The 284,674-nt window shown below is 47.1% G+C and overlaps 4 protein-coding genes and 1 long non-coding RNA gene across 16 annotated transcripts; 3 read left to right on the top strand and 2 right to left on the bottom strand.

Annotated features, from left to right (window-relative positions):
- Window positions 1-5,843: 5,843 nt before the first annotated feature.
- Window positions 5,844-37,598, top strand: ST8SIA2 (ST8 alpha-N-acetyl-neuraminide alpha-2,8-sialyltransferase 2). Its single transcript, XM_068203689.1, has 7 exons — window positions 5,844-6,055; window positions 20,504-20,566; window positions 22,481-22,609; window positions 23,131-23,388; window positions 25,509-25,802; window positions 35,133-36,094; window positions 36,125-37,598. The coding sequence occupies exons 1-6, from the start codon at window positions 5,958-5,960 to the stop codon at window positions 35,416-35,418; spliced, it is 1,128 nt and encodes a 375-aa protein (XP_068059790.1). The 5' UTR covers window positions 5,844-5,957; the 3' UTR covers window positions 35,419-36,094; window positions 36,125-37,598.
- A 21,713-nt stretch (window positions 37,599-59,311) lies between these two features.
- Window positions 59,312-75,670, bottom strand: FAM174B (family with sequence similarity 174 member B). Its single transcript, XM_068203686.1, has 3 exons — window positions 75,323-75,670; window positions 68,237-68,368; window positions 59,312-63,106 (listed from the first exon to the last, which is right to left on the bottom strand). The coding sequence occupies exons 1-3, from the start codon at window positions 75,595-75,597 to the stop codon at window positions 63,103-63,105; spliced, it is 411 nt and encodes a 136-aa protein (XP_068059787.1). The 5' UTR covers window positions 75,598-75,670; the 3' UTR covers window positions 59,312-63,102.
- Window positions 75,671-98,329: 22,659 nt separating this feature from the next.
- CHD2 (chromodomain helicase DNA binding protein 2) lies at window positions 98,330-189,318 on the top strand. 11 transcript variants are annotated; one of them, XM_068203678.1, is made up of 43 exons: window positions 98,330-98,604; window positions 120,957-121,029; window positions 121,732-121,818; window positions 125,888-125,948; window positions 131,277-134,442; window positions 134,778-134,911; window positions 147,865-148,072; window positions 150,781-150,867; window positions 156,533-156,594; window positions 157,905-158,027; window positions 158,334-158,480; window positions 159,339-159,472; window positions 160,070-160,295; window positions 161,008-161,108; window positions 161,761-161,805; window positions 161,958-162,133; window positions 162,822-162,946; window positions 163,558-163,774; window positions 164,381-164,470; window positions 165,358-165,548; window positions 166,585-166,773; window positions 167,267-167,429; window positions 167,802-167,954; window positions 168,440-168,511; window positions 169,594-169,743; window positions 170,372-170,520; window positions 171,030-171,126; window positions 171,855-171,947; window positions 172,424-172,597; window positions 173,472-173,647; window positions 175,087-175,128; window positions 176,093-176,232; window positions 176,957-177,095; window positions 177,234-177,384; window positions 178,666-178,788; window positions 179,129-179,257; window positions 179,987-180,127; window positions 181,264-181,398; window positions 182,490-182,668; window positions 183,257-183,356; window positions 183,847-184,063; window positions 184,883-185,132; window positions 185,857-189,318. In XM_068203678.1, exons 6-43 carry the CDS (start codon window positions 134,850-134,852, stop codon window positions 186,188-186,190), a joined length of 5,490 nt encoding a protein of 1,829 aa, XP_068059779.1. In that variant the 5' UTR covers window positions 98,330-98,604; window positions 120,957-121,029; window positions 121,732-121,818; window positions 125,888-125,948; window positions 131,277-134,442; window positions 134,778-134,849; the 3' UTR covers window positions 186,191-189,318. The 11 variants fall into 11 exon arrangements, with proteins under 11 accessions (XP_068059779.1, XP_068059775.1, XP_068059777.1 ...); XM_068203674.1 differs by lacking the exon at window positions 98,330-98,604 and adding an exon at window positions 103,510-103,768; XM_068203676.1 differs by lacking the exon at window positions 98,330-98,604 and adding an exon at window positions 104,042-104,277.
- A 3,047-nt stretch (window positions 189,319-192,365) lies between these two features.
- RGMA (repulsive guidance molecule BMP co-receptor a) lies at window positions 192,366-217,542 on the bottom strand. The gene is made up of 4 exons (XM_068203671.1): window positions 217,392-217,542; window positions 210,198-210,313; window positions 197,820-198,331; window positions 192,366-195,573 (listed from the first exon to the last, which is right to left on the bottom strand). Exons 1-4 carry the CDS (start codon window positions 217,403-217,405, stop codon window positions 194,878-194,880), a joined length of 1,338 nt encoding a protein of 445 aa, XP_068059772.1. The 5' UTR covers window positions 217,406-217,542; the 3' UTR covers window positions 192,366-194,877.
- Window positions 217,543-246,218: 28,676 nt separating this feature from the next.
- On the top strand, window positions 246,219-277,865 carry LOC137481777 (uncharacterized). Of its 2 annotated transcripts, none has more exons than XR_011003682.1 (4): window positions 246,219-246,435; window positions 251,798-251,922; window positions 264,497-264,570; window positions 277,706-277,865. It is a non-coding gene; the product is annotated as an uncharacterized lncRNA (long non-coding RNA). The 2 variants fall into 2 exon arrangements; XR_011003681.1 differs by lacking the exon at window positions 277,706-277,865 and adding an exon at window positions 267,427-269,172.
- The last annotated feature ends 6,809 nt before the right edge of the window (window positions 277,866-284,674 follow it).

Here is a 284,674-nt window from a genome sequence, read left to right as displayed (position 1 = left end):
TCTCTGTGAGGTGGGGAAAAAAGGGTGAAGCATGTGGGTTAGGGCAGAAGCAGGGAACAGGGAGGAGTCTTGTGTCATTTCTGTTCCATGACTATCAGCAAAAGGCTTCTTTTTTCCTCTGGTGACCATGCAAGACAAACAGCACAAGTGAAAGTTTGAAAAAAAGGCTGGGACAGCTTGGATGCTGTAGAATGCCAGCACTGGGAGCGACATTTGGGCACTCACACCTCCTTGGCTGCAGAGCTTCGCACAGGTCCATGGACATGCAGCAATTGTCCACGTTCTTCAAAGCTGAAACATCTTTCTCCTCCTGCCTTCTACCCTGGGCATCACAGTGGCTTCACAGAATGAGCAAAACATACCCAGGCTCACAACACCCCCAAAAAGAGGGGCCCCCATTATGTGTGTATATAAACACCCGTGCACACACAGCACTGCCACCCAGTGGCTTGCTGACCACAAAGGGGGGCTGCAAACTTGGTTTAGGGTGGGCTTTTCTCCCCTAAATGCCATTAACACGGTGTACAGATTTAACACAAGCACATACCCAGCTCTGCCTTCCCAACCTGGAGGTGCCCAGCTTGGCAGGCACGCAGGGCCAGGCTGTAGGAGTCAGCCAGATGTGCAGCTGCAGGTGGAAATACCAATTCCTTGGCATCAGGTTCAGGTAACAGGCAATTTGCAATTGTCACACATATTCTGCCTTTTCCCTTTTTTCTCCCTTTTCCGTTTTTTCTGTGTCTGTGGTTAATTGCAAGGGGGAGGACGGCAGACCTTATCTCTCCTGACTAGTGGTGGCAAAACTGAAAAATTGTTTTCATTACAAGGTGGAAGGCTTTTCACATGCAAATTATCGATATCATTGTGAATGTGGCATTTTTATTAATCCAAACCAGCTTATCTGACCAAAAAGAAAAGAAATATCATTCTTGTTTTATATCAAACATTTTGCTCTGACAACAGTGAGTCATATTTGATGAAATATTGCATGGATCGCACCATTTTTACAATTTAGTGCAAGAGAGAAAGAAATAAAAAGGACTAATGGATGGGGTGGGGTGTGGGGATTTTTTGATGGATTTGGGGTTGGGATTTTTTGGTTTTGCTCTTTTTCTCTTTAAGATGCTTCTCCTAAATGCCAGTCAAGTGATGCAAGTTCACATAAACATTTTAACTTCTTTTCTTCAACATCAAAGAAACTGATCTGGTTTTATAGATGTATTTTTATCTCTCTATTGTGTGCACTTCCCCTTCAGACACTGGGAAAATAAGGTCACATTCCCTACTGAGTCCATCCTTTTCTATTGATTTTACTTTCTTAAAATCCTAATAGAGCTTGAAATTAATACAGTTTAATTTTCTTCTCCCTTTCTTGTGAACCAACAAAGCTTTCTTATTGCTGCTACACAAGTCTGGGTACAAAGAAGATGACAGACTTGGCATCCTCCTTCCAATGGCAAAAATCCTTGAAAAGAGAAAATCATGAGGGGTTTGGCTCTTTATCCAAGGATGTGAAGGCTCTCCCTTCCTGTCTCGATGAGGAGCAGGGCACGCTTCTTTACCCATTTAAATAGGGGATGGATCACAGAAAGTTATGGACCCTGGTAATATAGCAAAATTCAGATTCACTGACTTTAGGACAGGTCTGAATTTCCATACTTGGGCTGCAACTCAGTGCTCTCTGCTGAGTTAAAAAAAAAAAAAAAAATTCATATTCCCCAGCCTGGGACAAACATCTTGTCCTTCAGGAGCCAGGTGAATGCACTTCAGTAATGGGCATAGCCACTTCAGAATCCAGCTGGAAACCATTTACCCAAGGGTAGATGAAGCCAGGTGAGGAGGCTGGCAGCTCTGGAAGCTGCTGGGCTGTTACCAGCACCCTCCATCCATGAGCAGAGCTGCTGGGGTGCTACTGTCCTATCCCTTGCTCGGCGTGGAGACCAGCAAGAGCATTCAGGAGAAGATGAAGGGCATCAAACCTACTGAATCAGCATCCTTCCCTCCTGCCAGCGAACCTGCTGGGGAGGAAAAGACACTTCATGGCCCTTGGGAGTCACCTCTCCTTCGTGGGAGGGTTTTGCTGGCGGAAGCAGCGAGAGGCAGGTTGGGTGTCAGCAGTGACGCGATGGAACACAACAGCCTTGGCTAGCCTGGGCTCCTGTGCCCGTTCGTCACATCAGAGCAGTGCTCAGCTGTATAAAATGGGCTGTAAACTTTGCTCATTTTGGCTGACAGATACGATAAAGGTTATGTGTGCTTTACAGCATTACGAATTTGATGGAGAAAGGCCCCCTGAGACCTCCCGCTGCACCAGGTCCTAGCACTTGGCACAGCGCAGCAGGGACCTCATGGGTCTTGTTCCCTGCCCCTCCTGTGCTCGTTCAGGAGTCACTACCCACCTCAATGATGCTTCTCACGTAGATTAAAAGCATTTTAATTATGTATTATTTTTGCACTCTTTGTGTATCTGTGCCTTTCATATGCACATCTTAAATTCATCACCTCTCTGCCAGTTGTTTGTAAATGTCCCCAGGTGTTTAACTCTTATTCTCTGAATCCTCTGAGCTATTGCTGGTGAGTGTGGCTATTACATATTCCTGATATTTCTCAAAGGTCAAAAGAAAATGTAAAAATGCCATTTCTTTTCACTTCTCCTTACAAAGCAGAAAATGCAATATTGTTCTGGTGTAGTTACTTTAGCTGCAATGCTAACATTTTTTTTTTTTAAGTAGACCTTATTGTATTCACTGCAAATGTTCTGGATACAGAATTACTTCCTCAAATTATTAGGAACTAGAAGATATAATCAGCTTTTATTCTGTTTTAGAAGATATTACTCTACCACAACAGTCTATTTGCGACAGTTTGCTCTCATCTTCCTGCAACCCATCTTACAAATGAGACATAAAATTGAGGCTGTGGATGCTTATGGACCCAATCCTGCAACATTTATGCACCTGTTTAAGCTGAATCATGTAAAGATTCATGGTGGATTGAATGTGCAGAATGACTAACACTTGAGGAACTATGGCAATTGCTCCAAAGCAGTCTGCAGTTCTTCAGAATAATGAGCAATGCATGAAACTGGTGCATTATCAGGGTGGATTATCTGCTCCTCCTCCAAATCTGGCCAGGATGCTGTAAAGGATGGACTTGGAGTGAATGCAGAGTAAACTGTCCTCTCTGTAGTCAGTATTATGATATTAATTTCCTCTTATCACTGCAGTAAGACTCCTGACTGTGCAGAATTTAGCCCTCAGCAGTGCATCGAGATCTCGAGGTTTTCATCACAGAGTCACACTTGGTGGTGTTACACAGCTTTGTTAATTGATTACAAAATAATTCAGCAAGCTGCACTGTTCCTGCATCTTCTATCCAGCTTGCTGCCTCCTCACCTCAAACCAGCTGCACTTCAAGGTCCTGGTCCCTGTGTCTGAAGCCAAATCAGCCAAAGAACAACCTTTTTTTTTGACCTACATCTTTCAGAGGAATAAAGCAACAGATGACACCAAGTAGAGGATTCACAGAGCTCTTTGTGTGAGCCCCTAGCAATGGAGCTCTCCAGTGAAGGGCATCAAGCTTACCTCTCAGCTTGGAGAGTTAACCCTGCAAGGAGGATTTTTTTTTCAATTTCATTTATTAGCAGCATTTCCATTGACTTACGCAGGAGCAGAGCCAAATCCCAGCGTGTCTTTTAAGAAAAGCTACTCCTCAGCAGAAGCAGCATCTCAGCAGATAGGATGCCCTTGCCCCTGAGAGTCCTTGTCCAGGCAAACCAACACCCACCACGCACTGAATGATCCCCCCTCTTATTCCTCAGCCTCCATCAAGATTTCTTCTTCTTTCACATTGACACTGTGATTGGCAACTGAAACACAAAGATCAGACAAAAGAGGCTGGAACACCACCTGGGATGGAGCTGAAAAAGATGCAGGAGCAGATATCTCCATCTGTATTCTCGAGGATGTGTACGAGGAGAAGCCAGCTGCGGTGTGGTGCTCCCAAATCACAGGGGACTGACTGGTGCTCTGCCCCGCTGCATCTCGGGAAACCCCAGTGTCAGTCCCTGCACCAGCAAGGTCACCTCAAAGCCTGTTTCCTCATCCTCAGGCCAGTCACACTGCTCTGAAACTCCAGAACAGGGTGGGCAAAAGGAGTCCAAGATGAATAAAAGAGGAGGAAAATGAGGCTTTTCTCAGATTTACGCAGAAGGTAAATTACGAGGCTACTTATGCCACCTAAAATCACTTTCTCCCCAGGGTCCTGAATCTGCTCTATTATGAAAGCTGTATACTGAAGTGTAAATTTGCCATATATACACTGCAATATAATTGTACCAGGCTCACCTGTGTTGTATTTTTTTACCTATAAATGTAATGGTGATTTGTTTGTCTCCTCTTTCTACAAGAGTTTCGGAATCCCCAGGAAAGCACGTGGGCCATAACACGCTCTTTCCACCATTTAATCCAGATAAAGAGAGAAGTCTTGTGCTGAGTGTGCCTTCTCATACATGATGCTGGTGTTAGGCATCCCTGTACATATGGACAGCTTTATCCTGGTGCAAGGCACCTCGGCAGGAATCACACAACACTGACAGTGTATCACACTGTACTTCTGAATTGATGCAAAAAGCTGTGCACAGAAGGGAAAATGGCAGCTTTCCAAGTGGCCCCAGTTAATAGCTCTGTTTTGCTTAATGGTGCCTCCCATTCAGACTAAAGATGCTGTTTTAAATATGTAAGCAATTAGTATCTCTCGCTCTCAACACATCTGTGCTGCTTCTCTCCGCTGCATTATAAATCTATCGCGTGCCTCTCCAGCTCGGCAGTGCATATATCACCAGATATTCTGATTTTCAGCAACTTTCTGGTCTGAAAGAGTTGTGCTTGGATTTGGTGATGCTCTGCCAGGCTGGCCTTGCCTAAACCCTGATACAGCCAGCCTCTGTTCTCCGTGTCTGTCACTGGACAAACAGATAACATGGATATAGGGAAAGCACCTCTTGGTGTTTTTTTGGTGATTCTTTGGTCCAGTCAGTACTTCTGTGCTTTTCCCAGCTTCCACACACTTTCTGTGTAGAAACTGCAGTTTTTTTCTCTCTGTAACAAAACCCAAGGGCGCCTGTAGCCTGCAGGAGGATGTTTGCAGGGGTTGCAAGGTGGTTGAGATGCAGCCAAGCATCTCAGAGGCAGAACACCTACCTTGCAGTTTTGTTCTTAAATAAATTCTGCCCGCACAAACTCCAACAGGATCTAGAGTCATGGCAGGACCAGTGCGGTTATGATGGTCAGCATTTATAGGAGTGTAAGAAATCATTGTTGCTAAAATAGCAATTGACAGTAATAGAACTGGGTGTCATAAGTTATTCCGCTTTTTTTTTTTTTTTAAGGAGGAGAAGGTACAGCCACCGCACCGCGCGCGGGAGTTCCCGTTGTCTGATTTCATTACAGTTTTTGTCCTTTCGGGCAGAAGCCGCCCCGCCTGCGCGGTGCCCACCCCCTCCCCGGCCAGGACCGACCCCCGCCACACCGCGCGGTGGGCGCAGGGGAGGAGACGCCACAGCGGCGAGGAGCGCAGCCCGGTGGCAGGGGCTGCCGGGGGCTGCCGGGGGCTGCCGGGGGCTGCCGGGGGCTGCCGGGGGCTGGCAGGGCGCGGCGGAGGCGGCGGCTCCCGGCGCCCCGCGCTCACCCCCGGGCCGCGGTGCGGCCGCTGCGGGACGCGCGGGCCGCGGGGACGCGCCGCAAACTTTAGCGGCGGGGGGCGGCGGGGCCGAGCCCGCCCCGAGCGCCCCCTCCCCGCCCCCTCCGCAGCCTCCCCGCGCCGGCGGGGCGGGCCGGGGGCGCCGAGGGGCGGAGCGGCCCCGCCGGGCGGCGGCGGCGCCGAGCCGGGACGCGGCGCCGGGCTCCGCACCCCGCGGAGCGGCGCGGAGCGGCCCAGCCCGGCCCAGCCCCGGAGCCATGCCGCTGCCGTGCCGGGGCTGGACGCTGGCGCTGCTCACGCTGCTCGTCGGTTTCCTCATCTTCGCCGATATCTCGGAGATCGAGGAGGAGAGCGGGTAAATCCCCCGTCCCCGCTCGGGGGAAGGGGCGCGGAGCGGAGCGGTGCTGGGGACCGGGGAGGAGGCGGTGGCGGCGGCGGAGGGGGCGGGCGCCCGGACAGTTTCTTTGTCTCCGGCTCTCCCGGTTTTTGCCGTGCCCAAGTGGGAAGGGAGCGCGCTGCGCTCCCGCGCAGCTCCGCGGGGCCGGAGGCAGCCCCGGGCGGGACCGCCCCGCCGCCGGGCAGGACGGGGGACGGTGGGGCACGGGGCCGGGGGGCAGCCACGCCGGGTCGGGCAGGGCTGCGGGAGCAGGTACCTCTCCCGCTAGAGACGAGGTGGTACCGGTCCGAGTAGGGATGCTGGAGCAGGTACCGGTCCCTTTAGGGATGCTGAGATACCTGTCCGGATAGGGATGCCAGAGCAGGTTCCGCCCCGTTACAGACACTGAGGTACCGGTCCGGGTGGGGATGCTGGAGCAGGTACCACTCCCTTTACAGACACTGAGGTACCGGTCCGGGCAGAGATGCTGGAGCAGGTACTGCTCACGTTAGAGACATGGATATTCTTGTAGAGAGGCTGAGGTACCAGTCCAGGGATGCTCTATCAGGTACAGGTCTGGGTAAGGATGCTGGAGTGGGTACCAGTCTGATTAGAAATGTTGGAGCAGATCCTGGTCTGGAGAGAGGGATTTTGGCACGGGCAGTGCTCAGGTGCTGATGGACGGATGGAGCAGGTCCCCAAGTGGGATACTGGTGTGAGTGGTCTGCTGGACAGGGATGCTGGGACAAGTTGCAGCCCAGGGGCCTTAGGTGCCACTGCTGGTCCAGATGGGTGTGGTGGAGAGGGCACCAGCTGATGGGAGTGGTGGATAATGGACCAGTCTGCAGGTGGATAAGGGACCAGTCTGTGGGATAGGAGAGATTGAGCAGGGATCAGTTGGGTGGGGGTGATGGAGCAGAGCGCTTAACCCACTGGTGTGTCCCTGTGGCATGTGTTAGGGGCTTCATGATCACCCCTTACTGATCACTGTCATGGTCGGTGTTTACCTGCAGGTGCCATGTATGGCAGGGGCTAAAGCAGCCCTTCAGTCTGAGGAGCAACACCCTTCCCACCCCATAAACCCCATCTCTGAAGTCTGCTTGGAAATTTAGGAGATGAAGAACAAATGCAGAGAGGAGGGTTTGCATTAACTTGAGGAACTTGCTACAGCAATGTGGAAAACCAAATAATTTTAGTAATGAGGTGTGCTGTCGGGGCGCCCAAATGACACAAAGGTGTTTCTGTTTGGGACCAGCTGGCTTTGTCCACTGTGTTACACCAAAACAAACACCTTTATGAGATGATAAATGAAATGCAGTGATGTTTGTTTATTGTTTCATTGTTATGTTATGCTGGGTGCCACAGGCAAGAAGTCCTTAAAGGTCAGTAGCCTTGTCTAGAAACATCCAGCACCAGACTGTGGGTTACCAGGGTAGATGAATTGTTGCTCTGCAATGAGCTGGCACTATCTATATAATAATAAAGGAAATTAAAATCTTCTGATGCATCCTCCCCATTGGACAGGCTGCTCTGATCCCCTTGCTTTCTTCCCATCTCCTTTTCCAGCTTCTGTTCTTCTCTCTCCTCTCCTATCTGCTAAATCTACCCACTAGAACTTGCTGTGCCCTTATTGAAAATCTATTCTGTTTTGTTACTTACTTGTCCTGTTTTTCACCCTGGTTCATTAGGGATTCCCAGTATTGTGTCTTTTTTCTCCTCTCTTTTCTATACATTGTATGGAAATTGGCTGTTTGTTGGCTGCTTATCTCCAAGCCCTGGCATCTGAGTTTGTTGCTGTAGTTCCTCCAAGGAAGTAGTGCCAAGTGGTGCGGTGGCAGAGACGGCAACAGGGTCAGATGAGTTCTGTAGGAACAGCGAGCAGCTTGTTCCACACGGCATCAGAAATGGTAGTGCAGGAGGGAACCGGCAGAGGAGAGGAGCACCCTGCCTCCAGGGGCTGAAGGAGTGTCCTGGGTCCCAAGCCCTCTGATAGACAGCACCAAACCTTTCGCAGATCAGTGCCCACATCAGCTGTGCTTCCCATGTGAGGATAAACGAGCAAAGGTGGGACCCTGCTCTATTAATTATGTATTACTTCATCATCAACTCGGGCAAACTGAACCTTTCTCTTGCTTTGTCCTCTCCCACCCACTTTTCCCCATCGCGTCTCTGAAGTGTTTTGGGTTTGATGAGCTCCTGCATCCCAAACACAGTAAGGGACCAAACACTGCTCACCTTGCACAGAAGCCTGGCACAATGGGCACTCCATCCCTGTGTGCTGCCATGGTGCCAGGAATGGTGAGCACAGTGCTCTGACCTGGCTGAAATGTATTGCTGTGGTGACATGGAAAAGCAGAGTGCCTGTTCTGCAGCAGGTCGGGGGATGAAAGAGGGTTTTCAACTGTGGGAGCCACATAACAGCGGTTTTTGTTAACAGGTCCTCTAGGTAAAGGGAACCGTGTGACAGCAAAAGTGCACAGCAGTGTAGAGAAGAGACCATTCCAAAGTTTACCAGGAGCTCTCTGTGTGTCCAGGAGGGAACAGCTCCTCTCCGTGAGAGGTTTGGGAGATGCTGTACAGTTGTGCAGCTTTCCCCCACATCAGGAGTATTTGGCTGTTGTATTGTGTGGCTCAGCATCCTCCTTCACACCCCTCCGACCACCCTCGCTTTGGTTGGTGCAGCAGGGAAGGAAGGAGCTGCCCAGATGTCCCCTGGCAGGCTGGTGGCACTGAGGGGGGCTGGGAAACACAGGCAGGTGCAACTCTTTTCTTCTTTTTCCTTGGCATCGAAACGCTCTCTAATTATTGTGAGGAGCGAACAGCTTGCCCACTTTTACACGTACCCTGCCCCCTGCCTGTGATTTGGATTGTCTTTGGAAGAACGTTCCTCGAACGGGTGGGAGTGGGGGGGGGACAGATTTCTCTCACCTACAAACACTGAAAAATTTCAGAAAGAAAACGCAAAACGTTCATTAGGTAAAAAGTAAGAGAGAATGTAATACTACTGGCAAAAGGACAAAAACCCAAACCCATGCTGTTTCTCTGGACAATAAGTTCCCCGCCTCGCAGGTGAAGGGAGGTAGGAGTCGAGGGCAGCTGGAGCTGCTCTGCCTGCCAGAGGCTTCTGAGAAAGATGTTTGTGCCTTAAGCAGTCCCATCTCACTCCTCTAGACATCCCTATACCACCTCCCACAGCCAGGAGATGCTGAAACAAAGAGGTGTTGGGGCAAGGATGAAAATTCAGCAGTTTCTCGCTCCTGGTGCTGCGTCGCTCTTGCTTAGCCCGTTCCTCCCACCTTGCAGCCACCCCTGTACGCGGGTTTTCCCCCTGCTACATACACGCTTGTCACTGTCTGGACATGTCACCTTACGGGTTTGTGGCTTGGGTCGCGGAGCCGTGGGATGCTGGCGGGATGCCGGCGGGCAGGAACACGCTCGCCCCGCTCGCCGCCGTGTGCTGCTCCGTGAGGTATTGCTGTGGCGAGTGGTCTTGGCACTTTGTTTCCGAACTGCCAGCTGGTTCCGGGCTGCTGAACTTTTCCTGCAGCCCGGTGGCGCCTGTGTTTCCATGCACCGCTCCCGCTCTTTGTTTCGCTGGCAGGAAACAAAAGACGCGCTCCCGTCTGTCGGGGAGCGCTGATGCCATCGCAGCCATTTCTCCATCGCGCCGGGATAGGGCAGCGCGACAGACCTGTCCCCGCAGAGGAGAACAAAGGACTTGGCAGCGAGTGCGGTGACTACTGCCGGTGGTGAGGAGGAAAATTCTGCTCCGGTCTAAGGGGACCCTCTTTGTTAGTCTGCGCCTGCTGTTGCAGTTCTGCAGGGGTCCGGCTGTGTCCTGATTGTCTGTAGAGGGAGCTGGTGACCCGCTGCCACCAGGTGACTTCTCGAATTAGCGTCTGAGCCATATTAGGGAGCACTTGACACTTGGTAATGGGTTGGTCTTAATATGAGTCAACCTTTTCCCTGCTAGCCCGGACCACATGCCTTTCCATCCTGATTACAGGAGGAATTATATTCTGCTCGCTCTAAGTGACGAATAGGAGTCTCTGATACTGCTGGCCTGCCTGCCTGGGAGCTTGTCAGTAAATTGCCACTTTTTCCTCATGTGCCCTTTTCTAACACCTGCCTTTCAAAGGCTCGGGAAGAGAGATTTTGTGTCCTTTATGGAGGCTGCTGCACTTGCTGTGCGCAGGCTGTACTCGTAACCCTTCTTGCCAGCGTTGGTCCGTGGGGTATAAATGTCCTGCTTACATCTTCCAGACTGTGATTTACTGCACCCAGCCCAGAGTGAGTCCAAGACTTGCTCTCCCCCAGAAAGTTTTACTGGAGAAAGTGCTGCATTCTACCAACGCGCGCTTTTGTGCCCTCACGCAGTGGGTGTGCACAAGCCAGCAATTATCCAGGTTGGGCTGGAGGAGGAATAGCTCTCGGCAGGAAAGGAGCCCATAGACATCCTGGAAGTATTCGTGTATATGGAGCCAGAGGTGACCTTTGTACTTCTTGGGTATGGCAGGGCTCTAATCAAAGCTCCGTGACACATCAGGCTGGAAAATAAAAGCAATGTTGGAGCACTGATTTGAGTAAGAAAATACTCAGGGTATTGAAAAATACTCAGGCTTTGTTTGCAGCTCTTCTGACAATAACCTGAAGTACAAGCAGCCGATTTCAGGCTGCAGAGCTCCCTCTCCTCCCCATGAAACACTCCCTCACCTCCTGCAGCCCTGCAGGAGCAGGGCAGGTTGCCACAAAAACATATCCAAACCCTTGTGCTCCTGCCTGAAGCAGGTTTGGGAAATGAATGTCCACATTGAGCTGAGCTCTGAGGGAATGGTGGGAGTAGTGGAGGGCTGGGATCAGCAGGATGGAAAGCACTCACAGACCCCCAAGCGAGCCCCCAAATGAAACAAGAAAGAAAAGCCAGTGCTAAGGGATTTCCAGTACGTCTGTTGAAAAGTTACTCCTCAGCCCAGTACTGGTTGTCAGCAGCTTACAAGACCCCCAAGGAGGAAATTTCTGGCCTTGCTGGTGAAGAAAGCTGTTGTAGGAGGATGTAAATCACCAGCCAGCCTTTCTTGGATGCACTATTGCCGTAGCCAGGCCAGCTCATGCGACCAGGGCAATGAAGACTATAAAGCACTTCCCAGCAGGGCTTCAGGTTTCCTTTTTGCCCAGGTGGGCTTTTTGTGTCCCACCTGTAACCCTGCAAGTGCAGATTTCCAGTTGGGAATGCAAAGGAAACCTTTCTGTCCCACCAGAGAACACAGAGCTGGGAGTGCTGGCTCATTTAGCGAAGGCTTGTTGAGCAGCTAACGGTGAGTTCAGAGACTCAGCCTCAGCAGTGCCGTGGCTGCTCCTCTGGGACCAGGGCCAGCAGTGACACAGCAGATCCTGCTGCTGCACCACCCCTCCCAGCCTTCCCCATGCACGGATGAACTCAAGGGGTTGGTTTTCTCTCACATGGCAGATGGGCTTTTGATCTTCCAGGAAAAGCATTTAACAGGAGCGCCTTTATCTTTCCTTGGGCTTTCAGGCTGTCCTAATGATAAGATGAGGAAATGGCCTTAACTAGCACCAGAGGAGGTTTAGATTGGATAGTAGGAAAAAGTTCTTCACTGAGAGGTCTGACAAGCAATTGGCACAGGCTGCCCAGGGAAGTGGTGGAGGAGTCATGATCCCTGGAGGTATTTAAAAGATGTGTAGATGTGGCTCTTAGGAACATGGTTTCATGCTGGACTTGGTAGTCTTGGGATGACTGTTGGACTCAGTGATCTTAAAATATATTTTTAATCTATATGATTCTGTGATTTTACAGGTATTTTGCCTTTTCGTCCTTGAGAATAGCACTACTTAAATACATCAGGCACAGTTCCTGTAAAAACCAGTTGTTCCAAAACCAAACCAAAATTGGACTTCTTCTAATTGCCTCCCACATTTGTTTCTCCTGGGCCTGGGTCATCTGCAGCAGCAAGAAATAAGCCCAAAGTATGACATTAGGCAATAATTATTTTGCAGTTTCTCTGGCTTCCCTCCCCAGTTGCCTCAGGAAACAAGCAAGTTCCCTGGCAAAGTAAATTCACTAGAGGTGCAGAGTTTCAGGTGTCCTTCAGCAAACACCACTGCAGAGCAGATAGCTGTCAGCTTCTCAGTCCCTTGCAATGCAATAGAAAAAGAAAGAAAAAAGGGGAAAATGAGAGTTTCTTTAAACCTTCTTTTTCTTCATGTTTCCACTGTAAATCCTTGTCTTGGCTGGCAGCAGCCTTGATGGTGGTGGTGGCCTTTGGGAGATGCATCTTCATCAACAGCAGCAGAATTGGCTCCATTTGGGAAGTGAAAGGACTGATGCAAGGAAACGGGCACAGCACTGCTGAAACCTGCCAGAGCAGTGCAGTGGTGAGGGTGAGAGCTCTTTCCAGACTCAAGTCTGAATACTTCTTGCCATTGCAAATCAGGTCCTTGTTATTGCATGCAGAAATCCCCTGGGAATATCCCAAACAAGCACAAACCCCAGCCCAGGCTCGCTGTCTTCATGCTGAGCACTCTGTCCCTGCCCATACTCTCCATAGCTAGGGCTGCTTTGAAAAGCACATTTTGTCACAGTTTTGGAGAGCTCTCTCAAGGCATCCTCAGTCCAACAGCATCCCAGTGGGCTCCAGGTATCACCCCTGTGTCTGGCAGCTCGGAATCCAAGGATGGTTCTTACAGCCAGGCTTTGCCAGCACCTTCAGGAATATCAGTCAGCTCTTGGCCAGTGGCTACAACAGTGGCCATGTTTCCCCTGCAAGGACTAAGCATTGTTGTGAGGCATCTCCAGCACCTTTTCAGACACCCAGAAGCACACTCAATTGACAACCAGCAGCTGCTCAGTGGGTAACTAAACTTCTTACTGCTGCCTGAGTTTCCACAGTGTAGCTTTGTGAGCAGGGGTGGTAAGAGGAGGTTGAGCTCTGAAACCACCTTGGACTTTTCAGTATTTAGCAGCTCGACATTGTGATCTGTGATCTACATCACTGTGAAGGTCCTGGGACGGCTCCATTGCTGGTTGTGGGGTGTAGCTCTTGCCCAAGCACTCCCAGCCCTCTTTGTGTAGGCACCAGATGTTATTTTGAGGATGCTCTTACAGAAGAACTGCCCCAGGAGGGTGTCTCTGCTCCGGAGAGGTCCTCAGCATCTGCATCAACAGGGAAAGAAGAAACCACACGAGACCTCTCCAGTATTCCAGTGTGCTGCACAGAGCACTGGGAAAAGAGATGAGAGGTTTGTAGGAGGATGAGCCCAAGGGCCCACAGCCCCACATGATAATATTTCATGTTGTACCGATTCCCAAGGTACGTGGCACCCAAGATGCTGCAGGAGCCACTGGGATTTCTGGCTTCTGGGATGCTCAGGGTGACAGGTTCTGCTGCAAGCCTGATGCTCTGCTGTTTGTGCTCCCTGAGAGCTCTGCTCTGTTAGCAGAAAAAAATTATCTCAGGACAATTGTATAGTGTAGACATGTTTTGTAAGCAGTGGGGCTTTTGTCTCAGCTACTTTCTAGATCTTCTCTGAACTCTTGGGGTTTTTACCTTCTCCCTTCCAGAAGGAAAAAAAGAGAAAGAAACTAAATTACACAAACATATACTAAGTACACAAACACACACCCTGCCCAGTCCCAAGCCCCTCTGGATCCTTTTTGCCAGCTTCAATGTCTGTTTCTTTGCTGGCTGTTTCATTAACACAGCCAGAGAAAAAGAGCTGATGCCAGGAATAATGTTTTAAAGATGAAGGAGAGAATAAGGTCCTGCCAGTATGCAGGATGGGGAGAGGGGAAGTGTCTGCCAGTTGAGCCCTGTGAGTATTTTGTCTTTAGAGCAGTGATAGAATAAGAACATCTGAGGTGATTGAGTCAGGCCATGCTGATGTTGTGGCAAATACTTGTGGGTTTGAGAGCTGACACTCCACAGGTGCAAGAGACACTTCTGTGGCTCAGGAAAAGCTCATCCTGGGTTGGGCCCAGAGCTCAAGGCAGGGACAGGGATTTGGTTACCCCAGTGCAGTGATCCCCAGCAGTGTTCTGGTGACAGGCTGCCACAGGCATCTCCCATTGCCTCGTGTCCATTTGTTGTCAGAGCTGCACTGTTCCTGCTGATTTCTCACTGGTTTTGTCTCAGAAGTGTTTCAGACTAATTGGCATGTTCCTTATTAAGCAGTAGATGTCTGTTTTGCAAACTCATGTGTCTTCATTCCATCGTGTCCTCAGCAGTCACTTGCAATGATTACACACCGTGGCTCTCAGCCAGACAGAGATGTCAGGGTCAAATCCTGCTCACATTTACTCCAGAGCTGATGTGGAGCCACTGTCACACCTGGCAGGCAGGGATGCTGAGCACCCCCGACCTTCCCATCCTCTCGTGGTCCCTGGGAAGGAGCCTGCAGGGTGGGTGATGTTGTGGAGGTGGGATTGGGGTGTGGGAAGAGGTGGCCAAATTAACAAGGCTGCTTTGCATGGGACTGACAGATCTGCATTTCCCATGCCGAGTGCCATGGGCAGCAGTGAGGCCATTGGCTGGTGCCTCACTGGTGCTTGCTGGAAGATGCTGTTCTGCCAGCCTGGCTGCTCCTCATGCACCAGACCTGCACTGGGACCCCAGCTGGACCAGGTGATGTTTCTGAAAGCCATAATATGGGCACACTTTCCCAAATGCAATTGCATGACTTGCTAGAATTAAGCTTGGAACACTAAAAGTAGCACCTGATATTTAGGAAGTTTTTGACACTTGGGCTGCCAAGCTGTGACAATATAATCAAGTGAGATTTTTTAAACACATAGAAGTGTGATTTCAAATATCTCATCAAGATGTATTGCAGGATCTTCTGTCCTAGCAGACAACTGCTTTAGAAACATATTCCCGATTAATCCCTTGCTCGCCTGGGGTGTGTGGGTACTCAGCTGCCAGCCAGCAAGCACCACTTCTCTTCATCACAGTCTCTTCCACATCCCAGCATGAGAGAGCCTCCAAAACAACTGGTGGAATGTCACAGGAATGGCCTGCAAGGGTCTGATGTGCCAGCTTCCCCCAGTATTCAATGAGATGGGTTGCAGGAAGGCAAGATGATGCTGGAGCCTGGAAGAGCAGCATTCCTGCAGGGGAACAGTGCCAGGAAAGTGCACAATGGACTGTTTGAGTGCAGGATCTCAAGGTTCAGAAATGCATCTCTGATCCCATTGCTTCTCATCTAGCTTTGGCTTTTGTTTCTGATTTGCAAGTTGATTTACACATGGGGCTAAGCAGCCCTTCCTCTTCAAATTTGTCTCTCCTGGGACAGCAGAGCATTTGATGGATCTGGTTGGATTTTGACCCAAACTCCACAGTGACCACTTGACTGTCTAGTCAGAAGCCCACAAGGGGACTTATCAATGAATGTGTCCTTTTTCCATATTTTTAGCCACACTCTGATGGGCTGATGGAAAACCAGGACACAACCTCCAAGGAATCCAGGCTGGATTCTGGGCTCAGTTTCTTCTCACTTTTGGCTCCTGGGACACCTTTGCTTGTCCACCCTCCAGGGTAGAGCTGGACAGGTTAGCATTTGGAAACTAATTATTTCTCTTTCACAGACAACTTGGAAATGTGACAATTTTCCCCCAAAAGCTCTGGAGTGCAATTGCTGTCCTGCTGCTCTCAACCCAAGCCCTGAATTTCAGGGAAGGGGAAAGAAGTGCTGAAGCCTGTGTACTGATCCACATTTCACAGCACTGTGAGCATCAGCAGGAGCAAATCTCTAAAGTTTGGGAGGAGGAGGGCAAACTGTATCTATATCCTTCATGTCCAGTGGCTGGGCAGTGTATCCTTTCCCCCAGAACTATTAGTTACGGTGACTGGGTCTCTGGCCACAGCACAGGACCCTGCAGAGGGGCTGTGAACATCCCACTCCACATCCCCTCCACGTTTGGCTGCCTCAGGGAAAGCCCCTGGGTTGGGAGGACAGTGATTGTGGGTGGGTGCTCTCTAGCCAGGCCTGGCATCATGCTTGTGTGCTCTTCAGATAGAAAATAGCAGTTCTGGTCTTGAGGAAAACATCAGAGCAGTCCTTAAAAAACAAAGTAAATATAGGTGGTGATTTATTATTTTTTTTAAATAGATACAGACTGCCTTAATGGGCACAATCTGCAGCCATCCCAGGAGACTGTTGGCTGCCTCTGCTTTTTGGGCCAGTGAAACCTTTGCAGATAATTCCTGTGGTCCTCTGGGCCCTCTCAACCAGTAAGAGCCATACCCAGCAAGTAAAGAGCAGCATTTTCAAGAGGACAGGTCTGCTGGAAGCTCACAGTGCCTGCTCCTGGCTTGTGGAACTCATTTTTTGGTGTTAAGGGCCAAGCCACTTCATCCCCAGTGTCCCAGCTGTAAAATGAGGATCATAAAATGCACCTAACATAAAAGCAGGTTGTGAAAACCTAATTAGTAGGTGTTAGTCTTTTGAACCCCTCAGGTAAAAATTGTGGCACTCTGAACTCTCTTCCTGGGGAATTCAGGTGGATAAATTCAGCTTAATAATCCCCCAAGGGACTATTATTTAACTTTTATTTGGAGGAGGGAGGAGGATTTGGGTTGCCCAAGGTCAGGAAGAGGCAGAGGTTTTGTTCCACCAGGAATGAGCTTCACAAATATGGTTAAATGCAGGAGGGTTGGAACGAGATGATCTTTAAGGTCCTTTCCAACCCAAATCATTCTATGGGCTATGAAATGGGTGGTTGGGCATGGCTGAAATTTCCAGTTAATTCCTGTTTCTCTTGCCCTCTCCCCATGTGTATTGCCTGCCACAAATGCTGAGGGGAAGCAAGACTTGGGGGTGGGCATTGTAAAATACCCATGGAAAACACATTTTCTAGTTTGTGAGCCTGGGAACGTGGACATGTGGAGTCTGCTCGTAGATCTGCTCTCCCAACGAAGCTCTGTGACCTACTTGTTCAGTCAAAGCAGCTTTGATTTCACGTGTCCAAGTGGCGCCAAGTGGGACTGAACTTACCTAGCAACAATTAAGAGAAGCATTTAAGAAGCAGGAAACGATGAAAAGGGAAATAAAACCCCTAAACAGGCCCATTCACAGGGGGTGAATAGAAGAGTCTTTGCATACCTGATTTGTCACAAATTATTCATCCAAGAAAATTTGGACCTGAACCATATGACAAATTTTCTTTTAGATCCTCTGATATATGAATCAGTGTCACTTCATATCTGAGCTCAGACTGTTTTTGACCTATATAATATCTTAGATAGTGGCAATGCAGCTTGAAAATCTCAGTGAAAATGAGAAAAGATGGCATAAGTCAGTAAGATGGCATTAGCACATATAGATGCAACTTATCACTGGAAAACATCCCAACAGAAGCCCAAAGAAAAATGTTTTGTAAATAATAGGATTAGGAAGCAGGTTGGTACTTTGTGGAGCTGGCTATACAATGAAACTGATAACAACTAGATTAATAAGGCAATTCAATCCAAACACAGTGTAGCACTAGAAAGCTTTTCAAAATCAATGCTATCTGTGCTATTTTAATCGAGGTTGGTCTTTGCCTTTTGAAGCAAAGAGATTTCAAACTCCAGGTCAGGAAGGTGTAATAAAATGGACTGGGTTTTTGGTTGGTTTTTTTTTTGTTTGTTTGTTTGGTTTTTTTTTTGTTTTTGTTTTTTTGGGTTTTTTTTTTTTTTTGTGGTTTTTCTTTTTTTTTTTTAAACATGTGCTTCCTAATTAATACCCCCCATTTCTAAATGTTTTCCTCTTCCCGGGGCGGGAAGTGAAGGCATACAGGGGTACTGGCTTGCCTGTGTTCCCAGTGAAGTATGGCAGACTTTGGAGAATACTGTGCTTGGCTCAGTTTCTGGTGTTTTGAGCAGCTGATTTGTCTGTCTGGGACCCACCAGTGGGCTGAGCTGAGCAGGGTGGCTGGACAGGGCCACACACCCCACAGCATCCTACAGCACACGTTGCCTTCCGCTCTACAAAGGGAGATTGCAGGGAAAACGTCCTGAAGTTGTAGAGTGGCAGACAAAGCACCAAAGGACTGAGAGTTTTGAGCATTTTAAGATCCATAAACCAGCTCAGACCTTCAGCCAAGTATCATGTCTCAGCTTTGGGCAGTCTCTCTGTCTTGGAGGGAGAAACCAAGCCTGGCACAGGGAGCAGTGTCTTTGCCAGCATCTCAGGTGTCCATGAGAGCATCGTGTCTGCTGCTGGCCAGCAGAGCAGTGATCCCAGTGCCATGGGAAGATGGTTAGCAGAGCCTTGCGCTCCCCCACCAGTAAGCTGCCCCCTCCCCGCTCGTTTATGACAGCAGAACACTTTGTGCCTCTGTCTGCATTGCAATATTTTTGCTTTTCACAGTGCATGAGAAGGAAAGAGTGACCCCTGACACTGTCCTTGAGGGGGTTCTCAGCTGGCAGCCAGCCCCCTTCCCCACCAGGCTGCACACAGGCAGAGGTGCTCTCAACTTGGCTTCCTCACATCCAGCATCTCCAGCCCCAACACCTGCCTTAATTCCAGGAGGAAGCACACAGACCTGTCACGGGGGCCATGTAAAGCCAGACTGGATAAATGCATTTGAATAGTACGTTGTGATGCTCTGAATCCTTCCTGCTGTAGCCACAAAACATGGACGAGGTAGGAACTAACACCTAGGGAACAGTCTTCTCTACTTCCTAATTTACCTTTTTTCCTTTCACATGTGAACCAGCATGTATTCAGGGAAAAAAAACATTTCTTTCTCTAAGCTTTGTCTGTCCTACAGCGAGTGTGAAGGAGTGTGAATCCCATTTGGAAGGCTCCTTCAGAGGAGACGTCTCTGAGCAGGTGCGTGGTTTGCACACTAATCCAGTCTGCTCCCACACCCCGCCGTGAACCCCATTAATGTGGAAGCTTGTTAAATGCCAGTATGCTCCAGGAATGAGCCAGTCCTGCTGTTCCCTTGATGCACCAAAAAATGAAACAGCTCGCAGGCTCTCAGGTCTGTCAGAGGACAGAGGAGAGCGCCGGAGCAGGAATCGCTCTGACTTGGCCATGGATGGTCTCTGGCAGGAGGGAGGAGAGGGAGAACCATCGTGGCATTTCCAAGGGTTTGATGTCACGTGGTGCTGAGGGCTGTGTTCAGCCTAATGAGGGGATTTATGTGGCATCCTGCAAGTCTGAAAATCCTTTTTAATGACACCAAGCACACTCATACACGCTTTTTCTCTTTCATTTTTGTCTAATGCATTTGGGATTTTCTTCAGAACTGGTAGAAATACATTCTCCTGAGATACATTTTCATTAAGGTATATATTTCTGGGTAGCAATATTTCTGCTGGAAGAGAATTTGGTTCTCTTTATGAGTGTGCTCATTGGGATATCTGTGCAATGGGAACAATAAAACAGAGCAACGAGTACACGGCAGTTAAAATGCATCTGAATGGGAGCACAGCTCCCTTGAGCACCACAAGGTGGGTGGCTTGTTCTTTGTGACCCCTTTGAAAACAGCAAGCTAAAGCAAGCAGCCAGCTAGATGCAGATCAATACTTGTATGTGTTTAAGTGAAGATTCACAGCTTGTGTGAATGGTGTGGTTCTCTGAAGGGGCTTGGTCCAACCTGTTCTTCAATATAGCGTCATAGAGGTGCTGGAATCTTTGGCTGTTCATTCCCACAGGTCTTGGTCAGACTGGTCTGACATCTGTCCTTGTGTGGTGGTGTCAGGCCATGGGAGTGGCACTGCTGTCACTTCAGGTCTCAGCTCCAGCATGTGAATGACTGTGGTGAGTTGGCCTTGTAGCTTCAGCCAAGTTACACCAAAGGTGGGGAGAAGGAGCTTGAAGGCACTCACAGGATTGGAGTGGGCTGGAGTGGAGCCATGGGTCTGGCCTGGGTCCCTGGGAGCTGGGAGAAGGTACACTGAGAGTGTGAAGTCTCCACAAGTCAAGGGGGCTGGTCATTCAATCTGCATAAAATAGAGATATCGGATGTTCTCAACTAAAAGCCCAGATGAAGTGGTGAGATCATTCAGTCCCTACCTGAAAAGGACAGGGCAAGTCCATTGGCAGCCTGGAGATGGAGGAGAGCTTCTGTGTGCACTGCTAACACCTGGCTGTAAAGAGAAGTAGAGAAGTATTTGATGCAGCTGTAGGGCGCACACTGCGGTGGCAGCAGGACCAGATGTCTGTGATGGCTGATTAGATCACACAGGTATTATGAATTGGGGTGGCTCGGGGTGTTTTTCACAGTCAGAGCAGGGCAGCGGTGATGAGGGATGAAAAGCCCTTCGGAGGCATCAGGACATCTCCCTTCTGGATGGGATGGGACACGGGCGGCGTGGCAGTGTCTCCACTCGGAGCCCTTCAGAACAGGATCTCTTGACTGTTGAACAATGCTTGGCAGAAAGGAGCTGGAATTATAAATAATGCATTTCCTTTGTCTTGCAGGAGTTCTGGAGGCAGAGGTACAATCAGATCAGCTGTGAACAGCTTACATAGCAAATCTAATAGGTTTGTAAATTAGATTTTGTGTTCATTTGTTTTTGCTGTAAGGCAGCTATTAATCTGCTTCTCCTCTTCGCTGGATAGTGCTGTTGTTATTTAGCAAATGTATCTGTTCCTTTTCACTTCTGCTTTGCATTTTCTTAATCATTTCCCCCCCTCCTTCTTCCAGCTCAGTGCAGTAATCATTTGCAAATAACCAAGGATCTGGAAGTTGTGGTGATTTGAGAGAATGAGTTTACTTATTGTGAAAATAAGTCAGTGATAGAGTTGCTATTTTCCATAGTTTTAAGTGCTATTAGAGAAGAGATCACCACGTTTGGGATCAGAACTCCAGTTTTGTTGCAGTGCACTCGTGTAACATCCCTCCGTGGCAGTCATTCCCTGGCATTCCAGCCCCATTCAGTGTCTCTCTGTGTCACTTTTACAATGATTCCCTGTCAGCCTGGCCTTGCCAAGTGGCACATTTGAAAAGCTTAGTGATAACATGCAAGGAAGAGTGCTATCATTCTGTGATGATGTCGCCACCCATGACCAAAACACAGAAAATGGACAAAACCAAAAAAAAAAAAAACCCATAGTTATTCCCAGGACTGCTTTACCCTACTTCAGTCATAATTTTTGACACCTTCTAGGTAAGGTTTCCAAGACATGAGTGATGCAGCAAAATGCAAGAAGCAAACAAATTCAACAGACTGGCAGCCTCTGGAGAGGTACTGTACACACACACATCAGGACGCTGGCAGCCAGCATTTATAAACACTTTTCCTTGCCTTTTCAAAACATTATACAGTGTGAGCCACATTGTGTCCTGGGGAGCTCTTTCCCTGGGCTGGAGATATGTTCCCAGGAGCTGGATGTTTGTCCATGAGCCTGGGCTACCATCTCTGCCCCATCTCTCACTCTGCTCCCTCCTTAGGGTTTGTGGGCTTTATATAAATGCATTTATTTACAAAGCATTTCCCAGCTGGAAGAAGCCCTTTGCAGTGGAGAGGGAGATTCCCTTTAGCTGATAGCGAGTGCTTTGGCTGTGTATTTTTCAGAGTGCTCTGAAGTGTGAAGGCTTTTTTGGGTCTGCAGATACACATGCAGCTTCTTGATGAGATGCTTGGCTTTTCTTTTTGGAAGGCAGCTGGCTGGAACCAAATATTTGGAAGCTCCTTCAATTCATGCCGTTTGATTTTAATGTCACAGAAGTGCTGGGGCTGATTTGCTTCTTTGAGCAGGGATTAAACACTGGGGTGTCCCAGTGATCTCCAGCATCTGGCTGCTGCTCATTTCTTGGTCTGGAACAGGTGATAAGGGTGCTGAAATCCTTGTGCTCAATTCTAAGCAGGGAAAAAGTTTCCAGTGAGCCAGCCTGCCCTTCTTCATTACAGGATGCTCACAGCCCAGTCTCACAAGCAGCACCCAGCAGCTCAGGTGAATTAATTTCTCCATTGGGTGAAGAGAGAGTTGCTCCTTTCTGGCAAGGATTTTAATCTTCTCCAGGAGCTGAGCTGGCTCCACTTTGGGATGTTCGTGTGTGACCACGAGGCAACAGGGCAGCCACCTTGGCTAGGAAGTTTCTACGTGAATTTTGGGGGCTTTGGGGCGTCTTGTCTGCAAGTGCCCATCTGCCAGCCTGTCACTGTGTGTTTTTCTGTGCATGCAGCTCAGTGTGTAATGGTGTGTTTTCTGTGGAGCTGTGCCTGGCTGTCAGTCTGTGTTCGTGGAAGCGAGCGGGTATTTAAGGATCTCTGTCTGTCTGCTTGAGTGTAGCAGAATACGAACAGGCTTTCACTTCTTGTTTAGCTAATAACTACAATTTTGCTTTTCTGATGAAGTTTGAATTCCAGCAGCCAGAGCTGAAGACGGTGATTAGAAGTGCCATTGGGATGCTAACGGATTCTGTCTCCCTCTCCCTGACTTTCTTTTCTCTAGAGCTGAAATAGTAATAAATGACTCCTCATCTCCAGCTGTTGTTGACAGAAGTAATGAAAGCATTAAGCACAACATTAAACCAGCCTCATCCAAATGGAGACACAACCAGACACTCTCTTTGAAGATCAGGTACTGGTAATTACCTGTAGGACAAGAGACAGTTTTGGTCCTCTCCAGTGCAAGCTGGCAAATTGTGTATCATCTAAAGAAGTCAAGGAAGAAATAAAAAGACTTAGCTCCTGCTGAGATAGGCTTCATATCTGTAAACGATTGCTTGGAAATGAATTCCCAGCTAAGCCAGCTGGCCTGGCAACGACAAAACAAGGAGCACTTGAGCCCCTGTTTTTCAGGCCAAGTGGAATTTGTGTGTGCAGGTGATGGGTCACAGAGGGAAGGAGACCTTCTTGCCTGGGTAAACTCTGGGACCCTCACTAATGGTGGGCTGACTGTGGTAGCCTGCCCCGGGCAGGGATGAGTGGAGAGGGAGCAGGCATTGAGATGGAGATAACCTTTTGTAAGCTGTGCCTGGAGAGCATAGTGAGATGCACTGGCCAGAGAGTGAGGGCAGCCAGGAGGCAAGAGCTCATCTTACATCTGACCCAGGTTATCTCTGCCTCGCCTGATAAGGCTGTTTTCTTCCCTGTGCTCAGGAAACAGATCTTGAAGTTCCTGGATGCAGAGAAGGACATTTCAGTGCTGAAGGGGACGCTGAAGCCGGGGGACATCATCCACTACGTCTTTGACAGGGACAGCACCATGAACGTCTCGCAGAACCTGTACGAGCTGCTGCCCCGCACCTCTCCCCTCAAGGGCAAGCAGTTCCCCAGCTGTGCCATCGTGGGCAACTCGGGGGTGCTGCTCAGCAGCGGCTGCGGCCCCGAGATCGACGCTCACAGCTTCGTCATAAGGTAGGGAGGGCACTGCTCCTGCAGCACAGGGGCTCGGGGCCTTGGGGGCAGTGCAGGGGGCTGGAATCCAGGTCAGCTGGGGCAGCACAGCCCCACGTGCACTCACAGAGTTCTGCTGGAAACCCTCCCACGCGTCTCCAAGCACTCCCCACGTGTTCTTGTAAGTGCACCTTGTCTCTTCTCATGGTGCACCATTACCCCCCCCAACCTCCTCTTCTCTCAGGTTTGTCCTCTTGAAAACAAACCCCATCCTGGGCTCTCACACACCTGATTCTTCCTCAAATCACTTCTGCCCTCGAGCACAAGGGTGCACCACGTGATGCCCTGGCACACTTGTGCATGCCCAGGTCTGACACTCCCCTGCGTCCCCTCTGTCCCCAGTGCCGTTGTCCTTGCAGCAGCACATCCTGAGCCCTGCTGGGACGCACCAAATTCACTTCTGTTGGTGTCTGAGGTGGAGAGGAGGCGCTCCTGCCCTCCCAGCCCGATGCCCCTGTTAGTTGGGAGGCTGTGGAATCCACAGATGATTTATGTACATGCAGACATTTGTTTTCTGGTGAGTCTATTACAAGGACAGCCCAATCCATCAGCAGCTCACAGAGGCGGTGCTGGTGTGACGTGGGAATGAGGATAATGTCACCTCTGTCCCCCACTCAAACCTTGCTGCTCCAGCTGCCTGGCTGCTGGCAGCTCCAGCCTGCCCACAGGGCACAGAGCATTATCCTTAACTGGAACACAAGTGAGCAGAGGGAAAAACTGCTTACTGTGGTTCTGGCAAAGTTTAGTGAGGAGCATTCAAGTCAGGCAGCAAAATTGCTGGAGAAAAGCTTTTCTGGATGTGAGGATGGGGATTTTGAGCAACTTCTCCCCAGCCATGTGCTGGTGCAGGTCTGGCACAGACACACTTCCCACTGTAGGTTGTCTGAGCCACTGCTGGAACCTCTGTCTTCCTGAGGAAGGTTTGCTCCATCCAGGCAGCCTTTTCAGCAAGGTTGGCAGTGACCAGTGATTGGGTCTGTGTCCAGGATACAGGTCCAGTGTTTATTTTTACTGAATTCACTCCTGTGATGAGTCAGTTAAAGGGCCCCCATGCCAGTAGCTGGATTTTCTTTCCACCGTTCCCTTATTTCCCCCATGTGTAAGTAGGGATAACAGTAATAATGGCTGATTATTGAGGCAGATGCTTAGGATGCAATGCCTGCTTGTTAAATACTGTAACTTCACTGTCAAACACCACAGCAGAGCACTGAGTGTGCAAACACATGGGTAGCCTCTGGTTTTTAGGATGTTGGGGGAGCATCTCTCTGCATCCCCCCATCAGCTGGTTCCCAGTGCCATTGCCCTGTGCCATGGGCATGGCACAGACACAGATGACCCCCCTGAGGGAGCTGTAAGAAACCACTCTATAACAAGGCTGATTTGCTGGCAGTTTGTCCCACAGGCCCTCAGCCCTCATGCTGCTGTGACACAGGAGCTCAAAATGGCCAGTGCCCACATGTACAATCTGAGAGGAGGCACCAATGAGCACTGCAGAGAAAGGTGTTTTGTGAGGGTCACAGCCTCTAGACAGCCAGACCCTGTGGAGACCATGTCCTGGCATCCCCCTCCTGCTGGTGTCAGTATCACCACCGGTGCCACCAGGTCTGCTGTTTGTAGAGACTCGCCAGGGGGAGAAAAGGCTTTTGGGATAATGTTACTCCAGCAGGGCTGGAATTAAGAGACAAGTGCTTTCCTTGAGTGGAAAAGGCTGTTTTGTCTAAAACCTGCCATGAGAGCAGGGATGGGAGCTTTGTTGCTGATGTTATTTTTGAGAGGCACCAGAAGAGCCACTGCTCCCTGCAAACCACCCAGGAGACACCACAGTTGTGGCTGACATTAGCCTGGTCCCAGGGGGACACGTGTGCACGTGCAGTCGTGTTGAGGGATGGTTGCCTGAGATGGAGATGGCTCATCATCACTAATTTACTGCAGAGGGTCATTCTCCCTCCTCTTCCTCCCAAAAGCGCGGGCGAATGGGCACAGTGTCACCAGCCCTGGCTTTTGGCATCACACCCTCCTCGTGCCCGTCACTGCCCTCTCTCAGTCCACTGAACAGGGCTGTTGGGCGCTCCCCTTTGCAGGTGCAACCTGGCCCCCGTGCAGGAGTACTCTCAGGACGTGGGCATGAAGACAGACCTGGTGACGATGAACCCCTCGGTGATCCAGCGCGCCTTCGAGGACCTGGTGAACGAGACCTGGAGGGAGAAGCTGCTGCAGCGCCTGCACAGCCTCAACGGCAGCATCCTCTGGATCCCAGCCTTCATGGCCAAGGGGGGCAAGGAGCGAGTGGAGTGGGTGAACGAGCTCATCCTGAAGCACCACATCAACGTCAGGACTGCCTACCCCTCGCTGCGCCTGCTGCACGCCGTCCGAGGGTGAGCGCCTCTCTGGTGTGCTCCCTGCCAGCATTTCCTGGGCTGGAGGGGAATCCCTGGGTTTGTGCTGGGGGAAAACAGCACAAGTTGTTTCCTTCTGCAGACCATCAGGATGGGGTGGTGGATGGTCCTTGGATAAGAGATGGAGACCAGCTTGTGAGCAGGGGCTCCCCACTGTGCTCGTTGAGTGTGAGGGCTTTTAGCAGCATCCAAACCTCCTGTGCTTTCCTGGGGCATCACCATAACTCCCAAGCCCGTGGTTAGGGCTTTCCTTGGAGAAACTGGTGTGCACTGAGCTAGCGACGAGATTTGTCACCTTGTGCTTCAGTGACACAGGTCTGACACAGCTCCTCAAGTCAGGTGTGTGAGCCTGGGTGGGGGGAGAGTGAGGTGGTCTGGTCCTGCTGATCACATAAACAGGGCCAGCTGGTGGTGACTGGGTTACTCTGAGGGAAGGAAAGGGTCTTTCTGTTCTCTGCCTGCATCTTCAGGTGTAAAGGAGACACAGGTGTGGTGGGGAGGAGAAAAGAAAGAAAATAAAAGAAGGAGAGCCCCAGGGGTGAGATTTTCAGGTAAATGACTTGGGAATGGGGTAGAATCTTGCTTTTGTGCTTCATTTCTCTAGGAAGATCATGATTCCATAGGCATTTAGGGAGTTGAGGCCGACAGTGACTTTTGCTGGAGATGACTTATGGCAGTAGTTGTCCTCTGATCCTGACTAGACCCCGTTAATCTCACAGGACAGCAATTTCCTTGTGTAGCTGGTGCTCCCACTTGTAAGCCTCAGCAGTAATGTTCCTTGATTTCTTTGAGCACTTCTCCTGCACACCTCTGAGCCTGAGCTCTGCAGGTCAGTTGGTCCCTGCTGGATGTTTCCTGTCCCAGCTCAGGCTGTGTGTCAGTGCAGGGGGTGGGTAGGGGACAGGTTTTGGGGTCATTTCTGCCAGGAGCAAGCCCAAGGAGGGGCTCTAGGGCAGCCTGGGGAGGCTGGGAGGAGTGGAGTGGTTCCATGGTGCCTCCCAGGCAGCAATAATGAGCAAGGTACCACATCTGCCCCAAGTGCCTGTGTTAGAGGCTTCCCTGGGCCAGAGAGACATCTCACAGAAAGCACTGGCTTTGAGGTAAAGAAAGGGAAGGAAATGATACCACAACTCACAGAAGGGGAAGACAGGAAGGAAAAAATCCCACAACCCAAATTCAGAGCTATTTCTAGCTATAATTGACTTACTTTCATCTGTCAAAATAGAATTAAGCTCCTGTAATAAGCCCTCTAAATCAACAGGCTGCTAATCCTGTGCTGGCAACCATTCCTAGTGCCAGAAACTTCCCATAGGAAGCTTTGCAGAGGAGTTGGCAAGGGTTAGGCATCGCTTTCCTGTGGGAGAGGAGGATGCCTCCACAAGCTCAGCTGCTGGGCTTATCTTCCAACTCACAGCATCTTCCTGGCCTTTCTGTGTCACAGCCCTGCAGTCCAGCTGGGCTGGCTGGCACGCTGGTTGTCCCTGTGCAGCTCCAGCAGAGCAGTGTTGGAGCCACCACCTGTGGCTGGCAGGACCTGCCTGGCTGGAGGAGGTGCAGGATTTTGGGAGAAGCCCAGGGGCTCAGTGCTGCCTCGTGCCCAGAGCAGTGCACCTGTGGCTTGGAGAAGTGTCTTCCTTCTGCACATGCTTTAGAGTAACCATGGACTTCACTGGGGTCTCGTGCAAGGAACGTGGGTTTGGGCTTCTCAAAACCTCCTGGGGCTCAGAGGGATGCAGGCAGCCAGAGCAGCAAGCACCTGAAGGGAGCTGGGGGTGTCGTGGTGGCACCAGCACGTGGCTGGACAGTGGCTGATGCTGATGGCAAACCCCAAGGTCCTGGTTGGAAATACAGCCAAGACCTCCATCCTGTCCCTTGGGCTGGTCACCGTGCTGGGGGCAGGGCCAGGTGGCTCCTGGCAGCACAGAGGCAGCACTAATTCAATTATAACCACAGAGGCCAGTGCTAATCCTCATCAGGGATTGCCCTCTAAGCCAGGAGAGCTGCTGCCTGACCTGCCCTCCTGCTCTCACACGTATCAGCAGGAAAACAAGGATGCCTACTGATTAGCAATTAATCTAATGAAAAGTGCAGCCCCCTCAGCAAGCCAGAACTGATGGGAGCACTTCAACACTGACCCACTGTGTTGTGGCCTGGCCCAGGAGCTCACAGAGGGGTCACCCAGGGCTGGGGGGCGAAGGGCTGTGCTGTTCTGGGGGAAGGCTGCAGTCAGTGTTAACCCTTTCCTTGGTGCAGCCTCCTTAGGTTTGGGCTTGGGTGGATTTGAGAGTGCTTCAGGCAGGATTGAATGACCTGGGCACAGCTGAGGGAGGTGGCTGATGCTCTTGGTGCTGTGTAAGAAGTTTCTTAGATACCAACAGGGTTGTCTTGACCATCTGCTCAGGGTAATTGATATGATGTGGTTTGGGGTGAAGGAGTCCTTCCTCAGGTCCAGCTGACCAGAATCACTAGGAGTTTACTTATTCATCTTCTTTGTCACTGGCCAATTCCTGTGATCATCCCATATTTCTGCTTATGAAGGGTATGGTCTCCATCAACATCCTCTGTCTCTCCAGCTCTCTCTGTGCTGGTTCATAGCACTATGTTTTTATTTGACAGATCTGAATTTTGTGAAACAAATACATTTTGTGGCATGTGGTGTGCAGCAGAGAAAGAATAATCCACAAAGCCCCACAGCACATCCTTCTGTGCTGCAGTGGGCTGCTGTTGCAGAGAGGTCCCATCTTCTCCCTTTTTGGATAAAACTACCTTTTATCATCTACCCTGAGTTGATTTGGAAGTCACAAAGAAATGAGAAATAGGGGAAGTTTTTCAGCCAAGGCACCCCTTTATATTTTTTTCCCCAAGGAATAGCACTTTCTACAAAGGCTGACATCTCAGCCAACTTCAATTTGGCCACAAAAGTGTTGCCTTTTCTTTTTCCACTACCAGCAAAATACATTTGTGAGCCCTTGACTTCTCCTTGAACCACAGTATTTATTGTCCTGCTCTACTTTCCCTGAAACCAAAACTCATTTCGAGTGGCAATTGAGGGTTTTTCCTATAATTTTCAGTGCATTTTGGGGCATTTGTAGAGGGTGCATTGCTGAGATAAGTAAAGAGCATTTGGTTTTGTTGTCCTCAACAGCATCATTTGAGACATCACCTTTCAAGCTGTGAGGGTGCTTTAAATGTTTGCTGATAGTGCAGGCTTTTCTCACATGGTTCAGCTCTCACCAGGAGGGGAGAGAGCCTTCAGCATTCCAGTGGAGGAGCTCAGAAGGGAGCCAAGTCACCCCCAGGGCTGGAGAGGGGGCAGTTTGGTGGCAGGGAGCCAGCTCCTGGGGACAGTGCTGTGTGTTTCAGGGTGTGTTCGTGCCTTGCTTCACAGTGGTTCCATTAAATGTCCCCTGAGCAATTCCTCTGGCGAGCCCCACACACCTCGCCTGGCTGGGGAGCAAGCAAACCCCTTATAAGTTACCTGTTAGTGTCTCCAAAAAGCCTTGTGATCCCTATTGCCAAGCAGCTTTCGTTAGAGAAATAACATGAAATGCAGGCAGAGAGGGAAAATAATTGTGTTGGGAGGTTTGTCTGTCACTCCTTGCAGCGAATTCAGGGACACGTTTCACTTTGTCCAATCTGCTCCAGCATTTCTCACTGTGTCCATCACAGGGTCTCTTGGCAGTAACCAATTCCAGTCCCATAAGATTTTGTTAAGGGCTTCTTGAGAGGGAAAAAAATTAAAAATCAATAAACCTTCCAGCTCCTAGGCTTGGTCTCCCATTAGGTTTAAATCCAAGCAGCTGTGACAGCTGGCGTGTGCTCTTCAGGACAATCACCTTGCCCAGGGTGCCACAGGCCACAGGGTGCATCCACCTTTGCCTTGGGTGTCTGCCTGGGTCCTCACACCTGAACAGGGCTGAGCCTTCAGCTCAGGTTTCAGGGCACGATGCCTTTCCCACCCATCAGCCATGGAAACACACACCTGGTCCCTCCTCTCCTCGTGTCCCCATTATGCCACATCCATTCCAACCCCCTTTGCCTCACTTGCCTCACACAGGACATGTGTGCAGATCGTTCTCCTGACCTGTTGCTTTGACTGCACTCTCTTGCATCCCTCCACAGCCTCTGCTTTCCTCTAACACATCAAACCTAAGCTCCTGCTTTTCCTTTTCAGAGCCCTCCCAGCTCAGCTTTTCTCACCCTCTGTCTCAGGACTGGCTCTGCTGTGTCCAGCAGTGTCAGGCCAGCATCACCCACTTGTTTTCTAAAGCAGCTACTTCATGCTTCCTCCCTTATGGAGTTCCATGCTTACAGCGGCTCCTCTGAAATACCTGCCCTGGGGTCTTGTGCCTTAAAGCCCTTCCCCTAAACATTAAACAAATGGTTTAAGGACTGTGCTCCTGCACTCAGGTGAGGGGAAAAGATGTCCAAAGGATGTAGGGAAAGACAACAGCCATTCACAAGTGTGTGACAGGAGTGGGATGCGAGGGGGAACTGTGAACACCCATAAAGCCATGTGTGGGTTAGATCAGTGGATATCCTGCAAAAAAAAGTCCTTGTGTGAGCTATTATCCTCTCCTCTTCTGCACTTGAGGCACACTGAACCCCAGCTGTGGTGTGTCTGCACTGGAGGCCCAAGAGAGTTAATTTGTTCCTGTTAATCTGGAAGATGCAGTCTTTTCTTTTTCAAAAGAAGTGAAGGGGCATAGAAAGGAAAGGTGAGAGAAATAAGGTTATTCTCAATTATTTTCCTTTTTTGTCTGTTTAGAAAATCTTTAACTTGAGGCTGTTGAGTACCATATGTGTTTGAAAAGGCATCACAGAGCTCAAGATCTGGAGGAGAAGAGAGTTTCTTATCTGTGGCTCAGAGCTGATTTCCTTGTGCCAAGTCACCAAAACCAGAACCAGGCTACACGGTCTGGATCCAGTCTAGACAAGGAGGCTGGGTTTGGTGTTTGAGCTTTGCCCAGACTGTGGATAAAGCCCAGCTGACACCAGATGCAGTTTTTGGAGTCACTGTTAGCATCTGGATGGGGACATGCCCGTTCCTGCTTGTCCAGCACAGCTCTCATCACTGCTCATGGCTCTTGGCTGTTCTGGTGGAGGTGACAGAGGAAACTCTATACCTGGACAGAAAAAGGGCTGGAAGAAGCTGAATGGGGGGGTATCAGCTGCTCTCTGGGCTCCAGCACTTCTCCATCCACCCAGCACTGGGATGTTCTGTCCCTGCCAGCAGCAGCAGCACCAAGGTCAGTCAGGGCACTCGCTCTGGTTATCTGTGTCTGGTTTTTCTGGGTGTTACTGGGAGCAGGGGGTGTGTGGCAGACTGATAATACACTGCTGCCAGTCAAGGACTAGCACCTCCACAACAGCTTGTGTTTATATCACCCTTTTATGAATTAGCTTTTTTTAAAAGAGTCTGAAATTGCATTATTTCAGCTATTCTGATTTGTATCATGAAATAATGCAGCTGATACTGCTGATACTTGATTTCTTCATTGACCTATGTCTTTTATTAATTTCATGAGGGCAATGGATTTTCTGTTAATTTTATCCTGTGAGTTAACCCTTACCTGGAGGGTACAAGTTATTTTAGGTTTCTCTCAGGCATGTCAGGTTGGTAAGCAGAGAGCAGAACCCCACCCTCTCTAGCAGTCCTCGAGTGCTGCCTGCAGGGAGGAGTTCTGCACCCAGCATTCCAGCCCAAATCCAGGCCAGGCTCTTCTCCCAAGTTCAGTGATGGTGGGGAGGATGAGCACTCTCAGTGTGGTGGGACATGTGCTCCAGGTGTGCAGTGGGGTGGCTGCCACCTTCCCTGGCTCGGGTAGCAGCTGTGGCTTCCTAGGGGCAGCTTCAGAGTGTTGCCTCCTGCAGGACTTCCCCTGGGCTTTAAGGTCCCAGTACAGCAGTTTCTTTCCTGTGGCTGCAGAGCAGCCTCCTCACGAGAGGCACCTGGCAGCAGTTCTGCTTAGCAGACTTCTAATCATCTCCAGCTGAGGATTAGGAGATGAGGAGCAACCAGAACCATCTCCCAGCTGTAGGATGAGACTCTCTGAGCTGCTCTTAAGTCTCAGTTCAAGAAGGTGTTAGGGCTTGTGTCTAGGCTGCCTCCTTACAAAAGATGGCCTTGAAGGTCTGATGGCATTTCCCATCTGTCACTATCCTGATCTGAAACCAGAGCTGTCTCAGGCAATTTTCCCCTGACAGAATCATGGCTCCTGTTCTGAGCCACATCCTGCTCAGGCTCCTGCCTATCTCAGGAGCTGCATCCACACCTGAGGGTTTATTTACAGACACAGCAGCAGCTCCTCACTGGAAGAACAGCTCTTAGAACAGAGGTATTGGGTTTCAGGACTGCTCTTTTCTCTTCTCTTTTAATTGCTGTCTCTTTCCATAAAATGTTGCAGTTAATAGTTATGGTGATTGGTGTAGCCAGTTTGAAAAATAATTACTGCCTGCTTCGAGATTATCTTTCCTCCTAATTAAAATCCTGGACCTTGCATATTAAAGGTGTGCTGTTGACACAGCATCCCATGTGCGCCCAGACAACCTCATTTGGATTTACAGAATTAATTAGGTTTTATTTCCATCCCCAGCTGTTCTCTCCTGCACCAGGGTTGTGGCTGCTGTCTCAGCTGGACAGTGGTGGGAGAGATAAGAGGAAGGTCTTGCATAGCTCTGACACTCCCATCACAAACCAGTCGTTCAAAAGTATTTCACAGAGCTCACCAGAGGATTTCCCACCTTCACTATCCAGGAAACAAATTGCAGGAGCTGTGGCATGGCCTGTTTTATGGATTGGGCATTATGTGTTATGTTATGTCATCCGTGTGGGTGGTTTGGGACAGCCTGGAGTCCCTCACCCCCTCTCAAAGCTGCATTGAGAATTTATAATGCTGCATGAGTGAGGTTTTTGCAATACCCTGCCTGCAAAAAAGGGAAAAACATACAAAAGAGCCAGGTTTTAATTTTCATTATTTAAAAATTGTCAGTGTTTTCTACCCCCTAAGTATTACCAAGTGAGTGCTCACTAGCTGCATTTGGTGAGGTGGATACACTGGGTTGGTTGTGGTAGGGCTGTTTTAGGGTGGTGGTTTGTGCACACTCGTGGGATTGGTAGGGTTTTCTGTGTGTGCTGGGTTGCAGAGGACAGCATGTGTCTACAGGGTACTTCAGTGTCTGACCCAGGTCATTTTTCTCATTGTTAAATATGCATGAAGCTGACGCTCACATGAATGGCCTGTGCCTCTGTACAAGAATCACTTCATCTTGCTGTCAGGATCCTTGGATGTTCATAGAGTATTAACAGCCTCTCAACAAAACACAAAAGTTAGTATTTTGGGAGGGTAAAAGGTCACCAGTATGCTTCTGTGTACTTCAGCTGGTAAATTGACAGAAAGGAGAGTTTTAAGGCTAAAGCAGCTGCAGGACAAACCCAGACAGTTGTCCTCCCTCAAAGCCAGCTGCTTAATATGACTTGACAGTTCTTCCCAGGTGGCTCCCCTGCTGCATGAGGATACCCTAATTCACAGTGTTAAATGGTTGTGATAATCTCCCATTTCCCTCTGCACACAGGGGGTCTAATGTGCTTACCCATAAACTCATCAAGGAGGCTGCTTTATGGCTACCTGTGGGAGCAGGTTGCCTGGCACTGCAGTGAGCTCTGCTGGCTCCCCACAGCACAGCCCTACGGCTGGACAAGCACAGAAAATGCTGATGGTAGTGCTTTTCCCCCTGTTTCTTGCTCTTTTTTTGTGCTGGATGTCAGCATGAGCCAGGCAAAGATCTCCTTCCCAAAACATCATATTTATCCTTTGCTAAAGCCCCCTTGAGCACCCCTGGATGTGCCACCCCAAAAAGCTGTCCCTGTGCCCTTCCTGCACATGCCGAGGCAGTCACTCTGCTTCCAGAATTTGATTCACCAGAAAAGTCAATTTTTTCTCTTATCTGGCTGAGAACAAGCAAGCACGTTTTGTGCCTTGGTTGCTAAATTTTAATGGCTTTCTTGAAAAGCTAATTTGCAGGATTAAGGCTCAGCTCTCCCAAGGGTTCTTGCTGTCTGAGCACCAGACCCTCGGGAGCCCAGCAGAAAGTGCAAATGAGGAACAAGGCACTTCCTGGGGCTCCACTGCAACTGCAGGACCCGGCTCAGGGTCCCAAACATCTGGTGAGAGCACAGCAATGCCACGTGCTCTGCTCTGCTTCCTTTTGTCCAAGGTGCTGCCAGTCACTCACCTGAGCTCAGGCCCTTGGAAATACCCGTTAAAAATAATCCAAGGGCTGAGAGAGGCTGCGGCACAGCGGGATGTGCTGGGGCAGTGCTGGCATCAGACATGCTGGGGGAGGAGGGAGTGTGCCTGATGGGGAAATCTTCTACCTCCCCAAACCTTTTGCTTTCTGATTTTGCTCATCTGACAGTGTTTTCCTGCTGAGCAAAGCAGATAAATTGCTTTTGCAATAAATATGGGGCACTGGAAACATCTTCTTACAGGATGCGATATTGATTCTGCAATAATTTTTATCAGCAGCCCAAAATACCACAGCTGATACCGTTTCTGCTGTTGCATCACTACATCCCTACATCCTTCCCCTGTTCTTTTTGCCATCCCTCATAAAAACTAACGTGCTTCCCAACAGCGAGCACAGCTGACCTCCGTATCTCACATTTTCTACTGCAACGTGCCATATTGTGTGTCTGATGGACTCATGCTGCCAAGTGTGGTGATGAATCTTGGTCCAGGATCACAGCAGCAGTCGCTGGGTGTAATGGGAACTCAGCAGTGCATTTTAGCTCTTTCAGCCCGGGGACCCTTTGTTCCAAGGCAGATGTTTTTCTAGCCCTGTCGTGTTTGCTGTCAGAGTAAAATCTTCATTCATCAATGGAAGTCATCAGCATGTGTTTGACTGTGTCTGCTTCGAGGGGTTCTTGAAGCCTACTTGACATGTGAATGCTCTGGTCTGTGGTATTGATCTCCAGGGTTGATTGGAAGATAATTGTAGGCTGAAGTACCGAAGGCCACTGTTGCAAGCAATTTGTTTTTCATAAAGGATTGTCGAGGCATGAGATGCTTCAGTGCCATGGCAACAAGTGTGATGTAACCAGCAGACAGAGAGCAGGAGGATGCAGTCCCTAGAGAGGCTTTTTCTTGGCATGGAGAACTCTGCTAGTCAGAATCCTCTCACTTTGAATCACCAATACATCTCAGTCAGAGGCTGGAGAGAGAAAAGGTGCAGGACACGAGCCTGGATAACCAAGGGTTATCCAAGGGTAACCGAGGGTGAATAACCAGCTCCACTGTCCCTTTGCAGGTACTGGCTGACCAACAAGGTGCACATCAAGCGACCCACCACCGGCCTCCTCATGTACACCCTGGCCACCCGCTTCTGCAACCAGATCTATCTCTACGGCTTCTGGCCCTTTCCCCTGGACCAGAACCAGAACCCGGTCAAGTACCACTACTACGACAGCCTCAAGTACGGCTACACCTCGCAGGCCAGCCCGCACACCATGCCCTTGGAGTTCAAAGCCTTAAAGACGCTGCACCAGCAAGGAGCCTTGAAGCTGACTGTGGGGGAGTGCGATGGGGCCACGTAGGGTGGTCCCTGGCCATGTTCCTGCACAGCCACGGGAGGAAGGGGAGGGGGCAGAAAGGACGAGTGGTGCCTGGTGGGGTTGGTCGTCTCCGTTAACGCGCAGGACAGCGACACAAATATATCTACGTGGTACCTATATATATTGACCTGAGTATTATAACTGTTCGGTGTTCACCAAGGGAGGGGCAGGAGAGATGCAGGAGCGTCTCACCAGACTGGCCTGGGCAAGACCGCTTGCCGTGGGGCTTGCTGGACTCGGAGGGTGTTTGCCTTACATCTGAAAGGTGTGAAGGTGGCCTTGGTTTTTGAGGGTTTGTTAGGTGATGGGTAAACGTGAGCCGTTTGTCGTGACTGGTCCGAGGTTGGTAGTTAGTTTGTTTGGCCAAGGGCGCCGGCAGCGAGGCGCGTCCTTGGCCCCGTGCTCGTGGCGGGGAGGGGAAGGGGCAGGGAGCGGGGTGGGCAGGGAAGGTTTGTTGGTGGCTCTCACAGCCCAGAGTCCCGTGGCACCGAGCAGGACCCGGGTCCTGCTCCGCAGGGACCACTGCCCAGATCCATCCGGACACAGAGTGCCAGGCTGGGCACAGCCTTCGGAGCAGGAGAAGCCTCCAGGCCTGCAGCAGGGTCTCCAGGAGGTGGCAGGGAGCAGAGCTAAGCTGATCCCAGTGACACTTACACAAGTGAGGGCCTCCAGAGAATGAGAGCATCAGCGCTGGGCCAGGGGCATGGTGAGGAGGATGCTGAATGTGTATTTCTCTTCCTTTTCTGAGGAGCAATGTAGGGAGGAGCAGAGATGCTGGAATGTCACGGGAAGGAGCTTTGCTGCCACAAAGCAGCACCATTAGTATTGAGTAGTCTCACTGTGTCACAAGGACACCCAGCATCTGTCAGGGCTCGTGGAAACCATAAGTATATCCAGCTCTAATTCCTCTAATTCACAACTGTTAACTGCTAAGCAGCCTGCCTTCTTCCCTCCTCCAAAAACTGCTGAAATATGGATGATAGGCCTAGACCCAGCCAAGCAGCAAGACCACAGGACTTCAAGGGACTTCTTCAAGTCTAAATTATTTATTTTCAGTTTCTCCCTGAAGAACCAGCACACAGTGCTGAATTCCTGGAGTCCCACTCTGTCAATCCTTTCAAGCCCTAATTATCTCTCACTCCCAACAGTTAAATAGGATGTCAGATGGATCTTGATGGGATGCTTGCCTAGTGATGAACATCATAGAAATAATATTTTCTTTATTTTTTTCCTGTCAGACAGAACCCAAAATATAAAGAATTTTTTATAAGCCCATTTGCTTTTCTCTAATTTTTAGGGGTTTTGAAGGAAGCAACTAGATAGATCTGATGATTCTGTTTCATTTTCTGCCTCTGTAGCCTGTTCTGTTTGTCTCCTAATTAGCACTCAGTGCCAGAATGCAGGTGAGTCCAGGGTTCAGCGAGGGCTGTTTGGATTTAATTTGTGGGACAGTAAATAACACTGCACAGGCAGACCTCAGGCATGCAGTTCACTGCTGCCATGGCTGGGTATCATCACCTTTGGGCCTCCTCCTGCTGCTGTGTTTTTTAAGTTAAAAAGTGTACAGTTTGGGGCTGAAATACTTGACATTGTCTCTTTAAAAGCTGAGTGCTTCAAGTGGTAAAAAGAAGAGCTCACTTTCATGTTTTGGGCCATAGAAGCTACTGTACCCAGAGGAGCCTCCAGCCTGCTAATTAGTGTCAGATGAAGATGGCTAAGATTAAGGTATAAGCAACATTATAGTGGATAAATGTGGGCTAATCTGCCACTGAGGGGATGTTTCTTTCCAGCACCAGAAAATCGTTTCTTTCATGTTTTTTTTTTTTTTTTAACCTGGTGCCTTTTTTCTTTTCCTGCATATTGTTTTTACTTGATTTTAGTTTCACAATAAAGCTAAACCTGGCTGTGAACCTCAGCTTAAGCTGAGACAGAGAGTGAAACTGCAGGATGGAAGTAATTTGCAATCCCAGGGAGTTTTCCACGATTCAGGAGTGGTTCTTAAAGCCAGCTAATTCCCAGGTTTGTCCCCAGCACAGGGAGGGACAGAGCAGGGCTGGAGCTGCAGGGACTGCTAAAGCCAACTGTTGTACTGAGGGGCCTGGGCCATGGTACTGATTGCTGTTAGCAAACCTTCTTTTTAAATAAAAGTAGAGGAAATGAAATAAATGTGCAGGGGTTTTATTTTAATTCTGTATTTTGATCGAATAGAAGGGCGAGAGGGGAGGCAAGACCATGAAGTGCCATGGGATTAAATGGGGAGATCCTGGAACTCCTTTGGCTGGTGAAGGAGAGGGGAAGGCTGGGCTTGTTTGCCCACGTGGGGTGGATGTCAGGGCTGTGCCAGGGAGACATCCAAAGCCATCAGGATGTTCTTGCTGTGCCTGCAGAGGTTTTTGAGCTGAAGCTACAGCAGCAGCACAACAAGGGTCTGCTGAGGGGTGAAAAGGGGATGGGAGAAGGGATTTTTTTCCTGGTGCTCTTGAAGCAGCTGCTGCATCAAAGCACAGGCAAGTTATAAGCAAATTATTCAGGGGGATGAAATTGCTGGTGATGTTTCTATTCCCAGAATGGGTCCTGTTCCACCCCTGTTGTAAAAATGCATTAAACCATGAGCAAGACCCTGCAGCTATTGAAATCCCTGGCTGAGCTCCCATTTCACCTTGCTGCCATGCAGGCTGGTCTCTGCTGTGTTTATATGCACAAAAAACAACTAATAATTTCCCCTTGCCTTCATGTTTAGTGTCAAGCCCTCTGGTCTGGTTCTCTGAGCGGCTCCTTGGGTTGGAAACATAATTTATCATCTCAGCTTCCAGCAAATAGGTGGGACCTGGCTCCACCAAGCCCCAGCAAACCATAAAGCCCTTGTGCTTTTCATGAGCAGCAGGAGCAGAGATTCAGATTCGCCTCCTGCAGCAGTGCTTGGGGTGGGTGGATGATATTTGGGCTATTTTGGGGCAGCCACCAGCCCTGGAGCAGCACAGCAGCTGCCAGATGCTGTGGGGACCCGGCAGCTGCACCAAGCTGCTGCTTGATGGATTTCTTCATGCCCAATTAAGGCTCTTCTGTCATCAGGAGTGAAACAAAAGAGAGCAGTGATGCTGCTTAGGCAGAGATGCAGGTGCAAGTGTTGCACCACGAATGTGGTTAACGGCCCTAAATGGCAGCAGCAGCTCCCCTTGCTCTCCCCTCCTCCATCCCACCACTCCCTCCAGCACTGAGGCTGCTCCAGACTGGTGGTGCTGGTGGCTCTGGGATGGGGAGCTCCCTTCCATGGGTTAGGCACGTTTGTGCCAAAAGGCCCCTGGATGGTTAGAAGTGACCTAACTTGAAAAACAGAGGCAAACTTGAGTCTCCAACTGGCTAAGCCCAGAGTTTGGGGCTTTTTAGGGCAATGATCTAAAAGGTGCTATTGGCCAAACACAGTGTTCTCCTCACCCTGTGCCCCTGAGCCATAATTCCTGTACCTGGAATTATTTTCCAGGTACTACAGATTGGGGGTAAGGGCTGTGTGTTCCCTGCTCCCACACCACAGTGAGAAGCCCAGCTGTTTTTTCATTTTATCCATGGTTTGCTTGGTTACATCCCAGCCTTGGAGTCTGCCACAGCTTTGGCATCTATATAGATATAGATATAGATACAGATATATGTATACACACATAGTGGCATGGCTCTTGCTCTCCTGGGGGAGATCATGCCATATCTGGCCCTGACACCAAGCACATCTCCTGGTCAAACTGCAGACTCTGCAGGCTCCACTGCCAACATCCTTTATCATTAATATCTGCACTGCCTTATTTAAAGCTGACTGGGGTGCTCTGAGTTGCAGCAGCTCCTCTGGACTGCAGCACAGCATCCCCTGGCTGCTGCCCACGCTGCCCAGCCCCTCGCCCAGGCAGGGCTGCCCTCCCTTCCAGCCCCACAGGACAGGAATGGACTTCGTCTCCTTCCCCCAAACTCTCCACCAGCCAGGACTTGCTGCAGGTCAATAACCAGACCTCTGCTTCAGTCACAGCCCAGATAATTAGTGAGCAAAGTGCAAATAGTCACTGTGATTCAAATTACCTTTTAATTTCTTTTCAAGCTGCCTGAGGGGTTTCTTTAGTCTTATGAAAAAACTGATTTTTTTTTTTTTTGAGACACCAATCTTGCAAACCAGAAAGACACAATATTTTGTATTCAAGGTTCAAGGTGTAATGAAAGTTTGCATTTTTACACTGCCTTTTGGATGCTTCTTGGGAATAATGCTGAGCACTTCAGACAGTCTCACTTAAATGATACAAATTATTTCAGTTGATCCCAAAACAAATTCATTTTTAATTTTGTGCAAAATAGTCTCAAAAAGGTTGCACCATCTACAAATCATGACATAGATATTGGGTTGTTGGTTTTTTTTTATCCATCACTGCTTTTTAAAATTTAAACAATCCAATTTCATGCTAGAGAGGCTTGAAACTATGGAGATTAAAGCTTAAAGCTTTGAGAGACCCACAGGGGATGGCAGGAAAGTGGTTTGGTTTCCTCCAGAGTGCCTCACAATGTCAGGAGGTAAAACCAGGCACGTAACCATGGTCTCTAATGTAATACTTTGTCAAACCATACACTTTTCAGCTCTTTTGGTCTTTTGGTTGCTTTAATTTTTAGGTTTCTCACATTTATGAATGGTTTATTAGCATGTATTTTCATCTCTATGAGTTACTCTATCACCCTCAGCACCAGACAGCAGAATTTCATTTTGGGGTCCCTGTTTTAGCAACATCAAATGCTTTCTAGCCTTCCTCTTCTTCACTGCTACTTAATCTTATTTTTCTCTGTGATAACAACTGAGCACCTCTGAGCTGGCAAATCTTGTCTGCGACTCCAGTAGTGCTCATGTCCAAGTTCTGCATTGGGTCATCTTCTCACTGTGGACACCACCAGCAGCAGGGAATGGACTCCATGTCTTACCTCTGCCCCCCCAGATGGTTGCACATCACCCACGTAGGCACGGAAATTACTGAGAAAGGCCTTGGACAGGGGCCTAAATGATAACCAAAAAAATCATCATCCACCCAGGAGGATGGACTTCTCTCCCAGTATGAGCAACATCAAGGCATTCAGCAGTAAGCTCATTTTCCAGCTGGAATAACTCCTGTTTGATGAGCTCCTGTTCATCAAACCCACCCAATGCATAAGCAAAGCTGTCACAGGCCAGTTCCCTTCACAGCCCAGCTGGAGGCAGGTGCATTTGGCTGTTTTAACATCATCTCCAAGCAAATCTACCTGTGCCCCTACAAGAACCAGGAGCAGCACTCACTGGCCCTTCCTACTGTGGTGCCCTCAAGACTTCGTGCATGAGCTGAGAACAAATGTGAAGTAACAGCATGGATGGAAATATCTCCTGTTTTGTTAATGAAGGATTCTTCAGCCATCTCCAGCCCCTAAAGAAGGCACAGGCAGGGGGAGGACAGACCCCAGGGATGGCCAGGGAGATGTCATCCTAAATGAGATACCAAAGTCACCAGGCTGAAGGCTACACAGTGCAGGCACTGAATTTACTGCTCTCATGCTCAAAATAGAAGTGAGCAGTATCTGTTGATTGTATCCAGGAGAAAAGCACAGAGTTTGAGCATGGATTAGGAAAAAACACTGTCCTTGAATTCCAAAAAGCAGCTGGGACCATTGTAACCCCTCAAAGAGCCCAGCCAGAACATACCCATGGCTCTGCTGGAGGAACCCTGCCAGCAATAAAAGTTAAGTCCCCCTGTGCTGAGATGGTGGCCGGTCATCTGACACTAATCCTGTTCCTCCAGCAAACAAAGCCTCCCAGGCATTGTGAAATACCCTCAGCTGTTTGCTGGCTTGGTTGCCTGGAGAAGCTGCTGTGTGGAGGGCTGATGGAGCACTCGGTGTTCTCGCATGACCCAGGCAGCAGAGGTCAAAGCACTTTAGAGCAGCGTAATGAGGTTTTTAACCAGGGCTCTGGAAAGCCTCACGCGCCGCTCTCTAGAAAATGTTGCAATTTAGGCTTCGGCAGGAACCACAGAGCAAGGAAAATGTTATGCTTGGACCATCAGTCTTGTAGTGTCTTGCTGCAAAGCTTCCAGATGAACTTGCTTAACTCGGCTTGCGCCTGGAAACCGCTTTGGGTTGGAGATTGCTAGGAAGAGGAGAAGAGGCATGCTCTATTCCTGGACTGCATATTAGTGTTCCATATGGGTGCAGAGCCAAAGCATATGGACCTCCATCTGTTAGGCAGGCCTGGTCTGGCCCCATGGATGGTTTATAATGCGCGTAGATTCATCCAGATTTGGGATTCCTCCAAAGCAAGACGAGAGCCAATGACTCAAATATTGTGCAAAGCCATTGAAACTGATGGCACTAAACAACAATCATTTGTCTCCTGTTTGATTTTACTTGCTGTAAAATAATGAATTTGTTACGGGGGTGGGTGAGTATTGTGCTGTGGATGGAAGCTTTGAAGGAAACATGGCTAAAAGAAAACAAAACAAGAATCATCCTAGTAATTCTGTATCAGCTTCCTCCTGTGTATTATTCCCCAGAAAGTAAGCTGTGTCCTTCAACTTCAATAACATGGCATTTAAGCTCCATCTGTGATCAGATTTAAAGATGTTTGCAGGCACAATTCAGTCAACTTTCAATGACAAATTCAAGGAAGCTGGAGAAAGAACTCTTGAAGTTCTTCCATGACTAAAACAACTCTAGGGAAAATGAACTTTGCTCCTACAAGCTCTTTATTAACCACAAGCTCCAGACTTGGATGTTTTCTTTTCTTTTAAAGCAAATAATTAGCCCCAAAAGACTCCAAGTCTTAGCATGCTGCGCTGTTTCTTGCACTGAGAAGCCAGTGTGTGGTGGGACTTGTCCTGACCTCGCTGAAGTCAAGAGGCACTGCAGCCCAGCAGCACCCGGACTTCATCCTCTTCTTCAGGTCACATTTCTGCTTTGAAAGATGGGCCTTAGAGGCTGAATTTCAGGCACCATGCTGGAAACGTTTCTGCTGAATTTTCCTGCAGAACTGTGTGGGACACATGATTAAAGCCGTGGGATGACCGCCAAGGAGATGGGCTATTGTGGCAGCCCCTGGGAGAGCTCATAGCAGGAAAAAAGCCTCTCTCCACTAAATTAATTAATTGCCATGCATGTTAGCTCTGGGGTTTGGGGAAATTACCGTGGCCTGATTTTCTTCAGCACTTTTATTCCTGGCTGGAGACCAGGGGAGTTGTTGAGGTTGCTGACTTAAGACACCATAACAAATGGCTCGAAATGACAGCGGGGCAGGCGTTGTGATTTGTAACCTGTGCGTCTCACCTGCCTCGAGCACGGGTTTCACGGCACCTTTTCTGGGGATTTTATGGAAGGGGCAGATTTACAAGCATGCCAGCCTCCTCCTGGGCTTCCCAGGAGAGACCAGGAGGGCACAAATTTCTTGGCCGAAAACCATCTGAGAAGCCAGGCAGCTCTGAACATTCTGTGGTTTATTTTTGGAAGAAGCAATTTTGGTAATTGCAGGCGTTAAATGAAAGGCAATTAGGGATGGAGGGAAGGTGTTGCATGTGTGTTAGAACAGGAGCCGGCTCCAAGCCAAAGGGCCTGTTAAAAACGTGGACCCCTGAATGCGCCACAGGCCAAAGGGGGCAGGGAGGTGCTGGAGGGGTGTGTGGGTATTTTTGGGTGTTTAATGTGAAACAGGGCATGGAAACACTCGCATATGTGATGTGTCTTTTATGGTCTTCCCAAGGTTTTAATTAAAAACGCAATAAAAGCACGACGAGCGGAAACCAGGATGTTTTAACAATCAGCTGTTATAAATTGTTTTGTAGGAGGGGAAAGAAAATCAAAGAACAATTGTTCGTGTAAAGGAGTTCAGGACACTGAGCTCACACGGAGAAATAAATCCTCTGGGAAAGGTTTTCCTGTCAGGAAGCATGTGCTGCACAGACCATAACGTGCAGGGGGGCTTCCGTGCTGCTGTGGGGATCTGCCAGTTGGCTGTTTCCCCATCAGGTACATCTGTCTGCCAGAAACATGGTACAGGCCAGAGGACTGGGAGCAGGATCACATGCCAGGAGGTGGGATGATGGGGATGTTGGATTTGGGTTGGGATGATCTTTGGATGGCTCAGAGGAGTTTCAGCCATAATTTCTGAGATTACAGAGCACGATGCATTTTGTGCTTAGTGACAGGCACACTAAAATCATTTTGTGCAGCACCTGTTGCCTCTGACAGAGGTGACAGCAGGAAAACACTGGAACAGGATGGAAGGGAGTTAATGAGGCCCGGAGAGGCGGCTGCAGGCCATGCAGGCATCATCTCTGGCTGTTTTTAAGGATTATGAGGGTTTAGGTTTGTCCATGGCCTTGGGCAGGATCAGGGGTTTGCTGCCTACTGCTGGGGTGCCCAATCCATCTGGAGATGAATCCATCTGGATATGTCTGTGAGCTGGCCCCTTCCTTGTGTCTCTGTGTTCACATTCTCAGTGGAGAAGGGAACCCTGGGCCAGCCACCACAGCACTCCTGGACTCTATCTCTATCTATCTCTATCTATCTCTATCTCTATCTCTATCTCTATCTCTATCTCTATCTCTATCATCTCTATCTCTATCTCTTCCATGACCTTGATGCCTTTAGACTGTTTCCTCCATGTGAGTTAATTTGTTTTTGTTTTTTTTTTGCAAGAAGAGAACTGCCTATGCCCCCAGCTGGTCCCTGCTGCTCCCACAGGAGCATTCTGGATGGCTTTTCTCTCTGCCTTCCAAAGGAACTCAATGAAAGTCCACAACAGCCATGGCTCCCAGCAGCCCCCAAGGACCACAGTTCCCTGAGCTTGTAGTTTAAATGGAGATTAGCTTCTAAAATTTAACGAGGATCTCTGTGAAAACAGCGTCCCAAGGATAAAACAACAACCAAAAAAAGGGAAGCCCATTGAATACCCATCCAATTAAGTCTTCCAACTGATCCTCATTAAGCATCCATTCCTGACATTTGGCAGAGTGGTTTAGATAAGAGCAGTGAAAAATCCCCTTGAAAAGGCAGATTGACATTTTGCAGAGGAGTGTTTTCATAGTAATACTAATGGCTTCAAACCCCCAGCTTATAACCTAACATTAAAAAAAAAAAAAAAAAAAAACAAAAAAAAAAAACCAAAACAAAGCATTTGGCTTGGTAAAGGGGTAAGGAGCAGCCAGGCTGGCTGGCAGGGAAATTCCTGGTGACCAAACTCCTGGCTGTAGTGAATGCAGACAACCCCTGGAATTGGCTCTCCATGTGCAGGGTCCTCAAAAGGCAGCATTTAATAACATACAGAAGCTGGGTTTTTTTGGCTGAGCTGAATATGAAATCGCCATGGCAACCTTTCTTCCAAGGTGATCTGAGTCAGGTAGCAACAGCAGGGATGAGTTAAAGGTCATCCCTGCAGAGGAAGATGGGCACTGATAAAGCACTTTAACAAGTCCCAGGGGAGGTGGCATTTAAAAGCCACTCAAAGGGCTCAGCCAGATCCATGAAGGGAGAGAAATCCAAGAGCAGCAGTGCTTGGAAAGCTCCTGGCTGAGAAGGCAGCTGCATCTGCAGTGCTCTGAGGGCACTCCCATGAGGGCCCTGGACCCATGAAATGTGTGTCCAGCCTCAGGTCTCCAGGACCTGGAGAAGGGTTTGTTTAGCAGCTGGGCAGGAACTGGGGAAAACCTTTGCAAAAAAAGCTCCTGTTCTGGAGTGAAAGCAGTAACTCTGTGTAAGGGATGAGCCCTCACCCTCCAGCAGAGCAATAATAATTTCAAAAATCATCTAAGACTAATTGCAAACTGATTTTCACCGGGACTTATGCTTCCAAAATGCCTGAGGTTCTTTGAGGGTTCTATCCCCTCCCACCTCAGACAAAGGGCTCAGTGTGATTTGTGAGCCAATGCTGTTATCCTCACTCCACAGAGAAGGAAAACAGAGGCATGGAGGGGTGTGCTGTCATCTCCACAGCCAAATCCAAGCATTTAAAAATGCAGCTTGGAGTCCAGTGATAGCAGCTGCTCTGTAGTTTGGCCAAGTGCTGGCATATGACATTTTGGGCATTACAGGGTTGGGGTGGCTTGGTTTGAGTAACCCAACACAGATCAAGGTAGTGGCAGGGAATGTTTTCAGAGTGATATGTCTGGGAATCTTCCTGTATGCCATCTATTTTTAATTTTACTATGTTTTTTTTTTTCTGGTTCTCAGGGTTTCTTTTTAAGTTTTTCCCCCTGTAACCCTGAGGGCTATAAACTCACAGTTTTTTTTTTTTTGTATTAATGGAAGCTGAGCATCCCAAATAATCTCAGGTTCAAGAGCTGTGACTTCAAAAACGTCACAAATAGCATGCCCTGTGGGGGAAAAAAAAAAAAAAAAAGTAGTTCAAGCTCACAGCACCTCTTTCCCCTATTCTTGCAAAGCTCAGCTCCAGGTAAAAACCTGGAGCTCACATCCCACTCTCACCCATAGCTTATTTTCCTCTCCTGCATGGCTGCAGCTCCTGGGTCAGGACTTTCACTGTCAGAAGCCAGGGGGTAAGCCTGATGGCTGGGAGAGAAACCAGAAGCTCAGGAGAACTTAAGAGCTTGTTCTTGCTGCTGTACTGGTGGGAGCAGACACCCTGACAGTCAGAGCCTCCCACAGAGTTTTAAGCAAGACCCAAATGGAAACTTCTGCCCCACCCTGCCCTGTGCTCTCTAAGCTGGATGCTCACATTGCAAACTCCGCTGCACACATCTCACCGCTGGATCTGTCCAAATCAGTGTGTATTTACTTGCAGGAAAAATGTCTCTCTAGCTTTGTTTTGGAATGAGAAGGGGAGGAAAAAGTGGATCTGAAGTGAAGCCCAAAGAAAGGGCACTGTGGGACCATGGGCTGCAGAACACGTGGAAGCTCCAGCCTTGTCCAAATGCCAGGAGTTTGCTGGCTTCTGCTGAAATTTCTGCTTCTCTGACCAAAGCCACGTGCTCACTGCTGGCCTCAGCCCTCCTGGCTGCCAACCCATCTGAGCACAGCGTTACACAAGTGCTTTGTGCCCTTCCCCTGCTCTGAAATTGGGACAAAATAAACCATTCTGCTCTGCTCGCAAGGAGGGTCAGTCTGCACCTTGCTCAGCCTTTGGAGTTGCCATGGACTTGTCATCAGAGCTGCTCTAATTTGAACTAATGACTGGGGAACTCATTGCTGATTACAGGGCACTGCCAGGCTCTGGCTGCCAGCACACAAAAATCCAACTGCCCCCGCAAAGCCTGGTAGAATAAAATTTCATAGCATTGCCAAAATGGACTTCAACCGTTTATTTTGACAGCTGTAGTTTTAATTATTCATGTTTAGGTTTTACAGTGTGCTGGTAAAAGGACCACGAGGCATTTCATAAAGAAAAAAAAAAGAAAGAAAAGAAAAAAGAAAAAAGAAAAAGAAAGAAAAGAAAAGAAAAGAAAAGAAAAGAAAAGAAAAGAAAAGAAAAGAAAAGAAAAGAAAAGAAAAGAAAAGAAAAGAAAAGAAAAGAAAAGAAAAGAAAAGAAAAGAAAAGAAAAGAAAAGAAAAGAAAAGGAAAAAAAAAAAAAAAAAAGAAAAGAATGAGGTAGACCTTGATATACCAGGAGGAAGAAATGGGGAAAAGCTGTGCCAAAGGACTAAGACTGGGAATCTTCTACAGGCCACAATTCCACTGGGAATCTTCTACAGGTATTTCCCCTTGGACACCTCAGGAATTATCATAAAGCTGAGTGAGTGGGCAGTTCAAAACTTTGAGAATGGGCACATATTTGCAGTTTTTTAGAGCACAGACTTGTTGCAGGAGACAGGGGACCTGTGAGCAGGAAAATCCGTGTGTTCCATCCCTTTGACAATTTAACCCCATCCCACCCACCAGGCAGAAGAGCATTTCCATTGCAACTTCTCAGCATTTGCCTTTTTTTGGGGAATGGAGACAAAAGCTATACATTTCAAAGATGAGAAAGTGACACAAATATACATAAGGGAGGGGGAATTTGGAATGGATGAAAAGGTTCCAGCCTGTCCAACATCCACCCACGTGTTGAAGAAAAGCCCCACTGGCATCACAGTTTGGATCAAACATACCATGGGTTCTCCTCTCCTTCTCTGTGGGATCTGTGGGGTCCACAAGACATCTCACAGATTGGATAAACATGCCTGAAATGTGCAGGTTGGGTCATCTTGATTTTATTCCCAGTCAAGAACATCTGCAAAAATCATAAAATTCCCATGGAAAACTCCAGGCATGCAGAACTGAAAATTTCATCAGAAGTATATTTAATGGGAATTATTTCCCCGGTGGTGCTGGGCAGCCCTTAAAATGTGTGAACTTGAGGACATAATTTAGTATCTGCTGCAGCTCTTGATTTTCCAAAGGGAGAGAGAAACAGTAGCCCACCTTGTTAAAGCTCTTGGAGACAGATTGTTGAACATTAAATAAAAGCTCCCTGTTGCCGTTGTACAAGGGAGTATTTGAGGTCTTGCTGTTCTCCTGCGAGGCTGAATTTGCACCAAAACTGGTGCTTGATGAATGTGAGCCCGTGGCAAAGGCTGTCCCAGAGATCTGCAATCACCACTTCAAGTGTTAGTCTGAGGGGACCCATCACTTCAGAGGTGATTTTAAAGGGGAGCATGAAATGAGCTGAGACTTTACACCTGCACATCAAGAGGAGATAGATGTAAAAAATAAATGGGTTTCTCAGGCAGGGGGTCAGGCTAATCACCTGCGGGTTCTGTTTGCTTGGGTGTCTTTCTGACACAGCAACCGGACTCGATTTTTGCCCGTGTTAAAAATAAAAGCAAGTTAGGACATCTGGAACTTTGAGAAGGGATTCAGGGAAGCCCTTGCTCGTGGCTCTCTGCCATGGTTCTCCTGACATGAGGAGCAGGTCGTGGCTGTGCCATCCCCACACTGAAGGACACTAAACTTCACTAACTGGTTAAGCCATGCCTGAGCAGTGAGTGCTCGTCTCTGCTGCCCTCCATCTCCCATGGCCATTTCCATCAGCCTGAAGTCCCACCAGGTCGTTTCCATGGTCATATCAAATTGATACAAATGACTGCAGAATATGCAGGGCAGAAGAGACTCAGCTCGGCTCTCAGCAGAGCGTTCTGCAAAGAGGATTAGCAGCTGTGGGGAATGATTATTATCATTAATGATGTCAGAAGGGAGGCAAGCAGAGAATTCAGTATTTAGTATTTTGACAGAAGCCACAGGGTTCGGATTTGCAGTCAAATTCAACAAAATGTTCTGCACCGAAGGCTTAAAAAACAAATTAAATGTTTATTATGCTAATAATTCTTCAGTTAACATCAAGACAGGTGAGCAGGGGATCTAACACTTGATCCCCTGCTAAGGCTTTGGCCATTGCAAATGCTGAAAAACCCTATGAGACTACACAGGTTGCACAGAGGTAGCAGCTCAAGCTGCTGGGGTCTCAAAAAGGGCTGCTAATTTCCCAAATCTGCCAGCACACTGTTTGTGCCCTGGCTCCTGACCTCCACACAGCCTAAAATCCAGCATGCTTCTGCACTCCAGCATCAAACACACCCCAGGAGGATGCGTTTGGAGCAGGCAGGATAGCTCTGGCTCTCATGTGATGCCCTTACAATCTGAGCACACCTCTTCAGAAGGCTGTGATCCTCCTCTGAGCCTCATATGCCTTCAAAGAGTGCTTTTTTTTTTTTTTCTGCAGCTCCAGCTCCTGTGTCCGAGTCCATGCTTATTTTTCACTTCCAAACCCCAAACTAGAAGACCTTGCAGGTGACAGGGTGTGCAGAGAAGTGTGTTAATTGCTGCCCACTGAGATGCTCAGGCTAATTAGGAGACAACATTATATAAAACACAACAAAGGACTAATGATTAAACAAACAAGCCTCATTTGGGATCTTTTCAAACCCTTTTTGAAGCCAGTATTTTGACTTTTGGATGCTTGAGAGCCTGAGGAGTGGCAGAAGCAGCAGCATGGCAGAACATAGGCCTGGAAGAAATAGGTGGGAAGGAAACACAGAGCTGTGATTCAGAGAGAGGAGCAGGACTCAGCATTTCATGCTCCCTGGGGAGAAATCCTGGTTCACTTCTTTGTTGTGATAAAGTCAGCCAGCTTGCCTTAGAGCAAGACTTTTAACCGAGTGAGTTTTGATTGCTGCTGAAAGGATGAGATGGACAACTGCCATCAACACCCTGGGTTCCTCACCCCATGGCTGCTCCAGGGTGCTCACCGCACAAACACAGTACTGGCTTACAAACTGTAATTCTTTCAAACCAGCCCAGAGCACCTCAGTTTTCCCTAGAACAGGCCATCTCCCTCCTGCTCTGGACCTTGGAGGCTGGTTTCCCCCGTGGCAGGGACAGCAGCAGGACACTGTGGGGCTCTTGTCACTCTGTGACTTCCTTTGCTCTGCAGTTTCAAACCTGGGAAATGTAGGTCGCTGATCTTCAGCATGACCTACATTCACAGCTCCAAATAAGCCCCTTTTGCCAATGCTGATGCTTTCTAGCCTCAAGGTGAATCTGGAATACACACATGAGTGCCCTGCTTTGCCTGGGTGTCCAAGGAGGGAGGTTATGATCGTGCCCAAGCAGATGCTGCCCAGACCATGTGTGTCCTGCACACGTGGCTGCAGCACGGCCCTGCCTGAGCCAGCAGCACACTCAGGTCTCTGTAAAAGCATCTCCTCACTCAGCACTTGCTGCACTTATGCCCTGCAAGAGAAGAATGGGCAACAAAAGAAATTTTAGCGTTCCTGTTGTCTTTCTAGTGTGTTGGATGGGGCTGGCAGGAGCAGAGGAAAATGCACCCACACATGGCACCCCTGGCAGAGCTGTGGGCAGGCAGCAGCTCCAGCACTGATAGTGGAATCCCAGAATCACAGGATGGGTTGGGTTGGGAAGGACCTTAAAGATCATCTCCTTCCAACCCCCTGCCATGGGCAAGGACACCTTCCACTACACCAGGTTGCTCACAGCCCCATCCAACCCGCCTTGAACGCTTCCAGGGATGGGACAACCCTGTACCAGGGCCTCAGCAGCCTCACAATAAAGAATGTGTTCCTAATATCTAATCTATAGCCCTCCTCTTAAGGTTTAAAACTGTTCCCCTTTGCCCTATCAACTATCTGCTTCTGTAAAAGTCTGGCTCTTTTTTGGAAGCCCCTGTTTGGTATGGAAAGTCACAATGAGGCCTCCACTTGGAGCCTTCTCTTCTCCAAGCTGAACATCCCCAGCTCTCTCAGCCTGTATTTGTAGGAGAGTTGCTCCAACCCTCAGATCATTTGTGCACCCAAATATGTCCTGCCTTGGTTGCCACTGGCAGCACTCCTGCTGTTGTCTTCACTGGAAGCAAGTTTTTCATCCAGGTTTCTTCTTTCTTCACATAGGTGAGGAAAAAAAAAAAAACTGTCAGGTGCTTTTTGTGCTGAAGGGAATTCTTCGTATGCTTCATCTGTCTTTTACAAAAGTGCCACTTTCACTGATCCTTTCAGACCTCGTCACCATCCATCACATCACCTCTACACCTAGGATACCTAGAAAATATGAGTCATACTGACTGGATTTCCTGCACAGAGAGCAAGGAAAATGCCTGTTACTTTCTCTAAGTTTGGGAGGATATTTAAAATGGTCCTAGATTATTCTTAGCCATTCCTTCCACAAGCTAAAGATGAAAGACAAAAAAATCTGATGGAGGAGGAATGGCATGAGAAAAGAGGGAAAGAAGAAGAAGCAGCATCCTTGTATACTCTGGAAAGAAGGCATGGGGAAAAGCCAACATTCCTGGTGCCTACATGCCCAGGGGAAGGCTTGTGATAGCTCACAGCAGCCACCCAGGTCACCTAGCTGTGCTTGGTGGCCTTTCAGTGACACAAAAACATCTGAAAGGGCAATGATGCTCACCCTGGGAATATCTCCAAATCCTGGATAGCCTGGCATCAAGGACACAGCACAGCTTGAACAGCTGGGGGAACAGAAATAGCCCAAATTCTCTCCTGAACTGTTTATTTCAAGGCTGAGGTGCTTTGGACAAATCACTATCAATGCTCTTTTTCTCTTCCTGCCTCCCACAGCTTCCTGAGGCTGCCCAGGGAGAGCCAAATCTGGCACTGGTTTCATGCTGTTGTTGGCTGATGGAACACAGGGCAGGCTTGGTTCAAGACCAGCACACTTGGTGCAGCACTGATCCCAAACCTGAGGGGCTGGCTCCGACCAGCGCAGCCTCCCAGAGCCTTCCCAGAACCCTGCACCACTCCTGCCCTGCCCCAGCTCTTCCATCATGCCCTGTGCATGTTTGCATCCCATATCTCATGCACAAATGTAGGTCATTGCTAAGACCATGTCTCAGTAAACTGTGAAATCTCAGCTTGGCCTCTTGCCTTATGTGCAAGAGGATTTTCTCACCTCCCATCGCTCCGGGCTGCTGCCACACTGAGTTCTTCCTTCTCAGCGAGTCCCTGCTCCCCAGCCAGTGCCAGGAAATCTCCTGGCAGCAGCAATGGCAAATGCCCTGTGACAGGGTGAACATTGTGGTCTGCCTCGGGCAGGAAAAGAGGGTGAGGTGTGACAAACTCCAGCATCTCACCTGAATATCTTTGGTGCAACCACCCATCCACCACCCGCAATGCCACTGAGACCTCTCCCAGGTGTGTCTCCTCTCTGTGCACTGGAGTGAAAGGAAAACCAGTTTGTTTTGTACACACAAGGCACCAAATTCTTGCAAGCAGGGGGGAAGCTCCACGTTCGTGTTGGTGGCAGCAGGAGCAGCGTCCATGGTCCGTCCTTCTGGCTTTTTACTGCTGGGTGGGCAAAGTCAAAAAACCAAAACAACATGTTCATGTACTGAGAACAAAATAAGGACTTGTTGACTGGGAGCTGGCAGCACAGGAAATCCACCTTTGTGTCATCTCAGCAGAGCCACAGCTGAACCAGCTGCATTTTTGGCAGGAACCCTTCCTCCTCCCCTCACTCGTGGTCAGTATGTGCTGCACCAAAGCCTAATGCAGGCTGAGTGACACCAAGCTGTGACATCCTCTGTGTGCTTGGAGGTGCCACACCACATTTCCAAACACCCCAGTGATGAGAGCCAGCCACTGGAGTGTGATGGGGAGAGAGCTGGAGCCATCGAGCCAGATGATTTAATGTATTGCCGTGTTACACACGCATCACCAGGGGCTGAGCTGACCTCCACAGCAGCAGGAACAGATTTTTCCCCCAGTGCTTCAAGCCAGGCTGTTTCCTCCCCTGCACCTTCTGCCTCCATCCCAACACGGCTTCTAAGACAGCAAAATTAGTACTGCTAAATAAAGGTAGCTCCATACAAAGGCTCCTGGTCTCTGACCTAGCAGCTCATGTTTTTCTGGGAGGGTCACAGACGTGGTGTACTAAAGCTCAGTGCAGCAGCTACACCACTGACTAACCCCACACCTGCTGAACATTTCGTACTTGTGAGCTCCATAAATGTTTCCTCTGTTTGCACACATTTTTATTAGCCCTTAATAGGCTGAAATAAAGTATTTTCAGGTCCTGCACAAAAACAAAATGCCAAAGGAAGCCTAACATTCCACATTCCTCATGTCCTTCCTCAGATTTCACCTTTTTAGACAGCACATCAAAACAGGAACATAATGGAGCTGCTATTACTGCTAATGCTTTTCACATTATTCGAGGTGCAGGGAACAATTAGATGGCACTAATGAAATATTGCCACACTCGGATCTGCCAAACTGCAGCTCCATTCACCTTCTCCCCTCCACTTCTGTTCTTCCCCACCTGCTCCCCATCAGAGGGTGAGGCACAGCCGGTTTGCTCTGCTTCCTCTGAAAATCCTATCAAAGAAAACTCCAAACGCTCCGAGTTCCTTTCAGAAAAATGAAATGAAATGAGCAGAGGAAACATCGCCTTTCAGAGGCTTTTGCCCCAGAGCAGCAGCAGCACCTTGATGCCTCTGGCACAGGGCAAATTGCACAGCAGCTCCCCGTGACAGGAGCAGACCCACCTTGTGCCCAGCTGCCTGTTCTGCTGATGAAGAGCCTGGCAGGTCTCCTCAGTTCTCTTTCCCAGCTTCTGTGAGCCAGACTCATTAATCACCTCTCCCTTACCAAGGGAGACCTCACTACACACTCCCTTCTTGCCAGCTTTGGAGTGAAAAGAGACAGATGGGGCTCCCAGGCTTTTGACCTGAGGTTGTGGGAGCTTTAGGTTCTGCAGCCCTCTGTGCACGGTGGTGATGCCCCGGCTGACTTGTGAAGCCCTGCTTAAGGGATGGAGCTCTGAGAGGTCTTTCCTGTGGCTCAGGCTGCCCAGGTTGGCACAAGCTGCAAGCCCAGCCTGATGGAAAGCCAGACAGCCGTGCAGCAATTCCAAGCCCACACAGTTAAACAGCTGAATAACCCTGCCCTATCACTGGGGAAGGAAGTGCCATTCATTTTATGGCTGGAAGAAGCCAGGAGAAAGCACCTTCAAGGGGTGAGAAAAGCACACAGCACCACTGAAGCAGTTGGAGGATTTTGTATTGTGCAGTTCTGCACACAGGGGTTCCAAAAATGACATGTTTCCCTGGGAGCACAGCCATGGTGCCATGGGCCAAGCACTGGGGCAGCCTCAGCATCCTTGCACTTAAAGGGATGTGATTTGGTGAATCGGAATAACCAAGAAACTTTCAGCCCAATGCTATGTCTTTACACAAGCTGCCAGCTCTGTTTGGATCTTCACTGGGTTTCCTCTTCCACCCATGCCTCATGGATAGTGACTGGGGTGTGAGGAGCAGCTTTAGAAAGGACAGAACTTGGCAGGTGTTTGGTCGTTCGATGAGACTGGAGGGAGGAAGGGTCAGGACCAGAAAGTGATAAAGGGCACAAGTGGAGCAATCACTGCAAGTGGTACAAGGTGGTTTGCAAGTGTTTTGTTAGCTACAAGCTCGTGGAGACCAGCAGAGCTCCACACCTGACCAGAGAGATCTCCAGGGCCTTCCTAGAGACAGGTAAGGTAGAAAAAGTAGCTCAGAGGATTAGTTCTGAGTACACAGAGGTGTTTTGGTTTTAAGTGAAATAATGCTGGTATCAGAAACAACATTTGTACATGTGCTTGTTTGCTCTTGGCACCCCTCTCTGAGTGGTTTGATAATGCTCAGGGTGGAGAGGGGATGCCTGAGACATCCAGATTTGAGACTGGAAATGGGTGAGGGATCTGTGACTTCCACCGGTAGTGAGGTGACTGGTCACCTGTACCTGATCTTCAGGCTTGAACTCACCAAGGTGGACATCAGGACTCTTCAAAATCCTGCAGCTTAAAATGCCTGGAGGTGGCCAAGGGCAGTGATGTCAGCTTGGAGAGTGAGCACTGGGTGTATTGAGGCTGTGCTTTTACAAGACTGAAGGGTTGTGCTGTGTTCTTGTGGGTTTAGAGCAAACAGAGCAGGAATTGATATATCTTCAGTGCTGTGTTCTGCATTTGACATTGTGCGTGCACCTCGTGTGCATGTATTCATCCTCCAAACAGGTTCCTGCCTGTTTGCTCCCACACTAATGAGATATTCTCACTCATTTCTTTGTTATGCCAGCTCTAATTTCCAGCTCTTTGACACGAGCAACCGTTTTTCTCTAAAAGGCTATCACATGACAGAATTATAAATTTACTCCTGAAATGCACCATTAATAAATAATAAAGTGTTTATAAATATGCAAAATAGATTATTAGTCAATTCTATAAAATCTTGGCTACAGGAGCATAAAAGTGTGCCCTGCAGCTTGTATATCTATTATAAAAAAAGAGGAAGTAACTAAAAAGAAATCCAGATTCCCTTTTTAACTTCCAAGCAGTAAACGCTGAATAACTTATCTCTGATAATGATTTGTTAAAAGCAAATCATTTGTTTCCTTGAACAGCAATGAACAATGCACTACAAATATGTGATTTTAAAAATATTATGTACGAGCAGAGGGACAGAGTATGTCCTCCATTTGAACAGCTCATTAAATAGAAGCTCTTCAGCAAGAGCACCCTGTGCTGTGAGCACCCTGAGCAGGACCATTCTTTTATTTAAGCTTAGCAAGCTTCAGGGGTGCTAAGAGCATCTAAATATTCCTGCCTCTTAACGACAGGAGCTCAGATTGGAACCTTGAATCACAGAATCACAGAGTGGTTTGGATTGAAAGGGACCTTAAAGATCATCCAGTTCTGTGTGTTTGCCCATGGAGTCAGACATGGGAAATGGCAGCCCCTGAGGATCTCGGCATTGCTCTGGGTAACCCCTGCCCTTCTAGCAAGACCCATCCTCATCAGGAGGTTGTTGCAGCAATGTTTTGCCTCATTAGTTCAAAATAAAGAGATTTATTTCTCCTTTGCCACAGCTTTATCCACAAGGGTGTTGTTAATCTGTAACACACAGCGGTTGTAGGTGGGAGTCAGGAAACTGGGAATTTGGTGGCAGAAAAACCACAGGAAGGTGGATGGCAAAAGGGGCAGGAGGGGAAGAAGGGCAGGGACCACTGCATTCACTGCTGAGCTCTGAAAGCATTGCTGCATCATCAGCAAGAGGAACTGGTCTGGCCCAAAAAGGGTTATACACAGAAAAGGAAATAGGAGACATTGCCTAAACAGACTGGGTTTTTTTTCTGTTTACCTAAGAATCATCTCAGTGCCACTGGGATCTGTGTTGTAGGAGTCCTTATGCAAGGAGATGGAGACAACCAGGTAATTTCAGACACTGTCCAAAAGGCAGTACTGAGACAACTCTGCTGACAGCCAGGAAAAATGAAGTGGGGAAATGTCAAATGTTCTTGACCTGAGCTTAAGCCTTTATGAATTGAGAGAAGAGGGAGGGAAATGTGTCTGTAAAGAAGAGCTTCTCTTCAGATAAATATGTTTTTATCAAGCCACAGACAGTCTGGAAACCCATGGAGGGGAAACAGCTGGGGGAGGCAAAGGATTTAGAAGTGATGCTTCAAGTGATGACAAAGAGTTTATTTTTGCTCAGCAGCAGTGCAGTGGTTATTCCGGGCTGGCATCAGAGCTGATGAGGACCAGCTACATCAACATAGGCCCCTTTAACAGACTTGTTCCCTGGCAAGAAATGCACATCTGAAACTCACAGCTGAGATTCAATGTGAGCAGGGCCAGCAAGTCTGGAGGGCGGGTTGGCTTCTGTGATCCCATAGCCCAAAGAGAGTCTCCTTCCAATCTGGATGTAAGAGGGAATTGTGCCACAGTTATTTCACAGGCATTTAAACTTGGCAGAGGAGTCCCCGGGGATGTTCTGTGCTGCGCAACACAGGTCGGAGAAGATGTTTAAACTGGTTTATTTGGCTTTTGGAATTGGTAAAGGTCCTGGGCAGGTGTCTGGTGCTAGTCTGTTGATAGGACAGAATAACAACATGTACATTGAATTAAATTATCTAGAGAGAGCCACTGCAAGAAGCTCAGAGGAGCTAGGATGAGCTTTAAGCAGATGATGTGTTACCCTTCACAGAGAAGCCTTGAAATAAATCGTCCTGGCTGAGGTGGTGCAGTAAGTCATCTAATCCTTATCCCTCCTCATCCTTCAAACAACAGTCCCCCATCTGCACAGGACAGAGCTGAAACCCTGGCCAGGGAATCTGAGTCCTTGTCCTTGCTTCACCACACTCAGATCAGTGGGTTCCCTCCACCAGACAGGCAACAACCAGGAGTGTGTTCTCAAGCCAGGACTGGTAGCCTTTGAAGGCTGGCAATTAGGATTGCAACATCTTCCAACATAGAGATTAAAGAAGCTGGTTGAAGCTTTGAAGCAGCTGCTCAAGCTCGTGAGGGCCTGCCTTCTTCCTTGTCCATATGCAGCCTAAGTGGGTCCTCCCCATGGAGCTGGAGGGAGATGGGCTCCCCTGTGCTGCTGGTCCCCCAATGTGGAGACAAGTGAGGGATCAAGGTGGCTGGAGACACCAGCATGAGGGGAGAGAAAAGCTTAGAAATCAGCTTTATGCCTCCTAAGCCATCAAAAACAGCATCTGGATTTTTAACATCCTTTGCTTCTTAGCTTTAAAAGCAATGGCCACGCCTTCCATGCTGCTTTCTTCAGCTGAAGAGTTGTTTTCCATGAATTAGAAGTACTGTTTTGAAATCTATTTGGCTCATCTAACATGCTGTGAGCAAATGGCCACAGAAGAAGTGAGCCAGCCTGGAGTGGGTGTCTGTCTGAAACCAGAGCTAGAAGAGTTTCTGGCCTCTTCAAAATTGGTAATTACCAGCTGATAGGGAGATTAACTATCCTCAAGGTTTCTGTGCAGCCTAGTTACAGACTACTCAGTCTTAAGCAATTAGAGCTGTTCCTGTTTCACACTCTTAATAGAGCTTGTTGTCAGGCATGATTCCAATCATCTCAGTGCTCAGCTCCTGTCTCTGATAACATTTGCCACACACTGCTGACAATTTTGCAGTTATCAGTATCAAGGCATCCGAAGATCACTGACAGAGACACAAGACACCCCCCACCTTTTCCAGGGTTGTAAATGTGAATTAGCTCTGTTCACTTCACCTCACTGCTGCACACAGACTCGCCAAGAAGAGCAGCAGCTTGTACGAGGGTGGTAACAGCCACCCACAGCAGAGGGGAAGCTCTGTTGTACTCTGGCCCATGCAGAACTCTTCTAGATACTGCAGAAACATCCCCTTAATGGGATCAATTTAGAAAAAAATATATTAAGACTTGCCTGAGAAAAATCTTTGTTGCAGCTTTGGGCTTTCCCATGTCAAAATTCAGGAAGCTGATGCCCTTTCCTCACACAGTTTCAGCTGCAATCATCTTAATCAAACTCAGCTCTTCAGCTCTTACTTAGGTAATAATTTCCACAGGTCATTTGCTCATCTTCCACTTGAGATCCCTTCAGAAAGGTAAGTACACCAGCGATTGCAGCCTCTGCCTTTTGTTCTGTCACATCCTCACTCCTGCAGCCTGTGCTGAGAGCAGCCTGTCCTGCTTGGCCAGCGTTAGGCTCAGGCTTACCTGGAGGGGTCTTACAGCTTCCTACACAAACCAGCTTGGCTGCTCAACAGCTGGCTCAAGGCTGACAGCAGTTTTTTTGGGTATTTTGAATTAGATTGAGCTTCACTTTGCTGGCAGGACATAATTCAAAAAGCAGAGGCGGGACAGCAGCTGCCTCTCGTCTGCAGCACTGAATTACTCTTAGACTGTTCCTGCAGAGATGAAGACATCAGTACAGGGAAATCATGGCAGAGGAGAGAGGCAGAGCTAATCCATGCACAGCGTGCTGGACCAGTCTGTCCTGTAGCTGCTCCAGAGCCCAGGAGTGTCTGCACTCCATATCCACGAGGAAAACAATCCCCTGGGAACTGCCAAAAGTGTGGAACAAGCAGCCTCAGACTTACCTGATCCTTATCAAAAGCACTTCAGCATATTGCCATGCCCTGAAAGCCACAAAGCAAAATTGCTTCAGAGATGGGCAACTTCATCAAGCAAGTCTGGAGGGGAAGGAAGTCTGCTGAACAGCTGTGGTGTGACCTGGCCACCCCAGGGAGGGGACAGGGCTTGGCCCAGTGGTGCTCAGAGTCCGGGACAACAAACACAGCTACAGTTTATGGGCTCTGAGTACCAAACACCTCATAAAGTCAAAGGCACTGAGATCCCTTCCCTACTGCAGAGGATTGTGTCTTTTGATCCCAGCAGTAAGCCCAGCTTCCTGATAGTTGATGGGGACCTTGTGTGATTAAACATATTCCTCTACCATGCTGCTAAAAGCAGTTTTCCCCCTTATCAGGCTCTGATTCAGAGTCACAGGACAAAGGGACTTGCAACCCTCTAATAATGGAGCACACAGGAGCTCTGACATCCACCTCATTCCAAAAAGCATCAGCCCTTTCCCTTTCCTGCCTTAAACATAACACATAGCACAGGGATTTCAAGAACATGTTTAATGATGGCAGTTTCTACTGAAACACATGAAGTCCATTCAAACACAACCAATTTTTCCTTGAAAAGAAGCTTTGGTCACAATGACAAATTCTTTTTAAAAAACTTCAAAGCAATTACACAAAACTGAACACATGGTCCTAATACCTCCTCACACACAAACTGCAGCAGCAGAAACTCATCTAACAAGGAAAAATCTTTAACAAAAACCACAGCCCACCACCCTGCAGAGATTATATCATGTACATGGAATTAGAGGGAACACTTATGAACAAAGTGTTTGTGTTAATTAGTGTCTATGTGTTCAAGCTTCATTAGTGCCTGTAGACTGTTACAAGTAAGTTTGGTCTTAAACAATAGAGGATCACAGAGTCAGTGTGCTAAACAAGTGTTCGCAGTCATCTCTGGAACTTCCAGGGAACAAAAGGGGGAAAATGCAAATACAAAGCTATCTGTGTACTTAGTTCTGCAGGTAAGTATGGCACACTGATTTCTGGCTTCTCAAATGTAATCTCTGATGACAGGGCTGTGGCTGGAGTAAAGCAGCTGCAATTCTGTGCAGGGTTTTCCCTTCACATGCACAAAGGGAAAAGCCTCTGACTCACACACTCTGTTTGCCTCAGCCAGGAGTTGGAGGATTCTGTAAGCAGTAAGTGAGCTACAGACAGACAGCTGTAATAACATTTCTGTTTTCATTTTCTGTAACAAAAAATATGCCTTTTAAAATGCTCTTGAACAAAGCAAGTTTGACTACGCAACACAAAATAGCAGCAGATACTAAAACACGTTACAGTCACAATCAGATTACATCTGCAGTGTAAGATACACAGAACATTAAAGTAAAAAACTCATGTAGTGGTTAATGGCTATTTCTTCTCTGATGAACTCCTAGAACTAACTGAACCAAACAGTTCAAATTATTAAAACTATGTTTTAAACTGATTTCTACAATTAAAAAAATATTCATATATATACTATTAGATGAGTCACATCAAGTGCTCTTAAAATCTTAACTAAATATAGCTATAGAATATTTAACCAGACACTTTAAATCACATACAGCAAGTTTTGTAGAGGTAAACATTGCCTCACATTTGCAACACCAACTGAGTATCAGACAAAGCATTTGGATTATTTTCATGACTCTGAGCAACTGGTTAGGTTGACCTTTTATATCCACCAAGCAGCTGCTGCTTCCCTATAAGCACTTTTTAGCTTATGGCACACAGGTTGGGACTTCCTCAAGGAGCCAGGAAATCCCAGCTGCTGTTGAGCACCTCCATCTTCAACATCTTAAATACCTGGTCCCTGTCCACCATTGAGATTTGGCCATGTTGTGAAAATAGTGGGATTTTTTTGGTTTTTTTTAAGCTACAGGCAAGAGGAGCAGAAGGCCTTTGCCAGCCTAACTCAGCAAGTGACCTGAAGCTGCTGGAAAAACTGATTTCAAGAACCGACTTGCTCAGAAGGCAGAAGTGCCCTTCATGCATATTTTCTTCACATTTCTCTCCTACATAACTTGGTCTTGCCTTTCTTTTGTGCAAAGAGATGGTTTCATTCCCTGTCTCCACTCTGAGTGCCTGATGCTCAGCTTAATGAGTGTGGCAGGAGAGTGGGCATGAACACGTTGCCATGGTGCCTGCACAGACAGGGCAGCCACTTCATCCTGTCCTCTCCTTCCACAAATGCCAACAGAAGCTTCTAATCTCCCTCTCTCCTCTCAGCATTGCCACTTCTCTGACTTCAAAAGGGCTTGGTCTGCCCAAGAAGTTCAATTCCCAGCCTTCAGTCTTGCAGCCCTGGAGAAACTCATTATTTCCTTCTGGAGCATCCAGCCTAGAGCCTGAAACCTGTTTTATAGAGGTGAGGAAAGAGCTCCAGACCTCACCTGAACCTGCAGCATCATTCTCTGCTCCCTGAGGTTCCTGCCAGCCAGAGCAACCTGCCCAGCCCATCTTCACCTCACAGCTGACATATCAAATATTGCTTGGTAACAGTGGCACAGAATGACTCAAACTACTCCATGAATGAAAATAACAGAGCATTTTATATTGCCTTGATGACTAATATTAACACAACAGTCTGCTTTGGGATTTTTCCATCCAGGCTGAGTTGGCTGTCTGCAAAGCCTTTGCTGAGTCACAGCTAGGGGAAAGCAAGCTGTGGTATGGCAGCTGCTGGGATGAATGCACAAGGCTGATGGAAAGGAAAAAAATTCCCCTTCACCTCCTTTTACTGACTGAAGGGCCAAGAGAAACCACACAGAACTGGCGCTGGTCATGGTATTATGACAAAGCAGTTTGGTTTCTCAACAAGCCTCAAATCTCAATAGGGCTTTAAAAAAAAGATAAAAAAAAATCCAGAAGTGGCAGCCTGCTGCAAGGCTGGTGCTTTGCCAGAAACTGCAGTCTCCTTGAGGGATTGCAACTGCAAGGCTGGGAGAGGGTCAAGCAAACAGTGGGACAATCCTAAAACAATTGGAAAATATGCGTTCCCCAAGAAAAGCAAGGTTTCAGCCAGCTTAAAAACACAAAATAGAAGGTGTTAAGGAGTGCAGTAAACAGTAAAGTCTGAGCTTCATCTGTGGTTACTCTAAAGGAAAACCACAAAGGAAAGAAACTAACCCAGTTAGGTTTGCCCTTTCTACCGCTGGCCTGGAATGCCTGGATGCCTGCGGTCCCCCAAACCTGACCTTTCCAGATGCAGCAATCTAATTCCCCCAGTGTCATCCCACAGCTCTGACCTCTGCAGCTCAAAGCACAGCAGGGAACAACAGCTAAAAATCGTCCTTGAGTTAAATGAGCTTTGTCAAGCAGGTAGTAAGGGAAAACTTCCAGTTTGACAGAGAATAAGATCACTTACATGAAGTTTCCATGAAAAATAAGACATGTTCTCTCTGCAATCCAATCATTCCACATGAGGACTTACTTTGCTTAGAAAAAGGTAATGAATTGTAGACAAGTTACAGTCAGCACAGGGCAGTACAAAACACTGGTTTTACTCCCAGTGGAAGGGCAGAAAATTACAAAAATATATCTTCTTTAATCCAATATTGTTGTAGTTTAGAGCATGCCTGATTCTTCCTATTTCCCTGTGGTCTCACTGAAGTTGATCTGATCAGAGCTCCTTGGGACAATGAGAGTGTCATCATGAAAACTTAGTGCAACTGTTGTTTAAAAAAAAAATCAGTAGCAAGTCAAGAAAATTTCCCACTTGAGTCGACCTCCCAACTCCTTCCCACCCAAACCCTACACCAAAGATAGTGTGGCATTTCAGCATGGCTTACATTTTACCATCTTAAGTCCTAAGTCACCTCTTTAAGGCCCAAAAATATTCTTGATTTTTTTTTAAACACATGATCCATTTAACAATGACTGAAGTTTAACAGTGACTGAAGTGTTGAATTAGGATTTTAGAAAGTAAGTCCTTGGGGCAGCTTGGTTTAATCTTCCTTGTCTTCCTCCTCCTGCAAAACTTATTTAGACCGCAAGGAGCTGCACCTTGTAATGCTTTGGTGACACTGCAGCTCTCCTAAAGCGAGAGCGCCCAGTTTGCAAAGAGGAACTCTGGTCATTCCAACGCAGGAGCTGGGACACCAGGGAACCAAATGGTGCTGTTTAGTCAGAAGATCCACAGCCTGCTGTACAAACAGCACCTCGAGGAGGTGAGGTTGTAACGCTGCAGAGATGAAAGCCTCCCCTTTCACAGTTATGGGTTCAGCAGGTCCCTCGACAGCAGAATGACGTCTTGCAGGGCACTGACGCTCCACGGAGCTGCTTTACCTGGAAAGCAGAAGAATTAGTACAGCTGGAGATTTGCAATTCAAATTATTCACAGGCAGAGATGAGAACTCATGTGTGAAGCGGAGAAAAAAAAATCCCAATGGCCACAAAGGAAAAGGCAGCATCATTCACTGGGATTGCCACCAATTCCAGCAGTTTATCTGGTGGCAGTGATGGGATGTTAGTGCCATGCCAGAGGAGAGATACCAAGGGAACACAAAAGCAGAGTTAGATGAGAGAAAGGCCAGATGCTGGAAGATCCTGTGGCCAGTCCCCGTGCAGAGCAGAGAAGGGAATGCGCACAGGGAGGCACATGAAACCACATTCTGCATCTCACAGCTTTTACACAGCAGTGCACACCTTGCCCATCAACACACATGGACCATCCTCCTTGCTATGGACGTTCCTTCTGATGCCCTAACTGCTTCAGGGTTCAAAAAAAATCTTAACAGGAACCTGTTACACTGCAGGAAAGAGGCGAGAGCCCTCCCATAGGACTGCAAGAGCAGCAGAACATGGTGTGCTTTGCAACAACGGTCACAGTAACATCAGGAAAGAACTGGCCTTCAAAACCCAGCAAAAATTGCTTTTTGACTATCTCTTTTTCTCCCCTGCTGTGGGCCTATGGGAAATACTTAACAGCAGCACCAAAGCTTTGGCAATTTGTTGTATTTATAGTGAGCTGCTGCCTGTGTTGGTGATTTGCACCCCCTTCAGATGAGGATAAATGATACCCCTCCATTTACACACAACTTGTCACTGCTGCCTGCTGGGGGAAAAAAATAAGCTGCTATAAACCCCAGTACAATTCACCTGGCATCATCCAGAATTGCCTGCAGCTTTCACTGGAAAAAAATCCATTAGAGCTGCTCCCTTGAGAGTGAACACCTCACAGTAACAAACAGAACAGTCCATGCTCCATTCAGAGCTGCACACACAGTCAGCATCTGGAAAGGATGTAGTCCTAGAGAAGACACCAGTAGTGTAACCCATATTTTACAGAGACTCCCAAGACTTGGGTACATCAAAGGCTGAGCTCTGCAGCTGCGCTGAAGATGTTTCTCTACAGTTCAATGTTATCAGTGCCTGAAAAAGGGATGAATCTAGAATCCAGCCCTTACATGTGGTGCATCTTTCCTCTAAAATATCCTGCAAGTTCTCAAAAGCCCTTTAGTCCCACAATGGTTGAATAAATCTTCCTGTCCTCTTCCTTCAGCCTGCCACTTCTCCTTACACATAAATCTTTCTCCTTTCAAGAGCACGTTGGAAGATGCATTCCTAAACCACTTCTGCGTTCTGCCGGTGCTGCTGCTGTTAGAGGAAAAACGACAATCCACAGGGAAAACAAACTGAGGAATTTTACTCAGCCAACAGGAAGGACAGAGGCTTCAATCTGCCCCAAGAAAAACTTCCTATCAGTATTTATTTAGGAGCCTGACACCAGGACTAGCATTTAAATTCCAAGTTCTTTCCCCAGCTCTGGGCTGTCACATGGCACATATGGCCCCGGACAGTTGTGAAATTCCCCCAGCTGGGCCCAGCAAGCAAAGCAAGAACAGAACTCACTGCCTCCAACAGCTGCAAGTCAGCAGGGAGAGGAGTCACTGCTGATATCCCAGATTACTGAAGTGCTTTCAAAGCCTTTCATGTGCAAGGCGCCACGGAATTTATTCAGAACCTGTTTTCAGTTTCCTATTGAAGCTGACAAGAAATCCCCCAATGAGCCTCGCTAGAGTTAATAAGCTTAACAAGCTAACAATTTTATTTACCTTTTCAGAAACTGGTTCTTTTTGCAGCTGTTTTAATCTCTTTTCTCTTATTATACAAAATAAGTAGAGTGCTCTGTGGTGGGGGATGGACACCAGTTTGTTGGGGATGTTTGCCTGTAACCTACTTTACTTCACTGTTCTCTAGTCAAGTATCCCTGAGTGCCAAATGCCTGATGAATTGATGGCTTAGTTCCATCACAGAGATCACAGAACCCGTGCAAATTCCCCCTGCCCTCCTGAAAGAAGGAGCTAAAGGAGCAAAGAGGATAAGGAAATCTTCAAATCAAAATCTATTTGTAGGATGGGAAAAAGCACATATGGAGAGTGGGATCTAGCTTTCCACTAACTCATTTTTGAAGATATGCAGCAAATCCCATCATAAAACTTGAAAAACCATCTGACATCTGGGAAATGATGACCAATATAGTTCATATGGTCCCGGAATCAACTGGACAAGAACACTTTTTGGCCTTCAGCACAGATTGAATCAGTGATCAAGAAACAAACACTCTTTCCATTGCTCCGTTTGCTTTGTGTAGCTTTATAGTAATTTCAGAACAATTTCTGAACTTTTTATCCAAATGCCTCCCTCAACAGCAGAGCAAATACATACAGGAAACACACATATTAAAACAGTGGTTTCCATGAAGCTTTTTAAGGAGGTGTTAATGTCCAAGTGATCTGGCACATTTTCTCTGTGACAATCTTTGTTTCATACTTTCCGCCTCTTTTCACGCAGAAATTGTGCCTGCAGGATTAGAGGCCTTGACAGAGCTGCTTCCCTGCTACTGGAATGAGGTTGCAAAGAGGGGATCTAATCCAGCACACATTGGACAGAGGCACCAGTGGGTGGCTTTTGCATCCACAGAAAGGAGTGTGTTTGGGTAAGATTTTGAAGTGGTCTCATTAGTCTGCCTTACTGGAGGAAGCTGGTTATTTCTTGTTGCTCCACTGCCCAAGGGAAGCCGGGGGTGGGGGGAACTACTGGGAGCCTAAAACTTTAAAGCCTCCTAAAAAAAAAGGAAAAAATAGCTATGACCTTCATCCAACAGCACAATTTACACTGTCTGCTGTTCTTTGATGCCTCATGTAAGACTGGAAACAAGTCTGCACAAGGACAGAGCATTAAAGGAAAGAAAATTAACTGCACAGGAACCAATTGGAGAGGTAAATGTCGTTTCTCCCCTGTTGCTGCTCCACACCAACTGCCTTTTAATTAGAGAGCTGTTTGCATTACATGGGGAGAGAGCACAGAATCTCAATCACTCCCCCAAATACAGATGCAAGTGCCAGCACGGATCTTTTAGCAACGGGAGGGGATCTCAAATAAACCAGCTCGGAGCATCCCACACCATGAATACCAGCTTGGGGGGCAGGGGAGGACTGAGGCAGATACACCAAGAGAAGACCTGTAAGAAGTTTGTCCCCTCACTCCCTGTGGACAAGTCTGAGCTGCCCTTTCTGCAGCTCTATCCCTCTCTTCCCATCTGAACACAAGTACCTATGAAAAAAGTCCTGACTAGTTCAATGGGGTTGTCAGTGGTCAAACTCAGCAACTCCAACTTGCAATGGAGTCTCTTTACTGGTGACAGGATTTGTGAACTGTTTGGGATATACTCTCCAAGCTGCACAAAGGAACCAGAGAGCTTGACACCTTCTACAGAAAATGTATCCTCAAAGAGGCTTTCCCAAAATCAGCACTGCTAAGGGACTGTCTGCAAGATGATCTTCCCCTCCAAACTGAGTAGCTCTGTTTGAGCTAAACAAAAGTGTGCCTGAAACAGCAAGCGTTGCAGAAAACATGCAATTTAATAGCTATTGCACTGTGGCAGAAAGGAAGAATTCCCACAGCTGAAAGGAGGACTGGTTGGCCAAGAACAGGGACCCAGGATGAGCTGATACCTTCAGTGACAGTGGCAGAGTTCCTGCTCCAGGGAAGCAATGTTGGATGACACAAACACAGCTCTCAAGAGATAAATGGTCCCCAGCAAGCCCTCTTTGTTCATCCACTATTTCACTTTTAAACATCTTGTCCTGAAGCACTGCCATGACTGAGATTCTTCTGTTCTCACTCTTTGGGGAAAAAACCCTCAAATCCCATTTCCTAAAGTTCACAGAGAAAAGTATGGAGTTAAAAGGAAAAGACTGGGACATGGGGGCTGTTTAAACAGCCATGGCAACTCAGATCTCTGCACTCTGGGTTTAACAAAGCTCGATCCCAAAGTACAAACTGCACAAGCTGAAATTATTAGAGCAAACACAGGGCAGCCACAGGAACAGCAAAAGTCAGGTAAGGACTGATAGGAAAAACTAATTGTTTACACACACAGGCTTGACTCACACCCTTCATTGTTTCATGGCTCTCAACTATTTCCTGATTTTTATAGAGAACTAATGCAGTGATTTGGGAAACAACCAGTGGAACATACAGGGGTACATGGTTCAGATGTTGGCACACATGTGCTCAGAGCAGATGTGGTGTTCCCCCTTTTCCAAAGTTAGGAGATGGGCAATGTGAGTAAAGTCTGTAAAATGTCCTGTTAGAAGTTGTCAAGATCTGCATTTTTATAATTAGGAGAGCTTATTTCAGCCAAAGTAGGACAGATTTTAGAGTAGGCCTTATTTGGATGAGAACACAACTCAAACAGTGTGGATGGCTTGATGCAAACAAAAATAAAAGATGCAGATACCCTGATGCCATAAATCAACAAGCAGCATCCTTATGTGCTGAGTTGTTGCCATAAATCTTCATGCCCAGAATAGGCAGCAGAAGTTTGGGGCTGTCACACCACTTCCATCTCAAAGAGACAAACATATTTAAGGAAAGTTTGTTGCTACGGGGTAACTGCTAACAGCATCAGTGAGGGCCCCACAGTCCTCTCTGTCACAGACCAACTCTGGTACAAATCTTGTGGAGATTCATTCTGATTTCCCTCCCAGGCTCACAGCAACAGCAGTGCCTGGGAAAGAAGCCCTGGATCCACGACCCTTGATCCACAGCCCTCCATCCAGTGTGAGCACACAGGAACGACTGCCAGCAGCTGCCCGAGAGGGGAAGTTCAGTCTGTGAAACTCTCTCAGCTATTTGGGACACGTGTATCCCATTGTGCTGCTCTGCAGGGGAAAGAGGAGTGCAGACAGCCTGGGGTAGTGACAGGGTTATTGCAGGAGCACGGGAGGACAGAGCCGTGTGTGCTGGGAATAGGCCAAGGAGTGTAAAGGAAAGGGATAATGCTTGGGCAAAGAGGGAGACTGTGACTGCCTCATCCCTGCCAAGTTAGCCCAGCAGAGAAATAAAAGAGCTCTCCTCACTAACAAGAGCTCAGTGAAGCAAGTCTAACTGGATGGATGGCAGCAGTACCTGTATTTCACATCAAACACTGTTGAGTCTTCATCCTCGTCGTCTTCTTCGTTCAGAGGAGCCATTTCTACCCGCTCGGCCGGGGTGGTGATTATGTCGTACTTCCTGGTCTTCTTAATCCTCTTGCCAGACCTGAAACACAGAGGTGGGAAAGACTGCCTTTATACAGCATTCCTTGCAGAGGCTGAAGCTGCTCCCACCAGCTCTGACTCTATTGGATTCAGACTCCCTAACAGGAACGTTGCAGAACCAGCCTCTGTCCCCTCCTGCTGCTTTCCTAGGCCACTGTTGGTGCCTGTGTGTGGAGCAGTTCCTCGTCAGCTGCAATCCAGATCAATGTCAGTCTTTCCACTGCTGACAAACCAGAGATGCTCTGGCACCCAGGGCAGCACACGAACGCCGCAGCCACCACGTGCTCCTGCTGCCACACTCAATAAGTGAGACATGGGCTTAATCAGCTGAAGCAGCCGCTGGTTTAGTGAACATGCTCAGATGAGAAAGCACAGGTTAAGCCCTGCTGAGCCATGGCAATGTTCTAGGCAGGATTAGGAGCAAGGAGGTGATGCTGTCTGGGTACAAAATTGCCTGCTTGCTTTCCTTGCAGTCAGGCCAAGCTCAGGGGTCCCACAGCAACAACCCTGAGTCTCATCTGAAGCAGTTTCAGGTTCCATCTGTGCAGCTGCTATGAAAAATAATCAACCATTGTTCAAAGCTAACTGTACCTACCACCTCTCCTCCCACGGATGACAGTCTAACCTTCCCTTGTAAATGGAGATGCTTACACACCTGCACATCCCACGGTTTTGACAGATCTATTTTCTAACACTTACTTTCAATTAATAAACACTTTGTGTGTGGCTTTTCAACTTATTCTCTGCCTCTAGCTTGAATTATGTGGGTCCTTTTTTTTTTTACTTCACCTACTGTTTTCATACATACTAGGAAGGTCACACTGCTCATGCATGAACGCATTTTTGTGATTATACATTCAAGAACGTGTTGATGTGTACTCGGCCAGCCTTCGGGGAGAAAAGTGGATGGTTTTGCTTAACAAAATGCAGAACTTTCCCCTACACCTTTTAGCAAACAAAACTGCTACCTGCCAAGCATGACAAGGGAGCTGGTACAGGCACAAGCAAGCAGCCCAGCAGAATTTTGGTAATCACATCTAGTGCTCTGAGCAGCCAGCACATCCCAAGTGCACTTTCACCATCAAGAAGCCCTCCCCTGGCACATCATGTGAGGTGTGCTGGATACAAAAGCACAGCTTTTGCCTCAAGAAGTCTTTAGAACAGTTACACAGCAACAGGAACTGGGCTATGAGCACTGCAGAGACACGGGGACTCCAGCCCTGAGTGTGCATCTTCACCACAGTGGTCCCTTCTAAGCTTGAAGTTAAGGAAATTTAAATCAGTGACCAGCTCTGATGTGGAAATCTCAGTACTTCTGCCAAGCACTGCTTTTGGGCAGTAGTCCAAGGCTGAACAAACAGGTCCCAGCCCTTGGGATGAAGCAGTTTGCATTTCCTCCCTGTTCTAAAGGCTGAGGTTGCATCAGGAGTGAGGAGAAAGTCAACTCCTGGTCTAATCTTTAGAGCTATCTGTGCTGCTGTGTCACGCAGAGCACAGGGTGGTTTGTTCCTTTACTGCTGTTGTTGAAACAAGCATTTTATATCCAGTACAGTAGGACTCTTAACCCAAACACTTGAAAATCCTTTTGAAACCAATTCTTCGTTACTCTGCTTCCCTGCTAAAATCTAGCAGCAAAGTGATCTAGCAGCAGGGAGGCCTCCTCTTGCAAGTATAACATTGTTTTTACATGAACTATTTACTCATGCTGGGAAGCCTAAACACAGACCAAGACTAACCTGTCAGAACTTACCAAGCACAGCCTTACCACTCTGCACTCACACACAGGCTACAGGGGGTTTCCATGGGTTCAAGATCCTACCCAAGTATCAGGCCCACTTTACTGACACCCCTCCTCCCTCATTCCCTCCATTAGAAAATGTAACTTGTTCCACAGAGTTCATCTTAAAACTGTTAATAATGGAGTGGTTCAATAAATCACTGCAGAACAGATATTTTTGGAAATGGGAAACTAGAATCCTTTTGCCTCCAGCCATTAATTAGTCTATTTGGGCTACACTTTTAAGAGGACCTGGAGCAGAACTCACTGTACAGTGACCTATTAATCCCCACAACTTCACTTAATGGTGGTGTTCATCTAGGACAGGAAGAAAGCTCATTTTGCTGCTGGATTTTGGCTAAGCTGCTACAACCAGTTGTTTGCCATTGATAAAGCAAAAAGGTCTTTCCCTCCCACCCCTTTCTCAATCCATTCCACCCCAGATTATCTAGCTAATTTGTCATTAATCTGCTTTCCAGTAGTCGGTTTTCTCATTTGCTCATTTGCACAACTCCCCCACGCTTCATAAATACCAGAATTACCCGAGCTAATTTTGCAGGAAAGCCTTGGGAGTTTCCCTACATGCACACTGAATAAGGCTGCCTGTCAGGAAACTGTTTCACATTAAAGCTCCTGAACCTCAGTGGGATCCCTGTAACCATCAGCAATGACAGCACAAAAAGGAAAAGCACTTTATTCAGCAGGTGGGACCAGGCAGCAGAGTCAGCAGAGCAGCACAGGGCAGGAACTACAGAATACAGACTTTTCATGAACTTTGGAGACCTCCTGGACAGGATCAGGACACATCAGACCTCATGAGCATCTCCTTTCCAGCCACATTCACTTTGTGGGTTTTTTTTAAAAGCAAACAAGAAGCATGCTGGAAGCTGTGGTCAGAGTGTGGCCCTTGCACAATGACAATGCACTCCCCAGGGTAGAAGTAGTTCTGAGTAGTTTAGCACAGAAAACCATCTTCGACTTAAAAAAATCCTGTTGCTTCTGCTGATTCAGCCATCCCCTGTAATTTAGGAGGGAAGGCTACAGGTCTTGCGCAGAATTATGAGGAGGAAAGAAAACCCAGGCTAAGTGGGGGCAGGGATATGAACCTTTCACTGCAGACCCAGTGCTGAGGCACCACACACCATAGCAGAGTCTGCCTGCTCCAGCCCACATCCCATCCAGACAGCAGGGAAGGACACACAGAGAGCTGCCTTTGTGGCTGTACTTTGACCGGGGGCTATTTTGATCAAGCACCAGTCATATGCAGCACTTCACCCTCCTTTCTGAGGCATCATGTGGTGGGGTAAGTGCTCGAATCAACTCACTGGTTCATTGTATTATTTACGCCTCTAATCTATTTTAGTCCACAACCCTGACATTCAAGGATTATTCTTTTCCTGACCCAGAGAGAGAGGTCTCTGCATTTTTTACCTCCTGCTAAGAGATGTAGAGGGAGGGGAACATCCCTTGGAAAGAAAAAAAAAGAAAAAAAAAAAAAAAAAACAAACAACAAACAACCCCCTTATCCCTTCTAAGTAGAGTGCTCACTGGAAGTCTGATTAAGCCAGTCCTTCCTAGAACTGCAGCAATGTTATATGCAGAATGGAATTAGGACCAGTTTACTTCCTGTTCAAGGAGTCCCTTAGCAGTTAAAAAACAATGGAACTAAAAACCTCAAGAAACTCCAGGCTTCCTACCAGCTGATGAATTAGATCAGCAATAATTCATTCCTGTTGATCTCTCTGGATATCTCCTCTGCTCTCTGGATGCTGCTGTATGCAACAAAGTTGAAGCACTAAGCCAAGTTCTCATGTGTTTTCTGGAGATGGGACATGTAGTGACAGGCCAAGGAGGAATGGTTTCCAACTAAAAAACAGGAGGTTTAAATTAGATAATAGCAAGAAATTCTTTACTGTGAGGGTGGTGGTGAGGCCCTGGCACAGGCTGCCAAGAAAATCTGAGGCTGCCCCACCCCTGGAAGTGTTCAAGGCCAGGTTGGATGGGACCCTAAGCAACCTGGTCTAGTGGAAAGTGTCCCTGCTCATGCAGCAGGGGTTGAAATGAGGTGATCTTTGAGGTCCCTTCTAACCCCAACTGTGATTCTGTGATTCCATGATCAACGCTGCAGCTGCCCATGGCTTTCAACATACTTCATAGATATATATTTTGGGGTTGGATGCTTGGTTGATTTTGGGGTTTGTTTTCTTCTCCATTAATATAATTTAATCTGAGCTTTTTGTTCCTGTTTCTAGCAGAAGTCTTGTCTTTGCTGGAGTACTGTAACTGGTTATAATACAATTAATTTTAAATCAGTAAAACTCTCTGGGGTTAAGCCTTGGATGGCCTGGAGCAACTGTCCAGCTCATAGAACAAAGGGTCTTGTATCTTATGATCATATGCTTGAACCTCTCCTCAATCTCATTTATACCAGTTTTGCTATTACTGGAAAACTAAGCTCAGAGTGGCATTTGAGGAAGAAATCAAAATTGAACAAGAAGAAAAATAACAAAGCAATGAAATGCAAAATAAGCAGCTAGTTTTTCTCTGAAAATCTAGATATACAGCAGCCTTTCCAGCCTGGATTCTGTTTGTTCAAGGGCAGGTGAAGATATGATGCAAACACTTACAGAGCAGAGTTATCTGCAACTAAAGCTTTGGGTTGCTCTCAGCTGGCCCACTGGAGCAAAAGGAACTTATCAGATTTCCCTAGAAGGCACATGGTCCACCAGCACAGTTGGCCACGTCTGAAAAATTGCGTTTCCTGTGAGCTGATCCCAAAAATTGCATTGCAGTGGAATGAACCGAGCTGCACCAGGGGAGAGAAACAGGGCAGAACATGGAGGTAAAAAGGCAAAATCCAAAACACAGATCAAAGAGTGAGTTTAGCCACACACAGTCTGCTGCAAGACACTGTTTCTTGGTAATGCAAACTACCCAGCCATTTGATTAAGAATAACATGGAATTTGGCTTGTTGTGGAAATGGTTTTGGGTTGGGAGAATGCAGAGCCCATGGGTGTAAGAAAGAAAGCAAACCAAGGACTGAGCTTGCAAAAAAGAATAAATAAATAAACACTATAGCAAATTAGACCTTGCCTCATGCAGACAAATAGCAAAGTCTTGGCTGGCCTTCACAGACCCCAGCAGCCACAGAGAGAAAGGAAATTCAGACCACTTTGAGTGATACCACATTCTGAACCACACAACCATCAGATGAATTCAGAGCATAGCATTTCCAAAAGGAATGAAGAGGAATCTCTGAGTGCTGCCTTAAGAACTGAAAGCTTTAAAAATGTATCTATTCCTATTCAAACAAAAAAGGAAAATAATATCAACAGAAAAATATGTAAAAATGAGATGTATATAAAAATTTAAATGTATAAAATATTAATCTGACGTCTGTGACAAGTATCTGGCCAATCACTGGTTTATTTCATCTCTACAACTCATAAAAAAGTATAATTTACTTCCAGCAACAGAGAATAATTTCACAGTGAAAGTTTAATCAAAGACTGGATTTTAGCAAAATCTCTTTAATAGGAATCCATGACTCTTCAGAAAAAAAATCACAATGTTTTTGACTAAGTGTGAACAAAGCTTGTATTCTGGTTGAGAAAAGCTTTACATTTATTGAGGGTAAATCCCTTATCTCTTCTGCAACAGAATCTCCACTGATCTGTGTTGTCAGCTACAAGTGTGATGCTGTACAAACATACCTGTTGGTATTCTTGTCTCGTTTGCAACTGGGATAACTGTTTACAAATAAGTGCTCTGTCAGATAAAGAAACATACTCAGAAGCCAATAGCTGCATTTTCCACTTCCCCAGCAGGTTCTACCAAAGATACACACGACATCTCAGAGGGTGCTTAACATATCTTTAATGCTGCATTAACTCTGATCAGCTGTATAATGACGACTCTGGCACGGGAGAATAAATCCATCTTTCCCAAGGTGACTTTAACTTGGACCTGCTTTTGCTGATAATGGTATAGAGAAGGCCTTTCAAGGTTATCAGTTTGCCTTCTTTGGCTACCAATATTCAGTCAGGTCTCCTTGACACAAGATATTGCTTTATACTCAGAAGAAACAGTGGCCAAGAAAATAAACTCTCCAAGATCACACAGAACCAGGAGTAGGAACTTAGTGCAGAATGAAAAGCCTTAGTTATAGACTTCCTAATTCTAGCTCATATAATTTCTACCAATTCTGCTGTTTGTCTGTGACAACTCTGTACAGCTGCAAAGCAGACATATTGATTAAAAAAAAAACACCTCTTCAACATTTTATTGGGCTCTCTCAAACCACATCACTTTATGAGCACATTTATTTGCATTGCCTTTGCCAGCTGCTGCACACACTTAAGTAGAATACAGTTAAATGTCAATTTCTTCAGAAAGTATCAGCCCTGATCATTTCGGTTTATAGACCACATTTTGGAATACTACCATCGTGAACGCTGCCCTTCCTACATGGAATTAGTTCAAAGTAGGAGAAGCAGAGCATTCAGCCATGCACAAAGGAGCTGCCTGAAGACAGAACAAGGAAGAATGTGCCAGCTCCACTTGTTAAACTGCTTCTGTCACCTGAGCCTTGGCTTCGCCTCCTCCCGCCACCGAGCACCAGCTGTTCCCGTCTCTTTCCGGCTGCCCCTGCCCAGCAGCCGGACACTGAGCTGTGACACTTCGCCATCTGGGCCTGATCTCCGGCTGTGCTTTGTGTGTCTCCACGGCCAGGCCAGGCTCCTTGGGCACCCCTGCCAGTGGCCCACCACCACCTCCGCCAAGAGCCCCCCGTATTCCCAGATGTTCCAGCAGAGTCTCACGCGTTTCTCTCCGTGCCCACCGCGGCCCCACGCAGCGGGTGTGTACCCACGCTGGAAAGCCCCACTTGGAGCCCAGCTCCTGCCCCGATTCCCTGCAGGAGCGGAGGAAGGCGCGGGTTTGCCAGGCCGGCAGCCCCGCACGGCTCCCCAGGGGCTGCTGGGCCAGCCACACACGCCGCGCTTGAGGCCGGGCTTTGAACACATCACTAGCAGGTTATAAAATATATGATTATCAGTGCGATACGTATTATATTTATAAATAATAAAATAATACAACAGGAGGGGCTTCCCCCCTCCGGCCCCTCGGCCGGTCGGTGCCCCCGAGCGCGGGTGCCGGCTGCCGCGGGCGGTGCCCACCTGAAGACGCGGAGCAGGAGGCAGGCGATGAGCGCGGCCGTGAGCGCGCAGGCCCCGATGACGGCGGCTTTGAGCGCGGAGAGGTCGCGGAGCATCGCGGGCACGGGGCTCAGCCGGGCCCCGCTGTGGTTGCCGGGGCCCGGCGCGGCGGGCGGGCGGCTGCCGTTGCCCGCCGGCGGCTCCAGGCTGCCGCGGGCGGCGGGCGCGGCGGGCAGGAGCAGCGGCAGCAGCAGCGAGGCCGCGAGCAGCGGCAGCGGGGCGGCGGCGGGGCGCATCCTGCCCGCTCCGGCTGCCCCGGCTCCGGCCGCGCCGCGCCGAGCCCCGGAAGGCAGCGCCGGCCGGCCCGGCCCGGCCCCCGCCCCCCGAGAGGCGCCGCCTCCCGCCGCCGCCGCCGCCGGGGCCCCGCGGCCGGGCACAGCCGGGGCCGGGCACAGCCGGGGCCGGGGCCTCGGCAGCCTCCGCTCCCGGAGCTGCCCGCGGCCTCGCCGCTGCCTCGGGCCCCGCTGCTGCCGGGGCTGGCGCTGCTCCCTCGCTCAGCACGAACAGCTCTTATTAGAGAGGATCCAAGGGGAATGCGATGGTGAGGAAGGGTGTGGGGGGCCATACGAGGAGCGGCTGAGATCACAGCCTGGAGGAGAGGAGAGTGAGGGCAGAGCTCACCGCGGGCTGCAGCTTCTCGGGAGGGGCAGCTCCGATCTCTGCTCTGTGTGACCACGGACAGGACCCGAGGGAACCTGGAGCTGGGTCCGGCGAGGCTTAGGATGGATATTGGGAAAAGGTTCCTCTCCCAGAGGGTGCTGAGCACTGGAACAGGCTGCCCAGAGAAGTGGTCACAGCACCGAGCCTGAGAGAGCTCCAGCAGCATTTGGACAACGCTCTCAGGCACAGGGTGGGATGTCTGGCATCTCCTGTGCAGCACCAGGAGTTGGACTTCGATGATCATTGTGGGTCCCCTCCACACAACTTTCTGTTTCTGTGATTCTGTAACCACCTTTAATTACAAGACAAACATCGGCCCAGCTGCAAAACAATCACAGGGTTCATACTGCCATCAAACAGGGTACAGACCTCCCTAGCTGCTGGGTCAGCATGGCCCAGCTGCTACATCAACAATTGTACATCAGATTTATGTCTTTTTGTCTTTTCACTGATCACCAGGGCTCTGCTTCCAGTGTAATGTATTTACAGATCTTTCACATCTTTAAAAATGTACGATGCGAGAAAATCTCAGCCATCATTCTGCAAACCATCCTGGGGCACTGAGCATGTGAGTGGTGCCATCAGCCAAGCCAGACAGGGAGCATAAATCATAGAATTACAGGAATCATAGAACATCCTGGGCTGGAAGGGAATCACAAGGATCACCCAACTCCTGGCCCTCCAGAGGACAGCCCCCAGAATCCCACCTGGTGCCTGAGAGCATTATCCAAATGCTGCTTGAACTCTGTCAGGCTCCATGCCATGACCCCTGCCCTGTTCCAGTGACCAACCACCCTTCTCTAGATCCTCCACCATCTTCACAGCCCTCCTTTGAACACTCTCTGTGGCTTTATATCCTTCTTGTATTGTAGCACCCAAAACTGCACACAGTGTTCGAGGTGAGGAGTAAATGAGGGAGCAAAGTGCCTGTGCCAAAATACTGCCAAAGACAACTTTTGCTTTCAGAGTTCAGTATTAGCAAGAGTTTCATTGCTGCTAAATAACTGTATGTGAGGAGATGGGCACGTTGGCACTGAAATGACGTGAAGCAAAGGGGAGAGATGAAAGAGCTGATTTCTGTCCTATTAAACTCTGCACTTCACGGCTGGCAGGGCAGGGTATGATCTGTATTATATGTGTGACTAAGCTGTACAGGAGATGCCAGAGGTGTATTCCTGCCGGCAGTGTCCCTCTGGAGAGGTGGCAGTGGAATAATGCCAGGTCCATTGGCCTCCCTGGCCAATTGGGATGCTGTATGAAATACCACCCACTCAGTAATAAAAGCATCCTGTGTGTTTTGCAGGAAATTCTTTGGGATGAGGAAATTTTGACATGGACACTGTGCAGAAGGCCCCCTAGACCGTCTGAATTGGGCATTGTTCCGAGTTTATTTCATTGCTGACTTTTGTGCAGTTTCCCAGTTTCCAACATGGGGCCTTGGTTTATTTCTGTTCAGAAAAAAATAAAATAAATAAATCAGTAAAAATTCCATCTGGGCAGGAGGTCAGATTGGTGGTGTGGGCTACTTCCCAAACGCTGATGTGAGCGTTGCTCACATGAGTTATCATTTGTAAACACTGACCCCGTTGCTGGCCCTGCCTGTTCTGAGATGTTTGCCAGCTGCTGCCAGCCTCTGCCAGATCCCTCTGGCATTCATCCTGGCAGAGCAGTGCTTCCCCATAGGATGAGGGAAGATGTGTAAAGGATTTCCAAAACAAGAACCGCCTCCTGCAGTTTGAGTGAATATATTGGAGGTGAAGAGCCATTAACATGACAGTTTTGGAGAGCATAATTTGTTTCAAGTGGCTTCAGGATTTCTTGTTTTGGTTTGGCTTTTTTGTAGGTTTATTTTTTTTTTTCTCCTCAGATCTTTACTGATATTTCCCATGTCATTTGCCTAATTTGGGAATCATTCCTGGGTCCTGGTCTGGAATGTGGGATTTCGCAACTCTGTTCTTCAATGACATCATGTGGTTTGTTCTGAACACAGCAGTAATAAATGAGAGCAAGGGGAGTTTACCAGCCCTTCTATAATAAACATTTCATTGGAACAGTTCATCTTTTGGGGATCTGAACTAATTTGTGGGGTTTAGATTTTACCTAGTAAGTCATGTTTTCCATGTATGTAGGACAAAGAGTCCCACTTGGATAACAAGGAAGCAACATCTTGGTTTCATCTCCCCCTTAGCAGTGGTGGCTGTGAAAGCCAGCGCTCCCGAGAGCTTTGGTAGAAGAACACAGCTTTGAGAAATCAAGAGGAAGTTCAGACAGTAAAAAATGCAGAAAATATTTGGTTTCCCCTCTGATGAAGCTTGTGTTTCGTTCCCGACACAAACACACTCCTGGAGGAGAAGGCTCTGCAGGTTGCAGGGGTGGGAGTTTGTGTAGCTTTTCTCCCTGCTGAGTTTTCTTCCCGTTTACACCTGTTCAGTGTCATTACAAGTTGGAGCTCTCCATAGCAATTGCACTTTCTGTAGAAGAGTCTGTGCTGGCTAAATAGAAGGAGCGAGCGTGTTTCTGAATGCAATTGCTTCTGGGAATGGCAGATTTCTGTATTTATGGATGCCTGATACAGGAGCAGCCCTGTTTGTGGGGAAGGCTCTTCATGCACTGCTTAGCAATGCATATGAAGCTCGGGCTGCCCCTTCCTTTGTGCTCTCAGATGGCCTCCAGGCAGCACCCAGATATATTTTTAGCTCTCAGAATAGGGAGAAATTTGCAAGAAATTGTGCAAAGAAATAAGCAAAGGAGTGGAAGCTGGCTCAGTCGTCAGATTTAGGCGGACTGGATTTGCAAGAATAAATAAGTATTTCTGTGAGAGAAATGAAATGTGTACAAAATAAGGCAAACTACATTCCCAAGGATTTGCTGCAGAAGTAATACAACTTCTGGAAAAGACCAGGGTCCACTAAGGAAAGAAATAAAATGGAGCTGGTAAGATATCTGTGCTCCATGAGCCTACCTCTGACATCTCAAAAGCAAAAAGCCAGGCTACTAGCAGAGATAAAAATTCAAGGAGCAATCACCTCTCCATCAGAGAGTGTTTGAGCTTGGATGTCAGACAAGAGAGCACAGGGTAATTGCAAGATTTAATCATTCTTCCAGTGACTATTTCTAGATAACCTCAACCAGCAGTGCAGTAAAACTGCAATGCCTCATCTATCACGAGTGGTCCAAGGGCTGCAAATACGTCCTATTGCTAAGTGAAGACCAGTGGTGTAGAGCAAGCAGGAGCTTCAGATCTACTTGGACAAGTCTTTGCACATTCCTAGTTAGCACATTACATTAGCCTGTTAGTTCTATAACCCTCTAAAACATTTATGGCTTTTTGCAGATATTATAAGACAGTGTTACTGCTGCAAAAGGCTTGTAATTTAAGTCTGTGATAAGCAGCAGATTCCTTTTAAACGAGGTTGGTGCAGTCATTAAGCTGGGTGCAGAGATTATCTCTCGAGCAGGTTCTACAATATTGCTAATACGCACAATGTTGCAGTGCAGCAGTTAATCTAAAGAAAACAGGGAAAGGAAGGACAGCAGTAAACCACAAATCTTTGTTTAGTTTGGATAACAATAATCAAAGAACACAAAAGCCGATTATGACTTTGCCTCCCACTGCTTCACTGCCTATTCATGCAGTCTGTCCTAGCTGGCCTGCTGAAGTGCAACCTCAAGGAAACTGACAAATAATTCAAGCCTTTTGTTTTTCTTTTTTTTTTTAAAGATAATTTGCAAATGGTGTCCTTAGACTGGTTTTCTTCATGTCAGCTGCATGAAATAAACTTGTCGGGGTGGTAGTGGCTAATCTTGCAGCCTCAGGTTCATTGATGATGTTAAAGTGATTGCCAAGTAGCAGGACTCCATCCAGAATTGCAAGTGACCACGATATGGAATAAACAGAATTGGATTTAACCTGCACACTATCTCCCAGTGCAGCTGAACCATCGTCAGACATGGCACTTACTTTGTCATTGCAGGAAAATCAGTCAGACCAGCTCAAAGAGGAAATATCTGTGCTGTGATAGTGCTTCTCATCCATCAGCACCTACTTACCCATGTCTCAGAAGTCCTGCACCAGCAGAAGAAGCCGGGAATCCACCTGAGCCCTTGCAGGATGCTGCTGTAACACATGGTGGCCATTGCTGCTGTGAGAGCAGCTCGGGATGTCTGTGCAGTCCTCACCAGCAGACGTTCCTCTGGAGCATGCAGCCGGTCTCCAGAAGGGCTGGAGGGCACAGAGGTGCGCTGTCACTCTGTGTCCATCCCACCGGAGCACCTCACCCTGGCAGTGCCTCTGGAGAGGTGATCACGCTCCCTGTCCCACACAGTGCCTGTGATTTGGAGCTGCTGCTCCTGGGTGCTCTTCTGTAAATCACGAACCACCCCAAAGGGCTACAGAAGAGGGAGTTGTTGGGAGTCACACACCTGGCCAAACATCTGTTTGCAGGTCCCAGGAATGCCAGCACCCAGCAGAGCAGGGAGCAGGGATGAGGCACACATCCAATACATGCCCCTTTCAGCAGCAGCAGACTGTAATCCTGGTGTAACTGAGCACTGCCTGTAACTGTCATCCCAGCACCGGCCTTCTCCCTGGAATGACAGTGATCTTGAGTTGCCTGGATTAATTCTCTGTGTGAAGCAGCTCCCCTGGAAGCTGTGAGATTAAATCCTTGTGGCATCTTGTTACAGGGATCAGCTCACAGGGGATTATGGATGTGCAAGTGGCACCCGCTCTCTGGGGAAAGTAGGAAAACATCTGTTAACATCTGCAGCCAGGCTTCCAAATCTCCGGTGTGAACCAGACCTAAGACTGTCCTGTGGCAAGATGGATATCAGGAGGAAGGTGTGCTGACCAAAAGGTGTGCTGACAGCAGGAAATCTGTGAGCTCTCACTGCACTTTGTTGCTCTCTAAAAGGGCTGAACCCTGTGGTTTGTTAGTGGGGTTTTTGTTTAGTTGTTTCTGTTGTGATTTCCAGAGAAGGATTTTTCTGGTTTTACTTTAGCATGAAGTCTTATCTTTGTGTGGCTGGAGGGTCTCTATGGATAAGTGAAGAAATAGTAGGATTATGACCTTACTAGATCGAAAAATAAAAGATAAGCAATCAGGAAAGGAAGGATTATTTCTCAAATTGCCAAAAATTCACAGTTGCTTGTTATAATCTATTTAATTAAAATATCAGAAAGACACCTGGGATAGGAATTGAGCTGCTCAGAAGATTCAGGTGTGAATCACTGAAAAAACCTTATACCTACTTTCCACACCCTTTAAAAAGCAAAGCAGGAAGGAAAAATGTCTTGATAGTTCTTCAGCAGCAAACCTGTTTTTTCAACTAAATTTTGATACAAGGGGAGTGGGTGTAAAATATATTTGTTTCCCTTCAAACGAACTAAATAAATGTCTCTTCCTACCACACAAATTGTCACTTAAAGCAGCCTTTGTGAGCTGCAATTTCTACCTATCTCTTGTTTTTGCTTCCTGAAACACCATTTAAAATATTTTCAGCCTCACCCCAAATACAGCTGATGATTTTTGGAAGCAGCACTTCAAATGATGTTGGCTGTGAAGAATTTGCCTGGCACTAAACATCTGCTGTCAGTGCTGTTATCAGCTGAGTGCCACAAACCCTTCCTCACCTGTGGGATGCTAATAGGTTTACTGCAGTTCAGATGAAAGATGTCTAGTCCATAAGCCTATCCTGTTTCTCACAATTTTCTTTCCCCAACCCAAACACCTGTGAAAGAATTATAGTGTTTATGGAGCTGGAGTCTGATAGCACTATTTGGAGCCAAATATAACATACCATCCTCCCTAAGGATGTGTTAGGGTTCTAGCTAGGAAGATTTGCTAATTTAGTCCCTACTTCTACTCCTGCCCCTGCCAAATCTGCCATGTCTCTAAATCCTGAGCACCAAAAACCCTATGAGCCCTTCTCCTGAGGCAGATGTACTTACTGTCTTCCAGTGTACCATAAACTTAATTTCAAATCAAACCCCTTAAAACTTCAGTCCTAAATTCAAATCCTTACTGGTAGAGTGAACCTTGCTAGAGCATGAAGCCTCATCCAGTTCAGGGAACAGCATACCCATTCTCTAGGAAAAGGGCTGATAGAAAAATCAACTCATTTGAATTCAGCTCAGAAAAATTTTCCACTTTATGTCATGCTTCCTGCCAGCAGAATGCAAAGCCTTTTTAATCAGACTAAACATTCTCCAAATCCCTGGGCAGTGAGTAATAATGTCTACTTCTATAGTATACTTCAAAGCCTCTCTTCAAAGCCTCCACTACCTGCAGAACACCAAAATGACCTTTATTTCACAGAGAGATAAAGCCACACTGGGCAGCAGTGCCAGCCAGGGGAGGATGGAGAGATTGCACAGGATGCTCTGCACATGGATTCATACCAGCTTCAGTCAGAGGCAAGGTGGGACAGGCCTGTAGGTCACAGAACACTGAAATCATGCAGACAGCCTTTGCACAGGCAAGAGGGCTTTAGCTAATTCCAAGCAGAGTGGTGTGAACCTACAGGTAAACATAATTCCTCTGCTCCCACTTACTTCAAATCCTTTAGCACTGGGTGCTCTGGAGCCATCTAAAGCATTCTGGCAGTGGATTTGTCTCAGCTCCCTGGCTGCACTGCTCTTTCCTGCCTCTCCTCCAGAATGTCCTTCTCTGGCTGCTGGCAGTGTCCTGAGGGGAAGGATGCCACAGTGTGGCAGGGACACTTGCACAGAAGAGCTGCTCCAACTGGCTAATTTGCCCAGTTTCCCCAGGACTTACAGATCAATGGTCATTTGCAATTGAGAGTGTCCCCAGGAGTCCTCTCCCTGTCCTAGCCCCCTGCTCTTCCAACCAAGAGGTGCTGGGAGATGGTTTAAGGGAACTCAAGATTGCCTGCACACCACAGCAGGTTACAAGGCCTAAACCTCATTTGGAATCTCTAGAATCCCTCCTTAAATCCAACTCCAAACACCTAAACCAAAGGAAACACAGTAGACTTTTTCACTTGTAAATTTTCATCTGCCAGCAGAGGAGCCAAGTGTAGATTTCAGGGAAATAAGAGTGAGTTAGTTACGCTCCCCTGAATAATCCACTCTTGTCAACAGAGGTGGCTAATAGAGTCTCTGCCTGGGCATTTGGATGGAAATTAATGCATGGAGGAGACAAAGCCATGTGCAGTTTGCAGACATGACACCAGCTCCCTGAATGGAAATGATACATCGAGTTTTATTAGAGAAGATTCTTGGTAGATGTGTTTATTAAATGACCTGCCTGCCAGAAATGCTAAAGGACTCTGTGTTTTCCTTCTGGCTCACTGTATCACATCTCTAGGGCTTCACATGGAGCATCTCCCCACACACTGCACTTTTTAGGTTTTTCACCCCATGGCATGATCCTAATGAGCATACCTTTAAAGCTTATAGGCATCTGCAGAAATGAAACTTTCAATCTGCCCAGGTCTCTGATTCAATGCACTGGGATATTTTTGTCCCAAGTGTCTAGTCTATCCAGATTCCTTTGCATTATCTTTCAGCTTACCCTGGTGTTTTTGATCCCTTTCAGCTTCATGTCACTGTGTGAATTCCTGTCATCCTTTTGTTTGATCCTTCCTTAGAGTCATCAATAAAAATGTCAGTAAAGACCAAAGACCTGATCTCTGTGATGCTCTAATAAACATAATTCTGTAACAGAATCATTCTCTATTTAGTATTCTTCTTTGCAGCCACTCAGCTGTGATTTGGTCCATGGATTATTGTATTCAGATCATCCAAAGAGCTAAGTTTTGTGATATGTTATCAAGTGCTTTACCAAATCCAAAAAGGCTCACTGATTTTTAAGATCAGAAAGAAGCATGAGAACATCAAATCTGCTCCTTTCAATCCTCGAGTGAGCTTGCTAAGGTACCACTGAAGAATATTTTCCAGAATGTCCACAGCTGAAGATGCCATGAGATGAAAAATCAAACACTTTGCTTCATTAATCACACATATTGGGGTTTTTTTGGGTTTTTAAAAAATACTTATTGTTAAATTTAATCAGTCTTTGCTTTCTAGACATTGGGTTTGTGTCTTTTTTTTCTCAGATTAAAGATTGCCTGGAATCCTGTTGTTTCTTGCTGTGCTTGTTGATGTTTCATGCAATGATCTTTGGGATTTTTTTCTTTTTTATTACTAACACTGCTCTTGATTCTACAAACTCTTCTTTTCACATGCACCTGTGTGGAGAATTCAGTCTCTGTGATGGTGAGGCCCTGCTTTCATGGGGCAATTTGCAGACTTTGAACTAGAATTTCTAATTCTCCCCATAAACAAGTATCTGTCAGCTCTGGCAAGGCTCCCTGTCCTGCACATCTTCCTATTGCCTGTGGGTTCCCTGATGTACTTTAATTTTCATGTCTCCATGCATAACTCATTTTCAAGCATTTCAAAGCTTAGGTAAATTTCAAGACTATCTTTAAACAATGGTCCAGATTCTCAACTTGTTCAAATGGGGGCAAATGCAGAGCAACTGCTTTGAAGTCAGCATTGGAAAACAGGTATAAATGTCAGGGAGACAGTCACAATCTCTTCTGATATCTCTGGAGCAGGTCATGCAGAAATAGAATCCCAAACAATACCTGTGACCAGCTGTTCTGTTCATCCTGTGCCTCCAGTCATTCTCCACATACAGCAGATCTCATCTCCCAGCTGACAAGAAAACCAACTAATCCAAAAAATGGAATTACCTAATTTTCTTCCCCATTATCTGAGGCTCATAATAGAAATGTGAAATGACCTGCTCTATTTCAGCAGCAAAAGCAAAGATGCCAGTTGACTCTCAGCTCTCAATGCTCACTACATCATATTTCCATTTGCAAAGGTCAGGGTCAAGCCTGGTGGGGATTTTTGTTCAGGAAAAGCTCCCTACAGATTAAATGGGATTCTTTCAGATTTAAAGAGGGAAGGGGAGAAAGAGAAAGAAAGAAAGAGCTGCAGGTTTGATTTAATGGGAAAATCCTAGTTCTCAGGTGGGGGCAGTTCTGCTGACTTAACGCCAGCTGCAGACTGGGAGCATCCTGTGCATGTGCTCCACTGTCTGATCCCATAAATTGTGGCCAGAATCACATAGGCTTCCCTGTGTCCCTTCATTTCAGCCAGCTAGGGCTGTGCCATGCCTTTCTCCATGGAAAGGACAGGGACTCACCCACCATGATGTGGATTCAGGGATTCCCCAGAGCCATCAGTGAAGAAGAGACGGGAGACACTCGTATCTGTGATGGACAGTCATCCCACAGGCAGGGAACCAAGAGGAGGGAGAGATATTTAAACATTTCCTTTACTTGCTCAACCTCTGAGCACAAATATACGGGTGTCCATGGCTGGGCTTCATCCTGTGAGCTGTAAATAAGGACCTGTAAGCCATCTTAAGCTTGCAAATCTCCCTGTCATCCTGAGAAATCAACTGACGTCGTCAGCCAGAGACAGAAGAACACATTTCATAACCCTCATTCCTCAGGGCTGAGAGCAAAACCAGCACTGCCTGTGGAGCTGGGACATCACAGAGTGCATGGAACAGGGAGAGCACAGACCCATGCAGAGCTGCTGTCAGCACCAAGGCCACCAGCAGAGCTGGGCTGCTTCCTCTCCAGGACTGGAGCACTGGATGAACGCGGCCAGATGCCATACAGAGCCAGTGACATGTTCAGGCTCCTGGCATCGAGGTTGCCAAGGAAGCAAAGTCACAGGATCTCCTCCACAACATCTGCATTGTCTCATAAGGCATCAAATATGCCAAGGAGATTCCTCCCCAGGGCCATCATCTAGATTGGTGACACATTTGACTTGCATGGTAGTGAAGGTGAGAGCTCTGAGCTGTGAGCTCAGTGTCACAGCAGTAAGGAATGATTTTGCTCTTGGGTGTGAGTTTCACAGTGTCAGAAAGGCCCACACTTTATGTCTGAGCAGCAGAGCTCTACATCCTCATTCGTGTGCCTAAAGGAGTGTCAGCCTCAGGCTGTGAATTCAGGCCAGGTGGTTTGGCAGGGCCCTGCAGCAGCTTTTTGTAACATGCTGCTCTCAGACCAGCTTCCTCAGCTGCACGCCTCCAGGGAGGTGATGGAGGGCACAGTACCTGCCTGCAGCATGATGCCATGCTAAAGTTATCCTTTTTTCCCTGACTATCCTCCCTTCCTTCCCTGGCCACCCTTCCACAGCAGGGGCTGCAGTGGGACTGTGGAGGCTCAGGTTTATCCAGGGACTGTGAAGCCCGAGGGGTGAAAGGGAGCAGGTCCCACAGCTCCTGTGAAGCGAGGAAAGAGGCAGTGAGTCAGGCAGGAGCACTGATCCAGGTCCTGCATGGTGAAGCTGCTGTACAGCACATCAGGGGCTTTTTGGAGAGAGAGGCCAAGCCCTGGCTGGCAGAGTTACATCCAGAGAGTAGCAGTGATGAATGGGATGTGATTCGTGTAGCAAATGTGCTCCCATGATGGAAATCACTTTGCTGGAGGATTGATGATGCTCAGCATGGGTCAGTTCATCTCTCCCAGTTCCCTGTCCTAGATCCTGGCAGACACAGAGACCACAGCTCACCCTCCACCAGCCCCGAGCATCGCTCACGCTGTAGGACTGACTCAAGGCACCAAGGGGATTTGCTTTTTGGATGGAAGAGTTTCCATTTGTTGGGAGCTTGGGCAGCACAGCTGAAAGCAGTTTTGCAGCCCCAACTGAAAGTGGCCCAGGGCTGCAGGGAGGCTGCAGAGACTATGACACAGGCTATGCAGACTGGGGGAGACAAGCAGATTTTGAGGATTCAAAGTGGTCCAAAAGAGAGTGTTTCTCACTTTGGCCTGCAAATAAGAGTGGAAGTTGCAATAGGGTAAATCCTTGCTGGGAAACATTAGGAGGAATGAAAGCTGGAGACTTCTGTGCTACCAAGTGAAAAGGTGTTTGGGACCCAGGGATCAGATGTTCCTTTTAAGCTCCTACTTCAGCCTGCATCAGGACTGCACTCAAGAAACGATTTGAGAACAGTGATATCACCTGGGGATGGGACTCCAGTTCCCCATGAGTAAGTGGTTAAACCCACGCAATTTTGTGATTTTCTTTTCCCAAGGTCAGGACCATTTTGCAGAACCTCTGGGAATAACAGGAGGAATTTTTCCTGCTTGTTGGAAGCACCACTGCCATGTGATGCAGGCCAGCTGGGGAGAACTGAGGAGCCACATGTGGTGGAAGAACAATGCCAGCCTGCCTCTGGGATTGAGGCTGCAGCTTTCTCTCCTGTTGTATTTCAAGAGGGTTTTAGTAACTCTTGGGACCTCTTAAAACAGATTGTCTGATTCCTGGCAGTGTATTTTGAGCGCCCAATTTGTTTCATGGCACAGAAGCATTTGTGGACCATGATGTTTCTATGTCAACACGTGTTTGAGGAGGGTTTTCTTTCACCAGAAGTGGCAGGTGTTAGAATCCAGATCAGAGCTCTCTCCACATCATTATTTTTAGAAAAGGATTTCTATTTTTAATAAGACATGTTGATATGTTTTCTCTATGTGGGATTAAAAGCACTTCAGGCTCATGCACGGAATTTTGCTTTATAAATCTGTGGGAGTGCAGATTTCCTCCACTCTTGTCCACTCTTGTTATATTGCCTTTGTGAAATGGGAATAATAAACCTTGTCTGCCTCCTGAAGGGGCAGAGAATTAACTCTTTGAAGCTTGTAAGACCATATAAATGCCTTCCTATTATTAAACTTACTACTGCTCAGGGTTTTTAAACAGCTGCCACATTTCACTTCAGAGGAGGTCGCCTTGAACTGGTAGGTGGAGTGAACACAGTATATCAGGGTGTTATGCTGAAAAAAAACTTTGGGATCTGTTAGATTGAAAGGCCCTATATAAATATGAGTTATGTGTAGAAAGAGATTTTATAACCCTATCATTCTCCTCTGGTGTACCTCTTAATCTAAGGGTTTCACTATCTTTTATGAACACTTAACAAGACCTATATTAAGCTTCAAGCCTCTTCAGAGCACATATTTTACACGGAGTCAATGCAGAGGGGACAGACCCATTTTTTTGCCCAGCTTACAGAGCAGGTCAGCGACAGACCCACCTGGCCTGCTCTGGTAATTAGTAATTCACAATGACCTGCTGCACAGAAAATGCTGAGAGAAATACAGGAGCTTCAGGAGAAGATGGCCTCTAACGCTGTCATGTTTTGAAAGATTCACTGCTTTTTCCTCTCTTTTCAGCTTTTCTAGGAATAGCTGAAGACTGATGGTCTTGTTTAACAAATGTAGGCTCCTATTAAGTGGTTTTGGATTACAGGCTCAAGGGGCCAGTCCCTGAGCCTGGTGTCTCTGTGTTTGATCTGCATACACCCATTCCCATCCTGTTCAGGAATGCTGGGACAAAATAATAAGTAAAAGCTTGTGATCATCCCAATTAATGTGGTTCTGGAGACACAATGGGGAAACTGAGGCAATTCCAGACCATTCGATATTGAGAGTGCCAGAGTTTGGATTGATAGATGTAGGAGGTCGGCATATAAGCATTTTTGAAGAAAGATGCATGAGGATTTCACTGCTCTTATTTATTTTATAATATGCATTTCTTGCTTTGTGTCTTCAAACTACTTAATGAGCATTAGCTAATTAATCTTTCCAGCGTGGCCTGTAAAATTGGTAAATATTATTCTTGCTCTAGAGCCGGAGAAGTGAAAACAAGAAGACACAGTGGCTCCACTGAGCTCACCCAGAAAATTGGTGTTAAGGCCAGAAGTGAAGACTCCTGACTGTTGATGGCCATCATCACCTGTGCTGCCATGGGTGAGCCTGTGTGTGGCACCTTTCCTAGAGGAATTAACAGCACAGGCCTCAATTGTCAGCGTCGAGATGTGCTGAGGTGCAGCATGAATTCTGATTTCCAGCCCTGTCAGCCACACACGCTTCACCAAGCATGGGGTTGCTAGAAGAGACAAAGCAGAACATGGTCCCAGTGTGCACTCGATGCTCAGCTGCATTTACAGGTGTCATGTGAGTTAGAAATTAAATACTGTGAGACAGCCCTTTCTTTTACAGACACTTTATTTACAGTCGCCAAGTAAATTGGTTTTAGAAAAGGCATCTGAATTTAGGACGTTTCTTTCCACCAAACCACTGAAATTCCCTGGCAGGTGAGCTGTGAAGCACGAGGGTACCCTGGATGTGAAACATAAACCAGTCTCCTATACCTGTTCTTGGTTTGAGCTAAAGTTTCCCTATTACAAACAAGCAGCAGCACTATGGATGGAAATTATTTGCCTTTTTTGGACAACATAAGTCTTGATTAAAAAATAAATAAATAAAGTGAAGCCCAAGAGTGTCACACCATTTGTCCCAGTTTGATGATCAAAGGTGCTTTCTGTTGTTTCTGCTGCCCCTGTTGTTTTACACTGAGAAGATTCAGTAAACAGGGAGCACGGCCGCCCAGGCAGCGGCGGGGAAGAGGATTAAACTCCAGGAGCGAGGCACAGACGGTACCTGGAGGTGACACATTTTGTACTGAACATTTCATTCGCTCCCACAAGGCTGACGCCTGTTCATTAGACACAGACATCCCAGCCCAATTGCCCATGTCGCTCTGCAAGGGATCCCATCGCTTTATCCCAACGGTGCCGCATACAAAGCAGGAAGGCTCCAGATTTCAAGCCAGCTCCTCAGTAGGAGCTGTAATTAGGGATCCTGGTCCATCAATATTTCACCACATCTGCTCCTGATCTTGCTGTGGGATGTTTCTCTGTAGCTCATGTGCTGCTTAAACTTATCTCCTTGACAACTCTTTAGTTTAAACAAAGATTATTTTGGAACAGGAGCTGTCAAAAAACCCAGCAGCTCCAGGAAGTTTTCCTGTTAAAATATGTTGGCTCGGCAGCACCATCTTCTGTCCTGCCCTTCAAACAGCCCGGGATGTCACACTGCGAACGGCAGCGTGTGCCTGGGCTAGCTCGGGGCTAAAGAACAGTTTGAGTAAGACTGAGTTAATGTTCTCCGTGCTGGAAGTCGAGGCCATAAAGCAGCGCTAGCACAGCAGATGGGAAGCCCGAGTCCAGCTCTGCAGGGACCGGCCAGCCCTGGAATGCACCGGCAAATCGCTCCCAGTCAAGGCTTTTGGGGTGAGGCTCTGGTGGTTGTTCTCCTGCTCAGAGGATTCATCACGGGCTGAGACCCCCTGGCTGCTGCCGTGGCTTGGAGGGAGCAGGGGCTCGGTGCTGCTCAGCACAATTCGTCTCACACGCTCGCTGAGCCACGCTTTCCCTGGGTTTTTGCTGCTGGGTTTGCTCGGCTTTGAGGTCATGAAGTTGCTGGATGGTTGCTCGTTGCTTGTGCTGCTTGAATGCCAGGTCCCACTCAGCAAAGCCCAGGGAGCTCCAAGGACAGGAGAGGAGGAAGGACTGGAAGGACTCAAAGGAGCCAAGGCAGACAGTGAAAAATCAACAGCGGTGAGAAATCAGGAATTACAGAAAGAGCTGCTCCTTGTCCCACTCCTCCACAGCACATTGGGATTCAGGCAGAGATTTGTGGCATGAAGGTTAAATTAGGAGGGCAGCTACAGTCATTTCTCATATGTTCCAGCTGGCTGCTGTCTCCTCAGCATCCTGCACACATCCTCTGGGCTGGCAGCTCACTTTACCTCCAAAATCAGCTCTGCTTCTTCATCCCACCACTCAGACAACACCCATGTATCTCTCTATAGTGTGTACAGGAGAAGGAGAGGCAAAATCTGTATTTACTGTTTACTTTATTGCGTTGTTGCAGGCCTTAAGTAATTAATATCTGAGCAGCTCAGATCCTCGTGTGACAAGCATCACACAAGAGAAAAGCATTCTTATGAAAAATACAACAAAGCCCTTAAATCTGAACCACAGCAGCTCCCTTGTAAGAGACACTCAGTGGCAGGATTGTGCAGCACAGCAATCAGTCTTGCTTTAATATACAGATCAGGGGAATGTAAGAAATACTTGGAGAGCAGCCACAGCTTTCACAGCAGCTGCTGCTACGTTTTTGTCAGGATGAAGTTCATTTCAATTATAGAAAGGCTTGTGATCACCTGCTAGGAGGAGGGTTTCAGCCGTTCAGGAGGCCGGGGGTGTGTATACAGCTATATTTAAATGGCAAATGCGCAGCACACTCTGGTGCCATCCCATTTGCAGAGCACTCTGCCCACATCCCCTAATGAAGTGTTTAACTATAGATTCCTTCTTCCTTTATAGTGTGATATGAATGGACTTTTTAAGGAGGAAATGTAAAGGAAGTGAGGAGAGGGACTAAAATAGACATCATTTGTGCTGCTGCATTGCTCAGGCTCTGTCAGGAGCACCATCCCTTCTGGTGCTGCTGCAACCCTTCACTTCTTACAAGGCAGCCATGGAATGTCCTGTCCCAGTGTAAGCACACGGACCCACAGCAAACACTCAAAATGACTATTTTATTTTGCACAGACATTGATGGACAAGATGCTGAGAAACCCATGTGGAAACCTGGAGGGAGAAGAGGAGGGACTGGAAGCTGGGACAGAAAATGGGTATCCAAGAAATGGTCTCTGATGAGTGGATGTGCAGTTTGACATGGCCCTTCTGCCAACCACTGACCCCAAAGGGCTCTTCCACGATGTAACTGGGCCCAAGCAGCCAGAGCCTCATGGGTGCAGAGTAAAAGGGAAGAGACTTACAGGGATTGCTCCAGGTTAAAGTGTGTTTTGCACAGTACTGTACTCTACAGGCTGTGTGTCCAGCCTGTACCATTTCCTTCCTCACTCCAAACCAGGTGCAGCCACAGACCTCTGCAGCTCCTGAAGCTTAATCATATTAAGACTCTGCCCTTCTGGGCCCTTATGTGTAGGAGGTTTGCAGAATTAACAGCAGATGGTCCCACAAGAAATCCTGGTATCCCAGTGTGACTGCACGTGGAGGCAGAGAGGGAGAAGGGCACCCATTCACCTCCCACTCCCCACTGGGTGGCTGTAAGGGATGTCACCTTGCAGAGCTGGCCAGCAAGGTCACCACAGATGCTTCCCTTCCTACTGTGTCTGTCTTGTCATCATCAGACCCCACAATCACTGTGAAGGTGTCAAAAAAGGGGAGGAAGAAAGAAGCCAAAGGACTTGACCACCCAAGCAGAAGGGAAACGTTTCAGGGTGACAACAGCTGTGGGAAGTGACTTTTGGTGAGGAGGTCTGGCACCTCATGTTCTCATAGAGCTGCTAGCAGGCAGGTCACAGATCCCATTTGACCTGGGAAGCAATGTGGCTTGATTATCCTTTCAGAAATAAATTAGGAAATAGCTAATTCCAATTTTTAACAAGTGTCAGAAGAAGCTTCCTAGCACTTTCCAAAATGATGCCAGAAGGTTGCTCTCAAAGGAATTAATTTTGTCTAATTAAATATCTTCACAGAGCTCTCCAAGTATCAAACCACAACATCAACATGCAGCACTCTGCAGACTAATAGGAGTCACACTGGAATTGGCATCGTGTGCTGAAGTGTCAACAGATGGAGAGGGGTGGTCATGATGGAGGAGGAGTGGGACAACAAACCTCCCTTTCCACTTCTGCCCCAAATGACACACTTCACCCCCATCTCAGCTCTCCCATCTGTTAAATCCATGGAAAATACTTCCTAAGGAATGGATTCACCCCGAGGGCAAGCTGGCTATGGGCACGGAGCAGGGCAGCAGAGGTCTTGAGGGAGCTGAGAGCTTTGGATTTTTTGGATGAGGATCAGATGATCAGAGGTAGAAGGATCTGGGGGATTGCTCTGCACTGCAGCAATGGGACCCTCACTGTTTGCACCCCTGCACATTCAAGCCTGCCCAAGGACTCTCAAATCTCTGTGTTTTGGTGAACATTGCAGCAGAGACAGTCCCGAGGGTTGAGCTGCATCCTGGAGGCAGAGGGCTGCTGCCAGCTCTGCCCTGGAGCATCCTCTTCTTGAATTGCTGATTCACACCAAAAATCAACCAATTTTCCTTCCAGCCTCATTCAGTTACTATCACTGTCTCCTTCTTTTCCTTATTAATGTCCCTAGGAAGTGAAAACCTTGTGTTACAATCAGCTCTGTTGCTACCCCCAAGTTGCTGTTCTGAACTCCTCCTCTTTATTGAGGAGGATTTACACCCATGGCTGTGTTTTGGCAAGATGGAGGGGTTTTCTGACACTTGGAAAAGAGAGCTTTTTAAAATGTACCACATGTCAACACCTCCTGTTTTATAAAGCTAGGATTATTAGTTACAAATCAGGTCAAATGAAAAGAAAGAAAAAAGTGGGAAATAGCAAAGTCTTCAGAGGAGTATAAATAGCCAGTCGAAATTGCTGGTGCAGCCTGGTATAACACAGCCATTCCATGCAGGCTCAATTATTTCTCCAGCTGCTCTGAAATCCCACTCGCTTTGCTACCTATTTCGAGCATTTGCCCTGTTTATAGGAGACACTGTACACAGTGAAACTCTGGATGAGGTTGGACGTGGATGCTCCTGGAAAATCCTCCCTGCGTCAGCTGCAGCTCGCAGTGCAAACCTGGTGCCTCAGCACTGCTCGGGGTCACCTGCCTGCAGACAGGAGCATCTCACCTGCTTAAAACCGCCAAATCACTGATCCCTTGCAGCAGCCAATACGATTATTCCAGGGTATTCTGGCTTTTTAGTGAAGTGACAGGCTCTCAGATTAATTGTTTGCATGCTGGATGATTTCTGTTGACGGGGTTAGGCTTTCTGCAGTAGGAAAAAAAAATCAAAAGCTGACCTTTTCTCTTACAAATAATACAGGAGATGAACGAAATTATCAGCACTGTATGTCCATTTAATTTTTTTTTTTTTTATGGCATCTCCCATTGCCACGGGTCTGATCCCTGTAAATGCTGGGTATTAGAACGTCTCCCACGGGTGGACAGGGGCTAAAGAGAATTTTCAGCAGGAGAGGGAGCTCTCTCTGCACCAACTGCTGGGGAACCAACGCTTGCTGCAGACATTAAAAAATGCCAGGGAAAAGCTGTGCTCACCATTTTGTCCTCATGTGTTCTCTCATATGCTTGCAGGAATTTCACAGGCTGTTTAACTGCAGCGATTTGGGGTTATATATCTAGTGATGCTCTATCAATCTAATAGTAAAACGAGCTTCCATGTGGGGTGTGCATTCATTTGGTCCAAGAAGAAATAACACACCTGCTTAAACACAACAGCTTTTGGAGGAGCTTGGCCCTGGACAGGGAAAGCACACTTGTCACATCCCTTAGGGAGCTGCAGGTGGGAAAATTCCCCTTATTTCAAGAAGTTTACCGAATTCTAAAAGCTGTGCAAGACAGAGCCACAGTGATACTGAAATTCCTCTTCAAAATTAAAAAAACTAGATCAGATGAAAGTACTGTTGCCCTTCTGAGGGAAGGGAAAGGGAAAGGCCGTGGGCTGTGCCCTCGGTCCCGGAGGGGAGCAGCGGTGCTCGGCCGGGCCGGTCCCGCCGCGCGGGGGCAGCAGCAGCCGGGCTCCAGCGGGACGGGAGAGGGAGGCGCCGCATCCCGGGAATGCCGCGGCTCCCGCGGAGCTGCCCCTGCTCTGAACCGCAGAACCACGGACGGTTTGCGTTGGAATGAACCTTTCATGGGCTGGGGCACATTCCACTACACCAGGATGCTCAAAACCCCATCCAGCCTGGCCTTTAATGTTTCCAGGGATGGGGCATGCACCACCTCTACGGGCATCCTGTGCCAATTTCGCCACCCTCATTATAAAAAAATACCTTCCTTATATCTAATGTAAACCGACCTTCCTACAGTTGAAAACCATTCTCCCTTGTCCTGTCCCGCCAGACCCTGCTGAAAGGTTGGTTCCCATCTTCCTTGTGAGCCCCTTTGGGCGCTGGAAAGGGCTCTAAGGTCTCCCTGAAGCTCCTCCAGGCTGAACATCCCCAGCTCTCTCCCTGTCTCCAGAGCAGAGGCACTTCAGCCCTGTCAGCATCTCTATCGCCTCCTCTGGGCTTGCCCCAGCAGCTCCATTCCTTCCTGTGCTGGGCCCCCGGAGCTGGAGGCAGCTCTGCAGGTGGGCTTTCACCAAAGAGGGGCAAAATCCCTCCCTCCCCTACTGCCCACGCTCCTCTGGATGCAGAGCAGGCTATGTTTGGCTCTGTGGGCTGCCAGCACACATGGCCAGGTCATGTCCAACCTGTCACGTCCAGTCTCACACCCACCAGCACCCCCAGCCCTTCTCGGCAGAGCTGCTCTCCAGACACTCCAGAGAGGTGCCCTTTTATCACTCCCCAGTATGCTCCACGAGGTCCCTGGGCTGTGCTTTGCTGGGAATGGGTGTGGCTGTGATTTAGCTCCAGTCACTGATAAGGGCAATGCCATGCAACTGGCAGGGTGTTAATGTGGATTAGAGTTTCATTTGGGGTCATTAGAGAGGATTAGGGTTTGATTTAGGGGTGTTAAAATAGATTAAGGTGTGATGTAGCAGGCCCCAGATTTAAGAACTTCATGCTGCTCCTTCTGGGTGGCAAAATAAGGCTCTCCTACCTTTGTCCTCTGGGATTCCCAAAAGGATCTGTGGGAGCTTTGTTGTATTTTCTCTCATATTTTTTCCTTTATTTCATCCTGAATATTTAATTTGAATATCTGATGTAGTTCAATTCTCCTGGCTGTGAACACACTGAATAAGGCAGATTTTAGCAGATCTTTCATGACTTTATTTTTCTTGTGGATTTTTTGCGGGTTTTTTTTCTTGGCAATAGGAAAATCTCATTTCCAATTTACTGCTGTGGACAAAGCAGTACATGGCAAATATGTATTTCCTTTTCACACTCTGTGTTGGTTTTGGCTGGGTTTCAGGTCTGACCTCTCCCTGTATACCAGATGTTTGTGCCCTGTTGTGGTTGGTGCTGGACAGAAAACATTGCCAGACAAGCAGATATTTTTTCTCCTTTTTAAGGAGAAAATCCTTGAAAAAAATCCTTATCCTTGGCTCAGAACAGGAGGTATTTAAGTCTAGTGGTATCAATTTGATTAAGAAAACAACATTTTCCATTTTATGTTGTTTCTTCCATGTTGGGATATTCTCAAACACTAGGAAATTGCACAATCCAAGTGAGTGCTTAACTCAAAATTGCAACAACTCACAATTGCAACAGCCTTTGGGCTCATGCCTGACTGCTGAAACAGAATATTCACTGATAAAATATTTATGTGTTGAAAGAAGAAAGCCTGCAATACATACCTTAAAACCATGACTTACATTTCAATCTCATAAACAGATGGGGAAAACCATTGGGTTTTTGGGTTTTTTTTGTTTCTCAGTGTAGCAGAGCCATATTCACCTCTCAGCTTTGGGCACAAAGTTCATGGCAGAGAAATGGCATTTCAGGACTGATTTAATCTCTCTGTATTTCATACTTCCATGAGGCACGCAGGGAGGGGACCTCAGCATTTCACAGTGACAACAGGACTGAGTTGTGGACCTGCCTCTGCAAATCTCCCCAGCCAGCAGCAGGTAAAGGTTTAGGGGCTGGAGCAGTCCCACACCCAGCCAGAAGAAGGAAATAGGACCAGTGGGCCACATGTGAACCAGTTCTTTAATGGAAACTCTAACAGAAGCTGACATGGCTGGGATGAAAACTGATGCAACTCTCCCAGGAGGTCACTGGTCTCATTAGGTACATGTTTAACAGGAATAAATTCCAGTACTGAGCCAAACCACAGCATCAGAGGTGAAATCAAAGTCCCCAGGGAAACCCAGTGTGTCCTCTGAGCCCTACTTTAATGTCTCACCCACCTTTGGTATTGACATTCATTTCTCCATGAAAGGGTTTTTGTTTACTTGGGATAATGTGTCATTCTTCCCCCGGGAGCTGGAATTTTAGCCAGGTACAAGTCATAGCAAAGCTTTGCCAAATGCCCCGTGCACTGCAGCGGGTGGCACAGGGAAAACTGCAGTTCCTGGGTGGAAAAGGACAAGCTGTGGTGCTGGCATTCACCAGCACAGCCATGCTGACAGCAGGGTAGGACTGGGGTACCAATGTTTGACCCAGCCTGCTGGGGGCTTGAGATGGAGCACAGCAGCCAAAATACCAGTGTCCCCTTTCAAGTGCTCTCAGGGGTGCTAGTTTGGCATTATGTGTGTCCTGCAGTGGAATGTGCACCCGTTAGCATATTCCTCCGGAATTAATCAGACAAATGGGACATGATTCTCCATGAGCAGGAAGTAAAGCCTCATTTCCTGTAAATCTGTGTCCTGTATTACTAGATTCCACTGTGAAAAAGAATCCCTCCCCACAGCAAGCAGAGAGCGTGTGATGTGATGACACGCACACTAATGAGTGGGCTGAAAGACAGCTGCCTCCGAGCAGGATGGCAGATGGCCACGCTCACAGGCTTCCTACCCCGACTGTCTGGAGGTCAAGTGGGAGAAGGAGTTTTCAGGAGACGCATAGAAACTTCTCTTCAGTTGTAAAACACGTCTTTCAGGGGCAGTTGGATGTGGCATTGGAGCTTAAAGTGTTTTAGCAGGCACTGGCAGAATATGCAGCACAGCGTTCCCCTCCCAGGAAAGCAGGATGGCAGGGCTGGGCTGGGCTGGGCTGGGCTGGGCTGGCTGCTGTCTCGCCTGACACCACAGAACCTCTACCTTCTGCATCTCCCAAACATCCTCAGCAAGTCTGGAGCTGCAGATGCCATCACACCAGAACAAGCTCCTGTTGGCTGGAGTCTGAGCTGTTTCCAGGCTTTGCTTTTTTGGGGGTAACACAGGAATACATGCTGAGCTTAGAAAATGTATAAATACTGGAACCAGAATTGGGGTAACTTCTTTCTAAGAATGAAAGAGTTGGTAGGCTCCCTCTTACAGGTCATCTTCCTGCAGTTCCTCTAACACCTGGGGTGGTAATGCAGAGAAGGCCATGGGCTCTTTCTCTTTGATACTGCTGATTTCATGATGCACATGCTGTGTGCTGCGTGCTGGATTCAGAGAGACAAACTTCCCCAAGTCCTTGGTGCTGCTGGCTGCAGACATCTTGCACTCCTCTGTCTCAGTTCCGTGTCTCCACTCTGTGTGTGCTGGCTCTTGTGCTCATGGAACTGATCCAGCTGAAAAGTCAAGAAAAAAGGAAAAAGATGGAGTCTGAGCCTGGATGAATCCATCGGTCTGGCTGACGGTACAGCCACTCGGTAGCAAGTGTTTCCACAAGAGAAGGGGCTGCTTTGTCCTTGAGCAGAAGCTGATCTAGAAGCCAGCTATTGAAAAATATGTTCCATGAGCACTCCTGCTTCCCTCCAGCCCCATCTGCTGTGTCCCAACCCAGCAGTGCCCCTGCTCTGCTGTCGGGTGGTTTCAGCCAGGGCTGAGCTGGCTGGAAGCTCCTGGTGAGTCGTCAGCTAAATTAATTCCTGCCCCAGCACCCTGGGTGGCTGTGTGTCACCAAGGGTGATGAGAAGGACGTCAGTCTCTTCCCTTAACACTACAATGGATTTGTACCCAATTAAAATGACTATTAACTTTGGCCTTCATTAGTAGGACTGACAATGGAAACTTTTAATCAAGTGTTTGGCTTGCAAAGAGGCAGAGGAGGGAAAGGATCACTTCTCCATTTATCACGGGTAAGTTACAAAAAAAATCCCCAACCTAAAAAAAATTCCCCGTGAGTAATTTGAGTGCAATACAGCTGGATTTTAAAATTCATTATTTAGGCGTGGGAGGGACAAAATATATTTTAAACCCCTGCTTTCTCCGCCCAGCCAGATAAGTTTAGCAAGGATCAGGTTAAAGGGTGACTGTTTTCCTTGTCGGCTCGAGTGTTTCTGCCAGAAGTGGATTTTTATGTCCACTTATAAGGGGGCTGGAGCAGGGGAAAGGTGCTGTAATGGAAGTGCTGACATCACTTCAGAACAGGGCAGCCTGCTAATGGTGCCCACAGAGATGGAGGAGCTCACTTGGCAGCTCACACCCGGCTAAGCCTGACAGAAAGGCTCTTTGAAAATAACTTACTGCTCCAAAAATAAACGCAGAAAGCCCAAACTCCTTCACACTGGACGGGTGGCAAAATTGCTCTCAGCTTTATGGGAGCCCCAGGACATTGTCCAGGGCTTTCCCCAGCCAGCACTGCCATGGGATAGGGTTAATTGCTTGAGGTGTGGTGGGAATTGTTGGGTGTGATTTAATAACACTCTACATCTAAAATAGGAGGGAGGAAAAACCAGATTAGCCAGAACAGCCCTGGCCTTGCTGAGGGTGGAGGCCAAGCAGGGTGCAAGGGTAAAAGTATCTCATCTATGCCCTGTCCTTCTGTCCACCAAAAGTCCTCCCAGCCCCACAGCCCACCCATCCAGCACTGTCCCAGGCTGCTGTGCTCCCACTCTTGGCTTCCTCACATATTTTTCATGACTGTGATCCCTTTTGCTTGTGTGGAGTGGAAATCTGTTTCCAGGGAGGAGGAACAAAGGCTGGGTGCTTTAAGCTACCATGCTGTGGGCTTTGGGGAAGTTTCTGGTGATGTTTTTGGAGGAGCTGCCTTTCTCTGCTCCTGTTGGTATGCATGTTGTGCCACAAACCACAGGGCAGAGCAAACCCACTGCAGGTGTGGGCAGCAACCACCCTGCTCCACACAGCACAGACCCAGGAGAGCTGGGCTACAGAAAAGAAGCTGCTGTTTAACACCATGTGAAAGTGCTTCAGCTGGGGACACCATTTATCTGATTTTTCAGGAAAGCAAGTCCAAAACTGAGTTTAAAGCAGTTAGCTGTTTGCAGAGGGGAGAACTGTGCAGAAATCAGGAAGTTCTCGGGGTTGCTGAGGCAGACACACTCATTCAAACCACAGAATCTGCAGGGAAATTTAAGGGAGCCTGGGCCTTTCAACGAAAAATTGTCCTTTTTACATAATGAGTGTTTCAGCAGGGAGGTGACACTTCACCAGCAGGACTCAGAGCACTGGGAATGCAAGGGACGCTCAGGAGGTGGGAGAGCAGTGAGGCTATCACAAGAGCTGGGAAAATGAACTGAAAATGAATTGAAAATGTGTATTTCAAGTGAACTTCTATAGTTTGGAAAAGTGATGGGGTTACTTGAAAAGCAGGCTGTGAAGAGATGTTTTCAACTCAAACCACGTTAAGGTGAAGAGCCCCAACACAGGCTTGTGCTCAGTGAGGCCCCTACACGGTGCAGCACAACACGATTCACTGCCTTGCCCTCCCTTTCTGTGGAAAATGTGTTTATCTAGTGGTGGACAGTGCTGTGTTTACCCATTATGCAGTGACAACAGTGTCCACTGTGTGGAAACCCAGGTTGCATTAGCAAACCTAACAAAGCTGGGGCATCTTTGCATTCCCTCCCTTGTCTGTGTTGACTGAGATGAAACCCCTTTTGCTTTCTTTGTCTCAGGGCACAGCCTTGGAACTGCAGTAGAAAATTCCCTTGATTCCCTCCTGCCACAGGGGCAGGTCCATGCATGACCACGGGTCCTCTGTGCCTCTATGCAAGACGGCTTTATGTAACCCCAGCCTCCGACCCAGATTAGCTTTCACCGAAGTGCAGGTTTGCAGCTATTCCAGGGAGGCTCTGCAGGAAGCCTTGTGTGCTGCTAGAGGGTTTTATTTCACTTCTCTGTACAGCTTGTAAAAAGCTTCTTGGAAACCAGATCTTTGCGTTTTACTTAGAGTTCACTTATCTGCCAAAAGCAGTTTCAAGTTACTCTTTCCGAACCACATAAAATTAATCCCTCGCTAAGAAGGAAACAGCAACAAGTACTGTGTATCTTTGTTGAGAACTCGCTTCTTCTAATTATGTGTCCCTATTCTAAGGTTTAATATCGAGGAGTACAAAATGAGGTCAACCTCTATTAAATATAATGACTTTCCCTATGGAGCTCGCAATGAAAACAGCTTCACAACAAAGGCTTCTATTTAAGGGAGAGGAAGTTTCTATTACAAGGAGTCCCCTGACTTGGTGCAGGGCCTTTGTTTTCATTTGCTGGCTATACCAGAGTGAAAAAAATATTTGTGTTGAGGCTTTAACCAGTGCTGAGAAAAAACAGGCAAATTAATACATGAAGATAGGGAAGAACAAAAGCACTGTTGCTGCAGGAGCTGACCTAGAACCAGCCTGGCATGCAACATCTGTGATCCTGGGCCACACCATGGCCAACAGGAGCTTCATGCAGTGAGCAAAAAAGGAAAAACAAAAGCAGCAGGTCTGCATTTCTATTCTGGCTGCAGGTTGGGCACAGTTCCCCATAAGTACCCCAAGAACAGGCAGCGTGGTCTGCTCCTGCAGGAGACAAAATGAAACTTGTAAGGGATGCAGGAGCTACTTTTGAAGACTTTTGGGAAGAGCACCGTTTGGTGCTGTGCAGTCTTGCTGGGCAGCTCCTGAGTGCTCTGGGGGCAGATCCTGCCCTGCCCAACCAGTAAGTCTGCATATCTCCGGTTTTCAGAGGTGCAGTAGCTCGAGCTGGCTGCTTGGTGCTCCTGTAGCTATTTGTGTGGCTTTTGGGTTTGGTATTAAAAGCTAGGTAAGCACAATGCTGTCTTATTAACCAAATTCTATTTTACATCAGAAATGGAAATAAACAAGGCCACGTTTTTTTATTATTGCTGTTGTCCTGATAGCAGCTTAACCACTGCCAAAATTTGCTCTTTCTTTAAGGGTATTTTTTTTCCTCCTGCAGCCTTGCAGGAATGTGCCAGGCAGTAGTTAAAACTCTGCTCCTGCCAAGCGCAGGAGGGTGATTTTGGCATCAGCCCGCAGCCCGTGCGAACTGCACCGCGCCAAGGCTGCCGTGCTCGAGCCGCGTCGAGAGCAGTTCGAGAACGGCAGCCCTCGGGTGTTCAGCTCCGGCTGCTCTGCTCCCCCCTTCCCTCGCAGCTCAGCTCGCTGCTTTACGCTCCTGATCCCCGCAGCCGGCTGGAATAGCATGTAAACGATATTTCAGTGCATTCATGCCCCGGTGCGCGGTGACGCACTGCAGCCTCCCCGCAGGAAACACGGGCTGACCCTGCGGCGCGCTGGCAAGTGCTATGCGGATCAGCCTTCTCCGCCAGCGGCGGTGCTCGCCCTTTAAGAAAGAGCCTGCAGTAATTTTCCATTACCCTGCACGGTCCTGTCTACGTGGCAAGAATTGTTTGTGGAGGCTGGAGCATCGCGGGTGAGGCGCAAGCCCCAATCCGGCTGCCGTTGCCTGGCTACGCGCTCGGCATGCCGGCAGCACGCCAGGCTCCTGGGAAGCACCTTTGTTCCCGAAAAGGGATTTGAGTTGTGTTTTCATGCCCAAGGCTGGGGACAAATGCTGCTTTTCTCAAGCAGCCTGACAGAACTGGGCTTTCGAAACAGCACAAGCCAACCAAAATGCTCAGTAATAATAATAATAATAATAACAACAACAACAATGTGCATGGTGTCCATGGAGTCCATCTCTTGTGGCGGATTCTCTTCCTTTGCAAAAGGAAATAGCTTGTAATGTTTGTTTGCTGTTGCTCCGATCATAACAGTCGTGAAATCGTCGTAGAAATACCATCAGCAAAATCCTCCCCTGCTCCTGTTCTTTCCATCTAATAAACCAGACGGATCGCTGTTCTGCAACTTGATGAGCAGGTTTTTGGTTTTTTGGTGTTTTTTTTGGTGTTTTTTTTTTTTTTTTTTTTTTTTTTTTATGTAAGCTCTGGGCTCCTGACAGGAGAGTAGTCTGAAATGCCTAAAATATTTCAAATGCCGCCAGCAGAATCTGCAGCAGCAGGAGGAGCTGGTCTGTGTGCTGTCCCTGCTTGCTGGGGCTTAGCTTTAAGTATGGCAGCAGCGTCCGTGCAACAGGCGTTTCCATGATGCCTCAAGCATGGCTTCAGCTCCAGGATAGCTTATTTTATCTGTTTGAGGTTTGATACTTCTCATTAATAAGAGTCCTGTGTTCCTGCTAGCAGCCCATGCTGCCAAGGTCTCTCCCAGCATCAGCAGACAAACTACACTGGTAGCTGTCACACAAACAAGTGTGCCACCCCACAACCCAACCCTCCCCCCATTTAGGTAATGCTGCCACTTCCCTTCTGCAGCAGCTCCAAGAGCCCTCTGGAGTTGCTCCCCAGGAGGAATGAATGCAGATTACTTTGTTGCGGTGTCTGTCTACCACTAGAAACCTGAGAATTGAAAAATTTTATATAAAGTGGAACACACTGAGTATCAGCCTTAATTCTGCTTCTTGGAGCATGCAGCCAGAGGGGAATTTTGTGCTGGCATTCTGGCATCCTGCACAGATGAACAAACCTCACCCAACAGAGCCCTGGCACAGCTACACAGGGGACCACCTACCCAGCTCCACTCCCTGGGGAGCTCCACTTGGATGCTGGCTTTGAGGCATTTCTCCTGAGCACAGGCACAGCCTGCCCTGCAGCCCTGACACCCTATCACCTGTCTCCTAACCACAACCTCTCTGAGGTTTACAGTTAAGAGATGTTGGTTTCCTGCAGTTTATCTCGCAAATTAGCAATGTTCTGTGCTTTCTGGGCTCCTTTTTGGACCTGTTTTCTCACACTCAGCCTTTCCACCACCTCCTCCTTATTCCTGCTGCTGAGGGCTACCATCCAGCAGCTCAGTTGATGCCCTGACCATCTGGGGACCTGCACAGCATTCCGCACCTCTGGGAGAGCCATGCAGGAAGGGTGGAGCAGGGCATGTTTAGCAGCTTGGCTACATGCCATCCATCAGCTGGAATATGCTGGTCCTCCATCAGTGAAGTGTGCCTTGTCTGATGGGAACGACTGAGCAGACATTCGGGAGGGTGAGTTTCCACATCTCTAGGTCAAAACTTCCTATATGGGTAACTTGATGGTTAGAAACAGCACCTTATCCACATTACACACTGCTGGGCTCTCTGTTCAGTGAACTTTTGGACTTGTTTTATCTGTTCTTGGATTGGTTTTTGTTTGTTTGTTTGGATTTTTAAAAGTAAACCACTACCTCTATTAAAAAAAAAAACAACACCCCGTATCTAACAAAAGATGGGTGTGGATCTTAAAAACAGGTTGTTAGTAGCAGCCCTTTTCCTTTTCAGTGTGTTTTCAGAAGTGAAAAGCAGTACTTGGGAACTTCTATTTTTTTCAAGAAGGCACATAAACACAGAGGTGTGCAAAAGCGGGTCCCTTTCCAAAATACATGTATCTTGTGCTGTGTCTGCCCTAACACACCACCACAGTCACCTTGCTTGGGATTTGCTCCACACGGGAAAATGTGGAGGATCCTCACTGCCAGAGGAGGGTTTGCCTCTCGTTTGTGCAGTTAGGAATGTGGGTGAATCACTGCTTTCTTTTAGGAATGAAACCTTCCATCCCAATCCCTTATGCCTTTGTTTGCTTTTAGAACTGCAGTGCTGTTGAAGGTAACTCACGTTCCTGTGGCTTCTCTGGAGCTCTGATTTAACATCTGGTTTCACGTTTTATATTCCCTTTTTAAAAGCTCAGAGATGGGACTACATCTTCCCACGTGTGGTCCAAAATCCAAAGGATCCTGAAGACCATAGGAGATGAGAGCAAGCAGACCCCCAGCCGGTCCCCAGGGAGCGAGGCTGGTTTCCAGCACCACCGGGGCAGCGGGGTGTGGCTCTTGAACAGCAACGAACCTAATTAAAAGTGGCAATTTCCAAAGACAAAATTAGAACAGTCTTTGAGGTCATTTTGTTTCAGGAAGGCAAGAAAAGCGGAGAAAGGAAAAATGTGCTAGAAAGACGCAAAACCCAGAGCACAGTTTTCTAACTTTTCTAGCTTTCAGCGATTTAAGCTTAGGGACCTGTGGCCATTTTGTGAATGAATTATCTGATTTCAAAGGTTTTTAAATGCCTTGAATGATATTCCTGCTTTAGAAAATGAAGTCCTTGCTTTATGAAGAGGCTTAAGTATCAGTTTCAGTTATTTCTTTTATGTTTTGCAGATTAAAAAAATATATATAAAAGACATCATAATTGTGCCATTTTCCTCGAGTGCAATTTGACATCTAAACCTGATCTTTTTTCCATAATTAATAGATGGTTTCATTCTTGGGTTTTTTTTTTCTTTTTTTTCTTTTTAACGCTGTAAATCTGCAAGTTGTTCCCAAAAGCCCAGTATTTATATTTATTCCATAGCAAGCATGTGAGTGGTGTGACTGCATCATTATATCAAAATGAATTTGAGCTTCTTTTGTTGCAAAATGCTCCAGGGCTAGAGATATGTTTTGAATGCATAATAAACTCCAGGTATTGAGATTACAAGAGAAACTATCTGCAAAATCCTATGGATTAAGGTCATACATGCGATATTTAATTCTCTCTCCTGTGAGGTTTGATTGCAAGATAGTGAGCTCCCACTGACATCTTAAAATGAGAAAGCTTGAAAAATTGACCAGATTCTGTCAAATTTGCTGTGCTGCTAGTGGAACTGGAGGTGTTGAAGAAAGGGGGAACTGTGAGGAAAGGAAGAAGCAGAGACCAGGAGGTCAAAATCCCTGCTGGTTCACAGCTTGAAAGTGAGGAAAGACACCAAGATAACTTTTTTTTTTCCTGCCACAGTTTTATCTACTATAGAATTCTCTGTATGAGAAGGGCCAGCTCCCCCCTCTCTTGTGACTGCAGCAGTGTCTCAAGGCTGCAGTTGGGACCAAGGTTCTGTTGTGCCAGGCCAAAGGATGTGTCCTTGAGGGTAAAGGCTGCAAAGTGTGGATGGGAGAAATGCGAGGAGCAGAATGGAAGTCGTGGGGGGAGCACCTCAGTCCTATGAAAATTCAGTGATACCTCTTCCCCCCATGCCAAATGTATATATGATCAATCAATACACCACAGAGACTTGATTGGAAGGTAAAACTGTCTGGGGGACAGCCAGTCCCCGAGACCATCGCTCTCCTCCACATCTGCCAGGAGGTAGATTCACTGAATTCTTTTTTTATAGAGGTGGCTATTCTTCTGCCTTTTTTTTTTTTTTTTTCTCTCACCATAAACTATTGAAAATCTTCTGATGGGAACAACTTCCAGTAACTGACTGTGTGAGATACAAATGGGGTGTATCTTTATAGAGAACAAGCCAGCCTGGGTTTAAGTTAAATATAGATCAGCTGCATGGACTCCCTCCCCAAAAAAGGTGTGGACGTAACAATTTCACCCTGTTGCAGACACGATTAGTCACTGGTGTTCTTCATGCTGTCCGTAACTAGGGCATCGCTGCTGCCTCACTGCCTGCCCGAAGGGACCTGGGTGGACCTGTGCAAACGCGATTGGGCTGAGGAAGGGGTGGAGAAATGCAGCTCCCTGCCCGGGATATATTTAGTGAATGCAGCTGTGGGAGGCAGCAGGAATAAGAGAGCTTTTGTATTGCCTGTGCTCTGACGGCTCACATGCCTAAATAATCTGCTAGGTTCTTACCCATATGTTTCTTCCCCTCGGTCCCCAATGTTTTTAATTTGACTGTAAAGTTATGCTTCAGTCAGAATACTTCTAGAGCTTAAAAGTGAGATGCGTTACAGTGTCAGCCTTAGTACAGCACTTCAGACGTGGCAACCTGCAACTTTCAAGGGCACTGGACTTTCTCCATGGCTACTAGGGAAATTTGACTTCATCTTTTAGGGAAGGTAGTGATGTTCCAATATGCCTTTCATGTGCACTGCAGAGCTTGCCTAGGGTGGGAGCAGAGCTGCAGCGCTGCTGCAGCCCCTCTCAAGCAAGTAAAGTCTGCTTCTTGCCAGGGCTCCTGAGCTGCGGTGCAGAGCCTGCGTTTGGCACCCTGGGCACTTTAATGAGCTGTACAAACTCTGCTGGTCCTCCTGGCATCCCTGGGAGTCTGATCCAATATTCACTGGTACGTCATGGGATAAAAAAGGAGGATAAAAACAGGTCTACTGACCCGCTGGGTCAAGCGGGAGCAGGTTACTGTTGCTGCGCATTAGGACTAATTTGTCAGTGCTCTCTGGCAGTGTTCAGACTTGCCCCCAGAGAAAAAGGTCGAGGCTGAGAATTCCCTGTGTGTCTTTTTCCCTGGTTTGTTCACACAACAAGCCACGAGCTGGCCTGCCTCAGGCTTTAAAGGTTTATAACAAATTATACTGCTGTATATTAAAAAAAAGGGGGTTTTTTTGGTTTTTTTGTTTTTTTTTTTTTGTCTTGTTGTGATGCGTTTAAGGAGTTGAAAAAACAAGACTGGTGCAGGGTATTGCTGTCTGGATGGTGGTGGAGACATCACATTTGGAGGGAGACAGATGCTGCCATTGCTTTCCTAGAGCTTGTCCCACCCTACGGTGTTTTTCCACCCACAGCAGCATTGCTGGGAGGTGTTGCAGTGACACATCCATTCTCCGGCAGAGCAGCACTCTGACCCTTCCCAGCCCGCCTTGGACAGCATGGATTTGCTGCTCCTGTGGCAGGGACCTGGTATCCGTATCGGAAATGCACCTCCTCCGGGTGGCCGCTATCGTTCCACCGCAGGCCAGCACTGATCCTGAAACACATCCCGCTTCTGGTGAAACTGTGTGGTGTACGTGTGCAGGATATAGCTGTCCCACCTTTGCATGCCGTGATCTAGCAGAGTTTCAGTAGCCAGTTTGTCTGTCGAAAGTAAAAGGAACACAAATGCATCTGTGAATAAATCTGTACGAACAGGATGCCCTGGGAACCCACACAGTCTTTTCTGTCTCGAATCCCGCGGACTGCGTGCCCGGGACTGGCTTTGTTTCCGCAGTTAAATGGTTAACAGGAGCACTAATTGGCTCTGAGCGCTCCAGCCCTTTGCAACAGATTTATTGGCATGCTGGTAGGAGCAGCTCCCTTCCTTCCCTTCCCCCTTCATTATAAAAACATGTACTGTAGAGAAACCAAATACCACATGGCGCCCTGCGCCGAGCCCGTCACCGCTCCTGCTCCGCGTTCAGCACAAAAACTCCTTTTATATTTGGGAAGCGGAGGGAGAAAATTCTGGAAAGCAAGATCGTGGCGATAGCGGCTGAATCGGCACATTTATTTCCAGTGTGCAGGAGCCCACAGCCCCACACACCCACGCCCGTGTGGGGAGCAGTCCCGGGGGGCTCCGAAAGCGGAGGGGAAAGGCCGTTTTGTGAAGGAGAACTCCCCGTCAGCTTTCGGCTTTGCGGGGGTCTCTCGGGAGGTACCGAGGGGCTGAATGTGAAGACAGAAAAATAAAAGCTTTGCTGGAAAAAACTAAACAAACAAAAAAGAAGTTGCATTTCTGTTTTCCCGAGGAGCCGTGGGCGTTTTGAGGCAGCTGTCTGCAGAGGCAGGCGCCATTTCGTGAGGCGGCATTAATGCAGCGAGAGGAGACATGTTGTGTTCCTGCAGTTCGGATTTTAAGGTTTTTCTCCTTAGTTTGAAGCAAGAGGCTTATTCATCCCGCCTCCACCCTCTTTTAGTTCAAAGGCTTTCATTTTTTAAACTTGAAGGAAAAAAGTTACGACAAGCGGGGGAAACCAGGGAAAAGGGGGAAAGTTCTGAGGGTATCACAGTGTGGAAGCAAAATCAGGTTTCTCTCCAAGAGACAAAAAATCTTAGAGGTGTAGATGGTTCCAAAAATGCCACGAACAGTGCAGGGAGGATAACAAGGATGACAGCGTGGCTGTGCACCCAGCCCAGGTGTGCAGGGAAAATGTGGTACATCAGGCATGTTTTAAATAGAGGATTTTTTCTGCTACAAAAATGGGTCTGTGCACACACAAAACTGGCCTTTTGTGATGTACACGAGCTGACTTGATTTGCAGGTTTTGAGATACTAGTTTTGATCTAAAAGCCCAGACTATTGCTAGTGCTGCAGAACTGCTCTTTTGATCAAAGGAGAAAATAGGAATCGTGGCAGGAGTGAGCTCAGGCTGATGCCCTTCAGTGCAGAACTCCTGGAGTAAGCTGCAGCATTTTCATTACTGGCTTTTGGTATGGGAGTTGACTTTTTACCACTCCGGGACCTTTCACTTGCAAAATGCATTATAAGGCTCATTTGTTTAACAAGTCTCTGGGAGCTGTAAGAGGGAGAATTAATGCTGGCATTTGGGAATACAACTGATAGTGCTGCATTTGATTTTGGTTTCATGTCATTATTTTCTGGTTTCAGAGTCAAGAAGAGCTGCTCATTTATTTTTCATGTAGCTGTATTTTTTTCTCATGGCTTCTTAAGGAGGCAGAGTTCATGAAATGGTGCTGTTAAAGGCCTGGAGCTTTTGATCTGATGTTCAGTTTCAACAAATTTCTGTTCCAGAGGTTCTGCACTTTGGGGAAGGCTGCACGTTATAGAGATGAATCAGTGCATCTTCTATAGGAAGAGCCACAAAAGGAGTGCAGAGGGTCTCTGTTCATCTTCCTTGCTGACCCATCAATGAGCATCTCGTTGCCAGCTGACCTGTCCATTATGTGTAGCTCGGAAATGTTGCAGCCTCTGAGGGAATATGGTGTGGGATTGGGAACGCTGCAGAAGTGCAGCACACTTGGGTGTGGGGCTGCTGACCCCCAGGAACTCAGCCATCGTTATTTCAGCTGCTCACAAAAGACTTGAAAACTTCCAGCCACAGTATTCAAATCCCAGCCAGGTTTTCAAGGAGTATTAGTCATATTTAAGACTCCTCCATGTTCTGTGCAGCTGAATTTTGCAAGGTCTTTGATCTCCTTGCTCTGGGTCTAAAGGTTTCTTTTCAAGCTTGTCACCTGCAAAGAATTCTTTGAGATGATTATTCCTTTATTACAGAAAAGCCTCTTTGCCACCTCAGGACCATTATTTTTCTTGATTGCCCTTTTTTACTGTTCTAAGGTTACGTTCCATCTGCAGTTCAAACATAACCTGGGTGCAGCGCACTGATCACCAGCAATAAATGCAGAAGAACTCTAGCATGACATTCATGCATATCCTTGGTTTGTTTAAGACTGTGCATTATAATGATAACATAAAGCATAAAATAGTTTCCATATATAAAAATCACTTTTTCAGCATTTACTAATGTGCAGTTTGGAACCTCTTAATTAGGCTATGTTTTCCCCTAAAATTAAGTCCACATTATTAACAGCATTTGAGTGGACTTTAACATTCCAATTTTGGTTACAATTTTCATTCTGCTCAGGGTGTGTGTGAATATAAATATAAATATAAATATAAATATAAATATAAATATAAATATATGTATATACAAGAAGATAATACTTTATTAATCGTTTGAGCAGAACAGTTTTTGTTTGTGAAGCAGAAGACTTGTGCCTGAATGTTCATTATCAGCACCTGATATGCTAGCCTGGAGCACAATAGCTTAATAATTGGAGTTTAAGGGGGGGAAAAACGCTTAGTTATTAAAGTCAGAGTGTTTCATTTTCCTGCATGTTATGATTGTAAATTATTCAAGCATTTGCCTTTAGCTCCTACACTGACGAAATTAGGCTCTCCACACATTTTTTCCCCCAAAGTGCTCTATGGTTTCCTTTGTCTTACACCCTAGGTTGGAGTATTCAAATGTACTGTTTAATATCAGTAGCATGTGTGCCTCGTTACAGGAAAATCTGAGATAGTTTCTAAATTAAAAGCATTTTATTTTGACTTATTTGTTTCTACTTCTGTCTCACGTTTGGTCTCTTCATAGTCAATATTCTGTTTTAGGGAAAGGTTTTAAAGGTGTACTGAAGGAGAGGAATAAGAAGTGAAGTACCTAGCACAATTTAAATTCTTTCTTTTGCCATTATTAATAAAAATATGAAAGAAAAATAAGTGTTGGGGGAAATTAAAAGAATGGTGATGCAATTATATCTGTATGTGCAAAGTTACAATGTGCTTGCTCTTACTCTTGAAATTTAGACCTCTGCTTCAGGTTTTCTTTCCCTTCTACAGACTGGATTAGTTCACTTCAGTTGCATTTTCCAAGTACTGCCATACATGTTCATCCCTAATTCACTTCATGTGCTTCCAAATCCTTAGGACAACATTTGGTTTAGACACCAAGAAAAAACTGGAGTGATTCCATGGGCCTAAATGTAATTACTCAGCCCTGAATTAAAGGCACAGGCACATAACCTATGTCCCATGTGTTTGGAGTAACAAGAAGAGATCAAAATCTCAGCTTTTGTCATTAAACTAAATGTTTCTACACTTAAGACACATTTGTAGAGAGAAGTGATAGATTCTGGTTAGATGCATGATTAAATCTTGAAGAAAATAAGTCTTGTTTCGGCCACATAGAGCCTTGTTGGGCTCTTCCTCTGGGTGAAATGGCAATGAAGGTGACAGTCAGATTTTTCAGGTGGTGATCAAGCACTGTGCGTGTCTCAGCCAAAATGTCTTGCGTTTGCTCTGCTGCTTTAATTGCACAAAAAGCCATTGACCTAATTTTGTTACAGGATTGTACCAACAGCGTTTTCTAGGGCTGCTTGCATTTGTCACAGCTCAACACCTAATATAAAACTTCAACTATTAAAAAAAAAGCACACTGTGAATAGTTTTAAACTGAGACAAGATTGTCACCCATACTGCATTGGTCAGAGACAGGGGGAGTATTTGTTTCAGCATGAAAATTTCTTGTCTGCAACAGTTAAAGCTGGTAATTCCCGAGTTTATGTGCCTGAGCTGCTCTAGTCCCTGGCCTGATGACCTTTCTGAGTTGGGTAAAGTTCTGGCAGGAGCCAGTTTATAATGAATTGACTGTAGGAAGAAAATATAAAAGCTCATGAGAAACATCAGTCTGACACAGGAGCTGTTTCTGTTCAGGTGACATTCTAATCCAAGTGTGTCAGTGCCTCACTACAGCAAAAATTGCACTCCATATCTAGCAAGTATTGACAAATATGAAAAAAGTTTGTTTTGAGTTATTACATAAGGGGTCTTTTATACAGATGGTGCATTACAACAGGGTGATTCAGTGCTTTGTCACACTGTCTATGAAATAAAAAAGTATATGCTTGTAAGATTTCAGAAAAAAAAGGTACCATTTCTTTTCCCTGCATGTGGCAATTTACTGAATAATGCATCATTTTGTCAACTTTTATATAGCAATCAATAAATGCCCTGCGGTGCCACCTGCACACGGGAGACGAGAATGAGGATCATTATAGAAACAGGCTTGAAACTTGCTTGAAATAAAAATCCCAGTTCTACACTTGCGGTTTTGGTGGTCTGGGCTGTTTTTCTTTTCATTCTAGAGTAGCTGTAATTTATCTTGTTCAGTCTGAGTGAAATTCCTCATGTTTGTAAGGCCGGTATGAAACTTTTTACCTGCAAAACCCCAAGGAGATTTACCAAGAAAATATGGTTGTTCTTACAAACATCATCATAACTTTCCAAAGTCTCCACTAGAACTCAAATGGAGAGTGTGTAAAAATAAAAATTTGAGATTATAGTTGGAAATTCTTTGTCCTCCGTCCTTTGATTTTGATGTGTAAACACATATTAGTGCTAAGCCTGTTTTCCCTTTTCTGATCATAACTGTTCTGATCCTTGAACAGTTAAACAATCAAGCTTTACTGGCTTTTGCAGGAAATAAGTTTCAAGGATGGTCAGGTAAATGCCTTTGGAAAATGAGCTTTAAATGTGCATAAGGAAATAATCATGCTAGAATTTCAAATTATGTGAAGTTACAAAAAAAATAATTTCATCGTCTATATCTTCTAAAAATTTTGCAGCTACATTTAAAGTCCATATATTCTGAAGATTTGGCTTAAAAGTTGTAAGATATTCTGACTCGTCATGTAACAATTCCATAACATATTGGAAAATGGGAGAACAGTATCTATTTTGAAATGTAAGATGGGATTAGGCTCCCTTAATTATGCTGATGTTTTTGGTTGTTTTTAAACAAACTCTTGTTAAAACAATGACCACACAACACTCCTGTGACTCTGCAGACTCTGTTTCCAGCTGGAATGGTGAGATAAAGAATGCTGCTTGCAGCTTCTACCTTTTAAAGTGATTTAAAACCCTATCACCACGTCTGATCCTTGTATGGTTCCAGTCCTGCAAGTTTGCAGGCAGGGAACTTGATCAGTGCGGAGCAGTTCAAGTGTGTAAGCCAGGTGACAGCACCTGCCTTGGTGTGCTCTACCTCTGGCATTACAGTCCCTGGGAAGGTGCACTTTAGTTTCTTATTTGCTTTCAAAGGTGATGTCAGCAGTAAGCAATATTTTTTTTCATGTGAGGAGACATGTAATACCTTGTTAACACTTCTATGAATTCCAGTGTCTAAGTGGAGACAAGTAAAATGGTCAGTATTTTTCTACCGTGTCCCAGTCCTCTTATAAAAGTTTTCCAATCCAAGCAGAATAGTCTGTTACCTAAAAGGTGATCTTGAAAAAGCAGAACATTCCATACAAGAAGTAGGGACTAAAAAGGGGGGTAAAGAAACAAATTTGTTGTTTCAAGCACCAGTGGTTTACTTTAAGAAGCAGTTAAACATATTATTATCCAATCACCCACATTATTTAAGTTTGTACAGTCTAGAGTTTTAAACTGTCATAAGATTTCAGCACAATAAGGACTACTGCTTCTTTCTGACTTTTCTTATACCTCTAAGGCTGCCATTTAAGGCAATAGCTGTGTGTTAGACATTGACCAAATACAGCCTAAATACCTTGACTGAGATGGTCTCTATTTCTTACATCCAGTTAAGATGACAACAAGGGTTAGTTTGAAGACGATCTGTAATAAAACCAAAGAACTTCAAGTCTCAAACCTCCTTAAGAAAAGTGGATTTGATTTCTCAAGAAAAATATGTGTATGTTCCCTAGTGGAGTTAGTATAAAGCATAATAATTAATCCTCTCACTAGACAATAGTTGCTGGTCTGTTATTTGCTTTATTGTATACAGGAACTCATGCAAAACTGAAACAGCGAGGTGTGTCTGTTCTTAAGGAGCTCTTAGATCTAAACTTTGAGCTCAGGCCACAAGATCACGTATACAGTAACAGTACTGACTCTGATACATTGTGACCAACAAGTTAAAAAATTGCTTAGGAGAGACCATTAAGTCCCAAAAAATATGTTGAATCCATTTCTGACTTCCATTTCATCTTTCTACTTTTTATTAATAACTTAATTTTCTTTGAAAGCAGGAATAGAAAGAGCTGAATCTTGGTTAAAATAGCTTCATTTTGAATAAATTGAAAAAACACTGGGGTTTGGCTTAGACTGAAAGATTTTTTTCTTTACCATATGTTTATAACACTGATAAGAATTTGTTTCTAATTATTCATAGTAATAAATCTTTTTTTTGCTGCTCACAAGGTTCATCGTTCTGAACATGAGCCCCATAGAAGTGTCAGCAACTCCCCCCCCCCCCATATTAACATAATCTCAGTTTTTGGTGTTAAAGCTTAGGAACAAAAAGGGCATATGTAGAAGTTCTCTTTATGTGTGTCGATGTGTTTGCAATTATTCATTACCGGCTGGAGCAAAAGTCTGGATTTCAGTTCCAGTTCCAGTCTTGGAGCAGAATGAACAGCATGAGTTCATTGCTAGAACTGAGTTTTATCCTTGCTGCTGCTGGGTTTATTGCTTGTCTCGTGATAGTAGCAAAAAGCTTTAGCTGGGATCAATACACCATAATCATCTTCACCAGTCACACGGGGAACGTGGTTCCATGCTTAGAAGGTGAATTTGTATCTACTTGAGCAGTTACTGTGATTTTAATAGTGAATTACTGAGGAAGGAAACAGAAGGGGGAGAAAAAAAAAGCAGATTGTTTGTTTGACCAACATGTTACAGGTTACATACAAAATCTGAAAATAGAGCCCCTGCTTGATTCAGGACAAAGTGACAGCTTCTATAAACACCCAGGTCACAGGAAGTTAAATGCCTCCCACAAACAGCTTGCTGTGCTCAAAGGGCATTCCATATCCTGTTTGCATATTCTCTGTCCAAGTAATCCAAACTATTCTGTTTGGCCTAGGGCCTAGGAAATTTGCATTGATTTCTTCTGAAAAGTGAGAGTTTTGGTTGAAGAAAAGTTTGGTGACATTTCTCAGTCTTGTTCAGACTCCTGTTTTCTACTTCAAAAGGCAGATACAATACTTAACCATTTTGTCCAAGATTTGCCTTTCCAATAATTTTGTCCAATATTTGCCTTTCCATTATATTTGTGTTTCCAAAGATCTGTGGGCTATGCAGTAAAACAAAGAATAAACTGCTTCACCAACCTTTTGGTGTCCTCTGGTACCGAGGGCAGGTTGGGACAGGTGGGGAAGGCACTGCCCTGTGCCTTTTTTTGTTGTCCCTAAGGGATAATAACATGGGGCTGGAGGAAGGAAGAAAAGTTCTAGAAGAAAACTGAGTACCAGAAAGTCAGGTTCTGTGCCTCCATCTGGAATTCCAGCCACAGACGCAATCTCAGAAAATAGTTCCCAAATTAGTAATGGAAACATGAACTTGTGTCATTATTTTCAGACATTTCAGACATTTTCATAAAACATGGGTGAAGTGTTTGGTCTAATGATACACAAAGGAAGAGAATGTATTATCTGAAAAAGAATGAATTAACTTTGTAGAGGAAATTGCAGTGTAGAAATGCTGAATTTAGGAGGAAAAAAATGGGGTAACTGCCGAGTAGGAATGAGAATTTTGTTTCATTAGGAAGAAGAATGCAAACAGTCTGTTCCTGGTAATGAACAGCAACACCATGGTTCTACAGAGTGACTGTATTTGTGTTCACCTCCATGCAGCTACTCAGGGCTAAGGAACAGAGGAGGTCATGGATACTCATGGAAGAATTTTCAGAGCTGCTTCAGGTCTTGGTGCCCAGGAAGCAAAAGAGCAGCGCTGCACATTTTTAATGAAGATATTAGACTCTGAGTAATTTTTTGGTAATGCATGACAGCAATAGAGTAACAGATTTCCAGAAACATTTTTATATAAACGTACATGGGGTTGTTATGTTGGTTTTTTTTTTTAGAGGAACAGTCTATTACATGAGACAGTCTGGTATAGCTAGAGAAAATCAGATAACAGTCTGAGCACACAGGTTAGGTCTTGTTCAGGCACAATCTCAACTCCCCTGGCTGGAATCACACTACTCTTACAAGGCACTATTATGTCTAGAATCCCTGATCTCTTTTCTCCCTTTCATGTGGTTATTGCAAGTGATCACACATATATTCTGCTAGAAGCACACTTGTGTTTTGGGAAGAAACAAGAAAAAGGCTGGAAATTGTACATGGAATTTCTAATCTTGGTCTTTGCTGTGAAGTTTTACCATGCAGGATTGGCTGAAAATGCTGACATAAGGAGAAATGCTGTTGCTGCACCCTGCTTTCATCTGGATCCTGCCTCATCCTTCCCCCTTTTTTCACTGCTGGTGGTTTTCCAAGGACGACAACATCTGAGTTCTGTCTGTGCAAGCACCTTTAGATGCAGTTATATGAGAGCAGTTCCACTGAGAGCAAGAGGATTGGCCTTTGCAAGAATCTAAATGGGAAAGAAGTTGCAAGAACAGGCTTTCTGCTATCCATAGTCTCTGTAGACTAGAACTTCAATAATTCTTCTTGTGAGAGGGGAAAAAAAGGCATTTTGCCCCTTTTCAGTGAGAAGCTGCATTGGCTCCTTTGTACCACCACTGCTTCCTTGACTGGAGGTTCCCGTGCTGTGGCACCTTTATGTGGGTCACCACCATCCCTTCTCTGAAGATGTTAACACCTTATCCCACTGTCTACAAGTAGTAGATATCCCCTGCTATCCTATACATGAGGTCATCTTTTCTCTGTATTTTGAAAGGAAATACAACTCTTGGCTCAAAATCATAGGCATTGATTCTTTTCAGCTGGCCACTTGTGGTTTTTCCAGGACTCAGCTCAAGAGAAAGTTGCCAAAGTGCAACTGCGTGATCTCTAGTGCCAGACTGGATCCTGAAGCCTTCCATAGTAATTTGAAGTATTGTTAGTTTAATTCTGTCATAATTACCCAGGTTCATTAATATGAAAAAGGAGGACTTAAGATAATTTTTGCTTTTAATTTAGTCACCTGGGCAAATGAAAGAAGGTGAAAGGTGTGCATATTATTCAAAGTGACTGCTGAAGTGAAACTTTATATAAGTAAAACTGATATAAATATCAGTTCTGTCATGTTTGCTATGTGTGCTTCATGCAGAGGAGCACCATAACTGGGGCTGGGCACAGGATTCATGGCAGTGACCAGGAATTTAAGGGATGCCTTTCCATTTTGCTGATATCTGAAGTGGTTTCCATGGCTCTAGTCAAAACAGGAGACAGTGTCCTAGTGAGACTAGCACACCAGAGAGTTTCTAGGGTGTTGGCTGAAAAAAGCAGGATACCTAGTTTTGTTTGTGTGTGTGTTTCTGAGCAGCAGTAATGGGGGACTGATGCGGCAGACAGGCAGGTGACTGGGCTGTGTGGCTCTGTGCCCCAGCCGGGTTCTGGGCTGAGGGTGCACAACAGCAGTGTGTATCCCATCAGAATAGAGGGGTTCGTGGCCCCACTTCTCCGTGGGGACCCTGGCGAGTGAGCTGTCCCTGGCTCATGTCAAGGGCTGATAAGAGAGGTGGTGTTTCTGGAATGGCGGCAAACGGGGCCGTGAGATACGGGGCGCCAGGAGCCAACTCAGGGGGCTGAGCCCGCTGTGTGTCAGTGCAGGCAGGCGGAGGCACGAGGAGATCTCAGCAGTGGGGTCCGGCAGCGCTCGGGCCGAGCGGGGCCGGGGCAGTGCTGGGGCAGTTCAGGTGGGACGGCCCGGCCAGGCGGCGCTGGAAGGGGGCGGCGGCCGCTGCCGCTGCCGCTGCCGCTGCCGCCGCCTCCCCCTGAGGGGCGGCTGCTGCTGCCGGCGCGCGAGGAGGCGGCGGGAGCCAATGGGGGGCGGCTGAGGCGGGGAGCGCGGGCCAATGGGAGGCCGCGGCGCCGGAGCGCGCGGGGCCCGGGCGGGGGGAGGCCAATGGGGAGCGGCGCGCGGCGCGCGCGCAGCCGAGGGCGGGGCGGGGCGGGAGGGGCGGGGCGGGGCGCGCGCGCGGTGCCGCCCCTTCCCCGCCGCAGTGAGGAGCGACCGGGCGGCCATGTTGTGCGGGGGGAGGGGAGCAAGGAGTTGAGAGGAGACGGCGGAGGCTCCCTCACACACACGGCACAAGATGGCCGGGGAGCAGCCGCAGCTCCCGCCCGTCTCCCGGCGCTGTCCCCGCCGCTCGCACCGGAGACGCCCGGCGGGCGCCCTCGGTGCCGCTCCCGGGCGCCAAATCGGGCCCGGCGCTCTGTGGGCTCCGGGGCTTCGGAGGGCGGCGAGCCGGGCTGCCGAGCGGGGCTGCCGACGGTCGGGCAGCAATGGCGCCGGGCTGCCGAACGCTGCCCGCGCCGCTCCCTCGCCGGGCGGGCGCGGAGCCGCCCTTGACCGCGGACAGAGAGAGCCGGGAGCAGCGCCCCGTCCTCTGGGTCCCGGGTGCCTGTCAGCGGGCTGCTCTTCGCCGGGTAAGTGCCGGAGTCTCCGGGCTCCTCATTGTCCTTTGTCCTTGGGAGGAAAAACAAAATGTCCTTGGGAGCCGGGAGGGGGAGGGGGCGCTGCCTCCCCCTGCCCCCTCCTTCCCCCCCCGCCGCTCGCTGAGGGGACCTGCGGGTACCCTCGGGGACCCCCGCCCGTGCCCGAGAGCGGGCTGGGCTGAGGGGGAGCGGCGGGACAAGGAGAGCCCGGTGACCCTCGGCGGCTGCGGGCGGCTCCCTTCGCTCTCCGGCAAGCACCCGGGAGGCTCCGCTCGCCCCGTCCCCGATGCAGCCCCGGGGGGAGCAGCGGCGGGTTTTGGCTCCCCTGTGCAGCACCGAGGGCAGGGGGGGCTGCAGCCCGGTTCCCCCCGGCGCAGCGTTCAAGGGGAGGTATCTGCAAACCTGCCTGGAACTCCAATGCAGCAGTGGAGGGAGGGGGGAGAGGTGAAGGCTGTACGACAGCATCACTGAAATGTTTAGCTCCGTGTCTGTGTAAAGAGCGTTTCTTGCCCGTCGCTGGTCGGATGGGGATATGTTTTCGTAGTTTCTAAGAACAAAGACGCCATGTCCTTTTCTCTTAAAAATAAAACTTGGAGTGGCTTTTTTGTGGGGTGTTGGCTTTTAACTCTTTGTAAGCCAGTAAGAGAAACAGGCTGCGGATGAGACAGATTGGTACTTTATGAAACAATAGAGAGAAATTGGCTTCGCTGGAGAAACAGCAATGCAGGTGCAGAAGTTTAAAAGAAAACTCCTAGGAATTACGTGCAAATTTGATTTTGCAATTAAAACGGCAATGTAGGAACTTAAAAGCTTGAGAAAAACAAAGCCCGGTCATGCCAAGTCTACCGTTTAAAGTTGGCAAATACTATAGTTGTGATTTAAGCGACACTACGAAAAGAAAAGAGAGTTACTTAAATACGAATTACACGATAAGGAAACGGATGAGTTTGCGTCTGACATGGAAAGCTTTTAAAAAACATTTAATGGGTATCAGGTTTGTTTTTATTATTCAGTTTACAGGTTTTTCAGAGATCTCACAGTTACTTCTCTTTACAAAACATTTTAATCGTCCTTTCGGTGTTCTGATAATTTAGAAGTTGTACAACACCTATTGCAAGACTTTCTAAAAATGCAAGTTTAAATGTAATGGCTGACGTTTGTTTTGGGTTGGCTTGCGTTCAGCAATTACCAATTTAAGGGTAAAATTGTAATTCTAAATATATAAAAAGTCCCTGTAGAAGAGCAAAAGGTAAATACTAAAAACTTTGGGTTTAATTGGAGGTTGTGCATCGCCATATTTGTTGGATTTTAATGGTGTACGCTTGTGCAAGGTTATAAAACTGAGCAGATTTTAAATACTGCAGTTGGAGGTAAATCTACATTTTTCGCTACTTCCTCTGCAAATAAGAATCTGTCATTGCAACAGTTGAAGTTAGCCTTTTTTTGGAAATAGAAATACAAGTTTTAGCAACCACTGGACTTCTGTCACCTTTATGTAAAGTCTTCGTTGTCTTTATTTTAGATTTGGATTATGGTGGTTTTATAACCCCAGCAACAGTTCTGCAGTGTAGAACAGGTTCTGGCATACACGCTTTGCCCTAAAGAAAGTTCTAGCTTTAGGTGGGTGTCTGCTGAATTTGTCTTAAGTATATTACAGGATAATTTTAAAATAGTTTTGACTGGTTTATTTTAACAGTTGAAAATAAAATAGCAGGTAGCTGTCCAGAAAATAAATTACTTGTGATCCATAATGTGTTTTATTTAATAGTTCTGCAGCGGGTTTTTTATATTTAAGGTGTAGGTGTTTGAATTTATACGTCTTTTAATCCAGCATTAAAATGTTTTTTGAAATTGTATATTTACAGAATGATTCTACACTTCTAGAGTATGAAGTAGTGCTGGTGATAAATATAATTGCTGCAAAATAAAATATTATGGCTTTTCACAAAAGGCAAGAAAAGTTGGCTAGAGGTTGTGCAAATATGGTGTTCCTTGTGTTAAAAGAACATAGTTTGAGATCTGATTAAAGGTTAAAGAAGCTGAAGTTTTTAAAACTGTATTCTAAAGGGCAAAAAATATGTTTTTTTGGGGAGATGAAGTAACTTAGGACTTAAAATTCAGAGAAGCTGAAGACAGAAGCCATTTTAAAATAACCTTGCTATCAGTAAAGGTTTTCTTTAATTTAGTATAGCTTATTGCTAAAGATTTTAATGTGAGAAAAAAGTAAAAGGGCTGAGGTATATTGTGTGATAAATTATGCAGGCAAAAAGTCTTAAATTGGAATTTTAAGTCTTTCAAAATTGAAGTAATGGGAGAGAAGAGCAGTCTGCAGTTATTCGTGAAAAACACAGATCATGCCTGTTGTATGTCAGTCACTCACCTCCAGTGGGTTTTCTTCAGCCAGGAATGTATGGCCACTCATACTTTCATTTTTAGAGTTCAGCTCAAAAAATAGTTACTGCAATCATAAGTTTTTCCTGACTTAATAATTACCTAAAGATTGATAGATTTCAGGTATATGACTAATGCTGCTGTTCTAAAGCAAAATACTGAAAATTTCTATACTTTGTTGTTTCAGGTACGATTTTGTGAACAAAACCTTATTTCCTGACTACCTTCCAGAGGATTCATTCATGCCTTATTTTTCTTAGGTAAGAATACTTATACCTTGTGTTAATATGTTAATTTACTTTTTTTTTTTTTCCCTGAAACTGGAATTTGCCTTTTTGCTACTGTGCAGATGTGAAGAAAAAAAAAATCTCATTTTTATGTGGCAGGGACACATTTTATAAATTGTCTGGACTTCTAAAAAGCTTTTTATTGCAGTTACAGTAGACGGTCTTCATATAATGTCACATTTATGTGCTGCTTGGGTGTACATTTCAGTTTAGTATGGCTGTTTAAGTGGATTGTTTATTTTTATAATACGTGGGTATATATATGTATTGAATTTGGAAAAGGACGGTATTTGCGCATAAACTGAAGTTCTGTATGGCCTGTTTCACCAGTGAAAACCTGTGTTAAACTTTGAAAGCGATTTAGGTTTTTTACTTAATGAGTGTGTAGCATTAATGTTTGGGGAAATTGTAGAATTTGTATATGAGGGCAGTAACCCAAGACTTCAGGAATTCATGGAGGAGGAGATTTTTGGGGGCCTGTTTCTTGGTTTTGGGGACTAACACTTAACAGCGATAGAATATTGGTTTTGTACTGTTGGTAAAACTTTCGTTTATTTAAAGACATTTCCTTTACGTGTTTTCAGAAAGTTTGTCAGTCAAGAATGTCAGGATTTAAAGAGCTTGTCTGTACCTTGTTTTTAGACAAACCTGGTTTTGTGTTTTTTTATCTTTAAGGGCTGTTACTGGATATTGTTCTTCCAGAGATTCAGATGACTGGTTGGGCAAAAGACCTTGAGCAAAATTCTGTACTGTGCGTGCCAGGTATGTGACACTGTGTTGTTGGGATTTGTTTGTTTTGTGTTTTTTGTTTTTTAATCATCCTGGAAACAATTTTTTTTCAAAATAAACATTTAAGTTTCAGTGTTTTACCTTGTTGAATTTCTTTTCTTTTGAGTTTAGTGCAGTTGGAAATTGTTAGTATGTACGTACTAGAGCAGTGTTAATGTCTCCTGCATCTTTGAAGATTTTATGGTCACTTACAAGTACAACTTTTTAACAATCTTCTTTGACCATGTTGACATGTGGTGAAGCCAAAGGATTGTCATCTCCTAAGGATGTTGTCTAATCAAACTTGAGGAATGCTTTTCCTTAGTTCGAGGTACTGGTTTATTAGCAAAGGATGCTCATAAGCTTTTCCTTTTCAAGAAATTGCTAATACAATAAACTTTAAAACTCTGGTTTTGGTGTAAATTTTATTCTAAAAGCCCAAAGTGGTACCCAGTTGTTATGAGGTATCTTGCTCTTCTTGCAGTGTAAACAAAGCAGCTTTTTAACGTTTTATTTTTTGTTTTTACACTTCACATTCTGCATTTAGGATCAGAGTAACCTTTGAGTCAGGCTTTCACCACTCTGTAATTAAAAGTGGGGGATCCTGTTTGCCTGTGTTAACTGGTTCCTTTTCACAGCTTCCCATGCTCGTGTACTTCTTTGCGTACTCAGGACCTCAAAGCGTAAGGCGTCTTCATGAGGACACATGTATCAGGATTCCCAAAAATACTTCTGGTGATTTGCTTTTTCAAGTTACATAATTCATCATGATAACCAAAAAATACAATTGTGAACCCTCACCTGAGTGCAGCTGGGTTTTTTTTTTTTTGGCTTGGATGAAGCCTTCAGTCTGTTCACAGAGAAGAGATTTCCCATAAGCTTTACAAAAATGTCTCTTCAGCTTGTAATAAACCTTTATCTGCAGTGAGTCACTGCTGATGTGGAAGGTAGGGTTCAAATTATATTTATAGATATTGGACATGTGCCACCGTCATGGATGTCCTGCAGCGAACACAGCTAACGAGCAAGGTGATATGTCAGAATGTTCCTGCAACTTCATCGTGTGACTGTCTGATGGGAAGTGTGAGAACTAGAAGTTTGTGTTAGAAATGATCTCACACCTTAAGAATGACAGGGCATTTCTAAAATCCCGCATAAATTTTCAGTTTAGAGGGTCAAAAATCACAGATAAATGCACAGTCTATTATGATAAAGGCAAGACCAGCCTGGGTCACACAAAAGTCTGATAACACTGATGGGATTGAACCTGTCAGACTCGACTTATATTCCTGGCATTAAATTCTGAAATGTCGGAATCTGCAATTTCTAACTCACCTGCTCTTAAAAAAATAGAAAAGTAAAAATGAGAAAATCATAGTGCTCAAGAGAGATCTTGCATGACCTGAGCATTTTATTATAACTGTGAAATGGAGCACTTTGATCTTAATGGCCTTGCATCTTTCCAGTATTGTCCTGATACTGATAGTGCTGAATAGACATTACAATAAAAGCAGCTTGAACTGTCCCTTTTGTGAGCTCTTCAGAGCTGCCTTTTCTTGCAAGAACAACTTGTTTTCAGCTAACAGTGGCTTCACCTCTAGAATAAGTGGACTTCAGTGGGTTAGATGCTCACTACTGGGAGTTGAGGGAAGTTCCAAGTTCATGGCTACGCTACAGCGTGCTCGTGAGGGTCGAGGCGGGTCAGGAGCACTCTCAGGTTGAGTCCAAACCTTCTCAGTGGAGGAAGCTCTGTGGGGATATGAACCTGTGTTAAGTGTTCTCTTAGAAGAGATTCTGGTAGCATTGGCAGCGTATATGGAAGAACATTGGTGTGGTGATACACATGGTCTTTGTCAAAATACTTCGTTAATTAAATAATAAATACAAGAGAAAATGTGATACCAGGTCATAGCTTTTGGGTGACTGACATCACCTCTTGCTGAAAAAGGAGATGCATTTTGTGATGGTTAGTGCCAGTCTTTGGGGGAAGGAGCCATGGACCGATGATGCCGGGCATGTTTTGTGTGGTAGGCTATACTGTACTTCAAGTGTCTGTAATTTTAAAACAAAAATAAGCCACAGCTATTAGAAAAAGTAAACTCATGGTTTTTTTTAAATAGGGGATGGATTTTTTTTTTTAATCACCCAGGCTACAATAATTATAGCAAGTAGTCTGATTAAAGGATTTTGACATTCGATATGGGAAATACAGCTGTTAACATGAAAAGTTAATTTTTTTCAGCCAATACTTGTATTTCTAAGCTCTGGTTTCTGGCTCGTGGCATAAACCTGTAGCTTTGGTGATTTATTCTGTCGTTTAAGAGTGAATGTGTTTTGAATGTAAAAATTAAAAACTCACAATACAGGGGTATGTTCTATAATAGTGAAAAAAATAACTTAGGTGAATGAAATGTAATATATTATCAACATCCTCGTGCTGTTTTTACAAAACTCATTGTTTGGTTTATCCACTCACTTCCAAGAAGAGAAGTGTCACTACTATTATTGCGTGATACCACCCTGACACACCAAAGCTTCCTTTTGCACAAGTATGCTGAGGTCAGAAGAACAAACTCCGGTGGAGTCTTCATAACGCTGTCATTAGAGGAAGGTGCTTTGTGGTGACAGCCATGTTAAATATTGCCCTCAATAAAGTTTCTGTCAAACTACCATAGCTGTATGCTTGCTCTAGAACTAAAGAAAACAAGAACCAACTCGAAAGCAATGATGGATGTGTAGCTGTGCAGTGAATTATTAAAAATGGCTGAGAGCTGTAAACTGAGAGCCTTCCAGTCATTAACTTTACCTGTCTTCATATAGATTGTAGTTTCTAAGTGGCCTTTTTTGAGAGAAATGATTCAAAGGGCCCAAGTAACTCTTGTTTCCCTGGTTCATTTTTCATGCCTTGGATGACTGATGGATGCCTCATGGCTGATCAAGGTCCAGCAGCCATGTTGTGTTTCTTCTAAAATGGTGGATGGGCACTTCACAGAAGTTCTGTGCTTCCATTTAGTAGCAGCTGCTTGTGCACATTCAAATACATTTTAAAATATCATTACTGCATTTTTAAACCTCTAAATTTCACATACATTAGGATATTCTAAGTGCTTATGCCAGTCTACTGCTATATTTTTTTTTGTCATTTCCCTTTCTAAAGGCTTTTTTCCATAATAAGAGTGTGCATAAATTACATCAACAAATTGCAATCCTGTTCATCCCATATTTCTTTCTACACTTGAGTAGCTGTCATATGGAAGAGAAGAATTTAGAGGCTTGCACAGTACACTGTCATTGGATAGGTTCATTAATTTTTATGTATTTGAGGCTATATTTCAATATAAGTAGATTCTGAGCGATTACATGTGGTTTGCTTGTATGTGTCAAGAGGATAAACTTGAATGTCTTATTTAATGTAGTTGAAATTTACCCTGCAAAGGGGATTCATGAGTTGTTTCAGAGTTTTAGGTCTTTATCTTGCTACCTTTGCTTAAGGTAACTGTGATTAAGAATGTATTGATACAGATTGCCAGTAGGCATTTTCAGAGTCAGATTTCCACATTTGGACCTTGACCGTACATGAGTACTTAGAGATAGAGTAGATAATTTGGTCCACATAAATGTGTTACATAATTGCCATGCATCCAGCAGATACCTCCTCTCAATAAAAAGAGCATTTTATTTTCTATTGTGAAGGGCAAGTCAGTTTGCTTAAGCATGCTTCCGCTTGATGCCTGATTGATCTTTTTCAAAAACTTCAAAGAAAATATTTTTTGTTGTTTTTTCTCAATGAATTTGTGGACTGGGTCTGAATTTATTGGGTTGTTTGTAGGTTCTTTAATAACAGGTTCCTTAGTGATACTTTAATTTTTTTTTAATAAAAATAACTTCTGTAGCACATGCTGTGAGCTGGGAATTTTTTGTGTTTGTGGGGGTTTGGTTTTTTTTCAATGAGGGCTTTTGTAATAAAAGCTAATGCTTGTTCTTGTAGACTTTAAGGTCTAAATCTCTTTTATTTTTAAATTTATTTTAATTCAATTGTTTTAATATCCTGTTTTTCCTACAGATATGTTGAGGAATTGATTTACTCACTGTAAGCAAAACAGCTGCTCTTGGTTGAAGCACTGGTAAGTTGTTATTCCTAATAGCATTTACTTTTTAGCTTTAAAAAACACACCAGCAACCACACATGGCTGTTATGTTTAAGTGGCTGAAGGCTTTGGCTGAGTACATTCTGAAGGTCATTAGTGTGTGGCCATGTGTGTGCATGTGCGTTTCAGAAAAGCTTAAAAGGATCCTGGATCATTCCTGTGGGCTCTGGGGAAGTGAGCAGTACTTGGGTAGGGCTCTCTCCCTGGCTGGCTGCAGAACAGCTTGCAGATCTGATTGTAGTTCTGGGGACTTCTGTGATTTGACTCCAGATTTCACTGAGAACTTTTATATCATAGTTGTGCTTGCTCAGAAGGGTTTTTGGTATGCAGATGTCTGTCTCTAGAGAGGTACTACACACAATTTGGATAACAAATGGTGTGGAAAGTATAGCAGGAAGAACTTGCTTTACAAGCATCTTGTGTTGTCCTTATGTTTCTGTCAGGATCAGTGGGAGCCTTTGAGCAGATAGTTACTGTCTCCTGTTCTACATTGTTCTGTTTCTGTTCTTCATTCATAAAGCTCTGGCTTTGCACAAAATGATAAATGCCAGTATTTATTTTTAATTAAACTGCTAGCTGATAGACTTGAAATCATTCCTCATATAGTCAAAACATAAAATTGGCAGGCTTGAGTAGGTAAATTAATTCAGTTCTAAACTGCATGAATATAGGGACAGATTTTTTTCCCATTTCGTTAACTAAAAGGAATTTGGTCTTGACCTTTTGTTGTCTCTGGCACAACAAGGTCACCTTTTGTGATTTACTTGGGAGTTGCTTGGGGAAATACACAAATCCTTTTGTCTTTCTCTCTGCTTAAAATTCAGACTCCTCAATTCTGCATATTTAATTAGGGCATCCATTGCATTTTGTATACATGGATTAGCTTTTTTTAAATGTGAAGCTCTATTCCTGTAGCACTGTGCTTTGGAATATATGCTTTTCTTTAAGAGACAGTTTCTTTTATTCTGACATGCTACCTGATTGAGCAAGGCCTTCCTTAGGCTTCAGATAGCTTGGGAAGATGTTCCAAAATGCAAATCCACTCATTTTAGTGGCTAGATGACAGTGAATTTTAGCTGTCCCCATGGCTGTTTGTTAGTAGAGCCCTCCAGCAGCCACTGCCTTCTGCACTGCCTCAGGTGCTGGGAGAGAAGCTGGTTTTGTACTCGAAAGTCCTGTGCTTCTCTTCCACTCCATGCTATGGAGACTAATGTAGAGCCCTTCTGAGAAGAAAAAGGAGTATGTGGAAGAAGGTGCAAACGTTGCCAGGCTGTCTTAGTCTGGCCTTCTGCTGCTTCTGGGTCCATTCCATTTCGGACCAATTTTTATTTTATCACTTGAGTTTTCAGTCCTGAAGCAAAAGAAGTATAAAAAGATGTAGCAAAAGAGTTCCTGGACTTCGAGGAATTAAGTTTTTAATGTGTGTACACAAATTCAGTTTTGATGAGTATTTGATTTCTTCTACCACTGTGGTCTGTAAGTTTTATTACTTTGTTCTTTCAGAAGTCTTAAGCTGTTTTTCCTACTGCAGGTGTGTGTCGAGCAGTATATTTCTTGATACGTTTCTTCTCCAGCTATTCCTCAAAACTCTTCTATGGTATCTACACTGATGCCTTCCTAGCCCCAGTCACCTGATAGAATCTCTAAACATATGACTCATGTTCCATTTTAATATTAATCTTTGTGTGATTGCTACATCTTTCTGTGTGCATTTTTGTTTTTTCATTGGGTTGTAAATTAGCTATTGTCAGATCTGGCTCTTTGAGTAGAACTTTGACTTTTCAGTTACATGCTGAGTAATTACTGCATTCTTTTCTGGTTTACAATCCTTACCTAAAGGAAGAGGTGAATGTGAAACCCTTAAATGGCTTAGTTGAAATAGTTGTCTACAAAAGAAGTTGTTTCAAAAAGCAGTTGTGAAAGCATTCCAATGTGTGGATCTTGAAAGATCTGGTGTTGCATTCTCTGGTTAACATGGTGTTTAGTTGAAGCACTGAGTTTTATTTTTAGCTCTCTTTTTTAAGAAAAGAGAGAAAATACTCAAAAACACCAGGAGCTTTATTAAAGTTGGCATATTTTGCTTAATATAATAAAATGTATTATTTAAAAATAATGCCCACAAAAGAGTGCATTTGTGAATAAAACTACATCTTATCTGGAATTAACCTTGAAATCTGACAAACCTGGCAAATAGCCTTTCTTAACTAAAAATACCCAAACCTACATGAGTTGGCTTTTACTGCTCTGCTTAGGGAACATCTAATGGTGGTAAAAGCAGATTTAGGGCTGTCTAGAGCACTCAGTTCCTGCTAAAGATGGTACAGAATAAAATAATGGACTTAGCTGCCAATAAAGGACACTTTTTCCTCCAGTGTAAAAGTTACCAGGGATGTCGTTGAGAATAAAGCCTTTCTTTAATGAACTTTGAGGTGTAGAAATTGAGGTTTGGTTTGCTCAGAATCTCATTTTGTCCATTCAGCTCCCTCTGTTGGAGTGAATTCCCTTTCCCAAGTAGGTCACCTCGGTTAAGAGTTTAAACCTCAGATTTCATTCTCGAATAGTTTGTAAATGTATTGGTGTCTTATGCATGGGTATTGTACGTGTTGGGCTTCAGTCTCACACTGTGAGGAGTGCAGGGTTGCAGTGGACCCGAAATGGCTGAAGCCATCGGTTTGGCCATAAGGGATGTCTAGTGTTGCTGTGACCTTTTAATACAGCAACAAATAATTGCAAAAAAAGCTGAAGAGAAAAACTTTGTAAACTCAGATGTTTCGTAATTGTTGCCTTGAACCTTTAGGCAGGTTGGGAATAGATGGCATGGAGTGTCAACGTGTTACCAGTGGTTTGAAGGAAACTTTGTCAGGATTGCAGGACTACCCAGGTCCCTGATTTATCATGACCAAAATAACAGTGCTTGGAAACCAAACCAGTAACTAGTAGATAAAAGAAGCTTTGAAAAATGGGTGGATGCCTAATTCATTTTACAGAAGGAATGGTAGACTCGTGTCATCTAGGAAAAAAAAGGGTTTTTCAGGATCTACCTCAAGTGCAGGATCACTGCATATGTCTTCATGGAGGAGTGTATTTTTGTAACATTATTGAAATTTCTTAGTAAAATGTGCCTTAATTCATAAGTAAACAAATGCTGTGAAATCTTCTAAAGCAAATGTAAATTTCACAAGTGTAGAGGCTGCTATTAATATTTTGGCCATTCCTGTGGCATCCTTTTGATGTATAATAAGTTGGAGAACAAGAATGTGTTCTTAATTATAATACCTCATGAGTTCTGTTTACTGTTAATTATTTTACAAGATTTAGAGAAGCGTTTAAGATTAAGGTCATGGGGTTACTTGTGAAGTTCTTGGTCCAACCCAACGTAGCTGAACCGAGCAGGGAAATTTGCCCTGAAATTGCTTTTGACAGGTCCTGTGAGTGTCTGAGGCAGAGGTCTAACCCAACTGGAAGGACCCTTTTAAGGGTGACTCATACATAACTGAAGTACTTTTTTAGAGATGGGGAAAGTTGATGTCAGTAATTGGCATTCTATATGTTAAGCTTATTAAAAATAACTAAAAATAATTTTAATGGTCTTATTTATGGGGATTCCACTCTATGTATGTTAGTACTTCTGAGTGTTTGATTTTGTCAATAATGGACAAATTTTTGGTGTTCTTTTGTTTTGATACTTCAGTCAAGGCATTACCATTGAAAAGCATTCAAAATTTTAATTCGTCTTCAAATGCCTAATTAGGTTTGAAATTAATTTAGTGAGAACTGGAAAAAAACCCAAAGCAACCCCAAAACTAGCTTAGTGTGAGGGAAAAACACCTTTCAAAATATTTAATACATTGTCTTAACTGAGGATGAGTTGAATGTTTAAAACAGAGCATTTCTTTGAACTTGAAAGTTCTGTTTCTGAAAGTATGAATGTCCTGGGGTTGAATACTCCTGCAGCTATGCGTGTTTCCCGGTGCAAAGTGAAATTACCAGATCCCATATTCCACTTCTATGTGCACTGCTTTCCCATTGTATTTAAAACAAGGAAGTCTATAGAACAGCATAAAACGGGACACATGGGTACTTGTGAAAGTCAAACTGGGGCTTGTTGCACTGCTTCCAGTGCTCTTTGCGTTGCTGTAACTGGTTGAGATGAGACTGGGGATGCTGAGGCAGAGACCACTAGATGGCCCCACTGGTTTTTGCTGGGCTGTGGGTAATTTCTGCATCCCTCGTCAGAATCTGCCCAAGATTATCAGGGAGCAGAGTGGTGGCGAAGTTGGCTTTCAGACTAAAATGAGGTTAAACCTATACATATTCAAAATAATAAATTGATGTTGGAGTGCAGATACTCAAAATCATGAAGACGTTTTAAAACCCTTTTTGCATGTCAGCCTACAGTCAGCATTGGTTTCAAAATGATGCTCTTAACACTTAGTACCTTCCTGTACCTAAGTTTTGCATGTGAGGAGGAGTTAGGTTTTACTTGAAGTAAATTGAGCTTGTATTTCTTGGAAGAAGATAGGAAGATGGGAACATTGGGTTTGTATTTATCCATGTGGATACTGTTTGTTCAGTTTGGTTTGTCACTCACCTGTGGGCTTGGTTGCAGTTCCATGATGAGTGCAGTTGGAATATGGCTCAGGAGCCTTGCTAAATAAAGGTAGCTAGTGTGACTTGTGACCATTTTTGTCTGATTTCTGGTGTGTCCTTTCCCACCAGTAACCAAACCAGTCATTCCATTTGCTTGTGTTTGCTGTTGCACTGTACATCTTTCATGAGCTGGAAAACTGGGTTAAGATGGTGGAATGTCTTGTGTCCAATCACCATCTGTAAGAAACCAGTTTTCATTGGTTTTGATGGATATGTGTCTTCGAAGAAAGGAGCTTGAGCAGTACGTAAAAGTTTTGGGTTGTTACAAGAACCTTGGTGTTCTCAGCAATGTCAGCTTCAGGGGTAGGGCCAGTGCAATGAAAATGGTTGCAAGAGCAAATTTCTTTGATTTCTCACCACAGATTTCTCTAGTGGTTTAAAAATTTCAAATTGAATTCATGGTTCCTGAAAGGGTTCTTGGACTTCTAATACTTTCTCCCATTTTTTAATAGTTTTGGTTAAACTTTCTTTTTTCGATTCTTGAATTGATTATTTGATACTGTTTCTGATAAAAGTAGATATTGTGGACTGTGTAACATGGAATGAAGCATCAGTTACATGTTAAAATTATCTTCAAGGTACTGTAGTTGAATGTCTTAGTTTAAAGCAATGATGTGTATTCCAACAGCATTTTTCTTCTAATTTTTCATAAAGAATCCATTCAGATGAAGAGTGTCAAAAGGAGTCTACGAATGAGACACCAAGATGGCAGTTCCACTGGGGAATGAGAGGTTGAGGAAATGGACTAATGCATGAGTGCTGGGATGTCTGTCCAAGAAAAGGATGTTAAAACGTGGACTCTCATGTTATTAAACCAGAGAAGATCTGGGTTGTGATCATCCTATCAAAATGGACTTTGCATTTGAATTAATCAGTGACTCTCCAATGATGGATCTGTTTGAGGACTGGGTGGCAAAATTTTCCTTTTGGGTTGTTTTTGCATGACAGGCAAATTAATTTGGTGAAAGATCTGTTGCTACTGCTTTTGAGAAAATGTAATTTATAAAGTGACTTTAAATAAAAGGCTTTGGTTTATTTCACACTTCGTGTTTGTCCTTTCTGGCTGAATATTTTTTATTGAGTTGATTATGAAGTGGGTTACATTTTTGGTTGCTATTAAACTGAGAAATACTTTAGCTAAGTACTGGAGGCAAGGTAAAATTTTGTGCTATACTCGGTATCAAATGTGGTTTTCATTTGCAAATTATGTTCACTTTGCCATGACTTCCAATGAATTTTTATTCACTGGCTTGTTCATTCAGGTGCTTAATATGAGGGGTTTTCAGTACTTGGCCTATTGTCAGGGCACTGCTGCTGAACTTTGTGAAGTTATTTTAAGATGGAATTGATACCAATTGAAGGCTGAGAAAATACGACAATAAAGGAGTACTTGAATGTTTTGTGTAACTTTTTTAGGTATGTTCTTGGGTTGTGTGTGGGTACAGAAACTTTTCAACAGATTTCCTGGACTACAGACTTCCTGAACAGTCTCTTTGGTCTTAAAATTGTTCTGTGCAAGTGTCCAATCTGCTTCACTGCTCTTGCATGTAGCCTTTGTGTCACAATACTGTGCCATGTGTTTGGTGAGAAAAAAACGAGTTCTTTTTGATATGGCTACAGATGACATATTAACCTTTGCAAATTAATTCTAAAATGGTTCTAATGTTTGAAGTCATGATTTCCTTACAGGTTTCTAGTGGATCTAATATTTTAACTGTGGGCATTTCTTCTCTATGTGTTTCACCTGAAACTCCAAGTTGTCTTTGTTTTGTGCTGGAGGGTCAAGATGGTAAACCTGGTGCTGAGATAACCTTGAAATTATATTTGAAAACTCAAACAAAATCCTGTTCATTGTTTAACCATTTGCCTTGCTCAGACTTTTTTGGAAATACCCATTTTTGCCATGATGGGTTGCTCATACCTTTTCCATCCAGCCATTTTGGTGGTACACACTTGCCCCAGTTTGGTTTTGCCATGTGTTTTTATGGTGGAGTTGGATTCTGGGACCAATGTGAAGGGTTTCTCATTCAAATGAGTGGATTTCCTTAGTGTTACCAAAAATGCTTGGAATGGTGTCTTGCATTGTGGTTTTTTAATTCTTGCAGTCGAGGTGCAAGGAGTCTTCTCTGAATAATTGGTAAAGTGGATTCTTTTTTTAATGGCTTGTGGCATTGGAGAGTTCCTAATGAAACCCCTTGTGGAAAGAGGATAGATGGTTGTAGTTGATAAATGGCAGGTCTGTGGAGGAATTAAAGGGGATAGTGTTGGTTCTATGGGTCGAAGCCAATGGTTTTGGGCTGTTGGGATGCTGTGCTGTGGATGTTCCAATAGAACCCCAAACTAGCCCATTGCCCCTTTGTCCTCCAGTGGTCCCCCAGTGGCTGATGGCTCTGCCTTGTTGTGATGCTTATGAACACGCAGGATGTTCTTGTGCTTTAAGGGGTTGGTTTTGGTCGTGGAAGACAACTGGTAGTCAGAATCAAGTGGTCAGGGTATTCATGGATCGCCTCCATTCCCTTGGTGGTACATCCTCTCAATTCCAGGATGTCGTGTTGGAGATGTCCATTGATTAATTTGCAGTTCTGCCAGTTGGCTATTGTGCATCTTTAAAATTAATTTGTTGTGTTAAAAACTGTTAATGCCCATGAATGGGTTAAGAAAGTGCATTAGAAACAAGCGGTTTGATGGTGTTGGACGGGCTTGACCGCAGTGCCTTGGCGTAGCTGATGGCAGTGGTGTGGCTGCTGGATTTGAGTTGTTGGGGGAGCCACTAGGGAGGCGCTGTGGAGCTGGAGGGCAACCTCAGCTCTGTGGGGCTGGCTTGGGAGCTGGTGCTGCTCCTGTCCCCCCCTGCCAGTGCCAGCACTGGGGGGCAAAGGGGAGAGCTGTTGTCTGGGGATTCTGCCACCAGACTGGGGGGAAAGCTGCCCCTTGGGTGGGGTGACCCCCAGGGTGGGCTGCTGCTGCCTGCATGGCTGTGAGCTCCACTTCCATGCCTTCAAAATGGCTTGTAACAGCACCACTTCCTGTCCAGGGAGGAAGTAATTTTAGCCCAGGCACTGAAATATTTAGCAAATCTTTAAAACAAAAGGCACAAATTCCATTTCTTTCTGGCTTCCAAAGGGTGCCTGAGCCACATGGGGTTAAGGTGCCCCTTGAGCTGGGGTAGTTGGAAGGAGCCAGGGCTGTGGGGTAGCAGGCACCCTTTAGGTGGAGGCTCTCTTTTTTTGGTAGAAATGAAGGGGTGGGTCTATGGTACATCACCTGAGTTGTGGGGTAAATGTAGAGAGTGTCAATCAAAGGCAGAGCTCAGAGCTGGGAAGGAGCTCTAGATGGCGGCTGTGCCTTAGAGAGAGCGCGCTCAGCTCCGTGCCTTCCCCAACACTTTACGCAACTTTCCCTAACTTTCAGGCAGCCTCAGGGGGCCCCCACAGCCCCTTGCCTCTCCTAGGCACTAATCGGGGGCCGAGCGGACCTTTTTCGGGCAGAAAAGCAGCTTTTGAGGGCTCCCTTTTCGTGCCTTGCTAGAAAGAAGAAGCCGTGGAGAGAGCCCAGGTCGTTGTTTTTCCAGCTTAGAAGCCATGGCGTACCTCCATTTTTGTGCGCTCTCCTAATGAGCTTTTTCCCCCGGACATTTTTGTACTAATTACCGCTTCTTTTGCTTTATCGGCAGCATATTTTTGGGATTAGAATATATATTTTTTTTTTCATTTTCTGAAATTTGTATTTTATCGGTATAATTACAAATATTTTGGATCTAATGTTTTTCCACTACCCGAAACTAACATCGACTTGGTCCTGGCGGCGGTGCATGGATCAGGTAGGTGAGCAATTAATAATAATAATTTTTAGATTTCTGCCGTTTTGAATACTTTGATTTTCGACCGATTTGTGCTGTATTGGGATGACGCAATAAGATACAGAGATTATTTGCATCCAGTGTTACTTTGGGAAAGTTTGCAGGATGCTCCTCTCCTGTGTTTATTCTCGGATTTTTCTTGTAAAAATGATTATTTGTTTTAAATCTCCGGTTTGCCGTGTTGATCAGTGCTGTGTATTGTTATAACAATATCATTGCAGCGTCAGGACTTTGTTCCTGATAATGAAAGCCAGTGAAACGAACTGGGACCTTACCTTTCTTTCAACTTTTGACAGTAAATACCTGGGCACAGGACTTCAAAGCAAACAGACACCCCTGACCCCCTTTTAATATTTAAGAATAAAAAGATGATGAGAAATAAGGACAAAAGCCAAGGAGAGGAGGGTTCAGTCCACAGCAATGCATCGAGGTATGACCTATCAACTTTCTTTTTTTTTTTTTTTTTGTAAAACCTGTGAATACCCTGTTTACTTTGACAGCCTTGGGTTACTGTCAGTGCTTAATAGAAAACATTTTACTGATTTTGCTTCCTTTTTAAGGAATGACCTTGAGATTGTTAGCATGCCACACCCTAATTTTTTTTGGTAGCAATTTCTGAAACTTGTGTTGTGACTTAAGGGCCCATGTCCTAGGCAAAAGGTACTGTACCTTTATTCAGGGCAGCCCTTGCCCCTGTATGATGTTTTTCCAGCTTTTGAATTTCAGTTTTCAGGTTTTTTGTGCTGTGAAAAATGACCTTGTCGGTTTAGCCATTGCTGCATTGCACCATTTTACATACAAGGCAAATTTTTCTTTGAAGAATCTCAGAAGTCTAAACTTTAACTGAGGGCCATACAGAAGCCTGGTGTAGTAGTAAATTATAGTAAATAGGCACAAGAAAAAGTTACATGAATGAAAAAAAGCTTATTTTAAAATATAAACTGGAAAGTGCTTGTTTGTCGGATACCTCTTACCTCAAATTTTATTTGAGCTTGTAGAACTTTGATTCTGTGGAGGTATTTTAGAATATTTTTATACAATTTAACCAGACTTTGTCCTGCTGGTGATGGCATTTTGTATCGTAAAATATACACTGGGGCTGTTAACAAGAGGCACCAAATGATTTGCTTGTTTTGTTAACGTAATTTTTCTCAGGGTATTTTTATTTACTTTTGTCAAGTAATGAGATTGTTTACAGATTTTTAGAAACTTAACCTTGATGTGGGAAAAGTATGAAAAACTGAAAATGTTTGTTTGCTGGGAATGCAGAAGTACAATTACCAGATCACTCATTTTGTATTTAATAGGTCGGCTCTTGCAAAAATTGGGAATTAAACTATATGCATTTTTGGGTTTTAGTTTGTAAATACGACTGAGTTATGCATTTTGTTAATTTCAGTTGAATCTTGGCCTGTTTCTTTTTCTCTGGTGTTGTCTTCCTGCATTTTTAACCGACATTAATAAAAAAGAACTCTGAACTGTCTCTTGTATCACATGTGCTCTGTGTGATGTTCAGGTGTTTGAATAGTATTCTTGATGTCCAGTATTTAACCTTCCTTAAGCACACGAGCCTGAAATACTGTGGCAATATATATATTCTCAAATAACTGTAACATTCTAGTATAAACTTGGATGGTGTTCTAGGTGTATTAAAAATGCAGTCAAATTTTGAATTCTAAAATAAATATGGGTAAGATTATTTAATTTGAAATTATTAATAACTAAATTAGCCTCAGGGATTGTTGAAGCACATAAACAGAGCTTTTCTAATAATGCAGTTTTAAAACATCAGATTTTCATACTGTGCTTTCTTTACTGTAAATGCACACAAAATACTATGTAAAAAATCACCATTTATAAAAATTCTTTTTCAGATTCTTTAAATTGTTAAGCTTTTTTGAAGTGGAGATTATCAACAAGAGCAGCAATAGACATAATTTATTGAGGAAATTGAAAATATTTTTCCAGTGTTGAAAAGGAATAGGAGCTAAAATCTGAGCCATGTAGCAGGAGTCCCACGGGGGTTTTGTCCTTAGGGGTATGAGATTTGCATAGTGTCTCGTGTGCTTTTGGGGTTTTCATTGAAAGGTTATTTATCGTAATTGATCCATTTCCATTTAACACCTGTTGTGTGAGGTTACCCTTCTTCCCGTTCACATATTTTTTTTCTCTAAATAAACCTGCTGTGTGTGACAACAACACACCTGAAGTGTGGGAACAGTTGAGCACAGGATATTTGCAAGTGAGCCCTGTTGAGCTTATTTGTGAGGTGTGAGTCAGCTCAATGTCATAAAATGGGCTTTACTTCCTGAGGTTGACCTGAAGTAGGGGAAATGATTTCTAGGAAGTAAAGCCACCACTTTGCTGTATTGTAACCCCAAAATGCACCGGTGTCTGCACTTCACATGCTGCTGAGACCAGCTTGGCATCCGTGGAAGTACCTGAACATGGAAGTTGCCCAGTCCTGGTGGGAACCCTGGGTGGTGGAGGAGGTGGATATGGCTGGTGCCATTCACCTGGGCTGGAGAAGGGCGTTAGAGTGGAAGAAAATACGGTTCTTGCACAACACTGTAGTGGCCCCAGGAATTGACTCCTTCTTTTCCAGTTCTAAGGAAATACAAAGGCCTGTGTGAAATAAACAAAAATGCCTGAGAATTGTCCCAAAGCAGATGATTTACTCTTGGGGAGAGAGATGGTGTTAACTCTTTACAGTTTGTAAGCTGAGGGTTGTACTCCGGCCTTTCCAGATGCCCAGCAACACCTGTCCTTTGTGCTTTGACAGTAGATTGAACTTGGAGCTGAGTGATTCCATGCAACTTTGCCCAGGGTAAAAGTTGCTCTGGGTCTGCTGCAGTTCCTGCTGACCCCACCTGTGTGCCTGGGATTTGCATAAGTAATTGAACACAATCTGCTGTACTTTCTAGCATCTTCTGTGCTGCCTGTCTGAAAGGCAGGTGGTGTGGAGGTACATCATCACGGGAAGTGCCGAGGCCGAGGCAGGCTGGGGGGCCCCCCTGTAGCCCAGGAGTGAGTTTTGCAGGGATAGCAAGTAACAGGCGTGGGATACGTAGTTTTCCTTTCCCTTGGCCTGTATCTGTTGCAGTTGCTCTCCCACCTCAGAAACACGCGGCGGTGGAAGGGTTTGAGCTGCACACCCTGCAAGGCTGGGCCAGCCCTTGTGTCTGTATCCAGCTCTGGGCTTCTCTAGCATTAAAACATCTTTTTTGAGGGGAAAACTAGGCTGCGATGGCTTAGCTCCCAGGCCGTTTTCTGTGCAGAGCTGGAGCTCCGAGGGCTGAAATGGCGTGTTTTTGCTCAGCAGCCACCTCCCAGCGCAGGGCTTTGCGCAGCACAACACCCTCGCCTGACGTGGCAGCCATTTTATGGAGATGTCGGTGCACACAAACCAGCGTTTGGCGGAGGGGGGGAACAGGAGGGAAACGGTCGCGTTAAGCGCAAACTGCCCCCGGCGTGTGGCGCTGGGAGCAGGGCCCAGCCCGTTGTCGCTGGGGCAGCGGCGGGGCCGGCTCGGGCGGGCGGCGGCGGCCGGCGCTGTCACAAAATGGCTGTTCTTTGTGCCGCGCTGCTCGGGCGCCGCGGGAAGCGGCCGCGGGGTTCAAAGGCCGCCCTGCGCCGGCCGCGCCGCCATTGGCTGCGCGCGCCGCGCGGGCCCCCGGGAGCAGCGCGCCGGGAGCGGGCGGCGGCCGCGGCCTCCCCCCGCTTCCGCCGGGCGTGGGCTCGCACCGCTTTCCTTCCAGGGGCTTCTCGTTTCAACACTGAGAGCTATTTCGAGCAGTCACTTGAAAAGAAGCACGGCTATTTTTTGCTGCGGATTCTTTCTTTTCTTCTTTTCTCTTTTTTTTAAACTTCAAAAGGAATTGTAGAATGCCATAGTATTCCCGGAACGTCTGGTGTTTTTTTTGGTTTTTTTTTTCGTTATCCTTAAATCACCAAAATTCACTCTTTGCTTTCAGTGTGCATTTTGCAACTGCTTTTCTCTCAGCTGAGTAGAAACATTGAACGCATTTGTTAAAATGCCTCAGACTGTGGGTTTCAAGTTTTTATCCGGGTGCCGAGTTATTTTTTAGCTATTGTGGCCATGTGCATGTGCCGAAGCTTTCAGTTTCATTTGCACCGCCACATTCTTCAACAAGGATATTTTTTCTCCCTCTCTTTTTAAGCTTTAACCCTTTGTGAAACTGTCCAGAGCCTTTTTTGAAAAGGAAAAATGCTTGATCAGTGCGGGACACAAAAGGAATAATGTGCAAGGGATTCTTATGAATTGAGAGATGTAATCTGTGTGCAGCACAAAGGACATTGTTCTTGTTTTGCTTTGTTACTTCTGTTTCACATTACCCTCGTGAAGGAAGTGTCTCATCTAATTACGCATGCACAATCCTGAGGCTTTCAACTCCTCTGTTCCCTGTTTTGTGTTTGCTGCCAGAGATGGATACAGTATATACAGTGCTATAAAAAGAGCTCACCAACTGCAAGAAGCTGCATTTTGCTGTAATTCATTGTCTTCTGGATTGTTATTTTTTTTTTTAGTTAAATATCTTAAGCTAATTAATCAAATTTTATAGATTCTCTAAAATGCGTGACTTTTGCTGAATAAAAATTGGAAAATGGGAATAAAGAGCTCACCTGGGTAATTCTGTAACCCAGTTTCTGTGGCACAGCCTGTGCTGGGCTGGGGCGTTGCCGTGGCTGAGTGCACGTGTGTGCAGGCATGTTCCCAGCTCCATGGGTGCCTCCAGCCAAGGGAAGGTGACGTGGCTCAGATGGCAGATTGGAGCCTGTTCCCCTTTCTGTGCGTTGATGTTTCACCTGCCTCGCTCACAGGCAACAGTTGCCCTTATCTGCACCTTCCCCCGCTTCCTCCAGCGCTGGAGCTGAGCTGTGGCTCGGTGGGGGCATTTCTGAGAACGCGGATCCCGGCTGTTACTCGGGAGCAGCGCTGGGGCTGCCATAACCACATTTCTGTGTTCAAACAAACACTGCCACTGGCAGCTTTGACTGGGCTCGGAAGGAGGGCCAGGACGGCCCCGATGTTTCATTTCAATCTCTCTAACTTGCTATAGGGATAAACCAATTCCTGTCTTTGTTTTCGTGTTTCACCCCTCAGAAAGTTGCTCATAGCATTAGCAGGTTACTGAGCTGCCAGACTTGTCTCTGAGGAATTTTTATACTGGGACATCTCTTAATTCAGGTTTATCAGCGCTGGTGTTGAGGAGCAGGTGAGGGTACCCGTAGCAGGTGCAGGTGAAGTACCTGAGACAGCAAGCAGGAGTCTAAGGACTGAACAGAAGCTTCCGATGCCATGGACTGTCTGCTTTTGAACTGGAGACAGCCCAAGTAAACCTGCTTTGGGTAGGTTTGGCATTGCACCTCCTGATACATAACCTGGAGGTGTTTGTATTCACTGTATCTTGTTTCAGGTTGCACACGACGGTCCCAGCAGGAATTGCAATGTTAAATTAGGCTGCTAAATTCTGGAGATGGAAAAGGCTTCTAAATCTCTTCTTGCCCCTAGCTGAAATCCAGCTGAGGAAGGAGCTGATAACGGCTGGAGAAAGCTTCTGTTCTGCTTTATCTCTCCTCTCCTTCAAGGAAAATAAATACAAACAGCACAGCACTGGGGGAGGGGATGGCCTGGATTACCATAATTAGATAGAAGCAGCCTTCCAGCAAAGGATGTGCTGTTCTACTGACATGGTGTCTTACATCAGTCTTTCTGGTGTGCTTTTATTAAAAGACATGTGCTGAAATGCCATGTGAAGATGCTCTTTCAGTAGGTGCTGGTGTGCATGCAAAACCCACCTTCACATCCTGTAGAGGAGACTTGAAATTAAAGAAAAAAAGCCCAGAGGAAAAGTTTACCCCTAGTGACTTGCAGTGAAGCTTTTGTAAGTCTGTCACACTGTTAATGCCTCATTTTCTTAGAGCAGGGAGTATCTTTTGGATATAATGAGACAAATGTTGCTGATTCTTTCCAAATGTGCAGCAGCTCATTTTACATTACAGCTTGTGTAGCACTGCTGCTAAATTATAATTTTCAATCTTGACCTTCCTTTATTCGTGGGCTGAGATAACCTACTCTGTACTTTTTTAACCTTGACTAATAAGGGTTAAAAATTAAAAATTTTTAACAGTGATCTCAGATTCCTTTCTGGTATTGTGCTGGAAGTGCTGGCAAGGCGTTTGATCTTGGCAGGGCTCAGTTCAGTGTGTCTGCCAAGCTCCACAGACTGGATGGGATGCTTAACACTTCACTGCTCACCAGCCTTTACCCCAGCTATGAACAAAAGTGTTGCAATGTCAAGAATCCACTGACTCCAGAACACCCGACTCCTTAGGAAAAAGCCGTGTTGCAACTGTTTATGTCTCTTGCAAGTGTTATTGTTAGGTATAGATGACTTAATAGAATTGCTAATACGTTAATTATAGGAGTCGTTTGCATCTCTCTTTGGGGAGGAATCTGTGTACTTCACTGCAGAGTTGTCACGAGTTGAGATTTGAATGCCATGCGTTGTCTATAAAACTTTAGGCTTAAATCTCTTGGTTAAAACCAGCTTTTAAGAGTCACTTGGAGTAATCCCCTCAGGCCAGATCAGGCTCCATTTTTCTGAAGTGCAGGTCACTTGGAACCATAAAGGAATTTCTGCACCATCATGTTCCTGTTAATGGGTTTTGGATCCTAAATTTCCATATACACTCCGTGTCTTTAATCTGAGAGGTTTTAAAGGAAGTTTACAAATGTTAAGGGAGAAAAAAAACACCCACTTTTTCTGTACTAATCGTGTGTGCACATCCAGCCCCCCTCATGCACCCACATGTCCTTGGCCAGTGGGATGCACCTGTGTGCCTGGGCGGGACGTGGCGCAGGGACAGCCCTGCCCGCTGTCTGAGGAAGGTGTGCACCCCCGGGCTCCTGCTCCTCTCCTCGGCTGGGCGTGAGGAGGAGCTGGGAGCTGCCGGGAGCCCGCCGGGGTCCGCCCGCTGATGTGGGATGGGGAGCCCGGAAATGCTTGGGAAATGCTTGGCTGCCTCCCGGGGAGGGAGAGATGGGCCCTTTCAAACCCTGAGAACTGCAATTGTTCTCCTCTTTCTGTGCAGAGAAAGGGAAGGATACTGCCTTGGAGATTATCAATGGTGCTCCTTAATCAACCCGACAGGTTTTGACTCCTTTTGTCCCTCTGCTGTTGTTTTTTTTTCTTTTTTTTTTTCTTTTTTTTTTCCCACTAAACTTCACAAGCATTTTCAGTCTCTGGCCTAAAGATCAGAGAGAGTCAGCTCTCCCCATCATGAATGAATTGCTCTTTTTGCTTGCTTATGCAAACACAACATAGTGTCTTCCTAGTGGAGAAAAAGCCCCACCAGCTTTTGGAAAGTCTGTATCATTCAGGACAGCCCAATGTGCTTTGCTGAGCTGCAGCAGAGCAGTGAGGGATATATTTAGCTCTGCCTTTGGCATTTGGGAGTCCTGTGCTGGGTTAAGTAGCAGTGGCCAGAATAGGCTGGAAAGCCTCACAGCCTAGTTGAGATGGATATTTTGGATAGATCTTGGGTGCATAATTGCTCAGCTGGTACAGCAGCACCATGGCCCAGCTGAGCCTAGTGCTGTGTAAATGTAATTTACATCTACACGACCCAACCCTGCAAGCCAAGTTTGCAGGCACAGGTGGGAGAAGTGTGGATTTTCCATGAGAACTTCTCACATGCCTGTTTAAGGGGAAAAAGAAAAAGTTGCTGATCATAAAATGAGGTTAGGGAAATATTTTTATGTTGCTTTGAAGAACTTGTTGGTCATCTTGAAGGGCCAGCCCTATCACCGTGGGAGTTTGTTGTGCCCCTTTAAAGCTGGCCTGGATTTGGACAAATCATATTTTGAGTATTCAGAGTTGTTTTGAGACTCACTCCTAAATAGCATGAGAAGCCTGGTTGTGTTTAGGATATTTAGGATATTAAGTTCCTGCTCGGAGATCAATATCTAAGAGGACCATGCATAGGTTGGAGAGTAGAGGAGCAGGAGTATTTTTCTTCTTTCCCTTCCTCCCGTTTCTACTTTTCCCTGCAGGAAATAAACTGGGAAAAGCTCTTTCACCAAATGACCCTTCTCAAGGCTTCTCACTCAGAAAATCTTTGCCTTGGGAGACAAGCAAGCACCAATCACTTTTTAGTAGACTTTCAGACTCAAATCAAGGGAACTGAAAAAGTTAGGAATGAATTTATTTATGTTCAGTGTCACAATCTGTCCTTTGCTTGGCTGTCCTGCACACTCCATGTGCTGTGTCTGTATGGCCTTGTCTATGATTACTGTGGTATTTGCTCAGTCCTCTGTGGTACCTGTATTATCTTCTCTTTATCTAGTGATCTATAACTAGAACTGATCTTGTGTTCCTCTCCCTGGCTTGTTTAGCCTAAAGGTTAAATTTAGTTTAGTGCCTTTTTACAGCTACCCTGTGACTTGAGTGCACATATCAACATTGATAGTGGTTGTTTGTATTTGCAATATATGTAGCCATTTCATATATGTTTATATAGAAACATAGAATGGTTTGGGTTGGAAGGGACCTCAAAGATCATCTCATTCCAACCTCCCTGCCATAGGCAGGGACACCTTCCCCTAGACCAGGATGCTCAGAGCCACATCCAACCTGCCTCAAATGCTTCCAGGGAATGGGGCATTCACAACCTTTCTGGGCAACCTGTTCCAGTGCCGCAGCAAGCTCACAGTAAGGAATTTTTTCTTAATATTTAATCTAAACTTACTTCCTTTCAGTTTGAAGCCATTCCCCTCTGTCCTGTCACTACATGCTCTTGTAAATAGTTTCTCTTCATAATAGGGAACATCCCATTTATAGATCAGATATTCAAAGGAAATGTTTAACAGCAGCCAGTCCTTATCTCAGTCGATGTATTTGCCCTTTCTGTGGTTTGTTTTGTCACCATGCTTGTGTGTCCCACAGTTTGTACCGGTCACTTTAGGAAGACAGACCTGTTTAAATAAAGATGGTGGCCTGCACTGGCTTTGCTGCTCTGTGCTTTGGAGTAAATCTCAGGTTGGTTCTGCTGATGGACGGGAGTGGCTTGGAGCAGCTGGCAGCCTGAGCTGAAGAGCTGTGGTGGCCCAGGAGCTCCTCTCAGGTAGAGTTAGCTCTGCCAGACACCCCTGGTCTGGACCCTGCCATGGTCCTGTCGAGGTCAGTGGGGCTGTGGGGACAGGGCATGGAGTTGGGCTGACCCAGCAGCTCCTCCAACCCTGGGCTGCTCACCCAGCAGCAGGATCTATGAGATTGGAAAAGACCCCTGAGATCATTGAGTCCAAGCTATCGTTGCGTTGTCCACTCTGCAATTCACTGCACTGCCAAGTGCAGTTTATTTCCACTGCTCCTGGTTACTGTAAAGGCTTGGGCTGGGCTTAAGCCAGCAGAGACCTGCTGTTTCTCTGGGCTATCCAGGTGTTATCAGGAAGCCCGGCGGGTCCAGCCAGTGCTGGGAACATGGGCTGCAGGGTGAGGAGGGATGGGAGCAGGGAGGCGCTGTGTCCCAGCCACCTGCCCGGGGCATTTTGGTGTCAGTGAGCCGCTGATGTGCACCTGGGAGTCACTTACCAACAAAACTCATGACGCTGTGGCCAGCAATGCACAGGAGTTAAATATAACGGTTCCTGCTCTCATCCGGCCCCTGATGTTATCCAGCCATGGGATCATCTGCCAAGGTCCTTCTCCAGCCTTTGCGGGGTGGTTTTGCTGGTGCTGAATCCCTGCAGAGCTTGCAAAGCCCAGTGGAATGTTGCTGTTGGGATTCAAACTTGTTTAGATTCAAAACATTCACAACAGTTCTTAAAGCTGGGAGGAGCTTTGCTTGTGGGAGGGTCTTGGGTTATTAATCCTCCTTTATTCCCCTGTCTGAATTCAAGTTCTGTCCCTCAAAAGCCACATTTTAAACACTGAGGCAGAATGGTCCCAGTTAGAGCCATTCCCCAGTCATTTCTTGGTTTCACAAATGCATATTGGGGTCATTTTTTCAGCTGTCTCACACCTTCTGGAAGCACATCTACTGTTTGTTCTCACTGAGAACTTATAAATTGATTTTCTGTTTGCAAAGATGGTCCCCTATAAAATGAAGTCATATGTGAAATATTAAACGCAAAGTCTGGAGGCTTCAGGCACATGGTAATTGCCTTTTAAACTCAGATGCCTCACTGTAAAGAGTCTTATCGCTGCCTTTCAGCTACTTATTTCTTGGAAGGATCATGTCCTTCTTGGTAAGGAATGATAGTTTTGCTCCCCTTCAGGTCAGGAGCAGGCTCTTAATTAAACCAGACTTCCAGCCTAAAGTATTTCTTAGAAACTAGAGGAATGTATTTGACTGAGTCTTTGCAGATCTGAACTTTTTTTTTTTTGAGTTTCTCACTTCAAGGAAATTACCAATGGTCCATCTGTTGCTTTCTTTTGATGTTCATCGGTGTTTTTTTTTTGAGGAGTGTGGTCTGGCTGAATTGTGATTTTTGTGACAATTACTTATAGCTTATTTCTCACTTTTAGTTTAATTGAAAGTAGGTCTTGTTTGGATGCTAAATCAGGGGCATTAAACCTAGACAAATTCCTAAAATAACTTCTGAAAAGAGGACCTAGGTCTCCAGGTATATACAGTGTCAGGCCTGATTTGACATGTAATGTTGCTAATACATTATATTCTGTTGGCAGGTAGAAATGCTTTCCTGATTGTCCCAGTGACAGTTATAAATGATTCTTTTATGAAAATAGGCCTTTCTGATTTTTTTTATCTGATCAACATAGAAAAGAAGACAAACACACATTTTGCCTCAATAACAGATTGTTCATTAAAAAAAAAAGAGTTATTTGCAACAGCCTTCAAAAGGACACAACCCCTTCTCATCTGTGTTTCTTTCCTTAGTAGGGGAAGCAGGTGTGCAGGCAAATACCTGCACATACAGATGCGTCTGTCACCAGAGAAGTCTCGCTCTTTTCAGATGACACAGTTCACAGCCTGAAAAAAAGAATTACAGTGTTCCGACAATGTTGTGGATAAAGCACATGAATTATGGCTCTTGATGTGCAGAGAGCCTGTGTCCCTGTGTCCTTGAAATAAAGCTTAAGGCTTTGAGGAACAAAGAGCTCCAGAGTGGGAGGAGGACACTAATTACTGTTCTGCCTCTAAACAAATACTGTCAGAGCTGTCTGGCCTCAGTCTTGCCTAGGCTGTTAAAATTTCTTCCAGCTATTGCTCAGAAATCCGATTGAAGAAAAAACCGGCCTCCTCTTCCGTGCGTCCCTGTGGGACACGGGACACCAACATGCCTCAAGCAGAGCCTGACGTTGCCACTTACTGTTGTGACAGCAGAGGTGTGGATGCCTCCAGATCCCATTCCTTTGTGGAGGCCCAGTGGGATGGTGTCCTGCTGAGCCCTGCCCGTGGACACCTTCTGTCCCCAGAGCTGCTGGAGTGCCATTCCCAGGAGCAGTGTGGCACCGCCACAGGTCATGGCTGTGGCAATGGACGGCTGTGGTGGACAAGGGGGGACTTGTGGAGCCTGCAGAACAAGGGGTGCAGTGGGACACTGTGCGTGGGGCTGCGCCTTTGGTTCTCGTGGATAACCTCCATCCATGGACAGGGACAGGCAGCAGGGACTGGGCAGCCTGGGATGGCCATGGTTCTACGTGAATTTGCAGCCCGGCTTGCAGGACGCAATGTGATATCCCTGTTCCCTCAAACCCAGGCTGGGACGGTGAAACAGCAGCCACGGGTGATGGCTGCCCCCGCTCCTTGCTGAAGGGGCTCCTCCCTTAGGCTCGGAGGGCCGCGCTCCCCACGGTTCCCCTTCCCCGGGGCAGTGCCGGGGCTCCATCCCGGGGCTCCATCCCAGGGCTCCATCCCAGGGCTCCATCCCGGGGCTCCATCCCGGGGATCCATCCCAGGGATCGGGCACAGCCCCGCTCTCGCAAGATGGCGGCGGAGGGGCGGCCGCGAAATGGCGGCGGCGGCGCCTGAGGGCGCGCGGGTGCTGCCCCCTGCCCGCTTCCCGGCCCACAGCCACGGATCCAGGGATTTGTGCCGGCCGGAGCTCCCTCCGGGCATCCCCCATGGTAACCCCTGCGGAGTCGGATGTAAATGTGCATGTGCACATGCTTTCTCTGCGTTGGTTTTTTTTTTTTTCCCTTTGTATTATTTCTCCCTTGAATCGTGAAATCTGAGCAAAGCCCCTCATGTACCTTGTCACTTTTGTACAAAAGTTAAAAAAAAAAAAAAAATAAAAATTCTGTTTAATCTCTCTGCAAGGTTTTCCTGACTCTTCTTTCATAGTGTTCTACCTAAGTGAATTGTTAAATATCACAAACACATCTGCCAGTGGAAAGCTGACTTTGTTCCAAAAGTTTGCGGCATCGTCCTTGTCTTTTTGTTTGTGGCAGTGGGGTTTGAATGCTGCCTTGCCAGTGCACGTGTTGTAACGTGTACTGAGACTTCAGTTTGCTTTTTTGGCTCTTAAAATAAAAAAATATCTATGTTGGTAGTGATTGGGCAAAGGTATTTTAATATGTTGGCCACCTAAAATAGTTTGGCCTCTCATTGTTTTGTTGAGGAGCTTTTATTTAAGGGGATACACTGGGTGTTAACCCATTTTTATATAAAGATACTAAAACAAATTAAATGGGGGAACTACACCCACTTAGTGTTCTGCTCTCCCATTGCTGGCTTGAAAAATGCAGTCTGCACAGCACTGGTGTAATCCTTTAAAGAGGAGCTGCCCCCGCCACAAGCCCATATAAGCTTCTTTCTTCTGCCCTGTTGCTGAATTAATCCTTTTTGCAAAAATCGTTATATTTAACATCATTCATGGTGTTATGGGTATAGCGCTTTTGATAGTGGCCTCTTGCAGAAAGCAGATATCAGATTTATTTTGAACCACTGGCCACACTAGGATGCAGTGGAGAGCCGTGCTGGAACAACTGCTCATCTTTAATGTAGCAGGACGGTCCCCGGATGCTGCAGCTCCCACCGTGCCTTACTCTGCCTCACTCCGAGACACACAGATCTCCCAGCAGAGCCTGTGCTGCTGGAACTGCTGATGCTTCTCCTCACCTACCACCACTGCTTTTGTTCTGGTGATGAGCAGGACATCCCGGGCAGGGATTTTTGGGGCTGCACTCTCACCAGTGTTCACTGCCAGTCCTGGTAAGGAATTGCCTCTGCTGCAGAATGCCATTGTGGGGTGTCTGGGCCTGCGGGGTCCACACTTGCATTCAGGCTTTTCCAAACCTGTTGTTGTGGCTCGGATGTGTCTCAGGTTTGCTCCCTGCATATTTCACAGCTGTGTCAGTGCAGTTAAAATGTAACCTCTTCTTTCTCTACCATTAGTCACTCGGCATCCGAAGAAGCCTCTGGCTCTGACTCTGCAAGCCAGTCTGAAAGTGAGCAGGGCAGCGAGTCAAACAGCAGCTCCGAGTCCTCTGAGAGTCAGTCTGAATCCGAAAGTGAATCAACGGGTTCCAAATCCCAGCAGACCCCTCCTGAAACCAAAGAAAAACCAGCCTCTAAGAAGGAAAGGATAGCAGATGTTAAAAAGGTATTACCCCTGCTGCTCTGCACGGACACGTTACTCCTGTACCCACCACGGAAGGTCAGACAGCAGGACCTCAGTGAAGATGTGCCCAGCTTCCTGGCCACTTTGCACATGGAACAAACAGCCTCTGACCTCTAGTGTCCCCAGGGGCTGTTTGGTCTGTGTGCTGGAGCCCTGCTGCTGTCACCCTTGAGAGCAGGAGCTGCTGTGTTTGTGGAACAACCACTGGGGCACCAAGTAGATGGTGACAGGGCTGACTGGTGCGAATGAGGGGCAGGTGCCTGTCATCAGCACATGATCCTGTCACTTCATCCTCTCTCTCTGTCTTTCCACTCTATCCTGTCTCTCCTCAGAAGCAGTAAAGCCTCCCCATATGATACTCAGGAAGAGGGTTTGAAGTTTGTCTAGGATTTGAAGTCTGAACCACTTTGGTTTTTTTTACATCACTCTTCCTCTCAAAAAAAGCATAGGGAAAAAAAAACCTTCCATTATTTATTAAGTCCAGACCAGGACAGTGCTTCTTTGTTGTGGCTATTTTTTTTCCTGCACCTTCCCAGCTCCTCCCTAGCAATACCCCTCAGATAGTCAGGTTTTACCTCCACTTGCTGTCCAGCAGGAAAGGGATTGTGGGTGTTACTGCTCATGGTATCCCTCTGCACACCCCAGGGCAGAAGCTGCACCTCAGGTACCTGCTTTACCTGAGGGATGGAGGCACCTGATGAACACAGGGCAGTGTGAGGTGAGAAAGGGGAGCCCAAATACCATTTGGAGACAGGAACTCAGTGAACTGAGTTCACTTGGAAGGAGAAAATTCTGGTTTGGTCAGCTTGTTTGTTTGTGGTGTGTAACCGTCCTGTTGTTCTTAGCCATGGGTTGCACTGGGCACAGCTTGCTCCTGAGAGTGAGTTTTATGGAAAAGGTGCTATGTGTGTAAAAGATAAGGAGGAAGGACAGTGCTTCCAGCCTGTGCTTCCCACAGACCTGCCAGGGAGAAGTGAAGGGTTTTGTTACCACCTTCTGCCTCACACAAAGCTCAGGCTGCTGGCTTAGGTAGTGGTTAAATCCTCCAGTGCTCGGACTGGCAAGGGAGGATGAGTTTATAAGGCAGTTGTGGTAACACCATATTAAAATCTGTGGGTTACTGTTGATAAGTGGGCACCAAAGGAAATCTTCTCTCCCTCTGAAGGATTCGAAGAGCATGTCCCTAACAATAAATGTTAACATTATCCTATGAGGAAGAGCATATACACACGGTGATAATTAGCACGGGTGAAACATGAAAAGGTCAGGACACCCTCTAATAAGAAAGCCTCTCCCTTCCTTAATTTCTCTGTTAATGGGTGTCTTCCTTAGCTAAGTCTAACCTAAGCATGTTGATACCTCTTCCCCTTGAATAACTAATGCAATTAATGATTATATTATTGTTTATTTGGTATTTGTCTAGATACACCCATGAAGATGAGGTTAATCTGTGTTAGGTGCTATTAAAATTTATCATGGAAGTTGCTCCCACATTCAAAACCCATGCCATTTAATAGATAAAAAGACAAGTTCTTCAAATGGTTTGGGGAGCATTAAATTTGAGGGTTTATTCTTTCATGAGAATGTATGTCAGTACTTGCATACCCAGTAGATACACACTGTCACAGTCTGTCCCTTTTCCCATTACTCCTTTAACAGAGGCAGGAAAATTCCTGCAGCCACGTATCCATCACGCCCTCAATCCCATCACTGCTTCATCTGGCAGCATAGTTTGATTTCCTTTTTCTGCCAATAGCTTGCAGAGATATTAGAGGATTGGAGGGAGAGAGAATCAGAAGGAAATGAATAGATGTAGAGAACTAAGAGCTCTGCTGAGGGAGAGAGGAATTGCTGGTGTAGGAATTTGAGGGGCATGGTGGTGGTTTGTGTCTGCCCTGTAACTCTTTTGTCCTGTGTCACCAACACAGCTCTGCATTCATCCCCCTCAGGACATCCATTTTTGTGTCCTCTTCTCCTGCCCATTCACAAGAACAATTGCATGCTTATACACAGTGTGTTGAACTGGAGAGGGCCTCCTTTTACAGCAAAGAGCACAACCATTGCCAGCAGTCACCTCTGCACATCCATGTGTCCTGTGCTGCCAAACCACATTCCCATCAGTGCATTTGGGAGAGGAGCCAGCGGCCAGTGCCTTGCCTTGCCAAATGACAGGGTATCTTGCTGCATTTGCCATCCAGACTGGGCCACAGAATTCACCTTTGAAGCTGCAGCTGGCCATGTCTCCAAGCAGCTGGTGGGGCTTTCCACCAGGAAAGGAATTATGCTGGAAGCTGTTAGTGACAGAGAAGTGCCCCGTTGGGTTGGTAGGTCTGCTCATTCCATGTCAAAAATGTTGCCTCCATTAGTTTGGCATCAGTGCAGCAGAGGGCTGGTTACCTCAACACTTTGTCCTTCAGCCTGAGAAAGCTGGAGAGTGATTTGTGCCTCAGTGGAAAGATGGACCACTGTAAAGATAACACTGAGATAAACACATGCTGCTTTAGAGAAGTGTCAAATATCCCAAAATAATAATAATCTTTTTTCAGCCAGTTTTTTAAACTGTCCAACTACTGGTTGCTAATTCTCTAATGGTTTTTGGTTGATTTTTTTTAGGCCACCATCAAACTTCTCTAAAATGTCAAAAATAATTGGGGTGAAGCAGGCCTTCTGATGGTCTGTTTATTTTGCAGATGTGGGAAGAATATCCTGATGTTTATGGGGTTAGGAGGTCAAACCGAAGCAGACAAGAACCGTCACGATTTAATATAAAAGATGAGGTAAGGATAAAAAAAAAAAGGATGAGGGATTACCAAACATATAAAACCAACCAATCCCAAAGAGGAAAGGGAGGTCTCAACTGCATTGCCTTGTAAACACTTAAGTTCCAGTTTGGTGCATGGATGTTGGAGCTCACAGTTGAGGTCCCAATCCTGCAGCTGGATCCTTGGCCTGAGACCTCTGGAGTGAGCGGGACACTGCCTGGGCAGAGATCTGCATGCACTGATCTGATTGCTGGAATGGGGCATAATGCAAGTCCTGCTCTGCTGTAGGAACATCCTGGAGAGGAGTCTGTGTAATTAAAAAAACAGAACGAGACCAAAATACAACACAAATCCAACCAGGAATAAAGAAAGATCCCAGAAACACCTCATACATATCAACAAAATAGTAATTTTTGCCCATCCTGGAATGGATCTCACTAATAAATGCATTTGTGTGTGTGCAGCTTTATGACCTATCACTTTTCTTTGGTTGAAGACTGGGGAGTCTTTTATGCTTCAGTTGAAGGTGACAGTGGTCAGAGCCTGGCAGCCAAACCTAATTGTTCCTGTTTCAGAACACTGTTGGATTTTTTTCTGAAGATGTAGAAATTAGGTTCCGCCTTCATTTGCATCTGACAGGTTTTCTACATGGAGCATTTCATCTACAGGTCTTCAGGAAAGTCGAGTAGCTATAGCTCAGGGGAAAGAGAACCAGAGAGAGGCATCTGTGGAGAGCTTGGGGCTTGGGGCTAGGAATCTGAAGATAAGCAGCAGACTTGGAGCAGAGCAGGGGTCCAGTGGTGCTCTCTGACTCAGGCTGTTTGTGCTTTGCCACCAAGATGTGCGTTTGGATGCTCTAGGGGTCACACAGAGGTCTCCAGCTCCTTGCTCTGGTGCGTTATTGCTGAGCCTTGGTGGCACCCCAGTGCCACCAGCTGCCCCCCAGACTCCTGTGCTGGCTGTCCCGCAGAGCAGAGGTCAGGAAGGGGCTCGGGGTGCACCATTGACGTAGCTTTTGTTTTCCTTTTCAAGTTGGCAGAGGCTGGGCTGGCCGGCCGCCCCTCTGTGCGATGGCCCGGCATGCACTGTGCCGGCGACCTCACACCCACCCCAGAGCTCCGCTGCACACCCCCCTGCCCTCTTAGGGGCCCAGGTAAGTCCCTTCTTTTTTTGTTTTACAATATTACGTGGTTTTGCAAATGTTGTTTTCTTTTTCAATATCTTTATTTCCTACTACTTAAGGTAAAATTAAAAATTAAAAATCTGAGATGCAAAAACTTTGCTATACCACAAAATATTGTAAAAAAAAAAAAAAAAAAAAAAAAAAAAGACAAAACACCAAACCCAAAGGTCCTCCAAATGACCCTCACTGCAACTTCTGTGAAACAGCTGAAATTAAAATAATTGGAGCATGCCCTCACCCCTCTCTCCCCAAAGCAACACCGACTGGTTCCCACAGGGCAGCTCCCATCTGCAGCAGAGTCTGGAGCACAGTGCTGGGGCCTTGCAGACAGCAGGAGGAGATGGAAAGTCTTGCTTTTGGAAGACACCAAGAGAGAGGAAATGGCATAGCTCAAGCCTGTGTGGTGCTGAGCTCTCCTTACTGCTGCTGGAGGGGGCAGAAACCCAAGGCACGTCTGAAGATGCTTTTTGCCTTTGCAGGGTTAATCCTGTCTCCAGTGACCTGCACCACTCACTTGCTGCTTGGGACTTCCAGCACAGTGTCTGGGGGCTTGTAATTACCTTCTTCCCTAATGCTTCTCTGCAGATTAGCAAAGAGCATCGTGCAGGCAGTGTGGCAGGCTCAGAGACCAGAGCAAGGATGGATGAGCCATGCCAGCTCCCTGCGCTGCCCCGTGACTCACCTGCACGGGGGAGACGGCGCAGAGGTGGAGGTGATTCAGGTTTTGGGGCCCTGCTCAATCACTCTGTCCTCTGAGAGCAGCACTCTGGGTAGGGTTATTTGTGTGTTAGACATGGTTACCTTCTGAGGATCTCTGGGCTCGTTGTGTAGGTATCTGAGGTGCGATCAGGGAGGGTGATAACTCGTGATCAATATCCAGGCATGGGCTGAGCCACTGGGGAAGCGAAAGTGCAGCTTTGCATAGGAGCACAGATCTGCTCAGAGGCCCAGAGCTGTCTCCAGGAACAAGAGAACGTGTGAGTTTTTGAGTAAAAACACTACTTCCCCAGGTATTTTCTTTGCAGTTGATAAATCAGCTTCATGTTTCATCCAGGGGATGTGAGGCATGCAGAACCAGGTGCCTTTCAGAGTATTTTTTAATTGAAATGAGGGAGATTTAGGTCAGATATATAAGGGAGATTCTTCCACGTGAGGGTGGTGAGATACTGGCACAGAGTACCCAGAGAAGCTGTGGCTGCCTCACCCCTGGAAGTGCCCAAGGCCAGGTTGGATGGGGCTCTGAGCAACCTGGTCTACTGGAAGGTGTCCCTGCCCATGGCAGGGGGCTGGAACTGAATGATCTTTAAGGTCCCTTCCAACCCAAACCTTTATATCATTCCATAATTCTGTGATTCTGAGGCAGTTGAGAAATAAATGTGCCCCAACCAGACACAATCTTTCTACTATAAAAAGAATAGTTTCAGATTGAAATTGGTGACAAATGTCAGTATATTTTTTTCTGTCAGAGGAAGGCCACAAGTCATGCACCAGTGTGTTCTAAAAATACAGCTGGCTTTCTTATTGGAAAAAATAATTGCTCATTTGCATTTTGGTCAATGCTTTGCTTTAGTATTTACTGAAAATTCAAACACTACTGGTCTCACTGGAAAAGAGAAGTTTAGCAGACATAAAACTAACCTGGTGAGCTGAGATTCTCTAGCTTTTCTGGAGCACTAGATTTGGCCTCTGCTAAGCCTGAAATGAGCAAATCCTCACTTTGACTTTAGTCTAAAATACTTTTGGCTCTGTTTAAACAAGTCATTATCTCTCCTTATGTGAGCTCCAGAGGCTCACCTGGACCTCCTCTCCAATGGCCTGGAATCTCCATTTCTGCCAGCCTGGGTTAGTGTCAAGGACACTCACGGATAATCTACAGGAGCAGAACTTTGAATTGCTCTGTGTTGCTCTGCTTGGTGCTACATGTGCAGCATCATGATGTTTGTTCAGTGTTGCTCCACAGCAAAATACAGTGCCATTAATCTGGTAAAAGTGTGTGCACTTTATGTGCTGGGAGAGGGAAAGAACTAATGGGAGGAGTCAGTGAGGCATGGAGAGGGAAGGCTGATCCCTTCAGCTGCAGATGAGGAAATTGTAAGAGGCCAGGTCCTAGTCCAGCTCACAGCAGTGGTGCAGGAATAAGTTGGGCACGTTTTGATAAGGGGGAGCCAGGCTTGTCTTTCCCCTTGGTCACAGCAGCAGCACCCCAGCAGGGCAGCCTGAGTCCAACACTGGCACTTGGGCTCTGGAGCAAGCAGCGTGACCCCAGTATCTCATGCTGGGCTGACAAAAATCCCACTGGGATTGGGGATGGACTTTGCCAGTCCAGCTTGTGTCATTCGGGGAGGTGACATGACAAAAATTCAAGTTTCATGTGATTTCCCAACCAGTGTGTTCTGATGGTGGTGGTGGGCAGACAGGGCCTCAGGTGCACGCTCTGGACCTGGCATACCCTGGCTCTCTGGCTGTCCTCTGTGCTTCCTTAAACAAGGAATTTACCACCAGGAGACACGAGAGAGTGGGGAGGAGAGGCTGAGGACTCCATACTGCGATGGGGAGGATGTGGGGGCACAAGGCAGGCAGATGACTCAAGCTGGGGATTGGTTGTGTCAGAGGAGATGGGGCTGGGCTTGACATGCATCCAAAACAGACAATGCTGGTTTTGAAATATGTAAGAGAAGGTGGCTGAGCTGCAATCACAAGTTACGTTTTTCAGGGTGGAAGAGGGGAGAAGAAGTCAAGTCATTTAGAGATTATCATCAGTTTTGTAGAGACAGTGACAGAGCAGGGGGAGAGTACAGGCATTGGGAAAATGGACACTAGAAACTTGGAAAATGGGATTTTGGCACAGAAGTGGAGTTAATTTCAAAGAACTAAGGGTTGTATTTGGTTTTCTCCCAATGTGATCTCTGACGCAGAGCAGAAGAGAAATCCACCTCTCTTTACTTGTGGCTTGCCAAAAGACAGCAAAAGTAAACATGCACTGAGGGGCAGCTGTTAAAATCATGCCCAATTGGAATGGAAAAGCTTCAGAAAGTGGATAAGAGATTAAAAGAGAAAAGAAAAAACTGAGTATTTTTAAATTTTGTTTGTTAAAACTGAAACCTCTGGAATGCTTGGCTTGCGTTGCAAGGCTCTCCACGGTGTTTGCCAGGCACTTGCATCATGGTTGGTAAATGAGACAGGGATTTCATGCAGGGCCATGAAATAGGTGGATGAACACGTGTTTGCAGTAAGATATGGTGCAAAAGCTGTTGTTGTGCCACATGCCAGTCTGACACCAAATCCAGGAAAGCTCATGGTCAAACATGGTATCCAGTATTTTAGTGCATTTTAGTGGATACGCTGATGCAAGTGAGACAGAAGTTTCGATGGGTGGAAGGAAAGCTGGAAAATGGGAATGAAGGATGCATTTTGCAGCTCACACCATTCTACAAGGTCCTTGTGTGCACAGCTGTGTGAGCTCTGTCCAGGAGAGCAGTGGGGGGGTGTCAGGGGATGCAAACTGTGGTACCCATAGTAATGGACAGACAGTGCCTGGAGCCAAAGCTGAATACTGTGGCAAAAAAGCAGCTAGAAGTGGAAGATTTCCAGTAAGTGTGTGGAGCAAGCAATCTTGGAGGCTGCTTCTGTCCTTTTAATACTTCTTTAGAAATCTCACATGGGTTTCTTCAGTTTTGTCCCTGCCTATTTGCATTTTCAGGGGGAGGCTAGGGAGAAGTCATGTTATCTGTGTGGTGATCTGTTTTCATGGTTGACTAGTTTTTATGAAAATGTGGTTGTGTACAACCAGCATAAAGAAATTATTTTAGCTATCTTGGTCTGTGGGATTTCGTGACGCCCACTTTTAAAATAGTACAGCAAGTAGTTAGAATAGCTCTAGATATATTTAGCCAAAGAGACTTCACTGGTGGAGAGTGTAGAACTAGGAGGAAGGAAAGCCACAGGACACAGCTCTGACCCAGTAAGGTCCTTGGTGACTTGCTGTGGGAGAGAAAACCCAACAAGAAGACAAGGATACTTTTGATAAAAATATTGCCTTTTTATGTCAGTATTTTTATTGCATTCCTTGTAGGAAATTTGTGCAATGAAGGCAGAGATCATAATGCAATCGTTGGGATAAATTCACCCGTGGGTTTGCAATCCCTGGGGTGTTGCACACACTGCAGGTCTTCCTGGCCACTGCTGCCATGGTGTCTGTTGGGCACTGGGGGTTGGTGCTGAGGGGTGGATGGGTCCTGAGCTCAGGGACTTCAAGACAGGTGATCTTGTAGAGCTCTCCAGGCTTCCTGCAGGGTTTTCTTCTTCACACTGAGAGCAGAGCACTGGGACTGAGCAGCTGAGGTGGCTGTGCTGGGAAGCAGCTGCTCTGCTCCAGTGTCCTTCAGGCTGCAGGGAAAGGACCCTGGCTCAGCCCACGAGCACATGTTTCACTTGCATCCTTGAGGAGCCAGTCCACAGTGAAGCCTACAACTTGATTTTCTTTCTTTTCAATTAAAGGCAAGTAGTGAATCTGAAAATGAGAGCCCAAAAAGAAGACGCCAGAAGCAGTTGAAAAGAAAGTAAGTTTCTAAGGAAAGGGTTTTGAGTGGTGATGCTTTGGTTTATTTCTCAGAACAGTAGTGCATTGGATTGTTTGATAGGAGTTGTCATCATGGTGAGCTTGTAAAATAAATATTTTAGTAGTACTTTGGATTGCTAAAATTGAAGTATGAATATGAATATATTGATGGATACAATCTTCCTGCCTTTATTTGTATGTTCCTGCTGTGCCTGTGATGGAATCTGAATCAGTCAGGTTCACTTTCTGTTGTTGGTCTTTCACTTTTCTATCAGATTACTGATTCTCCTTCAGGGACACTTAAAAGAGTTTAATCCCTTCTCCTCCCACCTTTTTGATTAAATGAGAATAAAATGCCAAATTATTATCCTCTTTTTATAACCCTCTGTTAAAACAAAAGAACTTCCATAAAGAATGCTTTCGATGCCTAAGCACCATAACTTGAGTTCACTTACAGTCATATTTTATTGCCTTTTCCCACCTAGTAAATGCCTTCTAGTTTTTCCCTACACTAAAGTGAAGTGGGGAACTATGAGCTGCGTGATGGAGAAAATGTAAACAGAACCACATCATCCTGCTTGCTTTCTCCTGCATCTTGTTTTTTAACTCTTCATTTAGTTGTACCCATCAGTGCAGGAGGGAAGGTGATAAAGCACAGGGAGGACTGTGGTAGTATGGACCTCTCCTGGGCAAGGGCAATGATCCTTGTGGACCCTCCATGTCCTCTAGGAGGGAGGAGGGGCTCCTCCAAAAGGCATTTTGGAGCTGCAGCTTTGTTCCTAGTTGTCCCCAGAGAACGTGCTTCCTTCCACTAATGTACAATGTGACTTGGCTTCACACTTGGAAAGTTGAATTGGCAGGAGAATTTCCACGGCAGGAGACTTGTTCCATTTTCTGGGCTCCAAGGAGCTCATCTAACTCTGCACGTTGTGGCTCATGCTCTGTGACAGTGAGCCCTTCTCTTCAGATCCTTCCAGCCCATCTGAAAAATGCAGAAGTAGAGAAAAAAAATCATCAATCAAAGCCCTTGCCCAGCCAGGTTTGAGCAGTACAGCTCTGCCACCAGCACAGGAGGTGAGAGCTGCTCTCACTCAAGGCAATCCTGCCTCTGTGTGAACAAAGCCCCAGGTGACTGAGACCTCCCCCCCTCCTAAAAGCAGAGAATCACAACACAGCATCCCCCCCTGCATTGCACTGAACAGCCAAGGATAGAATAACTTTTTTCCTGTAATTATGGCCCTGATGGTTTTTTCAGCCAAGTATTTGTGTAGAAATATTGTTGCCCTTCCTGACCAGCATTTCTGACCACAGAATTAAATGGAAAAGAGAGGTCTCTGCTGGAGAAGAGGATGAAGATGGAGGGGAGCAAGGCACCAGTGGAGAGAGTGAGCCTGAACCGAAGAAAATTAAAGCAAGAAGACCTGTCCAGAGGAGGTAAGGAATGGTTGGTTCAGTCTCTTTTTCTGCCTGTGCTGTGTGCAGAGGAAATCCCTATTTGTCTCTAGTGAATTTTTCGTGCAATATTACCTTTGTTTGTGACCTAGCAAACCTAGGGCCTAGATACTCCCTCATCTCCCCATCTCATGCTCCAGTGAGCGCTAGAATGATTTTCATTATAGTTGGAGCAGATTAAATCCCTTAGGAGTCTAATATTTGAGATTCATGCTTCCTTAAAGCCTTATTAAAGTGGATGTTTACATAAACCATGCTGCATTATGGCTTTATTAACTCTTATTTTAGAACAGTGGCCAAAACTGGTGTTAAAAAGCCCCACAAAATCCAGCGTGGGAAGAGGAAGAAACCAGACTCGTCTGAAGATGACGATGATGACGAAGACGATGAGACCCCCAAGAGACAAACACGGCGAAGAGCAGCCAAAAATGTCAGGTGTGAAGAAGTGTGGGGTTGCTTGGGAGTGAGAGCTGGCTGGGGAAGGGGGGCACTGGGGGCCCTGACTCCCTGTGTGGTCCTGCAGGGAGAGACCTGTGGCTGAGGCGTGGCTCTTCTGACAGGTTCCTGCTGGGCACATCCAGGGTTTGCCTCATTTTGCCCTCTGCGAAGGAGGGAATGTTTACCAGTCCCTCCTAAGAGAAACGTGAGGAGGTTTGCATCATATTTCTAAAGCACTCTCAGATGAGATTAATAATTGCAAATAATAGATGAAAATGAGCAAAAGGGAGCAGCTGTGCTGCACTGGACCAATTGGCTGAGAGTGGCTGATAAGGTGGTGCCTTGGGACAGTGTGTTGAGCCAGGATGGAGTAAAGCTTTATCCATTCCCTAATGTACCTTCTCACCTTTCAGGCAGGGTCTTGCAAAGAGCCATCCAAATGATATTTTGTGGTGGTTAAACATTCACCAAAGATGAGATGTGCTGTTCCTAGGCACCCATGCAGCCTTTCGATGCTCTGCGACCTCCACACCATAATCTTTCCCTCAGTAGTGGAGACTTTCTCTGTTATGGCCTTGCCTCTGCTGCAGGGATTGTTCCACCTTATGAATCATCTGATGTTGGTCATGGTCAGAAAAACTATATAGGCAAGATAGAGGATTAGTCTGGTAAAGTGTAGCTATCTGAGTGTCTTGGGGAAAAATACTGAATGGATGACTTAAGATATGTGTGTGCTGAACATGCACTGAACCACAGCACAAATGCTGGAGAAGGTGCTGCAGTCTGAGCCATTCTTTGTTGGTGGGCTGGGAAGAGTCAAGGGTTTTATATCAGTTTGGTTTTGATCTTATTCAGCTACAAAGAGGATGACGATTTTGAGACAGATTCTGATGACCTGATAGAGATGACTGGGGAAGGAGCTGATGAGCAACAAGACAACAGTGAAACTATTGAGAAAGTCTTGGACATCAGGCTTGGAAAAAAGGGAGGTGCGTGGCTGTGGAAGAAGCCTTTATTTCTCTTGAACTGGTGCAATGCTTTTGCAACTTTTAAGTGGGGCCAAGGGTTGTTTCAGTGCTTTCCATCTTTTCCTCTATGCTTCTTATTTTTACATCTTGTAATATGTAGAGCTTTTGTAACATATAATATTTAAAATCCTAAAAATCTCTATAGTTTATGTGCTCGGCAGCTTTCATTTAGCCTGCGCACATTTTAAAGACGTAGCCATTGTTCTGCCATTCCTGCTTTTCTCTGCTTTGAAATATGAAACAGATCTAGGAGAGTCAGTTTTCATAGCCCCATTGACAAAGCCATAATGAAAATAAAGCCAGTGTTTTCTTCTCAAAGCCTTACAAAAGTACTTTCAAGAGGCCTTTGAATTATATTTAAAGAAAAGCTACTTATGACAGATTTAAAAAGATTCTGTTGCATGGAGAACTTTTTGTGTGCCTGCCTTATAGGTTTGCAGAATCTTTTGGAAGTTCTTTGTGCTCCCACAAAAGATGTATTAGAAGAGTAACTTTCTGCTGTAATGCAGTTGATGTCCAGTGGTGGGTAAGGAGGTACCTGTGATGTTTCTCTTGCAGCCATTGGAGCTTCCACCACAGTGTACGTGACCGAGGCCAACGGCAACCCCAGCGCCGACTTCGACCCCGAGAAGGATGAGGGGGAGGTTCAGTACCTGATCAAATGGAAGGGCTGGTCATACATCCACAGCACGTGGGAGAGCGAGGAGTCCTTGCAGCAGCAGAAAGTGAAGGGCCTGAAAAAGCTAGAAAACTTCAAGAAAAAAGAGGAGGAGATCAAGCAATGGTAGGCTTCACTTCAAGCAGTGATTTGGCCTTGGGCAAATTGGTTTTAGCCAGAGGTTTGAGGAGTCATGACTGAAAATGTTTGATTTCTTCTTACAAAGTGTGTTTCACGTGCCTCTTTGCCTGTTGAGGAACGTCCCCCCACACAGAAATTATATCTGTGGTGTGGATGGCTGGAAAATGGAGAGGACAAGACATGAAATCCACACTTCCTAGGCTTAAGAATTGGGCAGGCTGGCAACCAATAAATGGTGCACAGACTCACCTGGCCCAGGAGCTGCTGTGAGGGCTTGCAGAATTTTTAACTAACCCTTGTTAATTATGGGCTTCTCTGTGTGCAAGTTTTTGCATCAGTTTATGTTCAGCTTCCCCAGGAACTATAAGGGGAGCTACAGTGTCTTTCCAAAGTACTAAAGCTGGAGTAGCAGCTTCCATCTTTATTTGGTTCCTGTTTTGAGGCTGATTCTTGCATCAGAATAAGGCAGCATTTAAGAGGGACACAATCTGAACATCTATGACATTTGCTTCTCAGCAATAATTAACAATTTTAGGAAATTTAAGAAACATGTCATAAAATGGTAATTTGCCCCTGTGACTTGTCTGAATGACAGAACCATATAGGAAAGTAGATTTTCTATATGCAAGATCCATGAGCACTATGACAGAAGCATTACAGTGTTGTTTTGTTTTGTTTTGAATTATTTTGCATCTAGGCTGGGCAAGGTATCACCTGAAGATGTAGAATATTTCAACTGCCAACAAGAGCTGGCTTCAGAGCTAAACAAACAGTATCAAATAGTGGAGAGGGTAATAGGTAAGTGGAGCCAAGACTTTGGTGAAGAGGTGAGGTAGGAATGGGAACTTTATTTCATGTGACAGCAGAATGAGTGTGCAGCTCTCTCTTCTTCCCTGTCCTCCAGTATCCCTGAAGAAAACTCCGTGGTGTTTACTGTATTTCATTGTGTGAAATGTAGGAATTTGGACAGTAGAAATCCAGGTTTACAGATTTGTATTTACAAGCAATACAAATCAGTGACTCTCCTTGCCTGGAGTATGGGATGACACACTAGTTTCCAACAGGTTGCTGAAATTGTTGCTACTGAATTTCTTTGTCTTCAACCCTTTGGATGCAAGATGTTTGTTTCCAAAGCAGCAGCAGGGGCCTGGCTTTTGTGAGGTCCACTTTCCATGGTGTGGTTAGGCTGCAAGGCAGCTCAGGGGCGAGATTTTCATGATTAATAATAAAAATAAAACCAGAACTTACTGAGCACTTTGGTAATATCACAGTCATGTCAGTCAGAGGTGCCAGCACCCAACTGCTTTGGGAATTGGCTTGGAGAGCTGGTTAACCTATTTCCAATACAATTCCTGTAAAGACGTGGGTGTGAGGCAGTGATGGCCTGCCCTGCTCCCTCTGCTGGCTGCCAGCATTCCAACCCTCCCTTCCCCTCTCTCTCCAAACACAGCCGTGAAGACCAGCAAGTCTGCCACGGGACATTCAGATTTCCCAGGTAAAGGCACATTTTTTTGGTCGCTCTACACTTTTGCTCTGAGCCAAGACCTGTTTTGTGGCTGTCTGGGCAGTTCACCCTGTGAACCATGCTTGTGGTTCAGCTGCTCAGCTGCAGGTGCTGAGGTTTGGGCTTTTTTGCATATTTTACAGCAAACAGTCGCAAAACATCCTCGAATGATCCCGAATACCTGTGCAAGTGGATGGGGCTGCCCTATGCTGAGTGCAGCTGGGAAGATGAGGCTCTGATCAGCAAGAAATTTCAGCACTGCATTGACAGCTTCAACAGCAGGAACAACTCCAAGACGATTCCCACCCGTGACTGCAAGGTTTGCTGGCTTCTCTCTTTTGCTGGGTTCCTCCAGGCTGGGGGAAGATGCAAGCAGTGGGTGCATGAAGTTTTGTCAGGATAAATGTCAGAGAACATTTTCCCATCCTCCCACCTTTTGAAGGGTTGTTTGCTGTTTTTGTATTGTACTTCAAGCAGAGATGTGAACCCCTTTGAGTTTCATTTACTTTGTGCACAGTGAGAACATTATGTCCCCCTGGGGAGTGGGAGGCTTAATTAATCCTTGCAAAGTGCTTCCTCCTCAGAAGGAGCTGCGGCAGTTTTAATATCAGTTAGATGAAAAAACAGCACACCTGGGAAAAGAGGAAGCCTGCAAGATGCTGATACAGTGAAGGAGAGGGACAGAAATAATGGGAGAAAAACCAAAAGAGGACAAAGGAGGAAGTGGAGCTTGTTATGACCCCTATGTATTTCGTGCAGCTTACTACACTCTTGGGGGACTCAGAGCCCTAATCATAAACCACAGGGCAGCAGGCAAATCACCAGAAATGCAGACACAAGCACTGGCTAGGAAAATGTGGATGGAGGTGAAGTTCTCTTCACTTGAACCAGTGAAGACATACACACTCTTTGGTGAATTCATAGATTTCATTGCTGAATTTTCAGCCTTTAAGCCACTGGGAGTTCTGTCTTTCTCTTCAGTGGACTTATGGCAGCATCTCTTCCAGGTGTTGAAGCAGAGGCCAAGGTTTGTTGCCTTGAAGAAGCAGCCCTCGTACATCGGTGGAGAGAACCTGGAGCTGCGGGATTACCAGCTGGAGGGCCTCAACTGGCTCGCTCACTCCTGGTGCAAGTATGCACACAGCCTGTGATGTTCATTCTGTGGCTTTTTTGTCCCTGAAGGATTTGGCACACTTCCTTTTCAAGTGAGGTCTTTACCCGCCCTCCCTCCGCAGCTTGGAGGATTTCAAATGTTACCATGCCCAGCTGCATTGCAGACACTGCAAGCAGGAACTACCTAAAGCATGAACTTAAGAAACCTTGTGTGAAAACAAAAAACATTTTCCCTGTCTGGGCCTGTTCACATGATGGATTTGGCTGAGTCTGCTACATATAAGCCCTAGATTTCCATTGACTTAATGGGAAAAAATGGTTTCTGGCTTAGTGTGCTTATATACTCATTGAAGTCTTTGAGAGATGTCCTTCTAAAATTAGGCCACTGATTCCCCTCTACCTTTGCCTGTTTTCCTCATCATAGGAAGTCATCATAGTTCATTTTTGCATGTTATTGTGCCATGTTCAGTCTGGCTGTCCCTGGGATCCACTTGGAAGTGTTCAAATAACTGTTTTTGCACTGCCCCTCTCTGTCCTTGTTGATTGCTGTTCATGTGGAGCACAGTCAATGAGTAGTGGCAGAAACATGCACTCAGACAGCATTTTTTTGTTTGTTCTCCTCTTTCTCAGGAACAACAGTGTGATCCTGGCTGATGAAATGGGACTGGGCAAGACCATTCAGACCATATCATTCCTGTCATACCTGTTCCATCAGCACCAGCTGTATGGCCCTTTCCTGGTGGTCGTGCCCCTGTCCACCCTCACCTCCTGGCAGAGGGAGTTTGAAGTGTGGGCACCCGAGATAAACGTGGTGGTTTACATTGGAGACCTCATGAGCAGGAACATGGTGTGTAATCAGAGAGCAAAGGGTGAGGGCTCAGGGAGAAGCACTGGGTGCAAAGCAGCAGCTTGTGTGTGACACAGTCAGCTGGAGAGGCTGGTGGATAGTGCTGGCAGCACTGCAGGCAGCTGGAGCTGCTGTAGCTGAGTGTGTGGGTCTAACTCCCTGCTGCAGGGAATCTTCTGCTTTATTTTGCCTCTTGGAGTGAGTGCAGGAGCACTCTCAGAGTCTGGAAGCCAGTACTGATCTGGAGTGAACCATGTAGTGAGAAGTCCAGCAGTGTAAAAGTGCTTGTGTTCAGTGTTTGGGACTGTTCAGACAATGGGACACACAGGTGTTGGGACTCCAGTGGTGTCTGCAGTGAGGTGATGTGTTCATTAATGTCACAACAGCAAGTTAACCTTATTTTGTTACCTGTGCAAGGGCAGTTGAACCATGTGTGCACTAAAACAAATTGTTCCTTGGGCACCTTGAGCTCATCAAATGGCACCTTGGAACAACGGGGGTTTGGACTTGGTTGGAGTCTCTGGCTTACAGCTACACCACAATAACACTTGTTAACATTTCCTTTTGATAGCATGTGTTCAAGTTAACTTTTGTCTCCCCTCACAGATACGTGAATATGAGTGGATCCATTCTCAGTCTAAAAGATTGAAATTCAATGCACTTATCACAACGTACGAGATCCTCCTGAAGGATAAGGTGAGTCATTACTCCAAGAATGTTTTTATTTAGACTTGCTCTCATTTTCAAAGGAGAAAGCCAGTTCTCAGCTAGTGGGTTTCACCTCTTCCCTCTGTGGTGATGGACAACTACAGCCACTATTTGCTTTTCCTTCCCAGTAATGCTAGCAAATGTGGGAATGTGGGACACATTTTACAGTGTCTTCACTCTTGGACTGCATAGTTGAGTACTGCATATTCTTTTTACATGTAAGACATCTAGCAGGATCCAGCAGTACCTGGATTTTTACCTGCTTTAATTTAGGCTTGTTAAGAGGACAAAACATTACACTGAACCTCTGGCCACAATGTTAATAGTATTTACATTTTTACATCTACAAGAAATCTGTCTGCTTAGGAAATACTCATCAGCTCAGTCAGAGTCCTAGCAGAAAACGAAAAGCTTAAAAAAATAGAAAAAAAAATTAAATCAAAACTCTTGAATTACCTGAACTTTTTAGGCTGGTTCATCTGCTCTCCTACTCTTGCTCCAGTGGGACTAGTGCTACCCAGGGCCCCAAGGGCATGGAGAAAGGGGGAATAAGGAGCTGGGGAAGGATTCTGCTTTCTGGGTAAAGCAAAGGAGGATTGGGATAGGTGTACTTGCTGCAGGCCTATTGAGATACAGCAGGAGTGTTGTACAGCATGGCTAATTTTCACCTTTTCCTTTCTGGGAAGGCACCCTGGTCCCCACATTTTGTTAGCAAGAAAATCCTGTGAGGGTGCAGCCTCGGGGCTGGGTCAGAGCACCCTGGGCAGCACACACTGCAGGGCTTCCTGCCTTGGAGAGACACATGTGCAAGGTGGTGGGGCCTGTTTGACCCAGCATCTCCTCAATGCCTGTGTTTTTTCCTTCTCTTCCTCCAGACTGTTTTGGGAAGCATTAACTGGGCCTTTCTTGGCGTGGACGAAGCCCATCGGTTGAAAAATGACGACTCCTTGCTGTACAAAACCTTGATTGATTTCAAGTCCAACCACAGGCTGCTGATCACTGGCACCCCGCTTCAAAACTCACTCAAGGAGCTCTGGTCCCTGCTGCACTTCATCATGCCAGAGAAGTGAGTCTCCTTTCAGGCCTTCCAAGAAATGTCTCTGTTCCGCTCTTGTCTGTTAAGTAGGCTCAAGGGAGTGCAGAATGGCAGAAATCCCTGAATTAAACTCAGTGGTGTGACAGCAATGATAGGAGAACAGACATTAGTGGGGAAAATCAAAGGTTAAATAACTAACACGAGGAGTATTTCTGGCAGCAAACTGAATGGGGGAACCTGATACATGCCTTTCAAATCTGTCTGCTGTCTTCCAGCCATCTCTAAAAAGCTAAACTTGTTTGAAGCAATCAGTTCTGCCATTTCTGAGGTTTCCAGTACACTGTGGTTCAGGCACCTCTGCCAACCATTTCGTGGCAGCTCTGGGGGTGCTGTCTGGCTGATTGTGTGTCCACAGTGTAACAAATGTTTTGTTTCCTTTAAAATAAAATGAGCTATGGGCATCTCTAAGGCTAAGGCAGTCATGCCCCAAAGCTCACTGAAATCATGTTTGACTGCAAGAAGAGCTGTCCCCCAAATTATTTCTGTTGGATCACAGAAAGAATGAAGGAGAGGCGTGAGGTTTCCCAAGTGGAGTAGAGCGGATCTCCACATTTCAAAGGAGCTGTCAGAGGAAGCAACAAGCCCAAAAGAGCCTTCAGAGCAGGGTAAAACAGTCCAGTTGTCAAAGCTGTGCCTGGGGGAGGCACCGTGGAAAGTTCAGAAACTGCTGCCAGGTAAATGCCAACAGAGTAAAATAGTGGGAAACTTTGGATTTTGGGTCCTGGGAGTGCGGAGGTCCTCCACACACACCTCCTGAGTGTGGAGCTCAAATATAAGATGTTAGGAAGGTGTCTAAGCCCAGAGATCTTCTAGCTTTGCCAGCAATCTCTTCAGTTAACCAGAGCAGAGTGAATCTGTTATTTTCCACTGTGTTTCCATTAAATCTGTTATTTTCCACTGTGTCTCCTGTCTTGTGGTGCAGCAGGAGTGTGTCCAACAGATGCTGTTTGGTGCCATAAGACAAGAGGTATTCTGACACCTCCCTTCTCCTCTTTTCTGTTGCCAGGTTTGAGTTCTGGGAGGATTTTGAGGAGGATCACGGGAAAGGTAGGGAGAATGGCTACCAGAGCCTTCACAAAGTCCTGGAGCCGTTTCTGCTGCGCAGAGTGAAGAAGGATGTGGAGAAATCTTTGCCAGCCAAAGTGGAGCAGATCCTCCGGGTGGAAATGTCTGCTCTGCAGAAGCAGTACTACAAGTGAGTCACTGAATGAGTTACTGGGAGTTCCTGTAGAAACGGGCACATCTTTCTGTGGGCCTTGGCAATGTGTTCCAGTGTTCTGTGCATACTGTGGCCTTCAGAGTGCAATGAGACACCATCACCTGTAGTACTGGGAGCTTCCCAGCAGGAATATGAGGTAGGGGAGTTGGTATCTTTCCTTCTGGAAGATGTTTTTGTAGAGTGATGCAGTTCAACTGGCCAGTTTTCCAAGACAGAGGTTATGTCTTTCCTGGGGGAGTGACAATATGCACAAAGTTGGGATGCTGTTCAATATTAAGTAGTGATAATATCAATAGGAAAGTCAGGTCAGGGTTTTTAGAGAGGAAAGAGCTTCCTGTAAAAGAAGTGAGGAGAGATGGAGGGAGGGAAGTAGACTGATGCCTGAATGAGCTGTTCCTGAAGGTTTTGTTCTTCTAAGGCTCCACTCTGCACTGGGTAATGATCTGGACTTAAATTTTCCTGCCTGCAGGTGGATCTTGACAAGAAACTACAAAGCTCTTTCAAAGGGAACAAGGGGAAGCACATCTGGTTTCCTGAATATTGTGATGGAATTGAAAAAGTGCTGCAACCATTGCTACCTGATCAAACCTCCCGAGGAAAATGAGAGAGAGAATGGTCTTGAGACCCTTCAGGTGAGTGGTGTCCTTAGTCACCACCTTTTTTCCTTAGATTTCATTCTTTTGTCTTCCCAACAAAATAATAGCTGGTGAAGCTTTATCTTCTGTGACTTCTTCTTCAAAAATAGTTCCCACAGCTAAGCCATGTGAACCCCCAGCCCTCCACATCTACTGTAGGCAACATTTTATGGCCTTGTAGAGCAGGAGTTGTGGGCAGTGTAGGATCTGTCTTGTGTGATTCATTGTGTGTGTGGGCTCTGCTGTGTAAATCCAGATGATTAGATTAGAGGTGTACAAGAGATGAATAACCCCAAAAGGAGCAGGTCTGTGCAGGTCTCTGTGTGATGTACATAAGGATAAGATTGGAAATGATGGTTATTTCTTCAGTCTTTGATCAGGAGTAGTGGAAAGCTGATTCTCTTGGACAAGCTGCTGACCAGGCTGCGGGAGAGAGGCAACAGAGTGCTGATTTTCTCCCAGATGGTGAGGATGCTGGACATCTTGGCAGAGTACCTGACTATCAAACACTACCCTTTTCAGGTGAGAAACATCAGCATGCAAAACAGTGGGATCCCCTTGAAAGTGTGGGAAAAAGTGGAGGGAGCTTGAGCAGTGGGAGTCACTGAGTTCCCCAGAAGCTGGTGTCTGGGATTACAGGTGGCACTTACTGGAAGGAACTGGGATGTCCCTTCATTTCAGTGTGGCCCCATCTCTGCAAAACTCCTCTGACAGGCCCCTGCTCTGGGCTGTCATGTGATAAACCCTGAGCACTGTGAGCACAGGGAGCCTGGCTGGAAGCCTGTAACGGGAGCTGCGGTGTCACCCGCTGTGTGCCTGCTCCCTGAGCATCCCCCAGCCCTTGTGACACAGCTGAGGCAGTGCAGTTATTTTTAATTGGTGGCTATTTTTAACAATTAAACGCTGCAGGCAGCAAAGGGGGCTGTAGGGCTGACAGCACTCGGGTGCAGCAGTGCCTCAGGGCTCCTTTACCTTCTTGCTTTTATCATTCTTGTTGATTTTTGCAGCGCTTGGACGGCTCGATCAAGGGGGAGATCCGAAAGCAGGCGCTGGATCACTTCAACGCCGACGGCTCCGAGGTACCGCAGTCCTGGGCAGAGGGTTTGTGGCTGAGCCACAGGTTGTGACCGACACCAGGGGATTAGTTCAGTTCAGTTCTTTTCACAGGACTCCAGGTGCTTTTAAAGACACGGATATGGCAGGTTTTGCAGCCAGCCGTATTGCTTATTTGAAATATCTCACATCCAAGGAACAGGGCGGCAAGTCAGAAAGTTCTGAAGAAGCTGGGAAGAGCCAAAATTTAGCAATTCTCTCCCTATTGGTCTGGAGAATGAGATGGGTGCTGAGTGATTCCAGTCTGAAGCTGGTTTTGAATATGAAATGACAGAGGCAAAAGAAGGATTTTAAGTGTTGGCAGGCAGTGGAGTCCAGTGCTGGAGGTGAAAGTCTCCAGTGTAACAGGAGAGGGCATCTGAAACCTCTCATCTGGGCTTGCTGACTCATAGTGACTGGTGCAAGATACTTGTTTTTGTGTCAGTCACCACAGCTGTGAGAAATACCTTTCCTCACTCCAGAAGCCTGGGCTGGAGCAGGATTCTTGGCTCACACAGGGGCTGTGAGAGATGGTGGTTGTAGGATAGTTAACAAAAGCAAGTGTGAGGGGGAAAGGAGCAAGAATGCCTGTAGAACCTGCCCTTTTCCCTGTCCTGAGGACATCTATGAGGGCTCAGGCATCTTAGCTCTAACCTGGCACAGTCTGTTCATTGCTGATCTCACTCCTAACAGAATCCAGGCAGCAAAAAGCAGGTGTTTGCCTGCTGCCTTTGCAGGAGTCTGGTGAGCAATGTGGTCTGACCTTCAGAAGTGACTCCAAGGTGCCCTTGCCTTGAGGTGCTTGTGTTGCTCTCCCATATTGATTCATGCCTGGAGTAGCACACCCTTCACCTGGGCCAGCACTGCCTCACCCTGGGTGTGGGCATAAATACTGGTGCTGCTCAGCTTGCATGAACAGGGGACATGGGAAGGAAATCCTTTGTCTGCTTTAAGAAGCATGAGTGCATCAGAGCCTTCCCTTTTACAGCGTTTGAGTCACCACTGCTATTTTATGCCCACAGTTACAAGCTGGTTAACTCACGGATGCTTTTTATTTTTTCCTTCCCAGGACTTCTGTTTCTTGTTGTCAACAAGAGCTGGAGGGTTGGGAATTAATTTGGCCTCTGCTGATACTGTTGTTATCTTTGACTCGGACTGGAACCCCCAAAATGATCTTCAGGCTCAAGCCCGAGCTCATCGGATTGGACAAAAGAAGCAGGTCAGAAGAGCTGCCTGGGTTGTTTTCACTGTGGCTTCAGTGTGTGCATCTAAACATCCTGTCACCTCACCAAAGCTTCTGAAAACATGGGCTTTTTGTCAGCTTTTGTCAAGGACTGTCAGCCCAGTCCTTGCTCCAGAGAATGCTGCCCAAGGGAATCTCATTTAAAAAGTAGGAGACAAAAACCAGCCCAGATTTGCCAGGTGCCAAGACTTTCTGTTGGTTTTGAACATACCCAGAACCCAACCCATGGCATTGCACTTCTCAGCCTAGTCCTAGTAGATTCTGCTCTTTCTTGCCTTGAGAAACTTAAAGCGTAGAACATCCACCTTTACTAGGGGTCATTAGATATGTGAAAGACTAGCTTGGTGCTAGTTTGAATTTGGAGTGATTGTTTCAGAAGATTTTTACTCTGTGCTTAGGCACACGACAGGAACTGTGTTAACTAACCTGATTTTTTAGCTGGATCTCCTGAGATACAGAGAGAATGTGCTTGTTTTTCTTCTGAAAAAGCACATCTGTACATGAAGAGACAATGTCAGCAGCCCAGTGAAAACAGCGGAGGGATGCATTGCTGTATCAGCAGAGCCTGTCCAGGAAATAGCTGTGGTCTCTTTTTGCCTCTCAGGTGAATATTTACCGCCTGGTCACAAAGGGGACAGTGGAAGAGGAGATCATTGAGAGAGCCAAGAAGAAAATGGTGCTGGATCATTTGGTTATCCAGCGTATGGACACCACTGGCCGGACTGTTCTGGACAACAACTCTGGGAGATCCAAGTACGTGGCTGTGTCAGGAGGCAGAAATGTCTGGAACACGTGGCATAACCAGCTTCCCCTGCTGGCGTTTCCCAGTATTTATTTGATAGGGTACAGGGCAGAAAGCTAATAAATAATGGCAGCTTCCACTGATTTGGCTTCTGCAGCCATTAATTTGGATACATAGGATAAAGATGATCAGAAATTTTAAATCTGTTTTAGGGCACTATGTGTTTTTGCTTGTGTCTTCCACCCAGAGGTCATCCTGGTCTGAGGGAACCTGGCTGTGGAACAGCTGCATTTTGGCAGTGACCTCAGATTCTCTTCATTTCCCCCAGTAGATGGAGGTGGTTCCCATTGCAGTCTTTGTCTGTGCTAGAGCAGGAAACAGATTAATAACAAAGCTTTTTATAGTGCTGGGTAGAAAGCTTACTCCTTGCTTCAATTAGGAAAAACTTTGGTATGGTTTTGTGCTGTAGCTGTTCTGTCTGAACAGCTCAAAACACCTTTTCCTTCTTTTCTTCTTGCAGCTCAAACCCCTTTAACAAAGAGGAGCTGACAGCTATTTTGAAGTTTGGAGCTGAAGATCTTTTCAAGGAGCTTGAAGGGGAAGAGTCAGAGCCTCAGGTAGTTTGAAATTAAAATCACACAGCAGTTTGTAGTGCTCTCCAGGTCTGCAAGAAGGACTGTGTGTGGTTGCTCCTGCTTTGTTCTTGCCCCGTGCACGAGAACAAGTTGGTGAATAGGACCCGTGGGAGTCTGGAGAAGCTGGAAGCAGAGTCTGGGATTGGGGGATCAGGGGTTGAGGAGAGCCTTGTTGTTAGGGATTAAATAGTAATGGTCACCAAGGGAGTCCCTTCTGAGGATTATTAGCTGGTGACAGCACAGCCTACTGAAGGCTCCTCTCCCTGCCTCTTCTGAGCACATGCTCAGCACCCTGTCTTGGTGGTTCTGAGCGAGGCAGGAGTCTGCACAGTGCAGTGAACAGGTCGCTCTCTCCTGCCTCAGTGCAACATTGCTTGACAGTTTAGCATTGAGGGTTTTGACCAATTCTCTTAATGGTCCAAGCAGCAGAGCTTCTGCACAGGGAGACAGTCTACAGTTCATACATCTCACTGCCTGGAAATTTTCTCCACTGTTCAGCCTTGATGGTCCTTTCCTTCTGCTGTTCTGTCACCTTATTTGTACTTTGTGTTACCACTTGAGATAGTTCATCCTTGCCCTCTGGGATGGCACCCTGCAGATATTTGCACTTTATTTAGCTCATACCAGCACATGAGCCTGTTCTCAAAGCCTCTTACTTCCTGCTGTGCCTGGCACCCTCTGCTTTATCCCTCCTTCTCCCTGACTGGCAGGAGATGGACATCGATGAGATTCTGCGTCTGGCTGAAACACGGGAGAATGAGGTGTCCACCAGTGCCACCGACGAGCTGCTCTCACAGTTCAAGGTATGGACCCCAGGCTCTGTACTGGGGTGTGGGAATGTGGCTCCCCACACACCCTGCCATGGAGGTGAGGTCAGTTACAGGCAGGAACACCTCGGAGAGATCACAGAATGGTTTGGGTTGGAAGGGAACTTAAAGATCATCCATTTCCAACCCGCCTGAGTTCGGTATTAATTTAATTTCAGGAAAGTGGTTTTGAAGGCTGTGAATAAAATGCAGAATTTACCAAATTTGGAAACAAACCCAATAATTTACAAATACTCAGCAGTACTTCTTTAACTGCACGTACTTCCTCAAAAGCTCTTAGTCCAAAGACGTGGCAAGGAGCCAGGAATGTAGTGGCATAGGGATCAGTTATGGAGTAGTTATGGAAGTGTTGGCAGAATTCCTATGGAGAAGGAGTTGAGGCTTAGCAGACAGCTCTGGGGTGTTCCTGCCAGGGGAGGGAATTGCTGAAACTTCTCCTTTGCTTGTAAAAGGTTGCCAACTTTGCAACCATGGAAGAGGAAGAGACAGAACTGGATGAGCGGTCCCAGAAGGACTGGGATGATATCATTCCAGAAGAGCAGAGGAAAAAGGTGGAGGAGGAAGAAAGGCAGAAAGAATTGGAGGAAATCTACATGCTGCCTCGAATCCGGAGCTCAACAAAAAAGGTACAGCCCTTCTTGAGGGGATGAGAGGCTGGAGGATGGAGCTGCCAAAGAGAATGCTCAGGGGAAGCCTCCTTGCCATCTGAGCATCTTTCCCCTCCTCCAAAGTTGGTTGGGAATAAAGCACAGAGGTAGCACAGTGACCTCTTGTTGGCACTGTGCATTGGACCAACGGTTTGGGATGCAGCCTGAGGGCCCAGACTGCAACTCATCTCACCTTAGCAGACAAAATCAAAAGAATCTGTAGTGACCATAAAGTGCATTGGATTTTGCTGCAATTTTTGCCTTTTTTGGCCATCTCTTTTCCTTGGGCTCTGTAGCTCCCTGGGTGGCTCTTGCCTAAATCTAGATCCTGAGGAGCAAAAGAGATGGTGTCTTCCCAAGTTCTTCTTTACATAATGGGATCTACCCCAATCCAAAAGAAAGCTGACTGTGCAAACATGCTCTGCTGGGACATGGGACTTTAAGGGGCTAGAACTGTTCTGTGGGGTGAGCTGGAGAAAAACATTGATATGAAAAACACAGAGAAGGATAATTCATGTTGGATGAATCCAGATTAATTTTTGAGGTGTCCTGGTTTTCAAAATAGTCTAAGGGACTGTGGCACAAACCCATGGAAATCAATATTTTGACATCTCTTAGTAGATCAAAATGCAATTGTGAAAGGAGGATGACCACCACAGCCTCAGCCAGCTGGGAGCTGCAAGGGTGTGCAGCCTCTCTGGGCTGGTCACCTGGGCTCCTGCATCTTCAGGAATGGATGCTCAGGTGTTGTGCAGTCCATTAAATAGTGCCAGTGCATGGAGGGACAGAAGAGGTCGTTAGCTGATTAGATGAGCAGTTGTTAACTGTCCTGCTGTCTCTCTGGTGTGTGCAGGCTCAGACAAATGACAGTGAATCTGATGCTGAGACCAAGAGAAGGCTTCAGAGATCATCTGGGTCAGAAAGCGAGACTGACGATACCGACGACGAGAAGAGACCGAAGCGCAGGGGACGCCCTCGGAGTGTTAGAAAAGACACTGTGGAAGGATTTACTGATGCTGAAATCAGGAGGTCAGTGCTGGGCACGAGAGACAGTTCAGAAGACAAATATAGAAATCCCATACAGGTGGAGAAAATCCCAGATTAATCCAGGATGTGCTCACCTGTAAGCACGTCAGTGTTAGAGTTGGTTCACTGGCACAGCTTCTGCACCTTTATATAATTCAGCTTGATCCCAGCTGAGGACCTTAACATTCAGATCAGTGCAGAATGGACTGGATTGTCTTTAGTCAGGCTACAGAGAAGGTTGGCACCTTCCTAAAATTAATCCATGCCGTAGCTGCCCTTTGTGGGCCAAGTGGATGGAGCTAATGCTGTATAACATGTGAGGTCTTAGGTGCCATGAGCTGGAGAAGCCAAGGGCTCTGGCCTTCCTGACATTTTTCTGGCAGTCATGCTGCTGATTTAAGCTCTCAGGGAAAGGCAGGCTCTGGCAAAATGCCCTCATGAGAAGCACTGGTCCTGTTGATCCGAGTGTGTCAGTCTCTGATGTCAGCTGGAGACTGAATTTCAGAACATTGTTTTCTTCTCCTATCTTCTCATTCTTGGTTCTTTCCCAGAGATCTTTGTCTTACAGCTCTACCCAGATGTTCAGCCAAAGAAGGAAGAGAGGGAGTTAGGAGTTTTCCTTAACTCTCTATCTCTGAGCTGGTGTAATTTTAAGCAGGAGATAACAGAGTTTTTGGGCTGTGATAGCTGCCCCATAACCATCTTGAAACCATGGAGCAGGAAGGACATGTTACAATATGCAGTATAACAGGCATTTAGGTTATTGTGATGTAGCAGAAAGGGGCTGAAAGAATACAAAATTAAAATAAGAAGGCAGAAAATTAATTAATTTTAAAAATAACCTGTAGTTGTAGCCATTGTGTCTACTCCCAGCTCAAGGCAATGTTTGATTGCAGCAACTCTTGCTCTAAAGATGTGTTAGCCACAGCAGGGATTTTCACAATAAAAATAAGACATGAAAATAAATAGCAAACCTCATCTGCAAACCTCTGTGATGGATTGAACCACATTTAGCTCTTCTGTGATGGGTTGCTACATTTACAGCCCGAGCTTTAAAATTACTAATGACATTGATTTAATGCCTCTTTTCTTCCTGGAAAAATGAAGTTAATAATTACCAACATGGTGTGAGCCAATCCTTCTGGGGTTTTTTTTGCCCTACAGTTACCACTCTCCTTTTTGTTTTTTTTTTTTTTCCCTCATCTGTCAAACACTCAACATTCATAATAATGTTGTGCTCTTCTTCAGCCAAGGTCACAAAACTCTTTGTGGGGGCTAATGGATGAGACTTCCCAGTGCTGAGGGATGCTGAGCTGATCAGTGGGGAATGCAAGGGTGATAATGTGACAGGCTGTAATTAATATATTCAAGCATATTTGTGATATTGAACCTACTTTTTATGGCAGCTAGTTTAGGATATTTTTGGTTTTTTTTCTCCTTAGGTTTATCAAGGCTTACAAGAAGTTTGGATTGCCTCTTGAACGGTGAGTCCCAAGCTGGCCCTGCTCCAGAGGGGAATCATGGAGGCACATTGTACTAATGAGCACAGCCAGGCACACTTTGCTCTGGGTGTTTGACACAACCTCCACAGACAGCACAAGCCTTTCTGTCCTGCCATCAGACCCCAAGCACTGCTGTACACTCCCTGGTGTCTCTGTTGATGGGCGCTGATGAACACTGGCTAAAAACCAGCTGGAGCAGTTGTGGTGCCGAGCTGTGACACAGCGGGGTCCTGCTGGCACAGTCCTGCCCTTGGGGCATTCCCACTCTGCCCAGAAAGGAGAGGGAGCAGCTGTCAGAACAACAAATGCTACCCAAAACACTTGCCAAGCTTCTCTATGCACGTTAGCCTCAGGACTGAATTTGGAGAATCTTTCCGTGCTCTATCCCTCCTGAAGGGAAACAAAGAGAGGCACCATCCTTAAACATGAATCTGCAGAGCCCTGTGCTGGCTCTGGAAAGGTCTCAGGGCTGAGGCAGAGTTCCCTAAATGTATTATAGGAGAAATTCAGTGCTTTTTCAGCTGGTTCTACTCTCCTGGTATGAAACACAAGGCTTGCGTGTGAGTCTGGATGTTACTGACTTCAGGCAGGCAAAAGGGACAGCAGATGGCAGCTTTGGACCATCAAATGGAGCTAATGTGGAACTGGAAAAGCCTGAGGGAATACTGGACAGTCACAGAGGGTCCCTGTTGTCCCCAAGAGAGACAGTTCTCACCTTTGCTTTGGTACTAAAAAATCCAAAGGATTGGATCAGTTTTTCTACATCTGCACTGCAGCTGTTAGACCAAAAAAAAAGACAAAAACCTGAGTTGTTTCCTGCATGAACTCAACTCATGCATGTTTCATACATTCACATTTGTACAGCACTGAGCTGTGAAACAATTGAATAGGAAATGACTGAGAGAAGAACTGCTGTATCACACACAAAACTCTCCCTGTTCCCCAGGCTGGAGTGCATTGCCCGGGATGCTGAGCTGGTGGATAAGTCTGTGGCTGACCTGAAGCGGTTAGGGGAGCTCATCCACAACAGCTGTGTGTCAGCAATGCAGGAATATGAGGAGCAGCTGAAGGAAAATCCAGCAGAAGGTAGGCAAGGGGGTTGAGTGCTGCTGTTAGGGTGGTTTTGGGAGTGTTCCATGGAGCTTGTGAGGAAACCGTTCCCTTTCTGGACAAGGAGGCCACATTGTGACTTAGAAGCAATGAACAAGAACACACTTAAACCACCCCATCTCTGCCAGGCAGCTCTCACCCACAGAGAGGAGCCCCTGAGCTTTCTGATGAGACTGGAGAGTGCCACTTGGGTCTGTTGGCTTCTGCTGGACATGAGTTTTTGTGGGGAGAGGCTGAAGTGACCAGCTTATTGAATGCTGGGCTACAAAGCAAAGCAGATCTTATTTTAACTGCTCCTGGGACTGGAAATCAAGCTGGTGCTGTGTACTCCACAGTAAAGCTGGGTCCACAGTTAGCAATTCCCAGAGCTGGAATCATCACCCACTCTGTCTGGTTGTTCTTTGCTGTTTGTTTGGACATACAGATTCGGGGATGGATTTCCTGCTGGGTCTCTGCGTGTTGCAGCTGACCAAGACTGCAGAATCAACAGCTCCAGTGTACTTAGAAGTTTTAAGAAAATGGTACTGGGAGGTGTTTAAATTGCAAATCTAATTGAGTTAGTGGAAGAAAATTTATATTTTTGACCTTATGTTTAAATAAGGTTGCAGGCAAGGTTTTGCTCACTGTCTGTGAAACCATTTTATAGAGACTCTTCCTTCTGTAAGAGTTCCTTTAACTGCTGTGTTTTATTGCTGAGCAGGGAAGGGACCTGGAAAGAGACGAGGTCCTACCATCAAGATTTCTGGTGTCCAAGTCAATGTGAAATCCATCATCCAGCATGAAGAGGAGTTTGAAATGCTGCACAAATCCATTCCCTCAGACCCAGAGGAAAGGAAGAAGTAAGTTTGGCTAAGTAGGCAATGCAGAAAGAGGCTCAGGGAATTTGGATTTTGTAGTGGAAAGAGAATAGCCTGGATGTGTGGATTTGCTTTATCCTCCAGAGCATTAAAAGGAGCTCGTGTTTGAAATGCCTTTAGGTACCGCCTGACGTGCCGTGTCAAAGCTGCTCATTTTGATGTAGACTGGGGAGTGGAGGAGGATTCTCGCTTGTTAGTGGGAATTTACGAGCATGGTTATGGAAACTGGGAGCTAATTAAAACAGATCCGGAGTTGAAGTTATCTGATAAGGTAGGTCGCTTTGCTTGCTGCTTCCCTTGGGTCCATTGCAGTGCTCATAGCAAACATGCCTCATTTACTCCAGAAACAGATGTTTATGTTTGTAACTACTCCAAAAATCATGATCAATAATAATGAGGGAAACAGTGGCCTTCATGGAATGTTGCATGGTCGATGGAAAGCAGAGTTGTGTTGTTTGGTGGGCAGTACCGGGTGAACCACACTGAAATGATGCAGGCAGAAGATGGCAGTGCTGACATGTGTGGTTCCATGCACAGGATAGAAGAGGCTGTGACTTGATGTTTCCTTGAGCATCTCACAAGAAGCTGAGTGTGAATTTCTGAGTGGAAATAATTTTTCACAGATTTGACGCTGCTTATGTCAAGGCTGGTCCGTGTTAGCTTTGAGGGTATGGTTGCACGACTGGGAATGGCAGCACAGCCAGCTGGAAAGCCTCCATCTAGTTCCTCTGTTCCTCAGTCATCCCCACAAGAACAGTTTACAGGCACCATGTTGAAATGATCTGGGTTAAAAATAATCCACCATCCGTTGTGTCAGTGTGGTGGAAAAAGTGTGGAAACTGGAGCACAGAGCTGAGGAGCACTGGGAATCTCCACACCAGCTCTGCTGCCAGCGTGCAGCATTCCCCTGATATCCCTGCTGGTGTTTTTAGCAAAGATCAGGCTCTGCCTGAGAGCCCTCCATGTGTGGAGCTCATAAAGGCATTTTGCAATGGAAACAGCTGCCTGAAACATGCCACTCATTTTCCAGTGAAGTATGAAACAAACCTAGCTGGCAAGTTGAGCTATTTCCTCCACAAAGTGTCACCTTTCAGCCTTGTTTTCCACTAAAAATTGTGCATCTGTGCCCCTGCTGTAGCAATGTCTCAGGTTACCAGAGTGACTGGGCTGCTGTGACCACGCTGTCACAAACAAATCTGAGGTGTCACAGCGAGTGGACTCAGTTTTGCAACTCGAGGTCCCAAATATAGCTTGTAAAGGACTTTTCTCCTTCAAGAGAACTTAACAAGCTTGCAAGGCTTAGCAAGCCTTAGGATCCTTTAACTTCTGCAGGATTCCAAGGGGAGGGATGCTTGCTTGCCAGGAGCTTTGCCTTTGGCCAGACAGGGACAGTCTGAGAGAGAATAGGAAGGCTTGAACCGTCTTGTTCCCCCAGAAGGTGCAGCATTTGCTGCCCTTTGCTGGGCCTAGAAGGGCTGCTGCTAATGTGTAAATCTTTTGTCAAGATTTGTGCCTATGAGTATATATATTTTTTTTTTCTGCTTTATCAAAGATCCTACCGGTTGAGACAGATAAGAAACCTCAGGGAAAACAGCTCCAGACCCGAGTTGATTATCTACTGAAACTGCTGAAAAAAGATCTGGACAAGAAAGAAAACATGAAAGATGGGGAAGAGGTGAGATGTGGCCTCTTGATTCTGAGGGTTTCAGGGGGAGTGGTTGGCTGATGGCAGGAGACACCCTGTGTTCCCAGACATCATTTCTATGAAGGAATATGGACTTATTGTCTGATTGCATTGTGATATTTCTCATTTAAATGCTAATTAATTTGCTGGGTGCCAATTGGAAGAGGGTTAAAAGCTTATTACTGCTCTTACTGAAGGATTTGGTCTCATCAGGTTTCCTGCCAGCCTGCAGGACCTGCAGCTGTTTGCACAATGTTCAGGAGATGGGAAATGTCCCCAGGAAGTAGCTGTAGCTGTTTGCTTTCCCTGACTTGGTCTGTGTTTTTACCAGGGCAAGCTCAAGAAGAGGAAACCACGAGTGAAGAAAGAGAACAAGGCTCCCAAAGTCAAAGATGAGCATGGGAATGAACTCTCCTCTCCTCGGCACTCAGACAACCAGTCAGAAGAAGGTGAAGTCAAGGTGAGTCAGCCTAGGTGAACAGTGGCTTTTCCAGGTTTCCTTGGGCTGTGCTTCCTTGGGAAGCATTGCCTGCAAAGCCCCCAGGAGTCAGAGGCACTAAGAGTGAATTCCCACAGGACTGGCAAACTCACAAAACCACCAATACAGCTATTGGTGTGAAAGAAGGGCCTTTCCCACCTATTCTTTTAGCTCAGTGCTTTAAGGGATTTGGGGCATCCCAGAATGGCCACAAACACCCACATGTTGACTCAGGGGAAAGGTTGTCTCAGGACAAAGCCTGTTGCCCTTATAAAGGAGAGAAAGAAGAATTGTTTCCCTCTCCTTTTGGGCACGTCAGCCCGTGGTGAAGCTGGAGTTTACCAAGGTCATGCTGTTGCTTAGAAAACGTTCAGTTTTTGAGTGGTTTGGCTTGCAGTCTGAGGCTTTTTGTTCGTGTGCTGATCAGTATCTACCTCAGGGGCTGATCGTTCTGGAGTGCAGCTGGCACAGGAGAGCAGGGCTGCTCTGCAGCTTGCCAGCTTGTCAGAGTGGGGCTGGTCTGGTTTTCATACCCTTTTGTCACATTTGGGGGAATGGCAGCTGCTTGAGCAGGGCTTGATGTCTGCTTAAAGAGGTGTGAGGGTAAATCTGGATGGACCTCAAAAGTTGCCTGTGTTTTAAGGATGTTTTGTGGAAGAAAATGTACATGAGGTGAGGGACTCCAACTTTGTCCTGTGACTGATGTTCTAGGAGGATGGCTTGGACAAGAGCCCAGTGAAAAAGAAACAGAAGAAGAAAGAGAACAAAGAGAACAAGGAAAAACAGACATCCTCTAAGAAAGAAAAGGAAAGCGATAAAGAGAAAAAGAAGACAAAAGACAAGAAAGAGAAGGTATGTGGTACTTCCAGGAGTAGCATGATAGGGAAATCCCTGAGCAGGACACACTGTAAGATTTAGGATTCATGAAAGGCCCTGTGTGAAGAGACATCAGTGAAGCACCGTGGGGTGAGGGGGTATCCCTTTTTCAGCCCTTCTGAATTGCCATAAAAAGTTGAAAAGGCTTTATGTCCTAAAGCTTCATGGAATGTGACCAAAACTGAAGAGATTTTGTCAGGCTGCCTTTAAAGTACAGCTGTCCCTGTGACATGCATATGGCCACAGAGCTGATGCTAAGGAAGGAGCCTGGAGCACTCACATCAAAGTTCTGTCCAGCTGTGATTTATCACGGGGTTGGCAGGTCCTTGTCCGTATTCCCCTTTAATTTAAACTCACCCAAATGACCCAAGTGTCCACACCATCAAGACTGTAAGTTGTCATTGTCACTGTTCAAGACTCAACAGAATGAGTGTTTCAACATCACTGGTATGCTGGAGACTCAAATGTCTCTTGAATTTTGGATACAACTGCCCTGAGGCTGGGTGCAAATTGGAGGGGGGGCGGTAAAAGCTTCCATAATAACGACCTGAAGTACCTGTCCAAGGAACAGGTATGTGCTACATGCCCGGTGTGTTTTTACACTGAGGTCATAAGTGCAAACTAAGAAGTTTCATTGCTTATGTAGGGGAAAGTTTGCTTTCCAGTGATTTTTGGTATGGCTTTGACTGCAAATAAGTCATATAGGTAAAAATGTACATGAACAGGCCATGATTTGAGAACTAGTGATATCACATAAAGTTGCAGGTCCTTGGAGACATGAGACTGCCCTGAGCTCTATGCTTTGCAAGGGAAAGATACTCTTTATTTTAACCTCTTTTCCAAGTCTTCAACACTGGTTTCTCCCCATGAGTGTGAATATCGTATTTGTGGCCAAACTGTTGGCTCTGACTTCTCCCTGCTCCCTCATGGATGACATAAAGCTAAACAGAGCCATTGCAGCTCAACAGTTGGAGATTTTGGGAGGAAAGTTGTAGGAACAGTGCCCAGGTTTAGCAACTGCCAGTAACAATAGTGTGGAGGTTGTTTGCTGGGTCACTGGGGATCCTCCATTCTGGTTCATCGCGTGATGTGTGTAATTTGTCCTTGTAAAGCCTAAAGGTGGCGAGGCCAAGTCTGGAAGTAAAGGGAAGAGATCACAAGGTCCCGTCCACATCACTGCAGGGAGCGAGCCAATCCCCATTGGAGAAGATGAGGATGATGATCTGGACCAAGAAACATTCAGCATAGTGAGTATTTTCCTTGGGAAATGGGAGGGCAGTGCCGAGAGCCCAGCGAGGCCGCCAAGGTTTGCTCAGATGTCATCCAAGGACGTGTTTTAGGTGTTGGGGTGTGAACCCCATCCTAGTGCCCCACAGGGGTTTCCTCTGGCTGATCTGAGAGCAGGGCAGGACAGCCCTGGACAAGAGCTGCCCACCAGTGCTGCCAGCTGGTAGCCTGTCAGCAGAGCAGGCACAAGGGCTCTCTGCTTCAGCTGGTGACTTCCCAGTGCTCAGCTGGCAGCCCTGGGTTATGGAGCAGCCTGCAGCCTTACATTCGCTCTCTTGTAAAAGCCAAGGAGCCACTGAAGCGCTTTCAGGCAAGGAAATGCAGGAGAGTTTTGAGGGTGACCTTGTAGGAGGTGCGGAGCTGTGTAAATGCTCTCACAGCAAACGTGCCCACAAGGCTTGTTGTAAAAATTGCCTTTTAGTAAAAGTTGTCAGTTGTCTCCTTGGCTGAAATACCACTTCTTCAAAGCAGTTCTCTCAGTTCAAATCTCTGAATTTGCTGCAGGTCCTGTGGGTTTTTTTGTCTTTTTCTTTAACTTTTGTTCTGCGATGCACAAAAGATCCAGGCAGGCAGTCAAAAAACCTGTCTGATTTCCTATCTGTGTGCAGTGTTGATGTGCCCAGGCTGAAAAACATGGTGCTTTCATGTCATATCTGCCAGTTTTGGTAAAAGCAAGCATTAAAGTGACCAAAGATGGGATTGGACAGGATTGAATTGAGCAGTCTTTCAGCTGGGGTGGCTGGTTCAGCACGTGGAGGCTTGGCTACACTTCCCTGCCTGCCACAGGATCTGTGCAGGGGCAGATCATGTGTGATTACTGCTTGCAAAGCAAATTGTTCCCTCCTAAAAGGCAGGGGCAGTGGAGGTGGGGAGAATCTTGTCTTCTACTAATTATTTTCTGCAGCTTGTCTAACAATTTGTTATTTTATAGCTGATTTCTCCTTGCCTAATGGCCAGATAAAGCTAAATGAGCTTCTTTTCTATTAACAGGGCAATGATGTAGAGCCCCCTGCCAAATTAATCACTTTCTCCTCTCTGTTGCTCTTTCAAGTGCAAGGAAAGGATGAGACCAGTCAAAAAAGCACTGAAGCAACTTGATAAGCCTGACAAGGGACTGACAGTTCAAGAACAGCTGGAGCACACGCGCAACTGCCTGCTAAAAATCGGTGATCGCATCTCTGAGTGCCTTAAAGCCTACACTGACCAGGATCACATCAAGCTATGGAGAAGGTGAGGGAGCTTTTTGTTTTCCTTAGCTGGTCTAGGATATTTTGAAGTGGTAGTCAGAGGCTGCTGGTTTTTCTGTGGATGGATGTGCCATTTGATCTTACTTAACCCATGAAATCTTGTGGTTGCTGGTCCACTCAGTCTACAGAATCACAGAATCACAGAATCACAGAATCACAGAATCACAGAATCACAGAATGGTTTGGGTTGGGAGGGACCTTAAAAATCACCCAGTTCCAACCCCCTGCCATGGGCAGGGACACAATTCACTAGACCAGGTTGCTCAGAGCTCCATTCAGCCTGAACCTTGAACACTTCCAGGGATGGTCTTCTATCACCAGTCCCAGGCAAATGTTTTCTCTTCAAGTTGTCCTGGTTTCATTAAAATTGATTTCAAAGCTAAATCACATAAACCACTGCGAACCTCTTTATTTTACTCTGAAGAATGTGGCTCCAGCCCTCCTGATCATCCTGTACTGAGTTGAGACTGTTTTCCAGAGAGGGTAGAAGGAATTTGATGTTGGTTTGGAAGCCATTGGCAGTTAAACTGCTGCTGTAGCATTTAACAGAAAATGTTCCATGTCCTCCTAGGAACCTATGGATATTTGTGTCAAAATTCACAGAATTTGATGCCAGAAAACTACACAAACTCTACAAGATGGCTCATAAGAAAAGATCACAGGAAGAGGAGGTGAGAATTGAAGTGCTTTCCCTTTGATTTCTGTCCTTAAAAGTTGCTGCACTGGAAGTTCCAATCCTTTCTGCCTCTTACTGTGGGTGTTCTTTGTTGTTGTTGGCAGTGTGAGATTTTTCTCAACATCTAAACAGTCTGATTAGACTGATTAAACATCTTTTTCATGTGGCATTTCTGGTCACTTTGTCCTGGCTGTTCTGACCAAGCAAAAGCATTGTTTGGTGTGGCATGTGATGTTCAGTTGCCCTGTGGAGTGAAAAGCCTGGGCACGCTGCCCTGTAGAGATCAGGTGTAGAAGCGGAGCTGCCAAACTCTGCCTGTCCTCCACCAACATTTGTGCTGTTCTTGAGCACAGAGATGGCTCACGTCAAAGAGGCAGGAAAATCCAGAACCTGGCAGACAAGGCCATTGCTCACAGTCCTGCTCTTCTGGTGGGAGAGCAGTTGAGCTGTATAGCTGAGCTGTATCCCTCTCTTCCACCTTGCAGGAGCAGAAGAAAAAGGAGGACATGTCCAACATGAAGAAGCAGTTCCGCCCAGAGCCTTCGGGCTCCAGCCGTGATTCCGTGATGTCCCAGTCCCACGTGCCTCACAATCCTCATTCCCAGAAGATCCACATGCCCCCTTCCCACACCCAGCAGCAGATGCACGGGCACCCCCGGGACAACTATGGCCATCCAAACAAGAGACATTTCAGCAACACAGGTGAGCTCTGGCAAGGCAGAAGAAACCTTTCCTTCTGACCTAATGCTCCTGGACACAAATCCTTCTGGGGCTTGTGACTGGGTTTAAAGGGGATGGGATAGAACATAACACTACCACTGTACTTACTGCTAGGATAGAAAACATGGTGAGGTAGTGAGGAAAAGGATGTAAGAATGGTGTAGGAATGTTCCCCCTGTTGATGGAGTAAAAAAGTTACCCTTTGTTTCCTTAAAAAAGAAAAAAGCCCTTAAGTTTGTCTATTCAATTTGGTTAAAAGACACCTCATAGGACCTTGGAGACTTCACGTCAAACTTAAGGATAGCCAACTGGACAGAAGCCAAGAAGTCCCACCTAAGCAATTCACTAGAAAAAGAAGAAAACAAAAGAAGTAATCGCTTTTGTGAAGTGTTTTAGCAGGAGCAAGAACCTCTTGCCCTGGCTCAGTCTTTCTCTGTAAAGAGCTTTTTTATTTTGCCTTTTATTAAAACTTTTTTGTTTACTGCACTGTCACAGGAGCCATTCTGCTGCTTTTATACCACCTGAGGTAGCTGAGCTATCGAGGGTATAATACTTGTCTCTGAGAGCTTATAAGACCTGGCTCGAAGAGACCAAGCACTAGAATGGGACAGAATAAGATTTGTGGGGATGATCAAGTGACAGTGATAAAGACATTCAAATAATAAAATTTGGCCCTCATTGTTTAGGGAGGAAAAAGTTAAAGGGGCGTCAATAGCTATTATTTCTTGGAGAATTCAGGGAGGAAAATGGGCTTAAACCAAAGCACGAAAGAGACTCAGAGGTGCTCTTTGCTCATAGCAGACCGAGGAGACTGGCAGAGGGATCGGAAGTTCAACTACGGTGGCAACAGCAACCAGATGTGGGGCGGGGAGCGGCACCACCAGTACGAGCAGCACTGGTACAAGGACCACCACTACGGGGACCGGCGGTCGCGGGGGGATCCCCACCGGAGCTCCGGGAACTACAGACCAAACAACCTGTCCCGCAAGAGGCCCTACGAGCAGTACAACAGCGACCGAGACCACAGAGGCCACCGCGACTACTACGACAGGTGAGCGGTGTCTTGGTTTGGAAAGGCAGGTGTCTGCTAAGGAAGGCAGGAGCCTCCCCTGAAATGGAAAGTGTAAACCCCCTTCCTCCGAGTTGTTATAATTTTGAAATTAAGGGGCTCTCAGGCAAAGATATGGGAGCAGGAATAACAGTTCTTTATTAGGGAAGAAAATTTAAAAAAAATTAAATAATGCAGTAATACAAAACAACACTGACAGAGTCAGAATACGACCTGACACCCTCTGGGTCAGGGTGTTGGTAGCAGTCTGATTGAAATGGTGGCTGCAGCCCTCCTGCAGTGACAGGTGTGGTTCTGTTGGAGCAGTGACCCTGTAGAAGGGTGGAGTTTTCCTCTGAAGGTCCAGTGGTGGTGTAGATGGGCCTGGTCTTCCTCTGGGAATCCAGTGAAAAAGGCTGCCTGTGGTCTTCCAAATCTCTGATTATATCCAGATAGTAATGCTTGGCTCCTCCCTCTGGGCAGAGCATCTCCCAATGGGATGATGTAATTTTATCAGCCATGCAGTGACACTCACTGGCCCATTAACAGAAGATATCTCCTGGAGGGAGGATTGGTTGTGGAAGAGATAAAGAAAAACTGCCCAGTTAACAGAAGATAACTGCTCCACAGATAGGAATAGAATACTCACACCCATTTCCAACCTAAGACATTGCCCTCACCTCAGAGGGCTTGGGGAGCTGATCTCCATCCGTTTTTCTCTCCACAGACACCACCACGATTCCAAACGTCGACGGTCCGACGACTTCAGGCCTCAGAACTACCACCAGCAGGATTTCCGGCGGATGTCTGACCACAGACCGCCCATGGGATACCATGGCCAAGGACCTTCGGACCACTACCGGTCCTTCCACACAGACAAACTGGGGGATTACAAACAGCCCCTCCCTCCATCTCACCCTGTAGTGTCGGACCCTCGCTCGCCCCCCTCTCAGAAATCCCCCCACGATTCCAAGTCACCTCTTGATCACAGGTCACCTCTGGATAGGTCATTGGAACAGAAAAACAATCCAGATTATAACTGGAACATTCGGAAAGCATGAAGTGACTGACAGGGCAAAGCGCACGTCTGAAATACTGGGATTGATGTGACGGTGGCTGCTTTCTCCAAGCCAGCAACAAGAAATTCTGAACATGCTGCTATCTGGCTGGGTCAAGGAAGATTTTGGGGGAGTGGGTGGAGGAAGATTTTCCCTAGTTCTTGATTCTGGTTTAGATTCCCGTTTCCTTTCCCCTTTTTTACCATTGAACTGTTCTGTCATGGAACCAGCCTTGCTGCCTTGTTTGTTGTTTTGTTTTTGTTTTCCTCAGTCCAATGGACCCAAGGGAGTTTTCCCCAGCCAGTGTTTCCTCAGAAGGAGAAGGCAGATTGATGCTGCTTAGGATGGTGCAGAAGGCTGTGTGCCTGCTCTGACTTGATGTTACATGACAGATGCTGCTTTGGGGCTGGGGATAAACTGGTTGGGCTGGGATTTGTATGTCATCGGCATGGGGCAATGGGAAGATATGTTCAAGGAGGGACAGCAAAGTCCCTCTGCAGTCCCTTGGTTGAAAGAGGGACTTGATGTATCTGCAGAATGACTCCAAAGGAGCTGGATCCATGCTGGTGACAATCCATCACTTTCCTGGCCATGTTATCATTTTCATGTCTTTATCCATTTCAAGAAACTGGCTCTGCTTTGCTGTTGTGTCCCCTGCAACAGAAGAGGTGGGGGGATCTTTCTCCCATCTCCAGAGCTGGAACTGGCAAATCTTGATAGGGGTAAGTGGGAGCTGGTTAAAAAAAGGCCAACATCCTTAGCAAAGGCTTAGTTCACTTATAACCAGCAGACAAAATTGAAAGAAATTGTGGTGAGAACAGTATTTCTCAGTGGACAGGGCTCAGGAATTCATAACAAAACTCTTCTGGCATGGGCAGCTTGGGTGCTCCAGGAACTAACAGATGCCGGCTGGGAGGTGCAAGATCAAAAGATGGCTCTGGGGATTCTGGAACTCCTAATCTTCCTGCCACTAAAGTCTCTGGTCTTTGGGCAAATCACTTCTCTCTGTGCTTCACAAAGCAGTGATCACAAATCTTTACTGTAAGTGAAAGATAAGGGATGGTAGAACAAAGTGAAGCAGGAAGGTGACTACCTTTCCAGCAGTCAGCAGTGACTCTGAATTAAAGTACCTGCATTTATAGACCTTTTGTTTGTCTAAATTGGAAATAAACCTGAGGACTTAGCACCTCAGTGAGCAGGGAGAGAATGAGGAATTCAGGATGGATCCATAAAGATCCTTGGAGCAAATGTCTTAGAGCCCAGCATGACAGAGGGAAAAGAGGAATGTGCAGCCCAGCTCAGTGGACTTCAGGGCAAGCACTCCAAGTATTCAAACCACAGCATTTGATGCAAACCAGTGTCCGGCCTGGGCACTGGTGTGGTGACAGGGGTTGGTTGTGCACATCCTGCTGGCCAGAAGCACCTTAGGTGATTATTTTTCAGGGTGGAGTTCCCTGGAGACCGCAAAGGCTGCCCCGAGTGTGGTGTCTGGGGCTGCATCACCACCCGGAGCTCAGTATTAAAGACCAGGCAGTTCCAGACTCCTGTTAGGTGGGGCACAGAAGCTGGGCCTCCTGTTAAGATGCCAGTATTTGACTCTAATAAGCTGTGATGTCCCTTCCCCAAAAGACTGAGGGCAGATGGGTGTTCAGGGCTGGCTTCCTGACTCCAGCCAGTGCCTTGGAAGGCGCACGCAAACTGACACTAATACTCCTCCATGCAGTATATCCCTGGAAATCTGCTGCCATCACTCCTCCCCATCCCGCTGCTCTAAGGGGACACACGGAAGTGTTTGTTCCCCTTCTGTTTTTATGTTGCAAGATTTCCACCGAATTCAGGGCAGTTTTGTTTCCTTAGGGGCACTTGCTGCCATGATAAAGTGTTACACTTGTGTTTACCTGTGCAGGGTGAGCTGAAGGCATGTCTTCCACAGTCCCCCTCGGAGGGGTGGGAGGTGTGGAGAGAGCACATTTCCCACTAAGCTGTGATTGCAGGCTGTGGTATTCTACAAAGAGGTCCTTTCTTTTCAGAGGTATTAGCTTTTAATGTGAAAATGGAGGCAGCCTCAGAGGGGCAAAGAGAATTGCTGGTTTTGTCATGGTGCGGTGCTGTCAGGGTGGGAAGTTCGTGCCATACTTGTGTAGCAAAGGCAATACTGGCAACCAGTGTGAGGGCTGGTGCAGGAAAACTTTGAACTTTGGATCCCAGCAAGAGGCATTTTCTATGTTGAGATGTGGGGGTTTCTGCTTATCCCAGGTTCCAGGCACAGGGTTGTTTGGGATTTCCTTCTTGTGCAACAGCAAAAGCTTTACCCATATCCACTGGAGAGCTGTCCCCACTGTCACTTCAGCCTCATGTTGACGTCACATCATGTCCACTCATGACGGGTGAGTCTTCGCTGGGTTTGGCTTTAGTGAAGCTGGAGAAGGAGATGTGGGAGAAAGTCTTCCCTGAGCACACACACACACACACTCTTGTGCATTTTTTGTCCCCTCAGCATAGGGACCATAACCAAACACAGTCACGGGGACAGGAGTGGGATCAGAGGGGACACATCCACAGCCATAAACTTCCCTGTAGTGTTTGTGTCAGCATTGGTACAGCTCTTCCTTCCTAACCAGCTGTGGGATTCCCTCCACCCTCTTTGCAGAAAAAAACAGTAACTTGCTGGGGTTCGATTAAAAAAAAAAAAGGAGTTTTTCAGCCTGACCTCTTTGGAAATGGTGTAAAGGTATGAGTTCACATGGTGGAAATCCTGCAGACCAAAACTTGCTGTGGGGACAGGCGATGTGGTCCCAACCAAAATGGACATGGAAGCGAGTGCTGAAGTCCTTGTGTGAACGGTTTGTGATGCACACAAAAATATTTTTCTGCTTTCACCCGTTTCCTCCCCACCTCTGCCTCCCCTCTGGGGAGAGAAGGACTCTTACTGTAAAAAATACGGACTTTTAAACCTGTTGACTAAAAACAGTAATTAATATTAATTTATATTTGTGAAAGAAATGCCACTGTCCTAGTGATTTCTGATGTAAATATGTTGTTTATATAGTATGTATGAAATTTTCCTACATTGTAAAACTGCTGTACTTTTGATTCTTGTATATTAAAAAGTGTTACTGAGATTTTCAGAAGGGCCCCAGTGTGGTGTCTCTGGGGGGTCCCGTGGCAGGTCTGGGGGCTGGTTTGGGATGACAGCGCCCTTTCCTGCCAGCCACAGGCAAGCCACCGTGGATATTTTCACTGTGCAGGAATAAACATGTTCTGCTTGGCTGTTTTTACATAGTCTCACAGTCTCTGGTGATAGAGTCTTGGAAGCCTCTTCAGATGGGAATTTCCACCTGATCAGAAGGAGCTGTACGTTCTCTAACAGAGAAATCTAAGCCAGATCCACCAGGATTTCACTGGGATGATACTGATGATTATATCCCGCCTCCACGTTTTGTGGATCTCTGAGGATGTGTAAATTTTTTACCTTTTCTGGAGAGAATTCCCCTTTCTCTAGAAGTGTTGCTCCTGCTGCACCAGTGAGTTCTCCTCTCTGTCCCCAGCCCCTCCTGGGCAGGATGTGCCTCTCCCCAGGTGGGATGTGATGGCATCCAGTGGCTGCTTTGCTTTGGTCTTTACCCTCCACTGCTCACACTGAGGCCCACACAGCAAAACACAGAGCAGGGATTGGAGCCATTTCTCCCCAGGTTATAAAAGCTCATTGTAAAAAGCACTTTTCACACCTGTAGCCACTGGGTCCAGCCCTTCCCAGACTCTCTGCTGCTGAGCCAAGTTTCAGCCAAGAGTGAAATTTCACAGCTGAGTTATATGCTCTTGAAAAATGGATTTCCTAATGGAAAGAGTGACTGGCTGTTAGCCATGGGGCTCAGCAGGGAGAAGGGCTCAGCTGCAGGGAGGCACAGGGGCTGCAGGGAGCTGGGCTGGGTGTTAACATGCCTGTGGGAACCCAGGGCAGGGGGAACATCCCCCTGTCTGCCCTGGGGTGCTCTGACTCCTAGGAAAACACTGACTTTGACCCTCATTCATGGAGAAGGCCTCCAAAGCTTCAAAGTAAACTAGAAAAAGTGTGAAATAGATTGTAGGGATTGTAGAGAGTAGTGCAGTGTGGCACATGGGCGAGAAATTTAGGTTTTAGGATTTTTAGCAAATTGTAGATGGGTACAAGATGGAGGATACAGGGTGTTGTCTTGAGTTCCTTTCTTCTTTCTTCTTTCTTCTTTCTTCTTTCTTCTTCTTCTTGGGTTTGGGTGGTATCTTGTAATTGGGTAGAAAAATCCACATTGCGGGTCTTTAGGAGTCAGTTATTGGGTTAGAAAGGGAAATAATCTAGGTGTCACTTCATAATTGGGTAGCTTAGTTTTTGATTAGACTTAAAAAGACCTTGGAGCATGAGTTTGTTAGCCATTTCGTGCTGTTTTCACGCATGCAAGGTCTGGGTGCAGACAGTGTGCTGAAGTCTTGATAAGATGACAATAAAACAAGAACCTGAAGACCAAAACAGTCCCCTGTGTCTACTTTTCCTGACAAGAACTGCTTCAAGAGGGTTTCCCCCTGCCAGGGGAGCCCTCAGGGAGTTGCTCGACACGGGGCCCGGTACAGATGGTGAGTGCTGTGACACCGGTACCGGTACAGATGGTGATTGCTGTGACACCGGTACCGGTACCGATGGTGATTGCTGTGACAATGGTACTGGTACCGGTACAGATGGTGATTGCTGTGACACTGGTACCGGTACCGATGGTGATTGCTGTGACACTGGTACCGGTACAGATGGTGATTGCTGTGACACTGGTACCGGTACCGATGGTGATTGCTGTGACACTGGTACCGGTACGGATGGTGGTGATTGCTGTGACACCCACACCAGTGAGGGGACAGGGCTGTGCTTTACACTGGGGCAGACCCTCTAGAGGGAGCTGATTCCCAGCAAAAAGCACATTTTTGGTGAACAACATCACTCTGCACTTGTGGCTGCTCCTGGACAGCTGGTCCTGGCTCACCCCAAGTACTCAGACATGAAGCTCAGAGACCAAGACAGTGGCCAAAGGCCAGAGGATAGGCAGGCCCAGCCAAAATGGGGCTGGAAACCCACCCCAGACCCCAGGTGGTGGCACTTGAGCTGCTGCTCATCACAGTGATGGGATGGGACCCAGGATCCCGCAGGCACAGCCCCCTCACCAGCCCTGAACATGGTCTGGAGAGCAATTTGAACCACAAGGCCACCACCAATGTCCCTGCACAGCCTGTGCCTTCCCCACTTACCTCCTGGGGATGCTTTGCTGCCTTGTGTGGATAATGGGGACAGGGCATCCTTATGCCTCAGGGGTCACCATTCCCTCACATCAGCACTTGGTCCCACTGGAACATGCAGGGGCTGCCTGCTCACTGTCCCAGGCTGGACAGCAGGGGACCATTGTGACCTCCTGGCAGAACACTCAGTGAGGGAGACCCCTGGCCCCTGCACTCTGGGCACTTTGTAGAGGAGTTCTCAGGTTTAGCCATTTCAGGTTTAGCAATTTCATATGGCTAAACCTGAGCTCTCATGCAAGGAATGGCAGAGGAAGTTGATTTGGCTCTTTCCAAATGCTGCCAGTTCTCTGGGCTTTGAAGGAGGGGAAGGCCAGATGTCAATGACATCTCTGGTGCTGGGCATCATTGCACAGATTTAAGCCAAATAATGTGTGCTTTGAGTTGGTGTGGGTGTCCCACCTGCCCTCAGCATCTCCCTGTGACAATGAGCACCTTCAGATTTCAAAACCAGAAAATTTTAACAGAAAAAAAAAATGCAATTTTGTTTTTCCTCATTAGAGGGCAGCAACAAACCCAGCTGGGACAGGAGAGCTGCCCAACAAAAGGGAGGAATTACCATTACCGGGCTGTACACCTCAATCTGCTGTGGTGAGCAGGGGAAGGGTGGTGGCACCCACCTGGACTCCATTGCTGCACATCTCCCTTCCCGGCGAGGCAAGGTTCTAATGGTTTATTATCTATATTTTCACCCCCATCCCCTTTGTAATTTTCTCTTTTGGCTTTAGATAAATTGAACTCCAGTGTGAAATTCTCAGAATTCAGGACAGAAATGAGCTCTCAGAGGGTCCTTCAGGTGGAAGAGAGCTGCTTTGGAATGAGTGCAGAAATGGGGCAACACTTGCATCCAACCAACACACGGGGAACAAAGTGAGACCCACTCATTTATTGTCAAAAAAACCTCAAACTTTACTTGTGTTTCTCTCAATAAATAATTTACAGTATTTACACGCGGTGACACTCCCGTGGGTCTCAGCACAGGGAGGAGCTGGGAGGGCCTTTTCAGAATGCCCCCCCTTTGCCTATGTTTTTTTTTTTTTGTTTTGTTTGTTTCCAAGTATCGGGTCCTTCTTGGCCACACTTCACCTTTAACCAGAACTGGGTCAAACACAACCAAAATAAAGTGCTTCACTGTTTGCTTCTAAAATAGGGATACCCCAACCACCTCACACCATCAGCCACCACTGGAGCGCCCACCTGGACAGAGGGAATGAGCCACGCCATAACCAGACTTGCCTTGGATGGAAGCTGTCCCTAAACCACAGCGTGTTGTGCCGTGGGGTGATTGTTTTATGGAAAGGGGAGGTCTTAAGGGAATTATTGACCTGTTGGCACACTGTGGCTGGGCCAGCTCAGGCAGCTTTCAAGCAGTGCTTTGTGCTCAGAGGGAGGCTGTGCACAGCTGCATTTAGCTGTGGGGTAAATCTCTTTTTTGCCCAGAAACAGGTTTTGGCTCTTAAAAGGTGGGTTTTAAACTTCTAGGGAAGATTAAAATTTGTTTTCTCTAGAACAAATGAAACAGAAAGTCCAAATCAGCCTGGCTGAGCATTAGTGCATTGGGAAATGAAAGTGTCCGGTGCCGTGGTCCAGTGGCTGCTCCTCTCAGCACCTCCGAACTGTGATATCCTTATTTCAACATCTCCCTAAACAGAGTATCTGGGGCATCAGCAAACAAAGCAAGGAACAAAGTAGTAAACACATCTTTTTGTTTCTTTTCTTTCCTTAAACATTTAAAAACCAATTACATCTTTTCATCTGTACAGTCACACGAGATCAATGCCAGGGCTCTATATATTAAAGAGACAATATAAATTACATCAATTGACACAAGTTTGCATTTCTCTGCTGCTTTACAAATGGAGCTCTAGAGCTGTAAGGACACAATGAATAGTCATGTTCAGTATTTACACCAGGCTGCCTCTTGGCACCAGTTCAGACTGCCAAACCAAGCCTGTTCCCACCTCTTTTGGTGCTAGCTTGTCTCATCACGCCCAGAGACCTCCCTTTTGAGAGCAGGAGGTGCCCCCAAGTGTGACATGTGTTTGGGGCTAGTTTCTGGGAACTTCCCCCTGAGGAAAGGTGGGGGAAACCCACCAGGAGGTCTTGAAGGCGCAGACCAAAGGTGGTCTTGATGTTTGTTCAGTGAGCAATGGGGTGAACCACAGAGGAACATGGAGTGGAGGAGATGGGCAGCACTACATGGTGGGGGAAGGAGATTATTGATGGTTTTGAGGCAGGGAACAGACATCTGGAGGCAGCTGGGGGGGGTCCTCTGCTGCATCCCATCTCCTGGCTGAATTCTGACATTGCCCCATTTCTGATTCAAGCCCTAAAGGGCTTAAGGTGCAACTGGTCTGCAATGGGGTTGCAAGTCGCGGCCCCAGGATGGGGAGCAGAGCAGAGACCTAGCAGCAAAAAAAAAAGAGCACCACGCTCCTGCTCCATCCCAGGGCTGGGCCAGGCCGAGCCACAGGCAGGAAGGGGCTGGAGGGAGGTGCAGGTTGGGTCTCCCACTGAGCAGCCACACTGCTGCCAGTTTCAGGGAACCAGAGAGCGAATGGTGTGAGGAACTCATCCAATGCTGGGCAGAAGTTGCAGAAACCGCTTGAATACTGGCCAGGTTTCTCCCATTGCCATCAAGAGTCCACGGTAGGTCCAGGCAGAGACAAGGGAGACAGGAGTAAAACTACTGAGTGAATCAGCCAGGTGAACTGGCTAAAATAGGGGATGCCTTTGAACCACAAAAAATGCAGGCCAAGGCTTGAGGAACATGTCCTCCCTCCACCCAGAAGCTGCCTGGCACCAGCAGCCAAGCAAGCATGGGATCACTGCCCACCATTTCGGCCCCTTGCACTACCTTCTGCAACAGCAGGACTGTGGGCAGAGCAGGACGTGCCAAAAAGCCGAGCCCAGCCCCAGTGAGCAGGACATCCTGCCCTGCTGTGCTGGCCAGGCTTGGTCCTGTCTCACTGCTCCGTGCCCTCCTCATGGGCTCTGCTCTCTGCAGACAAAGCCATGTTCACACACGCCAGTGTCACAGTCACCACGTGCACGGCTGGGACCAGGGGAGCGCTACAAGCAGAGTAGCTACAAGGGCTCCCCAGCACCCACTCGAATGGGAGCAGGAGGAGGGGGAAGTGAGGAAGGTCCAGACAAGGTACAGTCCAGCAAAAACTCCTGACTGGTCCCACTGGCAGCACATTCCTCCCAGGCAAGAGCTGGGAAGGTGGAGGACTTGCACCAAGAGAGAGACTGAGGTCTGAGGACAACCCATGTGGCTCTGATGTCCAACCTCTTGTTTTTCAACACCTGCATCTCATCCCTGGTTGCCTCCTGCTCCCCTTTCCCTTCTGTCCAAGGTGTGAAGGAGCAAACCTCTATAACAAGCACAACCAACACAAACAGAGCAGTGCTACCCAGAGGGTGGGATGTGTTCCCGTGGGAGCTGTGTTGCCTGGGGTCAAAACCCGTGTCCTTTCATAGAGGTGCAGCTTGTCTTTGTTGGAGTGAAGCATCTTCACGTCCTCAAAGGCATAGTAAGCAGCCAGCATGAAGTTGACATCCCCCGTGGTGAGGAGGTCAAAGACACAGGACTGGAAGTAGAGGTCCTCCACGGGCAGCTTTTCCCTGCACTTGGCCGTGGCCGTTTCGTAGGTGAAGGCCTCGGGGGGGGCGGGCAGGCTGGGCCCCTTCCTACGGGCACGACCCTCCGTGGCCTGAGCCGAGCGGATGGTCTGGAAGTCAATCTGTTGGTTGACTGGACAACCACGGAGGCACAGGTAGAGGCCCTGACTGTCCCGGTCCTCCACGGCGTTGACCACCTCCTCCGGCATGCGCACGGCGAAGGTGAGGTACCGCCCCACCTGCCTCACCACAATGGTGGTGCCGATGTACTTGGCCTGGATCTCAATGTGCTGGCCCGACACCTTCTCTGTGATCTTCAGGCTGTTGGCTCCGTGCTTGTCCCCTCCATTCTTGGAGCCGTCCACAAAGGCAGCGGGGAGCTCGTCCATCTCTGCCTGGTACACTTTCTGATCCACACACTCCTGGAAGCTCTTGAAGATGATGGTGAGCTGTGGGGGAGGAAAGGAGCATGGTTACAGCCAGTGATGACCACCTGAGAGCACACAGCCACCTGAGACAACACACAGCAGTGGGGTGGGAGGTGGAAGGGCTGGATGCTCAAGTCCAGACAGGAGCGTGACCCTCAGGCTCATGGTCCTTCATCCTAAGAAGTGGCCCTGACTTTTAGCCCCCCAGACATGGTGATCCTGCTCCAGCCAAAGGGTGAAGACACTGCGTAGAGATCCAAGAGCCAGAGGCTTGACTGAATGCACCACCTGGATCTGCCTGTTATCTCCAGGCCCAGCACAGGAGCTTCCTTGCAGCTGGAGCTGGGTGGAGTATCCCTACTCACAGGCCTGTGGCAGCATGCCCGTGCACGCAGCACTGCCTCGCCTCCAGGGCTGGCAGATGGCAGCAGGGATGAGCCCTGACTCCCTTGGAGGCGGTGGAGCTTCTCTTCTGACTCCCATGACATTTACATCCCAAGGGCTGGACCAATTTGTTTCCCTAACCAATTGCAGACCAACAGGATTTCTCCCATGGGCCCTCAAACATGTCCTGCTCCATCTCAACCCCACAGGCACACAGTGTTCAGCCTGTTCCAGCAGGATGGCCCTTCTAGGGGTGACTTCGTGGTGGCCTTGGCAGTGCTGGGTTAATGGCTGGACTTGATTTTAAGAGATTTTTCCCAGCCTTAATGACTCTGTGATTCTATGACACAAACATAGCCCAACGAGCCTCTTTCACCCCTGGCTGGGCTCAAACACAGACCCCCCACCAGCGGAAGGACCTCACAGTGCTTGCTCTTCCCTTGCTGGCCTGGCTTTTGGAGGGAAGACCTGGGGAGGAAAATGAGTAGAATTTGCATGTACAAACAGTACAAACTACGTTTCCTCTTTCAGCTCTTGCAGAGTTGCTCTTGCACCTTTCTGCCCATGAGGAAGAAGTGGCAAAGGGGACCTCCTGCCACGTGGGCCCCATGAAGGGGGAGACTGAGACCTGGCCAGAGCAGGGTGGGGCTGGAGAAGAGAGCAGAGAACACAAAGAGCCCCAAGGATTGAGTGCTCCCATCATTTCCAGCAGCACAGTGCCCACAGCAGTGCTTCCCACAGCTCACGCTGCAGATCTCATGACTAATCCCTCCTCACCACAAGCCTGTGAGGCAGATAAAAGGCTCAATTAAGATGGTGATCCTGCGATCCCAGCAGGTCCTGGGATCCTTAAGGACCACTTTCCTCAAGCCAGACTTCCTTGCAAGCTTCAGCAGGTTTTGATGTCTTTTAGCAGGTAAGGACATCAGAGCATCATTAAGTATCTTTTAGAGAGTTTATCTGGGACAGGTCAGAACCTCACTGCCAGTTCCAGCTCATGATAAAGGGGTGACATCCAGAGCAGAGGAGCAGCCCCTGTTCTACACGTCCTTCTCTCCTATTCCCACACACAGGGAGAAGCAGAACTCCCAGACATGGTGGGACAGGACATTTTCCAAAAGCAAGAGGATGCCTCCTGCTGAGCCTCCCTTTTTGTCTGGCACAAAAAGTGCCCTGTTAGCTTTAGAGCTTGTGCACCAGGGACAGCACACCAGTTCCTCAGCTCCAGGTCCCTCCTGAAGCTGAGGCTGTGACACACAAGTCCTGCTGTATCACAGCAGCACATTTTCACTTGGGCTTTCTGTTTGCCTTGTACCTTCAGGATGTTTATTTAGTCTGTCAAAGCACCTCCAGAACAGACTGTTCCCCACAAAACGTCTTGACTTGGCTGCAAACCACAGAGACAATCACAAGCCTGGGTAGAGGGGAAGGCAGTGTGAGGAGCTCAGCTCCCTCCAGGTTTTTCCTGCAAGCTGGATCCTCCCTGGAGGGCACTCCTGGGTTTGCTTGTGGGGGTCCCCCAGGAGGTGCCAGCATCATTCCTGATCTGGCTGCTCACAGCAACCTGGAGACCCAAGGTGGGAGCCCTCCTAATTTGCAATACCTGGCTTGGCCATGAAGGCCCCCTGAGGTGCAGCACCTCAGCCTGCTCACTGTGATGGGGCTGGATGTGCTCAACAAGAAACCGCATTTCAGTGAAGGCTGGGGACAAAAAAAGGATGGACATCTGATATTGAGGGCCAGACATTCAAATTCAGAGGAGCTCGTGCTCTGTCTTACCCTCCCCAAGGAGATGCGGAAATGGGGGAAGACACGGAGGAACGAAAGGCTGCTCTGAAGCCTCTCTGCCCTCGCCCACCTCTGTCCAGGGGAACAAGGCTCACCTTGCTGGTGGCGGTGGCCGAGGAGCCAGGCAGCACCGGCGTGTTGGTGACCTGCACGTTCAGGTAGTTATTGTCTATGAGCGGCCAAGCCCCCTGCACCTTGCAGGTCTGGAAAGTGTCCGTGAAAGTCCTGAGGTGGGGGTCCCCAAAGAGCCCGCAGTGGGTGTAGTTGGGGGTGGCCGAGTGCTTGTGAAAGCTCTTCTCGTAGTGGCAGATCTCGGGGCTGTCGGAGCGCTCCTGGCTGTCCCCGGGGGGCAATGTCCGGAGGCGGGGCTGGGACGTGGGGCCATCCTTGGAGCAGTTGTGCTGCACCATGAGATCGTCTATGCCATGCACGGCAGAGTGGTAGGCCAAGTCTCCCCTGCAGGTGCGGGCGGTGCGGCGCGTGCAGTGCGCGTAGGCCCGCAGCGCCGTGCAGAACTCCGGCGCCTCCTCCGCGCCCAGGTGGTGCGAGCCCGACGTGGCCACCCAGAACTCAGAGTTGCACTTGAGGATCTTGCATGGAGATGTCACTGCGGGAGGGCAGGAGAACACAAGGGGGTCAGTGCTGGCTTGCCCGCGGGTGGGATGCCCAACTCTAGCCCACCCAGAGGCCACGTCCTCCTCCCGCTGCCCAAACTCATGACACCGGTCCGGCCGCGTGACAGGGCCTCATTCACCAGACGTGACCCTCTCACATGACCCAACTCTCACGCATCAAAGCCAAAGAAACCAACAGGATCTGCCCCAGCTGAAGCCAAAAAGGGAAAGAACATCCAGCCTTTAGATGAATGATCATGGGGGGAAACCATGGTGTGGAAGAATGCAACATATTCATAAGGAGTGATGAGGGAGGATCATTAATGCGGGGGGAGATGCAATGGGGTTTCTAATGCCCTTTTAGGGTTTGACATTCTAAGCTCTGTGCTTCGTGAGTTACAGTGTCCAGACTGATCTCTACCAGCACAAAGCTCTCTCCCTTTTCCTTCTTTATGGGCTTGGGAAAACAGAGCAGCATCACAACCACTGTGCCCAGGTTAGAGCAGGAGCAGTGCCATGACCCACCCTGCAGCACAGCCAGAGGCCATCCACCATCACCAGCGCCACAGCAGTGACGGTGCAGCACTTGTCCCTGTGCCTCCAGAAAGAAGCAGGAGCCAAAAAAACTCCTTCTTGACATCTGTGCAGCTCTGCCCAGCCCTGGGAGCCCGTTCCCCACCACGGCCCGCTGAGAGAGAACAAGAGGTGGAGGAGAAAAACCGGCACAGCAGGTGCGGGGATGCCAGCGAGCCCCCGCCTTCCCTTCCCACCTGCCGTGTGCTGCCCAGGCAGAGGCGAAGCAAGAGGCTGCAGGGCCTTTGCCGGGCTCAGCCGCAGCCCTGGTGCTTCCTGGCAAGGCAGAGGAAGGCAAAGAAAATTCAGATCCTGTTTCTTCCCCCCACACACAACGTCTGCTCCCTGGGGCAGTGTGGCTTCCCTGGAGCCACACTGAGAGCAGTGTGTGTGGAGACTTGAAAGCAGCTGTGTGAAAAGCACATGGCCATCATCGAATGTCGCAGACACTGCTCTGCCCCTGCCAATTTGGAGTCTTGCTGGGTGAACCCAGGCTCACACTACTTAAAATTCATGGCATTTTCCTTCCTCTCCTCTTAATCGACCCCCTCAAAGCGCCGGGAAACAGGATGGGTTCAGGCAGAAAAGGCAGCAGGAGGAGGAGAAGACAAGCCCCACCATTTCCAGATGCTTTCATGGTGCCTTTTGCAGGCGTACCCATATATTCCTGTCTTGGGGCTTATTTAGAAGGAGCTTATGAGGGCATCTGTGCCAAAAGTATCTCAGATTTGTTTAGAAAGAAAGTTACAAAACCCAGTATTGTTTCAGGGAAAACAGTATGTTTGAGTTTTAAACATCACAGTGCTGGAAACTTAAACAGAGTTGGTGCTGGAAAATCAGAAAGGGAGACTTAAGACTATAAAACACAGAGCAGTTCAGCTGTGAGAAACAAGCCAGTCTCCTCTCTGCTTCCAAGAAGACTGAAGTGCAAATAGGAAATGGTGACAGGTTCCTCAGAGTTTTAAAATTCATGTTTAATAAACTCAGATGCTAGCAACAGCACCGAGAACCCGGGAGCTGTTTGGTCTTGGCAGCGTCCCACTTAAACCTGCAAGAAGCTCTGTGGAAAGCCTTTAACTCATCATTGACCAGAGGTGACTCAACAACAAGGTTCTGATCTGGGACATAGGCTCATGTTTCTGCTAAGTCTTCTGCATGTATGGGTCAAATTTAAACATATTATTTATTCCACATCCCTCTCTCGTTCATCCCAGGAGTGTGGTTTTCCAGGACTGTCATAATGGAAGGCAGGAGTCAAAACAGCACGCAGGAGTGTGACCAGTGCCACCACTGCTGGTTATCACAAACCTTTGTGGCATCAGCCAATTAAAGTCATTGCTCTCCTAGTTGTTATGCTAATGTACAGCTTGAGGATGCCTTGGGGTTTCTCGTGGCAGAAGGTGCTGTTACTGCAGCCCGAACAACCCCAGGAGAAGCTGGAGGACACATCCCTGGACAGGCAGGAGCCACACACCCCACAGCTCAGCAAGGCACCAGGATGCACTACACAAAGCATCCCATGCAGGGAGCAGCTTGCAGAGTGCTGGCTGCAGCGCATTGCCTGCTCCAGCCCTTCAGCCGCTGCGTAGAGAGGATTTTTTTAATAGGAACAAATCCACCGCCTCTTGCTCTTTAAGGACTTGCTTCACTTGCTTGGATGAGGAGATGCAGGCGTGAGCTGTGGCTGCCTAGGGACAGAGAGGGCCCTTCTGAACAGCCCAACATCCAGCGCTGGGCACATCCTGGTGCTGAGCATCCCTCACTGCTTGCCCTGCCCGGGGTCACACATGACTTTTTAAGGTACTCAATTAAAAAATCCCAACCAAAAGGAGGGCAGGGAAGCCCATCTCCTTCCTCCCTGCGCCTGAAGGGGGAGCGTTCTGCTCTGAGATGTTATCGCTCCACTTTTGGCACCCGTCCCCTTCTGGCTGTTTCGCTCAGGGCCCCATATAAGGCCAAATCTCCAAATCCAGGTGCCCCGGCGCTGGGCGGTGTGTGAGCGGGGCCGCTCACGCCTGGCCTTTGCCATGGACATTTCCCCAGCCACCCTCGTGGCAAATCCCTCATGCTGCTGGGGAGGGACCACAGCTGACAAAGGCTATGGAGGAGAGCAAACACGACCCTTACCCCTCCCAAGCAGCCTTGCCTCGTCCCCTCTGGCAGCAGCTTTGGCACAGTGGTGCAGGCTCATTTGTACCCTGGCCAAGAAACGATGTTTATTCAATTTCGCATAATCTATTTTCCATCGACTCACAATGGTTCTGTTTTTCAACCACAGATGACTTAGCATGGAAACAAATCCCTCTCAAGCAGGAACCCAGCAAGGCTCTCCTGGGATCTGTGAGACATCCCCAGGTCTGGGTGATTTCTCGTCCATGGCAAAGCAGCCTTCATCTCACACACAGGTGACTTCAACCCCTCCAAGCCACCTCCCAACCCTCCCCCATGGTCTTCTTTCAAGGCCTTGGTGCCACTCAAACCAGAGAACAAAATTTCCTTTGTTATCTTGAAACCAACGGTTTCAGAAAGTTAAAGCCAGAAAAAAAAAATAAAAATCAGAAAACCACCTGGACTAGGATAGCCCCCTCCCATATCCCCCCATTTGTTCAGGGACACTTCCCAAGAGGACTCCTGAGGTCTGTGGCCACTGAAAAGCCACCCCGGGCGGGCTGTTTCAGGAGTTTATCACCTTTACAAAACACGGGTCTTGCTTCTAAGTGGATTTTATCTGACTTCATTGTAAGGACATAAAAAGAACCAGCAATTTTCTCCAAAGCAGTAAAAGGTCCGTTAGTAACGAGTGTGTTTCCCACAAAGATATTTACACACTGCAATCAAGTCCCTTGTCAATCCTCCAGATAAGCTAAACGGTTTGCACTTTTAAGTTCTCGCTGGAAGGTGTTTGCCCAGCCCCACCACCAGATCTCCCTCCAGCAGCCTTGTTTCCTGCACAGCCTACCACCCCGACAGGACACGGGATAAAGACAGCTCTCAACTCTCCTGAGGTCAGCCCTTTAACCAGGACATGGCATTGAGCAGGCAATGAATGAATTGTGACCTTTTCCTGAGGGTCCTCCATTCAGCAACGTCCCATGGACCACCGAACACACACTCAGGGCTCTGGGGAATCACCCGACCCCAGTCCCACCGCTCTGCCCTCACCATCAGTACACTGCATTACCTGATGTCAAATTAAGTGTTCAAATGCATGCACACATCTAACTTTAACAGCATTTCATTATCACTGCCCCCCTATTCTCCCTTCAGCGGGTGTCAAGTAACCTGGATTTCATTTACCCAAATCAGGCTCTTACAGAAAATTAGCACAAAACCAACATTTCGTCTATTCTCCTGTAATTCCTAGAACAAAGAGAATTACTGGAAATTAATTTCTGTAAGCAAAAGCCAATTCTTTTAAGACTCTTGAATGCACCAGACCTGTTAATTTTAAAGTGTTCACTGCTAAGCAATGTTTTTTAATATCCTCTTGGTTCCTAACGGGCTGGAAAGTATTTCATCACCCACATGTGATGCAAATACATCATCCCGCGTTTTTCCAAATACATGGACTGAAGTGTAGATGTGCAAGCCTCACACATGCAGTAAAGGGCCTTTTTGGAGAACACAGTAAAACGTAATTACCTTTGGCCTCAGATCTGAGCACCCAGACTTAGGCTCCTAAACACATATTTATTTAAGTAATCTCAATAAACATATTTATGCTGACACCTCAATAGGAAAGGCACGATTCTCCAAGGTGCTAAATACCAGCAACATCTGCCAGCTTCAAGGAGATGGGGGCTGCTTTGCTCACAGGCAGACAGCAGTCACCACCAGCATCAAAATGAACCCAGAAGAGTTTAAAAAAAAAAAAATCTTATTGCTCCTTAAAACCATGGCACAAGGGATTGCTTCCAGCAAGGTATCAGGAGTCCCAAGCAAAAACGGAGGGAATGAACACTGTGTTTCGTACCCAGCCCCTCGTGCTGCTCCTGTCCCAGGGGCTGTCCCCATAAGCCATTCCTCATGGTGGCCATGCTGGACCCACATCTTGATGCCCACGAGGGTTGTGAGATTAGACACAAAGAAGGAACTTTTTTACAGTTAGGGTGCTGAGACACTGGCACAGGCTGCCCACAGAGGTGGTGGCTGCCCCATCCCCGGAGATATTTAAGAGGTCCCTGTCCTTGGAAGGAGGATTGGACAGGGTGACCTTTAAAGGCCCCTTCCAACCCAAATCATTCTGTGATTCTATTTTATGACACGGATCAGCCGGCGCCTTGTCACGCCAGGGAGAGAAAGGAGCGATTCGGTGCAGCCCTGATGGATGGGGTGTCACGGGCAGGGACAGCTCTCCGCAGCCCCAGGGGCACCGTGGGGCGAGCAAGAGCCAAGGGCCACCTGACCCAAGCTCGGTGAAAGGATTTGTGCGGGAAGGCAGCGCCGGGCTCTTCCAGCGACCTCCTTTGAACTGTTAATCAAGCACAATCTTGCAGAATAATAGCCTGGTTATTATTGCCTTGTTTGCATAACAAAGAGGCCCAATAAAACTGATTTGACTGTGCTCAGAGGGGGTGTGAAAGATCAGCCCTGAGAAAAGAGCTGCAGGAATGCAGCAAACTGCTCCAAAGCCTCAACCCAGGAAGAAAGACAATGCAATTTGCCATCAAGAAAAGCCCAATAGACCAATAAATTACCCATGTGCAAAGGGATTAGATCAGGTTTCAGTTGCACTGAAGTGGGGGGAGGACCAGGAGGAGGGGACTGAAGGAGAAAAATAAACCTGACTCTCTTAAAGAGCTGGGGCTCGTATTTTGCAAGGGTGTGCGTGGGGAGGTTGGCGCGGAGGGGCCACCTTCCACGCTGGGGCCGGGGTTATGTGCTCGTTCCACTGGCAAAATCAGCAAATGCATTAAATCCAGGCAAACGCCCTACTTTGCGTACGATAAAGTGATTCTAGATGTACCCCAGAGTGCACCTCAAACCATGCAGCTTCCTTTAACCCAGTCCTTGTCTTGCTCAAGAGGATGCTGGTGGAAGGAGAAACCAGTTCCTTGAAGTCAGAAGAGGGACACAGAAAGATTTTTCTCTTTTTAGCCCATGTCAATCGCTAAATCATCCGGAGGACCTGCCCATGGCCAACTCCTTTCTGTCCTCAGCACCGAGTTCACGGCCCCCCATCTTTCCTCTGCAGGCATCACAGAGACACAGGGCAAGTACAGGCAGGAAACCAGCAGAGTCAGTGTCTTCACCAGCTACAGCACAAACTGCTGCACGCTGCCGAAGGAGCCCTTGATCGCTCCTGTCACTTAGTCAGCTCTTTTGGCTCCAGACTCAGCTTACGGCTGGCCCGGCATGCTCCGCGCCAGCCAAGGCAGCTCTCCCCAGCCCCCCAGCCAGCACTGCTCCTCCAGGCTCACCTCAGCATCCATGTGCAGGGAGAAGGGAGAGCAGACACCATCGGAGAGGGCACCAACCAGAGCTGCCAGCCAGGGCCGTGCTGCTCTGAGAACTACCAGCAAACCTTGGGGACTTCAGCAGGCGCAATGGGCTGAGAGGGGGAACCAGCGCAACACACAACGCAGCAACGGAGTCACTGACTTTGTTCTTGAATCTTCCTCCTGGGATTTGGGCCTTAGTGCTGCCTTGCCACAGCTGTTGAGCTTTTGCCTGCTCAGAGGAAGCAGTGCCAGTGGGTGGCTCAGAAGATGCAGGTTTTACTCCTCCACGAGCCGGTGGACGAGGATAAGCAGGGAGGGAAGCGATAAGGCAGTGATCTGACTCTTCCTCTGCAGAAGGGCACTAACAAAGCTGGCTCTCCAGCAGCACAGTGTGCTGCAGGCTAGGAAGCTGTTCTGGAGCTGCACATCTGACTTTCTCCATTGGGAGTGCACCCGGACACTTTCACCAACAGTTCCCAAGAGCTGGTAAATCTCCTCAGGCAAATGGTCCAGTTTAGAGGTGAGGACACTGAAGAATGTTAAGGTTTTCACTCAAGATGACTGCCGTGGGAAGAGAGGTGAATTTGCACTCTCATGCCCTGCATGAAGCATCACCCTCACCTTCCTCCTCAGCCACCACCATTCATGTCCCCATCCCTCTGGAGAAGCGGTCCCTGCACAAGGTCACCTGTGCCAGCCACCCCCACTGCCGAGTGTTTCAGGATTCCAGCAGACATTTCTCTCCCCACGCCAAAGCTGTTTTCCCAGGGTGCCTTTGAAGGCAGCGCTGCCACCCACCAGTGCCCGGGGGCCCCCAGGTGTGGCAGCGGGTCCCTCGCCCTCCTCCCCCTCGCCCAGGCCGCGGCAGGGCTGGCAGGGAAACGCTTTCTGCTCACAGGTGTGGATTCCCTCTAGGAATAATCATCCCCACTGTGCTCTTGTGAAATTTCAACCCTTCAAACGCAGAGGTAAATGAGATACAAAACGAGGAGATGGAGAAAAGCCCGGAGCACATAAATCTGGATGAGGCAAATTTATACAATCAGATGTCTGCCAAAAAATTGCGGCATCTCAATCGGAGGCGTTGGCTTGCGCAGGGCGTGGGGTGGCAGCTGCCCGGCTGGAAGGCAGCAGCCCCACAAGCCCATCAAGACACCTGACTGATTCTGGAGCCCCACCTGGGGATGCAGGGGACCCTGTGGATCCGTTCCTGCAGGCTGGGCTCCCACCCAGCACCAGACTCCCTCCCTATTGCTCATACCCCATGGAAGCCACAGTAACTGTTCATCTTTCACAGCCACAGACTTTCAGAGGTTTATTTATTCTTAAATGCTGCCTCTCCTGGACTCAGGTTTTAATTTTAAGAAGAAAAAGTAACTTTCTAACTGGAACCCACTCCCCCAGTCCCACTGCTCCCCCACTTGTATCCCAGCACAGTGATGCTTTCTCATCACTGTGGGCTGGCAAAGTTCAGAGTCATGTCCTGCCACATGGCCTTGTCATCTCAGAAAGGGCCAGCTGGAGTGTGTCACACAGCAAGAGAAAAAGGTAGCTTGTCCAAAACCCAAAATGCCATAGATCATTACTAAGGCCTTGGGGACCAAAGTCAACAGCTGTCCAGGAAGGAGAGGAAACCAAGGGAGGAGAAAATTCTTTGGCCTCAAGTGAAGCTTGCTCTCTGCCTGACCCATAAAACCTGTACGTCAGGGACAGCTCTGCTTGCTGGAACTGAATGGCCAAACACTTCTGGATGCTCGTGTAGTGCAAAGTGGGAATCGACACCCTTCTGAAGGACCTGCTGTCCCTGCAACTGCGGGGACATGAGACCCTGGCCACCCCACACACCACGGCCAGGCTGTCAGACAGAGCAGCTCAGTCTGTGCCTACCAGGGCTCTGTGTGTGTCGGAGCCAGCTTGTTCTCTGCAGTGAGAGCCCGATGACTTCATCAAGGGGATGGCATCTGGTTTTGCAGTTGGCTATAATTCAATTCTCCCCCTTGCTGCAGGAATTTCAGCTGGTGGAGCAGTGATTTACTCAGCCGGGCTGCACTTGAGTGCAAAGCAATCTTGAGGCTACAATCGAACGCACTGTTATTTTGAGAGCTCACAGACAAGGGAATAAATATCCTCTTCTTTTCATCCCAGTAGCTGCCAAGTGCAGGCTACAGAGCTTTTTAAAGGCATTTAGGAGCTCTTGTCTAACAAGTGCACTCTGGATGCTGTGCATGGTCAGGCAGGACCCTGCCTGCACAGCTCACTCCTGATCTGTGGCATCAGGATGGGATTTGCAAGGACAGCCAGACACAGGCCAGGGCACCCCCTCACCTGCCCACCACAGCCACATCTCCACACAACCCCCATCCTCCCCAAAAACCCTTCTCAGTCACCCCAGCACACATCACTCCTGTATTCCAGCAGCTCTGAGCTCACCCCAGCCCCCTTCAAACCACCTGGGACCCTGAGGCTCTTTTGGTCCTGGGTTCCTACACTCCCCCTTACTCCAAGTCTGGTGTCTGCTCCAACAGGAAAAGCAAATCAGACCAAATCAAACTCATCCAGATGGATCAAAAGCCCCCATCTTTGACCTCTTTCGCTGTCTCACCAACACTTATCCTTTGGGAGCAGTAGGGCTTGGCTGTGGGATCCCCTGAAGGACTGAAGGGCTGAGGAGGAGCTTGCTTGGGCCACACACTGCCGTGCCAGAGCCTACGGATGCTTTATGGGATGTGCCCATCAGGGAGCCAGCAGAGAGACCACAGAACTCATTGTCACTGGGGCCACAGCCTGGCTCTCCAGGGACAGCAGGTCAGGGCAGAGTCCAAGAAGAGCCCCCAGGTCAGGAAGTTTTTATGGTTGCCCAGCCGTGTGAGCACTTTCATGTGCACATCCGACTCAGCACAGCTGTCCAGGCCACAGAGAAAGAAACCTCCACTGTTCCCATGATAAACCCAAAGTCACTCGTAACATTGCCTTGTGTCCAGTAACCAAGGGCCAGGAATTCCACTATTTTCTGTGGAAAAAAGCAACATATCCATCCCATGTACAATAAAAACCAGGCGCCTCCTTCCAGCCCCACAACGTGCCTTGCTGGCAATGGCAGAGAATTCCCTGTTCCAAGTACGAGACCAGCTCCAAGCTTGCAACAAAACAGGGAAGCCAAAATATTTCCAGGTTTACGTTTGAATCCCTCCCTTCTTTGCCCTGACAATATCCTGCACAGGCGCGTTCCTCCCCTGCCTCTACCTTCCCCAGGATGGGCTCCATGTTCACAGCACCATGGGGGTTATTTTAGCCTCTAAGGCCCCATCTCAATTTTGGCTTAATGCTGCCATCACTTCCCTGCTGCTGAGACAAAAGCAATTTCTTGACTACCCCATACACCTCCAATAGGGTTGGATCCTTATCTGAAAACCACTGCACTGCCTGGATGGACCATGAGCAGAAAACTCCAGATTCTTATGGAGGCAGGAGTGTATTACAGCCAAAACAGCCAAGCTGGAAACAAAAAGGGAAAGCTAAAGCAAACCTGAGCCTGCCACACCTGGGGCAAAAACACCCAGGGCCAGATCTTGGAAGTACAAAAGGATTTGCAAGAAAACTAAGCACAGCCTGCACTGGGAGGCACAGGTTTGGTTCAGCCAGGAGATCAGGGTCTCAGCTGGGAGAGCACCCATGAGCATCCAACACTGGGACTTGGCACAAGCTCCAAGGAGAATTTCTGCCAAGGAAACTGTCAGCAGTGGCGCGCTCTGCCCAGACCTCCTTCCCCAGCTGCCTCACGGTCACCCTGACCTACGGCCAGAGCACCCAGCCCAAGGGCACTGGATGGTGGGCTCTGCCCAGGAGGCAGCAGGGCGAAGCCATCAGTGTGAGAGCAGCACAAGCGGGAATCCAGCCCGGGCTGTGAGCGTAGGGGGGTTAAGCAAATAAATAAATAGGGCAGGACTCGGCAAGGCACTGATCTGGCACGCCGAGAGCCCGCTTGGGCAGCCTCCAGCGGCCCTGCTCACCTGGGGCTCCCAGGAGGGGTGCAAAGCCGGGAACGTGCTGGGAACCCACAAATTCCCAGGAAGCATAGGGAAAAAGGGGGAAAAGGATATGGCAGGGAATAAATCCCCCCTTCTCCCTACCTTCCCACCCACAAAGCTTTCAAAAAAGCCCCCAGCCTGCTCCCAGCCCACGGCACGGGGAGCCCCGTCTCCGCCTGCGCCCCGCTCCCGCGGGCTCTGGATCGCCTCGTTCTGCCAGTTCTTTGCACCTTATTTGACTGCTGAAGGGAGAATCAAACAAAGCAGCCAGCCAGATCTCCTATCAAGTTCTTTCTTGCACCGTAAATCTCACAGCCTCGACGCTTTGCAACTCAACCGCTCCAAAAAGGGCGTTAAGCAACACATACGGGAGCAGCTCCAGAGTTTCCAGAAAAAAAAAAAAAAAAAAACAAAAAAAAAACCCCAGGGGGTTCAGCTTCCAGCCTGCTGGGAAGTTTCATGGGAGAACTGGGGTCCAGAGAGACACCTCAGTGCTAAGGGCAGCGCTGGAAAGATCTTCCTGGAAGAGGGCGAAGAGGGCAAAGATGGGAGGAAGGGCGTAAAGCAGTTATTTATTTATTTCCTACATGTGTGTGCAAGACTACTTCACCTACGGTTATGCAAAAGAAAGGCAGAGGCGATTTAAAATTAATAAATTGATTTTTTTTTAAATGAAAGCTTTACTAAAATAAAAAGGGAGAAAGAAACACTCTTAAGGCTTAAATCTCCCTTTCTCCCTTCTGCTTTCTCTCCATTTTCCCCCCTTGCAAGTGAAAAAAAAAAAAAAAAAAGAGGTAAAGAAACTGGAGAGTTTTGGAAGGAACAAATCCGCCTCTGTGGACTGGGTTTCCCCTCCCCCAACAAAAACAAGCACTCAGGGCTTGAAGGAATTTGCAGGCAGAGATCTGCCAAAAACATTGTGAAAAACTATGGGGGATTCATTGGAAACAGATGGCGTTTTCAGCTGTAATTCTGAAATTCTCCCCTTTTCTGACACAATACAAACATCGGGGCCGGGGGCGGCGGGGGGGCCGAGCCCCGCGGCGGGTGCGAGCGGCCGGCCGGGGGTGCCGATGCTCGCGGGACCATTTGGTTGCCATCCCGCCCTCGGACAGCCCAACAGCTCCCAGCCCAGCCAGGGCAAGTTTTTCCAAGCAAACGAGGCTGCTGAGCCCCCAGAGCCGCGGGGCGATGAGGGAGAAGGGGCGGCCGCCCGGAGCGCCCGCGCATCCCCCGCCCGCCCGCCCAGGTGCGCCCCGCGGCCGCGCTCCCCCCGCCGGGGCCGTGCGGCCCCCGGGCCCCCATCGAGCCCAAATCACACCGCAACGACCCCCCCGAGCCCCTCCGCGACCGCTCCCCGGCTCTGCCCTCCGCGGGGGCTCGGAGCGTGGAGCCCAGCGCTCTCACGGCAGAAATTTCGGCTGGGGGTGTTCATGGGTGGGTCACCCCACCAGTGTCCCCCCTTCCTTTCGCGGCACCCGGGAAGGGCAGAACAAGGTAACCTGGCGCTGTCAGGAACACCTCCCGGCTGCCTTCGCCGCTTTGATTTCCACCATCTCCTTCCTTGTGGGATGAGGAGCGGGGAGACAAAGAAGATGAGGTCAAGGAGAAACACCCACCGCAACTGCTTGGGGAACGGGGAATTGGGGGTGCACGCACCAAAACTGAGCCCCACTTGCTTATTTTAAACATGTGGCAAACTGCTGCGAGGAGAGGGAGAGGGAAAGAGGCCCAGGGACAGGGGAACGGGGGCGGCGATCCAAGGGCTGCCAGAAACACAAGGAAAAAGTCTGCAAAATAAAGAGGCTGTTCCTTACCTGAAGGGAAGATGCAGAGAAAGACAGGGAGGATTTGGAAAAGTCCCAGGGCTGTGGATCCTGCCCCTCTCCCCATACCCATCCATCCAGCTCGAGCTTTAACCACTATCCTCTCCCTGGAAGAAGAGTTTAAAAAGGGAAAAAAAAAAACAAAAACAAAAAAAAAAGGAGAAGGGAAGAGAGGAAGAGGGGAGAAAAAAGGGAAAAATAAATCAATCGAAAGAACTTGGGGGAAAAAATGAAATCAAAAGCCCCACATGGCTCCGGAGAGCGCAGCAGACACAGGCGGCCCCAGCTCCGGGCTCTGCACTGAAAGATTACACAGACTTTTTCTCCTTCTTCTCCTCCTCCTCCTCTCCGTCCCCTCCCATTGCAACCCAGCCCCAGCCATCAATCATCCCGCTGCCTCCCAATGCCTGCATCCTCCTGTGCGCCTCCTCCTCCGAGCGCGCCCGCCTCCCCGGCCATGCTGCGGGAAGGGGCGGGAGCGGCCGCGGCCATGGGAGCCGGGCAGGGAGGGAGCGGGGAGAAAGAGCCGGGGAGAGCCCGGCCGGGGGGATGGAGCTGGGGACGGAGCTGCCAAGCTTTCCCGTGCCCCGGGGGAAGGGGGTGGCGGTGGTCTCACGCAGGATGGGTAACGGAGAGGGCTCTTGATGTGTGCCATCATCGCAGCTCGGTGGCAGTTTGGGAGAGGGTCTTCCTCCCACCCCATCGGGTCTCAGCACCCACTGTGCCTTCCCTGCCCGTCTCCCATGGGCCTACCAAGAGCCCTTTGATCCAAAGAACAAGGTAACCTGGCCCTGGGATCCTGGGCCCAAAACTTAAGCAGTCTGGGGTAAAGGGGCTGTTGTTCAGCAGAGGAGGGAAACTGAGGCAGGGAGGCTTTAGGCAGCTGGTGTGGGGTAGGGGTTGTGATAGCGACACTGAGGTCTCCAGCCCGGTGGGGGGTGGCGTCCCCACAGCACATGGAGCTCCTCCATGTCTTCCCAGCCCTGGCACCATGGTAGGTGAGAGTTTCACAACAGTTCCAGGTCATTCACCCGCACCTGCACTGGCAGCGGTGAAGTAACCCCAGGTGACTCAGAAACAGCAAGTCTCATAGATCCTTATCATTAGACTGGCACTTCTTACATAGGGGCATGACTGTCAGGTACCCAAAACCAGCTGCCAGGCCACCAAGGACTGATGGAGATGAGTAACAATACCTAAACTCACTCAGGACCACCCCCACTGCCTCCTCTGCACCACCAGCCCACTTACAGACCTGGAAGTTCACTGGGGGAAAGTCTCACCAATTATGTTGGTAGGGTTGTCCCAGGTTCTCACTTTTAAGCCTCCCTCAGAGACCCTCTGGGCAGTCCCAGGCAGACACCAGCCCTGGGAGAACCCTGCCTGCTCACAGACCATCAGATGCAGCAGCAGCTTGGAGCGCACAGGCATTTGCCTGCTGGGTTTCAAGATCCTGCTCTTCTCTTCCTCCTGCAATGCTACAGTGTGCGGAGGTGAGCAGATTGGATCTGCATCCCCACCATCCCAAGGGTCTGTGCCACCCATGAGAGGGCTAGGCCAGGAGGAAGGCATCCACTTAGCTTGGATCTCTTAAAAATTTCCCTTGAGGGATGTTTTAGCCACAGTGAACTAAGACCACTTCTGAATGAGGGTGCCCATGGGTGTAGGCTTTAATAACTTCCGTGTTTTGGATCATTAGCTCTCCTTTGATGGTGTGTCCCCTTGCCATCCGGATGTTTCATCTCCTTTCTTTTGGGGTTCTTATACAAAGAATAAAAGGATGCTGGTTGTTTTACACCACCCATCTCCCAACTCTGTAAGACCATGTGACTTTCCTCCTGCAGGTTGGTATAGGCTGGGATACGCCTAGACTTTTCTTCTAATTATTCTTGGAAACCTCCTCTTCTAGCTCATATCATCCTTAAAGATGCTTTTTTGAGTGACTGTGGCTTAAATCTCTAATAAGAGTTTGGGATCTCCTCCCTGTCACAGATTGAATCTGTGATCCAGTACAACGAATATCAAATAACAAACAGAAAGAGGAAGAGGAGATGGGAATAAATATCCAAGAAGCAAAGATATCTTTTAACACATATCTATTTCTCCATGAGGGGAGCGAACCCCCATGCCTCCAAATGAAGGAGGAGCTTCTCTGGGGCTTTATCCTGGCTGCAACAGGAATTAAAACACTGCAGCTTTTCCATCTGGGACCCAGATGGGATCCAAAAATCCTGTGGCCTTGCCTGCCTAACGGAATATCTGTCTTGGTCCTGCTGGTCCTAGAGCTGCTCTCAAACGGTGTCCACTAAAGTCAGAGGGAGCTCTGTGTGCAGAGGAGCTGCCAGAGTGGGCAGAGCTGGGCAGGAGATGAAAGCTGGCAGGCCGGATCCAGACCTGTAGCAGAGGCAGTGTGGGAGGAACGCCGACTCGAAGCACCTCTTTGTGGGGGATGTCAAACAGGGGCAAATATGTCCAAACCCTGCCAGCTGCTCCTACCACCCAAGAAGAAATGCTTGCTGATGGGATGTGTAGGCAGCTGGAGCTGGAAGGGGCCTGGGGGTAGGAGAGGGAGGGTCTGTGAGCTGGGGAGAGCCCAGGAAAGGGCGGGGGGGAGATCCAGGGGATGGGGTTCCAGACCTCAAATCCTTTCCTCTTGCTCCCACCCTCTCCTCTTGCAACGCAACTTTTACTTTTATTTCAAAATGAAAAACATAATTTCTGCTGTTATCCTGACTGATGACATCTAACATGATCTGTTTAACTAAAAAACCCCATCTGAATTACGAACTTTTAAAACCCAGCTGTTAAATAGCTGCTGCGAGGCTGCTTTGATGGTTTGACCTAAAGCACCACTTTGGTATTGCTGTTTTGGGGCAGGCTGACACATTGCAACGATAGCCTGGAATCCAGTCTGAGGCATTATAGTTAAAATAAGACCCTTGATGGAAATTCAGCCCTTGGTGTAGGGAAAACTGTGCTGCCATAAAGCAACGGTCGGGTGCCCCTGGCTCCAGTTTGTAAAAATTTCTCCTTGATTTTGCTCCGTTGCATCATGCATTGCAAATGGGATTGCTGTTCTTGGCACTGATCAAAGCAGCGGATTTCGCTGGAGAAAACAACAGATGTGTCCAAACCGTAGCTTCAGGGAGGAAAAGGCCCCAAATAAGGTGTGTTTCTGAAATCCTGCTCCCCCTTACACGTTTTAGAAATAAACTTCACCTTTCTGTTTAGTTGAATCAAAGCTCTGGACTTTAAATCACCTACTGAATCAGAGGCTGTGTGAAATTCGGATCTGTGCCCTGCTTCATGGGGATAGCTAGGCTTGGAAATGCGGAGCTGCTTCGTTTCCCCCAACTTCTTTCCTTCTCAAAGCCCATCCAGGACTCCCTGTTCAGGCAGCGTTGAGCTCCGTGCAAACAGAATGTGGGAAACCACCCACCGCTGACATGCAACCACTGCAGCAGCCCAGCTCCAGGGCACAGGCACCTCCGTGGTCATCTGCACGTTGTTGCAGTGTTTGGTGTCATTGCGGAGGGGTGACATACAAATCACAGCCTTCTCCGAGGTATTTGCAGGATGCTGGAGGAGTCACAATTCCCATGGGACGCTCAGCTGGGATAGCTGGGCTGAACTTTCCTTTTCTCTGCCCTGCGTGGCTGTGGGCTTCAGTGGGGTTGAGTGAATGTGGCTGATTTGAACCCAGAGGTTTGCAGATGAGGGCTCCCCTTACAGCCTTCCTAATGGAATCATTCGCTACCTGTAATTATATGGCTAAAACAGTAAACATGGGTATTTCTGAGGGCTGCAACTAGTAGTTAGAGGAGTGGATGTCGGAGCTCCTGGTCTGCTCCTGACTCTCCCATGAACTTTCTGTGTGGCCACTTGTCACACCACTATCTCCATACTCCTGCTCTGCCTTAGGACACGGTGTTCAACTCATGGCCTGTCTGGGATAAGCCATAATCACTCCTGCAGGAAGCTAATCCTGAAACGCTCTGCAGGGATACGTATGTGTTTGGGGTGAGCAGCAAAAAGCAAGCTGCTCCTTAAAGGAGGAAGAAAGGAAGTTTGGAATGGAAACCCCCAAGTTGTTGCCTGGAGAAGTTTGACAACTGATCCCAAAATGTTTGTGAAAATAAAAGCAAACATTTGTGCACTGAACTAAAGAAAAAAACTTCACTAAAGAAAAAAAACCCTCTGAATAAGAACCAAAAATACCCCAACATCTTTATGCAGTAATAGGCACCTCTGATATCAGCAATTAAATTTAAAGACCTTCCTTTTACTCATCAGTCCATTTTTTTTATCATTTTACAGTTTCCCTGGCTGACCAAGCAGTTGCTGTCTCTGAGCTGTGCACCCAAAGCTGCTGAATACTCATCCAAACGCCCCTCCCTCCCAATGCTTCCTTGCAGATAGAGCAGGAAAATGTCCCCCCAAGATCTCTTTAGTGCCCTGCACTGAACTTTGGCATCAGTTGGACGGGGCAGGCAGAGGGGATGGCACAGAGCTGGGCTTTGAGGAGCGACCCACTCCTGCATAGCAAAGTGCAGAGAGGAGTTTGTTGGTTTATCTAAATCCTCCTTCCCACAGCTGCCCCTGTGAATATCAGCCTCACCAACCTGGCTGTGTAAAAAGAGGCCAGTTGTGAGAGGTGGAAAAAAAATACAGCTTTGTGCCACCAGTAAATGAAATGTAAGAACTCTTTGTTGACCTGCATCCTCACATCTGCAGATTAACTGATTATCAGCAACCCCCACTGAAATCACAGTGGGTAACCTTCTCTCCTCAAATTGCCTGCTCCAAGCCCACAGCCATAAAAATCACCTCTAAATGCTGAAAAACAGCCAGGCTGCATAAGGGGAAGGGTAGATGGGCTGGTGGAAAACTTACAGTCTCACCCATGACAGAAAGCAAAACAAGCAGGGATATTTTAAGGCAAATAGAGTTCATCACATCTTTTTTTTTTTTTTTTTAATTTGTAACATTCATTTGTGTCTCTCTCTTTCCCTTTCCCTTGCCTGCAAAGCCCTGGGGGGGATGAGGCCTAATTCTACACATGGGAGCATGTAACCATCCCTTCTTCAGCAGTGTTTGGAGGGCTGGCTGGAATTCACCATCTGTATATTTAATTCTCTGTAGGGAGCTGGTCTTCCTGGCCCAGTCTCCTCTTTGGGGTAGATATCAAGTAATATCTCTGTAGTGAATCTTCTTCACATCTGGGCTCCCCTCTAAGCAAAAGACAAGATGGGCTGGGACGTTCCCTAGAGCAAGTTCAAATGGCCAAATGTCAGCTCAGCAGAAAAGATGGATAAGTCTGAACTGCCAAAAAATGATCAGAATCATAGAATCACAGAATGGTTGGAGTTGGAAGGGGCCTTAAAGATCATCTAGTTCTGATTCCCCTGCCATGGGCAGGGACATCAGAAGAATTGCAGAGAACTGGGTGCTTATCAGCAGAGACAGAAGCCAGTCTGTGTGATGGGACAGTCTTTCTCTGCTGCTTTTAAAAGCTCCTGACATCTCGAGAAAGTGCAAACATAGCTCACTGATTCCCCTCCTCTGACTGACAGGTCAGCTAAGGACACCTCCTCGATCCTATTTAAAGGTGGGCGATGGCATCGAGTGTTTGCAAGCCTACATCTGCAGCCCTTTGAGCAAGGGATGTTTGAAGGATCCTCTGGAAAAAGCTCTGTGAAACCAAATCAGCTTTGCCCTTTGCCAGGTCTCCTTCTATCAATTCGTGGCAGCAGTGGCCAGAAATACAACCCAACACAGGATGCCTTTCCTGTGTTCTCAGTTGTGAGACACTGAGTGACAGTGACCTCAGCTGATTTAAAACTTTGTCCTGAATATCTGAGAAAGAGACATTCCTTCTTACTGGGGAAAAACCCCCAAACCTAAACAACTTTAATCCAGCACTTCTCTGGGTATTTTGGCAAACGAAAATGGGAGTTTTTCTTAAGGGGGAGCATCTTGGAGTTGGCACTAGGAGTCCTCCCGGGTGTGCCTGGCTCGGGGCTGGGCTGGGTTGGGTTAGGGTTGGGCTGGGATTAAGGCTGGGACTGGGGCTGGGGTTTGAGCTGGGACTAAGGCAGGGTTGAAGCTGAGCTGGGACTGGGGTGAACTGGGCTGGTACTGGGCTGGACTGGGATTGGGCTGGGCCGGGGCTGTGGCCCCACTGGGTGGTGCTGTTATCCCTGCGCCGCCTGCGAAAGTATCCAGTTTATAAAATAAATGCAATCCAACGCCGCCTTAAACCACATGACATAACAGCAGCTTGCGAGCTCCCATTAAAATCTCAATTTGGGGAAATTGATTCTACCTCTGAGCAATTGCGATGCAATTACTCCAACAGGCAGCAATCAAGAATCACATCAAAACAACACCAAACTTTCATCTCCTGCCTCACAACCACCACCACAACAAAAAGCACCTGTCTTGCAAACGCAGCCCGGTTTCCATAAATATATGTAATTTTTAGGAAAGGCAACGTGCATGTCCCAGAGTGGAAGCTTGGACAGGGGCTGCTCTGGCTGGTGCGTTTGAACTGTCCTGTCGGGGGGCTTTATTCTGTCCTCCTCGTCTCCTGGAGGAGGTTTTGGGCCATTTACGGGCTCAGGACATCAGGAACGAAGTCGCTGCCCCTGCCCTGCCACACTCCAGCTGCCCACCCTCTCCCTGCGCACAGATGTGCCCGTCCCAGCCGTGTCCCACATCTGTCCAGCTGTCACCCCCCACCTCGGAGCTCCTAAACCCCCCGAGCACTTTGCAACCAGGGGAGTTCAGGGAAAGCTTTGTGTCCCCGCTCCGGTCTCGATAACCGCGATCAGCCCCGGGATGAGCAATCCGCGGGAAAGGGGGAAATATTGGGGAGGATGTTTACAGTTCTCCTCAGTGGTCTGCAAGAAATTACTCGATTGACTTAGCGCAGCAGGGAGCAGCTTTAGTGGCAACCATCAGAAGGGAGGATAAATGAATAACCTCAGGCATGCCAGCTAGCGCCGAGCCGGGCAGGGAGCGCTGGGCAGGGGAAGTGGGAAGAATGGAGGTTCCTTATAAAAACGGCCGGGGAGGGGGAGCCAGGAGGGGACCGGGAGCCTCAACAGGTCCGGAGGAGGAAGGGCCATGCAGGGAGCCGGGGGACATGCGGCCGGGGGGGGCCCCAGCCCCCGCCCCGCTTACCTTGACGGCCGCATCAGCCTCTCCAGCCCCGCGGGGGTCGGTGCAGGCAGCGGCGGCTTTTTTTTGTAATTTTTTTTTTCCAGGAAGGGTAAATAAAAATAAAAAAACTAAATAAAATAAAACCTAAACGAAATAAAATAGTAAAAGCCCCCGAGGGTCGAAGTGGGGGTGGCGGGGGGGTGGAGGCCGAGGGGCGCGGGCAGCCCCCCGCCCTGCGGGCAGCCCCGGCGGGGTGCAGGCGGCCTCGCTCAGCGGGACGCGGGGAGCCGCATCGCCCTCCCGGAGCATGTGAGAGGCAGCGGAGGAGATAGAGCCAGATAGGGAGGTCCCCTCCCTCCTCCCTCCTTCCCTTCTCCCTCCTCCCTCCTTCTCTCCGCACACGCTGAGCAGCGTCGTTCGCAAGGAGCGAAGGAGGGAGGGAGGGAGGCAGGCGCAGCCCCGGCCCCGCGAAGGGGGCGCTGGGGGTCTCCGCTGCAACACCCCCGACCCCCAGCACCCCCTCTCCATGTGCAGGCAGACAGGGCTGGGGGACGTGGAGGAGGATTTCAGGGTTTTCCCGGAGTGGTGGGGATGCTCCACCTGCAGCAGGAGGAGATGAAGGAGAAGTGGAGTTTCGAGGGCACCCCCCTCTCCAGCCCCTGGGGTATGTGTAGGTGCTGAGAGCATCTTTACATTGATGGGGGATGGTGACAAAGACTGGGACTGGGGGCGGGAGGACGACCCTCAGCAGAACGGTGTGGTGGGGAAGGGATGGAGACCGCAGGCTGCCCTCAGAGCCCCTCACTGGAGTCGCCCACCTCAGCTGCCCCAGCACCCAGCATTGCTGAGAGCTGGGCAGTGTGGCAGCTCGCCCTCAAGTCTCCCCAGTGCTCCTGTGAGAGGCCTGTGGGGGCTGGTTTTGGCACGCACAGGTACCAGGGCAATGGGAAAGCTCTGGGTGCGGGGCTGTGCCAACACAAGTGTCAGACACACAATTAATTACTGCAGCCCCAGAGCCACAAACGCTAAATATGCTGTCGCCGTAGCGTGTGGATAATAGCAGCTCTTTGCAAAGTGTTTCTTTCTCCCCTTTCTCCTCTGTGTGCAAGAGACAGCGATTGCAGAGAGCACACAGCAGCTCTCCACTGCTTGATTAAGTCAGCAGTGAAGACAAAATGTGCCTGTACAGCTCAGGCTTAAGGAGGGATTTGAGTGTGTGTAAGGTACAAATTAGAAAATGGATGTGATTTAATCACAACAAATCTAAACAGCCCTGCTACAGAAACCTTGCCATCAAAGAGGGCTTTCTCTTAAATGTGGGCACAGTGAGTGTATAGTCCTGACAAAGGAACAACATGTTTGGGGATGAGTTATTAAAGCAGGAACAGAGAGAAGACTGGGGAAAGCCTGATGTATACCAGATAAGTTATCAGTTATAGAAGGAACGGCTTCCTTCCGTAATAATTATTTGCAAATCAGTCCGCAGTTCTGGATACTGTGGTGTCTGGACACCACAGCAGAGACAGAGCAGCTTCTGTCAGGCTTGGGATGCTGCACAGACAGGAAACCAGGCGCAGACCCTGCCTGGGAGAAGGTAAACTGCCTGTTCGGAGGAGCCCAAGTGAATGCAGCAGACAAAGAGGAGGGGGAGAAGTGATGGCAAGCCCAGGCCTTCCTGCAGGTGTGCACAGTGGGTCGGGCGCGAGTCCCAGGCTGTAAAATACTGTACACTGGAGCGTTACTAATTCCAGCTCTTGGGGACTGTGCCCCTGCTGGCTGGGGGGGCATTGCCACCGCAACCACAGCAGCTTTGGCTGTGCTGGGGAAGGGCTTCCCTGAGAAGACAAAGCGCAAGACAGAAGAATGCTAATGCACAGGGCGCTGAGGTGCCTTGGTAACAGCAGCAGAGCATTGCGGCGGCAGCAATTGGTGCTGAGCCCGGTTCCTGTCGGGAACCAGGAGCCCCAAAGCAGGGAGGCTCCAGCAAAGCACAGCTGCATTCGTGGGAACTCTCAGAAGTCTCCGCTGGCCACTTCCCCCAGCTCTTATCGGTGCGCCCGTTAATCTTTGGCATCACAACAGGAGTTGGCACCTCCAGTTCCAGGTGCAAGGTGCATGTCTTTGACCTTGGCATTTCCTCCATAAACACCCTGCGAGGTGTAGGAGCAACAACGGCCCTTCATGGGCACCTTCTGTGTGAGCTTAGCCCCTGTGGTGACAGCAGCACCCAGCTGGCAGGGCAGTGGTGAGGATGACTGCGGGTCCTGGGGCAAGAGAAGGCCTCCATGGGGGGTGGGCTATTGTCCTTGCAGGGAAACTCCAAGAGTACTGATGTAAATTTGTTCCCCACGCGTACAGTACTGCCAGGTTACAATTAGATCCAGCATAGTCAGATTTCCCTTTTCTTTGCTTGTCTGGTGAATCCCCAGTTTAGTGCCCGTGACCAGCTTCTTAGCCCTGGAGATGAATTTGCCTCTCCGCCTGTGCAGGGACCTTCCTGGCCGCAAACCAAACAAAGCAAATAGTGCCAGTAGAGTTTGTCCTTCCAGATATGATTAAGACAAGGCAAGTGAACAGGCAGTTAAAGGAGGAGCTTGGCCATGGGAGAAGAGGAACAGTAGCATGAGACCCATTATCAGGAGGCAGGTGGCTGTCCTGAGAAGCAGGAGGACTCAGGTGACCTGGGGATGGGTTGGGACATGCCGTAGAATCATAGAATGGTTTGGGCTGCAAGGGACCTTAAAGATCATCCAGTTCCAGCCCCCCTGCCATGGGATATGTGGCAGAGATCACAGCTCACTGACACTGATGGAAATCGTCTTCAAGAGTTTTTGGGCATCACCAGGCTGACATGCAGGTGCAACCGAAAGTGTGAGACACATGAGCTTTTCATCTGCCATTTCCATCCATGCATGAGGATTGCCTAAACCTATTATTTTGAAGGCATTTTCCATGCTGCAGCTATCTTCCTTGACCTCTAAAAGATCTGGCTGATCCTGATCTCAAGATGAAAGATTGCCACCTCACGGGCTGTGAACACCCGTCTGTGAGATTAGGCCCTGAATTATTAATACAATCAATGACTACCTCTTTTCATCCTGGAAGAGGCACAAAGGAAAGCTACAGGGGCCCTGAAAGGGAGGGAGGATTCTCGAGCAAGGGGGTAAGAAGTCACCAGTGGAAACTGGTTTTCTTTGGGTGGAAACGCCTCCTGTGTCTGTTTTATTTTGGAGGCAGGAACAATGGCACCATTCAGGAGGCGACAACCCAGCTGTGTTGGTAGGGCTGATGGTGGCACTGGGAAACCTCCCATGGGGACTGTGTCCCCAAGAGAGGGCATTCTTCCTTCCAGCCCCATTCCTGCATTCAGTGCATCATGGGCTGCACTAAAATGGGGGCCCAAAGAGCCTGAACTGCAGAGCTAAAGCATGTGGAGCCACCGAGGAGAGGAGGAGCTGGGGAGCAGGGACATGAGTTCATCCTTCCAGTGCCACAAAGCTACCAACACCTACACTCACAGGTCAGACCTGGCCTGCAGGCAGGTGACAGAGCCTGTGTTTTGTGGGGTGCAGTGTGGGGTTTCTTCACCATGGGAAGGATGTGGACATCTGGACCAGACTGGAGTGAGGGATGGACTGCAAGGCCATGCTTTTGCTGCCTGGAGCACAGTAACCTTTTCTTTCCCCTCTTCCCTGTGGAAGCTTCAGTGTGGAGGTGTTGTGACCATGTGCCACTGGGTCTCTGTCCTGATCTTTACACTTTTCCTTGACTTGAGCCTGATTGACCTATTAGGGACATTTTGGTGATACTGGTTCCTTTCTCCTTTCCCTGTTGCATATGGGAGGAACGTACCATGGCCCCATCCTCATCCAGGACCAGAGAAAATTCCCCAGTTCTGAGCCCCACATAGAAAATGAAGCTAGTTGGAAACCAAAAATAAAATACTATCTTTGCTGTATTTTTCAAGAGGTTAAAAAAAATTATTGTGCTAGTGAAGCTATTCTTTCTGGGTAGATAATGTAAAGCATTACTTCAGTGCTGGCCAAAATGTCTGAGAAACATTTTTTCCCCCTCCTTTTAATTAAAGTTCATATTAACATTGCAAATAAGATAAGAAAAGAAGTGTTCAGTTACAATTATGTGGCACTTTGTGATCACAAACAGATTCTGTAATCCCTACTCAGGGGGTTTCAGAGCTGAATTTAGCTTATTTCAGAGTACAAAATTGAGCTCAGCCAAGACTACTCTCCTACTCCGTATGATCCTCATCTGTGCTCTGGTCACACAAGGGATGCATGGCAAGCCAGGCTGCACAGCCAACAACATCCCACAGATGCATCAGCTGCCCTGGCTGGGGACCAAACCTCCTTTTTGCCTATGCAGCTATTTATTAATATTCTTCTACCTATTAGTTTTAAACCGATGCTTGCTTCAAGCATCAAAACCTGGTACTGATTCAGCTGCAGCTGCTGATGGGCTCATTCCCAGAGATGTGAAGCTCTTCACTGTGGCTGAAACTGAGCATTTATGGGCTCTGACCGGGTCAGTGTTGTCCTGTCCTAAGTAGGACCATGGCCCATGGGCAAAGGCAGGATCCTGAGCAGGTGGAAATATTCCTCCTCCCTCGCCTGCGCTTCTAAACTGTCTGACCTTGAAGTATTTGCAGCAGGCATGGGAGTAGTCCCCTGGGTTCAGCATGGCCATCCTGTGTTTAAATTTAGGCACGAGTTGAAATACCTGACTGAGAGCCTTGGAGTGACATTTACAGTAGAGCAACCCCTGGCACTTAATGGACTTAATACAGCAATGCAATCCACAGTGAATGTGAAATTCAGTGCCAGCCTGTGCATGGATAAAGCCACAGAGACAGAGAGATGGACAGGAGTCAAGTGCATCTGGGCTTCTGGAGAGCAGCCCCAGCTGCTCATGGCTTCTGCTGTCATTCCTTGACTTGATGTCACAAGATGGAAAGAGCAGAGGATGGAAGGTCAGTGGCAAGAGGATGCCCTCTCCACAAAAATAGTCCTTTGCTGTGCTACAGAGCTCTACCTCCGTTTCCAGGCAGCTGTTAGAGAAACATTTTTACATCATTATGTCTCCTAGAGCGATCCATGAAGAGGAGCTTAGGGAGGCATTAGGGTTTTATGTGAGTTTAGGTTGCAGTTTGCAAAAGTCCTTTGTTCCTAAAATGCTGATTAGGTTTGCTGCAGACACTGGCGCGTTAAGAGGCAAGTCTGGCTAGAAGGTGAGGAAAAAGTCACCTGCCAAGCAATTTGGAGAGCTTAGGCCTCCCCAGATAATTCAGTTCCATCAGGTGATTCATGCAGGACACCACAATAAGAGTCTCCAGTTCAGAAGGCCGCATCTGGAGAGTGAGTGGTGAGGTAAAATTAAATTAAATTGAAAAGTTCAGCCAAGGATTTTGGAGTTTTTATGAAAAGATAGTGTTAACTTCAACATCAATCACTAGAAATAAAGATTAATGAAGGTCTGAGCTCCAAAAAGCAAAGGAGCAATGTAGAGGGTCTCAATACCAGCAAAATGGCATGAAGACCCAAAAGAAGCATTAAATAATTAATACAAATATCTGAAGGCACCTTAGACCTTTCTCCCCGTTTCAGGCTATGCACTGTCGGGGAGATTAGCCAAGTTTGAGGTTACCCAAACCCTTCTGCCCCGCCGTGCAAGGCTGATGTCCCCCCTCCCCGGGACCTGCCACCCTCCCCTGTGCCGCTGCCGCTGACTCGCTCTCACTCCCTGCTCCGCTCCAGCGCCTCCTCACCGGGGGAATACAAATTGGGCAGCACTGGAGCATATGGAGGGGAAGAATGCTCAGCTGTGAGTTTCGGGGATGGGTATTATACAGACCCAGCCACCAGCACGTCACCTTTTCAAAGGCTTCAAATCCGCTACAAATTGCTTCTGAATGACAATGGGAATTTCTCGCCCTTCACAAAGCCCCCCGTATTAGCATCTTTATTGGAATAAACTAGCTAATTTCTGCAGTCGAAGGGCTGGTCTGGAGAATCCGTAATTCTAATTAGATGGATATTCATCAGCACCCTGGTGCTTGCGGGGTGTCTAGTCCAGCCAGGGGCTGCCACCTGCCCAAGTGTGGATCAGACAAAGGGAAGGGGAGCGTTCGGTCCCTGGGGCCAGCAGCAAAGCGGGACATTGCAGGGACTGAGGGGTCCTTGTAATCCTCAATTTGTTCTTTGTGCCATTTGTTAATTCCCAGGCACGGGCTGGGGAGCCTGTACTTGCAGGAATAATGATAAATCTGTGCCCTTCACCATCCCTGTATGGCAAATAAACCTACAGCTAAGCCAGGCTGACTGACTGTGGCCTGACTGAAACACTTTAGGAGTAGGAGATTCAGTCTGTCCGTCTGTCCATCCTGAATAACTGCATAACAGCTTGTCATTAAAATCAGCATTTAGCTTGGAGAATGGTTGTGGGCTTTCTCCAAACCAAGGGCTGATGCCTTGCAGTTGGCAGTGGTGCACAGATGAAATTTCATCTTTGTTGCTACCAATAGATTCCATAAAGAGAAAGGAAAAAGAGAAGAGATAAGCAAAAATCCATAAACATAAATACTCCAAAGCTAAACCTAGATGATTTTGCAGGGAAGTAGAGCTTATTTCTCACTATACATTGAAAATGTGAAGACTTGGGAGGGCTTTTCCTGGATGTGTGCTCCCTGGAGCATTAATTAATTGGGCATTCGCTGGCCTGGCTCATAGCCAGGATGGCTCAGGACTGTCCCAGGACTGTCTCCACAAAAAATCCTGATCTATAACCCAGGTACCAGCCGTGCTGTAGTAACTGCAGTGTTATCAAGAGGGAGCATGAGTGATGTGCCTTCCTGCCTGTAGCAGGTATCTTTAATCTCTGATCTGTTTGGCCAGAAGTGGCTCAGATCAGTTGCATTCAGTGGCTCTCAATGTCAGCAGGGCAATATTTTCCCTTTGTTTTTATGTTAAACTCTTGGATTTAACCCATGGGCCATGGCTGTTCAGGAGCATTGAAGTCTCCATGGTGTCATTTGCGGGGGACAAATCCTTCAGATTTTATTCTCTTACAAGGTCAGGCCTGGTGGAGGAATGCTGAAAATGTCTCATCTCTGTGCTGAATAAACACAGCCTGAGGGCAAAGCAGGGCTAGTTTTGACACTGTCTGTCTAATTGTCAGAACAGTGAAGCCCCCCAGATGTGCAGCATCAGAGGCAAAGCTGGTGGCTCCAGAGTCCTCATAACTGCTGTGTCTCTCCCAGTGTGCTGTGGACCAGGCAAAGCAGCAAGCCCATGCCAGGCTGCTGTCCCCATGCTTCGCCCGTGGATAAAATCTGTGCTTGTGGTGTATCCTGAGAGCAGCTCACTGCCCTTCACGCAGAGCACCAACCACCCAGGGTGCAAACCCATTCCTTTCTCTGCCTCCCACCTCTCCGAGGGTTAATGGAAACAGGAGATGGGTTGCTGAAATGCCGGTAAACAAGGCTCAGCTGCTGAGGGGAGAAGGTCAAAGGACAAAAATGAGAACAAGTCTGTGCTCAGCCCGGCTGCTGCTGCTGCTGCCACCTGCCCCGGCCCCACGATGGAAGTTGCTGCTTGACTCTCCCTTCCTCCTGTTGAAGGTCTCACCCTTCATCCAGTCTCTATTTGTATTTCAATGGATTTGCCGGAGATTTTCTTCTCCCCCAGACCAGTGGCTGAGGGTCCCATGGATGCAAATTGTCTTGTTCTGTTTTCTTCTGAGATGGAGACACAAGGGTTCCTGCTGAGGAGGGGATTTGACCCAAAATGTGCAGAGCAGTGAGGTTTGCTTCCCATCACACAAAAACTGCCAGGCCACCCCTGGCCTGAAGCAACACTTTATACAGGCAGATTGCAGAGCCTGAACCACGGTGCTGCCTGCTTTGTGATCACGGGTGAGCCTTGCTGCAGACTTATTTATGCTGGAAAAATTGTATTTGAGAATATTTTCCCTGATAGGCAGCCACTGCTGGGGTGGGATGTGGGAGCCTTGATATGGGCTTTCCTATCCCTTGCCAGTGCTCCTATCCCAAGTATCAGCCATCTTTCAGCAGTGCTCTGGTGATGGGATTAACGTGCATTAGGAGGTTTTGTTCTCATCTCTCCCTGGGAGGATCAGATGCAGTGAAATATCTCATTTTGCTGGTTGCTTTTTGAAAAATGTGTGGTATGTGTTAATGTTAGAAAGGCAAGGTCAAAGGAACAGGACCGCAGGACACAGGGCTGGGAAAACCCTTTTAGGGCCAGGATTTTGGTCCATGTTATTGTAGCCCTGTTTGCACTGTTTTAGAAGCAGTGCAGTTGTTTACCCCCAGCACATATGCTGCAAGGCTGTTCCTGGATCCCAACTGTTTCCTGTGAAGAAATGTGGAAGAAAAGCTGCGGATCTTGTGTCACTTGTCCTTCAACAAGAGAGCAAGCCCTGTGCCAGCTCAGCACAAGCTCCATCTGCTGCACCTACAGGCGTTATCCTGCCTTGGGAGGTTTCTGCTCTACCCAAGAAATACAAGTCATTGCTGATATTTATCCCAAAATTTTTCACTGACCATTTTGTCTAGAGGAACGTGAATTTGAGTTAAAGCAGTTTTGGCAGAAATCACCCCCGAGAGGAGACTTTCTTCAGTTTATAGAGAACACTGATGGCATGGTTTAGGAAGGATGTTGAGAGTAACAAATCCAACTGAAAGAAGCATCCATGTGAGCAAGTTTAAACACCAAAAGCCATTTAGGCAGCACTGATACATTGCTGCTGGCATCAGGTACAGCTGTTAACTGGTCCCTCTGATGGACAAAGTGTCAGTGACATCCCCACCACATACCTCCTGCATGCTTGATCTGTGACCCATTTCTCTTTGTGGGGCCAATGCCCCCAGCTTGACCTGCTCAAGTCAGAGTCATCTCAGCCTAAAACTGTTCCTCATGTGGAAGCAGAAGTGCTTTTAGATCAGCTGCCTGGGGATAATTTATACCTCTAATACACAAGAAGTGTGCAAGTATACATCTATATTTCTAGGTACTTGTAGTTTTGTGGTTATGGTACCAAGAGCTCTGGAGAATTCCCTAATAACGAGGCCTCACATATTGCTTTTCTTGGCTTCTCCCTCCTGAAGTTCATCTTCCTTCCTGGCTCACAGGAATGGAGAGGTGTCCAAAGAGGGTTGCACCTTCCTCCAAGCAGGTGTGACATGGCAACAACCAGAGGTGACCACTGAGTGCACCTGGGCCACGCACCTGGAATGAGTCCCACACTGAATGGTACAAGTGGGAGGGTTATGAACCCTTTCAGGAAACAGATTTACAAAGACAGGAGTGTTTCCCAATGCTGGAGTGAAATCAGTGGTAGCAGTGGCAGAAACATTGTTTTTGTGGTGAAGAAAACATTGTGTGGCCAATGCCAATAGAGCATGATCCAGCTTCCTGGAAGAGTCTTTGAGCAATTTGTTTCCCTTTGGCTGTTGGCACCCTTCTCCATTCTGTTCCCTAGGGATTTTAGCTGAGCTGGTCTGTTTTCAAAAGCCAGGTCTCCAAACCCAATGCAGTCATTGAATCAGAGGTACATTTGCCAGAAATGCCTGGACTCAAACCCGACTGGGAGCTCTGTCCAAGCCATCCTGGACCATCAAAGTCAGCAGCCATGGACAGAGTGGGTGAGGTACTGAAGTGGTATTGGCTGATATTTTGGCTGCCAGGCTGGGGTGGGAAGGCACAGGTTATGTTTTAGGAGGGATGAGTCTTCTCTCCCCAATGCATGAGTGTTGCTGGCTCCAGCTCCCTCATGCTGGAAGTTTTAAAGGTTTGAGTGCACACAGAATATTAGAATATCCTGAGTTGGAAAGGACCCACAAGGATCATTGAGTCCAACTCCTGGGACATGGGATACTTGACAGGAACCCCTGGAGATGAATATTGAACAGACCCTTCTCCAACATTTCTTAAAAAAGGAACATACTTTGTGTGTCTTTTATGTTCTTCATCCCCACAGATCCCCAGCTACACCATGGGACCAAAGTTACCTGGGGTGAACAGATATTGAGGGTAACTGGATCTGGAACAACCCAGCAAACCACACAGTGCTCTAGGGGATGAAAAGGAGCTGGTGTTCTTGTGGGGGTGGACTACAGTCCCTCCCAAAACCCTCTGAAGGCAGATGGGCACTAAAGGGCATTTATCCCGATACTGTGATTAGCAGCCACGACTCTGCTCATGGGAAATTTCCATTTACAAAGTTAATAATGCACTGGTAGGAGGCAGAAGGCAACCAAAGGCTGACTTTTTCATCTGTTAATTATCAAGGTCACACTGCATTTATGTTGGATTTTCCTGCTGTTGTGTTTTAATTTCATTACAGTTATGTTTGTTAGGATAGAATCACAGGACAATTTGTAAGGGACCTTTAAGACCATCCAGTTCCAACACCACCACCACGGGCAGGGCCACTTTCCATGAGATCAGGTTGCTGAGGATATAGCTGGGATGAGCATGGATGAGCACTGAGAGAATTCTCCATGCAGAACAAGAATTTTTTTCCTTCCCCCAAACAGGCAGTTCATGCACTGCTTGTTCATAGCAGCATATTTCTGGAAGACAAGTAATTTTCTTCCCTTTAAAAGGACTTGGGGAAAATGGACCATCATTTCCAGGCAGAAATTTTTCTGAGGAAGATATTTTTGTCCCTGGCTAAGGAGAGATGTGAAAAGGTCATAGAAAATTAAAATCACATGCTCAGAACATTCTGGGGCAGGTGTTTTTCCTAAGCCAGAATTCAGTATTTGAAGGGTGTATCCCGGGATTTACATTCCTCCTGATATTTCACCTGTTGCAGCAGTACAACTGGAAGGCTAATGATTTCACACCCCAAGCAGCCTGGTTCCTCTGGACCCAGCTCAACAGCAGTGCTTTACAACACTGCAATTTCTGCAGCTCTCACAGCCCTCAGACGAGCACTCTGGTCTGGCTGCTCGTCGCTGCATTTCACTTGGCATGTAGGCTACGGATAAGGAATGCACAGAATTTCCTTTTCCACCCCGTCAGATCCTCTGTCTCGAGCCTGGCCCGGCCCCAAGAGCACAACGGATGCAGCTGGAGAAGGGCAGGTCCAATCTTGCTGCTGAGCCCCAGTGACACTTAACCTCCTGTGCTGTGCTGTGCTGTGCTGTGCGAGCCGCCAGCAGCTGGAGGTGGATGCGAGTGAGTGGCCCAGCATCAGCTGCTGCCTGTGGAAACAGCTCGTTTGTGAGGAAAGAGGGGTTTGTTTCCCAGGCTGGAGGAGGTGATGGAGCCTAGGGCTCCTGTGGGACAAAAAGGAGGTGGCCTAGAATCTGAATGAAGGTGTTTTCCTGATTTTGCATCTTGATTTCTCTGTTGGTGTTGGGCCGTGTGAGCAGGTGATGGGACCAAAGGCTCTGCCTGCTGAGGGTTGCTGCCAGCAGCTTTGTCCCAGCAGGAAAACTGACCACAATTAATTGTGAATTCTTAGTGTCAGCTGTAGTTGGGAATCAATAAGGAGCTTTGAGCTATCAAATAATGAGACCAGTTAATCCCTTGTGTTGCTCCAGAAAGGTGTTTGGGAGGAGCATTGCTCTTTGGGGCAAACATTTCTTGGTGCCACTGATGCTCTGTGAGACTGAGAGGCTTTCCCACAGGTCTGTTGGCTTGGCCTTTGCTGCAATGGAGGCTGTAAATACAGGATCAAGTTCTGTCTTATCTCATCCTTAAAAATTATTTTTCTTGGCCTGGGATGGAACATTAACTGGCTTCTTTCCTAAAGCAGCTGTACAGCAAAGATGGGATTGAATGAATCTCTTTCCCTTGAGCTTAGGAACAACTCAAGATGGGTAGAAAGCTGCTATTGCATCACTGGTACAGAAATAACTATAATTCACACCATGTACAAAGATACCAGAGTCTGATTACTGCTAGCAATGGCTGTATTGGTCACAACTCTCTTTATTGCATCAGGAAAGCAAGTTATATCCCAAGAATGTTGCTGAGAAATGAAAAAGGGGTTTTAGTTTTGTTTGGTTTTTCCTTTTAATTTTTTTTTCCAGTAGAATTATCCCAGCAAACAGTGTATAAATTGCTGGAAGAAAGTCAGACTTCAAAAGACATTAGAAAGTATTCCTCTTCCTCCCCAGACTATAGATTTCCTTTATTGGAAGAACAGTGCCTTGAAAATAGCTTGTAATAAAATTTGCTGTTTAATTAGACTTCATTTAATTTATGTATTTAATTTTGCTGGAATGGTTAAAGACTACTGATGTTGAGGGAATTTCCTTTTGTTTTTCCTGTGTATTTCCTTATCTTAGAATTTCTAGGACTGTCAAATGTTCTCTTCTGGTTTTGCTAGGAGGTCTTCCTTAGCTGTGTAGAGGCAAGTTTGCCTAATAGTGTTTATTAACTTAATCAAAATATTAACAAAGACCTCTTTTAAACAAAGTGCTGGCTAGGCACTGGAATGAAATAACTGTTAACAAAACCTATGAGTTTAAACTAGAAAGGAACTTTCTGCATTCAGCTTTGTGTTCCTAATGGTGTCATTATTTTGCTGTTTAGTAACCATGTAAAGCTCAACTCTCACTTGAATTTTTTACATCAAAAATTACAGAGAAATGAATGGCAATTTCTACAGAGAAGTTTTTCAGGCTTCTCTCACCAGCAAAAAGAAATCTAAGCTTAATCCTACATATTGATGTCTCTGGCCTCTTGGCCAATTGGGTTGGATTTAGTTTAACCCAAAGCAATCATCAGGTCACGGTGACTCTGGAAACAATTTTTTTTTTTTTAAGCTGAACTACTTTGTCCTTGTCTCTTCCTTCCAGTTGCTGTGAAGCAAAAGGCTTCAGTTGTCTTTTCTCCAGAGATTTCAGCAGCAGCAGAACAAGGGCCGTGCTAATGAAATCCTGTCTTGGTTTAATCTAAGCAGGGATTTGGGATAAACTCTGTTTGTTCAGTGACCCCCCAGCACAGAAGTGCCCTGGGGATGGCTCAGGCTGAGGCACAGACCTTTGGAGAGCCAGTCTGGGGGCTGAACCCAGACAGTGCTTTGCAGTGCTGGTGTTATCCCCAGCTCCTGGTGCTCTGCTGGCTCTCCCAGGGATAGAGTGGAGGGGGAAAGGTAACTCTGGTCTCCTCTGCGTCACTGGGAATTTCTTTGTGAGGTGATCAGCCACCAAAGCAGTGCCTTGTCACCCTTCTCACTGTGCTGGGGATGCCAAGCACTGATGGTGAGGAGGAGGAATGCTCCCATCCTGCTGCTTGGCAGAGCACCCCAGGGCCCTGAGCCACTTGTGCAGGCTGTACATGATGTACCAAATTGTCTGCAGCAGGCAGGTAAGGGCACCTGACCAGTGTGTGGTGTGGAAAACTCCCTCCCAGCCTCTGAAGCACGTTGCAATGATGCAGGATGTAGAAAATGGACAGCATTTGAAGTGTTTCCTTATAGGATAATCAGAGGAAGTCATTGTATTAAATATCCATTTGTGACATTAGCCTTTTATTTGGTGCTTTGTCCAGACATCCTGTTTGCTTCCCCTTGGAAGTAATGAATATATTTCCCATGTGCCGGGTCCGATCCAAAGCTCCGATGGAGAAGCGAAGTGAGCTGAGTCCAGTCGTGTCCTCAGTGGGGAAGGACATCTCCAGAGTCTCCTCATGTGAGGAGTTTTGGATGAACACACAGCACTGTTTATTGGTTGTCCTTGAACCACACTCCAGCCCTGCCCAGAGGTCACAGTTACCCGCTCCCTGTGCTACAGGGAAGGAGTTTCTGGCGTTTGGGACCTCATGCTGCTGTGGTGGGGCATTGCAACAGCATCATCGGGTCATCCTGACTGGCCCAGAGATCTGCTGCAGCTCCCAGGGTGCACAGCAAAGGCTGAACCATAATTCTGTACATTAGGAGGTATCAGGTGCAAAGAGCTTTGACTGTAAACTTGGAAAGTTACAAAACTGCTCTACATCCCTCTCCCTGTCTCCTTCCAGTTCTAGCTGAGGGAGCTCTCACCACCTTTCAGGCAGGCAGGATCAGTGTCCAGCTACTTGTCTGCAGTAATTGCTTCATACCTGCTGCCTTAGCCATCCTCAGGAGCTGAACCTGGAGTCTCCCCAGCTGGCAGCAAAAGCCACTGTTTCTAAATAGGTGTCTGGGAAAAGAGATGGAGGTTTTGTATATGGGGCTTCAAGGAGAGGGCGTGACATATGCTAACGAGTGGAGTACAGCCACATCCAAGGTGAACCTTATATAAATACCATGAGGAATATTGTACCAGCACGTGGGATCCTGCCCAACAAACAGCTGGAGGAGCTGCAGAACCCCTGACCACAGTGGGGAGTGCAAGAGAGAGGGAACCAACTCTTTGTGTCTATCTCTTTTGTGCCAGGGTGGGAAGGGTTAACCAGGGAAGCACAGCCCCTGAGGAGCAGGGCTGTTGTTCTATGCAGATTGGCTTGTTCTTGTTTCTTCTATTGATCGCAATCACTCAGAGCTGTGCCTGTAACAAACTGCCTTAAATCACTGCAATCATAATAAGCACACCTTGGTAAATAATGCATGAGATGGCCGAAAGCCTATATTCATTAGAAGGAAGGTGCATATGGACCTTGGTAATAATCAGGGCTCGAGATGGGGCTTGGCTGGTTGGATTGAGATGTAGTAGTTGCTAAGGATGAGCCCTGAACTGAGCTGGGTTTCAGGGAGGCTCCCCAGCCCCTCAAGTTGTTGGAAGCATAGACAGGCTCCTTTTCACATTCATGAATTTTGCAGGAGACGTTTAAAATGCCTCCAAGGTTCACAGCATAATACAGGTTGGGCGGAAGTGGGCTTGTGGCAAGTCTCCAAACAGCATAATAGCAAGGCATCACAATTAATAGTGTTTAATATACCTTAGTGACAACAAAGCATGCAGTGGGTAACAAGTTTTGCTGTGAAAGCCTCATAGCCAAGTTAATGGTCTGGATATTAGAAGCCTTTGTTTTAAACAGCAAATTAAAAATGTTTAGTTTTCCATTTTTCTTGAGGCGTGGTGTTAGAGTGTGGAGCTTCTTTAGGGCAATTTTGCTTGGGCTGGGGGTTCGTGTAATGCTTTGGCCAGACCCCAGAGCAGGGCAAGCTTGGGTGCTGTAGCCTTCACTAGAAGGTTCACAGGGCAATCTGCAGAAAAATTTGGTTGTGTGGTAACTTCCACCTCCTTTTCATTCTAGGGAGATGACTTTTTTGTTTGTGCTAAGTGGCAATGATAAGTTTGGCTTTTGTATGGTTAGAGGAGACTGAGGAGGAGGCAGAAACATTCCTGGTTGTATCAGACAGCTGCGGATGGTGATGGGTCATTTCACTCCATTATGGTTTCTGGCAAGTGAGTATTGAAGGGGGTGTGAGGGCATCGTGTCTCAGCGATGACTTCATTTGGCTGTCTAAACAAACAGCCGTTCCTCACCAGGTGCAAAAGGTCTTGTATTTGTTTTTTTCCTTCCATGAAGGGAAAAGAAATACCTAAAGTTAAAATAGCACCAGTGGGTCGTGTCTGCTGGACAGCCATGGTGGTCCCTGCTTCCTGCAAAGCAGCAGTGATGTGAGCAGGGAAAGCTCACTGAGCCCCCGTGGGCTGCCTGCATGGACAGATGGGTGGGTTCAAAAGCCCAGAGCCTCCAGTTCAGACCTTGTGCTCACACTGGTTGGCTCTAGGCTGTCTGTATCCAACGTGCAGGTCTGCTGGGAGCACCCACAGTGGGCTGTGTAAGGTCTGAGCTTGCACAGGACATGAAGGGCAGTGGTCACTAAGCTCTTGGAGGTTTGTGCTGGTGGAGGGATGAGCCTCTGGTGTGTTTGATCTACCTGAGATTAATTGGCCTGTCCTGGAACACAAGTGTGGGGACTGATCTTGTGCAAGGTCAGTGAGTCTGGCCTTGAAAATGGGTGAACCTGTGTGGTAACTCAATTTGCAGCCCACTTCCAGCTGTCCTCCTGCCCCATCCTTCACTGGCACTGGCACAGGCACAGAGATTCACAGCATGGTTTCAGTTGGAAGGGACCTTAAAATTCCCCTGTTTCCACTGTCCTGCCATGGGCAGGGATACCTCCCACTAATGCCCCATCCAACCTGGTCTTGAAAGCATCTGGATGTTTACCTCACCATGAATCAAACCTCAGCAATCCCATTTTTCTTGAAGTCAGGAAGCAGGAAATTTAGAAGTGCTGATAAGTCTACTGTCCCTGTAAAATGTCCTCTTGGAGAATGCCAGGAGATCAGCTGGTTTGGAAGAACACCTCAGCTTCACTTCTTCCTGAACCAAACCAGAGTACTTCCTAGATGCAAATAATTTAAAATTATGTCCGACCCCTACATAGGCTGCATCTCAGATAAAATTAAAACCCCTTCTCTCTTGTTGGCAGTCACTTCTTAAACTTTCATTAAACTGCTCTACCTTCATCTCCAAAGCTGTATTTTTGTCCTTGATGCTTTTCCCAGAAGGCTATTGCAAAAATTCACACCTGGTGGCTATGGTTAAATATAAGGAAGAATAGCAAAAAAATTTCCTCTCTGAAAGTAATTTCTGAATGCCAAGCTCAGCCTTATCTCCAGGAACAGTCTGAGGAGCTTGAGATGATTTTTGAGTTCAGGGTTTTTTTTTTTTTCAGAACCAATTATTTTTGCTTCTTTCTTATGTAATTAAATAAATAAATCCCCCAGCAGCTCAGCCCACATAAAGCAGAGTTCCCCACAGAAAAGTGATGATCCTAGCTAGTTTGTAGTTAAACTATATTTTTTCCTATATTTTTACCCACCTCGTTCATCACAGTGAGTTTTAGAATGAAAAGAGAAAAAGGGTCAGTAAATTTTTAGCTGGTCCAGTCAGACTGGAGAAGAAAGATCAGCAAACCCAAAGAAAATAAATGGGGAAATATTTCCCAGCCTGCCTTCACCTTCACATCCTTGGGTGCGGCTGGCTTTGCACTGGCAGTTTGTAGCCATGAAACTGTCAGTCTGGCCAGGTTCCCCAGGAAGTGGAGCTCCAGCACGGAGATGCTCTGCAGGGATGTGGGATGCTGAGTGTGGTGCGCAGCACATCTGCTGGGGAGGGAGGAGCGCATCAGAGACGCTTCCTTTGGTAACCTGAACCAGAGTTTGGCCTCCAGAGGTGAAAGGCTAATACTCTGGCCTCTCTCCCTGCCACTGAGCCCCCCTTCTGCTGTTGTTAAAGCGATGCTCTGACTTTGGGAAATCGCTCCTGCAAGCCACAGGCGATGGCTGAAGGGAGAGCGCCCTGCTCGGTGCGCGGGCAGAACGAGCGGCCAGCGCTGGCTGCTGGCTCTGTGCTCTGCGACGGTCAGCAAACAGGCTGCAAAGAAATCTCAGCTCGATCCTGGACAAAAGGAGAGGATAATCAACTGGAAAACTCGCTGGGTTCAACCATGGGCGGGCTGCCCTCACCCCTCACCATTCCCACCCATCCCTCCCCGCCGAAGTCTGTATCACAAGTAGTTTTTTCTAAGTCTCAGCACAGCATGCAGAGGTATTAGGCTCATAAAGGGTTTCTTATTCACACAGAGTCCCGTGGATGCCATGGAAGCTTGCACAGATTGCTTCTGGGTGAGGCCACAGTGCTGGAAGTGGAAGGGGCTGGGATGTTCTTAAGGCTGGGAAATCCAGGCTACAAAAAAGAGAGGGGTAGTTAAAGCCCATAAATAGTTCTCAACTAATGAAATTGCTGGGTAGGGAAAAGGGGAAAATAGCTCTTTTTTAAAGCAGATGAGGCAAACATGCCTCCCAACATATTTTCTGCTCATAAAACTCAGCCTGGGTTTCTAGGTAACTAGTGGAGATACCCCAGGGAGAAGTCTCTAAGGGTTTCCCACAGTTGCCAGCTTTGAATAACCAAATGCTGGCTATCAAGTTAATTTGGTACAGAGCTTGGCTCACCCCATCCCAGCTCTCCTGAGACTCACTTGTGTATGGAGCAAACCTGAAAGCTTGGGGGTCCTTCACCCACTGCTTGGGTCCAACATTCACCAAGTGCAAGAGTAAAAGAGATCATTTTTATATGACCCAGTCTGACTTCCTGTCTAGCTCTGCTGAAATTACAGTTTTGTTCTCTGTCTGAGCATTGTCCTGGCTCCTGGGACTGCCCACCCTCTCACAGAGCCACATCCCTTGGATGGCTCATTCACCTGCTGGATCAGGATTCAAATTCTGATGGACATTCAAAAGGCTCTGATCCCACTCTGGATCTTACTGCTTCTTTCTTTATGTTGTTTGACTGCTAAATTACTTTACTTCATTTTACTTCTAAATTTCTTTGTTTCTAAGCAGCTGTTACTTTCTGGAGCTCAGATTCTCTGCTGATCGCAGACTCCCCTTCAGTTTTGCCCACAGTCTTGCTGTGCTTTGTAATGAGGCAGTGAGTCAAGCCAGTTATCAAAGGCTCAGATGGAGAGGTTCAGATGGATGGATATTTTGGGATGGATGTTTTTTCCTTGCTGGCCATGTTTTTCTTGCAGGACCAGGTTGCAAACAGTGGGAAATAAATAAGAAAAAGAGTTCCTTCCTTCCAGTGTGAGCAATGGAGCTGGGAGTGACCAGCACTTTTATTAAAATTATTTTGAATGTTTGTCCCTGACTCTTTGAGATATTTGGGTTTATCCCAGTCAGTGGAAATAAGCTGTCAGATCCCAGCTGAGACTTGACGTGAGCTGAGGCATTAAAAACAAATCAAACTGGATGAACATTTGGCTTACATGCAGCGTTTTTACGTACTGGCTCCTCATCTTCACTGGATTCAGACAAGTTAATTCAGTGTGTGAATGATTAAGGGCTCTTGCCTGTCATAAACTGAGTCCTCTGTCCAGAGAAGCCTTGAATGGCAAAGAGGGGAATCCAGGGGGGTTAAATGCACCAGTGCTGCTTTGTGAACGGGGACAATTTAAATCTAAAGAGTAACATGTTTTATGTGTTAGAAAGCAACTGTAGAGAAAGTAAAGAGTCAGCTGATCACCACTGTGATCTAAGAGGGTCTTGGGCTGCAAAAGACACGGATACTTTTCCTGTGAGCAGGCAGGGATGCTGGCTGGGACAAACAGAGATCTTTTACCCTTGTGCTTGAATTTAGTATTACTCATATGCCCGTGCAAACAGGTGGCCACACAGTGAAGGTGCCAAGAGAAAGGTGAGCTGCTGATGGGTGTGGGTAGGTTAGGAGGGCAGAGATGGCATGTGCCTGCTTCCAGAGGGCCAAGCCACAGCCAGGATGGCTGAATATGACTGCAATGAAATCTGGTGATAAGTGTATTAAAATGCTTTTCTGCAGATGCAGAGGTCAGCTGTGACTACAAAGGCTGAGAAAATTCTCAGCATCTCAGGATTAATTAACACATTCTGCCATTCCCTGCAAACACAGGCTGATCTCGTGTTTGCAGAGTAGAAGGGGCTGTAAATGAAACAACAAACTTGTGCACTGACAAGTGAAGAGATTGTTGTCTTAATCAAAGCCTCAAAAAGATTGCCTGGCGAACGAGTTCCAGACCAATCTTGCCAGGCCTGGGACTGGCCAGTCCCTGTGGCTGGCACAGCAGCAATGCCACCAGCTGCTCTCACCTTTCCAACATGCCCTGTGCTGTGTCCTTCTGGGCCCTGCTCCTGCTCCTTTTGCCCCATGGCCAGTTTCTGCTTCCCCACGTGGCTGTCCTTGTCCCTGCTCCCAGTCACCCACCGTCCCAGGCCAGGACAGGCTTCATTGCTCAGGGCCCGGCATTGCCTCCCAAAAGCCAAGGAGTTCACAGGGTGGTGTGGTGTGACTGAGCCTGTCTCTGACCTCTCTTGCTTTGCTGCACCTGCTCTCTCTCTGCCTCTTTGACTCTTGGCTCGCCTGAGCATCTCTTTAGCACAGGCTGGCAGTTTAGTGCAATCCCAGATTATTGTTTTCTGATATCTGCTCCAAAACCAGTTCTAGCTGGGCTCTAACCACTTAGGCGTAATGTTCTAGCTCACATGATAGTTTGAAGCCCACAGGAGCTGTTAATGTCTGTTCAGGTGTTCAGCAGAGGCTGACGTGTGTGGGGAGTGGAGGACTGTGTGTTCTGTACATCCCTCCCGCCCCAAAGCCATTGTTTTTATCCTCAGATCTATTTTATTCTCCATGCTAGACACTTTGGGAGGACAGATATAAATTAAAAGCAAATTATACAACCCGATACCATCAGTCAACAGACACCTATCTCTGCCCACACACCCCAAATAAATGAAACAACCATCACATCTGACTGCAGACTATGGAAAAGCTGAGGGAGAGGTTTGAAGGTCAAAACACTCAGACACTGTATCCATCATGTGTTTGGGCATATTTTGAATAGTGCTGCATCAAGCAACTGTCTCTCTCTTTGTGGTTGTGCTTGGAAGCACTGGCTGTTTCAGGTGACAGCTACTGGATCAAAAAGCAGAAATGGTGGCATGAAATTCCCTTCAGAGGGAAGATGGATGGTGTGCATTTCTGTTCAATGCATGGAGTAGCTGATGCAGTCTGGGATCTGCTCCTGCTGTGGGGGATTTCCTCTGCAGGTGCACAGACCTGTGGAGAGTGCTGGCAGCCAGGTGAGCGGGTGCAGGACTCCCAGCGCCCCTTTATTGTGGGAAGGGGGTGCAGGATGCCACTTTCCTTTGCACTGTAGCCCTCCTGCTCCCCAGGAGCTCAATTCCAGCTGTGCTAGAAATCAGGGTTGGCAGCATTTTGATCAGTGAAAGATCCAGTGTCTCTGGATCCGTCCCACAGCGTGCACTCTGTCCATCCAGGCATTCACCACTTCCTCCCAGCTGCAGCTCAACTTCACCTGTGGAAATACGTTTCCCTGTTAAATCCGTGCTTGCAAAGCTTGCAAAGACTCCAGACACGGAAACCCAAGTGCTCTGGGCTGTGCTGCAACCAGCTGGGTGCTGTTTATTGCCCCCAAAGCTCTCTGTAATTGCAGGAGCAGGGCAGGGCTGGGCTGCAGGCTCCTGTTTCATGGGAGGCAGATGAGAACAGCAGTTTTGCTCTCACGCTTTCTTCCACACGAGGATTTTGTGTCTCTGCATGAGATACAGGTCTGGCTCAGTGTGAGCTCACAGAGCTTGGCAAGATCCCCTGTCCCCACTTCATCCCTGCTCAAACTTTCCTCATGGGTAGTGAAAGGGTAACCCCTGCGTTGGAGGGAGGCTCCAGCTGGTGTCCGTAAAAGAGATCCAACATTTTGTGTTTCTGTCCTGTCTCTGCAAAGCTGAAGAGGTTAATTTTTCCTCTGCAAACCCAGTGTTCTGCTAGAGAAGGGTAAGGCCAGGCCTGTCCTGTTTGACTCTGCTCTCCCGTGGTGGAAGGTGAGACATAAAATGAGGCATTTGGAAGGGGCTAATGGAAGATGAGAGTGAGCCCAGAGGTGCAACTTGAGGGGCCCATGGAGCAGAGACCTTGAAAACTGTGTCCTTGGCACTGAGGACAGCCTTCTCCATGGTCTGCTCTCCATTGGTACCTGCCAAACTTCTCCATTCCTGATATAGCTGATTACACAAGAAGCTGTCATTGTCACTGTTTCTGGGGATGGCATTCCCTTCCTCACATTTGCTCCTGTGGCTGTGCAGGAGGGTATTTCTTCTGCTTGGTTGAGAAAAGCATCCGAGCTGTCTCCTTGGTATTACTGCATTTCCCAGGAGCATCCAGCTTGTGAAATGTCATTTCCCCTGGTGTTAAGAGCTCTGGAAGCTGCAGGCAGCCAGAAGATCAGTATCTTTAACTGTATCATGAGGACTTCTTTTGGGAAAAGGCAACTGTATAAGGAATTGTCATGGATGCATGAATGAAGTGTTGAAAATCAGATGAGGGGCAAAGCTTACGGGGAAAGGTGTGTCTCTGGGTGTGCTGAAAGGAAATGTTATCTCCAAATTGCTCATTAAAAACCTCATTTTAATGTCCTGATTCAGATCCTGTTTATTCCAGTGCAACCAGGAGGACTAAAGCTCATGCCAGGGATGTGGCAGTACCCAGGTGGTGCAGCAGGAGGAATTTGGGAGCAGAGGCAATCCTTGCCTCGAGGACTCCTTACTGTGTTGAAGCACACAGCAGCTATAACCGACCTCAAAATCCGCCCCATTTGAGGGAATTTTGCTGTCAGAATTGAACACAACGCCCAGCTGCTGACTCTTTGGTCTACCTGGCTCTGTCCATCAGTGAGTCAATCCTTGGTGTGCAGCTCTGGAGATCCAGTAACGCTGTCTTGGCAGATTTTTGAGGCAGTTCACGGGTAGTCATTCAGACACTGTTCTAAACCCTCATGTAATAAGTTAGTAGCAAGGCAGCTTCCAGAGCTGTGCTCTATTCCAGCCAGCTAGAAATTACACTATTTTCCAACTTCATTATTACCTCTGTTTTTTATTATAGCATCATTATAGTGAGAAAACTGGAAAGGAAGTGGGGATTGTATAATGCAGGAAATAGTGAATTAATACCTCTACCATATGATGGAACGGTGCAGAGCTGTGACTGTGTCAGGAAAATATAAAGCAAATAAAGATCATGCTGGCTGGGTGAGGATGGGACTTTTCCACTTGCTCAGAGGAGTATTAAGTTGCAAAAAGAATTATTTCTCAGAACTGCAAGATCTGCATTTTCTCTTCTCATGCACGTGCTCTTGCTTTTGATTAAAGCCATCATAGGGATATTGAATGTGGAGAGGAAAAATAAGCTTTTATGGTATGTAGATGGGCTTTAGCACATCAGCAGAAGAAAGCTGATTTATTGCCTGAGAAATCGTGTCAGGGCATTTTAAGGAGGGGGCTACGTATGGTAATAACAAAGAATTGTCTATTCCTTATCATGTGCTTCTCCAGGGCTAAATCCTGAGGAGTGTTTACTGGCTCTTGAGCATTTATAACTACTGGCTTTGGTGGGCTGGGATCTGAATAGGAAAGTGAAGCTTGTGACAGCCAGGAATGTAGAGGGGTTTGTCTTTTTTATTCTGAAAGAGCAGGCAGTGCTAAATAGTGCAAAACATCTTTTTATTCTTATCCCTGACACTTTTCAAATCACATTTGTACTTTCAGGCTTGCTGACCTTACAGTGACATACACAAATCAGACAAACAACCTGCTATTTGCTGTGTTCCCCTGAAATTTCTGTTGGAACATGGAAATTCCACTGCTATAATACATGGAAATGGCTTTGCCTGCACTTTCTGCACACGCTCGGCTGAAAGCCTTTGTAAAATGTATCCTTTAAAAAACCCATTTTGTTTATAGCAACACCAGCAGGTAATTAAATCCGCACATGTATCATTTTTATTTTGACACCGTCTTTGGAGAAGTGCAGGGATTGCTTGGGGTAAACCAGCCCTGCACACAACCCGTGTGTATTCTGTGGTGCAGTTGTCAGACCACAGCAAATGTGCTTTTATAACAGCTTGTTACTCCCCTCGCCGGGCTGCAAAGAGATGCAGCTTTTAGAAACAATTTCTGATTTATGTATCTTATGATCATTCCAAACACCTGACAGAAATGGGATGAAGATGCCGCTCAGCTGAGTAAACGCCTTCGGAAGAGCTGCAGGCAAAGAGGGGAGAGCACAAATATCAGTTGGGAAGCATCAGTGGGTGAGGAACTATGAATTTTGAAGGATAAAATCCGGATTATACGTTTCTAGAGGCTCTTGAAGGTTTAAACTCTTTACAGCCTGTTGAGAGCAGAATGATCTCTGACTTCCTGCGGGGAGGCCAGCGCAGGGGTGGAGGGATGCAGCTGTGGTACCGGCGTGGAGCAGCTGGACAAGGCTGGGAGGGAGGCAAAGAGGAATTTTACATCACCTGAAAACGCAGGGAGGAGGTGGGAAGGAGTCACCTAACCTGCAATGAGGCCCTGGAAAGGCAGCAGCTCTTGGTCTCATTCCTGCTGCGAACGGGACCAGCGCGGAGAGCTGGGGCAACCCCTGGCGATGCTTTCAAAGTCCAAGAGTTATATAGGAAAATTATGGGATGTGAAATAAAATACTAGGTGATCGATGGAAAACATACGTTTATTGAGATGTAACAGTCAATTGCATGGCTGTTAAAACAGCTATAACTGCGTATTAAATAATCTGTTCAGCTGGTATTTATTTAATATAATCGCAGCCTATTAAACCTGAATTAAGTACAGAGTTAAGTGTCTCTGGGACACACAGCTGAAAATGGTGCCAGGAACATTTTATGTTGCCTGAAACCCTTTGTGGAAAACTCCCACAAACAGGGACTCTGCTGAACTATCCTTTGCTTGATGGGGGAAATAAAAGATGAGATTTTAAATTTTGACCTGGACTGTAGGAGAAATATCTGCATCTGTCACCTAGACCCAGACTTAATATAGATGCTTAATTTCTTCAGATCAAAAATATTTGAGTGACTTTTTGGAACTGTTCCTTTTCAGATTTTTGTATGGTTTATTTTGCTTTACTTGCACATCTTTGCTCCCCTGATTGCCTGATACTTATGCAGTTATTCACACCAGCACAAAGTGAGTCCAAAGTAAATGTAAAATGCTGCTAAATCAACACGGGATTTGCTCTGGCCTGGCTGGGCTTACAAATGGGAGATGTGGATAAGGAGCAGCTCACACCCTGGAAATGCGAGGTCGGAGGACTCCAGGGGATGTAGAGTCCTCAACTCCCAACAATTTCCCTTTTTCTTTCCACCAGCTCCGGGGTTTGTGCCCATCTCGTGGGCTCGGGCCATCTGGTTTGCTCCATGAGTGTCCCAGTGCTGCTCTGGAGTCAGCTGGTGCCAAACACCTCGGAGCAAGCACACAGCAATACCTGGGATGAAACTTCAATCTGTCGCTTTGTGGAATTGCTGCTAAACCTATCCTGGGTTTGGGTCAAAGTTTTCCCATTTTTGCTTATTTTATGCCTCTTCCTCCTCTTTTTAGTGACAAATGAAACCAAGTGAACACTCTTGTCTTTCAAAATAAATATCCAGACCGAATGCCACGTAAACTGCATATGGTCTGCATTATAGATTTATTTTCATGAGAGCTTGCAAAGAAAAACTGCTGAAGTCAGGGCAGACCCTCACTCATTAACCCTCGATGCCAGGGCTGTCTGTGGTGTTTTATGTGCACATCATTTGTGTTTCTTTAACAGGACTTTGTCTTTCCCCAGCTTCCTGAGCCAATATGTCATTTCACCATTCCCGGGGTGTGGAAGTGCTGGGGAGAGCTGATGGCAATTTATCCTTCCCATCAGAGATGCGCTCCCTGACTGTGGCAAACACAAGCGGAGAGGAGGTGAGCGGACCCACGCCGGGCGTGACCCTGCCTCCCAAAATCTCTCCTGCTTTACAGCAGGGCCGGAAAGAAGCCGGGATCGCGCTAAGCGGGCAGATCCCGGTTCCTGCGGAACCTGAATGTCTCTGTGAAATGAATGGCACCGCCGCAATGCCCGTTCCCCTCCCTCCGGCTAATTATCCCGTGCTGAACAGCCAGACAAAGCCCCTCTGCACCTGCACAGCCTCGGGAAGCACAATGCCAACAAAGCGGCGTGGCAGGGACCCCACCGCACTGAAAGCCCCGCCAGCCCCTGCAAGCACTACTTAGAAAAAGGATAAGAGAAAAGGGAGGGGGAAAAAAAGAAAAAAAGGAAAAAAAAAAAAAAAAAAAGAGGAGGAGGAGATTCGCTCGCTTGGACTTTTTCACTATTGGAGAGAATGGGTGAAAGCCCCACAAAAGCGGCTTAATAAAGAGGAGAGGGAGAACAAGGCGAGAGGGGAAGTGCAGGGCAGGCTGAAAGGAAGGAGGGCTTTCCAGGTTGTATTGTTCCCTCCGCCCTCCAGAGATCCTTGGTCAGCGTCTCAAAAGCCGTCGATGACATCAAGCTGATTGGTTTTGCCGCAGCGTTAAAAGTAGGCTGGAGAATCAATGTGTCCCTGTCCACACGGGACCCACTTGTTAGGAGGACAAAACGGCTCTCATTCATGGCACTACAAAGGGGGGAGCTCTGCTTTGATGTGGTGGTGGATGGCCCCTTCACCTGTTCCTTTCCTTGGGAGGAACTGGGCGAGGTATTTTTGCCTGCCTTTTTGGCCAAGTTCTTCCTAAAAATCGCTGCAGTTCAGCAATAGGTGAAACTATGTTTTTTTTTTTAAACAAAAACTTATCTAATAACTAGAATATAAATAATTTTTTACTTTCCATCCAAAAGTGTAGACTTGTTCCTCCCTGATCCATACGCATATGACAGGAAACCTTATGTAGAACCTGTGTTTTTTTATGGATGGGTTGGATGACTATTTGGCTCAATTTTAGGGCACAACTCTTAGAAAATGCTGCTGCCTTGCCATAAATCGTGGTTTATGTGCCACGTGGGGAGATTCAGGCCCCCAGGCTGATGTAGGGCAGCTCAGGAGGGAGCAAAGTGGGGTGCACTGCTCACAGTCACCTGAGGGACAACCTGAACTGCCACAATTTTTAGTGTGGTAGATGAGCTGTGCTGCAGGAGGGAAACCAGAGAGGGCACGGGTAAATATCTTTCCTGAGATTGCTGAGAGTTAGTGTTGGGGATGGCCACAGACCTCCGGAGATTCTTACTTCCAGGCCAGCGTGGCCATATCTTTAGTCACCTTTTCTTGTTATTATCTGTATGGGGTGGAAATAATGGAGCCCACACAGCCCAGATGAGGTCCCAGATCTGTTGTGCAAGGCATTTCTCCTTGGCTGAGTTAGCACTCCCTGACCCACAGTTTGGTGCAGAATTCCTGAGAGAGATCTTACAGGGGAGAGTCTGTTCCCTGTGAATGAGCTCGCTGATGTAAGGATTCACTGCTGATTGTGCTGGGGAGCTCTGGGACACCCTGAGCACACCCATGTCCCCCTCACAGCATCCCCAGGAATACCAGGCATGGTGCACACAGGCAGGTTGTGCCTGACTGACCAGACCAGTTGTGGGGTGGTGCTGTCGGTGGGCTCTGGCATCTGGGACTGCAGGGCAGTCAATTAGGAGATTGCTCATAAGAGCAGCAGTACAGTCATTAAAGGCTTCAGGCATAACATGGCTGGTCTCAAAACACGAGCAGAATACAGTCAGGCTTAACTAGGAGAGTGATCAGAAGGTCAGTCCCAACAAGAATCCCTAGGAGTCTAATATGCTGGACATAAATTAGTATCATTAGCTCAAACACCTCAAAATGGGAAGTAAATTACTTTAGACACTCAAGACAGATGGTATCCACGCACCAGGCAGAGAGCCCATCTCCCAGAGCAATGCCAGTTACTCCCTCTCCTGTGAGCTGGATAGCAGCAGGGAGATGGGACTATTGCTTGATGTGAATTCACTGGAAAGCAGAGAAGGGAAGGAGCAAAGAAAAGCAATTTTCGCCTGGGAACAGATAATTTTTCTAGAAGTACTGCTTCAATTCATCCAGAACATGAGCAGCAGAGAGAAAAACTAGTTCTCTAACCCAGTCTCCTGCTGCGTTCTCCTACAGTGATAAAAATATGGCTGGAAAATGTCTGTACTGTTTATTACTTTGAAGTCAAATGTGTGCTGGTTATTTTCAGAAACAAGGGAGCAGAAATGCTTTCTGGCTGGCTCTAAGTTGCAAGGTCATGTGGCAAATTTCCCTTTCCCTGTCCCCCTGCTTTTATACACACATGGAAATGCCGACATGGATATTTTCAATATATATATTAAAAGTAGACCAGACCTTTGTGTGCTGTTTGGAGATGTGTGGCACAGGAATAAATCAGAGATGAGAGCAAGGGGGGAACACGTGCTGCTGCTTGGCAGCTTGGGTTTGCTCAGGGCTGCACAACCGAGCAAGACACGTCTCTGGAAGAGACAGGTGGATGCGTATCAAACCATGTGAGCCTGTGGGTTTGAGAGGAGATTTAAAGGGTGTTTAGGGAGTAGCTGGGGGGTTCAGCACAATGCTGACAGCTTCAAGTGGGGAGAGGGTTCATGGCAAGGAGAGAGAAGAAGAAAGATGGTTTCTCTGGTTTTCATGGCTACAAGGTTTAAGAGGGGCTGCAGCCTTGAGGGACTCTATGGGACTGGTGGAGGAGAGGACACAGAAAACAACTGGGCCAGCCCTCTGCCTCGTACAACCGCTTGAAAGTGTCCCAGGACATCAGCTCCAAACAGCCAAGCAAAGTAAATCCAGACTTTAAAGAAAGCACAAGGTTAAAGAAGATTATGGAGCTCTTTTGTTTCCTGTCGAGTAGCTGCTATTTGCTTTCTGACCCTTGTGATTAGATAAAAGGAAGAAAGCCCTTGAAAAGGTGACTTAGGTGTATTCAGGGCCATGGAAATTAGAGCTGCTGTTCTGACAAGCATGAGATACTGGACCTAGTGCTGAGCAGAGGGCACCAGGGACTAATCCCCCACCTGATGCCACCAAGAGCAAGGCAGCTCTGCCTGGGGCACCCCACAATTCCCAGATCTCCACCTTTCCCTCAAAAAGCTGGTGCTGTTCTGTCTGTGACAGGGGGGCAAGGCTAATTGCATGGCCTTGGTGCTGGAGAACAGCTACGAGCAGAGCTCCCCGAGAGCACTGCCTGCTCTTTACACTCATTATCATTAGCCCTGCCTTTCCAGACGGGATGGATGGACAACCCCACTGCCTCGAGAGGGTTTTGTGCACAGACCTGGGCGCTGATAGAGAGCAGAGCTCTAACGGGGAGGAGGGCAGGGCCTGGGCTTCTCTTGATTGAGTGTTAATGGGTCCCAACTGGGAGATAGGCTCAGCTGGGTGCCAATTACCCTAATTGATAAGAAGCTCTGATGGGAGCCTTGGAGGAAGCTGGCTCCTTACCGAACTTACTAAAGGGAGGCTGGAAAAGGAAATGGCTCTTGTTGGAAAAGCTCTGGTTATTGATTTCTTTTTTTTCTGTTGTTGTTGGTTGCTTGGTGGTGTTTGTTTTGGGTTTTTTGGTCATGATTTGGAAATGTGCTATTAGGCAAGTGGAAGAATTGACAAACAGAACCAAGAAAGATGTGTTGTGGGTTGAGGTTGCAATGAAACAAGCAGAAATACCCAGAAGAAGGTTTCCCAAAAGCAGGTAAGAGAAGGGAGCTATAGCAGGGCTTCCTGATGGGTGTCTGCTTGTTCAAATACTTGTAAGGAAAAACCAGAGCTGCATCTTCCTTCTTCTGCTCTGGTTCTCTCCCAACAAGTGAGTGGGGCTGGGAGAGGACTGTGTGGAAGCTCAGGCTGTGAGGCGGTGGTTCTGTGGCTCTGGCTCCCCCCTTGCTGGGTGGGGGCTGCGAGATGCAGAGCTGTGTGCAGGGACTGCAGGGCTGGTGTGATGGAAGGTGGGGACCCTGGGGGCCTGCAGGAGGATCTGGCTCATCCCTGTGCTAGGGGGAGGGTGCCTCTTGGAGCTTGGGCTAGCTCTGTACTCGCTGCTGTGTCAGACTGTGTGTCAGTGTTGTGTGGGGAAAAGGGGTCAGGGAGAGCAGCTTTTTGTTCTGTGTCTCTGGGCCTGCTGGCAATGCTGATGTGAGTGATGGCTTTTGCCTGATGGTTTCCTTCCTCCTGGGACCTGCTTATTACCGTTGGAATAGATGGAAATAGGAACTTCTGGTTGTCTTGGAGTCAGAGTTAACCCTTCGTAAATAAGAAGGAAACTGAGGCATGGAGAGGCTCTGCACCAAATGCAGTCCAACAAGCCTAAATTAGCTCTACTCTGCCAGGTAAATTTAGACTGTAAACACACAAGCACATGTGGTGCTGAAGACTCTTTGCTGCTGGTTTGCTGAGAATACCTGAAACTTTTCCTTTGCCTGCCAAACTGCTCCATGGCCCTGACTCTACTGAGAGGTGGTACCTTTGGTGTCTCAGTCAGAGCCCTTTAAACCCTTCCCACAAAGGGTTTTCCTTTCCTGTAGGAGGAAGGAATGCAGCAGGCATTGTACAGCCTTGCTGCAGTGCCAGACGCTGGTAATAACCTCATTAGAAGATCTCCTCTTCATCTTTCTTCCTCTCTAGGACCATAAAGCACTTGCAGATGTGAAGGCAGCTTCCAAGCATGGCTTTCCTGCTCTTTGCAGTGCTTGGGCTTGATGCAGCTCCAGGGAGCTCCTTAGAAAGCCCTGTAAAAGTATCCAAGGGATGACTGGATGTTTTAAGCTCCTTGGATTGGGTTTTCTGGCCCAGGCTTTGTGAAAGCTTTGTTTTTCTGTGATCAGCCAAGGTACCTGGGCAGACCAAAGGTGTGTCTGTCTCTGAGGCTGTGTTTTGTGCTCATTAGTACTGGCTTTGTGCATTGCACTGGTCAGTGGGGCACCTGATCTGCATCATCTTTGCCACGTGCAGGACTTGCACTGGTTTTACCCTTGTGTGCTGGGGAAGCAGGCACAGAGGGCGCTGGATGCTGTTTAACACAACATAGACACCTAAGCTCTCAGAATTAACCTGCCAATATTTTTGGAGCTGGAAAAATTTTTGTTGAAATTTTTGTTGAAATAAGGCGCGGCACTATTTTTTGTTTCATTGTATCTTTGAGCTATAACTGCACAACAAATTTTGGACTTAAGGTGGCTTTTCTGAATCCCAGCCTTAGATGATCAATATTAGAGGCTTTTGGAAAGAGAGTCAGAAGGGAGCAAACAAGCAGTGATTCTCCTCGTTTTATTCTCTCAGGTGGTGTTAAGCAAACAATGCTGGCCATAACCGTATGAATTTTATCTGTCTCTGCTGGTGAAAAAGGAAAAGCACAACAGACACCAAGGAAAGCAGCACAGCCTCATCCCCCAGTGCGTGCTGCTGACTTATCAGCTTTTAAATTGCTGACAAATGACAAGCTCCTGTAATGATCTAGTTCAGAGGGTACCTTCTTGGAGAAACACAGGGATGCTCCTGGCAGGGTCATTACTGGAAGTCGTTAATCACTGATTTGATATTCAAAGCTGATGGCGAAGTCAAAGCAGGTCAGCATGCTAATGGCCATCAGCGGTGGCAATGACCAATTTCCACAGAGTTATTGTCAGTGCAGGCAGCAATAAGCAGCTCAGAAAAGGCAATCTTTTATTTTTAAATGGGAGCCGGCATGGGGTGGGCTGTAGGGGCAGAATGAACTGCTGCCTGACAGGAGGCAGATTTGCTCCTAATTGGGAGAGGCAGCAGTCAGGAGAGGTACGGCTGGAACTCCAGGGACAAGCAACATTTCCCAGCTGAGACCTCTGCTGTCATTTTTGACAGAGGAATTAAAGATGGCAATGCTTCTGGATAGCATGAGGGAGCTGGTGTGTGTCGTGGGGGAGCACTAGCTGGGGGTGACTCTGTCCTGGGGACTGGAGGGCAGCCCTGCCCCGGTGTGGGAGGTGGGCAGAGGTGTGAGCCGTCCAGTTTAAAGGTGGAAAACAAATGCTGGGAGCGCTTGAAGTCATTGCTCAGCCATTGGCTGGGAGCACACTGTCCAGGAAGAAAACAGAAATGTCCTTTTTTATGTACAACTGCTTCTGGCAACATTAAAGACTCTCCAGAAACACTAAAGGCAGGTTTTGCTGTGTCTTCCCCTAGTCCCAAGTGGTGCCATGGAGGAACCACCTAGAACACAATTGCTGTGAACTGCTGGTTTGGCAAACATGGACAATTTGTTTTTGTTTTTGTCCGATAGTTTCCTGCTCTGTCAAAACAGCTGAGTCATTTTTTCCATGAATGTGATTTTTTTTTCAAGTGTTTTGATATTTCACTTTCTGTTTTAAACATTTTAGTGAGTGGCTTTCCCTCAGAAGTTTTCTCTTTCTTTGAAGGCGAGCACTGGTTCTGACTGGGAGCACAGTGGTGCTGCCTGGCCATGCTTCAGAGCAGTGATGGGTTCTTAGTCCTGTGCTCATGGGGGAGGGAATTCTGTGAAAATGGCAGTGAAAAATTGAAGGAAAAAGTCTGTCCCTGCCCTATAAATCTCCATGTCTAACTCCATCTTGTTATCTCAGACATTTTTCATTGTAAAAGAAAGATTCCAGCATCATAATAGGCATGCATATGACTCTGAATTATTGACTTGATGTATGTGAATCTGAGAAATCTCTAAGTTATTTCTCTGCAAAAGCACATATGGTGTGAGAACAATAGCTCTGGGAGTGGAGACAGCAGGACAAGCACTGTTTGCTCAGCCTGACCTTCACCAAAGGGGGGTTTCCATCTGGGAATGAGGCAGGAGCTTCCCCACCCCTCACTTCTCTGCCCTTGTGCTCCAGTGGCCTTTAGCTGGTGCAAGTTTTACTGAAGTGGACACACATGTACTAGGAGCTGGACTTGAGAGCAGCAATTACTTTCACATAATACCTTTGCTGTCCCTCACTTGGAGCAGATTTGAACTACTGACCTGGAGCTGAAGGTCACCATAGTCCCCTAATAGTCCCCCAAAATGGGTGGTGAGCTGCTTTCTTGCTGGCTGTGCTAAAAACCCATGGCCAGGCTGTTCCCTGCCTCCCTCAGGTTTAACCCTCTCCTAGCCCTCTTCCTTCTCCCCACCTCCTCCAGCTCTCTGCCTGCTGGGCATGACCAGGATAAAAAGAAGAGCAATGAGAGCCATATGTGGAGCCCTTTCACCCCTCTGCTGTGGCCTGTGGTGAGCCTGGCTGGGGGTGAGTTGTGCAAATCCTGGGGTCCTCTGGATTGCTTGAACCTCCAGACATGGCTTTCAGGGCATCAAATTGAGTGGAAATGTGTTTGCTGGGGAAGAATTGGCAGTGTTCAGGAGCAGAAGACCTGTAACTGGCATCCAGTTGAAGAGAACAAGGCTGCATCTGATTCCTTTCATCTTCATGTGATCCTCATGCATGTTTACCCTGCTCTGGTCCCCTGCATCTCCCCATGTGCTGACAATGACTGGTGGGAGGTGCTGGAAAGCAAATTCCCAGCATCTCTGCTGCTGCAAACAAATGGAATTACCCTTTCCCATAACACCATCTACAATCCTCTTCCTGATGTAGACTAGGAAAACCCCTCTGACATTGGGTCTTTCAGACAAGATGCAAGATCATCCATTTTCCTGTCGTTTGTGCTGCTGAGCCATAAGCCTGAAACTCCAGAAGCTAGTCTAAGACTGACATGCCCTCGGGTGGGGAGGTAAATTGAGCATGGTTAAGTTTCACTCTGTAGCCAGAGGTTCAGAGCTGAAGCTGTCTTGCCTGGAGGACCTTCAGAAACAGAGCTTGAAATGTATTTCTGAAAGGGGATCAGCCAAACCTGAAAGTATTCCTGAACAGCTCCACCTTAGCAGAGCAGGCAGGGAGTGCCTGTCTCATGTCTCTCACCTTGTCTCTGGCCAGCCGCCTTGGCTCCTTTTGGTGTCCCAGCGCTCCTGGTCTGGCCCTGACTTGGCTGTGATGGGATATAGGCTGGGTAAGGAGCAAAACAGAAAACAGTTCCCATCTGATGGCCAAGCACTGTGAATTATCAGCAGCTTCCATCCTCTTCCCAGTGATCTCCAGCAGCCACTGGGATGAGCAGTAACCCCTCAGCACTGGTGACTGCTCTTGTTCCCACTTGCTGCAAAGGTGCCACAATTTGGGCTGGACCTGCACAGTGCCAAGTCTTGTCACTGTGGTTGCATGGAGGGGAGAGGGGCTTCTCTGAGGTGTGTTTTATGAAGCCTAAAAGCCATGTCAGAGGAAGGAAAAGTGAGCTACACCCTGGTAAAATATCTTGATTTGGTGCTACCCATGAAGTGCTGTGGTCTGGTGAGCACCAAGAAGTGACAGGCGTGCTCTGGCAGCAGTGAGGTTCGTGCTGCAGAGAACTCCCACCCTGGAATGCAAGAGATTTTATGGGCACTAATAAATTAAACCTCATGTGTTGACTCTAAAAATGTGGTGGCAATGAACCAGCCTGGATTTACAGATAAGGGGAGCAGGGCACAGAGTAATGTGCTCATTTCCCTGTGCTTGCAGGGCCTTCCAGCAGTGTGGGTGGGATGACACCCAGGAGTCCACCTCTCCTGCACAGTGGGCTTTCCTTCAGGCTCTTGCTCCTTGCCAAAATGCACCCAAATATTCTCTTCCAAAGTCCTCCCTCTGATTTTCATCTAGCAGTACATGGGGTACTTGTGACTAGCCTTGGATAGGTTCCTCAGCAAAATAGGCTTGTTGTTAACCTGGAATTCTCTGTCCAGGAATTCCTCCCCAGCGGAGGAAAAAACAAGTTCTGGAAATCAGAAAAATGCTGATGACTCCATAGGTCCCACTGCCGCTGTTTTCCAGAGCTGTGGCTGCTTGGCCATCCCCCTTTTGAGGGCTGGCTGCCAGATTAGTGACAGAGTTCCTGAGGAGGGGAACACGTTCCTGCAGGTCCCACGCTGAGCAGGAGCTCTGCAAGCCTTCCACAGCTCCTCGCCAGCTGACATGGAAACACAAGAGGCACCCTTTCCCCAGATAATATTTTCTTTTTTCCTCAGTCCTCTCCCTCTTTCACAGATGTCTTAAGGACCATCCCAAGTCTCGCTTTCAGGCTCTTGGCCCTGATGAAGCAGAAGCTGCCTGCAGGCAGCTTTTGGACAGCTGGATGAAGATATCACTCGTCAAGCGTCAGCCCTCTCCAGGTAACAAATCTTTTGCTCCTGCTTTGCAGGAATGTCTCAGTCACAGGCTCACACCTGAGGCTGTCAGCCTTCAAAGCCCCTCTCCTGGGCTGACCCCCTCCCTGCTCCTGGGACAGGCAGGTGAGTGGTGCACACACGTGCTGCTCTGGGGCTTGGCCCCGTGAGCCTGAGCGGGCTCCAGTCCCAGCCAAGCAACTCCCAGTTCACCCAGGGCACTGGGGAAATCTCAGTGCAGGCCAGAAGGAATCTCATCCCTTAGAAGGGAAAAAGCTTCTGCTTCCACGTTGGAAGGCTCATTGGGATCCAGCACTGTCCCCCTCTACGAGCTGCTCTGCAAGCTCCCTGCAGATCCCTAATCCCTCCTGCCACCCCCCATCCACCCAGCTGGGATGTTCCACACAGCCCCCACTGCTGCCTCAGTCTTCTCCTCTCCCCTGCTGTATGAGAATGATATTAATAATAAATACTTTAAACGAACCTTTTTGTCCCTCAGGGTCAGGAAGTACAAGGGGCGAGCACAAGAAAGGATTTATGTGAATGTGAAGGACGTTAGTTCAGGAGGTTGGTCCTGGTCCGTGAATTAGTGCCCCTTAATGTCTTGCTACAGGGAGGTGATGACATGACAACTCGGTCATCCCGCTGTCATCTAGGAGAAAAATGAGAGTGTATTTGGGGCAGGAGTGAAGGCTGACAGTCCTGGGAGGGACCATGCCTTCCCTGCACTGCTTGGCAGCAGGACATGGGGCCAGCTGTGGAGGCTGTGACTGAACTGCCTGCTCAGATACAGGTGTGGCCTTTAGGTCCATGCCCAGTGAATTTTGGCTGGAGTGCCCCCAGAGGGATCAGGCAGGAAGGTCATATTCCCCTTGTGTGGTAACAAGGAGAGTATTTTGCCTTAGCAATCGTGTTGCAGAGGATATGTTGACCTTGTTCTGCTTTCTGGGTCTCCATAGGGCTTTTGGTTTGTGTAAAAGTGTCAAAAGCAAGCTCTGAGTACTGCATGTGCTGGGCTGTGCATGGGGAATGGGGTCTTTGAAGCACTATAATGTGTTTTTGCTAGGGAAGCCTCTCCTAGGACCAACAGGAAATATTTCTGCAGTCTTTGCCATGTGTCCCAAAGCATGAATTGCCTCCAGCACATGGGGAGGGTGCTGAAAATAGCAGCATCCAGACTTGCTTTGGGGAAAAAAAAAAAAAAAAGATACATATATATATAAAGAAATGGACACATGGTAGGCAGCAGGAGAAAGGCAGTGATGGAGCCCTTCCAGGGAAAACAACTCTGTTATGGGTTGTGGAGTAAACACAGATGTCAGGAATTGCAAGGAGCCATGGGGGTGTGCTGGGGAGGGTTTGCCTGGGGGCAGGCTGAAGGATGCTGCAGGGTGAGACAGCAAATCCCTGCTGGGGAATGAGCTCAGGGACAGCCATGGCAGCCCTGCCTGGGTCTCACCAGCTGTCCTGGCCTCTTGGCTGCCCCAGTGGGCTTGGGTTTTTAGTTAGGGGCAGGGAATCTGTGGAACAGGAAAAAAGCCACCAACTTGGCCAGAGTCATTGCTGGGTGTTTTTATCAGAGTGAAGAGTCAAGATTTGCTCTCCCATGTGTCACTGGGCAATCCCACTTTTGCTCACAGCTTTAAACCACGAGAAAGGACCCTGAAAGTCAAATGCGTTGTGGGTGAGAACCTGGAATGTGCCCTGAGAAGAGGACAGACAGCAACTATCCTTCCCAGACAAATCTGGGTCCTGCCACTGAGCTAACCTCTGCTGGAGCAAAAATTATTTATATTTCAGTTATCTAGATATGGGAAACAAAAGGAAGGAAAAAACAGCAATTGTTTAAAAAGAAAAATAACAAAGCTGTGACAAATAGCTGATCTACTTACTCCCTTCTGGGTGAGCAGTCTGGGAGGATCACCATGATGGGCTGTAAGGGCATGGCATAGCTCTTCCTCCACTGCTCTGTGATCTCCCAGCTCTGAGAGTTTGGCCAGCAGAATTCTGTCCATCACTTTTTAGGAATTCTCCATCACTATTTCTTGCATCTGTTGTAGTGGCTGAAAAGAAAGGGAAACTAAGTCTTGAAAAATACAACTGAGAAATGGATGTTGGATGTGTACTTGGAGATATTTTAGCAAGGATTCCTTTTGAAACTGAATTTGACTGTATTTCTCAGGGAAGGGAAGCCAGAGCTGCATCTGCAGAAGTGCTGTGCAATGAGATCTGGAGCAGTTCAGCTTCCTGCAGTGCAAATGGACCTGGATTCTGACCTCACCCGGGCTGCAGGCAGTTGCAGGAGGAATAAAAAGTAAATCTGGGCTTGTTGCCATTAATAATATGATGTCTTTACATCCTGACCTAATTGTATTAATTCTTCATGGCAAATATCATATGGAAGTGGCTGATTAGTAGCTAGCAATGAGAGTGGTATTGGCCATCTGGTGTGCTTGGCTTGGAAAGAAAAAAAAAAAAGGATGAAACAAAACTGAAACACATGAGTCTTTCAGATAATGAATTAGCCAGATTCATTAAATTTCGGTTCAGATTTGTCTCTGCTGACACTTGTGTATGGGCAGGGCAGAAGGCAGTGGTGTCCAGGAGGAAAGTGATCCCTTCAAGCTGATGGTGTGCAGTGAATTGAGATTATTTTTCAAGTAAGAACCCATAAGAAACAGTGATGTCAGCTGTTTTACCCGAGCTACTTACAGGTTTGCTTCTGTTAACCTTATGTAAAGTTTCTATGAGCTTTACCCAGGGATTGCATCTCATTCATGAGCAAAATTAATTAAAATCAACCTGGCTTTTCTTCCGTGAGTAAAAGTAGAGTGGGAAACTGATCTCTTTCTTATGTCTTACCTTGGCAAAAGCATCTCAGCTTTGTCTGGCAAGGCAGTCATAGAAATCCTTCCCTTTAAACTCTGCTCACCTCTGGCTGCACAGTGACAGGCAGCTCAGAGACAAAAGACCTGTCTGTGATTTTACTCTGTTGATATTTAATTTTTTTTCCTTTCCCTGCAGCCCTGGGAAAAGGTGGTATGATGGAAAGGCACTCTGCACTGACCTGAGGAATGCTGCAGCTCCTCCTGGGGTTTGGCAGCAAAGATCTCCTTTGAGATCTCCCTGAGGGTCTTCTGGGGTGTGCACGCTTCCTGAGTGAGATTTGGCTTCACACACCAAGATATTGGGACTTTTGCTGAAGAATTTTGCTGTTGTTGGAATTATCCAGGAGGATCCCATCTTAGTTTGGAAAACAGGGTGGGAAACTTGAAATGAGTACTCAAGGGCTCCAGGGGGATGACAAAGTGGCTGGGTTCCTTGGCTGGGTGGGGAGAGCAGCCAGGGAACCTGGGGTTGAGTCAGAGGTTTCCATCTGTGTCAGGGTTGTCCAGAGGTGAGCTTGAACTCACTCTTTGGCCAAATGGCCTTGCTGGACTGGTCACTGAAAGACCTGGGTGTGCCAAAAGTTTGCTGTACTCTGCAGTGCTTCCTCCTGGAAGGCTTTGGGGAAAAAAGTTTAATTAATTTTTGTTACCAGAGAACTTCCTGCATTGCACCTGTGTGGGCTGGAAACAAGTGAGTGGTGGCAAGTTTGTTTGGATAAGAGAGTGCTGGAATGGGTGGAGGAAAGAGGGTGAGACCTCTTGGCTTGGGCTCCAGAGACCATGTCTGTGTGTTTCAAACCCAAAACTCTGCTAATCCCGTGCTAAATCTCTGGAATCAAGGAGTTCTTGAAGGCAACGTTAAGGATGGTAAAAAGGGGTGGACACATTTCTCAAGCAATTGAATTTGAAATATTATTCAAAGACAGCAGCACTGGTTTTGCTTTTAATTTAAGCCAGCACTTCTTCCCCCCTCTCGTCTCCAATAATTAATGATCAACACCATAATCCAACCTGATTGCCCAACAGACAAGGACTGCTCTGTGACTGTGGCCTTTTTAACAGACTCCTTATTAAACATTCTTACTGGTTAACAAGCTGGGGGGAGGGTGCTGGGGGTAATATATTTCCCAAACACTCCAGAGTTGCCAAAGCTCTGGACCAGAGTATGTGTGCTGAGAGCTGTGAGAGTTGTTTTTCAGTGGCTTTACTGACAGATGCTCCTAATTGTGTGTGTGTCTTCCTCTGAGGGATGAGTCATGGGCTGCTGAGAGCAGCAAGAGGTTCCAGAGTAACTTTGAGCAGTACATGGACATGATTACTGCAAGAAGCCCTAAATTTGGGATGCTCTAGGAGGAGCCAGGTTCCTGGGACATGGCCATCACCTTGCCTCCCTTTTTAAAGATTGGAGTTGAAGATGTTAAAGGTCTTTTCCAACTGCAATGATTCTATTTAGGCAGGTGCTGGAGGATCTGACCTGATGATGTTGCAGGATAAGGGCTGATGTGCTGTGGGTTAGGAGTGTGCAAACATCCCATTCTCAGGAGGAAGGACCTTCCCAGTCCTGCTCCAACTTGACTAGATGGGGTCTTCCCCTGGATTTATTTCAAATATGATTTTAATGATGGATTTCAGGCTTCTGTAGATACTAGAGCTGGTTCCAGGGAAGTATTTCATGGCTGTGGCTGCTGATAGAGAGCTGGGTTTGTCTCACCCCAGTGTGTCTCACGTGGACTGCAGGATTTGTTCTTCTCCAAGGTGCAGGGCTGCTGCTGAAAATCATGCACTTGAGCACTGAAGGGTGGCTGTTGTCAGCAAAGAGTTGGAGTGAGACTTTGCTATTTATTTTACTTAAAGACACAGATGGGAATCACTCTTGATCATTCACAAAATCTGTCTGGGTTTGGAGCCAGTGACCTGCAGGTCAAAGGCTTTGTGCCCTTTACAGTCCCTGGAGAGTTGAGGACTCTCCACACCTGTTTTGCAGTGACTGCTGCTTTGAGAGCCATGTGTGCAGCTCCTCAGTGTCCCCTCCTCGTCACACTTCACCTTTTCACACTGTATTTTTTGAGGCTAACAAAGTGACATCTATGGTTCTTTCCTCCCTCATCTTCTTCCTAAGTTGTTGTGGCTTGTGTAAAGCTCTAGCTAATGGTGGATCAGCCCACCACCTCCTGCAATCCCTCTCAGAGATCTCCTCATGAAACACACACCATGGATCCTCTCCATTCCCTGCCAGCCTTTTTCTTGTGTAGCTCCAATCTATGAACCTGTGATTTTGTGCCCTGGGGAAGCATCTTGGTGATACCATGCCCTAAGGGGGATGGTCAGTGAGGACAAACTCGTATGTAATTCCATTTTTGGCTGGATGGTGTGATGTAATGAGCGCGTGTTGTGTCTGCACTGCTGCTTCCAGGATCACTCTAGGATCACTGTGTTTCCCAGAGAAGTGGCTCTTTATTTCTCCTATGGACTCCTGGTGTTTGTTCATTACTAAACTAAAAATAACATTTTGCTTAGAAGCAAGCCTTTGCCAGCTTATTATGGGGAACCTAAAATATACTGAACTCGGTTCATCAGGACATGATAAGATTTGATCCTTTTATGACTGGTATGTGGAGGACTGCTTTATAAATTATAATATCATGTGATTAATATGACACAGAAGTTATAATTAATAGCAACATCCCATGTGATGGGAAGAGTGAATGCAGGCAGACACCTTTCCCACCCTATCTGAAACATGTTGAGGCAATAAAGCAAGTGTTAAAAGTACACCTAGCATGGCACTGCATTTAACAACTGCTACAGAATGAATCACAAATAAAAATCCATGCTTCCATAGATGAAGAAATTAGGATAATGATAATAAGCAAGTGACCTCAGCTGCAATGGATGGCACTGTGCAAGTACACATAATTATGCAAGTGATTTGCTGAGCATTGGTGGTGTCTGTTACGAGGTAAAGTCATTCTGGAGCACTGTGGGAAGGTCTGTGCAAAGCAAAGCAGGGCTAGCACTTGCTCACTTGATTTAGAGCTTCACTGAGCTTTGGGTAGCACTGCAACTGCTCAGCCTCTGGGGGCCTGGCATGGTTTCTGCTACCTGCATCTTCCACAGCTTTGCTGAGACCAAGGCAGAGAGAACTCCCACCTCCAGGGACCACCAGACTATGCAAATATATGCTTGCAACCACCTCATACCAACCTCAATGTATGTTTGTTCATTTGTTCCAGTGTTAGCAGGACCCAAATGTATTGTTTTCAAAGCATCCTTGCTTCTCTCCAGCAGTTTACTGCTTCCAAATATGTTCTGTGTCCCTGCTCAGCAGTAGGTCATTATTTAAAACAATACATTTCTCTTCTGTGCAGTGCTTTCTCAGAGGTCTTGGTTTGTTCAGGCTTTAACTAGGTTTCAGCATGCAAATTTAATGTGTCATTGTGGCATACTTAGGAATAATTAATATAGAGGGGTTACTTGTAAATTGGTGCTGGGGACAGATTTGTTAGGCCAACCCCAGCAGTGGAGTTCTTTAAATGTTCAAGCTGTTGACAGGTTTGATGTGAGAGTGTCAAGTAACATTTACTAGTGGGAGGAGGCCAGGAGTATTTATATTTTGGATGTGTGTGGTGGGAAGTTTTTGGTTTTTGTTGGCTTTATTTCTTTCCCCCTCTTCACTTTTTTCTGTTCCCAAATTTTGCAGCTGTGATTTGATTTACACAAAGCAAAGTTGCAAGTTTGCAGTGTTCCAGTGCCTTCCCTCATCAGGGACCAGAATGGCCATTCCAGCAACACCCTGGGAAAGGGGCTGGGGTGTTTCACGTGTGACATGAAGGCAGATGAACTTATCAAGTCTTGGCTGAGATGTGGCAAACATTGATTTATCTGCTATAGCATGAAGCCTCTGTTAAGTTTGTCACAGGAGGCTGGAAATACTTTGGGGGTGCCAGAGTCAGCTTTTTGGCTATCCACAAAAGCAGGCTGACCCTTGTTCACTGCAGTCCCCTTCTGGAAGCACAGTGCTAAATAATAGGAATTATTTGTAAAATGCAAAATCAAACACTTGGAAAGCTGCAAATTCCCTTTTAAACCTCAAAGAGGAGGGAAGCCCTCCTGTTTTGGGATGCAGACTGGTTTGTTACAGGAAGGGACTGGGAACAAACCTTCCCTGAAACAGCTGGGGCTGATCCCCATCAGGCTCAGGATGCAGGACCAGATGGTCAGCTCTCCTGTGACAATTCTACTTTTTATTTACATGAAAACACACTTTTAGTTGGGGGGAAAAAATGTAGCCAAATCTGCTGTAAATAAATGTAATGAAAATGAAAAACTATTCTGAGAAGCTCCCTGCCTGTTTGAATGCTGTATCAATAGGAATATCAAATGAGGAGTAAGAAGATCAAGAAGGGAAAGCATCAGCTCTTTTTTGGCTTTCAGGGACCAGCAGAAATACAGAGAAAAATCGCTGGTAGTTGATATATTGACCGGTTTTCATTATAACTTCAGTGTTTCTTTCAGCTGAAAGAGAAGATATGATATGTCTTGATTAAATGAAATGTCATCTCAGTGTGGAAATAATTACATAGAACATGGGCAAGGGCTTGGTATTGTATTAATTTGGCTGCTCTGGAGAAAACATCAATAGACTGTTTGTGGATGACAGCTTCATACTCTGTCAGCTTCTACCTAGGATCTCACAGCTCTTTGCAAGTTCTGGTGTGTTAAGCTTGGTAGAGGCAGTGAAATCATTAAAATTTCCCTTTTGTACAAGCTAGAGCAGCACTAAGAAAACTTTCAGGCTTTTCCTCTGCAGTTCAAAGCAGTGTGAGTTTGCTACACAGAGGTGTGGAGGACTGCCCCCTGAATAAGCCGCTGAAAGCCTTTCTGGTCCCCACCAACTTGCACAGGATTGGCCTCAGAGATGGAAAGAAAAGACCAGATTTCCATGTTATTCAGTACAGAAGTTTTTAAATGAATGTTGAGTTGCTCCCTGCCTGGTGGCTGATTAAGAAAGGGCCACAGCCAGGGGTTGGCAAAGATCAAGATTGGATTTACAAGCCGAGATTGACTCAAGTGAGTTTTGTCACAGTCTGCTTTTCTGGGAAAAGGCAATTATAACTCAGGAAGTTCTGATGTGAAAATTATTTTGGCAGATATGCTCTTTTTTTAATAGTTTATGCATGCAAAAGGAATAGGCAAGATAAGGTGATGGGAAAGGTGAATCAAAGCAAAAATCTCTTTGTGTGGGGTCATGTTTTGTTTCAGAGAACTGCTCAAAGAAAATGCAAAGATATTCCCTGGATTTGCCACCACATTTAATAGGTCATTTCAGGCTTGAGGAGAGGATTCCTGGAACTTTGTAGAAAGGCTTAAAACCAGCCTTTATGAAAGACCCCATGGGCAGAGACACAATGACAGACCTACCCACAACATCCCAGCCCTGATTTGGGTTACACTTGGGGCAAGGCAGGATAATAGTGGGGGTTCACTGCCTGCTCAATCCCTCTCCCTCCCACAGAGATGGCCAAAAAGGCTCTGGTCCATATCAAGGTGCAGAGCTCTCCCTCCCAGGTAGTGTCTCAAGTCACCATCGTCGTTACTGGCAGTCGCCATGGGAGGTTTTACAGCACAGATGTAGTTTTATGGTTATTATTTATTTTTATGGTTCATTGGATCAAGGCCCCAAATTTGCTTCACAGCTCTCCAATGTCAACAATTATCAGGCAGCTGCTAATTGGGGCTGGATCAGAAAATCAGCAGCCTTCTATCACTGAAAATCTCTGGGGGTGATGCTTCTGACACCTCCAAAATCAATGGCAAAAATCCCAACTTGGAGGAGAGTTGGACACTGAGGAAACCGGGAACACATCCTGCCCTCCTATGCCCATCTCCAGTGACAGGACTGCAAATTCAGAATGAAACCTGATTTCCACACTGGTAAAAGCTAATGGAGCATGGAGGAGCATCATTAAGCTATAAGCAATTTTTACATTAGAGACTGGATGCAAGGAAGGATCTGTTGAGGTTTTTTGGCTTTTTTGTTAGTGGTTGTGTAACTGAGTTCTGGAGAATTCAGCCTTTGGGTGAGTGAAAAGGAGAGACAGACTAAAGGTAAGGGGAGAAGAAAGAATGATGGCATCCTTAGAAGAAAAAGGAAAAGGGTAAAAGGATTAACTTTTTGGACAACATTTCTTAAATTTCAAATTCTTGCAAAAGTAGCAAAAAATGGAAAATAAAATGTAGACTAGTCATAGTTTGGTTCCAAACCTCCACCCCCTCAATGACAGGAAAAAAAAAAAAAAGGTCAGACATAATTTTTGGTCTCAAAACTTTAAGACTTTTAAGTTTTGGTTGAGTTTAAGCCTTTAAGTGAAGCTAACCTTTTAAGCTGAATGTAGTTTTCTATCCATTTCTGTGAGGCAAAATCTTTAAAAATAGCATTTTGCACCTGCTCTAACAGTGCCAGAGACCAAAGTGTGCTCCACGATCCTTGCTGCCACCCGTCCCATGGCTTCCAGGTGGCAGATCCTGCAAACCTCGTGACAGCTGTAGTGTAGGAGGGGCAGGAGTCGGATACATCCAACCTGTTTATTCCACGGGCTTGGATGGCAGGTCATGGGCATTTCTCTGAGCTGAGCAAAGAGCTGACATATGTGTACTGAGAACAATTTAAAAATGTGCATTTGATACATTTTAAATAGTAAGACACTGATGGTTTGTGCTGGTTTTTTTTCTGAGAAACCACTAAATCTGTCCTGCTCTGCCCACGTGCCATGCAGGGAAGTTGTAACTCCCCACCCAAGCTGATTCCCCGGCACTATATTTCACCTTCATTTTGATGGCTCTGTCATTTAAGCCTTCAGATAATAGGCCATTATTCTCAGAGTTGCTATTATATTTTATTAATAGGAAGGGCAGGGGGGGATTATTGTCATAAACTCTGATAGATTTGCACTTGGAGCACTCAGAGCTCTCGAGAAGGGCAATTCATTCATCTGCCTTGCTGGATGGATGTAGATCTCATCTCTTCCTCCCTGCTTTTCCTGGTCCTACCAGCCTTTGCCAGCCATGGGGACAGGTCCCACCCCAGGCTGGTGGCGGGACCAGCAGTTTGGTCTCCCAGGAATTATCCAGAGTGGGATCACGGCCAGCTGCAGTGGTGGGTGATGGGGATGGAGGCTGGGTTAGTGCTGGTGGCTGCAGCCCAGAGCAGCTGAGCTCTCCTCTCACATCTGTGCGTGTGGGTGTGTGTACACGTAGAGACAGCCAGAACAAGTCTGTTCCTGTTTGGGAGATCAGTGTCAAAAGTGTATTTTGTAAGAGCTGGCCAGGCTCCTGTTTCCACATTACTAACCAAAAGCAGTTAGATGGTTTTTTGGGTGCCTCTGCTTTTCCAAATCTCTGCATGGCTGTGTCTCTCCCTTCAGAAAAGGGAAGGACGTGCTCCAGAGCCTCTGTGGAGGTATGCCAGCAGCTCATCCCAGTTTGATGGGGCTGGGCATCACCTAATAGGGTGGCCAAGGTGTGACTGCAGCAAGAAGGCAAGGAAAAACCTGTGCTGGGGGGTGGGGACCAGCTTGCAGAAAGGTTTCTGCTCCCCTGGTGCTTACAAGAAAGGGATGAGTAGAGACATGTTGGATCCAGCTGTGTCTCCCTTTGTGTCTGTACAAATTGTACCTCCTCCAACCTTTCAGAACCATAGGACAAGGATGGGTTTTTTTTTTTTTACCCTGAAGTGCCTGAACACCTGAGGCTGAAAGTCCTCTCTTCTGCCTCCCCTTTTTCTCCTGCATTCATTATCCTTGGTTGGGAGTCAGCTGCTAATTGCAGTGTCCTGCATGTGTCCATCAGTGCCCAGTGAAAAGCATCTTCCGGGGGTGTTTTGAGCACCATTATGCAGCTGGGACGGGGAAAGCAATAAGGTGTGGTGGAGGAAAGCGGTTTTGTGGCTGGTCTGCCTCTGCTAGCAGGAGGAGGGGGAAAGGAAGAGGAGCGTGGCTTGCTCCAGTCTGTGCATCAGCCCATCCTGCTGCCTCTGGAGTTGTAGCATCTGGGGACAGGGGGACACTGACCAAGAGATGTCCCTGAGGGGAAATAGGACACCTGTGGTGGGAATCAGCTTTTAGTTACTAGTCATTGCCTGACTGGTTTGGGTTTTTTCTTGTCTTTGATGCATTTTTCTCCAGCTCCCTTTTCTGTCAGATCCAGAACAAATGGTGTTTAATGTGCAGATGCAGCCCACAGCTGGGATGAATGTATGCATTCCTGCACCTTTGAGTAGATGTAGGTATTTGTCTGGGGGAGCAAAAGTGCTTCCATATTCTTGGAGAAAGGTTGTGCATTTTATGCAAAAGAGGAATATAAATTCATAGCAGTATTACAGCAGTATCAGCTGGTCTTATAGATTTGCTTGTATCCTAAGTGGTCTGTTGCAGTCACCAAGCTGCTGGTTTGGAGTCTGAAAGAGGATGCTGCAGCCTGGTCTGTGGCAGCAGGAGCACAGGTGGGCTGTAAAAATCCTCTATGGCCAAGATCTGGGGTGGTGAGTGCTGGAAAATTCCTGTCCCTACACCCAGCCCATGCTCTGAGCTCCAGGGGCTTGGTTCTGCCTTTACCTTAGGGTGAAGTGGGGGAATCACCATCCCTGGAAGTGTGCAAAAACCATGGAGCGTGGTGCTTGGGAATGTGAGTGAGTGGTGAACATGGCAGTGCTGGGCTGATGGTTGGACTTGATGATCCTAGAGGTCTTTTCCAGCCTAAATGATTCCATGATTGTTAATGCAAAGGCTTCACTGCAATGAACCAACACTGACAAATTGATATCCAGCATGGAAGGATTTGAAGATGATCTTCCCTAGAAGAAATGCTCCCAAACATCATTACTGATGGAGCTTGAAATAGAAGAGGGATTTCTTGACTCCCTGTTCAATCTGCAACCAGCAGATTCAACTGTGGAAAGAAATCAGTTGGGAAGTCAGCGGGTGCTTTGATATTTTAGCTGTTCATGTTCAGTGCTTTTTGTCATGTCTTTTTAAATCATGAACTTCAAAATTCCTGGTTGGCTACGAACAGTATGGTCTGGTTGTCAAAGCTGCTGAGCTGTTAAGAACATTTTGAAAATTAGAATAAGGACTTTGGATTCCCAAATATATCCTCAAGAGCCCAAGTTTAAGCACTTGGGTTTGCATACCTTATTTTTTATTATCTGCACCTTTAAGACAGGAAAACAAATACAATTGCTGCTTGCCACTATCATTAATCCAAGCAATTTGAAGATAGCTTATTGTGTTATGAATTAGTCAATTAATTGTTTGTTAATTCACTCTGTTGCAAAATATCAGGCTAAAGAAATTTTCTGTACATTAACATGATAAATCTTAATTTGTTACTGCTGTTTTCTGAGTAACCCACAGCCAGCAAAAGTCAGATTTATTTATTTTTTCCATTTTTTTTGGTTAAGCCTAATTCTTATGCATTTTCTTCTGTCTCTCTGCTGATTCTTCAATTTTTAAGATCACAAGGTTCAAAAGGTCTTTGGGGACCTTTGGGGAGACCTGGTTTGTATCCTGAACTCAGGAGCAAGTATTGCAGGTCCCAGTTTGAAAAAAGGAGCTGCTGATACTAATTATTTTTGTTGCTTGTTTATCTCTTGATAGTTCCTACAATCCAATTAAAATCATTGCTGTTCCTTGCAGGTGGCATGGATCTTCATTTGGATTTCAGGAGATAGAAACAATAGCAGCTTGTGAAGACAACGCTTCTCTGAAGGGTAAATTCACTTTTGACTATTCACCATGAAATTCACTTTTGTTCCAAAAAATAAAAAGAAAAGAAATGCAGAGACTATGGAGTGATTACAAGCCTCCAGTAGTGAAGATTTAAGATGGTAAATATCGTAAAGCTCTAAATAACCCTTATATCATGACTTGATTTTAATGATATTGAATGAATTTGGTCTTGAATTACCAATAATTTCTGAGAAAGCTGTCAGGAGAAAAAACAAAACGGGCACTAGAAAAAAATACAGTTAAAAAAAAAATCACCATCCACTTTCAAACGATTCCCTGAGAAAACTATCTTTAAATGGCTGAGGGCAATTGGCATAATGATTTAAAGTTGGGCTGCAGGCTGCATGTGGGTGCTGGCAGTGAAATGAGAGGCAGCACGGAGGCTGAGCTGTGAGACAGAGATTGCTCTAATGAAAGGCTCACGGTGACACTGCATGAACTTAATATTTAGCCAGTGACGTTTGCACTCCACAAAAACCCAAGGGAGGCAATTAGGAGGGCTGGAGAAGGAGGGAATAATTTTACCTGTCAGGTTTGTAAGTGGGCAGCTCTGTGAGTGTGTGTGAATACTTGTGTGTGTGTGAAAGATCCAGAAAGTAATGAAATAGAGAGGCTTGGCGGGGACTGTCAAGCCTGTGGTTAGAGGTGGGGAAAGAGCTGTTTCCAAACCCACAAGATTTATTTCTGGAGCTGGTGGGTAGGTGGGAGGCAAAGTTAGCAGGCTTTACCCTTCAGGGCTTTCATCTGCTTTAAATTCAGTTGAAAATATTGCTAATTGTAGCAGCAAGCAGGCAAGGTACCCATGTACATCTAATTTTTTTTTTTTTTTTTTTTTTTTTTTCCCTGCTCCTTGATTTCTCAAGATGTGACTAAGGAGCCATAGGTAGAGAAGGTTCCAAATTGCAGCTCACAGGCCTCCCAATGGTGCAGCACTGCCCAGAACTAACCTGGCAAACCAGAGCTTTCCTTTCGGGATGGAAAATTGAACAGTGCTAAGCTGGTGTTAAAAGCTGTGTAAAAATGGTCCTTGCTCCAGGAGCTTGTTGATGCCAGCACTGGTGCAATGCACAAATGTTCCTGTGCCCACAGGAAGGTTTGGCTGAAGTCTGATCTCAGCTTTGTGATCAATGTGGTCTTCAGTGAGTGATGAACCCCAGATCTTTCATCTCACTGCTTTTAGGAGTTGTGGATCTACAGTATTTTATTTCCAAAGCAGATAAAGCTGATGAGTGTCACAAGAACTCTAAACCCAGTGTCCCTTTATTGTCAAATCCTTAATGATTTTCAATTTGGATATGTGGGGGTGATATTTTCATTTGTTATTCCTCTTTCCCCAAACAAACCCTTCACCCTATTTCAGTGCTTTCTTGAGGCATGTCTTTGTTCCTTGCAGTGGAAGAGGTCAGTGGGGACAGGACCTCGGACATAAACAAGATTTCAAACAGCCTGAATCATCTGAGGTCCCTCCCTGATTGTTTCTAGGACAAGCCCCTACTGCAGGCACTGGAAAGAATTTCAAATTAGCAGCCAAATATCTCAGGAACTTGGTTCTGGTGCCCTCAATCAGCCAGCAGTGATGGGTCCAGGTGTCATTGCTTCTCCTCAGTGCCCACACAGGCACCTGCCCTGCCTCTGCCAGAAACTATTGGCCAAAACCAGTTCATAGAATCACAGAATATCCTGAGTTGGAAGGGACCCACAAGCTGTTGGTGTGAATATGAATACGTGGATCAACTGCTGCAGCAAAGCAAATTTATCATCAAGCAGTGCTTTGAGCTAACCCACTTATGTGTCTCTGAGGCAGTTATTTTGGGGGGAATATATAAGAACTAGGGCTTAAAAACTTGGCTTGAACTGAGGGCAGAGAAGACGGCTCACTTAGCCTGAGGAATGCTTTTGACAGAGACACATTGTCGCCACATCTCTTGGCTGGGAATAAGTTGTACCTTTCCTGCAAATGGAAATATTTCTCTGAAGTCCGACAGCTGCAGGAACAGCAACTTGTCTCTTGATCACGTTTTCAGTTTTAAAACCCATTTCTAGTCCAGCAGTGAGGAGAAAAACCCAAAGCTCATTCAAATGAGCTTTTTAATGGAAAAAGTCACATTAAATCTAAGCCAATTTCATGATCTTGTCTGAGTCATGACTTTTTAAAGACTGGGGGCTGAGGCTGCAGTTAACATTGCTTTAGCAATGCTCAGTACTTATCTGTGAGTAGAAAGGTAATGGTGGGGAAGGGCTTGTGGTGTTATTTTTCTAAGGGCCTGATCATTTAGCTATCTAATTTGGGAAGCAGGACTATCTCTGGCTGACTCTTATCACCCTTTCAGCGAGGCAGATAGCAGCCAGCACATTACTCAGCGTTACCCCATGGATATCTGGTGTCTGAGTATGTGTTACAAAACGTGGCAGGCAGAGCAGTGGAACCTCTCAGTGCTGGGCACAGGGAAGTGGCTTCAGCCCCACATGGTGAGAGCTGGATGGATTTCTCCTCTGGGCTTGTTCTCATCACCTGAGAGACCCTCGGTGGCTCTGCTCTGTTGTCACTCAATTATTTACTTCTCCTGGGGAGTGAAGGGTGGGGAGGGGATATTACTGTGATGTAGGAAACTTTCTTAACTTGCTTTATAACTGCAATAATAATATGGGAATCTTTATTTATAGTTAGAGAAGGGCTTTCATTTTTTCCTATCTCCTGCTGTCTTCTCCCTGACAGCTGGTTGTGAGGCATCAGGGAGAAATTTAACCTCTTACTGGTACTTTGCAGCTTTGTTTTCCCCACAGGGTTTCCATGTGGGTAGCTTCTGTGGGTTTTTTTTTTTTTTTCTGTTTTGCAGATGGAAAATAGAGACATGCAGTTCAGAGGTGTTTGTAGGGAGTCTTCTGACTTGAAACAAAACCCTCAAACCGCTCCAAAATAACCTGTCAAGTTCTCTCCATGCCTTCTGATGGACTTTATGGATTATTTTTATGGATGCTCGTGATGTATAAAAGGGAAAATGGTGACTGCAGAGCTTGGAGGGCCATGGGCAGAGCCACGAGGCTGGGTTGGTAGGAAGAAGGCCCAGGTTGCCCTTGCTCACTGAGATATGACACATCCCACACTGACCAGGGTGACTGAGAAGCACCCATGGCTTTGTTCCATCACCCTTAAATCTGTCCCAGTGCAAGCTGGCCCTTTAACAGGAACCCACTGCTATGTGTCTAGAGGGGAGCAGAGACAGAAAGGAAGTAATATTGAGTCACAGCAGTAAAGAAGGATCAAAGATTGGCTATTTTTGACACACAAAAGGGTAAGTGATGCTGAACTCTCTCTAGACTGATTACAGCTGAACACAAAGCATTTTAACCTCTTAATCCTCACGTCTGAGTTATAGTCCCGACATTGAGGGCTTTGTGGCTTTTTGGAGATTCTCTGCTGCGTGTGACCCTTGTCCCAAGCAAATAAAACACACCCCTGGCTGCTGCACAGCGTGTGCTGAGTGTTGAGCGTGGTGCTAATCCTGCAGACTCTGTGGTTTTTTGCCTCCCTCACTGACCATAAGTGGAATTCATGGGAATTCTGACAGAGAAAAGCAATCAGGCTGGATGAGGCTTGGAGCAACCTGGAACAGTGGGAAGTGCCTCTGCCCATGGCAGAGAGGTTGGAACAAAATGATCTTGAAGGTCACTTCCAACCCAAACCATTTTCTGTGATCTGTGAACTGTGGATGTAGTTTCTCATTTCCCATTTTGGTTTGTGGAAACTGAACCCCAGTTTCACCTCACTGTCCTGAGGCTAGCCCTAACCTCCCCGAGTTTCCCCTCAGAGAAGCTGTTCCTGGGCTCTCCTCAGCCATCTTCCCACCCTGGCCATTCAGATATCCCCTCTCCAGATCCTGAAAGGTTCCTCTGTGCTTCCCATCACGTGGACTGGTGTTCTCTATGAATCCATGTCCACTGATTGTAGATATGAAAACATAATTTTGGTTTGAGCCTTGTTTGTGTTATTTTTGGTTTGCATATTTAGGCTTGACATAAAACCCAGCAAAAAGACTCTTACTTAGCCAAGGCCATTTCTGCATTCACTGCAGATGAGCATGGTGCTCCAGGGAACCAGTTTTATTCCAGGCTTTGCCAGTGATTCATTTCTGGATGCTGCCTGTGTGATTCCCTCTGGGCCTCAGTTTCCTGTTCTGTAAAATGGAGATAATACCCTTTCATGGCACAGGACTGCTTTGAAGCCTGTACAAAATTACTCTGATGTGTTTGGATGAAAGTTTCTATAAAGCAGATTTAAAAAAGCATGCAGCTCTCATTGAGGGGTTTGTATGGAGTGATCAGGACCCCAGAATTACTTCCCAGGATGAATGTGTCTGTGTTGAATTCTCAGACAATGCTGAACACTGAAACTATATTCATGTAACTCTTCTAAAAGCATCCACTGTTGGTGCCCATGGCAGGGTTTGCTGCTATTCATTCTTTTTGTTTGTTTTATGTAAATCCTTTTTCCTTCTCATTGAAAACACAAACAAAAAAAGGGATGACAAAAAAAAAAAAAATTCGCTCTATAAGCCCCATAAAATTGATTCATCTTGAAGAAGTTTTTAGCAGGACCAACCCTCTCTATCTGTGTGATTTTAAAAGAAACTCTCCTCTTTCTCCTGGCTGTCATAATATGGCAAGAAAAAATACCCTGAAAGCAGAAATGGAAGAGAAAATGAACAATTTTTGTCTCCTTGCCTTTCTCACTTCGGTCCCTTTATGTACTCTCCCACCACCCCCTCCTCCATGCCCTCCCTCCTGCTCTGCCTCAGTTCCCATTGAAATGTCAAATGCAGCAGTTGTCTGCGAGTGAAAGAGGGACTCCCTGGTGGGAACAGGCTGCCCTTCTAACCTGAAGGCCTCGGCTGTTCTCTTCTCCCCTTTTTGGTGTTTCCCATCCCACTTTCTCAGCAGATGTTGTGTGGGGCAGCACAGGCTGTAAAGGAATGAGTTTCTTTTCACCTGGCCATGTGAATGGGCTGGCACAGAAACCCTGGCTTATTCTCTCAGACTCTGGCAACAGCTTACACAGAAAGAGATTGTTTCGAAGAGCTGTCTCTTTTCTTTCTTTCTTTTTTTTTTTTAGACGAAGATAGGGAAAAAAGGCTGAGAGATGCTGGCTGTATTTTAAGCTCCCTCCTTGGGTGCCAAAGGAGTCCTTGGAGTTTTGTTGCTGCTACTTTTGTTCCTTTTATAGTTTCCATTCAAGCCCCAGGCTTTCAGCTCCTCTTTGTCTTAGTCCTACTTTTCCCAAGCAGTTGACATGAGAATTAGTTCAGAAAGATGGTGGAGGTTCATCCAGGAGCATTGCCCCATTTTAGTCCAGGGCTGTAGTTTTTGACTCTTTGGTGGAAATTTGGAAAAGAGTGACATTTCCCATGCTTCTGCAAGGAAATTATTTAGTCTCAGGTCAGCTCTGTCTGAAAACATGTGACAATAGTGTGCAAAAATGCACAAATTCTATCCTAATGTTGAGTTTTGTCACTGTGCTACTTAAGATTGGAGAGGCACCTTAAAGGTAGAAGAAATAGGGCGTGCGTGAGTTTTCAGCTTTTCTCCCTTTCTCTGCCTCTCTGTTCATCTGTTTAATGTGGCTGTTTGTTTTCTGTAGCCTGCTCTCTGTCCCTTAGAGCTGGTCAATTGAACCACACCAGAAAAGCACCCAGAAGAGATATTCCCTCCCTTGCATTGGATGTCTTTGCTTGGCACCTTCAGAGCACTGTCTCTTATCCAGCTCACTTTTGGCTGTGTCTCTGTGCCCAACTCATTATATCTAAAGTTTGTGTATATTCAAGAGCAAATTATGCACATGGCTTGTGAATGATTTGATTGCCAGCGTGAGAAATGCACACGCTGCTGATCCTGAGAAAATGGAGCTGTCGTTTGCTGATTTAATGAGTAAATAACGAATTATTCTGAAATACTGTGGGGATATTATGCCAGTGGTTCTCTTTTGGTCTTTATACACATTTTAACTCCAGTTGGTTTTTTGTTGTGTGTGCGTGTGGTTTTTTAAAAATCTGAAGTTTATTCTCGCAGTGGTGCTTGGAAAGCTGTAAATGATCCACAAGGAATTAACAGACAAAAATCCCTGGCTCTGCTCCACCCTATTGAAGTGGATGGCAAAACTCCCATTGAATTCAGTGGAAGTAACAACTAGGCCCTGTGAGAGTGAACAATAAATCAGTTTTATAATCACAATATTTATCTCCGTCCTGTTCTTAGTGCTTTATGTGGCAGAGGTGTTAGGTGCTTGTATGATGATAAAAGGCACAGACATCTCAGGTGAAATACAGACTTGCAACAGTGAAATTTCTAAACTTGAAAGCTTTGGGTAAGCTTCACCTTTCAGGCAGTATTTTGGAAACCTGCGCTCCAATTCAATTAATGACAATTCATTTTGAGGGGTTGAACTGCCTCTCCATCCATCATGTAGCCAGCAGGTGTAGGAGAACATTTTCCCTTTCTAGTTTTAAAAAATGCAGATTTTAGAGACATGGGAGTCTAAGAATCAGCAAACTGATTCTCCTGCCTGGAAAAGTGGACATGTCACAAATCCCACTCAAAAACTGGTTAGGAGGAGATGGATCATCTCCTGTCAGATATCCTGCAAATGTGGTGCCTGTGGTTAGAAGTTTGCAGAAGCTTTTATCCCTGTGTCTGCTCTGGCACATCTCATTGTTAAAATTATTCTGTCAAATAATAGGAAGGTATAAATAGCTCAGAGGTTTAGTTCTTAATCAGCCTGTTCTGTCAGTGGACTCCAAATAATTTGATTAAGGAAACAAATATCAATATCTTACATTTTACATGGAGGAACCCACAAATCCATGGCATAGCCAGTTGTTCAAGGATGGGGTGAAGTCTTTTCCTAAGTCCTAGTCTAGCATCTTATCCCCTGACTTTTAAAGGCTTTATCCCTCAAATGTGTCTTGAGTTAAAGGCTCTGTATTGTAAAGTTTTCCTATTGATTCCTTCCCCGGAGTTTGTGCCTTTTGGAGGAGATGGGGCATTGATAATTGCTTCAGCTGTTCTTGACTGTTACAGGGCACTTCAGCAGAACTGTGTGCTTGTGCTTTGTAAAATAACCCTTTGGCCCTGCAGAATGGGAGGATTTACAGGTTTAGCCTTCTTGATTTATTTTGAATTATTTTGTATGAGCTATTCATGGAGGGTACAACAGAGCTAAAGGTAAGGCAAGGTTGTTACTAGACTATCCAAAGATGAGAGCCATGGAAATAAAGCACTATTGTTGCTCTTCAAGCAATGACACTGACTGAAATAAAAGACATCTGGGTAGGAAATAGCAGCCTGCTTCCAGGGAGCATCCATAGTGTACCTCAGCTTGCCATGAATGCTTGCCCTGCTAGGCAACCAGGAAAGGGATCTGCAGGCAGCCGTGAGTCAGGCCAGAGAGAAAAAGAAAAAAAGCCTAACCCTGAGAAAAAGGGGTGCATTCTACCTAATTGTGCTTTGGAATGGAAGTCTTTTTATTCTTGCCTTTTGTTGTATTTTTCCTCTTCCTTTTCACGCCCCAGCAGCAGCCTGGCGGTCTCTGGCTGCTGGGAAGTGCTGGGTGGCCGTGTCCCACCCTTCCAGCTCTGCCTGGCCTCCAGGTGGGTTTGGGGCTCGCTGTGGGAGAACTGCAGCACCTCTGCACGTTCATCTCACAGTCCGTGCCCTGGGGGCTGGGTCAGACTGCCGTGTTGGCCCTGGCCCTTAGGAAAGGAGGGTGAAACCTGCCTGAATCTGCTGAAGAAAAGAGTCTGGCTGTGGGTGATGGCAGAATTGCAGTTTCACCTAAGGATAAACATCCAGCCAAAACTGACAAGATTTTTTGGAGTGGCTGGTGGCCAACATCAAGTTCAGAGTGTTTGGAACATTGAATAGATGTTCATAAATAAAACATAAATATCTCTGAGCAGTACTTTGAAGAAGGCAGTGGTGGACAGGAAGAGGTGTGAAATAGGATGCCCAGGGTTAGGTGAGAAGTCAGTGGCAGAGAGAATTGAATGTGGCTCTCCCCTGCCCAGGCTGTCACCCTCACTTCTGGGCCATCTTTTCTCTCAGCAGTTTGTGCGAGTAGACTAAACCTCACTCAAAATCAAAGTGTGAAGGACAACAAAAAAGGGGGGACGTTGCTCAGGGGAGAAATGGCTTTGGGCAAGAGCTGAGAGAAGCTGGAGCAGCAGGGCAAGAGTGGTGGCAGGACCAGTGAAAAATGCTCTGAGGTTGTAAGGAAGCAGGACCAGGAGCTGTCTGGGTGAGGAGAGAAGCTCCCTGTGGTGATGGTCTCACCTCTCACACACATTTCTTGCTGTCTGTTTTGCCTTTCATGTTTCCCTGTTCTCCCATTATTAGATGTGTGCTGGCAGCAAATGGGTTCTCAAATCTTTATCAAAATTCTTGACTTGATTAATGAAAATTTATCATATGTGCCTCCCATCTTTAAACAATGAAACCGTGATACCCTCTGGAGACCTGGAGTGCTGGGAGTAACCTGAGGCATCCTTTCAGCACAGGCTCAGGGTTGAAGTGCAGGGAAGGCTGCAGGCAGGGCCAGCTGTAGCTCAGGCAGCAGCCTCAAGAGGGAGAGAAGGCTTTCTCGCTGGCTTTTATGACCTATGTTCAAAGGGAAATGCCTTTAGAGAAGAAAAGGCTGGGCTTTCTGGCTGTACAAAACTCAGACCTGCAAATCTGTTCTGTGGCTTTGTTTTCCCTGATGCTTCTCTTCTACCTAATCCTTCCCTTTTGCTCCTGCTGATGGCTGGGGACTTCTTTTCTCAACCTGGGGGCTTTAAAGCTTAGTCTGGGATGAGGAGCCTCACCTAAACAGATTCAAGTCTGCACCTTTTCTCCTCGGTCATCATCCCTGTGTATGACAGGACAAATAGCCTGGACAGGAGGGGAACAAACTGATTATTTCCCTTGAACTGAAGGATGCCCTGGCCCTGTGTGGTTGATCACTGGACAAGAGCAGCACAATTGGACAAATGACCAATATAATAGCTAACAAATGGAAAACACTGCTGCCAGCAAGGGAGCTGGCTATTTAAAGGCAGCAAGAGGTTTGCAGCACCAGCCCTAGCAACAAGGACAAAAGTTATTCCAAACACATGAGGCAAAGCCACCATGAACCCACTGTAGCATGCTATTAATAGGAAGGGGGCCTTCATTAATTTCTTAAAGGGTGATGCCAAAACATCAGAAGAAATTTGTGGTGCACATAAAGGAGCAGCACGTTGCACTGTATCTAATTGCCAGAGTAATTATTTTCTGCTATGCAAATTACCAGGAGCAAATCCACTGCAGTACATCTATGTGTATTTAATTATCATCAAGAGCTGGAGTTGAGGGACTAGATTTAATACGTTCATAATGAAATAGCCAGAAATTGTGTGTGCATTTGCAGAGAACTCGTTATTTTGCCACAGCTGGATTTGTTTATTTTAAATAAATCATTATGGCAGATACAGTTTCTGCGTGCTTGCCCATCTGCTGATTTATCATAAAAATTGTGGTTTCATTTCTATGGGTGGTTTCTATCAAACACACATCACCCCTCTTGCTTGCAAGCTGCATGTTTCTGTAGGATTTAAGGAGTAGCTCAATGCAAAGAAAAGCAATTTTGTCCATGTATAAACAAAGGCAGGAGGAATTAGGACCACCTGGGTGAGTTAAGATTTTGTAGTTTTGGGTCTTCATACTTAGAAGCTTGTTGTGGTTTAAAACCAGAACAAGGATGAAAACTGGAATTCTAGCAGCACCCTTTTGGAAGCCAAACCTCTTACTGTTCAATGTCAGTTTGATGGTGTACATGAGGCAAGTTAATCCTTTTGGTTTCTAGGGAATATTTTATATTTTCTCATCACAGCAAGAAACAATAGAAATGTACACAGGATGTACACTTGTACATGCCATGGTTCTTCCCCTCTTAAGGTTCAGACTTTCTGGGCCAGAGCTTTACTAAAGATATTGGGATATCATTTCAAGGCTCAAGTTTTAAGAAAAATATTAAAACTGGGAAGAAATACTTTTGCCACTTTGTCATATTTTGGTGGTTTTCTGTTAATGGAACTCTTGGAAAAAAAAAATCTGAAATCCAGCAGCGTAGGTGGCTGTTCAGCCAAGAAAAATCATGTTGTGTAGTCCCCAGGAGCAGTGTGTGTGACATGATCCTGTTAAGAACTTGGAATCTGCAGCTCTGGAGGAGATGCTCCAGTCAGGAAAAGTGGTTGGTCAGGACAGATTTATTTCTTGTGTCTCCTGCTGTGCAGCTTTGCTTACCTTGATCTGGCAGCACCAACCTGGATGCAGTTGGCTTCCACTGAACACCCAATTGTTTGTTGTGGTCACTGTTTCAAAAAGCAGGAGGGAGGCTCCAGGCTGTCCTCATCCTGACGTGCCAGGGGAGTGCCAGGTGGAAAGGTGGTTGCAGTGCAGTTAGAAACACAAACCACTGCCAAGCCTTTGTGTTCCTTTGTCTCCTCTTGAGGACACCAACTCAAGTTACAGAGCACAACAAGCCAGGGGTAACAAAGGGTCACCAAGGTACCGTGCTGTGTCACGGGCGGTGGGCTGGGGCCAGCTTCTGGTGACATTTCCGTGACGGTGCCCACAGGACCCTTTTTCACAGTGTCCCTGAGCTGGTTTGTGTATAATTGATGGGTACCCTGAGGTTCTGCCTCCCCCTCCTCCCCAGGACGTCCTTTTCTGTGTTAGTTTATTTTTTAAATAATTAAGAGACTTTGTGACTGCCTATCTATCTGTCCCGCTGGAATTCCTCTCCAGCTGCTCTCATCCTTTTCCACAGCCCCTCCTTTTCCTCCCCAACATGCTTTTCCTTTCACTGTATTTTAAAGGAGTGTCTTTTATTTTTGCTTTGTGCAATGATACTTTATGAATGAGATGCCCTTTGCTGCTTGCTGGTGTCCTGAAATCTTTCCTGCCCACATTCCCTATCTCCTTCCCATTGAAGGAGTCCTTTGATGCAAGGTAACTCTTACCTGATGGGCACCTTCTCTCCCTCCAAACCACAGTGATAAATTCCCAGCAGCATGAAGGGGTGTGTACAGCTGGGGATGGCCAGGGGACCCCATTCCCACCCTGTTTGTCCCCTCCTGTGGCTGGTGGTGGCTGCTGTGGTCTGACCCATGCGTGAGTTGGTGTGGCTGATGTGGATATGAAGTTATTCCAGCAACACTCCATGCACCTTCTGAAGGTTTTGGGAGCAAGGATAACAGTCTGCTCCCTCTCTCCTCCCAGAGCGTCCATTTCACTGCGGTGCCAAGCTGCAGAGAAGCTGTGGCACATCTTAATGCTACTGGGAAAATCAGCTCTTGAAGGTGTTGCCTTCCCTTCTGCTGCCAAGATTGCCTCTATTCCCATAGGAAAGTCCTCCAAGTAGAAGAAGAGAAGCCTCAAAGCACAGTGGGGCTGCTGGAAATACTTACTCTGTGTTTTGGGCTTTGTAAAAGTGGTCTGCACTAAGGGTGGATGATGTGGCCCTGGTAGAAATGGTGATTTTTGTGTAAAAGCCCGAGATCTCAGGGCAATGCTGGTTTTGGGCATGGATTTGGGAGTGAGAAACACTAAGACTATGCATTTGTCTTTTCATTGTCAACAGAAGATTTTTGTCAGGCTGCTCCCCTTGACCTCATATGAAGACCATCTACCTATTTTAATCACCTGATAAATAAGCTTGCTCCCCATCTCTGCTTGCCTGGGCTTGCTGCTCTCCAGATCCCCGTTTTAATTGACACACAGCCTGTGGTGTGGCTGGGGGCTGTGCCAATAACTCACATATTCCAGGCATGGCAGGCAGATAGGCCCCCTCCCTCCAACACCATCATTCCAAGCAAACATCAGACAAGCACCCGGCTTTGATGTGGCTCCTGGGCTTGCAGCCTCAAAAGAGGAATCTTTGGAACCCCGTTTGCACCGTTCCTCATGCCAGAAATTGCAGCAATGTCACAAAAGCCAAGTGACTGGGTGCTCAGCATGGCAGAGGGAATATTTTGCAGACAGGGTTGTGCTGGAGAATAATCAAGAGCAGCAGCCTGGGGTCGGCAGGGATTTGGGCTGTGAAAATAATAATAATCAGGGATGGGGAATGGGTGATAGGGCTGTTGTCGGACCATCTGAGGCACATGTCAGAGGACATTAGCCCTGCAATTAGGAGAAGCTGGGGAGGAGGGAAGGGAAGACAGCAAGAACAGTGCTGCAGCAGGGAGGGCTTTGTGTCAGCATACAAAGCTTTTTTCTCAGCAGGGCTGCTGGGATTTGCTCAGGTCCCCTCCCAGATAAATTAACTCAGTACAACACCTGCTCCTTTAATATGGCCAGGCTAACTCCACTGAAGACCTGGCCTGTCTTTCTCTTTCTTCCCTTTTTTAAAATTTTCTTTTTTTTTTCTTTTTTTTTAATGACATTGAAGCAGCCTGTGAACTCCCTTCTCTTGTTTTCTTCCACCTCTAAACCACCCTTTCTCATGAAGGGTGAGAATGCTTCCCCCAGTAAGAAGGGCTGGGAAAAAAAAACCCAATCAAACAAAAACAGTTGAAATATTTAGAACAAAACAGCCCCCCCCCCCACCAAAAAAAAAAAAAAAAAAAAAAAAAAACCACAAAAAAACACCAAAAACAAAGAGCCCAAGCTGGCAAGAGGTGAAGGGTATGTAATTGCTATTCCTTCTGCAGCCCACTAAAGCTGCATGCTTTAACCATCTGAGGACAGCAGGAAATTTTCTCTTCCAAGAGAGTAAAATGTGGGTTTTGCATTTTCTTTCTTTTCAGGAGGGTGAAAGAGGTGGGCTTCATTTTCCTTGGGATTAGCTAAAGCTCCTTCCACTTTTATGTTGGCAACATGAGGTTTCATCAGACCTCTGATCCTGCCCTGAATAAAAATATAGCATTACTGTCAAGCAGAGCAGAGGGCTTGAACTTAACTGGATTAAAGCACTGGATTTGAGGCAGTGCTCTTGGCTTCATGGAGGGAGGTGTGGGGGCTCCTCGGCTCCCAAATTCAGCTCAGGCCCAGGGGAGTCCTATCTGTGCTGCTGGCTGAAAAGCCTCAGCCTGAATTTTCCTCCAGGATGTTTTGTTTGATGCTCAGCTGTCCCCTCACTGCAGTTCCATGGATTTATCCTTGACAATGCCCCATTGGCAGCAGCTCCCTGTGGGTGGGGTGCACCTCGTAATCATGGAGATGTATGCACGAGTTTAACTGCAAATAAATGCCACATTTGCTTATAGCTTTGTGTTTGCCTTTCCCATATGAATAAACATCCCTGGCTGCTCCTCTCTGTCCTGCCCACACCCTTGAGAAAACTTTCACAGCCTGTTTGCTGCCCTTGGCTCTCAGTTTGCTCTTTGGACACTTTTCTTGCCAGATTTTGCAGGTTTTTTCTGACCTCTGCTGATGTCCCAATGTGTAGTGGTTTAATGGTGTGTTTTACGAGGGAGCAGAAGCCTCAAAGCATCTTCTCTTGCCTTGTTGTGTGTCGTGCCTCCCATCTTGGTGAGCTTGGATGTATCCCCATATGTCCAGTAATGAGCATGGGCTAATTGCCTAGGCAGATAGAAAAATAGATAGGTAATTTGTAGCTATTTAATTTTACATTAGGTGGAGGGATGTAGGGGCAGAGGCTAATGTTGTTGGCATTTCTTTTCAGGGTTGTTAACCAGATATGCTGCCTCTGGGGCATAACAATGCCTCCCTCGGTAGAGCTCTAATACTTTTATTACATTCTTATTAATTTAGCAATGGCCTAAAGTCTGTGAGGCACCTTCCAAGGCATGATCCCTGCCCTGAGGACCTTGCAGACTAATTCCAAAGCGTGATACAACCGGGGATTACTCAGTGAGAGCAAGGGCCTAATGGAGTAAGGAATGGTTTGTATTAGATAAATGGATAAGGATGAATCAGTGCAGGAGTTAATCACATTGTTCCTCACAGGCACATGGGGATAAAGCAGCTCCTCAGGAGATCTGTGGTGTCTTTCAAGCAGGGACCAGAGCTGGAGGTGTCTCCTGTCTCCCAGATCCACACGGATGGCTGCTCTGGGAAGCAAAGTGCTCCACGTGCAAGAAGCTATGTGAGCAAATGCTCTATCAACAATTCCTTGGCTGTAAGCTCCAAAATTGGCCATGTCCTGTCCCCCAGAAACACCAACAGCTCTCACTCCACCTCCCCTCTTAGCCCTTTGGGGGCAGAGGGCTGGGGGACGTTGTGTTATTTGGAGTGAAATCGTAAAGCTGCGTCTTACTGCCACAGATTTCAGCTCTTGGGAAGCCACAAAGTGACGGTCCCAAACAAAAGAGCTGTGCAGGAAGCTGGGAAAGGGCCGGAGGGGAGCGGGGGCTGGAAAAGGGCTCAAGCTCAGGGGTGGCCAGGGGTCCCCCCACCCCCCAGCACCTGTCCTGCTGTCTGCAGAGCTGCCCAGCACGGCCCTGGGACAGATGGGTGTGCAACAGCTGAGGGAGCTCAGGGCAGGCGGGATGAGAGCCAGCCTCCCCGCGGAGCCCCGGCAGCGCGGGCTGCTGGGAGCCAGGGGGGAACATTTGGTGTCCATGTGGCATCTGGCAGCAGAGTTTGCTTCTCTGGCATTTCCTTTGGTGAAAGGAAGAGCAAAGCAATTCCTTTCCAAGCAGCTGCTCTGCTCCTCTGGGAGGGAACAGCATCCTCCTCTTCCCTGCCCTGGCCCTTTGGCAGGGTGCTGCATCCCAGCCCCCTAAATTAACACCCCCAGCCCCAGGTAAACATCCTTTGCACTCATTTACTCGCCTGTATTTTTCTTCTACTGAGAAAAGAAAACCTCTATGCATCACTTATGTTAAAAATGGGTTGCTGTGGCAACTGGACGCCACACTTAAAGTGCTTGGCTCTGTCTTCTTGACATCATTGTTTGACTTCCAGTTGCTGGAGCAACAGATCTCTGGGAAGAACCAGTGAGGCTGAGGTCTCTTTCTTTTTTCCTCCACGTTGCTTTTCTCTGGGGCCCAAGAGCACCAGCAATGGTTTGCTTTTCACTGAAGACACACACACTGTTAACATATGATGGGAAGATGTCAGGCAGCAGCAGAAGGAATGGGGGTAAGGTCAAGGGCTCCTTACAATGGGGGAATTCCTACAAAACTGAAAAAAAGAGAGAGAGAATGAATGAGCCGTTATGTGTCCTGACATCAGAGGGTTAGAGAAGTGCCTCCAGCACACTCAGTGTCAGGCATTTGCCATGTAATACTTTTCTGTTGGTGGTTCTGAGCCCCAGGTTTTCCCAAAGCAGACACACAGCTGGGGTGACAAGCAGAGAATGTGAAATGCCATCAGATATAAGTCAACACCACAATGTAGCTCCTTCATTTCCTCTTAATGAAATATTAGACTTATAGCTTCCTTCCAAAAACTTTTTCTTGCTGTCCTTGTTGTCTCTGGCCAAAGAGCAGCTGTGTAACCCATCTCAGATAACTTTCTGCTGCAGTGGGATTCAGGAGGGCATATGGGACAGCTGTTTACTAAATTATTGCTCTCTAAAAGCTGCCTGTCCTCCACGGTAATTGCCCAGGGCTCTGGCTGTAGCCACACAGGGCGGTTGGGGGTGCTGCCCATTGGGTGCACCAATGTCACCATTGTCACCATGTTCCCACTGGCACAGGGGTATCTTGGTGATGCACTGGGACTTCAAGAACCAGAATAATGATCTTTGTCAAAATGCTTACAGCTAGCAGTGCTCAGCTCCATTTTCACTGGGTTTGTGCACTGTGGTGGCTGATGGCAGCCAGCTCCTACCTCAGCACTTTGGGTGAGCTGACATCGTGGTCCTGCACAGAGCTCTTGGTGAAATGTGGCTTCCCAGGATCATGGGCTCCTAGAATGGTTTGAGTTGGAAAGGACCTTTGAGATCAACTAGTTCCACAACCCCCTGCCACGGGGTGGGGGTTTTCTCTGGGATTAGTGCTTGCAGAGCTTGAGCTGACAACAGCTACTGACTCTCAGCCTGATGCTGAATTCCCAGTTCTCTAGGGCTGAGATTTGAATATCTCCCTGGCAGGAGGCTGACCAGGTGTGGTGTAAAGGCCAGGGCAGGAGGGAGGCTGGAGGTGGGATGATGGATGTGCTGGAACAGGTTTCTGGTGTTGCACATTAATGAGTAATAAGTGAAATGTCAAAGCCAGGATTGTTTTTTGGCAAAGACTTTAACCTTAAAACCTTAATTATAAACTACTGCACTTTTAGTATGCTAAACATTTATTTGATTACCTGGTAACACAACCGTAGGATTTCAATTTGTATCAGTAAATTAGGAGAGGCCTTAAGTGATGCTGTTGGATGGGCTAGGATCCATGAAATTTAAAGTGCAGTTTTTAATTGAAATAGATTTGAAGTTAAGTGTTAATTTGAAAACAAAATTTGAGAAATAGTAATAAAATGTTGTTAAATCTCTTGGTGTCAAGATAAAGGCAACTGTCATTAAAAGGTATTTAGACTCATAGAATCATTAAGGTTGGAAAAGACCTCCAGGGTCATCAAGGCCCACTGTTAACCCAGTACTGCCAAGTCCACCACTAAACCATGTCCCTCAGTGCTACAAAATTACTTAAAAACCTGAGATTTTTTTGTTCTGAGAATTCTTGCTAAGGTATCTGGCTGTCCAGATCATATCACATTTCCATATATATACAAAAGTGCAAACTTTTTCACGATGAAGTTATGGTTTCAGTATTACACCCTCAATGCCCACAAAATACACAGAATTCAAATTAACAAATATACATGCCTCAAAGTCTACACAATGTCAGCCACAAATATGCAGGCAAGAATGCTGGTTGCTAGAGCTTGGAGTTAGCTATTAGTGAACATTTGTATGGTGCTCAGATAATTTGTTCTTTAAATGCCACACATGTACCACATGGTTCAGATGTGGTTTGAGGAGCTATAAAACGGGATTTCAAACTGGTTCTGTCCCCACTCTTAAAGCCATGGCTCAATTAGGGCTCAGATGCATCTCAGCTCTAGGGCTGGCATCCTGAGTCAGGGGTTTGTGACTATCTGGGGTTTGTGGGAGCTGAAAGGCACGGATGCAGCTGCTTATTAGTGAATTTGTGCACGTGCCAGTCTGCAGTGAAATGTACTTGAAATAACCTATCCTAGATGCCTCTATGAGGATGATGGCCCTGATGATTTAGCTATTTCGGTTCCAGCTTGAATTATTCATGTATTTGAAAACACTCATGAATTATTTGTGTTTTTGCTAAATATATAATTTAAAACCCCAAATCCTTCCGACAAAATATAATATTTATTCATTTCTCACTGCTCTGATGTGCTGCCCCTACCCTGAGACAGCCCTTCAGCCAGAGGCTCGCGGGGAGATGCGGAGTCAGGGCACAGTGAAGGCATCAGCATCCCTGCCTTGACCTGTGTCCACAAGGAATCAGCCCCTGTTGCAGCAAGAAAAAGGAAGACTTATAAAACTTAGATCTAGCCCCAACTTGTTTTCTTTAACTTCTGGGCTCTGGGTTTTGGGGAATGGTGACTGTCTCGCACACGTGGGTTTGGGATTTAGAGGCTGCTTTCACAAGCTGACACACCTGGATTTAAGGTGCCCAGCAGTGGATCAAAGGAGCTTGATCCCTGTGATGGAAACTCCTGATCTGGTACAAATTCACCACCTGGTTCAAATGCATTCAACAGCTTTGTGACATACCTTGATCCTGGGAACCTTTCTGCCAAGTCCAGAGCTGTGTGTCAGGTTCAGATTGACATCATGTGGCCAGCTAACTCAAAGCTGCAGCACATCACATCACGTGTGCAGGCTAATTCAGCAAAAATGTGTTTGTGCTTGATCCAGATCGAATCTGTCCTGCCACGAAACCTCAGAGTGAAGCAGATGTGATATTAATAGATGTGCAACCACAGCCTGAGCCTCTCCCCCTCCCCAAACATCTGCAGAGAGGGGGGACGGCAGAGCTGGGAGGAGGCATCCTGCAGGGACAGCACTTCTGCTCTCGTTTAACTGTGTGAACTTCCCAGAGCTTACATTAATTTTAAAGAAAGCACTTTGGCATAACTGACAAAAAATCTCGTCCCTTCACCTCGGGGGATTTGTTTCTTCCAGGGAAAGTTTGAGTACCTGCTCTCTAATGAAGCATCTTAATATACCATGTGGTTTTTATCTTTTTTCTTTTCCCTCACAGCTCCTTCACTGCAGTAAAACTGGTACAGTAACAGTAGTTTTCTAACCTCTTTGGGCTCCATATTATCTTAATGATCTTGATTTCACCTGAACATAATATTGGCCTGAACTGCCCAGTGCCACTGCTGAGGCTTTGAAAAAATGTCCTTTCCATTTGGTTGCTTCTGAGAGACCAAGATCTGTGTTCTTCCCTAATTAAAAAAAAGAAAAAAAAAAAGAAAAAAAAAGCCTCATAGTTTTCTATGAGATTCCCTGGTCTTTTTGCTTTTACATTGACACTACATTCCAGCAGAAATCTTTCATTTTTGATGCTTCTGTCATAAGACTTTAGATTCCCCCCCCCCACCTTATTAGCTGATTAATGTGCTTTCATTTTGTCTAAAGTGTGTGTGTGAGTGTGTGTCCGTGTCCTCAACAAAAGCCTTTTCTCTCTTCATCTCTTATGTTCTGGGACTGAGGCCAAGTTGTGATTGTAATAATGTAATCTCTCCTGAATACTTGAAGTGATGGGAAAAAATGAGATTTTGAAAATGAAATAGATTAATCTATACAGCTAGAGGGGGGAAATAATGCATTTTAATTAGCTCTTGAGAGTAATTTTCCTTAAAGTAGTACAAGCCAGGTGTGCAAAAGTATTCTCCTGCCTTAAGAGTGTGGTTTCTCCTTCTGGAGTCCTTGGAAAAGATGGTGACAAGTGACAAGTTCATTTGGGATGCTTCTGTTGAAGGGATTGAACATAAGGTAACTTGATGGGACCTGATTTTTTAGAGGCTGCACTTAAGGATCTATCTGAAAATCAAGCTCCTCTCCCCCTAAAAATGCCTCAAACCCTGAAGCAGCTGCTCACTTCAGCTTGCAGGAAGACTCTTTTTTTGTGTGCTGGTGCACACAGGGGAAGGGTGATTTATCAAGTTGTTTTATTTAACTTTTGTTCAGGATGAGATCATTCCCTAAAAGGTGTTCACAGTTTATTCCCTTGCTGGCTGGGGCTGCTGTCTGTTCTGCAGGCAGGAGGGCAGAGAATGAGGGAGTTTTTCACCAGGCAGGGGCCCGGGGCTGTGTTGGAAGAGAAAAGCTGTAACTCACTGTGTACCTGCTCCTGCTCTGCCTGCTTGGGAAGTGAAAAATCACTTGTCCATGGTGTGGTGGCTGCACCCATTCTCACAGTCTGGGCTGGGAGAAGACACCCAGGCAGTGGCTGGTGGGCACCTTCCATACAGCCAACATACTCCAGTGACTTTTGATTGTCAGACAATGCTCATTACAACCCGTAGTTATGAAGCCACCTCAAATAGACACCCTAATTTATTTTTATTTGATGGTGAAGGAGCAGTTTTCTGATGGTACAGCAAATAAAGCATCGTGACTGGGGCTGGAGAAGTGTTCGATCCATTGATAAAGATGTTTATTCAGAGAATCATGGAATGGTTTTGTTTGGAAGAGATTTTAAAGATCATCCAGTTCCAACCCTTGTGCCATGGACAGGGGCACCTTCCACTAGACAAGGTTGCTCCAACCTTGCCTTGAACATTTCCAGGGATGAAAAAGTTCGGGCAATTTTTGGCTGATTAAGTCTGGTCTTTTCCCAGAACCACCCCCACTTCTGCTGTTCCATCTGCATAACAAAAATCTCCCATTCTGGAGTGCTAACAAGCTCCTCAACCTCCTCTTTCAGCCCTGGTCTACAACCAGCTGCAAAGGACACATGATTTTAGAGAATGTACTGTTTTACCTCAGTCTGAGTTTTATATTCCAGCCAGGCATACTGAAATTTTTCAAACTTCCTTTTCAATCAGTCACTTTGGCATCGTAATGGCTTGGGTTGCTCTTTTCTTAAGTCTGTTTTAATTCTTTACCTTTGTATTTTA

This window comes from Anomalospiza imberbis, chromosome 13 (assembly GCF_031753505.1).
Source record: "Anomalospiza imberbis isolate Cuckoo-Finch-1a 21T00152 chromosome 13, ASM3175350v1, whole genome shotgun sequence".
Taxonomy (NCBI): domain Eukaryota; kingdom Metazoa; phylum Chordata; class Aves; order Passeriformes; family Viduidae; genus Anomalospiza; species Anomalospiza imberbis.
This window is presented reverse-complemented; position numbering and strand designations above follow the sequence as displayed.

Bases quoted from the DNA above. Each gene is read 5' to 3' on its own strand.
- ST8SIA2 (XM_068203689.1), top strand. From the start codon at position 5,958: ATGCCGCTGCCGTGCCGGGGCTGGACGCTGGCGCTGCTCACGCTGCTC. The intron at 23,389-25,508 runs GTAGGGAGGGCA...TCCCCTTTGCAG, and splicing joins GCTCACAGCTTCGTCATAAG to GTGCAACCTGGCCCCCGTGC. The intron at 25,803-35,132 runs GTGAGCGCCTCT...GTCCCTTTGCAG, and splicing joins CTGCTGCACGCCGTCCGAGG to GTACTGGCTGACCAACAAGG.
- FAM174B (XM_068203686.1), bottom strand. From the start codon at position 75,597: ATGCGCCCCGCCGCCGCCCCGCTGCCGCTGCTCGCGGCCTCGCTGCTG. The intron at 68,369-75,322 runs GTGGGCACCGCC...TCTGTGTTTCAG, and splicing joins CTCCTGCTCCGCGTCTTCAG to GTCTGGCAAGAGGATTAAGA.
- CHD2 (XM_068203678.1), top strand. From the start codon at position 134,850: ATGATGAGAAATAAGGACAAAAGCCAAGGAGAGGAGGGTTCAGTCCAC. The intron at 150,868-156,532 runs GTAAGGATAAAA...TTTCAATTAAAG, and splicing joins GATTTAATATAAAAGATGAG to GCAAGTAGTGAATCTGAAAA. The intron at 179,258-179,986 runs GTGAGTCAGCCT...CTGATGTTCTAG, and splicing joins CAGAAGAAGGTGAAGTCAAG to GAGGATGGCTTGGACAAGAG.
- RGMA (XM_068203671.1), bottom strand. The intron at 198,332-210,197 runs GTAAGGAACAGC...GCCCTCCCGCAG, and splicing joins TCTCTGCATCTTCCCTTCAG to TGACATCTCCATGCAAGATC. The intron at 195,574-197,819 runs GTGAGCCTTGTT...CCTCCCCCACAG, and splicing joins CGGCCACCGCCACCAGCAAG to CTCACCATCATCTTCAAGAG.